At 40.4% G+C, this 288358-nt stretch overlaps 2 protein-coding genes and 1 pseudogene across 9 annotated transcripts; 1 reads left to right on the forward strand and 2 right to left on the reverse strand.

Moving 5' to 3' along the window:
- Positions 1 to 3886: 3886 nt before the first annotated feature.
- Positions 3887 to 4593, reverse strand: LOC137752006 (acyl-protein thioesterase 1 pseudogene; annotated as a pseudogene).
- Positions 4594 to 85413: 80820 nt separating this feature from the next.
- Positions 85414 to 214140, forward strand: TSC22D1 (TSC22 domain family member 1). Of its 5 annotated transcripts, XM_068527052.1 has the most exons (4): positions 85414 to 86255; positions 86712 to 89773; positions 118149 to 118306; positions 119200 to 120664. In XM_068527052.1, the coding sequence occupies exons 1-3, from the start codon at positions 86046 to 86048 to the stop codon at positions 118297 to 118299; spliced, it is 3423 nt and encodes a 1140-aa protein (XP_068383153.1). In that variant the 5' UTR covers positions 85414 to 86045; the 3' UTR covers positions 118300 to 118306; positions 119200 to 120664. The 5 variants fall into 5 exon arrangements, with proteins under 5 accessions (XP_068383153.1, XP_068383154.1, XP_068383155.1 ...); XM_068527053.1 differs by lacking the exon at positions 119200 to 120664 and having other exon boundaries at positions 85415 to 86255; positions 118136 to 118320; XM_068527054.1 differs by lacking the exons at positions 85414 to 86255; positions 118149 to 118306; positions 119200 to 120664 and adding exons at positions 211517 to 211568; positions 212753 to 214140 and having other exon boundaries at positions 86309 to 89773.
- Positions 214141 to 244241: 30101 nt separating this feature from the next.
- SERP2 (stress associated endoplasmic reticulum protein family member 2) lies at positions 244242 to 269986 on the reverse strand. 4 transcript variants are annotated; one of them, XR_011071028.1, is made up of 4 exons: positions 269822 to 269986; positions 265080 to 265152; positions 251122 to 251363; positions 244242 to 244665 (listed from the first exon to the last, which is right to left on the reverse strand). XR_011071028.1 is itself a non-coding variant. In XM_068526742.1 (3 exons), exons 1-3 carry the CDS (start codon positions 269903 to 269905, stop codon positions 244625 to 244627), a joined length of 198 nt encoding a protein of 65 aa, XP_068382843.1. In that variant the 5' UTR covers positions 269906 to 269986; the 3' UTR covers positions 244242 to 244624. The 4 variants fall into 4 exon arrangements, 2 of the variants coding, with proteins under 2 accessions (XP_068382843.1, XP_068382844.1); XR_011071027.1 differs by having other exon boundaries at positions 251122 to 251539; XM_068526742.1 differs by lacking the exon at positions 251122 to 251363.
- Between the last annotated feature and the right edge of the window lie 18372 nt (positions 269987 to 288358).

Consider the following 288358-nt stretch of genomic DNA (forward strand, 5'->3'; position numbering starts at 1 on the left):
AGCAACATAAGTGTCCAACAACAGATGAATGGATAAAGAAGATGTGGTATGTGTGTGTGTCTAAATATATATATATATATATATAATGGAATATTACTCAGCCATAAAAAAGAGTGAAATAATGCCATTTGTAGCAACATGGATGGACCTAGAGATGATCATACTAAATGAAGTAAGTCAGACAAAGACAAATACCATATGATAGCACTTATATGTGGAATCTAAAATATGATACAAATGGGTTACCAAAGGGGAAAGCGGGGGGGATAAATTAGGAGTTTGGGATTAACAGATACAAACTACTATATATAGAATAGATAAATAACAAGGTCCTACTGTATGGCACAGGGAACTATATTCAATATTTTATTATAAGATATTGAATATAATATCTTATAATAGTTTATTATATAATGGAAAAGAACATATATATATATATAAAACTGAATCACTTTGCAGTACACCAGAAACTGACACAACTTTGTAAATCAACTATCCTTCAATTAAAAAAAAAGAATTTTAATTAGAAAATGTGCCTCAATTTTGTACTTAAAAAACCTAATTTTGTAACACAAATAATAACAGAGGAGCAGAGACTGCTGCAACTCCCAGAATTCCACTTGAAACTATGGTTCAGCCGTGGACAAGGTTCTGGATTTAAGGACCTGAAGTACAGACCACTGCTAGCCTTCAAGCATTTTATGTTCTTGGGCAAGTTTTGGCCACTTTGTTCTCTCTCTCTCTCTTATTTTTTTTTTTTTTCCCCTTTCTTGAAATAACTTGAAATCCATACTGCTGACCTATTTCACAGGAAAATTGGGTGAAAAATCTCACAGAAGAGCCAAGAGACCACAGTTTGCTTTACAGTTTCAAGGTGTTAAGCATCAGGGTGGGGTTTTACCTACTTCTGGGTTCAATATGGCTCTTATGTGGACCCTGAGAGCACCAGTCTGAGTCTTTATTATATGACACAAATAGGCCCCGTTCTAGATAAAAATGTGGGAGAACAATTGGCCTTGAGCTTCTTCATGTCTTTGTAAGGCACTTCCAGCCTCACTTCGTCAGACTCAAGTGGATCTCCTGAACCTGATTTTTGCAAGGGTCTTGCATGCGGACCACCTTTCCTAAATCTCTTCCCTCAAGATGTGGAAAGGCTTCCCATTCCCTGGGGGCTGTGCCTCAGAGATGCATGCGACCCACACCCTGTCCTACAGCTGTCACCCATAGGCACAGGGCCTGTGGGAATTGTGGGAACAATTCAGTCCTTAACAGGTGAGGGCGGGGGGCTCCCACTCTTGGACTTGGCTCCCCCTCTTCCCATGGTCTAGAACTCAGTGTGTCCCCCGGTGCTGCCTCTTTCCTGTGGATGGCTGATCCCAGCCTCTTCCAGCTGTGCCAAGCTTTCCCAAGTCACAAGAAACAGGTATGGGAAGATCTCTGGACTAGAGTAAAAGACCTGGATTCCAGCTCTGTGCCACTCCAAGCCTTGAGCAGGTCACTTCCATGCTGGGTCTCACTTTCCACTTGTGAAAAACGCATGGGTTAGATGAATGTTCATGTCCTCATCACTCAACAAAACCAGTCTGATGTGAGGCACCAAACCTCGGTAAGATGTTAGTGGGTATTAACTGCGCTAATATATTTCCTCTTCCAGGTCACATTTTTGAAGTTTACCTTGGGTGCCCTGAGGAATTTTGTCTTCCCTTATTCCAAAGGGTTTATTTCCATACTGACTGTATGTAACTATTGAGGCAGGCCCATGGGAGTATATTACTTCAGGGAGTTCAGACTTTAGTAGCCCTCAAGCCACCTTCTCCACTGACATCCAGTGACAGTCAGGACTGTGACGACCAGTTATTTATTTTTTATAATTACAGATACTTTAAAAAAAATTTTTTTTTAATTTATTTAATTATTTTTTTAATTTTTGGCTGCGTTGGGTCTTTGTTGCTGCGCGCGGGCTTTCTCTAGTTGTGGTGAGCGGGGGCTACTCTTCTTTGTGGTGCGTGGGCATCTCATTGCTGTGGCTTCTCTTGTTGCAGAGCACGGGCTCTAGGCTTGCGGGCTTCAGTGGTTGTGGCTCGCGGGCTCAGTAGTTGTGGCTCACAGGCTCTAGAGCGCAGGCTCAGTAGTTGTGGCGCACGGGCTTAGTTGCTCCGCGGCATGTGGGATCTTCCCGGACCAGGGCTCAAACCCGTGTCCCCTGCATTGGGCAGGCGGATTCTTAACCACTGCGCCACCAGGCAAGCCCCGGATACTTTTTTTTATTTTTTACTTTTTGGCCACGCCACCTGGCGCAGCTTGCAGGACCTTAGTTCCCCGACCAGGGATCAAACACATGGCCCTGCAGTGGAAGCACAGAGTCTTAACCACTGGACTGCCAGGGAAGTCCCTGAGGACCAGTTATTTAAATGCAAAGGCTCTGGGGATAGGTCAGTGAGAACAATCGAATAAAGTAGCATTATGCTTCAGGCCCATAGGGTACATCTCATTCCAGTGGGGATCATTTGATGGAAACATGAAAGACTACAGTTAACTGACTGTGAGCCCTGCCCCGCACCGCCCTCCCCCCACCCCTGCCCCACATTGGTCTAAGAATAACCATCCAAGGGTCTTCTCCCATGGAGGAAGGTGGAGAGTCAAGATAACAGGAAAGTCATCACCAGACATCACACCTGTGTTCTAGCTCCCAGAGGGCAGAAAGGATCCTCAGGTCTCTGCTAAATCCAGAGGGATAGCCTAGCTCTTCACAGGCTGCCTGCCTCAGCGTCATGACGTAAGAGGAAACATGAAAAGCAAAGATTGGGAGTCCCACCATTATCCTTCCCTCTGCATCTCCAGAACCATCCAGGAATCACCTTGGCACAGGATGACTCCTGTGGCCTTTTAAAGACTGGATTGCGGTGCCATTTCCAAATGTGCAAACGGTCTAGAGAGAAGCCCCCTTGAGGAGAATGGGGTGAAAACGTCACCACACTCCCACTCTTCAAGGCCTGGAAGAGGACTAGCAGGTAGAATTGTAGAGCACCGAGCAGTGTCCTTGGGGAGAAACAAGACATCCACCATCTCGCTGGCTTTGCATTTTGGAGAGTATAAGATGAGACAAAGGGTGCCTGAGAAATCAGATCAATTGAATACTCCGTTCTCCAAAATCTCAACAATTTAATTAAACAACAGGGTTGATCTTGGCGCTCTCAAGGAGCTCTTTTTAATTAAACTTTGCATTTCTTCGCGCTGCTCTGCGGTGGCATTCCAGGGTAGCATTTGGCTTTGAATGAGCCGTCATTTTGTCCACCCATGATGGTTCAGAAAAGTCCCACTGCTGAGTTAACAGAATTCTTTTTTTTTTTGAAGACAGCAATATTATTATTTATTGACACTTAGAAGCATTATCCTATTATTAGGAATAATGTAATAACACCTCATGCTTATTATGTATTATAATCATTAAGTACATATGAACACATATAATAAAAATACAGATACTGCATGGTGACTCAGTAATTTGGGAATAAGTCCAGAGTCTAAGTCACAGCATGCATAAACTGTTTATGTCTTAACTGCTCACTTATACCTGAACAAGTTTTCATTAAGCATACTAATAATTTTCAAGTGATGTAATAAAAAGTCTGGTTGCAGTATTTTATTATTTTTCTTAATTACATTTGGGAGAAAGATGCTAGCTGCTTCACCTATTTTAATACTAGTATATTCTGGATCGTATTATACAAATACATACATAGAAACTTAAATGATCATAAATTTCCCATGAGGAGATTTATTTAGTCTGTGTCATTGGTGTGTATTTGCAAAACATGTTAACACTGCAAACATTAGAGGTTTCAAGATTGGGCACAGGAAAAAGTTTTACTCTACGCGGATGATGCTGGTGTGCACTTCTCCACAAGGCCTCTTAGCGACGTCAATCAATGGGAGGTAGGAGTTTATCAATGAACTGCTTGATATCCATCACTTCCTGTTGACATGAACTGTGCATCATGCCGCCATAGGTTTTGAAGGTTACATTGGCTGGATTTACCAATGTTTTTAGCCTTTCAGCAGTAAAAGAACCAAACATTAGGGGAACTAAAGGACCCAAATCTCCATGGCACTGAAGAATAGGAATGTCTCTATTCACGCCATTGATAGGACCCCGTGGAAAGGAAGCCCACAGCTGAGACCTGCGACGCCGGCCAGCTTCTGCTGTGCGGTCAGTGCCCGTGTACAGAAATAAAGCCCCTCCCTGAGAAAATCCTCCCCAAATAATTCTGTTAGAAGGAATGCCATTCTTCACCTCTTGCTCTGTCAAAGCTTTTACACTTTCTGCTGCCTATTTAATTCCAGTTTCATCTTCTTGTGAACCTAGTGAAAGCCCAATAATGTCAAACCAAGAAGGCATGGCCATGTTCATATTTAATGTTACAGGCATAACCGGTGCGTGCGGGCAGATGTATTTGATGTGGGCGCTTCTGATACCTGCAAAGGCTTCTGCCCACCCATGCCCTGTGTCTCCCAATCCATGAAGGAAAATCACCGCGGCGCTGGCCTTCCGGACGGCGGGCACGACGGCGGGCAGCGGGGCCGACATGTTACGGCCGCAGATACACCGGCTCTACCGACCGCGCGTCGGAAGCGGAAGGCGGAGCCAGCGCCACGCCGCGGCCCAAGGGCGCGCGCTCAGGCGCGTGCGCGCAACAGAATCCTTAAATGTGAATATCGCTGACTCTTCATTTTCACCCATATTCAGAAACTTTCATTAGGGTTAATGAAACTTGCGTGTTATTTTATTTATTCTTTTGCGGGCTGTCTGCAAAATATCTGCCTCTACATAGAACTCAGATGTTGACTAAGTTTCAGGTCAAATTTCAGTCCTTTCATCTGTAAAATGGTGTCACAATGCTCACTCTTAATGCAAAATGATTTTACATTTTGGGTGAGGACATGACAAAAAAAAAAAAACTCATGACAATGTGTGTGGCATGACCTCTAAAGCATGCTAGCCAGAATTCATGAGAGCTGGGCTACTAATCACCCTGCATGAAAGTGAAGATGCCGCCACTGTATAAATTGCTTGTAAAATTGCTAATGTATCAATTTTAAGGATTACAGTGGAGAGAATCCCATCTAGGGTAAAAAGGACATCAAATTATTATGTAGACATTATTCTCATAAACTACTCATCTTCTAACTGGGAGAGGGCTTTGTACACATTGCAGAAAACTGATTGACAGGTGAGAAAGAGAGGATGCGATTAGGAAACATGGGTGAATGGAGGTGGATGGTGTGGTAATTGCCTTCCTATGATACTGACTGTAATAATTTGACTATATGACCATTTTCTGCTCTGTAAAAACATACTTCACAAAAACCCCCTATTTCAGCCGAATTCTCTACACATATATATATAATCCAAATGCCTCCGTCTAAACTCTTGGGAAAAAATGAGTCAGAACAGCATAGATTTCAAATTGGAAACAAAATACATCAAAGTAATTCATATTATTAAAATCCAAGATCAACCATGTTGGGGTTAAAAATATTACTTTACTCTTCCCAACAAGTTTTGTTATAGGATGTTCTTTTAGAGTGTGGCAAAACAAACTCCTAAAACCGATCACCAGAATTAAAAAAAAATAATTTGCAACACGGGAAGTCTGGCGAAACTCTTTTTTGCTCTGCTATAAGCATTAATATGTTGTGCTTTGGGAAACTTCATGTATTTTACAGCTAATGCTAAATACGCCAGCAGTAATTGCATTATAATGTGTATATAAGAAACAAGAGGGACTTCCCTGGTGGTCCAGTGGTTAAGTGCCTTCCACTGCCGGGGACGCGGGTTCGATCCCTGGTCGGGGAACAAAGATCCCACAGGCCGCGGGGCAACTAAGCCCACGTGCTCTAGAGCCTGCACGCCACAACTAGAGAGAATCCCGCATGCCACAAGGAAGAACCGGCATGCAGCAATTAAGACCTGATGCAGCCAAATAAATAAATATTAAAAAAAAAAATTAACAAGAAATTTTAAGTTGGGGAAGAACCAAGAGGGTTTTCAAAGCTGAGTTTCTTCTTTTTGAAGACAACCACAAGATTCATGTCTTTTTTCTTCTCCATATAAAAGTAGAGTAATTCTGGTTGCTCTGTGTTGCTGTCTTTGAGGGTTTGCTTCTAATGACTAGTCATAAGCAATTAAAAATGTTTTCTTTTATTTTCTACGGGAAAACAATGGCGTCTCTAGAGCATGCTTTGCTTCAAAACTGACTGATGTCGAGATTATCTACATCGTTAATGAACACAAGTGGCTTGAAATGTTATACAGGGAAATCTATTCCTCTTAAGAACAAGATCAGGAACAAAGCAACGGAGAAGATAAACCTTTTCATAATAACAAATGAACAACCATAGGAGAAAAGAGCTGAGATCTCTTTCTAGCACAAAACAAGAAACTAAACTTGTAAAGGAAAAGAACTATCGTTAGTCCTATAACCTGAAATGTAAAGTGGATCCTGAGCCTCACTTTCACTGTAATTTTCTAAACTTTTGGAAAATGGACTTTCTAAGCAGGGCATTCTGAATATACACATATAATGGACTTTACTAGGTAGATGCAATTGATGTTATGATTACTCACCAACATCTTTAGCTAGTGGAGGATGTGGGTAGCATTATTTTACACAGGTCAAAACCCATTAAAAATAAACTCCAAAGTCAAATAACAAAATACATGTGAAAGGTTTTTTTAAAATTAATTAATTAATTAATTAATTTTTTGCTGTGTTGGGTCTTTGTTGCTGTGTTGGGTCTTTGTGGCGTTCTGTAGTTGCGGTGAGCGGGGGCTACTCTTTGTTGCGGTGTGCAGGCTTCTCATTGCGGTGGCTTCTCGTTGCGGAGCATGGGCTCTAGGCATGTGGGCTTCCGTAGTTGTGGCACATGGGCTCAGTAGTTGTGGCTCGTAGGCTCTAGAGTGCAGGCTCAGTAGTTGTGGCGAATAGGCTTAGTTGCTCCGCGGCATGTGGGACCTTCCCGGACCAGGGCTCAAACCCGTGTCCCCTGAATTGGCAGGCAGATTCTTAACCACTGCACCACCAGGGAAGTTCCATGAAAAATATTTTGAATGTTAAAAATGCAAGGCCAATGTAAGAAAGTATTGTGTTATGTCAAATAGGGGGAGAACATATGGCCATGGCTTGGGACTCATTTTTAGATTGAAGTTCCAGAGATATTTATTCTGAACAAAAATAACCAGTACATTTATCCTTTGCCATTGAATTTGAAGAAAGAGAGGAGAAAAGAAACTGAAATCTGTATTAGTCAGGACTCTGTTTTCAGATAACAGAAACTCAACTCCAACTAACTTAAGCAAAAAGGGAACTTACTGGCTCATGTAAAAGCGAAAGTCCAGGAGAGCTGGACCCAGGGACTCAAATATCATTTGGCCTCTCTCTCTCTCTCTCTCTGTCTCTGTCTCTCTCTCTCTTCACCTTCTTTTCCACTAACAATGCTCTTTCTTTAAGAGATAGAAAATATGGTATATTAGTCAGGGTTCTCCAGAGAAAAAGAACCAATGAAATGTGCGTGCAAAATCTGAAGGATGGGCCGGAAGCCTATACTGAAGTTCAAATTCCTCTTTCTTGGGGGAAGTCAGTCTTTTTTCTATTCAGCCTCTCAACTAATTGGATGAGTCCCACCTACATTATGGAGGGTAATCTGCTTTACTTAAGTCCACCTACTTAAATGCTAAGATCATCTGGAAATACCCTCACAGAAACTTCCAGAGTAATATTTGACCATGTATTTTAATTGGTTAACGTTAGACATAGGGTAATACCATATACTCTTAGTGGCTACATAGTCATGTCAATATCACTTCTTTTGTGATTACTAGTGCACTGACTTTCTTCATACTGATCTGGGGGAGAGGGGGTCCGGGGGTACTGCAGCCTGAAAGGAGATCTTAGTTCCCTGACCCCTGAACAGGAATTGAACCCGGGGCACGGTGGTGAGAGCACTGAACCCTAACAGCTAGACCACAAGGGCCAGCATAAAGGACTTGCACAGGCACAGATTTTGGTATCCAAGGTGGGGTCCTGGAAGCAATCCCCAGGATACTGAGGGAGGACTGAACCAACCTCACTCAGGCTCCTGCTGACTCTCACACCCTCTTTTTTTTTTTTGCTTTACTTCTCTCATCTATTTTACTTTTATCTTGCAATGTTTTACTTATATTTGAAAACTACCTAAATCTTTTTGGAAGAAGGCAGAATATAAATGAACAAATAGTGCTTATTTTACAGGGTGAGTACAGCTATTTTAGCCAATGCATTTTGTTCTCTTAATAAAATGCCCCATGAAAGAACCTTCTGGAGGAACCTTGTAGGTAGACACACGCGCTAGGCAGAACTTGCCTGACTCCTCAGTCTAGATTCTGGATACTAGAACCCAGAGTGGGCAAAATTGGATAAGCAGCCCTCTTACAGGGATGTTTTTCAAATTTAAATAATAGATGCCTCTCTTTTAAAAGAAAATCATTATCACAGACCTTCATTACTGACATTTTTATTATAATATTACCTAAATATGTAAAGTCATAAAATGAGATAAAAGTTCCTTATATATAGAGTTATTATATAACTAAAAGCCAAAACAAATGTATTAATTAAATACAAGCAAAGCTACAAAACTAAAATTTAACAATTTTAATGTGATGAAGAATGCCATTTTGCAGAAATTAAATTTCAAGTGCAGCTTTCTAATTTATATATTTTTTGATTTCCTTTTTTGTGACTTCCGTAGTACTAATGTGGCTTCAATAATACTACTGCCAATAATTATTCACCTAAGTATATTTTTCAAGACAGTATTAACATTTTCCAAACTTTTTTACTTCAAAAAAATCTTATACATAAGCAAAACTGTCAGTGAGAATTCCATGGATGTCAAACTTAAAAGTAGCTCTGTAAAACTGTCCCCTTCTAAGATAAAGTTAACATCACAATGTAATTGGAATATGTGTTAAATGGGTAACAAAACCAATTACTGCTCGAATAAGGAGCAGGAAAACGCTTCACTGTATATTTAGTATTATGCTTGCTGCTAATGAATTTTTGCAACTTGGTACTGACTGCAGTAGAGGGGATTCTTTTGAATGTAAAACTTTGACTATGGGATTAATGAATCAACCCTCTCAGCACTCTCCTCTTTTCAAACTCCTGCAAAATTTTTGTCCGATGGCATCCTCAGTGGAAGTACACGTGTTGCATGGATATACTCGGAATTCTGCGTGATTCTGGTAATAGTAATTTTTTTTTAGATTATCATTGAAATTAAAATGTAATATTAAAAAAAAAAAAAAAAAAGAAGACCCCAGACCCTAAGGAAACACGTGCAACCCACAGCTTGAGAAATACTGCCTTACAGAGTGCTTCTGTATCAGGCTGACCCCTGGGAGATAGACCAGCAGCATCACTGGGTTGGGACAGAAAGGCCATCCTGAGCCCCAAGTCCAGGCTTCTTCCCTTCTTTTCCTCCTCACCACTTGTCACCATTTGTCCCCATGTGTGGATGGACCAACCCGCGGCCCATCAGCTCCTGCCCTGGATGCAGGGCAACTTTGTCCAACTTTCCCAGACGGTCTGACAAAAAGAGGGCTGAGGAACCCTTAGGCAGCGCTTCTCACGCTGTAACGTGCATGCAGATCCCTGCAGATCTTGCTCAAACGCAGATTCTGACTCAATAGGTCTGGAGTGGGGCCCGAAATTGCATTTCTAACAAGTTCCCAGGATCCATCCAATCCCCCTGGCTTGTGGCCCACAGTTTGAGATGTCTGAGTCTAGGGCCTGCCGGCCGTCTTCTGGGACGCCACTCAGAGTAGGCAAACTGTCCATGGTTTGCCTTAAGTTACTGGAAAGTTGCCTTAACACTGTGTTTTGCTTGGGACCATGGCATTTTGGCTTCTATGAAATGGAACAGAGACTTACTAAGCAGATTAAACAGATTACAACAGTCTCATTTCAATCAGAGAGAAAGAAAGTTTCACCAGACCCAAAGGATCTTTGTATTATAAGGATTTTTCATACCACTAGCTGGTACGAAGTTTCTATAAGATTAACAGCCAAAGACTCAATATAGATAACTCTAGAAACTCTGAATTAATTTTAATTCTACTTGTTGGTAAGTCAATAAATGGAATAATTTAGGAGTGAAGTGAGTGATTTTTTTTTTTTTTTAATTTATTTTACTTTTTTGGCTGTGTTGGGTCTTCGTTCCTGTGCAAGGGCTTTCTCTACTTGTGGCAAGCAGGGGCCACTCTCCATCGCGGTGCGCGGGCCTCTCACTATCGCGGCCTCTCTTGTTGCGGAGCACAGGCTCCAGACACGCAGGCTCAGGAGTTGTGGCTCACGGGCCTAGTTGCTCCACGGCATGTGGGATCTTCCCAGACCAGGGCTCAAACCCGTGTCCCCTGCATTGGCAGGCAGATTCTCAACCACTGCGCCACCAGGGAAGCCCAATTTTATTTTCCTTTTGTGTTGGATTTCAGTGAGTGCTGGGTAGCTTTAACGTACCATTATGCCAGCCTGCCCCCAGACTGATATTCATGGTTAGGAAATATTTTATTTTTAATTAAATGCTATATATTATTAGAAGAAACTCAGGACAAAGTTATCTCCCTTCTGTGAAGCCTATAAAAATCTCCTTGCGTCAGTTATAAATGTAGTTGGCTGTGAGTGACAGAAAATCCAGCCCACTGTGGCTTTAGCAGATGGTGGATTACTTTTCTCACATAGCAGGAGTCCTGGATGAAGGTAGCCTAGCATCAGTTCAGCAACTCTGTGATGTCAGGGTCACTATCTTGGATTTATGGCAGGAAAAGGGGGATAAGGACAGCATCAGCCTTATCCATTGATTTAACCAGGAAAGCCAAAATTTCCCAGAAGCCCCCAGCAGACTTTTGCTGACACATTTTTGGCCAAAACTATGGCACACGACCACTCCCTCCCAGCCCCTAGTGATGGAGGCAAGGGAGAAGTTTGGAAAGAGATGGTGGATTAGTCATCCAATTGTTTTTTTTTTTATCTCAAATTTCTCTTCTGCTTAACTGAAAAGGAGAATATTGTTTATCTCTATTTTATGCTACTTCTCTACTGGCAGAAATTGTGATGGTTTAAAAAGTATGACAGATATATGAAATTTCTGAAAAGAACCACGGAGTCCAAAGATTCTTGATTAATATGAAAAGTGGAACATAAAAGAATTCCCTTACTTGACACTCCTTCTAAGAACATGGGATGCAGTCCTAAGGTGAAAGGTCATAGGGTCATAAACAAAGTCATAGCATTCTTACGGTTTCATCCCCCTAAGTCTTTCACCAAGACTGCAGAATTTAGCAGGGAAGATTCTCTTTTTCTTATTTAGAGTGGAGCTGGAGCTTTTAGAATGAGAGCTTCAAGAATAAAATGTAATGTAATAGTACAGAGCTCCCATCTCTGGCTCCTCTGTCCTTCCCTGGTCTTATCATGGCAGGTCCCAGCTCCCAGTGGGTCCACCCGTTGCTGGAGACCTCAGTACAGTGGCTTCCCCTTCCTGCTTGCCCATCTTCATTAAGGAACCAAAAAAGAACATTGCAAAGATTCCAGGATTAGTTCAGTCTTCGATTACTTGACCTCCTCTTTGTTTTGATGCTTTGATGTGATACCATAGTTCTAAGCATTAAACCCTACATATTTGATAAATTTGCTTTGAACTGGCCATGGATTCTTAGCTTTATCCTTAATTTCAAATTCTGTTTATAAACACCAAGGTTCTTAGTGACTCTTTTTTTTTTTTTTTTTAATAACCTATTTCATTGTTTAAACACTATGAAGGGCTTTTTTTTCTTTAAGTTTTTTTTTGATGTGGACCATTTTTAAAGTCTTTATTGAATTTGTTACAATATTGCTTCTGTTTCATGCTTTGGTTTTTTTGGCCATGAGGCATGTGGGATCTTAGCTCCCCGACCAGGGATTGAACCTGCACCCCCTGCATTGGAAGGTGAAGTCTCAACCACTGGACCACCAGGGAAGTCCCTCTTAGTGACTATTTCTAAGGAAGGATCAATTTGGCTGCTATGCATTTGTCTCTTAGGAGAGTCTTCTGTTTTCCAGTTTTACTAGGAATTCTGCACTTCCTGTCATTTTTGCAGAACTGAGATGTTGGATGGCTGCTCTTGGGATGTTAGGCTGACCTATCAATGGATTTCTTAGTTTACTTGTACTTCAGGCAGTGCTGTACAGGATGCTGGTGTTCTAGATCATATTTCTTGTCCTGGTCCCCATCACCTCCAGATGTCAGCCTCAAACAAGATAGGAACTATTTAACCATATTTCCAGCTTTTTTTCCATCACGTCTAGGACCTCTGTTACTGAAGAACTACTGGACTCTAATCGCACAAAACTGTAATTGCAATAGAAGGAGAAAGTCTATTAATATATATTTAAATATATAACAGCTTTTTGAGATTTATTTGAATGAGTTACTCTTTTAGAGGTGTTTTAAAGAAGATAAGGGGAGGGCTTCCCTGGTGGCGCAGTGGTTAAGAATCTGCCTGCCAATGCAGGGGACATGGGTTCCGGGAAGATATCACATGCCGCGGAGCAGCTGGGCCCGTGAGCCACAATTACTGAGCCTGCGCGTCTGGAGCCTGTGCTCCGCAACAAGAGAGGCCACGACAGTGAGAGGCCCGCGCACTGCGATGAAGATTGGCCCCCACTTGCCACAACTAGAGAAAGCCCTCGCACAGAAATGAAGACCCAACTCCGCCATAAATAAATAAATAAAATAAAATAAAATAAAAAATTTAAAAAAAAAAGAAGATGAGAAAAGACTTATATATAAAAAAAAAAAAAGATAAGGGGAAAGAATTCAGAGATAGGACCCTTCATGTAAAGAGTTCAGATCTTGGAGCATCTGGATGAAAGAGTTTCAAGCAGGGAGTCTTACCTGGGCCACTTTAAATCTTACAGTGTGGATGGAGCTGAGTCTGCCTACTCTACCAGTTTTTACAAGACATGGTCCCACCCACATAGGATGAGCAAAAAGATGCTGCATGAGGGACCCTACCATGGAATAGCTTGAAATACCACAAGTGTCTGGGGGTGGGGGAGATGCACGGAAGGAGGAAATGAGAACTCTGAAGAAAAACTGAATCTGCCCCTCCATTTGCCTTGGAGGGAGCCCCGATAGTTTCTTTTACTAAGTACTTTCAGAGGGTAAAGACTATAATTTCTGTGGAAAGAAAGAAAAATTATGAATTAAAAACCAGATTTTCTGTATGTCAACGAGATTTCAATTTAAAAAGAAGAAAACTGTGTAAAAAAATCAGATTTTCTCTCAACTCTCTGACATAGTAATTTTTTAAAAAGAGCAGATTTCGGGGGACTCAACCTTTCTGCCTTACTTGGGACAACAGAAAATGTCCCCTTCTAGTAAATGCTTATGATGGTGATAGTGGTGAAAATATGAGTGCTTCTTTCTAAACAGAAAGCATTTCACTAGCAAACCAGTCAAAAAGAATATAAACCAGATATTTAAAGATTGAAAGAAACATAGAAAGGGTAGTAGTGTCAGGATATTTGGAAATGACAAAAATGGGATGACTGCTTAAATACATACAATGGTAAAAATATACCCTTGCTCTCTGGAGCGGCGAACAAAGATGTGTCAGCTTATGGAACAAGGAAATGATGGGTCTCTAAACACTACTTTGATGAGCCACAGCTGGTGACTCTGTGGATGGCATTTCAGAGTGTTTGTATGTGTGTGCCTGTGCTAAAGTATCAGGAGTTGAATGTAACCACCTGCTAGGGCTTGGGGGGATTAATCTCCCCCAGATCCTATCGTGGCCCTCAGAACCTCTAGGAGTCGTGAAATCGTACTCATTTGCATTGGAAAGGACTTTAAAAGTTCTCTAGTGAAGTATTTCCTGACTTTTTTTTGAGAATCAGAACCCCTTTTAACCTTAAAAAAAAGGCTTCAAGGATCTCCACGTGCTAGTAGTTGTACTTCTAATATCTGTTCTTTGAGAAAATGCAAAACGGCAGAAGGCTTTTATAAATTTAGTGACATTCATAATTAATTGGTACTCTATTAATCATAATAGCATCTGCAAAATTTGAGAAAGAATAGTATATGTACTCACCAGACATATTTTTCATTCCGTCTAAAGCAACACTTGTGTCTGTGGATTCAGACTCTTAAAATAACTCCACTGCTCACCACCCCATCCCTGGAGGTCTTTCATTCACAAACTGGGAAATCCAGCTCCAAGAAAATTACCCTATTGATACTCTACAACAGTCTTGCCAAGTTATTTTCCAGCCTGTACTTGAAACCCTTCACTGACGGGGAACACATTACTTGAAAAGGTGTCTCATCCTGTCTTTGAATCAAGACTATTAGATGATCAGACTTCATTATCTTGAACTCAAGTTCTTATTACTTACCTTACTTGCTTCTAACTGTTTCCTTAGGTCGTGCAGACAAATCTAGCCCCTCTTCCACACACAACCCTTCAAACATTGTAGACAGTGCTGTTACCTTCCCTGAGCTGTCTCTTCTCCAAGCTAAGCGTATCTGGTTCCATGGAGTATTTCTTAGCGTTTTCTTGAAATGTTCTCAGTGTTAACATTTGAAATCGATATTGTGATGATATTACCTCTGAATCAAGTCCTTGTCCCTTTTCCACCATCTTTAATTTCACCCTGTTGTAACGGCCCATTTGTTCTCCAGGCTAGTGGGTACCACGCTAGAAAGGGAACAATTCAAGCGCTGAAGGTAGCGAATAGATATGATTTTGTTTTTCTGTGAACAAGAATTAAAAGGAAGAAGATAAGGGGTTTTGTTTGTTTTTGCTTTGTTCACGTTACCATTTCCTTTTCCACTTTCATTTATTTAGTGTTGCATTGTGCAGAAGCGTGTGTGGCGGGACCGTGGGGGGATGGGGCCAGAAGATCCGTGTTTAAGTTCAGCCGCTGCCTCGATGACCTGGGATGGCACTGGGAAAAGCCCTTAACTTCCCTGGAATCTGTTTCATCTTCTGTAAAATCGATGGAGTAATTCGGCTGCTGTTAATCTGCCTAATGCTTCAGTGTTACAACCTATCTCCCCACGTGGGGCAATCACGTGGCCTCTCTGAGCCTCAGTTTCCTCATTATTGAGCTGTACTTTGCAAAGGCGTTCTAAAGATTAAATAAGATAATGATGTGAAGCCACATAAAAAGCACATAAGCAAAGGTAGCTCTTGCTAGCGCTAACTTCTCTGGACTGTAGAAAACGAACTGCAACACCCGCCCCAGCCTGCCCTCCCAACCCACTGATGGAGAGATTGACTCTCCATCAATCAATCTCCCGGATCTGACGCTGTGCTCATGCGATATGGCTGCCACGTGCCACTGGGCCGAAGGTGCCATCTGCCTCTCCACCCTGCACTCCCCTTTCCCACACAACCCGGAATCCCCAGCAGCCTGTATTTCCAGTTTCTCTTTTGTCCGAGTAAGTGGACCAGCCCACCCTCAACCCTGGTTATAAGCTGGGACTTAACGCAGTCATTTCTCAGGACCTAAGCTCCTCTCTTAAAGGTCAAAGTCCCGTCTAACAGGAGCTGAGTCTCTTTCCCATCTCTCCGCAGCATGTCATTCTGCACTTTGCCTCTTGAAATCTCTCCCACTGTGACTGATTTGCCTCACACTCGTTTCTCTCTCTGCCTTTTCTCATGCCCACTACCCTGGTAGCCTCTTGATCTTTTTATACTACTTTCTCCCTTGAGCAACCTCATGCACTTTAACAACTGTAGCCATGATCTAGAAGCTGATAACTCCCGAACCACTGTAACAAGTCCTCCCTAACTCCAGACCCAGAGGGCCTTCAAACTGCACACGTCCCACCGCATCTTGTTCCCTTCCTTCCTCCTGTGTTCCCCAGCTCTGTGAATGGAACCATCACCCACCCACGGACCCGCAAAGCAGACAATTCAGTGACCACCGACCCTGCTTTCCCCTACTGCCCCAACTCTCATTCCATCTGTCTCTACATTTTATCAATTTTAATTCTTTCCCATCTTTTCACTATGCTTAGTTCAAACTCTCACAATGTTTCATCCAATTTCTGTAACCTCCAAACTGGTCTCTCTTGTAGCCACCCTCCCTCCTGGGCTAGAGATATCTTTCTTTTTTTAAAAAAATTTATTCTTTATTGAAGTATAGCTGAATTACAATGTTGTGTTAATTACTGCTGTACAGCAAAGTGACTCGATTATAAATATATGTACGTTCTTTTTCATATTCTTTTCCATTACGCTTTATCACAGGATATTGAATATTGTTCCCTGTGCTATACAGTAGGACCTTGTTGTTTATCAGAGATATCTTTTTAAAACAGGGAATTCACAATGCCACCTTGCTTAAGTCTTTGACAAATGTCCTTTGCCAAAAGTCGTCCGTGAAGCATTCCACATCCTTCACAATTTGTCCTTTGATGCTCACCCCTTGCCGAATGTCCCTGGGACCCAGGCTGAGTGCCATGTGGTTTCTGTTTAGTTTGCAGTTCAGTTCATCAACCGATCACTTTCAGTCACACGACCTCTCTTCTGCCGAACAGCCCAGCTCTGCTTGAATTGTTTAGCGTATGTAGGTGATTCAATCTCAGAAAATTTCTTTTGGTGGATATTTTTAGTCATCAAATGACAGAAATACTCTACACACTAATCATAGAGTTTATAAAATTTTAGAGCAAACCTATAACTATCTGATGGCATCTCAGAAATGTTTGAAAGAACAATGGCATAATGATGTTAGCAGAGCGATTCTCAAAACTTTTTCCAGTTAACATTGAACTCTTATTTGTCTAAGCTAAGGGAAGGCTATAGTACAAATAACTTACAGCATTAAGTATAGAAATACACTATTTTGCTGTATAATACATTTTTTTTTCCATCTTCCAGAGTAGCTCTGGCTAGGTTGATAAAATATTAATTCCTAATCCCAGGTATCAAGCAGCTAATGCTAAATTAGGGAGTGACTCAAAAGTATGGGAATTACGGGCATCAGGTTCACCAGGAGACGACATTTGTTGCAGATAATATAAGTTTACAACAATAATTTGGACTGAGAATGTGTTTTTTCTGTCCTCACTTGACTGTTGATTTTCTTATGTTTTATACAGTCACGCCTTATGTCTTAGCTAAAGATTGTCATTAAGGCTATACCAGCAACCTGCTTCCTGATATATGCTCTATACAGCTAGGGATGTCGAAAGTTGGTGATTTTTGGTTTCTTTGTCATTATGTATGGGTCAGATGTAAAGCACATTCATACACCAGAGTCTACAAAATATAGTCATCGTTGAAATGAGAGGTCATTCTATTTTTACTCACTTTCACTTTAATTGCAAATTGTTAGTGCAGGAATTTCCACAAAAGGGTTATGCAAGCATGCCCAAATTGCTTGAAATATTTTCCACTTCTCTGACTTCCCATGGGAAAAGCCACTAGGTTGCATTTGTGGCATCTCAGTTGGTTCAAGCAGCCTAATTGGGATTTAGCAGCTTTAAACTCTACAGGTTTACAAAGGGACATCCAGGATTGGAACTCCTGTCTTCATTCCCTCCCTGGAATCTGGAAATGTGTAAATTACCCATGTAACATACAACCTGAATGATGGTGGCTGACTTCCAACTTTTGTTTGTTTGTTCACCATCCAGTTTTTACATTTATTCCTTAAAATGATTTTTCAAAAAGGTTTGAACTGTTTGCCTGGAATTTCATCAGGAAGCAAAGTACACTGTTGTGTTCTTTAAAAAAAAAGGGGGATTCATCTATCATATGGGAGAAATATACTCTTGGGCACAGGTAACTTTCTTGTCTCTTGGGCAGAAGCACATAATCGTTCTGTCCCATCTGTTAGAGCCACTTAATTGCAAACACAGGCCCTTTCGCAACATAGTGAACCAATGCAAAACAATGAATTAAAGCTCAGAAGAAAATAGTTGTTTAAAGGTATATACTCCACTCAAGACTTAAAACTCTTACCGCGATGTAGCTTTGATTCTCTCTTGTGCTTTCTTATATACCTCCATCCATGTACCCATGCAAATTAGATTTGTCCTACTTTTCAATTTCTGCTATCTAATATTCAGTATAATTTAAAATAGTCCGGGAAAAGAACTAAAGTAAGCAATTCATTGTTTGCCTCTCAAACTTTAGTGTGCTGATAAATCGCCAGGGAGATCTTGTTAGAATACAAGTTCTGATTCAGTGGGTCTGAGGAGGCGCCTGGGAAGCTGCATTTCTAAGAAGCTCCCAGATGTTCTGATGCTGATGGTCCCAGACCACAGTTTGCATAAGAAGGATCTAGACTATCAGATACTTACTCTTCCTGATGTGAATTTAGACTTCATCTCTTCAGGACTGCTATGCAAAGTCATCTCCATTTTACTTGCTTGATACAGTGGGCACATCTCAGAGTTATCTTGTCTGCTTCACCTCTGCTCAAACCCGTGTTTCTCTTTGGCCTTGTTGCTATTTCCTCAGGAATCCTTAAAGAAGCACATCAGTGTCTAGGACTCTGATAGATCGCGTAACGGATATGTTCAAGATGTGGTTCCCTCTGGACAGTTTTAGAAACAAAATGACACACTTATTTTTCTTTCCATTTATAACTGAACTGTCATGCAGCAGTGCCCTGTTTGGAAAAATGCACAGGGCAGGTAGGAATCTGTCAAAAACTCCCTGTGGGTCTTAAGATCATGTGCCTCAGTTTTCTTCTCGGTGAAAGATGACAAGGCTGAATTTGATGATCTCAAAAGCTCCTTCCTGCTGTAATGCTTTATGATTCTGAGAGTTGGTCAGTGAAACATCTGGAGGAATTCTTACTGGTTTAAATCAATGGATGCTCCTTTAAGAAGGTAATTCTATTAGTGTGGAACCCTGTTGAGTTCACCAGGTTCCACTCCTGCCTCTGTGCGCCCAAAAACATATTATTCAACCCATAAAAATAGTGTGATGACATTGCATCTTCATTAATTTACACCCACTTGACTTTATGGCTGGACTCTTGAGTGTCTGGGTCTGAGCATTCTGGGGGGAAGGGAGGCAGCCATGAGGACTGTACCAAGTTGCCAAGACTGTAGGGGTTGGTTAGGCTAGGCAAGACTTTACCCAAAATACATGAAATCAGCATAACGCCAAACAGGAAGTAGGAAGTGAACCTAAGAAGTGAAGCTAGAGATGAAGGCTGGAGTACTGCCAAGGCAGTGAGGTGGAACCATAGTCAAGAAAATGAGATGTGATCAGAGATTGGGAGGTTTGGGAACAGGCTAGGAAGCAGAATTTGAAAGGATGCAGGGTGAATTGTTCTGGCTGGAGGCTGTGATCACTCCCGGGGGTGGGACTAACTTTAGAGTTGCTAGATTAAAGAAGTTACTCAGGGCTGGTCAGAGAGCTTTGTGAGGGCAGAAACTCTACATTACTCATTTTTTTGCCTGGTATCTCTAACAAGTGCCTGATACAACAAAAGAGATGAATTAAATAAGAATGAATGAATGAATGAATGAATGAATGAATGAATGAAAGAACAAATCTAGTTTTAGACCACATAATTTATCCATTCCCTCCATTTTCTTTGCCACCATACAAGTTCATAGCCTCACTATTTCTCAAGTAAACCAAAAGGACTCCCCAATTCTCCAATCTCTCCCAATTTCAATTCATATTATAGAATGCAGCAGGATTAGCCCTCTTGTTTGTGCCTTAGTTATTTGCATATTCTGTTCCATCAAAGAAAGTTAAGTCCCTTGAGATGGTCAGAGATAGTGTTCTACCAAGTGTTCTGTGTCTATATTCATATGCCCAGTCATTATAAGGATTCCATATCTTGAACATTTGAAGCAATATCTTTTTCTCTACATTATTCTTTAATAATCAGATACCCAAGAGTTACACGTGACTAAAATGTTCTTATAAAATCTACCTCATTCAATCTTTCACGTTAATTATTATTTTAGAGTTGTAACTTTAGGCTTAAATTCATATTTTTTTAAGTTGAGAAACCTTTTAATGAAGCAGTGAGTCTTCATTTTTTTAAAGTAGCAGACTCTGTGAGAGCTATAGAACATTATCCCCAGAAATGCACTTCTGCACGTATGCACAATCTCGCATATGATTTCAAGGGATTCGGGAATTCCCTGAAGGCCCATGAAGACCCCTAACGTTGACGGAAGTCAGCCCTGGAATTTCTACTGGAGACAAATAAAGGTTTTCTGCAGCTAAGAGACTCTGCCCTAATTCTTCCCTCGCATTCCTGCCCTAAGCCCTGCCACCTAGCATTTAAGAATGCAGAGGACAAGTCCATCAATGCCCATTTTGAGATTGAAAACAGAAAACACGTGGGAGGCAGGGCACAGTATATTTTGTGCTCTTGTCAACAGTGGTCTTTACCCTGGGATTATGGAAAACAAGCATGGGTTGGCTGGATGACCACTCTCGAAGCCTGGAAAAATAGGCAGGTGCTTTTGAAATCGCCAGCTGATGAAAGAGAGGACACAGGATTGCCTCCACCCAACCCTGTTGGCCCCTGGGAGCCCCTAACTGTCCTTGGAGCATCTGTTGGTAGCAAGGGCTGATTCTGAGCCCGAGGAGCCCTTTTTTCTTTCTTTCTTTCTTTGAAGATTACTTTCCCCCTCTTTTCAGCTTCAAACTCGTGTGTGCATCCGACACATGGGAAAGGTTGCTAGGAGAAGGGGGATTAGGTCCTCAAATATAAAAAAGGAAACTAACCTGTCAAACGTTGATTCTAGTTTAATTTCCTGGCAGCTTTATCCCAGAAATAAGGGCTTCCAAGTTTCTCGAGAGATTTCAATATCCTTTGCAATTTTGAAATAAGAGGTTTCTCTGATACAAGTTGTCATGGCATGATGGAAGAGAACAGAAAAATCTGTTGAGATCTCAGAACTCACTCCCCCTTTCACGCTTTTTCTTTTCACTCTTTTCGTGGGTAACCTGCCATTTTAATGTGATAGTTTCACCGAGATCCATCCAGTGTTTGAAACAGGTTCCTCAACCTCTTTATAGGGTGGATGTAACCTTTCCTGGGCCCCACTTGTTTGGCTCATGATTGATTTCTCAACATGTTGAGAGATGTCTAGTTGGATAAGCACATGTGGATGCATAAAAAGCATGATCATTGATGACCGATTATATACGAAAATCGTGGTTTAACAGACATCACCAATATTGATTTACGTCACCAGAATAAGTATAATCATGGGGCAGGAATAGCATGTATTTCCTCTGATAAACCTGGGAAGAAACCAAGCATTCTGATGCAGAATTCACACTCAGTCATTTCAAAATGAGAGGGAAACAAGTTGCAACCAGAATCGCAGGTGTCAAGAGATGTACGTAAGGTGAGGATTCTGCATTTGGGAGGAATATGGATTTAAAATTAATCCAAGCATCACCTGATAACAGCATACAGAGGATATCTGTGCACATAAAGCAGGGGTGTTCCATTAGCCTCTTCCTATATATTCTGCTCATTAATTAGTGCTCTTAATTATAATCTCTTATACAAATAAATGATGTGATTTATACCATTCTTAAGCAAAGAAATTTAATTTTGTACCAAAAAAGGAGGTATGGTTTGCTTTAAGGTATGGCTTAGTGATCTGTGGTTGGAGAAAACCTCAGCGGTCCCACTCCTCAAATTCAAAGGCACCATCTATAGAACAACAGTAAGCAGAAACAACAACAAAACAAAACAAAATGAAACAAAAAGCAAACAAACAAAAAAACCAAAACACACACACACACACACACACACACACACACACAAAATGCCACTAAATTAATGCCACCACACTAATTGTTCTCTTAGGCAATGAAAGGCTATACATAGGAGTTGAAGCAAATCTATTTGGAGTTTTGGGGGCAAGCTTGTTGCTACTTAACTGTGTGGGTTTAGACAGGCATTTTACATGTCTGGGCCCCAGTTCCCCATTTGTAGAAGGAGAGGATTATGACTGTAGGACCTAGTACTTATTGAACACTTTGTGTCAACCACTGTGCCTGGTATTTTAATGTATTATCTTTAATTCTTTAAGCAACTTTCCAAAGTAGATATTACTATCTCCACATTACAGAGGAGAAATTTGAGGCTCAGAAAAGTAAATTAACTTGCCAGAAGTGACATAAGGAACTAGTGATGGATCTGTAATTGGAACCCTATTGTATGGGACTCCAAGATAAAGTTCTTTTCCCTACGGCGCTTGTACTCATTCGTTTAGGGCTGCCATAGAAAGTGACACAGACTGACTGGCTTAAGCAATAGAAATTGATTGTCTCACAGTTCTGGAAGCAGAAGTCTGGGATCCACCAAGGTGCTGGCAGGGTTGGTTTCTTCTGAAGCTGTGAGGGAAGTGGTTCCATGCCTCTCTCCTAGCTTCTGGTGGTTTCTGTCAATCTTTGGCATTCCTTGGCTTATGGCAGGATAACTCCAGTCTTCACATGGTGTACTTCCTGCGTGCATGTCTGTGTCTAAATTCTCCCCTTTTTATAAGGATACTAGTCATATTGGATTAGGGGTCCACTGTAACTCCAGTATTGTTCCCGAAAGTGGGGTCTGGCTGCTTACCTCTCTGAAGCCAATAAAGAGACAAGGTTGGTGGAAAGGAAAGTTTGCTTTATTTCAGATTCCTGTCCAAAGGCCGGACTTCCCCCACTGACAACCAGTGAGCAAGAGCTTTTATAGGCAGAGGGAGGGGGGTCCATGCAGAAACAGCACAGTCAGCTCTGACTCTCGTCTTGAAATTGGTCATTCGGTGGCCTGATCAGCGTCATCTTGATTGTTTTAAGCACAGTTAGTCTTTAGTTCCAGGGTCGGTTTGTTCCCATTTCTCTGAAGCCAGTTCTCAGAATTGTGGCAGCTTATGTCATGGCTACAGTCTGGTCATCATGTAGTTAACTTCTTCCACCTGATGGGGGTTTCAGTATCTATGAGACGGCTCACAGGATAGGACTCAGAATATTATCTACAGCACTTGGAGAGGAACTAAAGGTCTTTGACTATGCTTAATGACTAAACTATTATTATTTAGTCTTGTTGGACTGTTTTCCTTTGTTTCTGCAGTTTCTCACTTCTCTGATTAAACTTATTCTTTTGCTAAAGTTTTCCACAGACAAAAGGCAGGCTGAGGACATTGGGGGGCAAGGACCATAGGGTCCTGCTCTGTTTCAGTATAACCTCATCTTCATTAATTTCATCTGCAGCAACCTTATTTCCAAATAAGTTCATATTTAGAGGTACTGGGGATTGAGACTCCACCCTATGAACTTGGTGGGGGGGATACAATTCAGCCCATAACAGTGGGGTTGTTAAACTTGTTAAAGCTCCAAGAAAGAAGTACACAAAAGGATAATTAATATTCGGACATGAGCAATAGTTCCAGGTGACACTAGATGTCAGAGTGCATGAGTGCTTTCTTTGGTGGGTAAGTAGTGCTAGCCCTTCAGAAGCTTAAGGAAATCCCCTTTGGCTGGGATGACCAGGGAATGCTTTATATTGTGAAGGGATTTTAACTGACTGTGAAAAAGTGGCGTATCCCTTGGGTCGGTAGAGACAAGAAAGAGGAGGGGTCCTGGTATGTGTAGGGACATCTTCTCTGTCGTCAAGGAACTTAAAATCTAGCTCCAGAAACACAAATCAAACTTGAGAAAAGTTAACTATCAAGGAAAAAGTTTACAAAATGGCCTTAAAAAAATAATAAAATAAAATATGACCTTCACCGACACATGTGTGGGTAGCCGTGCAACACGGCACAAGGCAATGGCCTTGTGTGACAAAGTGAGCTCCAGTGCTTTGGGGAAGGTTTGTGGGTATATGGTGATGTGAGCTGGGTTTGTTTTTTTTTTTTAAAGGATGGGCTTTGGATAGAAGAAGAGCAGGGAGAGGGGTTCCCAGGGAGAGAAGGTGCTGTATACAAAGGTCGTAAAGCCCAAAACCTAACCCTAAACCATCAGACATGCCAGTTGGGTGGAAACATCAAGTTTTTGTAGGGGAATGCTCCAGGGTGAGAGTGGAAAAGCTGTCAGCCTGCCTTCATCTTTCCAGAATCCTCCACCGAAGCCACTGCCTAGGAAGGCATTTACCAAAGTATACGGTCGAAACCTGTGCTTTGTCAGACATTGGTAAGTATTCCTCAATTTAGAAAAAATGTTATGGGTTCAATAAATTGGGAAATAATGAATAATTAACATTAAAACTGCAGTCAGGTCATCAGGTCCTGGTGGGAAACAGCACACTCAAATTTAAGGAAGGTTCAGTAAATGGCTGGGCAGCGTTTGAGGAAACCATAAAGGAGAGGTGAGTGCCCCAGGGCTGGTACCAACGGCGAGCCATTAACTATCCGTAGGCCTGAAGGGAGGGGGAGAGAAAGGTTACTGAATCTGGAGAGGGGTGCTCAACTGGACCTGTGTCCTTGAATTACAGCAGCCCGTGGTGTCTGGGCAGAGACCGGGGAATAAATACTCCCACCTCACTCTCCTGCCTCCCCACCTCCTGTTCAAACCAGCCAAGGCCAAAGGCAAAGGACTCCATTGATAGAGAAAGTCAAGATAGCCTCCCAAGGCACAGAGCAGGTACATGGGGGGATGAGGGGGGACAAATGGGAGGTTTCCCACACAAACAGTTACTTTACAGGAGGAATTCATAGAGTATTTAATATATGAATGGGCTAATGACCCTACAAAGGAGGCTTTGGAAGGCAGTATTCCTAAACTAGCTTTATCACAAAATTCCATTTTTGAAGGATCTTTAGGACGAGTGATCAAAGGAAACCAAATTGGGAGGCTTTGATCTGTGGGATGGAATCCAAGCCTCTTATATCAGTCAACCTTCTTTCAAATGAAAGTGTCAGAAACCGGTCTCAAGCTAGTTTAAACAAAAGGAGAATTATTTTGGATTTCACATAATTGGTGAGTCAGAAAGGGACTGCTGATTCAGGCATGGGTGGACCCAAGAGCTCTAGGGTTGGTGAGAGCTCTGTCTGTCCCTAGAGCATTCCACTCTGTCTGTCTCTGCTAAGCTTTATTCTCACCATGAGGTGGGCAGTACCACTACTGACTGCCTGACACCGCATCCTCCCAGCTCAGCAATCCAGTGAAGAAGAGACTTCTCTCTCCCCAAGTCCATATACAAATCCCATGATGATTCTGAGTGTTTCTGCCTGAGGTAAAGTGTCCATCCCTAAACAATATCTGTGATTATACATTGAGGTCCTTTGATTGACACTGCTCAGCCCTTTGGAGGTGGGGAGGGTACTGACCCCACTTTCACAGACTCAACAGAACCATATCACCCCAGAGTGTGGGGAAGAAACAAGAAAGAGGGTCATGAAAAAGCATGCAAACTTACTGCCAACTAAAACTATAGCTACCATGATCTATCATATTCCTTTACAGTGTATTCATGGCTTCCTCCAAATCTGGCCTCAAACAATGAGTTCCAATACCCACTGTTCTCCTATATAACTTCCCTGCTTCAGTCAGACTGATTTACTTCCTGTTTCTTGAACACACCATAAATTCCCATATTTGTTCCTCAGCCTTTCTGATTTGAATCCTGCTTTGTCCGAATCAAGTCTCAAGACTTCAATGAAGTCTGCTCACTGTGTCCCCGGTCCCTTATTCCAAACTGTAGATCTTGTTTTCCATCCTCTTAACTCCTGTTGCATTAGAATGTCTGTACCATCCATTTGATCTTTATGACCCACTGCCCTTTCTTGTTTGTGTGTGTGTGTGTGTGTGTGTGTGTGTGTGTATCCTGTATTCCTATAGATATAACTAGGTTGTAAGCTCCTTGAGCTCCAAGACATCATCACCATATCTTCATAAACTTTGTATCTACCTTGCCTGGCACACTGTAGAGGTTAATCAAATGTATTTTGCTTGCTATTTCAGAAGTTCAAGGTTAGCCTCCCACCTCTTCTTGCTTGCTTGCATTTTCATCAATCCTTCACCTCCTCTATGCTAACTTGTAGAGTGGCCTTGAAAAATGTTCTTACCTTAGTCAGGTCCCAGTTTCTTGTCAAGTGGGTTAGCAATGCTGATATCATGGAAAAGAATAGCCCATTAATTCATTTATTCATTCATTTACTCACTCATTCGGCACTTATTGACAACCTTCTATGAACAACACACTATGTTAGGTGTTGTGGAGCACACAAGGATAAATAAATAGATTGTGCCTTGAGGACATTCAAAAAATTGTGGGGAATATAAAATAAGAATAAAATTTCTAAAAGACACAGTAGAATATTGTGCATCAAAATATTTTACCAATCCCTACGGAAGGTAATTTGGCAACTTCTAACAAAACTATATATACATTTACTCCTTGACCCAGCAATGCCAATTCTAGGAATTCACCCTAAAAATAGACCTCCATCTATATGAAACAACATATGTACAAGGTTTTTCACTGTGGAAATTTTGTAATAGAAAAATTAGGAAACAACCTAACGATCCATCCTTAGAAGACTGGTAGAATATATTATGGAACATCTACATAAAAAGACTGAGGAAGATTGTTATAGGTTGAGTGAAGTGATTTCCAATATAATATTGTTAAGAGAAAAGAGAAGCAAGGTACAAAAGTGTATATAATGTGCCAACTTTTGTCTATAAAAGAAAGAAAAATTTTAAATATGTATCGTGTTTGCTTTTTTTAACATGATGAAACACAGAAGGAATGAATTAAAAAATTAATGAAAAAGGCTACTAATAGTGCCTCCCTCCTTCTCTCTCTCTCTCTCTCTCTCTTAAAAGAGATTTCCTAGTTTGTCTTGTCCAGTGAAAGGGCCTAAAAACAATGACATCCCGGTAGAAATGACCATATCTAGCACTCAGATTTTGTTTTCTATTTACCATTCTCCAATAAAAGGAACCAGGGTTTCTTGAGAAATGGCTCATTTCAGGTCTGGTACAATAAAGGTTTAAGGTAAACATGGAACATCTTGTAGTTCCATAAAGCAAAGAAATACTCAAACTCTAATGGGGTTAATGTCAAAGTACCATAGGAATGAACTTCAGGGTTTCCTGAACACATTTTTAATTAAGTGCAAAACACACAAATTAAGTATAAAAAAGAATATGGGAATATAACACTTTGAATTAAAAAAAATTAATAAGCCTATGCAGACTTAAAAAAGAGAGATACAATAGAATACCACTGAACAATAATAAGGAACAAACTGTTGAAACACAGAAACAACATGGCTGAATCTCAAAATCAAGCCAAGTGAAAAAATTCAGACAAAAAGGAGTACATACTGTAGGATTCCATTTATATAAAATCTAGAAAGTGAAAGCTAATCTACAGTGACAGAAAGCAGATTGGTAGTTGCCTGTGGATGGGGTTAGAGGAAAGAGGATGAAAAAAAACTTTGGGGGGTGTTGGAAATTCTTGTTATCTTGATTATGGTAATGGTTTCACAAACATTTGTCAGAACTCATCAGTTTATACATTTTAAATGTATGCAATTTATTGTGTGTTAATTTTATCTCAATAAAATTAGAGAGACAGAGAGAGTGTAAATGATGGGGACTCTTCTTCCATTGCTAGGTTATAAATACAGAAGAAATGAAAGAAGTAGAAAATTGTCATTTTGCAATCCCCAATGTAATAATTGATTCAGACAAGAATTATCAATAGAGGCTATCAATTCTGGAGGAAATGTTCAAGGGAACAGGATAGTCACATGGTCTCAAAACATCACCCCATAGATTACTTATCAGTCCTAAAGGGGAAAATATACCTCTGTGTTGGAGAGATATGGTGATAACACCATCACAGCAGAATACACATTCTTTTCAAGTGCACAGGGAACAGTCTCCAGGATAGATCACATGATAGGCCACAAAACAAGTCTCAGCAAATTTAAGAGGATAGAAATTATCTCAAATAGTTAACTTGAAGGAGCTGTTTGTTGCAACTGTATCTGAAGCCAAGATTGCCTCCTTTATAGTAGACCTTGACATATGAATGAAATAAAAATTGCAATCATATTGCTACTCATGGGATCTGTACCATCGGTAGGGATCCACTGAGGACATCCTGGTCCCAACATTGCGTAAAATTCAATTGGAATATTTTGTTACTGGTGAGATTGGACTGTTCTTTTAAATAGCATATTGTTGTTTTCAAATAGAGTCATTAATGGTTCCATTTTCCCCTCTACACATTGAGAAATAGCAGTTTCTGTTCTATCCATGGGCAAGTCATTACTTCCAATTTCAGCATTTTATCATGTTGAATATTTATTGAGTTCTACAGTAAATCATGGAGCTTGTAAATACTGTCACAGGAAAACAAATTTATAAACTACTATTATCACAAAGATTCCTGAAGCGTTATGCTGTGTGGAGAACCCATCTCATCAGTCACTCAGGAATGTTATATATAAGATTTACAGCCCTTGCAAATGAAGCTTTAGAGGTTTTCATATGTGATTGACGTGTCCATCCATTATATCTGTTACTCAGTAAGTGCACAGATGGTGCTGTGTGCTGAGTGGCAAGGTGGGTGGGGACCCAAAGGAACTCTTCTGGTGCTTGTAGAGGTCAACGTGTGGGCTTGTGACAGAGTAGGAGAAGAGGATGTAGCCAGATTCAAGGTCTGACCCTTCAATTTGCATGGTCCCCTGTTCTAGAGAGGAGTTTGGCAGTGCAGTATCTCCAAGGTTTTGGATTGGCCTATGTCCCTAGAAGAATGTTAGGTGCATTGTGACCATGGCCACTGCAAATGAGCCCACCCATTGGATGAAGTGCTCTAAGTTCTGTTGTAACAGAGGTGGGTCATCCACCCAGGGCCCTTCTATATCTTTCCCACAGGGATTTGGACTTTCACCTCTGTGCATCTGTTTCCTCCCTGGGAAATGTAGGAGAGCACCTGCAGCCTTGTGGAGAAAATCGTAACTTCTCCTTTTTCTGCTTCACTTCTTAAGCCATCACCCTCTTTGACAAGATGTGCATTTCTCTTTCTTTCAGATTGCTATTGAAGTACAGTGCATAAATCTAATCTTTAAAGTTTATCTTAATTAAAGTCTCTGGGGAGTACTTAGGATTTGAAGAAAGCAAGTGGCAAATCCTGGGAAAATGTGAATAATTATAGCATTATTGATTTATTCTGTAAACTTGCATCTTATTTCACTTTACTTGAGGCTGGAGTGAACAGCTGTCTTTTTCATTTATTTTTCAAAAGCAGAGACTAGTTAATTCTTTTCCAGGGGTGGCAAGTTGTTGATCAGGAGATTACAGTCACCCTGACTAGTGAGCTGAGTTTTCTTCTTGTTGCTCTCTGTTGCCAGGGTATCTTCTTTGGGTTTGGGGCAACTTTCCCCAGCTTCCTTGTCTTTCTCCTCTTCCTACACTACACAGTGACTGAACAACCTCCAAGGGCTAATTTAGGAGGAGTCGAGAGAGTGTTTGAATGGGGCTTTGTATTCGTGATTCATTTCCGTTAGCCTCACACAGATGAAGGATGGCACTAAATAACACATCCAATTTTTGAGGCTTGATATTTGCTAACTGTATAGCCAGGCCCCTTTGACTCTCACTGAAGGGGAAACTTAAGCTATTAACTGAGATTAAGTGACTCATTTTAAGGTCAAACAGTAAATCAGGGATAGAATGGGAATTAGAACCACAGCTCCAAAGAGCTACAAAAACAAAGACTTGAAGAGGGGGAAAAAGGATACAATTTAGGAAGATTACTTTCTCCTCTGGCTACAATGACAGACAACCCTGCCTCTGGATTATTCTCAGGGATTAATAATTCATTTTGAACCTCAATAATGAATTCAAGTGTTCACGCACACAGCATCTTTGTGTGACAGTTCTGTGCTCTGCTCTAGAAGAAAACGGAAACAGATTTAAATGGTTCGCTGATCCCCACCCACTCTGCTGTCTGCGGTGTGTTGATGTAGTTCAGTTTATTTTAGCAAGAATTTATTTAGTGCACACTGCGTGCCAAGCATGGTGTTAATCCTCTAAAATGAATATTGGAGAATTTAAGCAAGACCCGAACATTTCCCAAAGGAACTTGGAGTCCAGTGATCTATTCATTTATTACCTTAAATGATTATTTGTACCCTTCTCTTTCCAACCAGTGTAATTACAAGAGGAACACAGATTAGACTTTGACTTAAAAGTTTCAAGCATACGCAGTGATCTTGAAGACACAATTGGTTTTTTTTCATTCAGCCAGATGAAGTGGTGAATGCCAGCACAGTGACATCGGCGGCTGCCCTTCAGTTGTAGACTTGGAAAGCATATCCTAAATCCTCCAGTGAAATGTTTTGACAGGCATTTTCATCCAGATGTTATTAGCAACAAAACGAAAACAATCCACACATCAATTCTGACTCTCAGGGAGGTCCTTGATGGGAATGTTAGCAACTGCAACTTCAAGTGTTCTTGCCCAACCAAATCTCATTTCCCAATCAGTCGTAATCTTTTAAGTAGCTTTTCTGTTTGGGGGTAAATAAAGCATAGGCATGTATTTGTCCAGCCACTTTTTGCATTTTTCATTACTGCGACACTTTTTGGAAGTTATGACTGATCCATGGCTTAACGACATAAGGATATTCTCAATAGCCAAAAGGCTGTTGGCAAAAACATCACACAAGCCTACAACCTATTGGAGATCGGAAAGAGCGTGGTCTGGGCAGTCCATTCATTCAACAAATATTTATTGAGTATTCTGCTAGACCTACATCTGAGACCAATGACTCCATCTCTCTGAGCCTCAGCTTTTCTCATCTGTGTAATGGGGACACCTACCTCGCAGGGTGGTGGGGATTCAGGACAGCAGCTACGTGAAAATTCCCCACCCAGGGCACACATAGGGGAGGTACTCAGTAAACAAGGATTTCCTTCACTTCTAGGGGAGAAGGAAAAGACGTATTTTTTCACACTTCCTTCAAGTTGCCTTCTTCACCTCTGCCCTCTTCACCTTTAACAGCTGCAACCTTGGAGACTTCCTTAGAAAATAGATAGAGGTCATTGCTTGGGAATGCCTTCACGTCCCTGTCTTCTGACCTCTCCTCAATGTGTCCTCATCTTTACTTATTTGGTCTCAGAGCATCACCGTCCTTTCTCTGGCCAGATTAACTCAGCCTTCTGTGCTCTGGAGCCCATTCTTTCCCAATTCCAAAAGACCTCTTGCCATCCAAAACTTCTTTCTCTTCTTGTCCTCAGGTACTTTACTTTCGGTGTATAAACAAGGCTTGACTCTCCTCTTGGACTCTTGAGCTCCCCCGTCCAAGGGTCTCTCTCTCCTTGACTTCAAAGCCAAGCTTTTGGGGGTTTCCCTGGTGGCGCAGTGGTTAAGAATCCCCCTGTCAAAGCAACCGCATAGCACAAGGAGATCAGCTCTGTGCTTTGTGACCACCTAGAGGGGTGGGATAGGGAGGGTGGGAGGGAGATGCAAGAGGGAAGAGATATGGGAACATATGTATATGTATAACTGATTTACTTTGTTATAAAGCAGAAACTAACACACCCTTGTAAAGCAATTATACTCCAATAAAGATGTTTAAAAAAATAAAAAATAAAATAAAAAATATTAAAAAAAAAGAATCCCCCTGCCAATGCAAGGGACATGGGTTCGATCCCTGGTCCCGGAAGATCCCACATTGCCGCGGAGCAATGAAGCCCGTGTGCCACAACTACTGAAGCCTGCACGCTCTAAGGGCCCGCATGCCGCAACTACTGAAGCCTGCACACATAGAGCCCGTGCTCCTCAACAAGAGAAGCCATCGCAATGAGAAGCCCGCGCGCTGCAACGAAGAGTAGCCCCCGCTCACCACAACTAGAGAAAGCCCGCGTGCAGCAGTGAAGACCCAATGCAGCTAAAAAATTAAAAAAAAATTTTTTAATAAAAATAAATATAAATAAAATAAAGTTAACTGTTTAAAAAAAAAAAAAAAGCCAGGCTTCTGGAAGGATGGGCGATGGATCACTCCCTCCGCTTTCTCACCCACCATTCACTCCTCAAATCCCCATCCTCTGGCTTCTGTCTTCCTCACACCATGGGGACAGCTCTTGCCAAAGTCATCATTCATTTCCAAGCCTATCGAATATTTTTTCACCTTATTCTTCACGGCTCTTTATGACTTTTGAAACTGTTTTCCTTCTGGAAACTGCTGCTCCCTTGGCTTTGTGGTATGTGATTCTGGCCCTCCTCTTCCTTCCCTGGCCACTCCTGGCTACCCTAGGGGCTCCCCATCCATTATGCCTGATGATAATAATCAACTTTTTTTTTTTACTTTTATTGGAGTATAGTTGATTTACAATGTTGTGTTAGTTTCAGGTGTACAGCACAGTGATTCAGTTATACATATACACATATTCATTCTTATTCACATCCTTTTCCAATATAGGGATAATAACCAACGTTTATAGAGACCTCAATATATGAAGGTAGTTTCCTAAGTACTTTATATAAATTATCGCATTTAGATCTTAACAAACCTTTAACGAGTACTAATATTTCCCCCTTTTATACACAAGGAAATTGAGGCTTAGAAAGGCTAAGCAATCTGCCCAGAGGGACATACTAATAAGAAGTGGAGCCTGATTCAAACCCAGGCAGCCTAGCCCCAGAGCCTCTCTTATCACTACCTAAAGATTAGTTTTCTCCTTAACCTTTTCTGTCCATTTTAACATTTCAATCCTTTCCCCCCTCATCCTATAGGTTCTCCCAGATATATCTAATTTACTCCTATTCTTTCAATGATTACCTACCTGTATATTGATGACTCCTAGGTGAGTGCAGGATCTCCAAGAAGCAGACAGCAAAATGGAATTAGATGTGCAAGAGATTAGTTGGGAGAAATGACTGCAGGGGATACAGGAGAGAGGGAGAGCCTTAGACCTTTGTGCTGATGGACATCGATGAAAGAACAGGAAGGAAGGACGTTGGGTAGGGAGAGCCTCAGCTCCCAGTACAGCCCAGAGGAAGCCTGTGTTAGAGAAGCACGTGTGAGGCATGGCCATGCTTGGTCACCGGGTGGGAGCAGCCCAAGGCGAGTGTGGTGAGTGTGAGCCTGTCACACTTGAAGGTGAAGGGGCAGAAGCCTGTCTGCCAGCCTACCTCCTCGCACCGGGTTCTCTTGACGGGAAATCTGAGCAGTACACCTCCCTAATCAATGCCAAGCCCCAGTGCCCATTTTCCATCCGAACCTGTCTTTGAACTCCAGTCCTACCCGCAGCCGCTTGTCTCCCATGTCCATCCCACCTCCACGGAACCTCAGACTCAGCATGTCCAACACTGAACTCCTTAAGGGCCTCGCCCCTTTCATATTCTCTACATCCGCTGCCTCAGCATGTGGCTCTATCATCTAAGTCCCCCCCCTTCCTTTCCCTCATGTCTGCGCATACAACCAGTAACCACATTCTGTGGATTTTAGGTTCTAAATTTCTGTTAAATTGATTGGTCATTTCCTCTCCGTATCTATTACCGCTGCCTTCGTTCGGACCCTCATCATTTCTCTGTCATAAGAGCTTTATATCTCTCTGGTCTCCTTGTCTCTGCTGTCTTCCCATTGTGCTGTCAACAGAGTGATCTTCCCCCCTTGAAACTGACCTCATGACCTGATCATCGCCACATGACATAGTGAAGCTGAGACGTGAGCGCTGAGTGCTACAAGAATTCAGAGAGGGGATGGTCAGCATCTGCTGGAAACGCAAGGAAGCCTTCCTGGACAAAGACACCTGAAAAATCACCAAGTAGATGACCAGCCCCTGTTTAAATAGGTAATTATCCACTCAGCCAGGGCTGCTCATGGCCAAGAAAAGTTTAGTCATAAGAAAGTTCCATGTTGCTTATGAAAACAGTGATTTGTTGCAGGCAAAGAAGGAAGGCTCTTCATTTTCCCTGAAATGTGAGGACCTTTAGGTTTGGGATTTCTGTCTTTCAAGCACAGTGGACATTAACACATATCTGTTGGATGGGTTTCAAGTTCAGCCATGGCCTTTGCCCTAGTGCTCCCTGACCTCGCCCCACACCTCCCATCTCCTTTTAACTTGAGAGGCAAATGCATTCTCACTTCTCTTCGGGGAGGAATTGTTTCTTGTCTCTTCAAAGAGAAACTTGAGAAGGCCAAGAGTGTGGGCCTCTCCGGCAGGTACGGTGAATTCTTGATGGGTCTGAGAAACAACGGAGTTGATTTTGGTTTTCAAGGATATCAGAGAACTTTAGGAAATCACCCAAGTTTTGAGTATTTTGAGTTCAATTTCCAGACATGTCAATAAAGATATGACTATAATATGCTCTGGAGGATACAAGATATTCTGCTCAGTGAACTGACTTGTGAAAGTTTAATCAGCTAACTTATCCTTCCCCCCACCTCTACCCATCCAGGATACAGAAATGAGCACTTTCCTTCTTCCAGAAGAAATTTATTCCACATGCTCTGTGAGACAATGTAACAGAAACTATAGTAGATCAGATAAACCGACACACGCGAAGATACTATCAGCTACAAATAATACCAAATAGCAGCCTTCTACTTTTGATACCTAAACATAATTTCCCTAGAAGATGTCATTTTAATAACAAATAGTTATACACTTGCTTTAGATTAGTGTTTACTTTCTAAAGGAAATGATCCCATTATCATCTTTTTGCCTGTAGGAGAGGAGGGGCAGCAGGAGAAAGATGACCGAAGCAAAAGGTCATGGAAATCGATTCCCGGTTCAGGCAGATGATTAACTGCCTCTTCAGAGGCAACCCTTAGGGCCACAAAAGCCGTTGCTCATTTTAAGACTTTCCCAAGTTTCCCTCTTGATTATTGAAATCTGATCTTTGTTTCATAGGCATACATCAGTAGCTTGAAAACTTTATTTTGTTGACTGTAATTTGTCCTCCATATTCAAGACTAGGGAAGCAGGTAATAGCTCTATGCCAGGGGCTCCCCTTCATGCTGGGGTTTGTCTTTGCAAACGTGGAAAGGAACAAAGGCTGGGAGAAGATGCCCAGAGAGCTCAGACCATGAAGAGGGAAAGAGGCATAACTGCCACTTTGGGTGGCCATTCATTACCTTTTGGAGTACAGGATTAACCCCAGTACAAAGTGGCACTTTCCTGGTTAAACCAAACTCTTGGTTTTCTATAATCCTGGGGTGTCAGGATCAGTTGTGAAATGTGTGTCACACGCACATTACTACTAATAAAGTTGTAGAGCTTTTCTTAGTACCGACCATTATTATTACTCAATAAATGTGAGTAGATAAAAATATATATATATGAGTAGATTAAGTGTTATCCTTTAAAAATGTCTCTCTCACTCAGGTCCATTCTTTTTTTTTTATATAAATTTATTTATTTATTTATTTATTTTTGGCTGTGTTGGGTCTTCGTTTCTGTGCGAGGGCTTTCTCTAGTTGTGGCGAGCGGGGGCCACTCTTCATCGCGGTGCGCGGGCCTCTCACTATCGCGGCCTCTCTTGTTGCGGAGCACAGGCTCCAGACGCGCAGGCTCAGTAGTTGTGGCACACAGGCTTAGGTGCTCCGTGGCATGTGGGATCTTCCCGGACCAGGGCTCGAACCCGTGTCCCCTGCATTGGCAGGCAGATTCTCAACCACTGCGCCACCAGGGAAGCCCTCAGGTCCATTCTAATGAGCTTCCCTGGGGGAGAGACTGAGGCTGGAGATGGTTACTAATGAGCCACGAAGACCACTCTATGGCAGCTCCAGTGGTCTGTGCCTGAGAACCTCATGTGTGTTAGGCATCATGACTAGAATAAGGTTGAGAACCGTTGGTCCAAGAAATAATCTCTCAGGGAGACCTCTGGGCGTCTAAGCTGGTGAATGACCATGCTTACGTGTGGCATCTTTCCCTCCTCCTCCTTCTCACCTTGCAGCTGGACCACAGGTACTAACACAACACAGTGTTCAGTTGACTCCTATTTCACATGAGCTCCCTCTGAAACCTCCTTTCACTGAGTTGTCTTGGACCAGGCTGCCGCCTCCAACTTGTCCAGCTCTGCCATCACGGCTCCAAGCATCCAAGGAGAAAGGGAAAACAGAACCCATCACCCAGCTGTTCCGGGCCACCAGCGTTGTGTTGCATGTGTATGTAGCATGTCAAGAAAATTGGCTGCGTTTTTCTTTTTTCAAGTAATCAGCTTTCAGAGCCCATCTCTGCCATTTAACTAGTGTGTGACCTTGGGAGACTTTCTTAACCTTGCCAAGACTCAGTTTTCTCACCTGGAAAATGGGAATACAGTAGGGTTGTTGTAAGGGTTAAGTGAGATGATGCTGTTGGGAGGAAAAACTTCCTCTTCCAACATGAGTTCAGCTCGTCAGGAGAAAAGACAAAGTTTATTTACATTCACTGGAGCCTTTAGATGAAATGGCCCGGAACAGCGAGAGGCAGGGGTTTATACACCAACTAAATAGGGGAGAGAAAGGAAAGAGAAAGATCTTCTGCGGGAGAACAAAGGAAGGTCTGACAGTTTCAGATAAAGTTTGTTAAGCAGTTACCCATTCCAGTGATAATGGTTAGTCTCTATTCCACAGAATGGAGACTCTCCCAGAGAGGGGATTTATGACAACTGTATTTTTGGGGAGTTCCAGCTTAAGTCCCCCAAATAAGTTTAGAGAAGGTTTCTTTCTGTGGCTGGTGTTTGTTCAGATGTTTTTAGCTTAAAATAATCTTTATGCCATTGAGGTGCATGTTGGGTTCCTTCATTGTCAGACGCATGGTGCTATGTAGGTGTTGTTACAGGAGAGGGAAATCTTTCAGAGTTCAGAGACATTACCCAAAAGTGGCATGATCACCCTTGGGGCCAGTGGCTCCCTTCTGGGCTCTGGGGAGTAGGTGGTACCCTAGAAATCGTAGCAGCAAAGGCAGCCATGAGGAGAAGTGCTTTGCTTGTCCCGAGAGGAGAAAAGAGGTCCCCAGTCTCCACACTTTGACCTTAAACACCAATGATGTGCTCCTGCCTCCACCTGGAAACAGCCTCTTCTTTGGCTCTGCCACAGAAAAAAATCAAACTGAATAAAAATAATTTTCCTTCTGAAGTTTTCACTCCTGGTGTCTGTAGAGATGGTCAAAAGGAGGCAAGGCATGTGGCAGAGGGATGCTGGAGTCCAGGCAGGAATTAAAGTCACCTAACGAGGACCAGCTGAAAATCCACATCCAGGTTTGTGTATTTTTAAGTCCAAGTGAACAGCTTTATATAAAGGTGTGATTTGGTTTCAAGGTATTTTAAGCCCTGACAAGAAAAATCTTTAAAAATAAGAGATAAATCTCTACTTTGCTCGTTAGAGAAAAGAATAGTGGAATAGTTCATATTTCATAGATTTTCATGTTTTAATTCCATTTTTTCCCAACAAATCTACTTCCCTTCTATTTGTGGCACTGCGTGTACAGCTGGGAGTGAAGACACGTTAGAAAAATTCATGTAATACCTAATTGCATTGAAGATAGTTATACCAAAAGAGACTGACTCCCAATGAGAAATCTGCTTTAATTTTATTATTTATATTATAAAGGATTTATGAATTGCATGTAGTGAAAAGGGCACCACACCAATCCTATAAATGTTACTCTTATATAACTGCACAAATTATGCAAATGATGGAAATGACTTATGCAAATAATTCAAAATTGCTAATCTGAAATTTTAATTGGGCATATATGACAAATATTTTTTTCAGTAAGGTAGATTCCCCCCTCCCCAGGCCAACTGGTAATTAAATAAGAAATAAGGGGAGTAAGGTACTTTAGTGGTTAGAAAATGAAATTTGTTTTTTTTTTTTCTTTTTTTTAAAGCTTGATGGTATTCACATTGCTTAATTTGTGTCATGCTTTATTTGTTTATTTATTTATTTATTTATTTATTTATGGCTGTGTTGGGTCTTCGTTTCTGTGCGAGGGCTTTCTCTAGTTGCGGCAAGCGGGGGCCACTCTTCATCGCGGTGCGCAGGCCTCTCACTATCGCGGCCTCTCTTGTTGCGGAGCACAGGCTCCAGACGCACAGGCTCAGTAGTTGTGGCTCACGGGCCCAGTTGCTCCGCGGCATGTGGGATTTTCCCAGACCAGGGCTCGAACCCGTGTCCCCTGCATTGGCAGGCAGATTCTCAAATACTGCGCCACCAGGGAAGCCCCTGAAATTTGTTTTAATATAAACATATTGCCCAACATTTTTTTGAGTGACTTAGTTACTGATGCCAAAGATTATCAATCAGACTAGTTGTAGAAGCTAAGAACATGCAGTATATATAACAAATAGGCATTTTTGGAATTATTTGAGGAAAGGTGATATTTTTCTTATTCCAAGAGGTACCCTATGTTTATCCATTATTTCTTCCCTAAGGGCACTTGTTTATGCCCTTAGGCACTTGTTTATGCCCTTATGGCACTTGTTTATGCCCTTATGCCGAATTGCTTAATTGGTCTATCCACTTAAAAATATATCGTTCTCTGCATGTTGCCAGCATTTTTATCTGCATTATTAAATTCTTTTAGATTGTAAATCCCAAAGAAGTAGCTTTCAGTTCTGGTGTCACAAGCCATTGGTGTTTGATCGTCTTGTAAGAGAAAAGAAAAAAAACCTCGTGGGGTGGGATGTGGGTGGGATTGAGCATAACTCACAGCCTGCCCTACGGGTGCCTGGAGCTGGAAAGCATCTTGGACGCCCATGGGAGCGGGTCCCTCATGCAAATGTCCTCTGTCAAGTGTGACCCTTCAGAACAAAGGTTGAGGCCCAGATCCTGTATGGCTCAGGTCACGTTGATCCAGATGATTCTTCCCAGCTAGGATGGTGACACTACAAGAGGGTATCTCATAAAGGCACCCTGCTGGTGATAACAACAATAATAATGGCCACGAAGCTGGTGGTGGTGATGATAATGTGTCTTTGTTCTCAAGTGGTTCCCAATTTACTCTATGTCACCTCTTCTTAGCCTAGGCCCAGAAAAGCTGAAAAGTTGGAAAGCCAAAACTCCTTCCTCCCAGCAAGTGCAATGAAAGGTAACGGGTAAGACGTACCAACTCTTCTCTGCCTGATACACCTGTGGGCCCAGATGAAGGTAAGCGCTGCTCTCCCATGTATGAGGCCCCTCCGGTGCCCATCAGTATAAGGTCCAAGTTCAACGCAGCTAGGAAAGAATAACAGGTCTTGTTTGCGTGGTAGACACTTTGCATCACCTCCCAACAGCCAGTCTCACCCCCACTCCTTGTGATGTTTACTCTGCACCCACGTGCTCAAGGAAGGTAGCTCCCCTCCCCCCCTCCCCATCTCTGAGGGGTGGAACATATGAGTCAAAGGCAATCACAGTGGTCTTCTCTTTAACAGTGATTGGCTTAGGCACTGGCACCTTGACCCAGTCCTGAGGATTAGTCTGGGAAAGCTTTTCCTCATTGATTAAAAATAAAAAGATGCACAGGAGCGCACATTTCTCTCCTTTGCTGGACATCTTCATACCCGCAGGTGATATCTGGAACTGCTGTAACCCCTTGGGACGGAGAGAGGAGACCCTGGCCACACACTGGGATGTTGAGATGCTGAATCACAAAGAAGGAAAGCACCTGGGTCCTTGATGCCATCGTGGTGCCACTGTATTCAGCAAACCTGGAACTGCCATCTCTCTGGAGTTCTGTAAGATAATAAGCTTGCTATTGTTTAAACCACTTTAAGGAAGGTAGGACTTCTATTGCGCGTGTGGGCAAAGGCATTCTCACAGACACACCCTTTAGAGGAGCATTCAGCCTTGTGATCTGCCAGTCAGGCTAGAGGCCACGGAGTTGATAAACGAACCAAAGGAGCACACCCGTAAGTTGTCCCAGTCACCTTGATTCAGTTGCTGGTTTAAAAAAATCATTGAAAACTGTAATTTTTCAGCCTTCTGAAATACCCATTCATTCACTCATTCAGTGACTATTCAGTTAGCGTTTACTACGGTCTTGCTGGGAAGGACACAAAGAAATGGAGTATCTAGCAGTGACTTAGTTCTCAAGCATTCACCAAAAGCTTCACATGCACAATTTGATGGCCACAAGAACTCAGTGAAATCAGTATTAGCATTTCCATTTTACCGATGACTGATCTGAGGTTCAAAAAAAGGTTGTCCAAGTGTCCATAACCTGACTCCAAGTCCAGGGTTCTTTCCACCAAAGCGTGAATTGTATCTTGCCCTTGTACCTTGCTTTTAGATCTAAAATCCGGGAGATGAGGTATCCATACATTTAGAATGAAAAAACAAGATTTAGATAGCGATGCAAAATAGCTATTTGGGAAATATTACAGGGTAGTAAGTGGTTAAATGCCTAATGCGTAGGGCAAAGAGCAAGCATCACAGAGGAGGAACTTATCATTCTTGATGCAGAAGCAGAGTGTATGTTTATTGCAAATGGAAAATAATCTTTCCCACACAGGGACTAACAGCCTGTATTTGGAATCTGATTTAATCATATAAAAACTATTGTTAACTTCAAATAAACAAAAAAATGCATAAACCAAATCCATGTTTCTTATCAGATCTGGGCTACCTACTTTTGGCACCTGTAAATAATTAATTCTAAGCTTGAAAAGATCTGATAAAACAACTTCATTTGAAAAGCAATCATGTGTAGTTGTTGAGACTATTAGAGGAAAAAGATTTAAGGTAGTCTCAATTTGCTCCAATAGCAACTGAAGTGAAGGAAATGGATTAACAATAGATTCTTACCTTTACTAAATCACAGAATTAATAACATGTACTCAAGCCCTTTAAAACTGTCTGATTCAGTAGCCAATAGTCACTAGATGCAACTATTTACATTTTAATTAATTAGAAATTAAATAAAACTTTAAAATTTAGTCTCTCAGTTGCACTAGCCACATTTGACATGCTCAGTAGCTGTATAATAGATGATCGGCTACCATATTGGACAGTACAAATACAGAACATGTTCATATTTGCAGAAAGGCCTGCTGGACACTGCTGCTCTAGACTCTGGCAAATGATAGATTGTGATGGCGAATTTAAATTATTTTTTAAAAGAAAAAGGGGAAATATTGAGTTCTTATTATAATACTTTTGCCTTGTTTTGTATAATGATAGCATCAGAGTTGCTCTGCTCATTCATTATAAAACAAATATTTGCACTTTGCTAGGCACTGTGTAATTACACAATTTCAGTTCTGCTAGGGATGGGCAGTTGTTTCTCCCAGAACCTAGCACCTAGCACTGTGCAGGAAAATAGTCCTACTCAAGAACTGTTTATTGACGGAACAATGCAGATCTTCAAACATCTTCCTCTGCCTTTGTACAGGTCAGGAATGAGACTAGCAACTCCTTTGCTGAAGATAAGGTAACTTCTTAGTTGCCCACCCAATATCTCTTCCCTTCTTCTTTTCTGCAGATAGAATTCCAGTTTTATTCAGGTCACTAATGTCCCCAGCCAGGGAGATGGATCAAGACTTTTCTATGCCCACACAACAATTTTATCCCAGCTTTCCCATCCTTTCTTTCATCTAGTATGGCCATAAAATCCAGATTTGGCCAGTGAAATCTAGGTAGAAATTAGTGTGTGGTGTTTCTATAAAACCTGATAAAAGGAAATCGACTTGGCTGCACCACCCGCTCTGTTCCCTTCTTCCTGCTTTGAATGTGAATGTGTTATCTGGAGACGCCACAGGCATCTTGCAACTATGAGGAGATATGTATAAGTGAAAAACTAAGAGAAGTGCAGACAGCAACTTTGTTGAGCTGCTAAGCGAAGGCCTAAACTGTCTTTCACCATACTTCTTATGTAGGAAAAAAGAAATGCCCATTCATTTGAGCTACCTTTAACTAAGTGTTCTGCTACTTCCAGCTAAAAGCAATCCTAATGTATACAGAGCATTATGGCACATAGTATTTCGTGCAGAGAGACTATCTACTCCCTCATGACACAATCACTTACCTGATAAGATTCTACATTTGAAGTGGCCATTATAATGTATGGTTCAGACCTCCTGCTCCAGGGAGCATAATTGACTGATGGCTCCAGGTGCTGCCTTTCTGGACCCACCCCCGAGCTCATGCAAGGCTATCCTTCCTTTGGGACACTCTGAGTCTATGACCGAGTATGGCAGGGAAACGAACGCAGGCCCATTCCTGCAAGATGAAGGACTCCTTCAACAGGCAACTTTGGCCTGAGGACTCCCCATTGGCCTGGCTGAAACTTTCTTAGAATTATCCAGCATCTGAGAGTCTTCCTCTCTAAGCCTCCTTCCTTGCCGCTCTTTTTCACAAGCACCAGATTTGCAACATGGTCTGAAAGCTCTTCTTGTCAATTCTTTCTCCCTCCCCTTTATCCATCATAGCCATTTCTCCTAATAAATCTCTTGTGTATCTAATTCCCTCTTGAAGTCTCCTTCTTAAAGGACCCAATCTAAACCCAATCTAATCTTGGCTGAATAAATTAGGAACATAATCTAACCTGGGAAGCTAGAAGAGGTTCAGCCTGATTGAAGCACGAAGCAAAAGGGCTGGAGAGGTTAAGAAGACTTGAAAGCTACATTCAAACCATTGGTTTATCAACCTCTCTCTGCTTTCCTACTTTTAAAACCCCTGCAATTTTTTTTTTTTTTAATAGTGTAAACCACTCCCTCAGGATCATTTCCTAGAATCCACTCCTATCCTTCTGGACAATTCCTTTCAGCGCCAGTTTGGTAGCTTGTCTCCAAGATGGCCACCATCAATTCTTTCCTCCATATAAGCTCATACCATTTCCTCATCAAGAGATGGAATCTCTTCCTACCTTCCCCTTGAATCTGGGATGGCTTCAGTGACTTGCTGGACCAGTAGAATATGGCAGAAGTGACACCCGGTGACTTTCAAGACTCAGTCATGAGAAATCTTGTGGCTTCTGCCTATACTAATAGGCATATTCTCTCATGGAACTCTCTCTCTTTAGAGGAAACCAGTGACTGTGTAAGAACTGCAACTAGCCATGAGACTACCTGTCGGGGGAGAGAGAGAGAGAGAGAGGCATGCTGGCCAGACTTCAACTGTTCTAGCCATCCCAGCCCAGCACTGAACCTGAGTCAAGGAGCCATCTTGGACTTTCCACTCCCATCAGATGCCCCAAAGAGAAGAAAAGAGGCTCCAGACATACAGCCCCAGGAGAGATATCCTAGCCATCTCCAACCATTTATTCCACTCCAGCTGAAGTCTCAGATTTCATGGAGCAGAGACAAGCATTCCCACTGTGCCCCACTCATATTCCTGACTCACCAAATCATGAGCATAATAAAAAAGGTTGGTGTTTTATGCCACTAACTTTCAGGATGGTTTGTTATGCAACAAAAGATAACTGGAATATCCTTGGGATCCCTCACATCCGTAAGACTAAGCCGTTTTAAACAATGGCTTCTCAGAACTTCATTTTAGTTCTTTGAACTCTATCATAATATTGAGCTAATTCTCCACAGTCTTTATCATCCTCCTGCTAGACTTCCTGTCTTCCTCACTGAATCCAGTATCATATGGTACAGTTATGGAGGTCGTGCACTGCACAAAGGTGTCAGGCCAAGGAGTTGAGTGATGGCTGAAAAAGATGTCTTTACGTTTACGTAAATCTGTTATATAGCTTAGTGGCTGTCTTGACTGGGACAGTCAGTCCCCCCAATTTTTCAGTCCTTCAGTTCTCTTTGCTATTATTGGATTGCCTGTTCAATGTAATCCAATGCTACCTTCACCCCATTTTCATTTTTTTGCATCTTTGATGTCTTGAAGTACTCATTGTGCCTGTCGCAAGTCTTGGGCCACTTCCTTCCTCTTCCGCTATTAATAAACTCTTTTTTTTCTCTCTCTCAGCAGAAATACCTTATTTCCCTAATTGTATACAATATTTGCCTATTTAAAAAATTTAAACTATACATAAAAGTTACACTATACATAAAAGTATAAAGAAGAAAGCAAAAAACCTGAAATCCCATCCCTGAGATATCTATAATTAACATTTTTGGTGACTTTTTTTTATATGTTTGTACATATACACAGGATTTTCTGGATCATTCTATCTGCTTCCGCCAGTTCTTTCCCCAGATGATAAATGAAGAACCTTTGCCTGGATGCTTACACTGCTTGGCAATGTTTTAAAATCTGTCTCATTTCCTTTCTACTACATCTGGTAAGTTGACATCTTTTCAGTTATCCTCAGGCTCTACCCACTTTGCTGCAAAGAGTGAGTCCCTCCTCAACTCCCTGTCCCCTCAGTGGACTTCTGTCATGGCCCATGCATCAAAAAAGGATGAAGAGGGACTTCCATGGCGCGGTTAAGACTCTGTGCTTCCACTGCAGGGGGAGAGACTATGGTTAAGACTCTGGGTTTCTGGGACTACCCTGGTGGCGCAGTGGTTAAGAGTCCGCCTGCCAATGCAGGGGGCATGGGTTCGAGCCCTGGTCCGGGAAGATCCCACATGCCGCGGAGCAACTAAGCCCGTGCGCCACAACTACTGAGCCTGCTCTCTAGAGCCCACGTGACACAACTACTGAAGCCTGTGCGCTTAGAGCCTGTGCTCAGCAACAAGAGAAGCCACCGCTCCCCGTAACTAGAGAAAGCCCTCACACGGGAACAAAGACCCAACACAGCCAATAAATAAATAAATAAAGACTCTGCACTTCCAGTGCAGGGGGAAAGACTGGTTAAAACTGCTGTAACCTAAGTGTCCATCAACAGATGAATGGATAAAGAAGATGTGGCACATATATACAATGGAATATTACTCAGCCATAAAAAGAAATGAAATTGAGTTATTTGTAGTGAGGTGGATGGACCTAGAGTCTGTCATACAGAGTGAAGTAAGTCAGAAAGAGAAAAACAAATGCCGTATGCTAACACATATATATGTAATCTAAAAAAAAGAAAATGGTTCTGAAGAACCTAGGGGCAGGACAGGAATAAAGACGCAGACATAGAGAATAGACTTGAGGACATGGGGAGGGGGAAGGGTAAGCTGGAACGAAGTGAGAGAGTGGCATGGACATATATACACTACCAAATGTAAAATAGATAGCTAGTGGGAAGCAGCCGCATAGCACAGGGAGCTCAGCTCGGTGCTTTGTGACCACCTAGAGGGGTGGGATAGGGAGGGTGGGAGGGAGATGCAAGACGGAGGGGATATGGGGATATATGTATACGTATAGCTGATTCACTTTGTTATACAGCAGAAACTAACACACCATTGTAAAGCAATTATACTCCAATAAAGTGTTATTAAAAAAAGAAAAAAAGAAGAAGATTTGGGCATTACATTTTCTAATTCTTTTTTTATATTGAATGTGTGTCCAGAATACTTGCTTAATGATCTTATACATTCTAATAGTTTGTAAATTTTCTTGGGTTTCCTATGCAGACAATCATATTGTCCCTGAAAAATTAGATTTTTATTTCCTTTCTCTATCCAAATATATTTTATTTCTTTTTATAATTTATTTATATTAGCTAGTCCCTCCAAGCAATGAATTAGAAGTAATGATAGTAAGCATTCCTGTCTTCGTCCTGACTTAGTAAATAAAAAGCTTCTAATGTCTCACCGTTAGGTATAATATTTACTAGAGTTTTAGTGAATATCACTTTGTTAGGTTAAGGAATTTTCTTTCTATTCCCATTTTGATTATAGTTTTATTTTAACGTTAATATATGTTGGATTTTTCTGTATCTACTGATGTGTTTATGTTTCTTTCACCTTTAATTTCTCATGAGAAATTACATTAATGTATATTGTCTAGTATTAAAACTTGGGTGGACCCAACTTAATGGCAATCTATAACTTTTTTCTCTCTAATAGCCTTTTTTAAATAGTTGAGAAATTTTGTCTCTTTTTCTATTTTGGAACATTTTACATAAATTTGGGATTATCCATATTTAAAGCATCAGTAGAATTATTTTTAACTGCCTAGGTCTGTAATTTGAGGGAGGATATATGGATAGAATATATTTTTATTTTATTTTTTTTAATTTTATTTATTTATTTATTTATTTATTTATTTATTTATTGGCTGTGTTGGGTCTTCGTTTCTGTGGGAGGGCTTCCTCTAGCAGCGGCAAGCGGGGGCCACTCCTCATCGCGGTGCGCGGGCCTCTCACCATCGCGGCCTCTCCTGTTGAGGAGCACAGGCTCAGTAGCCGTGGCTCACGGGCCCAGTTGCTCCGCGGCATGTGGGATCCTCCCAGACCAGGGCTCGAACCCGTGTCCCCTGCATTGGCAGGCAGACTCTCAACCACTGCGCCACCAGGGAAGCCCCTAGAATATATTTTTAAATAGTGATTAAATAAGCATAATAGTTGTAAGTGTAATCATATCTTTAATTCGTTTGCGAGTCAGCCTGGCAAGTTATATTCTTTTGGTAAATTGTTTATGCAAGTCTTCAAATTTATAAATTTATAAGTAAATTTATAAGCATTCCAAATTTAAAGTTTTCCTAGCATTATATTATAGTTTAAAAAAAACTCTAAAAAAATAAAAAACTGTGCACTTCCACCACAGGGGACCTGGGTTCGATCCCTGGTCAGAGAACTAAGACCCTGCATGCCATGTGGTGTGGCCAAAAAAAAAAAAAGAGGATGAAGAGGGGCAAAGAGAAAGGAAGCAAGTCGGGGCTACCTTGGGATGGACAGTTGGACAGTTGACAAGCTTAGGAGACAGAAGCTGGGAAGGCAAAGCATAGCAGGCCAGGATGGCGTGTTCACTGAGCAAGGCCAAGTCCAGATGCAAGAGCCAAAAAGTAAGATTGCAATGGAAGCAAAAGAAAGGCCTTAGAGAAAGTCTGTTAGACACCTGAGTATGACTCCTGTTAACAGGGCTTTATTACAGCCAACTCCGGGTGCTAAAGTACTTAAAGGTATAAGTGTCACTCCTCACAGGCTGAAGTTCTGGCTCTTGAGAACTGACTCCCTGTGCGTCCCTGGCCAGTTGGTCCACTCACTCCCCTTGCCTGACTGTGAGCCTTGGAAGCAGCTCATGCCTGCATGAAGGCGAAGCTGGTACTAGTCTTTGTATGATGGCTTGTCTGTGGAACTTCTCTTCCAGGCTGGAGTTGGCCAGGGCCCAGCTCTGCCCTGCTGAGTTGTTCCCTCAAAACATTTTTCTTCATATTCCTAAAACCCTTGCCAAGCTCTGGCAAAAAATATTACGTTTACTACCACAAGCCAGGTTATAAGGTGGGAAAGCATCCTATGTTTTGATGCTGCTGTATAGAAACAAGAGGAAAAAGTCCTTCAGTGTCCTGGTAAGGCTTGAGTGGCTGCTGGGATGAATAAAGAGGGGAGAGTTGTCTGCTGTGGGCAGTAGGGGAGGGGACCTGACGTTCCAGTGGCTTCTTACTTGGACCTTCAAGCAATCGGCTGGTTTTCAGCTGCATGTTCATCGTCAATGCCCAAGGTCCCTGTGAGTCCAATTCCTAAGCATTTCAGAGATTTTATGGCATAAATCAGGTCACTTCTAGACTTCTCTCACTGCCGGTTTTGGATTCAGTTTTCACAAGTCTCCTGTGTCAGTTATGGCTCATCCATCTGCTTTACAGTTTTCAAAATGGTGATGATGTTTGTCTTCATGGGCATAAGCCTATCTTTTAGATTTATTTATTTTTAACCTTTTACTGTCATTTTGGGGGTTGGGGAAAGAAACTGAAGTAAAGTACACTCAATCCATCATCTTCAACCAGAAATTAATATGAGAGTATTTGCCAAGGAGAGCAACATGGTGAAAACATTATTTTAGGAAGTTCAGATCATCTGTAAAATGCAGGATAAATTAGACGGGCAGAAACTTAAGTCACGGAGCCAGGAGGGCACACAAAAATCCAAAAGGGAGAAAGTTAAAGGTCTGAAATATGGTTGTGGCAAAGAGAATGAAAAGAAAGAGCAAGACCTTTGAAAAAGGGGAAAGGAAGGAATTTGTTGGCCAATTGACTAAAAGGAAGAAAGAGGAGTCCATGTGCTTAGGACAGAATGACTGAAAGAATCCTAGGAATTTATGAGGAGTAATAAAGAAGAAGCAGAAAGAGGTTTGGGGGGCAGTTCATGGCTTCTGCTTTTATAATGATGAGTGTTAAGAATGAGGGGAAAGTAGGTTACTTTCTTAGGGCAACCAAAATATAACAGAAATTCTACCAAAACTCATCAAAGTTTTTATTTAATTTACAGGGAAATCTATTTTTGAAAGATATTTAGAATATATATTCAAGAACTTCTAAGTGTAACATTGGAAGTGAATGGCCTTGGAGGTTCAGAAGGTAATGTCTTTTCTCTCCCCATATGAAGGTCATAACTTTTTAGGAAAAGGTTTTTTATTCTCTGGAGAGAGTAAATCAGAGGGTTTCTGATTTAGGAGTTACCAGGCACAGCTTAAGTTTTGAGGTACCAAAACTTAAAACAGGGGATTAAGAAAAATCCTGCAGCCTTTTTATCCCACTGGTAGCCAAGCTGCCTTTTTAGTCAAGAGACCATGAGTCTTTTTAAAGAAATCTGACTAGGCCAAGAGGAAAAGCCTAAATATACAGACAACAGGGGCTCCCTGTGCCAGTCAAGGATCTCCACAGAAACACAGAATCAATAGAATATATGTGTATTCACATTAAGAGATTTCTTTTAAGGAAATACCTCATGCAGTTATGGGGCCCAGAAAGCCCAACATCTATAGGGCAGGCCAAAAGCCTGGAAACTGAGGCAGGATTTCTCTGTTACAGTCTTAAGGAAGAATCACTTCTCTCTGGGAAACCTTGTTTTTTGCTCTTAAGGCCTCCAACTGATTGGATGAGGTCCATCCACATGATTGAGATTAATCTTCTTTAAAGTCAACTGATTGTAGATTTTAATCACATCTACAAAATACCTTCACATCAATGTCTAGAGTTGTGTTTGATCAAACAACTAGGCACCATAGCCTAGCCAAGCTGACACATAAAATTCGGTCCTCACACTCCCCAAAGAAACTGCCCAACCAGATCACCCCAACACCAAAGCCCACCATCAACAAGGCCCACCCATGGCACAGACCTCTGAGTCCCCTTATTAAGTGCCCCATGCTAAAGAAATAATAGTCAACCAAGAATCAACAGACATCTCAGCAAAGTCACTTTGTGGAAACAAAAACAATTCAGGGAGAAGAAAACAAAACAAAAACAAACACAAACACAAACAAAAGCAAAAACAAAAAGCCAAACCACCATTAATATCTTTGGGGGAGATAAGAGAAGACAATTCAATCATGAAACAAGAAAGAAACTACTGGAGAAAAAAAGACTTCAGAGAACAAAAAGGAGCTCCTGGAAATTATAAAAATTATAACATAAATGAAAAACTTGGTAAGAGGGTTATAAGATAAAGGTAAAGAAATCTCCAAGAAAGTAAAACAAAATGACAAAGAGACAGAAAACAGACAAGAAAAAAAAAAAAAGGAGAGGGAGAGAGAAATCAGTTTGGGGGGATTGACATCTAAATGAGGTTTCAGAAAGAGAGAACAGAGAAAATGGAGGAGGACAAATTATCAAAGAAATAATTCAAAAAAGTTTCTGAACATTAAAGGTCATAAGTTTCCAGATTGAAAAGTTTTACCAAGTTCCCAGCCTAGTGGTTAAATCTATATCCACACCAAGCCACCTCATCATGAAATTTAAGAAAGCAAAGAGAATAAAGCGTGGGTGAGGAGGAGGGACAGATTACATACACATGATCAAGAATCAGACCGACTTTGGACTTCTTAACAGCATCAGCAGAGGGCAACGGAACACGCCTTCAAAACTCTAACAAAAAAATAATATTTTAACCCAGAATTCTATTACCAACCCAACCTAGTAAATTTAAGGGTAGAAGAATGATCTTTTCAAAAATGAAAGTTCTCCAAAAATTCACTTCCCAACCACTTTTTCTCAGCAAGGAGTGAAGGATATCTTCCTCCCCAAAAAAGGAGTAAACAAAGAAAGAAGAGGACATGAAATTCAGGAATCAAGGGATCTAAGGAAAGAGAGAGGGAAAAAGAATACTCAGCAGAATGCTGAGGGGAGATCCAGGACACAGCTGCCCTAGACAGAGAGAGTAGTCAGTCCAAACTGAATAAGGTCAGAGGATTCTGGGAGAGATGTCTCCAAGGATAAGAAATTGATGGGGCACCTGTCATGTTTGAACATATTAAGAGGAGAGTTACATCACTTGGGAACGGTTCGGAGATAGAAAACTAAGCAATAAAAACAAAAACAAACCAAGAAATTATCAAATCCAGGAAAAGCAAAAGGTTATTGAAGAAAGGAAAAGTAATAATGTCAGTTAGAACTACTTGGCTCAATTATAAATGGTATTTACCTAGTTAAAATAATGTCAATATTAAATATTGTTTAATAAAATTAACATATTTGCGGGGCAGGCAGAGAAGTGGAGAAAGAGCTAAATCCTTATCTTGTCTAATAAATAGAAATGGATAATATGAAATACTGAAAAATCAAGAAATAGTAGTTACCTCAGTAGCAGTCCAGTAATGTTATTTACAGATTTAGAGGTAAATAGATTTAACAAAAAAAAAAAAGAGTTAAAAGGGCTTGTCTCTGGGAGGAAAAAATTAATGGTGGAGACAGGGAGAGGATTGTTGTTTTTCCTAATAAGCTTTGTAGAACTGTTTGATCCTTCTTGTATATACACAATTTTCATGAAAACAAAAACTAGAAAAAAACTTCCCAAAGAGCATAAAACTCAAACTCCTGGCAGTCTAAGAGTCAAGCTTACGGAGTCAGAGTCCTGGGTTCCAATACCAGCTTTGCCACTTACCAACTATGTAACCTTGGGCAAGTTTTCTAAGTTCTCCAAACTGTGAAAAGGGGATAAATAATAGTTCTCATGGTAACGGTGCATACTGACTGATTCACAGCCCTGGCTTGTGAAGAATGAATGAAATAACCCATGTGAAGTCTGAGCACTATGCTTGCTACACTTAGTGTTGTATAAACTTTTGCTGATTTTTTTTTTTTTTTTTTTTTGGCCATTATCAGGCTGACGTTCAAAGGCTCTTTGTCATCTCTCCCATCTGCATTTCCAACCTCAAGTTCTCTCACTCTTCTAGATAAACTCTAAGTTTGGCTGGGCAGTGTTCATTCTTTCTGAAATACACTGCCCTCCTTCCTGCCTGCTCGCTGCTCGTGCAATTATTTGTTTTCCTATTCCCCAACCTATTGTGGTTGAAATAACAATGGAAATGAAATGTGTTACACCCTGTAGATAACCGGACGACGTCTGCATTGATAGAATCTAAATTCAAGATGTAAATATTTCCTCTAGGGGCTAAAAGGAGGAGTTCCATTTTTGTTCAAGACATGTTAATCTTGTCATTGCTCAAGGTTGCCATGGTTCCTGTTTGGCGCTTCCAGGACTTAAGCTTGTGCCACTACATCTGAACAAGTATAAATAACCCTATTCGACTGAGACAGGGAGACAGGCAGGGTGAGATTCTTGTGAGATAGGTCAATACTGTAATTAGAAATATAAGCCAGGATTTTTGTGTCTCGGTTACAAACTGATCCTGGCTGCCCCTGACACTGCATATTTCCAGCTTCATGTTTTCCTGGAGACCAGGGAGCAATTTACTTTGTAAACCAGAGAGATACTCTTTTCCCTTTCCTGTGGCAAAATTTAAATGGAAAAAACCCCCCATAGTAACCATTTGCTTATAGTTTTTAAAAATAAAGGCTTCAATTGTGTAATTTGTTAGAGCCAATTATTTTATTAAAGAGAGAGACTTCATTACAATATAAAAATAAGTTCTAGCCTAAAAAACAAAGATTAAACCAATGAAAATAAAGCTAATTAACTTTGGCAAATCATACCCTTCCGTCTACTTCACAATCATTTTCAAGTGCACAGTCATAGGTAGAACAGTTCCTTGAACAGAAATGAAAATCGTGTTTTTATGAGACTCACTAACCTATCTCTGATGACATTTATGTACTTTCTTAGAGACTTTTGGTGTCTGGTGTATATAGGAAGTAAATAGTAATATAGGAATGGTGTTAATTGCTTTTCATTGCTTTAAATGGTCACAAGATTTCAAATTTTGATTGCATAAATCATTTTATGAAACTTTCTTTTGAAGATTTAAAGAAGAGGCACAAAATTATCTTCCTTCTAACCATCATTGTAAGTTGAATTCAAATAGACTATCCAGCATCTTATGCAAATTCACCAGCATTTCATCATTTATTATCTTCGCCAACAATATTTTGTTCGTATTTACTGACCCTTTATCAATGTCCCTAAGGCATATAAGGATAAATCAGTTGCTATAAGGTGTACATTTGTATGGACTAGGAATATTCTCTTTCCACAGAGGGTAAATAATTCGTGAAGGGTTGTTTCATGCGAACTGTATTAGGTTTTTAGGTAAGAAAGTGAGAGATGAGAATATTTTCATGCAAAATAGAAAATTTGAAACCCTCAGGTTAGGTTTTGAAAACTCTTATTCCCTTAGCTTTAAGGAGGGATAAAGTAGAAGACATTTAGGTGAGCAAAGACCTCCAAAATGTACACTTTAGATTCACCTTCTCTGTGCCGTTCCTATGCTTTATCTACTAAGCCAAATACTTACTATTGCTTAGGACACCCAAGGAACAATTAGAGCACCGTTCAATCTCTATTTTAGACAATTTCTTATAAACTGAGTATTAACCCATGATTGCCCTTTATTTCTAATTACTTTCTTGCTTATTAATATCTTTGTTAATTTAAACATATGTGCCTGCTTAAATCTCATGAAAACTAAGTCTTAGATAATAGACAAGATATGTTGCCAGTGCAAAGTTGCCAACTACAGGTTGGAACTGTTCTTAAAACAAGAAGGTCAAATCCAAAAAAGGACCCATGAACCAAGTTTCCAGGACCCTCTAGTATGCACTGGATACCAATGACTAAACATGAAAGTAATACCGATCTCTTTTTATTTTATTTTTTTATACAGCAGGTTCTTATTAGTTATCTATTTTATACATATTAGTGGATACATGTCAATCCCAATCTCCCAATTCATCCCACCACCACCACCACCCCTGCCACTTTCCCCCCTTGGTGTCCATACATTTGTTCTCTACATCTGTGTCTTTATTTCTGCCCTGCAAACCGGTTCATCTGTACCATTTTTCTCGATCCCACATAGATGCCTTAATATACGATATTTGTTTTTCTCTTTCTGACTTACTTCACTCTGTATGACAGCCTCTAGGTCCATCCACGTCTCTACAAATGACCCAATTTCATTCCTTTTTATGGCTGAGTAATATTCCATTGTATATATGTACTACATCTGCTTTATCCATTCGTCTTTTGATGGTCATTTAGATTGCTTCCATGTCCTGGCTATTGTAAATAGTGCTGCAATGAACACTGGGGTGCATGTATCTTTTTTTTTTAATTTTTATAAATTTATTTATTTATTTATATTTATTTTTTGGCTGTGTTGGGTCCTCGTTTCTGCACGAGGGCTTTCTCTAGTTGCTGCGAGCAGGGGCCACTCTTCATCGCGGTGCGCGGGCCTCTCACCGTCGTGGCCTCCCTTGTTGCGGAGCACAGGCTCCAGACGCGCAGGCTCAGTGGTTGTGGCTCATGGGCCCAGTCGCTCTGCGGCAATGTGGGATCCTCCCAGACCAGGGCTCGAACTCGTGTCCCCTGCACTGGCAGGCAGATTCTCAACCACTGCGCCACCAGGGAAGCCCTCTTTTTGAATTACGGTTTTCTCCGGGTATATGCCCAGTAGTGGGATTGCTGGGTCATATGGTAATTCTATTTTTAGTTTTTTAAGGAACCTCCATACTGTTCTCCATAGTGGCTGTATCAATTTACATTCCCACCAACAGTGCAAGAGGGTTCCCTTTTCTCCACACCCTCTCTAGCATTTGCTGTTTGTAGATTTTCTGATGATGTCCATTCTAACTGGTGTGAGGTGATCCCTCACTGTAGTTTTGATTTGCATTTCTCTAATAATTAGTGATGTTGAGCAGCTTTTCATGTGCTTCTTGGCCATCTGTATGGCTTCTTTGGAGAAATGTCTATTTAGGTCTTCTGCCCATTTTTGGATTGGGGTGTTTGTTTTTTTAATATTGAGCTGCATGAGCTGTTTATGTATTTTGGAGATTAATCCTTTGTCCATTGATTCGTTTGCAAATATTTTCTCCCATTCTGAGGGTTGTCTTTTTATCTTGTTTATAGTTTCCTTTGCTGTGCAAAAGCTTTGAAGTTTCATTAGGTCCCATTTGTTTATTTTTGTTTTTATTTCCATTGCTCTAGGAGGTGGGTCAAAAAAGATCTTGCTGTGGTTTATGTCAAAGAGTGTTCTTCCTATGTTTTCCTCTAAGAGTTTTATAGTGTCTGGCCTTACATTTTGGTCTTTAATCCATTTGGGGTTTATTTTTGTGTATGGTGTTAGGGAGTGTTTTAATTTCATTCTTTTACATGTAGCTGTCCAGTTTTCCCAGCACCACTTATTGAAGAGACTTTTTCTCCCATGTATACCCTTGCCTCCTTTGTCATAGATTAGCTGACCATAGGTGCGTGGGTTTATCTCTGGGCTTTCTATCCTGTTCCACTGATCTGTATTTCTGTTTCTGTGTCAGTACCATATTGTCTTGATTACTGTAGCTTTGTAGTATAGTCTGCAGTCAGGGAGACTACCAATCTCTTATGGTTCAAAAATTTCATTGGATAATGGCATCTTCCTTGGGTTCAATAATACAATGGCTTCACATACTATGGCTGCCAACTCTTCAATTAACAGATTGATGAATGTATTGAAAAACTGGGCTGTTCTCAAGTGGTAATCCCACTAATGGATATTATGCTTGATAAATTAATTCTGAGGCTTAACTTCCATGCAGAGTGGAAAACAATGAGAAAATCAAAGAGAAAACAAAAAGAAAATCACAATAGCACAAAATACAGATGTCAAAGAACTGCCTTGTAGCCTCTCCTATAGAAGAGGACAAGAAGAAATAGACATTTCCAGAAACATGGCACGTGATATAAGATGACCACCTCATCACTTTGCCTTGACTGGCATGGAATGTCACCTCACACATGCAGATGACTTTGGTGCAAAAGCTTTTTGCTCATGATGGTTTTACTGCTGTCTGTGCAGGACACGCTGAATTACATGTGATGACCACGTGCTTTTTCCATAGCAGCGTCTATAAGAATGTTTAATTTGGATTTTCCAGAACAACAGCCTAATGGCTAACAGGGCCTCACATCCTTTCCCACCAAGTGGTGCCCAGGGAACCTTATTCCTGATTGTGGTTGATAACTGACCACTAGGTTTAATATTTCCCCAATTTCTTTACTTTTCTTATTCCACTTTTTTTTTCCTGTTTTCAACTGCATGTCATATACAGATTGGGGTAAAACACTTCACAACTTATTTCTGGTTTAATATTTCTCATTTTCAAATGTGCTTTTCAGACTTTAATTAAACCTAGTCTCCCTAAGGGGCTACTAGGAAGCACTGTTTTTTCTGCTTTCCAGAAGGGGACAAAGAGAAAGGAATAATGACTTCAGACAGTAAAAGTAGACAGGGACAGTAAAAAAGAAACTCTCCTGACTGCTTCTGAATTTAGAAGCTTTGCAGCCTTTCCTCAGACCTCAATTCGCACTAGTAAGCCTTTTAGGGAAATCTGTTTCCTTGAGGAGGTTGATAGGTATTATATTCTATTTCATAATATGAGAAGAAAAATCATTACTTAATTTCTTATAGGTGTAACATCACATATAAATTAAAGTATAAAAATAAGAAAAATGTTTACCTTATTTGCTTAGACAAAAAAATCATTTTTATTTATTATGAAGTAATAAAATTATTATTATTTTTCATTTTTAGGCAAAATTCATTCATGATTAGGCCAAAAATAATTATAATTTGACGTACTGGCCTTTAAGTCATATAATTTGATAATCCTGTATAATTAGAATTTATTGAGACTATTTAAAATATAACCTTTTTGTCTTTAAAATGCACACATTAAGTGGACATAAAACAGTTAAACAACAAAACCTCAACAAGGTAGCCACTGGTTAGTTTTGACTGCATTTACTGAGGCCAAAGAGTACATCTGCAAGCAGTATATAAAAAACATCTCAGAAAACTTTTTGGGGGGATAATAAAGTAGCTCCTTGAGGAAGCACTTATTCTTTCTTCCAAATTCCACAGCAAGATTTTACTTTTAAAGGCAGATGCTGTAGGTCTTTTTTTTGCAGAGAAGGCAAAAGAGTTCCCCTCTTTGAGGTGTAGTGCTGCACAAATCTTTTTAACAACTAATAGGAACAGAAGGAACAAGGTACAGAAACCAAACTGATGAAGACACTCTCATCTAAAATTTGTATTTTACTCACTGCAGACAAAGACATAAAAAATGGGAATGTTCTCCAGTTTTCACATCAGAAAGAAAACATTCTAGTATGGACCGGTTCGGAATGGATGGAGGACCAGGAATGACAGAATCAAGTGGTAAAGAAAGCACAGGATGTGGGCAAGACCAGGTGAGAAACAGTTTCCTCTGTCAGCTGTGCCCCGCTATAGTGTGCATTACGGTCGACTCCTCACTATCCTTTCCTCCCACCAGATGATCAGTCTAGGCTAACTGTAATTCCATGAGCCTTGCCAGCTCCTAGTTAAGGAATGGGTTTGTGACCCAATGAGAAAAAATCTGCTGAGGGCTTTCTGGGCAAGGTTTCCTCACTCTTATGAAAGAGTTAGAGGAAAAGATGGACTTTCTTCTTTCATACTCAACCAAACCTACGCTCAGAAGTTGGCAGAGTGGATGGAAAGAACTTCAGTATTTGATGAAGTTGTTGAATTACTAAATCAGCCAGTCTTGAATCCTACCCTACTTCTGGACTTCCATTTATGTGAAATAATGTTTCCCTATGTTTAAGCCAGTTTAAATCAGAGTTTTTTGTTAACTATTAACCAAGAATTTTCTAATTGATAAAATTAATGAGGAAGATTGGGTAGTTCACCAAAACTCTTGCATGACACTATTTATATTTGCATTTATATTTATATTTACATTTACATTTATATTTATATTTTTTGGCCACGCCGCACGGCTTGTGGGATCTTAGTTCCCCAATAGGGGATTGAACCCAGGCTATGGCAATGAAAGCACCGAGTCCTAACCACTGAACGGCCAGGGAATTCCCTTGCCTGGCTATATTTTAAGTACGGTTTCCATAGTGTATGTTTATACCTAAGTTGACTGAGCTTAGTTTATTCCACAATTTGGGTTCTCTTCTCAACTCTTAGTGATCTTTCTCAAGTCCTAACTCAAGAATCCTTTTATAGGGGCTTCCCTGGTGGAGCAGTGGTTAAGAATCTGCCTGCCAATGCAGGGGACATGGGTTTGAGCCCTGGTCTGGGAAGATCCCACATGCCACGGAGCAGCTGGGCCCGTGCGCCACAACTACTGAGCCTGTGCTCTGGAGCCCTGGAGCCACAACTACTGAGCCTGTGTGCTACAACTACTGAAGTCCGCGTGCCTAGAGCCCGTGCTCCGCAACGAAGAATAGCCCCCGCTCGCCGCAACTTGAGAAAGCCTGCAAGCAGCAACAAAGACCCAGTGCAGCCAAAAAAAAATAAATTAAAAAAAAAAAAAAGAATCCTTTTATATGTTGTTTGGTAGAAAGGTATGTGAACTAATTGACTCCAGATGTCTTTGCAGCCAAGATTTGGTGTTCAGAATGGGAGAGTAAGCAAGCAGCATCAGTTGCAGAACAATGCTTGTAACATCTGTGAATGTGTCAAATATTATCCCTTTGAGATTATTTTACAAATGCACTAATAAAGATGTCATCCACTAGCAAATTTGATATTCCTAATAATATGACCGGAAAAATAAGTAGAATTTATAAAGAATTTCTTTATTCTTCCCCTCAATCTTCCATCATTTGATGACTATTTTTTTAATGACTTAACGTTCTCCATTCTATGCTGGCAATTAAGAGCTAAGCATTCAATATGGATATCAATATTCATATTGCTGGGACTAGGAAGAGTGAGTATTAAAGAACAGTCCTATTATTCCAGGGATCTGCAAGCCAATATTTCTGAAAATGAAAAATTACATGTCTTTCAGAAGGAATATCTTTGGGTTAAAATTTGACTTTTTAGAGTAGCATGGCAAGAGCACTGCTACAACAGTGCAGTCTATGGGAGGTTTGAATAGTAACATGAAGTAGGATGGCCTCTAACCTAGGATTTCTTACAACCTATGGGGTCCCTTTCTATGAGTCTCAGGAGTCCTCTGTCCTTTTGCCAGGACTCTTTTGTCCTTAGTTTGGCCTTAGTAATAGCCCACAGGTAACAAAGGGGGATATATAGTAGGGGAGATACTAATTCTTGCACCTAGCATTCTTTCCTTTTATATTTATACTCTTTCTATAGTGCTTTAGTTCACCTAAGCACACCTTACAGTGCCTCCAAGCTATTGCAACCTCTTGATCTCAGTCACTTCCCACTTAAGATAAATCTCATCTTTCTGTCCAAGTTGCCTTTCTTGCCCATAGTTCTGATTTATTACCCTCATGACAGCCAGAATGATTCTTTAAAAATATTTGCATGGTATATCATTTTCCATCATCTTACTCTCGAGCTTTCTGTATCCTTATATTAAGGATGTGCTTCTTGTAAGCAACATGTAATTTATTTATTTATTTATTATTTATTGTTGGCTGCGTTGGGTCTTCGTTACTGCGCGCGGGCTTTCTCTAGTTGCGGCGAGCGGGGGCTACTCTTCATTGCGGTGCACAGGCTTCTCATTACGGTGGCTTCTCTTTGTTGCACAGCACGGGTTCTAGGCGTGCAGGCTCAGTAGTTGTGGTGCGTGGGCTTAGTTGCTCCGCGGCATGTGGGATCTTCCTGGATCAGGGCTCGAACCCACGTGCCCTGCATTGGCAGGTGGATTCTTAACCACTGCGCCACCAGGGAAGTCCCCTAGGTTTTGTTTTCTTATCCAGTTTGACAACTTTTATATTCTAATTAGAACATTTAGTTCACTTACATTTAATATAATTATCGATATATTTTGCTTTATATCTATCATCATAATATTTGCTTTCTTTTTGTTTCTTCTGTTCTATGTTCTGTTTTCTCTCATTTCTTGTCATATTTTGGATTTATTTTATTATTTTTTGGTAGTATTCTAATTTCTTCCCTCTATTAGCTTAGAAGTTATGCATTCTTTTATTATTCTTTTACTGCAGGATTACAATATTAGCTTACCAAAGTCTAACATTAATTGGTATTTTTACCCTCTTACCAGACAGGAGCCTTAGAACCTTTTAACTTTATTTATCCTTCTTCTGACTTATATGCTATTGTTGTATTTTAATTTCATGTTTATTGAAAATTTCACAAGAAATTATTACTTTATACAGTCAATATTTATGTTATCCACATATTTACCCTTCTCATTGTTCTTTATTCTGTCCTACATCTCTAGGCCTCTGGGCTTTCATCTGGGATCATTTTCTTTCTGTCAAAAAAAATCTAGATCTAGATCTATCTCCTTTGCATTTTCTTTACTGTGAATCTGCTAATATGAATTTTATCAATTTTTGCTTGTCTGGATATTTATTTCAGCTTCATTCTTTTATATATATATATATTTATTTATTTATTTTTGGCTGTGTTGGGTCTTCGTTGCTGTGTGCGGGCTTTGTCTAGTTGCGGTGAGCGGGGGGCTACTCTTCGTTTCAGTGCGCAGGCTTCTCATTGCGGTGGCTTCTCTTGTTGTGGAGCACGGGCTCTAGGTGTGTGGGCTTCAGTAGTTGTGGCACATGGGCTCAGTAGTTGTGGCTCGCAGGCTCTAGAGTGCAGGCTCAGTACTGTGGTGCACAGGCTTAGTTGCTCCGTGGCATGTGGGATCTTCCCAGACCAGGGCTCGAACCCGTGTCCCCTGAATTGGCAGGCAGATTCTTAACCACTGCACCACCAGGGAAGTCCTGGTACCAATATATTTTGACCAATGTGTGTCCTTCCCATTAGAATGTAACCTCCAAGAAGGTAGAAGGCATGTCTGTTTTGCTCCCATTGTATTCCGAGCACCTGAGCAGAGTGTGTGGGGCATAGTAGGTGTTCATTAAATATTTGTTGAAAGAAGGAGGAATTTAACCTTTACTGAACACCTGTTATATACCAGGCAGTGCGGTAAGCGCTTTGCAAATATAATTTTATTGACTTTTCATACAACCAAATGTGTTAAGAATTCTATCTCCTTTTCACAGATGAGATAAAGTTTGAAGAAGAGAAATAATTTCACCAGGTTCACACAGTCAGATATGGATGTGGGGTGTGACCTATAACCTCTGCCTCCATAGTAAATGCTCAGTTTATTCTGCCACATTTATGTTGACCAGGTGGGCTGTTCCCTGGCTTCCTCTGATAACAGGTTGGCTGATTTCATGAAAAGATGGAAATAGTAAATAATCGATTAATATCCTTTCAATGGCAAATTCCTGAAGCCTTGTTGCTTTAATGAAAGAAATTAATTTATAGCTACTAAATTCTAGGTATAATGTAGACAGCTGAATGAGCTAGTAGTTTAGAAGAGATACATTCAGGAATATATCTTCAAAAATCATACCATGTAGACATTTTCCTACTGAGCTAACATCAATTGCCCACAAAGATCAGTTGTTTAGGTGATACAATTTTGATATTAGGGTCTCTAGTAAAGAAGCTAGCACAATGACAAAAGTTCCAACCAAGATAACAAATAAATTTTAAAGGGCAAGGAAAAGGAAGAGGCAAGAAAGACAGAGAAGATAAAGGAGCAGAGAAGAGAGGGAAACATATACAAAAGGAGAAGAAACAGAGTAAAATGGAAAGGGGAGAGAATGGTGCCCATTTGTTTTTTTGTTGTTATTTTGGGTTTATTTCTTTTAGTTTTCAGTCCACGCTCTTTCAGTAATACCATCCTCCACTTACCCTTTGGGATTACATCCTCCCTTTTGGATACGTAATCTGGTGGGACTGTTGTTCAGAAGGGGGCTGCCTTCCCTGGGCCAAGGAAAGAAGAGTTGACCATAGCTAAACCACTCAAATGCTCTCTTCCTGGAATCTGAATCATTCCTTCTAGATGCAGCTCTTGAGATGTTCATGCTGTGGAGACTCACGTGAGGTGCCCGGTTCAGTCCTTTCCAACACTGGACCTTCAGCCTTCTCTCCTCAACCCTTTGAGCTTTCCCAATTTACCCAATAAATTCCTTTCTTACTTAAGTTTACCAGAGGCAGTTACTGTTGCTTGCAGCCAAAGAACTCTACCTGACAGAGTCAAGGAAGAAGGTAAGTGAAAATAAGTGTGGAAATTAAGATCTGGAGTGAGATCCACAGAGCGTATATTTTCAGATCCTAAAACAGTAGGTACTGGGGACAAACAATTCTGGTTTAAACCTGGAAAAAAATGTGCAAGTTAGTGTTCAATCATCTCAGCTCTCTAGGAGCAAATATAATCACACTGTAAAGTAGCAGAGGGTTTCCAAAAGGTGAGAGTAATATTCTTTTTCAAGGATAACCTACTGTAAGATTGACATCACAATTTCGAGTAATGAAAAGAGAATGTGTCTCCTGCAAGGCAGAGGTTTATCTCTGTTTTTAGTGTGTAAGATCTTTGTGTCTTTGATGATTTCACATCTTTGGCATGACTAAAGGATTTTTCAATTCAAATCGAACTCCTTCAACTTGGCTAGTCCCTCCCACTTCCCCTGACTGGCCCCCTGGGATTCTTTCTTTTCACTGCCGAGGATTAAATTCCCTGTGAAAGCCTTGAGGGCAACAGACATCTGTACTAGAAATGAGATACAAAACTGTCCAAAAAGAGAGAAGCAATCCCAAAGCCAAAGTGAGAAAATAATTGAACTCTTATTCATACTGGAAAAAAGTCTGGTTCCAAACTGAGTTTTTTATTGACTTTTTCTGTGAGGAAAGTATCATCATTTTTGAATAAGAAACTGTTATTCATCTACTTTACCAAAGATGCTAAGTTTTGCATGTTTAAAACACCACACAAACATCTCCATAGAGAATGGCTTGCTGCCAATATCTGGTGAGCACACCAGACTTTCAAAACAGCCCAGTTATACCAGTTCTGTATGGGTGGGTGAGCGATTCAAGATAGAAGGCTGAATTAGAACTCAGTCCTAATCCTGCTTGGAATGCTGGTTTTATTGGGTCATAGCTTGGTTGATCAGAAGACAACCCCACATGCCTACAGTAGCACAGATCCATTGCTCCCTCCTCAAGCTACACACATGAAAGGCACAGTGCTGTTTGCAATGTGAAACATCAGATGTGATGAGTACAAATAAAAAGGACCAACAGAACACATTGTAGACCTTAACTATTACCTTGTTATTTTATCAGTCCTTACTCTCTCCACCTCACGTATGGAATATCTTACATTAAATTTATATTCTGGCAATTGGTGTGTGGAGTCATAAATTGTGCCAAACTGAATTGATTGCCAGTTTAGACATGATGATAAAGGGGTTCATATAAGAATGATATATTATCAGAACTGTATTGTCTCAACTTTCATCTGTTAATCCAAAAGCTCATCAGAAACTTGAGGCTGGATATAATGGAATATGATTCAAAGGACAAGAATTGAGCTCCAGATATTAACTCTCATAAAATAGCCCCTTGAAAATGTCTTTTCTTTATGTTTATTTGCCATGGGAATTTTTTTTTTTTTTTGGTTTTATTTTTGCTCACACATTTTTGCTCTGTGTGACAAAATTGAGCTTGGGGGAAAAAATCACATAGGTTATTATGTCAGGGCTCCCAAATGGTTAGATGACCCTTCAGTAAAAAAACCTAAGGGTTCTTTGTTTTTCTTATAGTTGCTCAGGCTTTAATTCTACTGAAAAGTGACTGGAAAAGCCATTCTATGAAATGACTCTTTAATATTTGATAAACGAGTCAGTCTGATGGGCCTATATTGTCACATCAGTCATGCTTCTCAGCTAAGACTGCATATTTTCACATGGAATGGTCATTAAGCAAACCTTTCAAGATGACAGGAGTTCAGTTACTTTGTCGCATTTTCCAGAAGGAAGAATAATGAAATAAAGTCTGGAGAGTTAAAAGGAAAAGGAAAGCATGTTGCGCACACACACACACACACACACACACACACACACACAAACACTTCTTTCTAACGTATGTCTTTGCAACATAATTTGTCACAAAGAGCTACATACGAAGTGAATAGGAGACATTTATTCCTAAATCCTCATGACACTTTAATGAGATAGCAGGAGAATATTATTATTTAGCCCTTAATGACTGGGAAAATTGAGGCAAAGGGATGCTGAAAAATATATTGAATATTACACTATTAGTCTGAATTAAAAGACCGGAACTTGCTCAAATAACCTAGTTTGGGGAAATGAACCTAAGATGGGGAGTGAATTGGACAATATAGACACCAGATAGCTTCCATCTGGATCCAGATGCTATTTCCATTCTACTCTAAGTAGCGCTGCTTTTAACCACAGACTAAGAGAGCTCTGGTCTCTCCGCAGAGAAATCAAACTGTCAGACTTCTCCCTTGGATTGCTCCTCCCAATCACACACTCCCACACTCATGCTCTGTACACAAACCTACCAGCTGCCCACCAGAAACAGCTGTCTCAAGACAGGTCTGTCAAAAGAAGTCTTTCTATGGATGTACAACCGCTGGCAGCAGCAGGAACCCTTCACCAAAATTGTCCCTTTGGCCTCAGTTCCAACTTTTGGCTCTGACCCAGATAATATATACATACCCATTGTAGAAAACATAAAAAATACACAGAAATCTTTTTTTAAAAATCACTCATAATCTCACTACCCATGCGTGCCACAACTACTGAAACCTGTGCACCTAGAGCCGGTGCTCCGCCACAAGAGAAGACACTGCAATAAGTCCGCGCACCGCAATGAAGAGTAGCCCCATCTCGCTGCAACTAGAGAAAGCCTGCGCACAGCAACAAAGATCCAATGCAACCAAAAATAAATAAATAAAAATAAAATTTAAAAAAATCTCACTATCCAGAGTGATGTCTGTCAATATTTTGATATTGTGTAAAAAAAAAATTTTAATCTAAATATTCATTTGGGTTCACACTGTACTTGGAATTTTGAGTCCTGCTTTACTTTTTTTAAACTTAACTTAATATTGTGAACATTTCTCTATGTCATAAAAACATTCTTTGTAATCACCACATACATCTAGTCCATAAAAAATAATGATTATAGAGATCAAGGAGAAACCACAAAACCAAAGGGGAAAATAGTAAACAATCTCAAAGTTGAAGATGAAAGAATGATCGTTCCAATTACTAATTTTCAAATCCTAAAGGTTATGGGGGAAAATGTTCAAGAAAAAATTAGAAACTAGTAAAAAAGGAATGAAGCTACTTTGATAAACGTATAAAATAGCGAAAAGATAGTTGTTAGCAAAGGCATAATATATAAATACCAAGAAAATAACTTTTATTGTGCAGCACCAAATTATACTGGTGAGGTTAATTAATGTAGTTTTATTAAATAATAAAAGGGAAATGCCTACATTTTAAAAAGATGCCTAAAGAAAATATGCATAAAGGAGCTCATTAACTGTATGATATTCTTAACATGGCATTGCAGGTTCTAACATTAGATTCCCTATGTGAGTTCTGTGAGGACTTAGAAAAAGAGGTGGGCAGTATGTTAATGGCAGAACAGTCCAACTCCTCCCCCCACGCCCCACCAAAGATCATTCACAAGAACAAGAACAACAAGAAAAAGTGGTAATATTTAATCTCTAGCAAAATATTTTGTGTTCACTGGAGATTGATCCTGATACTACCAGCACCCCCCTTTTGCTTCAGAGCACCTCTCACTTCCCAATGACATCCAGGGGGGTGGGCTGGACCTGGGCTAGAGCTGGGAGGAAAGAGCTCAGTTAAGGGACCTGGAGAAGACTGCGATTTATTGCTAAGATGATGGGCTGTGGAGTCTGACAGAACTGCATTCCAATCCAAGGTTGTCACTTCTAGCTGTGTCACCTGGGCAAGTGACCCAAACTGTCTGCAGTTCCTGTTCCACATTTATATAGTATAGGTAATAAAATCTGTTTCTCACAGATGTTTCATGAAAGTTGGTTATTGTCATTTATACTTCATTTTCATGTTTTCACATATTTCTACTTCTCCTTTTTTGACCATGGAATTGTAGCTCATTTCAACAGTGGTTCTGGCTTCTTGTTGTTTGTTTCAACTTCATTAATAATACACTGGACTTGTGTTATGGTAAGTCAGCAAGATTCCGTCCACCCCAGAACTTGTCATTTGATGTTTAACAAAGCTCATAGGTGGCACTAATACTACTCTTTAAACATTCATTATACAAAAATTCCCTAAATAAACTTTTTATTGAGAGCCTAATATGTGCTAAGCACTATGCCAAATGATATGGCTAGAAATTAATAAATCCTGGCTGGATAAGAAGGTGAAAAGAATTGTCTAAATATATTTAGAAAAAGGCTTAGGCAAATATTTTAAAAATGTATAATAGATGAGGCTAACAAAAAAGTAGAATTCTAGTTGTAATATGAGTTAAAGACAATGTTGGTTTAATTTCAAGAAGCTTTCTGATAGGGTAAAGAATATGAATTAAGAAACTGGAAAAGCAAAGTGGAGTAGTAATCAGGAGACTTTATTTTCAACCCATGCATTAGCTATACTATTTTGAGCAAGGCATTTAATTTTTCTGGACCTTAGTTTCTTTATCTGTAAAACAGAATTCAGGGATTACAAACTAAAATTTAAAAAAATACTCTCCTAAAGAACTCATGGATTCAAGAGAAAGCACAATGGAAATTATAAAATATTTTTATATGTACAACAACATATCAAAACTTGTGGGTAATTAGAAAGGTAATGGTGACTGGAATGAAATGCATACATGTAAATGAATTTATTTAAAATATAAGAGATTGAAAATGATTGAGCTACATGTGCAATTCAAAAAGCTAGGAAAAAACAAAGTAGAAAAGGAAAATAATGAAATTAACCATGGAAATTAAAGAAACAGAAAAAATAATAAAAATATAGATTATCAGCAATACCAAAGGCTGGTTTTTGGAAATAATCCAGACAAGGCAATTTATGGAAAGAAAGTAATGGGCCAATCTCATGAATTTAGATGCAAAATTTCTAAATTAAATACTAACAAATCACGTGCAAGAATGTATAAGAAATACATTGTGATCAGAGGTGCAGCCATTATGGAAAGCGATATGGAGGTTCCTCCACAAATTAAAAATAGGATTGTCATATTATCCAGCAACCCCATGTCTGGGCATGTATCCAAAAGAATTCAAAGCAGGATCTCAAAGATATATTTGCACACCCATGTTCATTGCAGCCCTACTCACAATAGCCAAGACGTGGAAGTAACTCAAATGTCCAAAAACAGATGAATGGGTAAAGGAAATGTGGTATATATATATATATATATATATATATATATATATATATATATACACCATGGACTACTATGAAGCCTTAAAAAAGGAAGGAAATCTTGTCACATACTACAACATGGATTAACCTTGAGAATATTGTGCTGAATGAAATAAGCTAGTCACAAAAAGATGATACCATATGATTTCACTCAAATGAAGTATCTAAAGTAGTCAAAACCATAAAAACGGAAAATAGAAAGGTGGTTATCAAGAGCTGGTGTAAGGACAGTAGTAGAATTAGCGTTCAGTGGGTATAGAGTTTGAGAGTTGCAAGATGAAAAAGTTGTAGAGGTCTGCTGTACAACAATGTGAATATACGAAACACTACGGAGCTGTACACTTAAAAATGGTTAAGATAGTAAACTTAATGTGTTTTTTACCACAACTTAAAAAAACAGTAAGACATGGAAGCAACCTAAACGTCCATGGATAAAGAAGATGTGGTATGTATGTATACATATACAATGGAATACTACTCAGCCATAAAAATGAATGAAATAATGCCTTTGCAGCAACATGGATGGACCTAGAGATTATCATACTAAGTAAGTCAGAAAGAGAAAGGCAAATATCATATGATATCACTTACATGTAGAATCTAAACTATGACGCAAATGAACTTATTTACAAAACAGAAAGAGACACACAGACATAGAGAACAGACTTGTGGTTGCCAAGGGGGAAGGGGCGCTGGGGGAGGGATGGACTGAGAGTATGGGATTAGCAGATGCAAACTATTATATATAGGATGGATAAACAACAAGGTCTTACTGTATCACACAGGGAACCATATTCAATATCCTATAATAAACCATAATGGAAAAGAATACCAAAAATATATATATACATATAATATTTATATATATATATATATAACTGAATCACTTTGCTGTACAGCAGAAACTAACACAACATTGTAAACCAACTATATTTCAATTAAAAAAAAAAAGTAACTACAGCACAGTGCATAATACTCAGACACTGGAGGGAAATGATCTGGGTTCCAGTCTCAGTTCTACCACTTATCTATGTAACCTTGGGCAAATTGCTTTTCTTTAGTTTCTTATTAAAATTAGGATAAGTATAGACCGTTAAAAACAAACAAACAAAAAACACTGTGACCAAGTAAGGTTTATCCCAATACCTGTTGGTCTAAAATTCACCATATTAACAGATAAAAGGATCAATAAATACAGGAAAACTTTGTGAAAAATCAACACTTGAAATGTTCTTCTCTATGATTTATGCGGCTTTTCTTTCTCTTTCTTTAGGTCTCTGCTCAAAGGTTGACTTATCAGTGAGGCCTTTTGGGACCATCCTGCATACAGTAACACCCTCCCACCCTGCCATTCGCTAACCCTGCTCTATATTTCTTCATAGCAGTACTTCCCAGGCATAAAGATAATGGAAGAAATCACGAAGACAAAAATAGAGAAATTCGACTACTTAAAAATGTAAAGCTTCCTTATGGAGAACAGTATGGAGGTTCCTTAGAAGGCTAAAAATAGAACTACCATATGACCCAGCAATCCCATTACTGGGCATATACCCAGAGAAAACCATAATTCAAAAAGACACATGCACCCCAATATTCATTTCAGCACTATTTACAATAGCCAAGACATGGAAGTAACCTAAATGTCCATCAACAGAGGAATGGACAAAGAAGATGTGGTACATATATACAGTGGAATATTACGTAGCCATAAAAAGGAATGAAATTGGGTCATTTGTAGAGACATGGATGGACCTAGAGTCTGTCATACAGAGTGAAGTAAGTCAGAAAGAGAAAAACAAATATTGTATATTAATGCATATATATGGAATCTAGAAAAATGGTATAGATGACCTTATTTGCAAAGCTGAAGTAGAGACACAGATGTAGAGAACAATGTGTGGATACTAAGGCGGAAAGGGTGTGGGTGGAAGGAATTGAGAGATTGGGATGGGTATATATACACTGTTGATACTATGTATAAAATAGATAACTAATGAGAACGTACTGTATAGCACAGGGAACTCTATTCAGTGCTCTGTGGTGACCTAAATGGGAAAGAAGTCCAAAAAAGAGGGGATATATGTATAAATATAGCTGATTCACTTTGCTGTAGAGTAGAAACTAACACAACATTGTAAAGCAGCTATATTCCAATAAAATTTTTTTTTAAAGTCAAATCACTATGTAGTACACCTAAAACTAGCATATATGATACATTAACCATATTGCAATAAAAATTAAAAATAAATAAATTAAAATTTTAAATTTTTTATTGGAGTACACTTGATTTATAATACTGTGTTAGTTTCAGGTGTACAGCATAGTGATTCAGTATTTTTGCAGATTATATTCCATTATAGGTTATTACAAGTTAATGGGTATAATTACCTATGCTGTACAGTATATCCTTTAAATTAAAATTTTAAAAAATAAAAATGACTGGAGCTATCTTCGGTGCTACCACTTAAAAAAAAACAACTGTAAATGGAGTGTAACCTTTAAAAATTGTACAAAAAATAAAATTCTTTTAAAAAGCCCACTCCAACTATTAAGAATTTACCCAGAAAAGAATTCTAAGCCTGTTTTTTAACAAAACACTTTCCTTTTCATAATTAAAAAAAAATACACATTAAAACACTTTCCAAGGTCACTTATTTTGATATATTCCCCAAATGAAAGTTACATATAAATAGCATCTCAAACTCTATGACAACACTCCCTGAGAAGCTAGGTCACATTAGTTCACTCTGTTCTGTCTTTGCTAACTCTATTTCACTTCTTTCAAATCAAACTGATATGGTTAAAAATGACATGCCTGAAAGGTCCTTATGTTCACTTTTACTGTATATATTATATCAACTTTATGAAATAAATAATTCACAAAATATTGCAATCCAAAAAAAAATGTAAAACTTCTTGATGCCAAAAAACCATAATAAGCAAAATTAAAAGCCAAGTTTAAAAACAGGGGAAAATATTTATCATCAATATAACTGGAGAAAGGGAATGAGTTCATAAGTACAAATAAGAAATTTTTTTAGTAGGAAAAAGTGGGAAAAGGACATGGACAGATCAATCCATTTACAGAACATGAATTGATTAAATTTTTGAAAAAAAATCAACCTCACAAGTACTCTAAGAAATGCAAAATTTAAAGAGATGCTTTTTTAAAAACAAAAATCTTTGGAATTAGAATGATTTTAAAAGGAATACAACTCCACGTGGTAAAACAGGTCCTCATGTCCTGCTGGTGAGAATATAAAATGATGCACATTTTCTTATATTAGTTATGCATTGCTGAGTAACATGTTACTGCTAAACTTAGTAGCTCAAGGTCACCAATGAACATCTATCATTTCACAGTTTCTGTGGATCGGGATCCAGGAACTGCTTACCTTGCCACTCAGGAAGGGCAGTCTGTAGCTGGGGATGGTCATTGCAGGCTCAAGCAGGGCAGGAGAACCTACTTTTACGCTCCCTCACGTGGCTGTTGGCTGGCCTCAGCGGCTAACGGCTATTGGCCAACAAACTCAGTTCCTTGCCACGTGGAGTTCCCCATTAGCTGCCGGCATATACCTACAACATGGCAGCTGGGGGCTCTCAGAGCCAGTGACCTGAAAGAGCGACCAAGACAGAAGCCACAGTGTCTTTTATAACCTAACCTTGCAGGTGACCTGTCATCACTCTGCTGTATTCTCTTGGTCACACAAATCAATCCTGGTAAAATGTGGATCAGGACTTCGTAAGGATATGAAGACCAGGAGGCAAGGACCACTGGGGGCTCTCTTGAAGGCTGGTTACCACATTTTTTAAAAGCAAGTTGTCAATATTTAAAAGTTTATACCTACCCCTTGGTCCAATAATATTAATTACAGTTCTAGCAATTTATTCTAAGAGAATAACCATATACGTGGATAAATATTATGCCCAAGCGTGTTTACTATAGCACTTTTATAATAGTAAAATATGGAAATAATTTTAATGTGTAATAATAGAGGATTTATTGATCAAACAAATGGTAATAGTATATGATGGACTACTATGTATCCATCAAGAGTGATTTTGAAGAATTTTCATATAATGGGAAAATGATGATATAAGGCTTTTTTTTTTTAAAGGCAGGGCATGAACATTTGTATAGAATATACTTACTATGTAAACATTAAAATGCATACATAATTATGTTTTAAAAAGAGTGGGTATACTTTAATGCAGTGAGAAGACAAAATAACACATATGTAGTATTCCAAGCACTCACCCCTCCTACTCCACCAAAAAAGTTTAACCTGTGTCTCATTATGAAAAAATAATCAAACAAACCTAGCTTGTGGGACATATTGCAAAATGACTGGTCTGTAATCTTTAAAAATGTCAGTGGCAGGAAAGACAGAAAAAGACTAGAAAATTGCTTCCAATTAAAAGAAGGTGCAATGGATTTTCCTCGATTGACTTTTGGATTTTTTTTTAAGGTATAAAAGACATTTTTAGAACAATAACCTGAGGAAATTCGAACATGGACTTTATATTAGATAACAACATTGTATCAATGTTATATTTCCCGAATGTGATCATACTATTATGATTATGGAGAAGACTGCTATTGTACTTAGGAGATCCATGCTAAAGTCTTTAGAGTTGAAGTGTCATGCAGATAACTCTTGTGTGTATATGTGTGTGTGTGTGTGTGTATGCGTGTTAACAATTGGTAAATCTAGGTGAAGGGTACAAGGTGTTCATCTTACTATTCTTGCAACTTTTCAAATGATTTGAAAGTTGAAGAAAATAATCTTTTAAAATTAAATGCAGGGCTTCCCTGGTGGCGCAGTGGTTAGAAATCCGCCTGCCAATGCAGGGGACACAGGTTCGAGCCCTGGTCCGGGAAGATCCCACATGCCGCGGAGCAACGAAACCCGTGTGCCACAACTACTGAGCCCATGAGCCACAACTACTGAAGCCTGTGAGCCTACAGCCCGTGCTCTGCAACAAGAGAAGCCACCGCAATGAGAAACCCGCACACCACAATGAAGAGTAGCCCCTGTTCGCCCCAACTAGAGAAAGCCCGCGTGCAGCAGCAAAGACCCAATGCAGCCAAAAAAAAAAAAAAAAAAAAAAAAGTAAATGCAACCCTAGAAAGAATCGAGATAGTAAGAACAGCTTTATTTTGGAGTAAAATTAAGACAAAAGTTTATACTTTTCTGTAGTTACACATTTTCAGGATTTTAACATGCTAAGCCTGTTATTTTAATAATTGACTAATAATAAATGTTGTATAAAAAGACAGATTTTTCCTCGTTAGGAATGTCCACTTAAGTTTTTGTACCTTATTCTATAAATCTTTAACTGACTTTATTTAACAAGGCAGAAATTTTGCCTTGAAACTTTAGTAAGATGACTAGGAGACAACATACACAACAACCATATATATTGGTTGTAAAAGATCGAAGTTAACAATATGGATGACCCTCAAAAGCATTATGCTCATCATACAAAATATCTTTAAAAAGGGAAAATATAGAGAGACAGAAAGTAGATTAAATGGTTTGGGAGTGGGAATGACGATTGGCTATAAATGGGCATGAGGTTTCCTTTTAGGGTGATGGAAATATTCTAAAATTAGATAGGGGCGATGGTTGTACAACCTTGTAAATATACTAAAATTCATTGAATGCTCTACTTAAAACAGGTGGATTTTAATGGTATATAAATGATATCTCAGTTGTTTAAAAAATACAGATTAAAAGACTTTTTAGCCAGATGAAACACACAATCTCAATTTGAAGAGACAAAAAAGGTATGAGAAATCTATTAGGATTACTTGAGAAATAGCCAATAGAATCTTACTGTTCTATCCTTAGATTTTCCTTGTTTTTATCAAGAGAAGCATCATTCATTCAGACTTCCTGGAGTCATTTAGATGTAAAGGAATACCTGATTTATAGACTAATTCTCTAAAACATATTTTATAAATTTAAAATACACAGGCTAGTAGTGGATCACAGAAGACTCATTGCTTAATTAATGGATTAAGCTGCTTTGAAACTACAGTTTCAAATTTTATTTCTTTCAGCAATTGATTTTTTTTTTTTTTTTTAGCAATTGATTTTTGAATGTTTACTATGGCCAGTTTCAGAGGTAACCACCAACATACAATTGTCTGTATAGAGGTGATGGTACCGGTAAATACTTAAAAATGCTGCTTGGAGTCAGGTTTATAGGTTAATTTATAAGCATATCCTTTCTTCAAAAAATAGGTAATACCAATGCAAATTTACTCTAGTCCATGAGTCACAGTGGTTAATGCAGTCTGAGTTAGTGACGTATCACTGTGTTCTCAAAAGTGTTAATGAAGTTATTCTTGGTAAATTTTAATGCGTCTATAAAATACTAATTAAAAGATATTTGATCAGAATTAGAAGATCATATTCTAATTCCAATTGTGGCCATCAGTTCTGAGGTACTGTGATAACCAGACACCTCGGCTAGTTCCTCTTGGACCTGTCTCTTACTAGACCACTCGCTAATGCCACACAGCCCTTGACGGACTTTACGTAAGTGTGAGAGGACAGTGCTTGGTCTGTCTCATTGGCGTGGAACACCATCAGACCAGGATCTGCACTCATGCGAGTGCAAAAAAACCGGGGGGGCCGGCGGTGGATTTAACGTCCATAGGACCACACTTTTGAGCAATGAGGAATGGAAATCAGTAGATAGATGTTAACCCTATTTGTCTCCTGGAAAACATATTTTAAGGTTCCTCCATGATAGCCTGCTCAGTAATACATCCTTGTTTTGGTTTTTCCTCCTTCCCTGTTTCATTCCCTCCTGCTGATATTCCTGCCTCCTGACCCCACTTTTTCAAAAAAACTACCTGCATGCAAACCTTGTCTCTTACTTTGGAGGAACTCAGGCTAAGACATATAGGATATTTGATATATATACTATACTATAGTATATATATAGTATATATTATAGTACTTGTTAGTAAACTCTTGCTGAATAATTGACAATGTTGGACCAATAGGTTTGCATTTTTCACTTGAATAGCTTCATTCGAGTAATAGGAATTTTATAGAAGATAAGCCCCTAATGTTAGAGGGAATAAGTTCCTAATGTACTTTAAAAAAATTTTTTTATTTAATTAATTAATTTATTTTTGGCTGCGTTGGGTCTTCGTTGCTGCATGTGGGCTTTCTCTAGTTGTGGAGAGCTGGTCGGCTTAGTCTTCCAGAGACCTCTCCCAGCTGCTTTGCAACCAACCACAGACACCAAAGAATTCTGTGTTAATTTAATTCTATCCTCATGCAGTCTTTGGAGAATTCTGTACGTGACCTTGGTACCCTTAACTAAGTTCTTGCTCCACTACTCACCCTATTACTTTTTGATGACCCGATCATGTCATATTTCTGCTGGTTGTATAAGTGTGATAGAGTCGACTGAAATGTACATTATAATCATTCTAGAATGTTCTGTTATGAGGTTTGTAGGCACAAACTGAGTTTCCTGTTCCACACTAAAAATGAGCTACAATTTAGGCAAGTCCTTAATAAATGTTTGTGGGCAGAGAGACCTCATTGAAACAACAGCGATCACCTCTTCGTTATCTTTGCTATTAGAAGAAAGCAATGACAGAATTCTTCCAAAATATTGGATAAAGTATAATAGACTTAGACGTCCCCTTCAATAGTGTTACCAGACTAGACTTTTTTCCTCTTTTGGTCTAGACCAGTTTCTAAAGGATTTGCCATCCCTCATGCACACACTGTAATGGGGAATGGAGGACCCGACTGCAGTTGACTGAGAGGTTCAGGATGGTCTGGGATTGCAAACTGCCCACAGGAAAGTCACATGCAGATAATGAGGTGATGGTTGTCCCTGCAATACTGATTAAAATGCACTTCAATCTCTGCAATAGGCTTCAGGCTCTGCTTTTCTGGCCCTGGGACTGCCATAGCCAAGCTGGTAGGACAGGGGTCTTTCATGAACAGGACCAGCAAGTTTAGGCTTTTAAAATGGTCCCTAGCTTCCTTGTTGAAAATGGAGCTCAAGCTTTTGTTTTAAAAACTTCGTTTTAGGGCTTTAAATGTGAAGCTGATAACTTATTACTGACATTTATCTTTAAACGTAAAATCCCCTTTCTAGTCTTTCTCCTTACGGAATATTCTATCTGTCACTACATAGATAGTGGGCTGCCATAGAATAAAATCAGTGAATGTTAAACATATGAGATACGGACATAGTTTTATCCTAGGCTTGGTTGTTTGCTATCATGACATTTGTCAGGGGATAAGTAGCCTCGAAGAACCTTTTGTGCGTTGTCATTGCCCCTGCTTTCTGTTAAGTTTGGTGTATTTTATTAGTAATATTGCTAGATTTAGTTACACCAGGAACACAGAGGCTTTTCTCCTCCCAAATGTCTGCCATTAAAAAATGAACAAAAGCCAAAACCAAACAACAAAAAATTAAGACAACCAACAAAACCCATACACTTACTCAGAATCAATTATCATACTAAAGAGCCATAATTGCAGGGATTTTTACATCTGTATTGGGCACTATTCCCCAGCAGATGTATGCATCAATGAGGCATCATGGTTTCTAAACTACATTGTTGCTATTGTTTCACATTAAAATTTTTCTTATCTAATTTCTGGAGATCCATATTGTGCCTATATGTAACCGCTGGATTAAGAGGTGCTTGCAATGACTTGGAAGTCTCTGGTTAGGTTCAGCCTGGAGGAGAAATGTCTTTGGGGAAACGTGAACCAAATTGTTCTCCTGCTGCTTTCCATTTGTCCTTTGTTTAAAATAAGGTTATATAAATACACCTTCGAGCTGGGGGTGAGGGTCCGGGGTAAGGTTGCCTCCTTTTGTGCCCTCACTGATATGTAAAAGACCATTGTACAGGCAATTTTGTCTCCTAAAGAACAGGCAGTAGATATTCAATTAATGATATTGAACTTGGATCAATCTTATCTTTCCTATTCCTAGTTCTTCTAAGGAGAACTTCCCATTATCTCATCCTTACCAGTATAGCAGACCACAAATTATTATATATTTTGAGTTAATTCTACTTACTATCCAGGGAAAAATATTTTAGCCCAATAAGGTGAAAAATATCTGCAATATAACTCAGATGAGATCAGCCATGACTCTTAATATGTATTTGTGGAATGTTAAATTAAAAAAAAAATTAGTCGATAACCTTTTATTTGCTTTTTTTTTAAAAATTATTTTTCCTCTCCTACACTCTTTTTTAAAGTATTTTGTTTTTATTTATTTATTTATGGCTGTGTTGGGTCTTCGTTTCTGTGCGAGGGCTTTCTCTAGTTGTGGCAAGTGGGGGCCACTCTTCATCGCGGTGCGCGGGCCTCTCACTGTCGCGGCCTCTCTTGTTGCGGAGCACAGGCTCCAGACGCGCAGGCTCAGTGGTTGTGGCTCACGGGCCCAGTTGCTCCGTGGCATGTGGGATCTTCCCAGACCAGGGCTCGAACCCGTGTCCCCTGAATTAGCAGGCAGATTCTCAACCACTGCGCCACCAGGGAAGCCCCATTATTTGCTTTTATATTTTATGTTTTTGCAGCAGTTTCTTATTCATGAAGTACAACTCAACACGTATTTAGGATGAACAAAACAGCAAGTGGTGTTATCAGTTGACTGTTGCTGCACAATTGTCACCAAGAAGAAAATGAGATATTACTATTTAAGGATTTCATTCAAGTGAAGATGGTTGTAATCTCAATTTCTGAGGTATGCTGAGGGAAATGGGAGTGGAGGGAGGGGCAGGTTGGAGCACTGGACATGAAGGGAAGAGAAAGAGGAATGGGGAGTGATGTCTATTATAAAATCTATTCAGCCTCCAAAACATTTTTGACTTGTAGATCAAAGCCATTTGAAAATATGTTAAGGCCTGAGTAAGGCCTGAGTCTTAAAAGAGTGACTCGTCTGGTGCAACTAGTAATAAGATGAATGTTAAGCTAATGTCTTACTAGAACAGAGTCACTTGAAACAGTGCCAAAGACTGTTCTCTCTGGACATTTTAATAATGCAGAGCTGGGTGGAAAAGGTGATTGGCCTCCTCTGAAGATCCTACAGATCTGAGAGGCTCTGGGGCCAAAATCTCCACGCTCTTCCAAAGGAAGTGGTGACATAAAGAAGTCCTACTTTCAGTCAATTACTATGTATTCACTGGGAATAAACTTCAGCTACAGAATCATTATCATTAAAAAAGAATTTATTGAACGCTTGTATACAGGGCTAAATATTATGTACTTAATTTTTAAAAATAAATTTATTTATTTATTTATATATATATATATTTTTTGGCTGCGTTGGGTCTTCATTGCTGTGCGGTGGCTTCTCTTGTTGCGGAGCACAGGCTCTAGGCGGGCGGGCTTAGTTGCTCCGCGGCATGTGGGATCTTCCCGGACCAGGCCTCGAACCCGTGTTCCCTGCATTGACAGGTGGATTCTTAACCACTGCGCCACCAGGGAAGTCCCATGTACTTAATTTTAAAAACATATCCATAATAATAAACAAGGTAGCTTCTTTATTTTAACCTTAGTTATAGAAAGAAGGTTGTTTTTTATTATACTGACAATTGTAGGGGAGGAAAAAGAATTCTTCCTCTACCCTTCTGAGTTTTTAGCTGAGGCCCTTGTTACAAAAGACAGATTAATATTAAGAGAACTACAAACAAGAATTGCAAATTAAGAGAAAAAAACCTAGACTTTTATTAGCATGTATACCTTATGCATACATGGGAGATACCCAGGAAAAATGAGTAACTGTCCCAGGTGGCTTAAAATTCAGGATTAAGTACTGTCTTAATAGGAAAGGGTAGGGGGGATATAGGCCTCTTACGGCAGAATTAGTGACTTTTAGGAAAGATGAATGGACCCTTAGAAGAACAGATGGGAGGTGTGGTAGTCTGAGTGTGGTGCTGACATCTAGTTCTCTCTCCTCTGATGAGTCCATCTTCCCTGGTTGATGAAACTCCCGGGCAGGGGATTTATGACAATTGAGTTCCTTCTGGAGGATCTGTCTTTAGGCAGATAAGGGAAGTTCAGAGAAAGCCTCTCCCTGCATTTGCTGTTTTTCAAGTGCCTACAGTGCAAAATATTAATATACCAAAGTGGCATATTTTGGGGTGGTATGCCTTGCTACCCTTCACAATCATTAATAAAAGGAAAAAGTGTTTCATGTGGAGACAAATGCAAAAATAATAGCAGAACCCTCATTTGGTATTAAGACTTCAAAATGGAAGTTTTGACCAATAAACAGGTAGTAAGTTTTTTAGATGTATTAACTAAGTCAAACTTTAAAAATTGATCATTTTATCTGAAATTATTCATTGTAGTCTTTGTATGAGCTCTGTGACTAGTCATGCCAAGTAAGTTTCTTAGAAGATAGTTCTGGAGCTCATCTGAGTGGACGAAGCACATGAATTCTCCATATCCTGAAGCCAGAATGTAAGGAATGCACTTCCAGAATCCACAGAGGCTAAGCACTCCAGTTCTAAACAGTATTTAACATAATGCTCTGGCCCTAAACAAATGCAAAGCTGCCAGAAGAGAGGATGCAGATTCAACTCGTATCTTCTTACCATTTTCACTGAACTTTGCTTCTTAAAAAAAAAAAAAGATTGCTTTGGGCATGATGTTCCATGAAAAAGAGTAGTCAGCAAGTTGTTATAAGCTTAGGCTGGGCAAGGAGAATTTTACAGAGATCAAGTAAAGAACAGAGAAGGAAATGTAATACCATTGGATGCCCTTCACCAAAATTTTAATAGTGAGCTTGTTTCCTAATGTCACAATTTCTGAACCTAATGTTCTGCAGAAACATCCTGTGAAAAGTTCGGTAGTGAAAGTTCATATGACAAATTATGTTGACAATATTATTGTGTAATGTGGGATTTAAGAAATTCTTTACAAGTACTTATTGAGTTACTATCATATGCTTGACAATAAAGAGAACTTAGCGCCCTTTCCAAGATGTTTTTCACTGGAAGTATTCCTTTGAAAATGCTTGTTTTTCTTTATTAAATAATTTAGGATCAACACTGGGGTACCATAGAGTATTATTACCCCATTTTATTCAAAATACGTATTGATAGAGGTGTAATTCAACAACCATTTTTGTGTGTCAGTTATGACTTGGATAAATAGGGTGTTTAGAAACTCTTTCAAAACATCAAACTTAAACCACTGAGTTGGCATTATGGTATGATCCCATTCCTGTCTATAAATAACTGGGGCAAGAAAGCACCTGGACCTTTGCTTCCAGTTTTTGATGGAAAGCTTTGCTGGCATCTTTGCAGTTAACTTTATGTTTAACTTCATGAAGGGGCTGAGTCAGTTATACATTTAATTTTCTTGAATTTGACAAGTGTGTATATATTGCATGTAATAAATCAGTTTTGTTAGGCTCTTTCTTGTAAATCCCATCTCACGCTTTTCTCTGAAATTCCAACCTTTCCCCTTTAATTGTTCTAATTTTATCATTCACACAGGAAGGTTTTGTAAACACCTTCCACAGGCAAACAGTACACTTAATGGTCTACGGTCATCCTATTTATTTATTTATTTATTTTTGGCTGCGTTGGGTCTTCGTTGCTGTGCGCGGGCTTTTCTCTCCTTGCGGCGAGCGGGGGCTACACTTCGTTGTGTTGCGTGGGTTTCTCATTGCTGTGGCTTCCCTTGCTGCGGAGCACGGGCTATGGGCACGCGGGCTTCAGCAGTTGCAGCACACGGGCTCGGTAGTTGTGGCTCACGGGCTCTAGAGTCAGGCGCAGTAGTTGTGGCACACGTGCTTAGTTGCTCCGCAGCATGTGGGAATCTTTCCAGGCCAGGGCTTGAACCCATGTACCCTGCATTGGCAGGCGGACTCTTAACCACTGCGCCAACAGGGAAGTCCTACGGTCATCCTAGGAAAAGGATTTTATCTTGTGTTTCTGACTCTAATTTAGCTTGGATGTATCTAAGATTTTCTTTTCATTTTATTCAAAGGTATTAATCAGAAAAGATTTTGGCCTTTATGACTACTGATTTCTTGTTTTTCTTCTACAATGAAATTAACTGGGAATGTCAATTTAAGTATGTTACCAAAAACTATTTTATTGATTTTCTTCTCCTAAAACATAACCCAGAGTAGAAGGAGAAAAATGAATGACCAAAGGAAAATTCCACACTGAGGAATGACTTCAACAGCCATTCTTTTTTCCTTGAGCTTTGAGACTGGAGATATACCTAAGTGTTTGTGAACCTAATCTTTAAATACGAAGAAATACTGGCTGCCATGATTTGTTTGTACTTCTTGACTTGGTTTTGGTTCATGTATGGTAGAAGGACAGAGGTCTTCTTGGAATTATGATACAAAGAAAAATAACAAATTTGTTTATTTCTGTAACTTTAAGTATTCAAAAACATGTACAAATACAAATTGGTCCTTAGAACATGTTGGAAAGACGATTATTATTGTCCCTATTTTACAGGCTCTCATGTTAAATGAACACTAATTGCTAAAATGGGAAAACATTTATCTTGTCCTGTATAGACAGTGTTCCTCAATTATGTGTGATTAATGCCTTTTTTTCCCCAAGCATTTGACATCTGTTTTTGATCAGTGAAGGATCATCCAACTTATCGAGCTGTTGTTCTGTTCATTTATGTCCAATTCCTACGCAGCCACAGTAGAGACTCTAAAATGTTCATTCTTTCCTAGAATGTCTCTGCATCAGGAGAAAATGGTGCTCCTAGATTCTTTGGAAAAACTAAAACATGAGTATTATGTAGAAATTTAACTTGGGAGCTAGAATTGGCAGGAACCTGATTTAACAATGTGTCTCAAGAGGCAGCTGTGAAGTAAGAGGTGGTTACTCCATATGGATTTGTGTCTTAGCCCTACTACTTGTTGTTGTGAGGCCTCAAACTCTCTGTACCCCACTTTCCTCATTTGCAAAATGGGGTAATTATAGTTCGTACATTATACAGTTGTGAGAATTAGAGATAAAACAAAGCTGTTAGAAAATGTGTGGTTGAGAGTAGGCATTAAATAAATATTAGCTATCATCTGGGGAGATCTGGAGGATTATTTGATTATAAACTTAAAAAAACCCTAAATTAACAAATTATTTCTTTTTTCAATGTCACTTCACAGTTCTGTAGCAGAAGTTAGAAATGATTTTTTTTTTAAGTTGCGAGAAAATTCTCCAAATTAACACATTCGTAAGTCAGCAAAGACTGACTGTGGAAGCATGTGTAACATTTACATTGGTTCAAACAGGGAAGAAGTCTTTTATCCTCTTCATGTAGAAGAAATGCTATGTGCAATTGGTGTGTGTGCAGCATATCTTCACTGGCATTCAAAAGCATTAAAAGAACACTCCCTAATTTCCAAAAGAGCTTTGAAAAATACTAGTCTCTAGAGGTCAGACTGCTTTTTCAGAAAAATCCCTCAGCACAGAGGCATAGAATCTGAAATTAAGAGGACCTGAGTACCCAGATTTAGGCATAAACCTTGGATGAGTTATTTAACCTCTCTGTGATCACTTACTTCTAAAATGAGAACGATAATGCCTCCTCCTTCAAAGGGTAGAATTTAACAAGCTAATGTATACCAGTGTGCCTTCTGAACCATAAATTCAAATTTCTGTACTTTTTTCCATTTTATAATCGTGTCTCCTTTGAGGATATAAAATTGTTTAGCTGACCAGAAACATTTATATTGAAAATTTAATAAGTGCTGCAAAATTTAATCAGTTACAAGCTAAGCTATACTCATTGAAATTTGAATGAAAAGTTTCAAAATAAGTATTTTGTGCAATTTACAAAAGTCAAATAGCACATACAACTCCTGGTCTCATTTAAAGAATTTTCTTGACAGCAGATTGATTTATAAACATGGTGTAATATCCCTGTGCATAAGTTTCATATGTAAAAATGTGTGACTTTTTCCATGTTTATAACTCATTATTAAAAAATTTGATTTTTTTTTTTCCAGATGACATTTACAGATAAGTACTATTGCAGGACTGACGCACTGGTTAGCCAGAAAAATTACTGGAGTGGATCAGTGGTGTATTTTCTTCACCCATTTCTCTTTAGTATTTATCTTTGCACTCACAGCCATTCTGAGTCTAAGTATTCCCTTCCTGTTCTTCAAGGGCATTACTTTTGGAGAATTAATTGGTTTTAAATACTGATCTATTTCACAGTTCTCACAAATAGGTAAATTGAGTTATAATGGTCAGGAAAATTTCTATTTTATGGTAGAAAAAACTCTAAACATAGTGAAACTGAGCAGGCACCCTGTGGGGCTCCCAAGCACAGAGGCCCTTTTTGTCCCCCCATTTCTTCCGGGCAAGACTCCACCTCTTTGACCTTCCCTGAGTTCCAAAGGGTGGATTCGGACAGTTGCTAATCAAGGGAGGGGCCGCCAAGAAACCACCTGAGGCCAGAATCAAGGGAGGGGCCGCCAAGAAACCACCTGAGGCCAGAATCAAGGGAGGGGCCGCCAAGAAACCACCTGAGGCCAGATTAAAGGGACCAGAGAAGCTCATCAAGATGAGGAGATGAGCATCTGAGAAGAGATTGAGGAAGTGCAGGCCCTGCTCACACCCTAATCTTGTCAAAGACCCCGCCTTTGAACCCCTGTTATAAAATCCCTTCATCAGATCCTCTGGGGTTGAGACATTTTCCTGAGGCAGAAGCCCGGTGTGTCTTCCTTTGCCTGGCAAAGCAATAAAGCTATCTTCTTCTACTTCACCCAGAACTCTGTCCCCGAGATTCGATTCAGCACCGGTGTACAGAGAGGTGGAGCTTTCGGTAACAATAGCCAAATATACATGCTGGTTTGCAATGTCACAATAACGAGATTTAAGTGAACACTGCACTATGGACTAATCTTTTCCACAATAGAGAGTAATTCAGAACTATACCTTCAGACTGTAAACAGGTGAAATGCAGTCTTTCAAAAGACAAAGGGTAACTCCAAGTACTGAGTTCACAGGAATTAATGACTTCATTGCACATAGCAGCGTGCATTTGATATTAATGTAAAAAAAAATCCAGACTTTTTAGATTAAAAGGTGGTAACATGATAACATGGGGTTGTTCAAGTGCTTCGGCTTGTTTTTATGGACTTATATTTATGTATTGCTGGTCATAGAAATGTTGGCAACTGGAGAAAGGAGAGGGAGAGAGAGCGATGTTTCTCAAACGCAGGTTGCCGTAATTGCAGAGCTGCTCGTCTATCTCAGTGGGCCTTGATGCAGCCTAACCAGGAATTTGAAGGTGATATGGCAGATAAAAGTGAAACCCATTTCAAAAGGCTGTATTTTCTATGTCTTATGTTATCCTGTAAAAGTTAAAACAATAACAACTTTCTTTTAAAAGAAATAATATACCCACTAACCCCCAACATCAAAACAGTCCAAAATAACAATACTCATTACTACTGGTTATTAGAAGTATCTGCTTTTACAGGGTTATCTCAATGACTCATTCTGTCAACGCTGGAAGACTTTATTTTTTATAAATTTATTTATTATTTATTTTTGGCTGAGTTGGGTCTTCGTTGCACGCAGGCTTTCTCTAGTTGCAGCGAGCGGGGTTTACTCTTCGTTGCGTTGTGCGGGCTTCTCATTGCAGTGGCTTCTCTTGTTGTGGAGCACGGGCTCTAGGTGCGCGGGCTTCAGTAGTTGTGGCTCGCGAGCTCTAGAGAGCAGGCTCAGTAGCTGTGGCGCACGGGCTTAGTTGCTCCGCGGCATGTGGGATCTTCCCGGACCAGGGCTCGAACCCGTGTCCCCTGCATTGGCAGGCGGATTCTTAACCACTGCACCACCAGGGAAGTCCGGAAGACTTTATTACATGGGTTTCTTCTGCTTCAAACCCTATCATAGTTGGTGTTTAGGCGGCAGGTATTTAGCTCAACACACCAGGGGGTGTTGAGCTGTTGTCTGGGGTAGTTTAAAATTTTGACCTAAGGCAAGATTTTGAGAGATCTAGAGCATTTTCTTTCACACTGTAGCTCACAAACACATTTTGCCGTACTAAATTCTATTGCAGTTTCAGTTCATTAGGATACTTCCTATTTTCCGTTCAAAAACTGTTGAAAAAAGCATGTCAGAGTTGCATTTCAACAATGAATGGCGGCCATTAATCAGGTGTATTTCTTGCAACAAAAGCTGTTGTAACATTAAAAAAGAAATTATTTTTGTACAATACACAAATGGCCATAGTTATGTTAAAAAAAACCCCAATCATTCACGTATTAATTCATGAGTAACATAAAACAAGTCCGATCTTTTCAAGTGAATTTGAGTTTTACTACCATGTCATTATCAATATTTGTGAGCACCTACTTTGTACCTACTCCGGAACTCCACATTAAAAACACGTAGTCCTACCTTTTGGGTTTAGTGGGGGACACCACAGAAAAAGCAACATATCAAAACTTTGATACAGGCTATACGGAGATGTTGAGGGTGCGTTTCTATTCAGTAATAGAATGGTGATATTCCTAACCTCTTGGGGCACAGAATGAGGGGAAAAGTTTAGAGAAACCTAAAGTAACGTGTTGAATCGACAATTATGCCATTTATGTTTTAACAAGCTCCTGAAATAGGATTGTAGATCTGGAAGTCTGTGAGACTTACTGAAGCATAGGTCTAACCATAAACGTTCAGTTTCTCAACAACCGAAGTTGAAAAAAAACCCACATTTCTCCCTAGGGTTTTCTATATTATAATACTTCGTTGTTTTTTAATTCCTGGGCGAGAAGTACACTCTCGCCTAGTAGTAAACAATGCTTAGAGCTAGAATGTTTTGACGTGTAATGCCAGGGAAGCAACTTCCAGTAAACTGCCTCCCATCAACCTAACATTGCTTCTGTAGCACCATGCTCAGATACATGCAGGTTTTATTATTATTTTTTAAACTGGAATTGCAGATGGTTCTTTCTCTTTTCTAACCTTAAAGGGTAGTCTTCATTGATGATCGTGTTGCCACCATGACTAGGCCAGTTTGTCTTTTAAGTCAAACCTATGCAGGCTACAGCCTGGACAATTAAACGAAAAGCTATCCCTGCTGGAAATAAGCTCCACCTGTTGAGGTCAGTTATTTACTTGGCCGGGCTACTGCTTCCCTCCAGGTAACGACGGATTGCAAGCGCTCCCTCTCCAGACAAGAGCTCAGGCAGTTAACTGCAAACAGCTGCAATATCTGCCGGGCTGGCTAGTCCGTGCCCGTCGAAAAGCGAGGGGACCGCATGGCAGCTGCAACTGCGCTGCACAAAAGGGAGCGTCTATCCCGAGGAGCTACCGGCCTTCCGCGGACGCCGCGGCTCCGAACGCTGGGGCATCCTCCGAGGGGGCGAGGGCCGCGCGGGCCGGGGTCGAGCCCAGGTGCGGCGAGGAGGAGGAGGGCGCCTCCACGCGCCGAGGAAGAAAGCCTGACTCATGTCGTGGCGGCGGCGGACTCCTGGGAACTGAAACTCGTGATGCTGTTGCTGCGGAGAAAAGCCTCATTACCCATTCCGCAGGCGGGGGGACACTACCCAGGGCGCTTACACCCAAGACCCGGGCTCCAGCAGCCTCCGCGAGCCCCTCCCTGCCGCGCCCCCTCCCCTGCCGCGTGCCCGCGCGCGCGCGCCGGCCGCGCGTGAAAAAGGAGCGGACACACCTAACCTGCGCGCGCCCCGCACCCTGCCCCACCCCCATCAGGCCGACTCTCTCCGGCCGACCCGGATTCGCTCCCCCGGCCGAAATTCCCCACCCCCACCACCGCCGCCGACATCGGCGCCTCCGCCAGCCTTCGGAAATTTCCGCCAGGAGACCCGGCGCTCGGCGAGGTTCGAAGACCCGCCGCCTCCTCCTCCGCCAGACCCGGCTTTATGTCTGCGGCGCCGGGGCGCATGCGCAGACGCCATCTTCCCTCCTTCTCCTCGGCCAGCCCCCTCCCCCCGCCACCGCCGCCGCCTCCTCTGGCCGGCGGTCGCCCCTCCTCCTGCTGAGCTCGGGCGCTGGTCCCTCCTCTGCCGATGCCGCGAGAGACCCGGGGATACGGTGGAGCCGGAGAAAAGCACTAGTAACAACCACCACAGCCCCCTCTCCGCCCGCCGCCTCCCTCGGCACCCACCCACTCACCCGCCCCGTTCGCCGACACCGACCAACCCCACCTCTCGTTCCTTTGAACGGCGTCGGCTGCAGTCGCTGCAGCAGCCCCTCTGGCCACCAACGCCGCCGAGAAAGGAGTCGTCGCCGCCGCCTGCGGCCCCCTCCCGCCCGGGCCGCGGGAGCAGCGGGGTGCGGACGAGCCGGCTGCGGAGGAAGAGGACGAGAGCGGCTCGCATCGTCGGCGTTAGCGCACGTCCCGCCGCCCTCCGGGGAGGCTCGGGCGCCGGCCCCTTCCTCCCCGAGGACGTGTGCCGAGCTGAGGCGCCTGCCCGGAGGGAGGAAAATGCTCGGGCTCCATGGCTGCCAGTGATGGAGAGGTCCCTGGGCTCCCGCTGCCACCGCCGCCGCCGCGCCCCGGCCGTGATCCGCGAGGACCCGGCGTCTCTGCGCGCCCGCCCGCGCCCCGTTGCTGGGCTCACCGTACCCGGCGCCCCGCCGCCGCCCCGCTCCGAGCCTCGCCGCGCCGGCCCCAGCCGCGGCCAGCGTTTCCTCACGGAGCAGCCGCCGCGAGCCCAGGGGGTTTGAAAGGGTCCGCGGGGCGTGGGGGGAGGGCCGAGCGGGGCCGGCGGGGCCGGTGGGGCCGGGAGGGGAGGTTTGAGCCACACTGAGCTCAGGGTTCGCCGGCGGCGGCGGGGCTGGGGGTGGCGAGGGGAAGGCGACACTCGCTCGGCGCCGCCTTCGTGCAGAGCGACCGGGAGGGTTTTGCAGCGGCCGCCGCCGCCGCGGCGGGAGGAGGGGTGGAGGTGGCTTCGGAGTTGTCCGGAGAAGGTGGGCATTTCTCGGCTTTCCCACCCCCTCCCCTAGCCTCCCCCCTCCCCTGGTCTTCCCCTCCCTCCTGCCCCGCACCCCACGTGAAGCGGAATATAAAGGGGGGTGTGAGGCTAGAGGGGAAAGTGAATGGTGAAGGACTGAAGGGGTTCCCCCTTCGGGTCCCCGGCTGTTCTGTTCACCCTCGTTCATCCTCCCTTCCCGAAGCTCGCCCTCGAAGGCAGAAGCGACCGGCGCCTTCGGCTGAGGAGGAGGAGGAGGAGGAATCGCGCCGGGCAGAGCGTCAGGTCCCGTTTTCCTCCTCGGCGTCTTGAATACAAAGATTACGGTGCAGAAGGAAATTGCACTCGCCTCCTCCGCCCCCCGGTACCCAACACAATGCACCAGCCGCCCGAGTCCACTGCCGCCGCGGCCGCGGCTGCGGCCGCTGCAGACATTAGTGCTAGGAAGATGGCGCACCCGGCAATGTTCCCTCGAAGGGGCAGTGGTGGTGGCAGCGCCTCTGCTCTCAGTGCAGCAGGTACCGGCGTTGGTAGTAGTGCCCCATCTTCCGAGGATTTTCCGCCTCCGTCGCTGCTCCAGCCGCCACCCCCTGCAGCATCTTCTCTGTCGGGACCACAGCCTCCGCCTCCACAAAGCCTGAACCTCCTTTCGCAGGCTCAGCTGCAGGCACAGCCTCTTGCGCCAGGCGGAACTCAAATGAAAAAGAAAAGTGGCTTCCAGATAACGAGCGTGACCCCGGCTCAGATCTCCGCCAGCATGAGCTCTAACAACAGCATCGCAGAGGACACCGAAAGCTACGACGATCTGGATGAATCTCACACAGAAGATCTGTCGTCTTCCGAGATCCTTGATGTGTCACTTTCCAGGGCTACCGACTTAGGGGAGCCTGAACGCAGCTCCTCAGAAGAAACTCTCAATAACTTCCAGGAAGCCGAGACACCTGGGGCAGTCTCTCCCAACCAGCCTCCCCTTCCTCAGCCTCATTTGCCTCACCTTCCACAACAGAATGTTGTGATCAATGGGAATGCTCATCCCCACTCCCTCCATCACCACCCTCATATTCATCATGGGCACCACCTCCATCATGGGCACCACCATCCATCCCATGCCGGTGTGGCCAGTACACCCATTCCGGGAGGGCCGCCCTCAAGCCCAGTATCCAGAAAACTGTCTACAACTGGAAGCTCTGACAGTGTTATGCCAGTTGCACCAACTTCTGCCGTATCATCGAGTGGCTCACCTGCATCTGTAATGACTAGTATCCGTGCTCCGAGTACAAGCGGCAGTATAGGTATAAATTCTGTTACAGGCACTAATACGATGAATAATGTCAACGTTACGGCTGTGGGTGGTTTTAATCCTAACGTGACCAGCAGCATGCTTGCTAATGCTAATTTAAGCGCGAGCAGCGTTCCCAGTGCTGCGGGTGTGAGCGTTGGGCCTGGAGTGAGCAGCGGTGTTAACGTGACTCTCTTGAGCGGCCTGGGCAACGGTACGATTTCGTCCTCCGCTCTCATTAACAGCACTGCCAGTGCAGCTGCAGGGATGATTGTAGGATCAGTTTCAAGTCAGCAGCAACAACCGACAGTTAACACGTCCAGGTTCAGAGTTGTGAAGTTAGATTCGAGTTCTGAGCCCTTCAAAAAAGGTAGATGGACTTGCACCGAGTTCTATGAAAAAGAAAACGCCGTCCCCGCCGCCGAAGGGGTGGTGATCAATAAAGCAGTGGAAAGCGTAAAACAAAACCCGACGGAAGTGACTTCTGAGAGGGAGAGCACCAGCGGGAGCTCAGTGAGCAGTAGTGTCAGCACCCTGAGTCACTACACGGAGAGTGTGGGGAGCGGAGAGGTGGGAGCCCTGGCTGCTGTGCTGCAGCAGCCGCCCGCTCTTCCAGGTGTCGCCCTGCCGCAGATGGACTTCAGTAGCGCTGCTCCGGCGGGCATTTCAGCAGTTAGCCTACCGCAGAGTATTTCTCAGTCACAGATCTCGCAAGTACAGTTACAGCCTCAAGAACTGAGCTATCAGCAGAAGCAGGGTCTTCAACCAGTACCTCTGCAAGCCGCTCTCAGTGCTGCAGCTGGTGTCCAGCCATCGCCTGTGAGCGTGGTGGGTGTAACTTCAGCTCTAGGTCAGCAGCCTTCCGTTTCCAGCCTGGCTCAGCCCCAACTGCCGTATTCTCAGGCGGCCCCTCCGGCGCAGGCTCCCCTGCCAGGCACACCACCCCAGCAGTTACACTATGGACAGCAGCCGCCGGCTCTTTCCACACAGGTGGCCGCAAGCCACGGTCTGTCAGTGACTCCGAATGCTGCTTCCGAGTATGTTCAGCAGCAGCCGATTCTGCAAACGGCAGTGTCCTCTGGACAGCCCACTTCTGCGGGGGTGGGAGCAGGAGCCGCGGTGATTCCTATGGCTCAGCCACAGAGCATCCAGCTGCCAGCGCAGCCCGCAGCAGTCCAGGCGCAGCCCGCAGGGGCATCTGGCCAACCTGCTGGCCCGGCGCAGACGGCAGTATCTGCTGTACCTCCTGGCAGTCAAATTGCAAATATTGGTCAACAGACAAACCTACCTACAGCAGCGCAGCAGCCCTCTACCCAAATCACACCTTCAGTTATCCCGCAAGGTGCTCCTCCGTCTTCACAGATAGTTCCACCCGCTCAAGCTGCGATTCTTCATCAGGGAGTTCAAGCTAGTGCTTCAGGCCTCCCTCAACAGTTGGTCATTGCACCCCAGAGTACCTTGTTAACTGTGCCTCCCCAGCCGCAAGGAGTAGAGTCAGTAGCTCCAGGAGTTGTTTCGCAGCAGTTGCCTGCAGTTAGTCCTTTGCCCTCTGCTAGTAGTATTTCTGTTACGAATCAGGTTAGTTCAGCTGGTCCTTCTGGGATGCCTTCTGTCCCAACAAACTTGGTTCCATCACAGAATATAGCACAAGCCCCTGCCACTCAAAATGGTAATTTGGTTCAAAGTGTTAGTCAGCCTCCCTTGATAGCAGCATCTAATGTAAATTTGCCTTTGGCGCAGCAGATACCACTAAGTTCTACTCAGTTCTCTGCACAATCATTAGCTCAGGCAATTGGAAGCCAAATTGAAGATGCCAGGCGCCCAGCGGAACCCTCCTTAGTTGGCTTACCTCAGACTATCAGTGGTGACAGTGGGGGAATGTCAGCAGTTTCAGATGGGAGTAGCAGCAGCCTAGGAGCCTCTGCTGCTCTTTTCCCGTTGAAGGTGCTACCGCTGACGACACCCCTGGTGGATGGCGAGGATGAGAGGTAAGGTCATGCCATGTTTCTGCAGACACTCAGCAGATTCAGAGTTAATCTATTTTTAGTAGCTATGTATATGCACAAGATTAGTCTAAAGCATTATATATTTCTTCCTTTTTGTATGTGAAACTGCATTTTTCTGGTAAGTTTTCTAGAGCAAGAGTGTTACGGGGCGGTCTCAAACTAGTTGGTCAGGAAGTGGTATAAGTATTGTGTAAACACTACTTGACAGGATAGTTTTTGAGCATTAAGAATAGGTTTGGGAGCACCAAGTGGTTTTGTTATTTATAAAATGGTTTTTAGAGTTATTAGTTTTTGCTAATCCATCTAATAGCTAATCTGTTCTTTTGAATTACGAAAATCATTATGATCATCTCTTGGGCACGGGAGGGGAGGTTGTGGTTCCCACATTTGTTTCTCCTTTACTGGACAGGACGACCCTTTTCAGTTCTACTGTGTTTGCTCTTAGTCTGTGAAAGATAACGTTAGCTGCTTTTCCTCATCAGATTATTATAGGAATAATTATTATTATTAAGATTAAAAGATTATTATTAAAAGATTATTATTATAGCTGGGTTATACAGGTTGCCCTCAAACTAATTGGCCACCTTTTGTGTACTTATCTAATGGTCGTTTCATCTCAACAGTAAAGGAATGGGAATCTTAAAAAGTGTTTCATGGGGTAGGAGGCCATACACTCTTAAAAATAACCAGAGTTATCGTTGATGGTAGTATGCTGTGCATTTTTCCTTTTGCATAGTAGATCAAGGTGGTAGCCATTTTAAAGGGTAAAGAAACAAAGTCTTGGAGGGTTGAATTTATAGAGACATGAAACCGACTTGGCGCTCCTACAGTCTACTCCACCTGTTCTCCTCTTCTCTTACCAAAAAAAATACATAAAGCCTAAAGTACATTATTAAACCAGCGTTTTCTTAATTGGATTGGAAATAATGTGATAATCATGTTTATTGAATCAGATTGTGTCTTTGAAGCTGGCTAGCTAGAAAAGCTGTGAAATCTCTCATGCTACTACATGGCTTTAAACTAAGTTGATTTTTAAAGGAATGTTCTTTTCACAGATTTGCCAGTCTGTGACTAACCTTGATCAGAATAGTATAGGAGTTATGACAGAGGCTATTCATTTTCACTGTGGAACTTTGAATAAGCTTGAAAGATACTTAATTATTTTAGTATTAGTTGGAGATTTTTGTGATTGAACTTTTATCAAACCAGTTGGAACATTTACGTTCAAAATGTATATCTGTGGTTTTCCCTTTGGAAATATTGAGCATATTTCAAAAGAATTCCAGTTTTAGAAAAACAAAGGCCTAATGTTTCAGTGAGGTTTTCATTTTTTTTTTTTTTTTTTTAGTTAAAAGATATAAGGTAAAGGCATGATTAATTGAAATAATTTAAAGTCTTGTCTTTCAAGATTTTTATTATTTTTCTAAGTCATATAATTAAAATCTCATTACCTAGCCAAATGTACTCTGTATCATGTGTACAAAACTGTACATTAAAAGATAGACCTCTTCTAGGAGGTGGTTTCCTTAATAGTCCTATTATAATTATTGTTAAACCTTTAAATGTATCAAATCATACTAATACTTATCTGTAATTTTAAAGAATTATTTACCCCAAATATTAATATGTTCTAAATTTAAAGGGTGTGATCTGAGTAAAGCCCACGGGTACATTATGTGGATGCTAAATTTAGAGAAATAAAAGATGGGTCAGATACACAAATGAAAACCACATATTTTGAATTCAAACCTGCCATGATTTGCTAATTACTGTTTGTGGTCTCCTGGCATGACATTCTCCTTTTTTGTTTTCCTCCTGGTGGTAGGTAGGGCATGATAGAGCTTTCCACAACATGCTGTTCCAGATGATTAAAGTCAGGAGACTTTACAGCTAGGTTTTTAACTGTAGAGATAGAGTCCCCGTTTAAGATATTACTACAAAATTAATTTTTCCATATAGTAACTGAGAGGAAGATTAATTAGGGGCAAATTATGTAGGAAGGTTTGAAATTAAAGGGACAAAAACAGATACTGAGAAATATGATTAAATATTGGTATAAAGTAACTTGAGTTGACTGTACCTGTTTGAATGAACTACATATTTGAGCCTTTGTTAACATCAAAGTCAAGTCGTCAAAACCAGAAAATTTTTTTTCAGAGGTATCCTTTAAATTTTGAAAAATCAAAATGACCCCTAAAATACCTGTAAAGGTCAGATAGGGTAAATTTGTATATTTTTTTCTTTGTGTTTTCCTGCAGATTATTTCTTTTATCACTGTAGTTTGGAAAAAGAAATGTGTTTCATTTAAATTGGTTCTTGGAAGGGAATTTGAGAATATCTGCAAGAGAAAAAAGTGATAATGAGTTTCTATTTATTTTGTTAAAATGTTAATGGTTAAAAAAATTCTTTTTACTTTTCCTTCCCATGTTAGTTTCTGGGTCACTTGCGTCTTCTGGGCTTGGTCACCTATTAGTCTCCCATGGGAGAAAAGAGTACATTGTAATTTCAGTATTATGATTTAGAAAACACGTTAACAATAAAACTTTTGGATGGTAGGACAAATGAAGATTCGTTGTTCTTTAGTCATCTTTTGAAATAATATTGTAACACTTTAAATTTTAAAATATTTCTAACACGTGGAAAATGCTTTCAGTCGGCTACTGGTAGAGACTGTGAAGATTAGAAACATGGATCAGGCATTAAGATTATGTATCTAGTTTTTTAAAAATCATTCTCATTAAAAAGTTCTTAATGTCTCACGTTAGCCTTTAATGTGAACTTATTTTTACAACACAGGGAAGATACAGGTATTTCACACTGATGTATAGTCTTTAGTGTTTTGTGATTGTTAATACAGCCTCTTCTGTGAAATTAATTGGTCAAACTTCTATTCATCCTTCAAGGCTCAGCTCAGATGTTCCCTCTGAAGCAGTCTCTTCACCCAGGGAATGTTGTTTCCTTAGCCCTTTTTAGTGTTCCTCTATTCAAGGCACTGCACACATTCAGTTTGAATTATGTTTACCCATTTTCCCCACAAGACTGTGGGTTCCTCAAGGGCAAGAGCTAAATCTTTTTTGAACAGATTAATAAGCAGACCTTTCTCTGCTTTTTTATCATGATTTAAAATTTGTATTGTCTCTCACCTTAAGCACAACTGTTCAGGTTGTAGGATCATATAATTAAATGCAACAAAGTGAAAAGAAATGAATGAAAATACTTGCTTTTTCTACCTCTTTTGCCTTTTCATACCTTGAGGTGAATTGATATCTATCTTTAAATACAGTGCCTGTTATACAGTTGGCCCTCATATTTATTAAAGAGGAATGAGTTTTCTTATCAAGTAGGAGTAATACTCATTTTACCTACTTCTTAGGATGGTAGCATCAGATAAAATACTTTAACTGTAAAATACTAAATTGTAAGTTTTAATTTTTATTTAGGTTGTACCTGCACAGTTTAAAGAGCCAAATAGTTTACATGGTTATCAAAACAAACAAAAGCTTCCTGCCTGCTTCATTTCCGAGAAGCAATCACTTTCACCTCTTAGATAATGACTGTGATATTTACCTCCTAGTCTCTAACTGCTTGTATTGCTACTAGATGTGCAACATAGCCAGGTGGTTAGGAGCATGGACCCTGGAATTAGACTGCTTAGGTCTGATCCATCCTCTATTGTTGACTAGCTGCTTAACCTCTCTGGGCCTCAGTTTGCTCATTTTAAAAAGTGAGGAAAATAGTACCTACCTCATAGGGTTGTTACAAGAATTCAATGAATTTGCAAAGCCCTTAGAACTGTTTCTAACTCATATGCCCTATATGTGTGTGTTAAATAAAATACTCCTTACTTTTTTTAAAAAATACATTTCTTTCTTTCTTTATTTTTGGCTGCATTGGGTCTTTGTTGCTGTGCGCGGGCTTTGCTTCGTCGCGGTGCTCGGGCTTCTCGTCGCTCGCCGTGGCTTCTCTCCTTGCGGAGCCGGGCTCTAGGAGCGCGGGCTCGGTAGTTGTGGCTCGCGGGCTCTAGAGCGCAGCCTCAGTAGTTGTGGCACACGGGCTTAGTTGCTCCGCGGCATGTGGGATCTTCCAGGACCAGGGCTCAAACCCGTGTCCCCTGCATTGGCAGGTGGATTCTTAGCCACTGCGCCACCAGGAAAGTCCATCCTTGCTTTTGTTTTTGGCTTTATTAACTTCCTGGGTAGAAAATGAAGATTAACTTTGTCATGACCTACTCAGCTGGTCCTCTTACCTCCTGGTCCCCCCTCCTCTTAATAGTTATGATTGCATCACTATTGATTATTCAGTGTTCTTGTAAAATATGATTACTTTTCCTATCCTGTCTAATGTCCTGCACTCGCCTCCCTCCTCCCACCCCAGCCATCTAGTATGTGTGGTACACTTACATATATATTTCTGTATACTATTTAGCATTTAGAAATGTTAGTAGTGGGTTCCCCCACCCCAAGTTTTCATCTGTCATCATCTGTTCCCTCCAAGTTGCCTTTCTCCCCATTTTTGTATGTTTTGGGCTTAACCTTTTATGATAAAGCCTTTCCTCAGATGTCTGGCAATTCTTGGTCCTCTGCTTGTACTTAAGTGTAGGAGACTAAAGAGCTGATAAGAAGTTCTCAATGTGACTTGCTGACTGTTAGCTTTACCATAGGATGATTTGGCTGGAATTCATTGTCTCCACCCACCCTGCCCCCCCTTAGTTTTCTCTGTAGTAATCACTGATTCATCATTTCATCAACTGTCCCTTGAGATGTTCAGACATATCAGGTACTGTTATCAATTTTATCTTCCTGAGGAAGTCTCTCTCATATTTCTCTGAGCTTCATTCTGGACTGGATTGCCTTTTAGACTTGGTATGCAGCTATTAGTATTTGTGGGATTCCTTTCACTGTCTTCTGTGGCTGGATCTCCATTTTCCAGTGACTCATGTCATTATTCATTCTTGGCTCACTTGATGTTTTAAAATGGCTTTTGCTTACCCTGTGACTTGTTTGATTCTTCGGTTAGGTAAAGAATACTGGATTGGAAATTGTATTATTTTATAATTTTGCTCCATGGCTTTCTAGCTTCCACGTTGCTTTTGAGAAGTTTGAAGCCATTCTCATTCCTTATATATATTACATGTGACCTGTGTGTATGTGTTTTGTTTTTTCTTTTTTTCCCCTGTACTCTTGTTTATTCTCTCTTTCCATCCCTTCTCTCTTTCTTTAAATCTCTGAAAGCTTTTAAAATTGTATCTGTTTTTAGTGTTCTGAAATTTTACGATGATGGGTTCTTATGTGGGTTTCGTTTCATTCAGGGTGCTGAGTACTGGTGTCCCCTTTCAGTCTGGAAACATCTTTTAATTCTGGGACTTTTTCTTGAATGAGGTTGTTGATTATTTCTTTCCAATTTCTTTTTTCTTTCTCAAACTCCTTTTATTGGGATAACGGACCTTCTTGACCAGTCTTCTAATTTTCCCATATTTTCTTTCCTATTTGCCATCTCTTTTTCTTTTTGCTTTACTTCTATTGAGTTTCCATCTATTATCATGTATTTGATTTCCAAGAGCTTTTGTCTTTGGTCCTTTTAAATAATATCTGTCCTGTTCTAGTAGCAATAGTACTTTCTCTTAGCTGTCTGATCTCTGTGTGATGTTTGTCCTCCAGTTTTTGCTTTCTTAGTTTTTATTTGTTTGGTCTTTATCTTTTATGCTATAGCCTTTCCGTAGATGGTGGTTGTGTGTGAGAGTAGGGGAGTAAAATGCTGATTCAAAATTCTGAGAGTCTCGTTAGCTTTGCTTTATGGTCACCTGGCCGAGCATCCCCGTATATGTCTCTTCACTCAGTCAGCTTGTTTTCAGTATGTTCTCCTGCATACTGTTGTGCCTCATTTCCTCAGTCCTGGGATCTTGTGTTTTATATTCACCAGACAATATATTTTCAGTTTTTTGTTGGGGCTGGGGAGGGGCAGTTGGGATTTGTGGGGCTGGTTGCTTCTTAAATAGACTTTTAAACAATCTTCCTTATTTTAGCACTCTCTCTCTCCCACATTCCACTTCAGATGTATGTGGTACTGCCAATTCCTGAGTCTTTTGGGGATTTTACAGTTTAAATTGAGTTTGTTCTTGGCTTTCCCCACTGTTTGCTAAAGATTTGATTTCCTAGTGTTTGCTAAATAAGTCATTTGTCACTCAACCATCTGCTTTCCAGCTTCCAAATTTTTGTTGCTATTGTCTTTTCCACCCGTTCTCTCAGTTTTTGTGGGTTTATGGCTTTAAATCTTAAAAAATTCCTTTTCTGTCATTTTAGTGGGGTTTTTAGGAAAGGAGTGTAAAATAGATGTGCATTTAACATTACACATCTATTTCAGTTGTAGAATACTGCACTGTTAAATGTAAAGAATGATACTAATTTTAACAATTCATGCTCCAAGATTTGATCTATAACTAGTACGTAAATTTTGAGTGGAATTGCTTGGCTTATATTCAGCAGAAATAATAATGGCATATAACTTGGTAGTTCAATTCACAGAAGTGATCAAGAATGTTAGGATTAGATTCAGTTAATATTTGTTGTCACATTTAACCACTCAACAACCTTGTGAATTAAGTTTTTTTCTAATTTACTGGTGAATAGACTGAAGCTTATTTAGTTTATTAGCGAAGCCAGGTAAGCAGTGTCAGGTTATATACATAACAGTAAAGTTATATACATAACAGTAAATAGTAGGATTAAAAGCCATTTTTCCAATTCAAAATCTGGTGCTGTTTCTACTACTCATAAAGCCAACAAAGAGGTAAGGGTGATGCCCATAAGTAATAATAGAGTGGCTGAAAACCCGAAAAAGGGCAGGCTTTACTGACTTGTGTATTAGTACAAATAATGGGATTGTCATAGAACATACCAACATTTACCTATGAGCCCTTGGTGAGAAAAAAGTGGGTAAAGTCGTAAGAGTGGTGTACCTGGGATACAGTAGACAAGACATGTTAAATGAATTAATTTTAACATTTTTTGGGGAAGTTGTATGAAAATTATCTTTTCAGGAAAACCATTTTAATTTTCTAATAATTTAAATTCTGTCTTTGTAACATTGACCTCAGAATTGCAAAACATGTAGATTTTATTTCTTATTTAGAAAGTTCAATTTAAAAATATGAAACTGCAGAGCTTGCCCTGTTCTGGTGCGACAATATCAGAACCCTGGTTGGTTTTTGCTGTGTCACCGTGTCGTTAGGTTTTAATATGTCATGGTAAGAATATGCTTTAATGGCTTATTAAAAGAAATTACATGAGGGAAAAAAATGATAAAGGATGTTTACATTATTTGAAAAGTATGATCTATAATGTTTTGGATTCCAGGTTGACTTTTTTCCTAGTCTCACATATATTCAAATGCCCCACTCTCCCCAACCCTTCACTTCTTCCTTACTAGTCAGCTTGACCTGAAAATCTTACTTGACCTTTCAGTCTCAATAGGTCTAGTTGATCTTTGTTTTCCTTCCTTGAAACACCCACTCTCTTTTGCTTTCAGTGATATCCTGCATAGTTTCTTCCCACCTTTCTGGCCACTCCTTTTCATTCTCCTTCAGTTCAGCTCCTCTGTCAGACTCTCAACATTGGAGTTTGTTTGGATTTGAGTCCTCTTCCCACCTACTGCCTTTTCCCTTTTCCCTAGGTAATCTGCTGTTCCACGGTCTGTATGCTCTCAACTCCTGAATGCATATCATAGCCCACACTTCTCTTCTTAGCTCTAGACTGCTACGGTCCTCTGCCTTCCTGTTATCTCTGCTTATATTCTCACAGCCTCTCAGTCTCAACAGATCATAAACTTAACCTCTTCATTACTTACCCTCTCAAATTTCTCTTTTAGTCATGCTCATTTTAATAAATATTTCTTACTGTAGTTCTTCACTTTAGAAACCTGAGTCAATCTTGATAGCTTCCTTTCCCCCAACCCTCTGCATTCTGACCATTACATTCTAAATATATCTTGAATTTATCTTTTCTTTCCCCATCTGTGTTGCCACCACTCTAGTCTAAGGTAACACAGTCAGCTCTTAAAGCCCTGCAGTAGCTTCCTCACCAGCTTCCTGCATACATTCTTGCCTTTCTCTGATTTTATGTCTTGTAGTCAGAGTGATGTTCTTAAAACGGAAGGCTGTTCAGGTCTCTCACTTGCCCCAAACCCCTGAAGCCTTCCCATTTCTTTTAAGGTAATTACATTTCGCTTTTGCTCACTTCTGGCCTCATGTGCCACTTTCCCCCTCACTTTCTGTGTCCCAGCTGCCTCCTTTCGACTCCTTGGGTTGCCATCCTTTCTTGCTCTCTCCTCCAGGCTTTGGCATGCGCTGTGTCACCTTCCCTCCATTCCTCCTTAAGTCTCACTGTCACTTTGAGAGGCCTTCTGTGACATACCAATCTAAACTTAGGTTCTTTGTTAATACTGTTTAAGATCACCTTGTTCTTTTATAGTGCTAGTACAGTTTGTATTGCATAATTAGTTTTTGTTTTTGTGGATTATCTGTTTGATGATTTTAAGCTTCAAGAACAGAGATGTTTGGTTTGCTACTATATATCCAAAGTATATTTCAGTGCCTTACAGTAGGTACTCAGTAAAAATCTGCTTAATGGAGAACTGAAGAAAATATTTTTAATATTGGCATAAGTTCAGCTTCTTTTTAAAAACACTATTATGATATATTTGAAAGTTAAGTAAGTTCTTTATAGATCATGTGTTATCACTATTTTCTCCTTTAATAGAGATGATTGAGAATTGATTACTTTTTTGCTGTATTTATGAGCAAAAAAGCAGTGCTTAGTTGCTGCTTTTAACAAGCATTGTATGTTTATTTTGTATTTACATATGTTTATGACAGTAAAAGTTCTCCAACTTGAATCAAACAAACAAAAAACCCCACTTATTTCTAAATTAGAATGTCAGTATTCTTATTTCCTTTTGACTGGTTCAGCTATTTAGCATAAATGATTCTCAAATATCTAAGTATTACCTTGGAAGTTCTTTGCAGTTTCAGCTGTTTAAAATATAAGCATTTAACTGGTGAAATGCCACTTGTTTGTATTAAAGGAGTTTTCTTTGTTAGACAGTTTAGTAAGCATTGAGTTAATTACTTGTTTAAAATTCCTAACTGATCTGTTTTACTTATGGTCATTGTAGTGACAACAAGTAATTGTTACTAAACTAGGAAGTTATGGATTCTATTAAGGGAAAAGAACCATGGAAAAAATTTGGCAGTGATTAGAATTAGGAGTAATTTTAATTGGTTATATATGAGTATTAAATGGGAGTAAAAAGTATTAAGATATGAGGCCTTTACTTTTAAGGTTGGGGTAATTAAAAACAGAAGGGAAAATATAGAATCTGATGTAGTGGGATGATCATCAGAGGCTAGTTCTGAGAGTCTTTAAATGTTTTCATATCCTTTTTGTGGACATACCAGTGTTAAACCTTGCTTGGCTTAAAACCATATTTGTGTTGACTGGGGAGAAGATTTACTGTGGCTTGATCTTATTAAAGAATTAACTTTAGGTCATGGTGAATGGTATTGCCTTTTCTCATTCACTGAGCCATAGGGTAAAGGGTGGTCTTGAGCTTCATGGGGATAAGACAGATGAGATAGCATCTTATTTTTCCAGGCATCCCAGATTATTTTTGTAACATCAGGTCATACTTAAGTTGAGGAACTCTTGATACTCTGTGTACATGCATAAACGTACAATTGAAATACTATCTAGCATTAAATTTTTGCTAACACATGGCTATGATAAATTTCTACTGGTGATAGTAATAAAACCTGCCTCTTGTATGATTGGGGGGGGGCGTTAAACAAAACTCTGAAATAGATTATGTACTCTTTGAGTCATAGCAGTCCTAAATTTTTTATTTTTTTATTTTTTTATTTTTTAGGACTTTTTTTAAAATTTATTTTTGGCTGCGTTGGGTCTTCGTTGTTGCTTGCGGGCTTTCTCTAGTTGCAGCAAGCAGGGGCTTCGTTGCGGTGCGTGGGCTTCTCATTGCGGTGGCTTCTCTTGTTGCAGAGCACGGGCTCTAGGCGCGCGGGCTTCAGTAGTTGTGGCACACAGGCTCAGTAGTTGTGGCTCACGGGCTCTAGAGCACAGGCTCAGTAGTTGTGGCGCATGGGCTTAGTTGCTCCGTGGCATGTGGGATCTTCCCGGACCAGAGCTTGAACCCGTGTCCCCTGCATTGGCAGGTGGATTCTTAACCACTGAGCCACCAGGGAAGCCCATGTCCTAAAATGGATAGGATGCTTTTGTTCCATTTTCACAGAGGAAGAAACTGAGTCTTGGGTTCATTTATTCAGTCAGTAATTAAATATTGAGTTCCTACCATGTGTCGTATGCTGTTTTTAGCTTTTCATGGACAGACTACAACAATTTAGTAATAATAGTAGTAGTAATAATTGTAGTAGGAGTAGTTGAAAATTATGGTACTCGTTATATGCTTGTTCTAAGCACTTTACATATATCAACTTGTTTAATTCTCAGAACAACCTTATGAGGTGTAAGTACCATTATTATCCTCATTTTGCAGGTAAAGAAATTGAGGGATAGAATGATTAAGTAATTTATTCAAGGTCACATAGCTAGTAAGTGGGAGCTGGGATTTAAATCAAGTTAGTCTAGGTCTAGATTTTGTGCTCTTAATGACTTCTGTGCTCTGCTGTCTCTGTAGGATATGATCAAAACCAAGGTGTTCTGACTGTTGTTTCCTACATTGGAAGGCACTGGGAGCTGCAGATATTTAACTCATTATATCCTCAGATACTCTTGTTTTGATCTTGGAAGTTTGGGTAGGGATGCTACTCTTGTTCTTGTACTCCAGAATGTAAGCTCCTTGAGAGTAAGGATGTTACCCACCTGTTTTTACCTCTGTATTTCCACTGCATGCAGTATAACCTGATTCATAGTGTGTTCTGAAATATTTGTTGAATAAGTGAGTGCAGACATGTGGCAAAAACATACCCCACAATCATCTGGGAAAGGTATATAATTATTGCCAAATACTTTACCATCCTGTTACCATTATTGCATAGCGGTTTTGATAGGAGTAAGGTTCAGTTCTTCTCGGATATGTTACTGTACCTGTTACATTAAGTTCTCTGTCTCCCCCTCACTAGCCTATCAGATGGGTATATTTATTGAGTAGGTACTAGGTGTAAATCATTATATCTAGTAATGGTGTGGGCAAAGATGTAATCTAACATGGTTCTTGTTCTCAAGCAGTGTATGCTACATATACATGGGGAAATTATGAGAGCTAAATAACACTTTTAAACAACATGAAATATGAAATCAAAGAATCAGAAATTTTGAGCTGGAAATCTTGATCCCATTCAACTTTTGGCTTATAGGTAGAGGAACAAGTTCAGAGAGGGTACGTGAATTCCTGACATAGTGCTACAAAACGTTTCTTAGACTGTAACTGGAGTGCTAGCCTCCAAAATGACACAGGAAATTGCATTCAAAGTTCACAGATGGGATAGAATTGACCTTTGGTAGGTTAGGAAAGCAGTGTTGTTTGAACTTACTTTTCAAAAGTCTTGAGTTGAAGGAGAAAGTTTGAGGCAGGAGAGGGTTAATAAAAATGGGAGGAAAAAAGGAGAACAGTCTGGGCCTAAGTAAGGCAACAGTTGGGCTTAATGGAGTAAGTTTGTCTTAAGGAGGTGATAGGAAGTGACTGAAGGTTAAATTGAGGAGTGATTTTTGCCCTCAACACTTGCTAACTAACTGACGTTTAAGGAAAATTAGTATCAAAGGAATCCGTAATCTGGATTGGAGTGGGGGTACGCTTGGAACAGGGAGGAGAACTTAGGAAATTATGTTTTTTCTGTTATTTGTTAACGAATGAAAGAAAGAAATTAGGGGGAGAGTGATTTCCATTGTAAAATGATTCAGTACAGGAACGCTTTGGTTAGCAAATCTCTCAGTTTATAAAAATACTGTATTCACCTTCCTACCTTCTCCTCCCTTGAAGCAATGTTTTGTTTCTCTTGTGTTGAAAAAGAAAAAAAATAACCTAATTTCCCAGAAAAGCTATTATTTATAGCTGCAATTTTAAAGGTCTGAGGATAAGTGGTTATAACCTTCAGGTAGGATTTTTGGCAATTTAATCTTTTCATAGGGTTTATCTGTGTCTATAATCCAAAGCAGATGTGCCCCAAAAATATTTAGTAGTGAAAAGAAATCCAAGTGAAGGTGAACTAAATATTTAGGATTGGTTCTTTACTTTAGTGATCGTAGCTGCTTTCTTTTCATACTAACCAGGTTCCATTGCCAGTCTCTTCCAGGCATTGGAAAGAGGTGGAATTATTTCTTCCTATCTCCTGAGCACTCCTAGGTCTCTACCGAAAGGGAAATGGTATAGATTTATTTAAATGAGAAAAGCATTAATGCTCTCATTGACAATAAATGTGAGTAATTTGATTATTTTACTGACATTTAAAGTGCCACAAAACTTACTCCTTTATATGTTGGTGCATTGTTTCATTTTGCTTGCCATTTAAAAAATTCGAGAATATATACATGTATGTGTGGGTACACATACAAAGGAATATAATTTTTTAAAAGGATGTTTTGAAAATGTCCTTAGATTACAGAATCTCCTGGGTATTTGAAAGGATGTAATTTATTGACTGTGTATATGCATAGTACTATTTATATCCTTAAGGAGAGCCTATGTTGAATTTAAGAATAAGTGTATATGTATATGTACGTATACGTATACATGAAAGGAAAAGATAACAGGTAACAGATTCAATTTATATTACTCTTCTATTTCTGGTCCTTTGTGTCAAGTTTTCTCACTCATTTATAATTTATTGTATCTTAAGAGTATTTATATCTATCTTTGTAAGCTTCTTGAAACATTTTAGGGAATGACTTGGGATAGAAAGCCAATAAATGGGAAAAGTATGGCAAGGTAGAATATGGTGTGTCATAAGAGATCTAATAAAGCAGTATTGGGAGACAGAAGGTAAAGATCACATGCTTTTGAGGAGGTGACATCTGAAAGAAGTTTGATAGCCACGGGGATTAGTAAGTCACTTTAGTGGAGAAAACATACCAAAAAGGTTCAAGGTACGGGGAGTATTGATAGAAGAGAACACAGGACATAGTCTAAGTTGGTGAGAGATAGTGTCTGTATACAGGAATGTAGAAGACAAGGCTAACTTTGAAAAGCCTTAATTAAAGGCGGGATTGCGAAGTTTGGACTTAATTGGACTTGGAATGGAGAACGCTTCTTGTTTTTGTATAGTGGCCTTATCAGTGCTGTGTTTTAGGAAAGTGCTGACCTTACTTTGGATGTCTAGTTGCTTCCTTCCTTAATGGGGTATGAGAAGTTCAGTAATTCCTTTTCTGTCACTGGTGGAAATGGAGGCACATTTTCTTTGTGGTTGCAATCTGAGGTAATGGTTTGAACCAGTGACCTTGGCCTCATTAGGAAAGCTAAGAAGGTAAGGACCCAGTACACACATGGTAGCACTCCACTTATCCAGAGTGGATAACCTAATCCTTCAGACACAGCTCTGGCTTCAAAACTGCTTGAAATTGCCGTCACAAAATAAAGCTATGTTTGTGTGTTTTTTTTTCCCTTACTGTTTTTGCATAGCATTTCTGGTCCTTTTTAGACTTTTTTTTCAAGTCTTATGTTTTACTGGCTTTATCATTTTAAGGCAGATGAGGGGAGGGGAAGGGAAAAAGGGATTCTGAGGCATGTAAGGTGACATTGGGAAAGTAGCAGTTTCTATAGCCTGGCAGCAAGGTAGGAGTTAGAAATTTTAAGAAAACCCCAGAGAAATTTGATATGGTATTGAATGTTCACCAGTTGAAAGTTAGATTATGTTTTGTATATTGTTTTAAGGAAGCATGAACACGAATGCATTCCCAATGGTGTTAACTACTGAGCTATGGATGAGTATAAGGAGACAGTATTTTTAGTTGTCTGCCTCCATTGTATCAGTTAACCATCGACAAATTAATACACTGCTCCCTGTTGCTTTTTTCCTATTCTAAAGTAAGGGCAAGTGTTTCACGCTTTCCTAGCTTTCAGGCTGGTAAGGTTATTCTGTAAGAAATTCATAATGTGTTATAAATAAATGTTAGACCTTTACAGATAGAAATTACAGAGAATATTTTCAGTAGTAAAATTAAAAGTCCCTAATAGATGCTAAGATTGAAGTAATTATTATTAATGATTTGTAGTTTTAGTGAAATTACTGATGAATAAGTGACATACAGTTACCTGTTCCGTATGAGGTATTGTATAGATACCTATTTATTAGTTATTTTGCTATAATATTATCCCCCCTGAGTTTTTCCTTTGAAATATTTTTATTAGTTACCTTTTTCAACACAGTAAATCAAATAATTGTATCAAGGAAAGCTGATTTCTCATTTCAGATGTTTTTAATCTCTTTCTTTAGAAATGGATAACCCAAACCGCTTACTTTCTTTCATAAGGAAGTTTTTGCTTATGCTTAATATAGTTTTGTTTGCTTGGTTGTGTCCTTTTAGACAGTTTTGTTTTGGTATTTTCAACAATGACAAGGATTCTCTTTCTATTGAGGGAAATACTCTCATGTTTTAAAAATTACTTTTGAAAGATGGTATTCAGTGAAACTTACATTAGCCAATTTATTTTGGAAAAAAATGCTGCTTTGTAGTTACCGTTTTTGCTTGGTTTTTGTTTCTTCAAGTGTATTGTTTTGGGTGCAACGTGGTGAGGCGAATTGAGTGAATGCCTAGTTTTGGCTCTAGTGCTGTCTGCTGATCATGTGCTAATGAGCCATCGCACGTCTGGGTCTTTCCTTCTCTTCCTGTTTTAAAAGGCTTGATCACTGTGCAGTTTGTCTTAACTTCTCTTTCAGAGTCAAGCGTGGTGCCATGTCTTGCCTTTGGTGGATGTTCCATAATATCATAGAATCTTGAAATAAGGGATTTGACTGATTCCTAAGCTGTTCTTTATCTTCATTGTGTTATTCTCCTCTTTGGGGATCCACCAAACATTATTTACCAGTTATTCTCTGATATGACATCAGGATTTATATGTTTGTACACTGGATATATTTTATTATTAGGAATTTTACCTATTTTGAGGTTCCAGGGAGGAAGGGTGGATCCAGAATGAGGAGGTAGGGTAAGTCCAAACTAGGTATCGTAACTAGCTTTCTGCCTCCATTCTTGAATCCCATAATAATAAACCACGAAACTGCATCCCAGTCCTTTTAGGAACAAGTATATTTAATGCTTATTGAAGGTAAATAATATTTGGATTAGCAACTTCTTTTAACTCTTTTTTGTAAATTTGTATAAGATTGATGATAAATTCATAGGGGACCTGAGGATTATATAACAGATGATTCTAAGATTTCTTTCAGTGTATTACTGGCTGATATATTACTATGGGTAAAATATTGTCAAGTAGCTTGGTCACGTAACTACTAAGTGATGGAGCTAGTATTCTGGTAGGTGATTTGATTCCAAAGCTTGTACCACTCGGCTCTCTGTATCCGTGGGTTCTGCATCCATGGATTCAACCATTCTCTGGTTGGTTGAATCTGAGGATGCGGAATCCACAGATGGGAAGGGCCAATAGTATTGATACTACTGGATTTGGTATCCACAGGTGGTCCTGGAACCAATTTCCCTGTGGATACTGAGCGATGACTGTATTCTTAAGCATTTTGGAGGTTGCCATGGCCCACTGATAAGCAGCAAGAGGTGACAGTGGACAACTATAAAAAACAGTCTTAGCCTACAAGTATGGAGCCATTTGGCCTTATACACTTCTCGTGGGTTCCTCATTATAGAGTGGTACAGTGACTGGTGTTCCTAATGATGATCCTCTCAATCTGAATTTAGTTATTTTTTCTTGATACATTTTGAAAGCATTTTTTATTCAAAATGATTAAATTTTCCAAGTTTTTGCTGAAGAATAAACTTTTAATTTGGAAAATCTGCTTAAGTGGCATCCAATTTCTGAATAATAAATTGATAACAGAGATAGTTTTATGACATGAACATTTCAATAAATCAGACTGGTAGCCTTCCATTGGTCTCAGTGAGCTTTAAGTATTATAAGCTGTTGATACTTAGGTTATTTTTTTTGTTTGTTTCATGTGATCAAATTACATTACAGTACTTTTTAAAGTAGAAAACTCACTTTAATCAATTCAATCATAATAGCACATTGTGACTCAGATCTTTAATTCTGTACAGTTACAGCTTATATTCACATCACATGCTTATTATTGGAACAAGAAAATGCTAATTTACACGAAGGTTTTTATAGTAAGTTGAAAAACAGGATTAATCTAGTCTTTTCGCTCATTAACCTAGAAGGGGAAGTGTATTTTTTTAAATCTAAGACAATTGTATTACTTATTAATTCAAAGTTTTTATAGTAAAGCTGCTTTCCTTAATTTTTATTATATTTTTCCTGATTCATTTACAAACATTGGAACTGTAGAAAGAAGCAATTGGATTTTTTTTTGAATTGTAGTTAACAGTAAAGATTTATCTTAAAAGATATAGTAGCTTAATTAATCATTTAATAGTAATGTAGTATAAATCTTACATGTTCCATAATTTTACTTTCCAGTAATATGAAATAGCCAAAAGCTGCTGAAAGTCAGTAATTTTCACGTCTTACACAGTTGATTTCATTTCTAGACTTTTTACTTAACTGCTACGCTTTCAACAGCCTAAACCTGCCACTCTTCCCAATCCATGAGACGGTCACATTGAAGAGAGAATGTTTTAAAGTGAGGTTACCGTTGTGAAATGGATAGGCTAACTAACAGACTCTGGTTTTTTTTTTTTACGTAAAGGTTTAGTTATGTTTCCAGTTATATTCAGATTCTTAGCCCACGAGGATCTACCAGTAGCTTCAGTTAGCTTTTTAAGAAATCGATCCAATATGCAAAAGCAAAAACAAGTAGACACATTGGCCTAACAAAAACCTAGTTGTGCTATATTTGGGCTTATGAATATGTGACCTAAATGCCATTGATACCAATGGTCTGAGTTAGAGGCTCAAAACATGAATAAGGGAGAAAAAACAGAGAAATAGAAAGGTGGTAGAAGACCATTAAAGGGGATGGTAGGGAAAGAGGAGGATCTGGTGATAGTCATAATTTATTAAACAGTTTTGTTGCCTGCGTCTGTAAATCTAGCTGTATAAAGTATTTTAGAAAAATTACCTAAACTAGTTAAACAATGTGTGTGTTAGCCCAGAAGGCTTTTTATATTTACAGTATCTCTTTTCTTTTTTGGTATTGTGATGGTTTATTTATTTAAGAAATATTTATTAAATGCTTGTTATGTATGTTAACACTGAGCAAAGGTACTCAGGATGCAAAGAAAAAAAGTCATGATTTTGGTCTTAAAGAGTTTTGTCTAGTACCCTGAAGAAATATCCTAATATCTTGATATATCTTCCGAATTATCCCAAGTTATATTATGCTTAGTTATTCTGTGTGTGATGTGCATGACAGCTTTTTTATTCACACAAGTTGATTAATCTAGGCTGTAGACTAATGAGCATAGAGCATAATGAGGTAGAGTTTAATGAGCATTAGCCTTGGCATCCGATGTGGTGTCTGATCTTGTTTATGCTACCTCTTCATTGTATGACCTTTGTAAATGTACGTGTAAGCCCAATTTCCTTACCTGTTAAATGGGAGTAATAGCTATCCTTACACTGTTGTTGGGAGGATTAAAGGAGATAAAGTAATGCACCTAGCTCAGTTCTTAGTTTTGTAAACGGTGGCTGCTCTTATTGTGCCGAATAAGAATGATTCCATTCCTTTCTTACCCGCTGTAAATTAAAACTAAAAGCTCGTCTACATATTTAGAGACTGTCTCCCTACTATAGCCTTCGAAACAAGTGATTCTGTGCCTTTGTGACATTTTTGGTTGTAGCCTTTTTCACCTTGGGCTCCATAAGAGAATTAATGCCTACAGGAAAAGAGTGACTACTTTCTCAGTTCTCTTAAGAATAATGTATATCTAGTATCACCATTCCAGATGCATAAGAGAGTAGTGAATGTGTTACATATAGTGGAAGCATCAGGGATGTATTCTTTTGCTGAATCCCAGGATGCTAGTACTATATCTGACTATTGGAGAAGTGCTTCAAACTTCTGAAAGTTATGGAAGTAAAAGTTGTTACAAAGCACACTTTCCTCTTTCTTAATGGGGGCAGGGAATATGTAGAAGGAATGTAGTGTCATGTAGCAGTTTGTTGATACTCCAAAATGCAACCATTTCCCTAATCAAATGATTCTGAAACTCTTTCATTGTAAAGATTGTTTTAGACAGGCATAATGCCCTGAAGACCATCTGTTCCGTACTCGGTCCCATATGGGACTGAACACTTACCTCCTTAGAATGAATGGAGTTAATCAGTTTATTTTAAATAAGATAATGAGTCAGTACCTGGTTTTTAAGTTTCAAAGATTCATTGAACTGGATTTTGAAATCTAGTTTAAAAGTTTCAAAACGAGTGTTTTGGGAATACTAGTTCTTCAAGTAAAAAAAAAAAAAGAAATAGTTCTAGAGCCCAAGAATTTGGGGGAATGCTTTTTGACATATGCATCTTGGAGATGGACATTGCATTTTTAGTTTATTGAAGATTGAGAAATTCTGCAGAAGGGAGACAGTTTTACTTATTGACTCCAACTCTTTTGAACATATAGCACCTATTAATGTCCTGTAGACCCAGTGTTTTTTGGAATACACTTCGGGAAATATTGATCTGCTTCATTTTATATGTGAGAAATATTCTGGGTCGTATAGCTAAGTGATGGCAGGCCTCAACTGGATCCCATCTCTGCATTTATTATTCTACGTGAACAGTTCTTTTTCTGCTATACCACCATATTTTCTGTAAGTATTTGATTTATATTAGAAATAAAAATATAATTGTTGTCATGTGAAAGTATATACCATCTGGCAGAAGTTTAAGAACATATTTTGAGAAGTATAGCACTGACATATTTGCAGCCTCATTTAATTGGCCCTGTCATTGTGAATGGTTTGCAGATCTTAGGGATGGCCTTCATATGAGTTTAGTATATTCCTGGGGGAAATCTAGTTAACTCCACAAACATTCAAAGATAGGGAAGCTAAGCAGAATTTGTTCTACGCTTTGATTAGTAAAATATAGAAATTTTACTAACTTTGTTTTTCTTATGCTTTAGAGTTAAAGCTTGACATTGCTAACAAAGTAAAGGAGCCAATTAAACATTCTCATCTCCCATTTATCCATTTCCTATGTTACACTTATTTGAGCACTGGAATAAGAAAGGAGTACCGAAAGGGATGTCAAATTCTGAGAAAAATTGAAGTCTTCTGGGGACTAAAAGGATCTATCAAAGGGGTGAAAAAAATGGATATTGGAGATGTTCCGGAAGATGTATTAGTAGATTAAGGTATTTTTGGCTCTTTTGGGAATATCTTTGAAGATAGACCACCATAAAACTGCAGGAAGTCAGAACTTTTAAAGTGTTAATACTAGCTGCATTCGGCAGTATCAGAGATTTGATTCAAGTTTTGAAGGAAGAACGGAAAAAGGTTTTTTTCCTACTCAGAAATACTATAATCTGGTGTTCTGAGTAAAATTTAAAGGAGTGCCTTATTAAAACATGTGAAGGAATATACATGAATTTCATTTCTTCGAGGAGGTATGTCCACATTTGTCGTTTTCTCACTTGCTAAATAGAAAACTTGAGTTCTGGTAGTAGTGGCAGTTTCAAGGCCTTAACCCAAGATCTGTGATGGCTTTTACAAAGTTGTGTTGATAGCCCATACGATGTTAACTAAACTTCATATATCTGTTTTATATCAAATCATATTTCTTAAATTGTTGATTGTTGATGGTGGTGATATTCTTTTCCCTTCGTACCTTTTCACCGTTTTCTTTTTGGCAGTACTTTCCTTTTCAAGACCTGGATGTGACTGTAAAATCTTATTTACAAAATGTTTGGAAAGTAGAATCGGCTGTTAAAGCTGTGAATGGTTGGTAAAATGCCAGGATTAAAGGTTTTTTTCCAGGATTTAAATTTAGTATAGCATATCAGGTTAGGCATTTTTTATTTTTCTGTAGTTTCATTACTGTGTAGATATTAACTGCCTGATGAGTATTTGACAAACACAGGCTTTCTTAATTTCTGATGGTTTACTGACATGGGCCCTGAAGTTCAGGATGCCCTCTCTCTAAGACTTATGGATGTGTTGGCCTTATGACTCTTTTTCTGTCACTGCAAGCTCAATGGCCAGACAAGTTATATAAATTAGAATAGGGTAGATTAAAGGTGTTATTTGTAATTAGATATTTGTCCTGTCTTTTCAAAAGCCTACCCCATTTTATTGATAAAGAATTTGAAAGCATCCTGTTCTTGTATAAAGTGTTGAGTGCTTCTGATATCATACTTACATTGAGATGAGTGTATTTATATTGATTTTTATTAGACTCAGGTTGGGACGAGGAAGGGAAGGACCTTCCTTTGATTTTGTCTTTATGTACGGAAGAATTTGAGTAGATATACTGAAAGCTATCTGTAAATAATTTTTAAAATATATTAAAATTTAGGACAACTACAGCGTCCATACAGAGTATTATATACTCTGTAACAAACTAAAGACTGTTCTCTGGGTAGCAGAATTGAGCTCTGAATTAGTAGAGAATAAAATCCAATTTGTTATTGCTAGATCATTATTCTAATCATGCACATAACAGAAATGATGACTTAAATTATATAATTTTATATAATTTTTAAAGTACATTAAGATAATTGAACTCATTAAACTCCTTGAGATTTTTATACATTTAAGAGAGTATCCTATATATTTATTTGTTAGGCAGGTCAATAGATATGTGTGACATATAAACTAGAAATTAAAATTCTGCATTTTGCTTTTTTGTAGATACTTTAAAGATTAGAGAAAAAAAAAATAAAGATGAGAGGAATTTTGGATTACCTTTTCAACAAAGTTTTAGATACAGGTCTTTCAGTTTCCATAGAAACATCTGTTTGTTCCTAGATATTTATGTTGCTGATATTGAGTTTTGCTATATTTTATTTCTAACTCTTACTGCCTTGTCAAGCTTTCCTGGGTTGATAGAAATGGCAAAGCAAGTAACTGTCAACTGATCTATGTTTAAATGAAATAGAAGGAGAGAATTTAGAATTCTACTTAAAACATTTATTCTAGCACTTTATCATATACTAAGTATTTTGAAAGGAAATAATTGTTAATCAAAATAATATGATTTGGAAAAGTATAAAATTAGTGAAAACTCAGGATCTTGGAGACAAACTGGTTTTCAGTTTCCTGCTCTACAGCCTACTAGGTGTGTGATCTTAGCCGAGTTACTTTACTACTTTGTGCCTTAGTTTCCTTATCGGTAAAATTGTGATGGTTGTACTGTATGTGTCATTGAGTTATTGTGAGGATCGAATGAGGCAATATATATATATAATGCATAATATATTGCCGTATACTAAGCTCTCAATAAATGTTAACAAAATAAAATGAAAGTTTATGAATATTGTAACTGATTTTATAAGTAAAGGTATATTATTTGGGAGTTTTATAATTTGATTTTTAGCAAAAAAGTGTTAGAGGGATATTTATGGTGCTATACATTGTTTCTTATGAAAGTTTTTAAAGAAAATGAACAGAAATTTTTATTCCTTCCAATTTTATTATGCAGGAATAAAAATTCATACATGGTAATTTATTTTTATTTTTTTATTGGAGTATAGTTGCTTTACAATGTTGTGTTAGTTTCTGCTGTACAGCGAAGTAAATCAGCTATATGTACACATGTATCCCATCCCTGTTGGACCCCCGACCCCTCCCACCCCTGCCAATCCCCCCCCATCTAGGTCACCACAGAGCATCTAGCTGAGCTCCCTGTGCTATACAACAGGTTCCCACCAGCTAACTATTTTACACATAGTAGTGTGTATACATACATGGTAATTTAAATTTGAAGACTTCTGGTTTTTTAGCCACTTACTCTATTATATGTTTGCTTTAGTCTAAAGTTAATTTCCATGCTAGTTTAACATAAACATAATTCAGTTTTTCTCTTTGTAGGAGAGAAGATTTTTTTTTTTTTAAATTTTATTTATTTATTTATTTATTTTTGGCTGTGTTGGGTCTTCGTTTCTGTGCGAGGGCTTTCTCTAGTTGTGGCAAGTGGGGGCCACTCTTCATCGCGGTGCGCGGGCCTCTCACTATCGTGGCCTCTCTTGTTGCGGAGCACAGGCTCCAGACGCGCAGGCTCAGTAGTTGTGGCTCACAGGCCTAGTTGCTCCGCGGCATGTGGGATCTTCCCAGACCAGGGCTCGAACCCGTGTCTCCTGCATTGGCAGGCAGATTCTCAACCACTGCACCACCAGGGAAGCCCTGAGAAGATATTTTTTGATCTCTCATACTTTTCTTCTGAATTAAAGTTCTCCGTATAGAGAACTATTTATCAAAGAAATTAAAAAGCATAAGCAAGACTGTCACCATCTGATTACTTTTCTGATATTAGTACAGAACATAATGCTGTCTGTCATTTCCACTAGAATTAGTTTTTAAAGAAAGATCGGAGTGAACTTTCTATCAATAAAAATTGTAGATTTATATTTCTTCTCAATGAACATTCCATAGGTACGTCACATTATTCAGAACCTTTTGTTTTATAATTTTAACTTTACTTTAAAATAAATTTAGACTTAACAAAAAGTTGCAAAAATAGTACAGAGTTCCCATATACCTTCACCCAGCTTTTCCTGATATTCATAGAACAAATATAGAAATCAGGAATTAACATTAATACTAACCAATCTGTAAGCTTATTTGCATTTTGACCATTGTCCATTAAATCATCTTTTTTTGGTCCAGGATCCTATCTGGAATTTCACAGTGTACTTAATTGTCATGTCTCTTTAGCCTCCTTCAATCTGGGCTAGTTCTTCATTCTCTTTGCCTTTTGTAACCTTGACAATTTTGAAGAGTACTAGCTAGTTTGAATATTACTTAACTTGTGTGTCTGATGTTCTCTCTTGGTCAGATTGAGAAATATATTTTTGGAAAAGATTCCACTGAAGTGATGTTATGTCTGTATCAGTGCATTATATCAGGAGTTACATGATACCGATTTGTCCATTACTGGTGGCGATAAAAGATAATTTGGTTAAGGAGGTGACTGCCAGGTTTCTACACTGTTGATTTACTCTTTTTCCCTTTGTAAATAATAAGTGTCTTTGGGGAGATATTTTAAGACTATGTAAATACTGTTTCTCAAAATACTTCCATTAATTTTAACATAAAATTATGTTCACTAAGGTTTTCTTTGTTTCAAAGAATGGAGCCTTTTTCATTCAAAGGAGGCAGTGGTCAGTTTAAATGTTTCTGTGTTTAGTCATCTTGACCCTGAAGTTGCCTTTTTAAAGGCAACTTGATTCTGAATTTTTTTTTATAGCTGATATATATTTTTATGATTGATTGCCTTTTATATTTTATTCTATAGAGCATTAACTACTCTAAAAATGTATTGTGCATTTTCTTTTTTTTAACCTGTTTTACTTCCTCATCTTATAGTCAGTGGAACATGAGGGCACAATTGGATTAGCTATTTTTTTCTTTTCTGTCTTTTAACAAACACTTGACATTTAAACCTAGTGGAGTAACTTGAATCCCAATAACATTTCGGGATAGTATCTTTTCCAAAAGGATGAAGAGAAAATATATTGGTAAATCTTGGAATTTGGTTAGATATTTCTTAAAACAATCTAATATTGTGTTTATTTTAGTGTTTATAAGGTGTATCCCGTTTGACAATATATACAAGGTTGTGGTTTAGATAGAACCTTTTCCTCCAGAGTCAATACAATACTGTGGCTAACTAATTCTAAGCAAGCTGGGCTTTGTTTGTCTGTCTGCTTCTTGACAAGATCTCTCACTTTTTAAAATTGAAAAATTGAAATTGGATGTTCTGGCAATATCCGGTTTTTTTTTTTTTTTTTTTTTTTTTTACTAATTTTAGGTCTGGAAAAGAACATTAGAAAATCTATAATGGGTGTTGTAATTTAGCTAAAATTTGTGTCACCTCAGGATGATACCTTTGACGTTTCTGCTGATCATACTTAGAAATTAATCCTAGAAGCTGATGACCCCCAAAAGAGAATCCATGAAACTAATACACTTTCGGTAGTTTTTATTTCCTTTAGGATAAGAAAGTTTAACTTTAGGTACCAGCCACTTGACAAAATTCTGCTTACTTTTTGTTTTTTTTTTTTAAATTTTTATTTATTATTTATTTATTATGTTTATTTTTGGCTGTGTTGGATCTTCGTTTCTGTGTGAGGGCTTTCTCCAGTTGTGGCGAGTGGGGGCCACTCTTCATCGCGGTGCGCGGGCCTCTCACTATCGCGGCCTCTCCTGTTGCAGAGCAGAGGCTCCAGACGCTCAGGCTCAGTAGTTGTGGCTCACGGGCCCAGCCGCTCCGCGGCATGTGGGATCCTCCCAGACCAGGGCTCGAACCCGTGTCCCCTGCATTGGCAGGCAGACTCTCAACCACTGCGCCACCAGGGAAGCCCCTTTTTGTTTTTTGACCAGTAGACTTCGTTCATTTGTAAAACGTTTACTGAATTTATTTAATTCAGTGTGTAGTCTAGGGGCTGGAGATGCAAAGACTCACTGCTTCTCTTAGGGATGTTCTTTCATTTTCTTCTTAATGCCAGCTGGGGCTGATCTGGACACTTGGAGGGATTTGTGGGAAATTCTTATTCTTTCTAGAAGTGCCTTACAACTAGTAACAGTGAATGATAAAAGATGAATAAGAAAAAGATATTACTGTGTCCTGCTCCCAGTTTGGAGTAGTAGAATGTTTTGTTTTATAAATAATCTGTAAATCTATAATTTAGTAATTTCGACTTCAGATTGGTCTTCTATAACACAAGTGAATAGAAATCATAGTCTTTGTAGAAGTGTGTTACCTTCTATTTCATTGCTTAAAAATGATCAGGTGTAGCTTTCCCTCTTTCATTGATATTAGAAACGCTTAAAAGTAATAAACAGTATATGCTCATTTAGTAATTTAGTATTGGGAACAAATATCGCAAATAGTCTAGTTTGTACATTTCAGGAGAATTTCTCAGAGTGGTATTTATATATAAAATACTTAGATTGTTTCTGATTTGAATGTGACTTGATTTTCAGTAAGACTCTTTAAACTTTTAAGTATTAATGGAAAATATTAAAATCGTAAATGAATAGACCTTCTAACACCTTGTTTGAGTTCCTTTGTGGCATTTCAGCATTGCTGATTTTATTAGCTTTGGTTTGGAATTTCTTCTTTAGTGCTTGAAATGCAGCCCTGCAGTGGAGTAATTTCTTTTTTCCTTCTTGAAGCATCACATAGAAGAATGCTGTATACTGAAACAGAATTAGGATAGGTCCTACTATGTCATTTTTGTGAGCCTCCATCAGTAGTAGTCTTGCAAAGGCTGTCCTTTCTTGTTTGAATAATGATCTCATTTTGAAAGTGCCTTTACGTTTTTCTACATAAGTGATATGATACACTATCTATCTAATCCACAGTCTTCATAGATTATTAACTCCTGAAGCAAGAGAAATGCAGCTCTCCTCAATGATTCAAAATAATTTCTATTTAGGGAAATTTGTTTAACTTTTTTTTGAGTATGAGTATGTTGAATCCACAAGTTTTGGCATACTTCAGGCAAAACAAAGACGTTATATCCTGAAAGTAATCTGACTTGGGAGAAGTTTATAAGTGGATCTATTATTTCTCCAGCCAACTCTCATATTTAACTTACACTATAACCTAACCTAAGGACTTTTTTTTTTTTTAAATCTAAGTTTGTTGCATTTTTAATTTATATACTCTGTGGGGTCTGGTAAATAAATCAAGGGTTTGGAGCTCCTACTGAAGGAGAAATTGTAAACTTAGACCATTATTAATCTGAGCAAGATACGATTTCTTGGGAGTTTTTCATTTTCAAAGTGAAGTGGGCTTCTGAACTTAAATTACCAAGTAATTCTGTTCCATAATGGAATGCTCCCCTTTTGCCTGTATTTTCAATCAGATATATTGTTACTAATTAGTATTTAAGAAATGAAGGAAAACTGGGAAATTTGGAAAATCATATCTTGTTTATAGTTTCTGAATATATTTTAAACTGTATCTTAATCAAAGTAGTTAAGTTTTACTTAGATCTCGTTCATTTGGGAGTCTTTAATAATTTTCACGGTTTATATTGAAATATTATTAGATATGAAAAAGAATGATTTGTCAAGGAAATTGATTAGAAAAGGCTGGAGGATGATTGTTTAATAATTTTAAAAGCACTTTTGTAGCACCTGTTTCCACTGTATAGGTCCAATGACAATAAATAAAATAGCTCTGATGTATCAATTTTAAGCTCTTTCTCATCTGTTAAAAAGCCATCTCTTAAGAACTCCAGCTGTGGAATACTTTGCTATTCTATTTGTGATTTTTGGACCCTTGCAAATACCTAGTTAGATTGTGTTTCTTGAGATATTCAGTATTCAGATCTTTTTCTTTTTTGTGCTCCTTTCCTCTTGTCATCCCTCATGTTCCTCCTCAATGTGATTATACTGTAGAATACTGTTTAAAGACTTCAGGATTTAAAATCTATTGGAAACTTATAATGGAAAATAGCCGCCACATAGGCTCATAACTTTTGTAGGTATTTATTTGATACCTCATGTTAGATGGCAGTTTCACCCCCTTGACTTCTTTAGATTTGTTTTTTCATTGCTTTCTTTAAATTCTTGAAATTACAGATTTGATGGTTAAATTTGTAGGTTTTCTTTTCTTAGTCCAAACTGTTTACATTTTTCACTTGTAGAGACTTGAATATATTCCTAAAGTACAGAAGGGTTATTAGCTCATTCCTTCATCTTCAGGCTTTAAAAAAAACATTTAGTCTAACTGGTGTTAGGTAATGGAATAACCATTCCTTTTCAGCTGCTGGCCTATTTCCAAACTGGCCGGCAGAGCCAGGAGGAAATGAAGGCATTAAAAACTAACTTTGGTTGGTTGCCACCTTGTTAGTGCTGAGACTATAACCTTTGTTGGTTGATTGATAGAGAACAAGAGAGCACAATCCTCGTTCCACTAACAGGTAAGGAACCCTTGTGATGACGAGTTGGTGTGAGAGAGCGATTATTTGATAGCATTTTTACTTAATTTATCCCAAAATATAACATGTCCCTGAAGTCGGATAGTGTGACTGCCTATGTCCCATCCAGCAGGAATATGCAGCACCTTTCTGTTTAGAGTAAGATCTGAAATTTAATAGGCATGTATCACTCTGTACCACAAAGTATAATTGATCTGTTTTCTACTGTTAAAATTTATCCTGCAGTCCCTATAACTTTAAATAGCTATCTGTCTATCTTGTTCTCCTTTCAGCTTTTCCTTGCTCAGATGCTGTGTCCTTTGAACTTCCTTCTCTTAGTTACCTAATTGCTATAATAAAGTAAACTATTTTCCAGTGTCTTTATCATCATCTATTATTTGGGTATATCTTACTGCTTTAATTTCTGCATTGTAGCCATTAGTGATTATTTCCTGGTCCTTCTTGACCCAAAACCAAATGATCATACGTTTGTAAAAGATTTTTAGTCTGTATTGCCTGTATCCACAATTCTGCCCTCCCGCTTTTAAATATGAGTGCTTGAAGAATAAATCTTTTTCAGTGACAGTAGTCATAGCTTGATAAAATTCAGGTTTAGTTTTATATTGCTATAATATGGGACTGTAGTCTGATTCTTTAAATTACTGAAAACTTAAAAACTGAGAACAAATTCAGCTTCTTAGACAATTCCCAAGGTTTATTGGTATTCCTGTTAATATGCTTGATTATTCTGTTTCTACTTTTCAATCCGTCTTCTTCTCTTTGACAGAAGAATTAATTGGGACTTCTTTGATATATCTGAGGTCGAGTGCCTTTCCCTGTCCCTTTAAAACAACTGATCTTGTTTTCCAGTCCTAATTTATCATGTTTTGATTTGGTCTTCCACTTGAAGTTGAGTGGTTTGTCACAGAACGTGTTACGGCTTAGACCAGGATAGGTCCCTTCTTAATAGTTACTGAGGAATGAATCATTTGTGGTGACAGACTTCTAAAATTCAAATTAAGAAGGCACTAAGGAAAGTATGCCCAAAGGTAGCTCCTTTTTATCCTGAGGATAAGTCATTACAAGCTCAAATGACCAGAGAATGTAATTTCTTAATAAGAATTTTTTCTTAAATCTATATTCAGCTCTCTATTTCAGTGCTTCTCTCCTACCAGAGGTGCAAGGAGTGATCCTAGAACCACAGATACAGCCAAGACCACGGAGAGCTTTTGACGTCAGGGGTCCACTTTCTCCACTGAACCCTTGGAGGCAGAATATCCAGCTTCTGGAGAGAGTTGGGAAAGGATAATAAACAAGTGGGTGCTTTCCATTATTTACTTGGGTTTATTTATAGATTGGAGTGTCCTTCCATTGCCCATTTAATTCTACTGTTAAACTCCTTGGTTTCATATAAGAACCAAGTGGGGCTGCAATCTGTTTGTTTTTCTAAGAATGCTAACAAGTGCCCGTTCAGAAAAGAGACCTAAAATTTATTTTAATTTTCTCTCCAGATAATTAAAGCAGTGGGTGATTTGGGGGCACTTGATTTGGTGAATGCCTGTGTAGTCCACAGGAATTTTTAAAAGGAAATATTTGCCCATTTTAGCCTTTACTGGTATTAGTGTACGTCTAAGTGCTCTTTTATATTCCAGTATTCAAGAAGTTTCTTTATTTCGTCTTTGGGCAAGCTGGGCATCTGAATTCTCCTAATTTACACAGTCTGATGTCCAGGTGTTATCCTACCCTCTTAGTGAGAACTTTTTGCTCTTTTTCCTACCTCGAACTTTAGGACTTCAAATTAAGTAGATCTTTAAACAAGATGCAATGATAGTACCATTATGGTTTTACTGTCAAGTCTGGGCTTCATTCTTTAATAAGACAAATATTAATGCGAATGAGTTTCAGGATATAACATCCCTGAAAGCTATGTTAAATATACTCACAAGTAGTTTTCCAGTCCGTAGGAATAATGTTATGTGTGGCAAAAGAGCCTTGTCCTAGATTTTCCCCATGGCATTAAGATGGTTTTCTCTTAGTTTCTTTGATGCCAAGGGTAGGATTTGATTCCAGGAAGTTCTTATCACCTACAGTGGGTAGAATGTGAGGTTGGTGCCTTTGGCAGGTTTTCATTTCTCCTTGGTGGATCCCTTCTGTGACTCCAGGTATCTTGATAATGGGAGACCGGTTTATTTGTTCTCTAATTGCCCAGATTTCTTTCAACTGGTAAACATCATACTTCAGCAAAAGGAACTCTTCTAGCAGAGCCTTCATGGATGATATCTGTCACACATGCAGCAGCTGCAGTTTGGAAGGCAGTGGTGAACGGAGCCATGCATTATATCTAGAAGACACAAGGATGAGAGAGCCACCTGATCTTGTCATTGATAAACTTTAAGATTTACTCTGGTGTACTCTTGGTCTGGAAATGGAAAGGCTCAAATAATGACGTAATTTTTTCAGATTGGAATTTTACATGGCCATGAAAATATTCCTTTTTATTCAGAAGACTGAAATAGAGGAAGCATGAGAGACACCTTTCTTTAAAAAGCAGCTCTCTATCTGTTTCACTTAAAAGATTGTGGGATTGAAAATCACCTTAATGAAGCAGGCAAACTTTTTTTTAGTAGTCTGGGAGATCCAAAAAACGTAATGAAACTGTCTTTTGTTGCCTGACACTGAAAGGAACTAGGAAATATAAAGGGTGAACTTCTTAATTATTCCCAAATTACTTTTAATATTAGGATGCACTTTTTTAACTTTTTCTAGTCTTGAGCCTTATTCTTATTTGTCAAGTCAACAAAGATTCCAGTATCGGAGTAGAGACGTCTTTGAGTTCAGTCTTCTAAAGTAGTAAATACCTGTTAAACTTGAGGTATCGTTCTGCATTGCAGGCACTCTAAAGTTGAATGATACTGAAAAAAAGAGGTATTTTGTAGAGCAAAAGCAATTAGTAGTAGTAGGATAAGCCTCTGTGTGTGAATAAGTGTTGCAAGATAGTTATCCAAACTGTCGATAAATTGATGGCAGTAGTGATCAAAATGTTTTATTTCTCTTTTTGGTATCTATTTAACTGGTCAGTCAAAAGCTGTTAAAGAAGTTTTTAAAAGTTATGCAATGCTGCCAGTTTGTTTTATTTGGTATAAATTTTAAGAATAGAAATTCTAGAGATAATAATATGGACGCATCTACATGTCTTAGGAATCTTAAAGGTTTTGGAAACCACATTTGCTAGATTATAACCTGGCCTTTAGTCTTTCTCGGCTATTTGTGAGACCTGTTTTCCCCTCATTTATTATAAATAAACTTTTGTATGTACAGTACTTAAAACTAAGTTTAAAAGATCAATTTGAGCTAAAATTTCCCTAGAGAGCTCTGAATTCCCATAAACAATTACAGCTTTTTACTCTTGATTTGTTTTTGTTAAAAGTTAATAAGATAGTTGTTACAAACACATATAACTTAAAAAACAACTACTCACTCAACATTTTAGAAAGAACTCAGGGAACTGAAGGTGAGATTTGCTTGGAAATTTAGTTGAACTCTTTGAACCACAATACAAACGAGTTTATGGCCTGTGAGGTTGTTAGCCTTTTGTTTCAGTTTTGAAGAAGTGATTTAAACTCTTAATCCCATTAATCTCATGCTTTGATTAAATTTTAGCTTTGTTCCTTAAAGTGTGCAAAAGAAATGTAAGTGCATTTCTATTCATCTCATGCCACTAAAAGCTATTTAAAAGTGAAACTTTATGTATATTAATGTGAACTGATGTTTAAACTTTTATTTTGATACATTTTCCTTTCAGATTTTTAAATATTTCGTGTCACAATATGCAATCCTATATTTTTCAGTGTTTATTTTATGGATATTACTATAAGCTAATTTTTTTCTAGAATGACTAATTGTGTAATATTTGTATTATGTGATCATTTGAAAAACTAATAAATATGTTCTCCATAAAAAAATGCACTTACTGATAAATGGCTTATTTTTCTTTCAGGAGTAGAAAATGGAAACTACAACAGTATTTTTAAGTGTATTTTAATTTTATGTGTCTTTCTCTAAGTATTTCTGAATATATATCCTATCCTTGTATATGTTAAACTTTTTTGAGAAAAAAAAATTATTTTAAACCGTTGAATTAAAATGATTCTCATTGGGTCACCCAGTGCCAAATGTAGGAAATAGGTGATCTGTTTAGTCTATTTTTGCATTTTCCTGATTAGCTTCATCTTAGCTTTGTTTCCAGAATTGGATTTTTTTAGATGCCGTTTTTGTATGCCAATTTTGCAAACCATTAAAACTCGAGTTAATATCATAAATATCAGGAGTAATATGGTCAAATCTTTTACAGTGAGATCTTGATAAACAAAGACCCTTACAAAATAGCATACAAAAGACAGTTCCTCTATTCAGAAAAAGAATATTTGAAAGTAACGGCTGATTGGAGAACTACCCAATTTGTGGGTGCTGTTAATAGGAGAAGAAAATGTTTTATATTTTAGTGTTCTGCTTGAACAAATAATTGTAGAGGGGGAAATTTTAGAGTCTGTTGCTTTTAACCTTATCAAAACAACATGGAAAAGGATAAAATTGGGTTTTAATGATTCTTGTCTTTATATCTACATAAACTTAATCAAAGCCACTGGAACAATTTAGCTTTCCTATGCAGAGTCTGCTAGAAGCAAGAGGAGATTTCCCTTTTGATTTGAAGAAAACTCATAAGAAGTGGACTCCTAAAATTAAAAATGAACATTATGATAGGGTCCTAGGCAAGAAATAAAGTTTGATTAATGACAATTTGTGGATTAAAATGAAATAATTTGGCTCCCTGAAGAAATTATACTCTGAAAAATGAGAATTATAAAAGGAAATTATGATTTAGAATAGCTACTGTATTTGGGGTGGGGGCGGGAGAGGAGCTAAAATTCTTGGCTTTATTAGTCTGGTAAGTTTGGGAAAGATGAGTAAAGATTCTGTGGATAAAATTTTTTTTTTAGAGTTAAAGCCATTAAAAGGTTTACAGACATAATGTATTTCTATGGAAGATGGAAGGCTGTATTTTCCTTGAATACAAAAAAATTTATAAGCCTTAACTATATGTGTATAGAAGGGTAGGGTTGGGGGGTTAAATAAAAATCTTGCACTGGAAATTTCAAACATATTGTAAAAATAATGGTGAAATGAGAGTTTTAAATAATTTTCATTACATGGACTTTTCCCTACACTGTCAATAGCTTCAAAATAAAAACATTACAGAATGTTGAACATGGCTTTATCTCCGAGGTGTAAGAATGTAGGCTTATTGTTTCACCATGATTCATGGGATTAGCTATAGGAAAAAGTTTTGTTTTGTTCCTTAGTGAGGAAACAGTTTTTTAACATAGCTTCTGTTTTAAAAAAGGTAAATGTCACATAAGCAGTGTGACTGCAAAGTACTGACCTTGTAGCTTATTGTAAATAAGTGCACAGATCTTACTGTATTTTGCTGTATTGAAACAATTGAGCAAAATGTCAGTGCCTAGATGTCCTAAGCGATTTCTTGATTTTTAAAAATTCAGGTATTTTTATTTCCCATTTAAAAAAATTCACATTAACGTAGTCTTGAAATGTGAAAGATTTGTGTTTCCAAAATAAGCACATAGGTGCTCTTTAAAGTTTTTTCCCACTAAGTGTACATCTAAAGTAAGTAGATCACTGCAGTAAAAAAACGTTAGGGAACTTTGAAGGGTGCGTCGGAGTTTTCAGGAATTACGATCAAAGGGATCTCTACTCAAGAGGTAAGGTATGGCATAGGTAGAAAAATGTTCAAAATGTGTTCAGTGCAATGTCTGATGATAAAGTAAACTGCAACAGATATCCTTTGATTTTCAGACAGATGTAGAATTAGGAAAATAATTTTTCTTAAAAATCTCTCCCAGAGAAGAGCAATGGATAAACCACTAATTTGTTTTTGTATGACTTTGGAGTGCATTTAGAAACAAGTATCTTCAGACATTGTACCCTTTTGGTACCTGGCCTGAATATATTCCGTGGCATCTCCTACCCTTGCTCTCTTAATGTTTATGATCCATATTTAATTTAGTATTTCTTAAGCCCTGAGAACTGTTAAAATATTGTACTTTGAATGGAAAGTTGAGTACAGATTCTTTGAGGTTATTGCCTGGCTTCATGTTTGCTGTGTATGCCTGTTTTTGTTAAATGAAACCTAGAATTTAGGAAACAGTAGCTGTACTGAGTAATTTTAACTTAGGTTTGAGAAATTTGAGTTTTATAAACATTCACTTACACTGTAACTCGGGAATCTGTTATATTAAGGATTAAGAAATAATATTGTTGGCTAGTATATAAAATTGTTCAGACAAAGTTATACTGTTATTCTGTAAGGTATGTTAAGTAGGTTCAAAGAATCAAGTGTTAGCATAATATGTAGTATATCTAGAAACAAAGGAAAATGCAGTATTCAGTACAGGTGAGCTAGAAAAATGATTTAGAATTCTTTCTCTAGAATTACATTACTAGTATAATTTAGTCAATAGGTGGCAATATAGAAAACACAGTAACTTTCCATCCTATCTTTTTGATTCTTTTTATAAGGACATCAGCTCGTGGACATTTGGCTTTTATTTAAAACAGTTTGCTGTCTAGTCTGCATTTGCCTTTATGCAGAGCAAATGATCATATTGCTATGATCTAGTGACAGCACTCACTACGTCAGTGAGGTAGCTGATTCCATGTTCAGGGATGCTCTGATGGTAAGAAGTTGACCCAGAATATGCTTCCATGTCATTTTTTATTTGAAAATTACCTTAGAAATTAGCTAGGTTAGCATACTTATCTGTAAAATAAAATATGTAGAATTTTACATGCAAGATAATTGATATCTGGGAACAATACATGTATTTCTAATATCACATAGTTTATTAAAGGTCTGCTGTAGGATTCAAGTCTCTTGACTCCAGGCTCAGAGATTTATACTTAACTGTACTTTATTGCCTCATCATGTTAGTCCTAGTTCTGGACAACATAGAGCGAGTCTGATGCCCTTCAAATATGATAGCCTTCAGGTATCTTAATAAGATGGCTGTTACACTCCATCAATTCCAAGCGCAAGTTCCCCCCCCCCCCCCACAGATTAAGCACACCTCCATTTTTTTTTTTTTGCTCTTATTCATGTAGCATGGTTTTGAAATCCTTAAAGAGTTTTGTAGCTCTCTGAACATGCTTCCGTTTATTCTTCTTCTTAAATGTGTGACACTGAACCAACACAGTACATGCTCAGCCTGTGTTTAGCCCTGTGACTCATACCATTTTGTTTACGTATTTAGCCAGTCAGGTGCTTAATTTTATGAGATTCTCTTGGACAAAAGAGTTACAAAGTGATATGCCAAAAATTTTGTTTCAAAAAATTAGGCCAGTACAGACTAATGTGCACAGTTCAGAGGAAAAGAAAAAAATTGGCTCAAGGTAATAGCTAAGACCTTGAGAAAGCAATCAAAAAAGTACCATCTTCATTTCAATTACTGCTTAATTCTGACTCACATAACTATAAATTCCATATTAAATGGCTTGTGTAAGGTAAAATGTTATTTTTCAGGTTGTCCTTAGTAATTTAAGAGGAGCCAGGCCCTTTGGAGCTAAACTGTTGACATGGCACTGGCATTGAGAAGAAAATGAACTTGTGTTTAGTAGCATAATTAAAACTAGAAAGGAAAGTCAGTGCTTCAGTGGAGAAGTTTGAGATACACCCCAAACAGCTGAAGATGGTGGAGAAGTGGCCCTGGAAGTCTGAGAGTGTGACCAAAAGTCTAATGAAAGCACAGTCTTACGTTGCTTCTTGAAATATAGTGCGAATACTGTAGCAACGTTGTTTTGGTATAACAGTGTTTTAAGTTACCAGTTATATAGCTTTTTTCCCCCAGATTTTAAATTGAGCTCCAGGAAGACACAAGGTGTTTATTTAATGGTTGCATGTACCTTTAGGGTATGTGTACCTTTGTTTGAGAAATACTGGTTTGAGACAGGTTGTGTTCTACCTTACCTGAGTTAGAATTTGGGGACAAATGAGGGAGAAAGAAAAGAACAACCATTTACATGCCTACTCTGTGCAGCTTTTGCTAGGTGCTTTACATATATTTATCTAATTAGATCCGGTTGACCTATGAGAAAGGTAATTTTTTTATTTTACACACAAAGATGCTGAAACTCAGAGGTTACAGCGCCTGCCCAAGGACACATAATCAAGCAACAAAAATGGCATTTAAAAGATGATTTGTCAAAATCTAAAGAATTCTATCACACCATTGATTGTCAAATATCTTTGCCAAAAAGAATGCATATTCTCAGGAAAATTTCACATAGAACCTCGGTGTTTAAAGTAGATAAAAGGGATTTTTGATTTAGTATGCATTTTTTGAGAGTAGTTTTAGTTTTACAGAAAAATCGACCAGAAAGTACAGTCCTCCCCCTGCCCGCCCCCATTTATACAATTTTCCTTACCATAGTTTGCTCTATTGTTGATATCTTGTGTGGTGTATTTTGTTACAATTAATGAACTAATACTGATGCATCATTATTAGTTGAAATCCATAGTTTACATTAGGGTTCACTCGTGTCATACAGTTCTACGGGTTTTGCCATATACATAATGTATTTTGTTACAATTAATGAACTAATACTGATGCATCATTATTAGTTGAAATCCATAGTTTACATTAGGGTTCACTCGTGTCATACAGTTCTACGGGTTTTGCCGTATACATAATGTCACGTATCATAATTATAGTGTCATACAGAATAGTTTTACCTGCCTGCAAATGGTGTTCCACCTATACTCATCTTTCACTTCCCGCCCCTCCCCACCTCTGGCAATCTGTAGTTTTGTTTTTAGCCTTCTCAGGCTGGTTTCCTTCATTTAGCGATATACAATGTCTTTTTGTGACTTGATAACATATTTCTTTATATTACTGAATGGTATCCCATCATATAGATTTACCACAGTTTGTTTATCCATCTTTTTTTTTTTTTTTCCATTCATCTTTGGAGGACATCTTGATTGCTTCCAATTTTTGGCACTTATGAACAAAGTTGCTATAAACATTTATGTGTAGGTGTTTTGAGGACTGATTTCAACTCATTTGGAAAAATACCTGGTAGTGAAATTGCTGGATCTTACGGTAAAGCCTATGCTTAGCTTTGTAAGCAACTGCCCAGCTGTCTTCCAAAGTGGCTGGACTATTTTGCCTTCCCACCAGCAATGAACCAGAGTTCCTGTTGTCCTATCTGCTTGCAGGTGTATGGTGGTGTCAGTGTTTTGGATTGTAGTCCCACTGATAGGTGTATAGTCGCATCTTACTGTTTCATTTGTAATTCTCTGATGATACTATTTTCCATCTGTATATCCTCTTCAGTGAGGTGTCTTTTCAGATCTTTTGCCCATTTAAAAAATCAGTTTTCTTTTTGTTGAGTTTTAAAAGTTTTTTGAATGTTTTGGATATCAGTCCTATACCAGATAAGTGTTTTGCAAGTATTTTCTCCTAGTCTGTGGCTTGTCTTCATTCTCTTAACAGTGTCTCTTAGAGAGCAGAAGTTTTAAATTTTAATGAAGTCCACTTCATCAGTTTTTTTCTTTAATGGATTGTGCTTTTAGTGTTGTATCTAAGAACTCATTGTCAAGCCCATGGTGACCTAGATTTTCTCCTATGTTATCTTCAGGAAGTTTTACAGTTTTGAGTATTACCTTTAGGCCTGTGATCCATTGAGTTAACTTTTGTGAAAGGTGTAAGGCCAGTGTTCAGGCAAAGACTGTCCTTTTTCCTTTGAATTTTCTTTGCTCCTTTTTCAAAGATCAGTTGACTATATTTGTATGGATCTATTTCTGGGCTCTTTATTCCGTTCTATTGGTCTGTTCTTTTGCTGATAGTACACTATGTTGAATTCTGTAGTTTTTTGGTACGTCTTAAGATTGGGTGTCAAACTTCTGACTTTGTTCTTCAGTATTGTGCCTACTATTCTAGGTCTTCTACCTTTTCATATAGACTTTAGAATCAATTTGTCCACAAATGACTTGCTGGGGTTTTTATTGGGATTGCACTGGATCTAAAGATCAAGTTGGGAAGAACCGACATCTAACCATATTTAGTCTTCCTATCTATGAACTTGCAGTTACTCTCCATTTATTTAGATCTTTTTGATTTTTCATCAGCATTTTGTGGTTTTTCCTCACAGTCTAGACACATTTTCTTAGATTTATACCTAAGTATTTTTTTTTTTTTTGGTGCTAATGCAAATGGTGTATTTTAAATTCCAGTTGTTCATTGCTGATATATAGAAAAACAATTGACTTTACCTGTATCTTGCAACCTTGGTATAGTTGCCTACTAATTGCAGGTATTTTTTCCTTGCCTTAGGGACTTTAAGTGTACACAGTCATGTCTTCTGGAAACAAAAACAGTTTTATGTTTTCCTTCTCAGTCTTTATACCTTTCACTTCCTTTGCTTATTGCATTGGCTAGGACTTCCCACAACAATGTTGAATAAGAATGGTGAGAAGGGACTTGCTTGTCTTGTTCATGATATTTGGTGGAAAGCATCTAGTTTCTCACCAATAGGTATGATGTTAGCTGTAGGTTTTTTGTAGATATTCTTTATCACATTAAGGAAGTTCTCTAGTTCTGGTTCCTCAAAGGTTTTTTGTTTGTGTGTTTTTTTTTAAATCATGAATTGGTGTTGGCTTTTGTCAAATGCTTTTTCTGTATATATTGATATGATGATATTTTTTCTTTAGTTGTTAATGTTTCTAATTGATTTTTGAATACTAAATCAGCTTTACATATGTGGAATAAATGGAACTTGGCCATGGTGTATAATTCTTTTTTCTTTTTTAATTAATTAATTAAATTACTTTTTTGGCTGTGTTGGGTCTTTGTTGCTGCGCGCAGGCTTTCTCTGGTTGTGGTGAGCAGGGGCTACTCTTCCTTGTGGTGTGTGGGCTTCTCATTGCGGTGGCTTCTCCTGTTGCGGAGCACGGGCTCTAGGCACACGGGCTTCAGTAGTTGTGGCATGTGAGCTCAGTAGTTGTGTCACCCGGGCTCTAGAGAGCAGGCTCGGTAGTTGTGGCACACGGGCTTAGTTGCTCCGTGGCATGTGGGATATTCCCGGCCCAGGGCTCGAACCCGTGTCCCCTGTATTGGCAGGCGGATTCTTAACCACTGCGCCACCAGGGAAGCCCGTGTATAATTCTTTTTACATATTATTGCATTCAATTTGTTGATATTTTGTCAAGGATTTTTGTATCAAGGTTAATGAGACACTGGTCTGTAATTTTCCTTTCTTGTAATGTCTTTGTCTGATTTTGATATTAGACTTGCCTCATAGAATGAGTAAGGAGTTGTTCTCGTTTCTATTTTCTGAAAGAGATTGTAGACAATTGGTGTCATTTTATTCAACATTTGGTAGAATTCATCAGTGAAACCATCTGGGCTTTGTGCTTTCTGCTTGGGAAGGTTATTAATTGTTGATTCAATTTCTTTAATAGATATAAGCCTTTTCAGTTTGTTTCTTGTGTAAGTTTTGGTAGATTGTATCTTTTAAGGAATTGGTTCATTTCATCTAAGTTATCAAATTTGTGGAGATAGAGTTGTTCATAATACTCCTTACTATCCTTTTAATTTCCATGGGATCAGTAGTAGTGGCTCCTCTTTCCTTTGTGATATTAGTGGTTTGTGTCTTCTTTCATTTTATTTGTTAGCCCAGTTAGAGATTTATCAATTTTATTGATAAAATAACCAGACTTTGGTTTTGTTGATTTTTCTCTGTTTTACTGTTTTCAGTTTCATTGACTTCTCTAATTTTTATTTCTTTTCTTCTACTTGCCTTAGGTTTATGTCGCTCTTCTTTGTAAGCAGTGTTTTTGCTGTATCCCAGAATTTTGATAAATTCTTTTTTCATGTTCTTTTAGTTTGAAATATCTAAAAGTTTCTTTTGAGACTTTTGAAACCAATGTATTATTTAGAGGTGTTGTTTAATTTCTAACTATTTAGGGGTTTTTCATTTATCTGTAAATATTTGGTATCTTACTAATTTTAGTTTAATTCCCTTGTGTCTGAGAGCGTACTTTTAGTATGCTTTCTATTCGTTTAAAATTTTGTGGTGTGTTTTATGGCCCTTAATCTTGGTGAATTCTCCATGTGAGCTTGAGAAGGTATATTCTGTTGTTAGATGAAGTAGTCTTTAGATGTCAGTTAGATCCAGTTGATTGATGGTGCTGTTCAGTTCAACTGTCTTTACTGATTTTCTGCCTGCTGGATCCGTCAGTTACTGGTGGAGCGGTGTTGAAGTCTTTTAAGTATAATAGTGGATTCATCAATTTCTCATTTGAGTTCTGTCCGTTTTTGGCTCACATATATTGATGCTCTGTTGTTAAGCAAACATATATTAAGGATTGTTGTGTCTTCATGGAGACTTGACTCCTTCATTGTTTTGTAATGCCCCTCTTTATCCCTGATAACTTTTCCTTGTTCTGAAGTCTGGTTTTCCTGAAATTAATGTGGTTATTCTAGCTTTCTTTTAATTAGTATTATCATGGTATCTTTCTTATCCCTTTACTTTTAATCTACCTGTATCTTTGTATTTAATGTGGGTTTTTTATAGACAACATACAGTCAGGTCTTTTTTTTCTTTAATCCATTTGACAGCCTCTGTCTTTTAATTGGTGTATTTCAACCATTTACATTTAAAGAAATATTGATATAGTTGGATTTGTATCTATCTTGTTTGTAACTTTTCTATTCATTGGCTTTGTCCTTTTAAAATTTATTTTGCCTTACACTCTATTTCTGTCTTCTTTGATATTAAGTATAATTCCAATTTAGTTTGAGTCCTAACATTTACACGTAGTGGTGCTTTGCTAGGTGCCTTCTAAAAGCATTTCACTACTTTAATTTGATTCATTTAATTCTCTTGAGCATCCACTTACCAAATTGCATGCATCTCCCAAGCATTGGAGATATTGAGATGCTTCTACCCCCATACCCCTCTTTTCAAAGGCTTTTTCCCATTGTTGTCTAGAGCCTGGATCTGTCTTTTGTATCTTGTCAAGGATTTTGTGGCTTTAGTATTTTCTATGAGCAAATTTCCCTCTCTACTGGATCATTCCCATCACCATCTAATTATGCTGTCATGTGTTATCTTACGAAAAGGAAGCGGGGCTTTCCTGGCAGTCCCGTGGTTAAGACTCTGCACTTCCAATGCAGGGGATGTGGGTTCGATCCCTGGTTGGGGAACTAAGATCCCGCATGCTGCGCGGTGTGGCCAAAAGAGGAAAAAAAAGAGATAAAAAAAAAAAAAGAAAAGGAAGCCACCTTGACCTTTTCTTCACCCTCTAACTTCTACTGCAGTCTCTACTCACATTTATTACCAAGAATTGTCTACTCATATTGTTACAGTTTCTCAAATTTTATTTACTTCTCAGTCTATCCCGATGTGGCTTTTGCATCTCATACCACTGTGACTGCTCTTATCAAAGTTACCCAGGTCCTCCCTGTTGCCAGATCCACTGGATGCTTACCTGTGCCTTGTGACCTCTTAGCAGAATTCAGTGTAGTTGAACACTCCTACCTTCTGAAATGACCTTCTCAGTCCTTGAGTTTTTCCTCTCACCTCTTCTTCCTTTACACTTAGATGATTTTATCCATTCCCATGGCTTAATGCTTTTTCTTTTTTTAACTCCCCCAATTTTTATCCCCTGCCCAGCCACCTCCTCAAAGCTCCAGTCTTGATATCCACTTGGATATCAAGTGGATTAATTAAACTACTTAAATTAAAATTAAAAAACATGTCCAACCTTGGACTATTTTTCTCTTCATCTCAGTGCGGAATCATTATGTGAAAAACCATGGAGTGGTCTCTTCCTCACCTCCCATATACAATCTATTTGTTTTTCGTTAGTCCAGTTGTTTGTTTTGGGACTTTTTTTTTTTTTTTTAACCTTGTTACTATTGTTTACAGCAGTTTTAGGTTTACAGAAAAATTGACCAGAAAGTACAGAGAGTTTCTATATTAATTCCCCTTCCCTTGTTTCCCTTGCTACCAGATATCTTGCATTAGTTTGGTACATTTGTTGTAGTTGAACCAGTTTTGATACATAAAAGTCCATAGTTTACATTTGGGTTCACTCTTTGTGTCAACAGTTCTATGGGTTTTGCTAAATGTGTAATTTCATGTATCCACCATTAGGATATTTTATCACCACCTCAATCCCTGGCACCCACTGATGTTTTTACTGTCTCTCTAGTTTTGTCCGTCTCAGAATGTCATATAGTTGGAATCATACAGTATGTAGCCTTTTCTGCTGGTTTCTTTCACTTAGCAACATGCAGTTAAGGATTGTCCTTATCTTTTTGTGGCTTGATAGCACATTTCTTTTTATTACTGTATAGATCTGCCACAGTTTGTCCTTCACCTATTGAAGAACATCTTGGTTGCTTCCAATTTTTGGCACTTATGAGTAAAGCAAGCTACTGTAAACATTTGTGTGCAGGTGTTTTGAGGACGTAAGTTTTAAATGCATTTGGAAAAATACCTAATAGTGCAACTGCTGGATCTTAAACGGTAAGCCTATGCTTAGATTTTTAAGAACCCACCAAACTGTATTCCAAAGTGGCTGTCCCATTTTGCATTCCCACCAGCAGTAAATGAGAATTCCTGTTGTTCTACATCCTTGCCAGCGTTTGGTGTTGTCAGTGTTTTGAATTGTAGCCACTTTGATAGATGTGTGGTGGTATCTCATTGTTTTAATTTGCAGTCCCCTAATGGCATGATATTGAGCATCTTTTCATATGCTTATTTTCCATCTCTATATCCTCTTCGGTGTTGAGATAAGGCCAGTGTTTAGATTATATCTTTTTCCCAATGTGGATGTTTATTTGTTCTAACACCGTTTTTTTGAAAAGACTGTCCTTTCACCTTTGAATTGCCTTTACTCCTTTTTCAAAGATCAGATCTACCTCCTAAATCTCTCTCAAACCTTTCCAACTTCTCACCATTTCCATCTACCAACTTCTGCTCCAGGCTACCATCATCCCTCGCCTGAACTATTGCAGTAGGCCTCGCTGGTCTCCTTGTTTTATCTCTTGACTTCTATGTTCTTCATAGAATAGGATTTATAATGATTTTAAAGTATAAATAAAATCGTAACTGTTTCCTGCTGAATACTCAGTGCTCTTCTTTGTAAAAAGTATAAAATCCAAATTCTTTATCATGGCCTATGATCTCACCTCCAACTTTACCCTTAATCCTGCTCTCCAGCCAACCTTGGATTTATTTCATTTAGTCTCTAAATTGTTTATCCCCTATCTTAGGGGATTCCCAGTGACTGGAATGCCCCTTCCTCTGCTTTTAGGTCTCAGCTTAAATGTTTCCTTTTCAGAGATGCCTTCCCTAGTCACTATAGCTAAACATCCAGTTCTACATCTTGACCTCCATTCTCTGATATTGATTCCTTCCTAGTATTTTTCTCAATTTAAAAGCATATATTGTTTATCTGTTTATTGCCTGACTTCCTGAGACCAGGGATCACGTCTGTCTTGTTTATACTGTTTCTTAGCACCTGGCAGAGTAGCTGTCACACAGTAGGCACTGAACAAATATTTCATTGAGGAAGGCGTAGGCAGCCTTTGCGATGCCCAAATCTAGTGAGGGAGAGCCACACGTAAATAGGTGAATTGCAACGCCACTTTAGTGCTGTTGGATAGTTGCCGTAGTCCTGCAAAATAAGCAATAGGAGACTAAAAAAAGAAAAAATCTTTGGGATTCTTTCTCAGTAGTGTGAAGTAGTGATTACAGAGGTCAATTTATGAAGTCTTACTACCTAGGCTTATTTATGAAGCCTTACTGCCTAGGCCATAAATAAAGTTAATATTATTTAATAATGGGGTCAACATAACTTTCATCCAAGCAGTACGAGACTTAGGATATTAAGTGTTCCAGAAACCATCAATCAGTACTGACAGTATGGGTGCTTTAGGGTCAGTCTCACGCCCACCAAGAGATGGTCCAGCATACTGATTGAGCTTTGGCTATAGAGTCAGTGTTTGGTTTTGAGTACTCAGTGCTGCCATTCACCTTGGGCAAGTTGTTTAACCTCTCTGCACATCAGTTTCCTCATCTGTGAAGGAGCTAATAAACATACTGCACAGGGTTGTTATGAGGGTTAAATAGACTAATCTATATAAAGCATTTTTCCATGTGCCAGATACTGAAATAAACATACAAGTGTTTCCATCATTTAACTAAACTTTTATTATTTTAGAATACACTTACATTGAGTAATATGCAGCTTTCTCAACAGATACCTCCCTTCCTACTTTAAAGAGAAAGACTTCATTCTGATGCCAAACATGAATCTTACCTTTGCAGCACCCACCCTTTTTATCCTCTACCTGTGCTCTACGTTACATTACCTCTGCTTTCTCAGATGTCTCAAAAAAATCTCAGATGATTTTTTTATTCCTTTTCATAACTCTTCCTTTCAACTAGATCTTTCTCATAAGCACAAAAACATGTTAAAGTGTCTCCAATTTTTAAAAAATGGTATCTAACTGTAGGCACTGCCCCATCTCTTCCTGTATTTATGCAAACTTAGCATTCTCTATAACATTCTCTCCGTTTCTTTCAACGCCACTCACTTCTCAGTCTACTCCAAGCTTGTTTCTACCTCTTAACTTCTTTGAAATAATACTATTGAGGTGATCAGTGACCTTATCACTGAATCAAACAGACCGTTTTCTTACCTTGTCACACGTGTGCTCTCAGCATTCAACGTGATCGATGGCATTCTCCTCTTCTGACATTTTGGACTCTGTGAGTCTTCACTCCTCTGATTTACTCATATCTCTCTGGCTGGTTCTTAGTCTGTATTGCAGACCCATTCTTTACCCAGGCTTTACTTTACGTATTGGAGTTTCTAAGGCTGTTTCCTCAGACGTTATCTCTTAGTTCTTTGCGTCTCTATCCATACTCTAAGACTAATTACCTTTATACTGATGACTCAAGTTCAATAATACTGGTCCAACTTTAGAGATCGAACAACCTACTTGGCATCTCTTTTCCTTTCTGTGTGCCCCAAGGGCACTTCCAACATGTTTTATGAATTTATGATCTTTCCCCCCTCAAATGTCTTCCTTTAGCATTCCTCGGTTTAGTGACTATCACCCGCTGCATCCAAGTTATGCATGCTGGAATCCTAGGTCACATTCTGCATATGTGTATTCCTCACACCTCCTTTACCCCATCTGTTATCCAGTCCTGTTGATTTTTGTGTCTGAAATCTCAATAACCTACTTCTCTGTTGTCAGTGTCCTGGCTTAGTCTATTACTTCCTAACTTGAACCATAAGAGTTCTAATGGGTCTCCTTGTATACATCCTTGTGCTAATCAAATTCATTCTCCACAGTACAGCCAGAGTGATGTGTCTCAAGATACGAGTTTGATTGATATTATACCTTTAATTAAAACAATCAGCTGCTTCCTGTTGTTCTTAGTTAGAATCCACGGGTAGAATAGAGACAAAAATCCTTAATGTCATTTGTGAAACCCGGAAAGACTACATTCTTATTTACCTCTCTGCTCTCACCCTTGGTCACTTCTTATTGTTTTTACTCTGTCTCTCCCTCATCCTTTTTGCCTTAGCTGGGTGGTCATTTCCTTACCTCAGGAGCACCTCGGATGTGCTTGAACAGGTTAGATCACCATCTGTTTGCTCTCATAGTGCCATGTACCTATTGTATCAGTGCTTACAGTTTTACATTTTGGTGTGCCATCTCTCCCTCTAGCCAGAAGTCTCTAAGAGACCAAGGATCTTGTTTGCTTTTGGTTACCGTTTGCCAGTACCTCGCACAGTAACTGGCTTGTACCCTTCATTTCATCAACTCTTAAGATGCCACCTTTATTTTTCTTCTACTAAGGAATAAAAAAAAGGAAGGAAAGTAATCAATGGAAGATAAGCTCACAATAATGTTATTGAAAGAATTTTCTGTAAAAGCTGAATTAACTTGAACTGTTATATTTTCTTCCAGCCCCCTGCCTTTCTTGGATGATAAAAGAATGTAATTTGAGAAAAATATCCTAGAGTTTATTTCTAGACTCCGATACTGTACGAAAATAATTGGCACTTAATCATGGTTCCATTGTTCAGGGCTTCCGAAACGGAGAAATTAGATTTGTTTCTAACTTTGGAAATAAAATATTCAAGCTAGTTTTGATTTGTCTTTAAATGCAGGTTTGATGACTTCCTGAACTCCCAAGTGATGCTGACTTGTGATCATCTCTGGGAAAGGGGTATTTAGTGAGAATTTGAGTTTAAGAACAATACTTTTAAAAAACATTTACGGTGATGTGAAGTGAATCTTGTTTGTCTAGCTCCTCCTTTCATTAATTTACTCTTTTTCGCTCATACTTTTCGTTCTTATAGGAAGATACGCACTGCCAGCATTTCTGTTTCCATGCCTCAGTTCGTGAGGTTCTCTGCACCGTTCCTATAGTGGGCCCAAGGCGTCGTTTCTATACGACTTAATTTTTGCCTTGACTCAGTTTACGCTTTGTGTTAGAGAAATTTAGAATGGAAAAACTCAGTTTGCCATTAAACATCGTATGTTTCTCAAAGGAAACTTTAAAAATCTATCAAAAAAACCTTTTTGTAGTTTTAAGGCCTGTTTTTCTAGATTCTGAGTAATAAAACACTCCTGGTAGCCTGGCATTTGGTAGTTGGAATAAACTAATCCCTTCAGCCTTTTGCAATCACTTAAAATACTCATTAACTGTGAGTCATTGTTTTGAGATAATGTACATTATATTCTTTTTGTTTTTCTTGCTTGAATTGCCCAACATTCTTTAGAATAGCTCTGTGCCACTTGTGAGCTTAGCGTACATTTTTATTTGGAAAATTGAGTGGTGCCAAAGAACATTGCGGGACAACAGCTATTTATTCCCTTCCAGTCAAGTTGTCTTTTTGTAGAGCAAAAAGTACACCGAAGAATAGAACTTTTTTTTCTTGCTGAGGTACTGATAAGTTTGAGAAAATGAATATGTCTGAAATAATAGGGAACTAATTACCTTGGGCATCTTAAAAACTTATAAACAAATTTCTTTGCTAAGAATGGTACTGTATTTCTTTATTTTCAAAATTAAATTTATAATAGTCCTTTGAAAGCAGAGAATAATCTTTATATTTAAAAGTCAGTCACTATTATCACATTAATTAAAATATATCTGTATAAAATAGTTTATAAAATACTTCCTAAAATTTCTAGTTTGAACTATAAGGACTCAGTCATTTTTTTTCATAAGTAATTTAAAACATTTTAAATATGTCGTCCACTTTTTAAGTTGGTGGCATTCTACTATTCTAAATATAAGCCTTTTCTTCATGGAAAATGTGACTTAATGAACTCTTGTATTTTTCAGTATTGTCTTTAAAAAGTCATTAAAAACAATCTTGTAATGGCTATCAGGTTTTTAACAATGATCAGCTTTGCTTCCACTTTTCACATGAACCAGAGCTTTGCTGTTTTAGTTGCGCAATTCAGTGCATTAAAGACAAAAACAAACCAGTAATCACCTCCTCCCAGTTACCTTCTTTGTTCTCTGAACTCTTGGTATTGGTGCAGGATGTAGGACTATTCGAATGAAGATACATTTTATGCATGTCTTCTAATTAAGTAGTCTAAATTCTGAAACCTTTGTTTAGATATATTCATCTCCCTATAATACAGTTTCTTAAGGTCTATATCGGTATTGCCAAATTTAGATTACCTTTTTCATTAGTCTACTAAATATGTCAGGTTACCTATTATGAAGAGGAAGTTATCCTAAAGGATTTAACACCTCTTTTACATTCTTGGAAATGTATTCAATTGTTGTGACATGAAGACTCCACTAGGAATGGAGATATTTATATGTAAATTCTATCTTGATAATTTTTCAGTCAAAAATTGAATACTACTTACTGGCTCTGCTTTTGGGCTTCATTTTCTTTCTTTTTTTTTTTTTTTTGAATTTATTGTTTTATACAGCAGGTTCTTATTATCTATTTTATATATGTTAGTGTATATATATATGTCAATTGGGCTTCATTTTATTTTCTATTCAAGTTTGGCTTCTTGATAGGAAATGGGGGATCAAATTTGTTATATAAATTAGTTTTTTATTGTTCACCTCTATAAATCAAAAGTTTTTTTAAGCTCACCCCAATATAAGTTTTTTTTTTTAAGTTTGTGGAATTATTATTTTAAAGGAATTCCTTAATTTTTTATTTATTTATTTATTTATTTATTTATTTTTGGCTGTGTTGGGTCTTCGTTTCTGTGCAAGGGCTTTCTCTAGTTGCGGCAATCTTCATCACGGTGCGTGGGCCTCTCATTATCGCGGCCTCTCTTGTGGAGCACAGGCTCCAGACGCGCAGGCTCAGTAGTCGTGGCTCACGGGCCTAGTTGCTCCGCGGCATGTGGGATCTTCCCAGACCAGGGCTCGAACCCGTGTCCCCTGCATTGGCAGGCAGATTCTCAACCACTGCGCCACCAGGGAAGCCCTAAGTATGTATTTTGAGTGTGCAGATATGAGAGGTTTTTTTAGATCACTGTCAACATTTCAGTACAAATTACAAAATGGTGAGGATGTTTCTAAACATCCGTCTGTAACATGCTTCATAATTTTTTGAGATCTTGGTTAATCTCTTTGACAGCAATATGAATCAGATTCCATGGTCAGTTTATTTTGATACTTTTTAAATGGCTGTCAGAGATGGTTCACAAAGATACATAGATTCAAATGGCAATGATTCCTAAATCATGATACTAAGATTTTAATACCATCCAGCAGTTATGCAGAGGTTTTGGTCATATTTGGCTGGCCCCTAATAGTCTGACCTTGCACCTAATGGGAGGGATTTTAATTTCCGTCATTTTAAGAAATGGATTAGAAACCTGATGTGCTTCTTCTGGAAGATTTTGAAAGGGGTTAAAAATTCTGTTTCCAAGCTTTTGGGTGTTCCAAGCTTTTAAATGAGAGGTTTTTAAAAATTACTCTCTCAACATTTTTAGTAACCATCACAAAATGATGGAGCTGTTTTGAAACATCCATCCTTAAAATTCCCATAGAAGTTACTCCTGAAAAGCGGTCTTTCTCTCATGAACTGTTGAAACATTCTGTTTACATTGAAAGTACAAGTTCAGTGTGTTTGTTTTGAAGATTGTGCTTGGTGGCTTAACCTCTTATCACAGAAAAGCTCAGCAAATTGAATGTTTTTCTTTTTGTAAAAGAAAAAATCCATAGCCCATCTTTTAAGTTCAACAATTCTTTTACGTTCTTTACAGTAGATAGCTAGCAAGCCTAGTAGCTGTTTTTAGCTGTTCCCTATCTCATTAAAAATACCCTAATGATTCTTCTACTTTAAAGGTTTTTTTAAAAAATAAAATTAACCACATTGATGATACTAGTGCACACTTCTTATTTCAACTCCTTTGCTGCAATAACCTGCCTGTACGGAATGACTCATTGATTTTCACATGAGTTGCTATCTGATTTATCTGACAGTCCCTTTTCTAGTTAAAGCAGCTGCTCCATCGGAAGTTACACATGCGATTTATAAAAGAAGAAATTTGCTGTGGAGAGTACATCTTCTCCAGTAAAACTTTTCTTTAATTCTTCATATACACAAAAACACAATGTTTTACATTGGAAACAGAATCTAGCAAATAGCGTAGGCTGAGACGTGTAAGAAATGTGTCTTTTTATCTTATATCCAACCTTTTGGACTACATAATTTGCTCCAGTACTTCTTTCTTCAAACATTATGCAATCTTTCCTATAATTCTGGCAGTGTTTACTGATGGAGGATTGCATTTTAATTTGTTACTATGCTGTTTTTGTTTTTGTTCTTAAATTACTCATGTTTGCCATAGGAGGAAGAGCAAAGTATTTTCCTAATGTGACATGCCTATTTGTTAGGAGTATTTTGTGAGTGTTGTAAAATGTTGAGCGAACTGGATTGAGTATTGCATGGCTTAAAACATGTCGTTAAAAAATATAGATATCTTATGTTCTGGATGTTCAATTTTTAGATACCTTGCTAACAGTGATGGCTTCATACTCATTAATTATCAAAGCACAATATATATTTAGGGCTGTGATTGCCTGTTTGGTGGTGGACATACATATTTCAGATGAATACTTGATAGTTTTGTGGGGCTTCTTTTTTTTAGATCTGATTAGCATGATGCATTTGTCAACTTGTAGTTGATAGGGTGTTCGTGCTAGGAGAAGTATTCAGCTATGCCATTTTCGTTTTATTTGCTCGTGTTTGTGTTATTAATATCATCCTAATCCTATATTCCTTTGCAGGAATATTTTAAAGCCATTTCTCCATTTGGTGTGGGTTATTTAGTTAATAAAACTCACTTAATCAGATGCCCATAAACTGCAGTTAAATTTAAAACATTGAAAGTGATCAAGTAAAAGTGCTACTAAACATTCCTCTACCTTTGTGGAACTACCACTGAGGAAACCTTAACTGGAACACAGCTTGAGCACTAATTGATGAGACCATCTGACCAAGGGATAGATCGAGGGCGCCAGTGTCAATTTCCATATTAAGTATCAGCACAGCTCAGTGTCTTACTTAATTTTTTAAGATTAAAAATTTTTTTAAATATATTTTCTTCTGGTACCAGATATCAATAGATTATCTTTTATACTCTATTATGGAGTTTACTAGTTTAAAGTATGGTTTTAAAAATTGGGTTTTTCTCTCTCATAGTCCTTCAAGATTAAAATAATTTGCATGTCAATTAAAATAAATGTCAGCCTCATTCAACAGTTCACGATTTTTTCCATCACCTTATTTCCCTCAAAGTTTTTCATTTCCGAGGTTATTGAACTCTTTCTGAATTAGACCATTGTACGGTCTTAGATAAATATTAAAGCAAGGTTTGATGAAACCTTGATACTTTGATAGCTAGATGTTACAGTTAGGACTGTCCATGAATTAAATAAGCAATCTGTTTTTAACTTTGCCCTTTTGAGGGGGATGAGACAATTTGTTTAATTAGAAATACTCTCTGTGAATTAACATATAATTTGTTTACCTCCACTTTGGAGCAGGATATTCGTTTTCTTCTGGGATATTTAACTTCATTCTTTGTCAGAACTACTTTTGAATATGTTGACATATTCATGAGATTGATTTAATTTGTAGACCCTTAAAGAAAATAACAGCATTAGGCTGGAAAATACTTTAAAACGCTCAGGTTTTGATAGATCCTGCACACTTAAAATAGATTTTAATGTTCCTGCACATTTTCAGTGTGAAACTTAATGCTTATTTTCTGTTATTGATGTGTCTTAGAACTTATAGGGGTTAATAAGTTCTTCCGGGAAATTTTCTGATTTATGCTTACTGTTCATTTTCTCCAATTTTTCCTTAATATTTTAGTGATTATGAAATAATTTAATTTTTGTTACAGTAACAATGACGTTACCATTGCTTTCCTGTTTTTTGGATGTAATGGTCATAGATAAGTGCACACTGTGTAAGAAAATAAATATTAGTTTGTGAAATGGGCCATAGCACATGATGAATTAAGTTTTGAAAATTAGCTTCCATTTCAGTTGTTACCTCTAATGACTGAAAGGGGTGTGTGTGTGTGTGTGTGTGTGTGGTGTGTATGTGGTGTGTATTTTACACACATACAGTCTGGATCTAATTATATTTATATATTATACATATACATGTATTTGTGTTAGCACACAAACACATGCACACACATGTGTATACGTGTGTATAAACACTTCATTGATCTCTGACTAGAAGGGAGCATGGTAGATCAGACAGTGTAATTCTAGGTTTTTGTTTTTTTTTTTTAATTTATTTTTATTTTTGGCTGCGTTGGGTCTTCGTTGGTGTGTGCAGGCTTTCTCTAGTTGCAGCGAGCGGGGGCTACTCTTCGTTTCGGTGTGTGGGCTTCTCATTGCGGTGGCTTCTCTTGTTGTGGAGCACGGGCTATAGGTGCATGGGCTTCAGTAGTTGCGGCTCGCAGGCTCTAGAGCGCAGGCTCAGTAGTTGTGGTGCACGGGCTTAGCTGCTCCGCAGCATGTGGGATCTTCCCGGACCAGGGCTCGAACCCGTGTCCCCTGCATTGGCAGGTAGATTCTTAACCACTGTGCCACCAGGGAAGCCCTAGGTTGTGTTTTTAGGTTACTGGAGGCAAAATGGCCGTGGCTCTACTTTCACTAGCAGTGTGTGAGTGTATTCATTTCCCTCGCCCAGATTACTATTGTTTACCTTTTTTTTGCTAATTTTCTAGTTTGATTTGTTTTAATGTGTGCTTTGATTATTAATGAAGATAAACATGTTAAAAGTACAATTATATTTCTTCTTTTGAGTATCTTCTTTTTTTTTCCTCTTCTAGTTCTAGTAATTAATTCAGTGAGCATTTGCAAATTCTTAGTCTCTCTGTCATGATTTAATAAACTTAGAGCATAACCTTCTTAGCTTTTACGATTTGCCAGGGCAAGGAGGTCCAGGTTTTTTAGCGTTAAAGATGTACTGACACTTTCCTACTCCTGCCCCCCCTTTGAAATTGTGGTAAACTACTCATAACATAAAATTTACCACCTTAACCATTTTTAAGTGTACAGTAGCATTAAGTACACTCACATTGTTGTGAATCACTGTCATCCTACCCTCTTGGTCATTTTTACAACTCTGCCAGCATAGTAACGTTGGCTTTAAAATTTCACCGGTGTTGCCTGTAGCATTCTTACTGTTAGTGAACCATTCTTTTGGTTACTATTTTTGTAATAACTTTGTGGAGATTTGTTGGCTTCTCTGGGTGTGGAAGCATGCTGTCTAGGTGCAGAAGCTGAGATTTCTAGTTTACATTGGGTCTTAGGTTGTTCCTAATAATTTAGAGCCCCTCATTCTATGAATATGGCTTATTAGCATTAATTTCAGTTTTCCCTAAACTTAATTTGTTCTGCTAAGACTGATGCTCATCTGCCAATTTATGCTCATCACATGGGGGCCTCATGAGATAGTTCTATGGTTTGTTCTTTCCAACGAGACACTTTGCTGCTTGAGCATGGGGGCTGTGTGTGTATCTCTTTCTCTCTGTATTGGCAGAGGGCACAGGAAGTACAAAGGCTCTGCTGGGGAGGGAGCTTGATTTGCTCAAGGAACAGAAGGGAGGCCTGGTGGCTGGGTGTGAGAAGCAAGGGGGTGTTGGTGTGCGATGAAGTTGCAGGGGCCAGATGCTGTGGGGCCCATGGGAGTTAGGTTCCTATTGCACTGTGAATAGAACTCTATTGAAGGATTTTAACTGAAGCTGGAGTGCAGTGAGCGACTTAGTCTTATGTGTGTGTTTTAAAAGATAACACTGGCTACTGGATGGGGAAAAATGGATTCTAGAAGAAGAAGAGTAGAAGCAAGGAGATGTGTTGGGATGCCAGACGTGTAATCCAGGCGGCACTGTTATCCTGATTTATTTCCTTTTTCTCAATCTCTCTCTCTCTCGTTTTCTAAAACTAAATCCACGTTGTGACCATCTGCAGCACAACTGAAAATAACTTGCCAGGTTTACTCCATGGAAAAGTGAGACTTATCAGAATGTATAAACCTCAGAACGATGGGTTCATTAATATCATACTTCAACCAAGCTAGCTAACCCCAGGCTAAATATAGTTTGCCTATGAATCTCAGAAGTTCACTGTCAACTATCTTTGAACATCCCGGTGAGGTTAAATGAACTTTAATTATGTAGGAGTTAGTGAATTCAGAAAGGTAATTCATATGCCTATTTTATACGTGAAGAATAGGACGTAGGACATACAGTCATTAAAAATACTGAAATAAAAAGCAAAACATTTGTCAGTTTCTCCTGACTGCAGGCACCGTTTTGTCAACATCATGCTTTTACTTTAATTCCTTCCAAATCCATTATAACCTTAGGGCATAGGTGAAATTTGAGAGTTTTATGCATGTTTTTGGCATTTATTATTTTGGTGTCCCAGATAAAAGGTCATGTGATTCCTCTGTGTAATTGCTTCTGATTCCCCAAGACTGGGAAAAGGCCCCTCTTATATGCTTTTATAGCACCTTATGCCTTCCCCTATGTTAAGCATTTAGTATACTGAATTATAAGGCTCTTTGAGGACAAAGATAAAGATAAGGGAGAATGAAGGCAAATGGGGGAATTGGAGAGACAAACTTGAATGAACTTGAGGCAAGTGTGAAATTTCTGTGAAGTCTCATTTCACTCCATAATACAGTTTTGTTATATGAAATAGTATTTGAAATTACCGAACACCGAGTGAGATTGACATCACAGGGAGCTGTGACTTCCTCTATTTTCAGCATACTGTTATCTTCTCCAGTGTGAAGAGTTACAGTTCTATAGTATTTTGTGAACTTGAAGTTTCCTATCTTGGCTTTAGGGGAATAACATCAATACCTACATGATTAGACTTTGTAAGCTTTAAAAAATAATTTAATATAAGATATTTACTTTTTACTTTTTTTTTTGAGGTAGAGTTGTACAGTATTATATAAGCTTCAGGTGTACAACATAGTGATTCACAATTTTTTAAGGTTATGTTCCAGCATTTATAGTTATTATAAAATACTGGCTATATTCTCCGTGTTGTACAATATATCCTTGTAGCTTATTTATTTTATACATAGTAGTTTGTACCTCTTAATCCCCGACCCCTACATAAGATATTTACTTTGAGTGTAAAATTTTGAAAGAAATTCAGATCCTCAGTTCTTCAGTATAATATTAGTCTGAGTTGTTGCCTTTTTAGGCCTCTCTAAGCTTGGTCTTTCACTCCTTTTTGAGCCTTCCTTATTTTGACACTGCAGTACTCTGGTTTACTCCTTACTTCTGCTCTTTTTATCTTATTTCTTGGCTATTTACCGCTCCTCCCAAGAGCTATGTATAGGTACGTAAAAGTTTTCTCCTTAGTTCTGTTCCTTTCTGTCAACTTAGACTGCTGGAGCATTTGCCACAGTCCTTAAACTCTAAACTCTGCTGACGACTCCAAATCCTTATCTCCAGCCTTGGCCTCTTTCCCGTTGCCCTGTATATGTAGCTGACTAACTGCCTCGTGTTCTGCATGGGCTCCTTCTCCTGAGCTTGGAGCTTCTATTAATGATGGTCCTGATGTTCCCATCATCTAGGCTCCCAAGCTTAGTCACTTTGACTCCACTTTCTCATGCCCCCCACCTGCTTGCCCCTGAGTCCCCAGTCCCAGAACCCCTGAGTCCCCAGAGCAGATGCTCTGGGTTATCCAGTTTTGTAATCTCTGATTCTGTAATATGCTTTGCTTTTTTGTTCTTCTTCTTTCCACCCCCATTATCACCACCATAGTCCAGGCTGTTACTAGCTCTTTGGACTATTCGTGGGAGATACCTTATTGACTACATAGCCTCCAAGCCTACCTGCCTCCTTCCCAGTTGTAAGATTAATCTTACTAAAACATTCCCTCTCAACCCAGTTCAGAAATCTTTAGTGGCTTCCTACTGTTTTCTTCTAGCTGACTACTTACTCATATTTTTGAAATGCTACCTACCTTAACGTAACCTCCTGCTTATTCTTATGCATCCTCTTTACCTAGAATTCCCACTTCACTCTTCCCTGAAGCTTACCTATCCTGGGACCACACTTGAAGTTCTACCCAATTGGATGTGATCTTTTGGAAATTCAATCCATATATGTGTGTGTGTGTGTATTTTATACTTTAAAAAAAACTGCCACTCATCCACACCCTGCCTTAATCATTTTTTTGAGTCATCACAGGCAGGATGGTTAAAAGAATGGACTCTGGACCTGCATTGCATTGCCTGCCTTCTCATCCCAGTTCCACCTCTTACAAGTTCTACACCTTGAGCTGATTACTTAACCTCTGAGCCTTATTTTTCTCATCTGTAAATTGTGAGCAGTAATAGTACCTAGCTCACAGGGTTGTTGTGAGGAATAAGTGACTTATTACTATATGTTTAAAACACAGCCTAGTACCATATAGATGTTTGCTATTATCACATGTTTAAAAAAGATTTATCCTATTCCATAAGCTCCCTAAGGGTAGGGGATGTCTTATTCTTATTTGGAATGCCGCACAGAATCTATCAAGTTACCTTATACTTAGTAGGCATTTAATAAGTTATTTACTGAATGAAATTGAAATTTATTGAAAAATCCAGTTGTCCAATAACATCTACTTTTGGTTTTGAAATAAGATTGTTTAAATTTGTGCAGGGGAGTTTCAACAGTCATAATGTGAGGTCACATAGTTTTTCTGGGATAATTTAGGTAGTAAAGTATACTGTTTCCTTGTTTAATTACATGGTTTGGAAAAAAAACCAACTGTACTTTTAAGAAATATATTCTAAACAGAATCACACAAAGATGATGAAATAGTGAAACTTTGAACACTAAAACTCTTAAAACATAAGCTTTAGTGTTTTAAATTAAAAAGCAACAACAACAACTAAGAATCATATTGGACAACAATTTGCATGCAATAGAGACAACCTTCTAAGTGAAAGCACCCCAGAGTAGAACTAGTCGCTTATAATTTTCTTTCAAGAACACTAGTTTTAGGCTCCATCCTGGGATTTTAACTTATATATGCATTTGGCTTTTCCAAGATATATTTAATAGTGTTTTTAAAAAAAAATTTTTTTTTAAATAGTGTTTTTGAGTATTGAATAAGAGATATCTAGGACTAATATTTACTGTTGGTCTTGTATGATAATTGTGAATTGTGGTAACAGTGTTTCAGGCTTAAATATTTGAAATCGTATCAGGTAGTAGTTTTATTTATATGGTTTTAAAGAAACATTATCATCGGACATTTCATTGAAATTTTATCAATCTGCTTGAGACTTTTAATAGGAACTTAAAGTAGCTCTAAAACTAGACCACAGGTAAACTACAGAGTAATGTTTGGTTCTGATGGGAAAAAGGGAAGAAATATCCATTAAGTATGGGCTGAATTTTTCTGGCTCCAGAGAAGAAAAATTGAATTTTCACCAGTAGATAGAAACCTGGCTAAATGCCCCAAGAAAGTAAAATAATTTTCCTCACTTTAAAATATTTGGTGATAATCAGGTAAAGCAGCTTTTTTTTCTATGTAGGTTTTACAGGGCCTTGAAGCATCAGCCAAAGAACCACTTGCAATGCCCATTAACCCAGGGGCTCAAATTCCCATGAACTAATCATTATTTATAATAAAATCTAGGTATATTATCTTACATATTTAATAGAGTAAAAAACTAAATTTCCGTCTTTTAATGTTAATATGCTGTGAGATTTATTCAGTTAATGTCTCCTAATTTTGTTATGAACTTATTTAAAATTTTTAATGTTAAAGTATTGTAAGTATTTCTAGTCAAAAACATAGATATATTTAAGAATCTATAAAACTAGGTTTTGTAATGGATCAGTATTTAAGTAAAAGGAGGAAAGGTATCAGGTAATTGTAATGAAATATTCATCAGCTGTAGAATGGCCTACTCATCCACTTGCCAAGTCTTACCCTCTGTTTCTGTTTCATTTGTCTTTATAACCTTAGTGTTGAAACACTGAGAGTTTATGCTGTAAACTCTTTCTCACTGCTTTAGAGTTGTAAATACTGAAAGATTTTTACATTCTAGATTTCACCTCCTCCTCCCCCCCCAAAATTGATGAAAATTCTTGGGAAAATAGTTGTTTTACAAACTTAGTTGCAATGGCAATATGAAAATTTAAAGGTATTTATGTGTGGCATCCTGGAGTTTGTTGGAAATCATTTATTTTCCTTTCTCTTTTGCCATGTTAACTTTAGTCTAGATTTATATATAACAAAATAGAGCCCCAGCAGATTTCTAGAGACTTTCATCTTTTACCATATCACCTCGCTGCCCTCTGTTTTTCCTATGTACTTTAAGGTATCTTGTGTGGGTACATTAGAAACTATCCAAAGGAACTAGGAAGTAAAATTGCTGAAATAACAACCTTCATGTTAGTAATTCTATGATAACTTAAAAATTATTGATTGTAGATTTGTCTGTGTTGTGTGCATTTTTTCTGTGTTTTTATCTTCAAATTTCATTATGTTCAATATGCACATATTAGCGTATCTCTAATGACTGATGATTATACTTTGGCTCAAGCAAATCTTGTGTCAAGTAAGTTAGTCTCGACTATTTGAATTCACTCTTTGTTTCTTGATTTCTTATGGCTACACTTAGTTGTAAGGATCAGTTAAACGTTCTGAATGCTTTTTTTGGTGAGCCTAGGGCTGTGGGAATACAAGGGAAGTTCGTTGTGGTCCTTATTTTAAACAGCTTGCAGTTTTGTTGTGAAAAGTATGTATGTGTGTGAAATAATTATAAAAATAGTAAATCATTAAGGATTAGGTCATAAAGTATTGCTTACATAGGAAGGAAGAGCTAAGTGGATTCAGAGCAACTGGGTTGGACTTACTGCGGTAGGAAGGACTCTGGAGCTTGACTGCCTGGATTTGAATCCTGGTTCCACCACTTACTTAACTAGCAATGTGACTTTGGTCAAGTAATGCAACTTCTGCCTCAGTTTTCTCATCTGTCAAATGGGGATAATAAAACTTACCTACTGGGATTGTTGACTTGTGGCCTTTCTAAACAGGGGTTTCTTGAGAAAATTCAGCCCTAATGACCTCAGGCATCTATTTATATACTGACTTGACTTCTCTCCTATGCATCTGGAATGGCACTAGTTATGAACCATCCTTGGGAGATTTGAGAAAACAGGCATCAGATAATTTTCTGTGTGTAGTGGTTCCAATAAGGAACCCTGGTTGAGGATTAAATGAGTAAATGAATCATGTGGAACAGGGCTTGAAAGTGTTAATTATTACTGTTGTTAGACTCTGAAAAAAAGAGAGGATTTAATTAGAGGTAAAGGGTTTTTCAGGCTGAGAGAAGTTAAAGGTTATCTGAAAGTGTTTTCCATCTCAAACAAGTATCCAATTACTTGTGTCTGTGGGACCGAGATGGGACTTGGAAAATCAACAACTTAGTCATCAGTCAGAAAAGCATGGAGCATTTGAAAGGAGGGTTGTACATAGGAAAAAAAAATGCTTCTTAATAAGCACTTACCTGTATCAAAGTTACACAAATTTATAAATATCATATTGAAACTGTGGGAGAGAAAAGTTTTTAGTGAGCAAGAGGTGGCAAATGGAAATTAACCATATGCCAGAAAGATAAATTGACACACCTTTTTTTGGGTGGTTACGTATCTATTTTTTGTTGCATATTAAGGCAAATTGGAGAGACATTTATTTCATTTGATCTAGAGGGCTGTGGCAACACAACTTTAGGTAGGTTAAGTACTAACAGTTGGCTGCTGAGTATAAAGATCATTGGTGACACTGGGAGAGAGTCATTTCAATGCAGTTCACCCCACCGTGCGTGTGTTAGAGCTCACGCTCCCTCTCCCTCTCTCTCTCTCTTTCACACACACACACACACACACACACACACACAGTTTCAATATAGTTGTAAATTCCTATGGCTTTGATACACTTAACATGCTTATTAAGAAGTTTGTTGTTTTTTACTACACGAGGCTCATCATTTCACACTCAGAGCCCCTTTTCCCTGCATTTTATCCTGCCTGTCACAACTGTGATCATTTTCTTTCATCTGTTCCATTTGAACCCCAACTAGTACGCTCACCCCTTCCTCAGTCCAGCCTCTGGAACCCAGTCTGACCTTAGGGCAGATTTAAAGAGGTCCAGTTCAATACTGGCAGATTGCGCAGTTGGGATACTTGTTGCTAACTTGATGCTTTATTGTTTAGTAGTATGTATAATTGGCGTACGGCTTTGTTCCTATGATCAGTTCCCCACCTTGCACCCCAATTTGTGTACCTGGGCTACTTTTATTTCTCTTTGCAGAGTCCTTTGATAACTCTAGGCCTATTCATGAAACTCAGAGGCGGACTTTCTCTGATGTACGACATTTGCAGTGTCCCATCAGTTGGGGCATCTGTTAATTGATGCTGAAACTCCCTGAGACTAACCTCCTGCCTTATTATTACCTTTGCCTCTCAGGGTTTTATCTGTTTTATCCCTGCTAAATTTTCCATCACTGCCCACTGTTGGTTCCCCACCCCCCAGCTTCTAGTTCCAAATCCTTATCCCTTCCAGGTTCCTACTGCAGGAACCACTGGTACTGCCTGAAAAATGACAGTGGCAGAGGGTGAGATGTTCTTTAATAAAACTTCTGGCAAAGAAAGAAGCCAGCAGAGGAGACACCATTAAATATATGAGATAAAGTAAGGCTATAGGAAAAAACTGAGCAAGTTTTAGCATTAAGAACCCAGAGGGAAGCCCTTTCTTTCTTTTGGTTGAGATTATAATTTAGAAATTTTAAGATGCAGTATGGGGAGGAGAGAGAGGGAATTTAATTGATCGGCTTTATCATCTCTGAAATTTAGGTAGAAATGTTGCTTGTTGACAGTGAGATAAATTGCAGTGGCTCCAAGAGAATGAAAAACGAGATATAGAATGGTTTATATGGGGAATGGATGTATAGTCAAACAAGAATGTATACGTGGATTGCTGAACAGCTGTGGAATAAGACTGATTAGGTCTGGCTCCTGTATCATTTGGGAAGCAGACTGGCTAATAATTAGTCAAATGTGTATATAAAGTTTTTCTAGGAGTATATTCCAGAAGGAGTTAAAGGAAGCTTACAAAAATATGCCCAGCATGACAAAATAAAGTATATGTTGAAAGTATATACATTAAAAAGGATAAGATGGGGCTCAGAATGAAAATATTACCCAGGCAACATATAAGGAAGTCTAGAAGTGGGCCATAAATTACCTGTGGGCTTTCTAGCTGCCCATGTGAAGATGGAAATAGTAATTGCTAATTCCAACTCTGTACGATGTAAAACAAACGAATTAAGCAAAACACAAGACTTGTTGGCATTGAGAAAATATTTGTCCGAAGTCTTTTCTGGGCATTTACAAACTAATGAAAATGGGGAACATGTTTTGGGTCAGCAGAAATAGCTCTAGGAAAAATCAATCTTGACCGTAAGAAAATAAGTCAGTTAATAGCATTGCCTCATTCTTTCAAGTGTTGGAAATCTATAGATGTTGTTAAGTGGGCAGAATTCAATTGGATTAGAGCAAATAGAGTAAAACTAAACCCCATTACCAATGAAAACACATAACTATAGTTTGTCATTCAAGTACTATTTTATGGGAAGTATTTGTAAGTTTTAGATATTTCCAAATTTCAGTTTACCCCTAATCATCAAGGCAGTCTAGAGGTATATCCCTGCTTATCTTGGGCTTACCTGGGTACCTTCAAATGCAGATTGTCGAAACATTCTTAGATGTCAAGTGTTTTCAGCAGAAACGAGTAAAAGAAAAGAGTAGAGAATACTTCCTTTGAAAAATATTCTGAAAGGATCTAGTTTCTAGCATAGTATCTAATGGCATCCAGATGATTTGGTGAGGCTAAGAACACGGCAGTGTGCCCGGGGAGTTGGTAGCTAGTGGTGCAAGAGTGAGCATAACCGATATCCAACTCCACAGGCCAAAACCAAGTTGTTATTTCCAGTGAGGGAGAGAACCATTAGTTAAATCTTTATATTTAGGTTGTTCGTCTCAAAGCTAATTAAGGGATTTTACCTTGACGGTGGCCTTATTTAATAAGAAAAAGATTTACATTTCCTTAGATTGACTTAGAGCAGTTTTTTTAATAAGAAGGATTAGAAAATATTCCTTCATGTATTAAACGCATTAATCAAGTCAGAAGCTCTTGTTTTAATTAGTCTGCGGAGGGATTACTAGGCAGAAATGTTGCATAAACAAGTTGCTAATTATTTTCTCAGATATTGGCCAGCCATGAAGACCTAACAATCAAGTAGCAAAGGGTGAGCAGATCTGTGAATTATTTTATGTTTGCCTGACGGAGTAAAGGGCTGAATAGATGAACATTTGCTGAGCGAGATACCGGGGAAATAAGTATGATAAAGTCATGGCCCCTGCCCTAGGGTGTTATCTAGTCTATGGGAAAGTCAGCCAATTAAGTGGTAAGTCATAAGTGCTCTGATAAATGCTTGGTATGCTGTGAAAGTAGTGAATTGGGAGCTGGGGAATAACTCTTTCTAGAGGGTGAGACATTTAGTTGAATTTTGAGGGAAGTTACTCACTTGGGAAAGGATCTCCCACTTAGAGAAAGGGCACCCCTTAAGCAGCCTAGGTCTTTAAAATAGGAAGAGTATACCCTTTGTATATTGGGGAAAAGACAAGGAATGGCAGGAGATGAGGCCAGAGGGATAGGAAGAGGCTAGAATAGGGAAGACCTTTTGTGCTAGGATAAGGACCTTCACTTTATCCTAAAAACTATAGGGAAACATGGGAGGATTTTGAGTAGAAAAATTATATGATTAGATTTGCATTTTGGAAAGATGGATCTGGCAGCAATTTAGAGATTAGCTGTGGAGAACAGTGCTGTTTGCAGTGAGATTATCTGGGACACTTTGTAATTAGTAGTGAGAAGTGATAGTCTTGAATTAAGGCAGAGACGGTGGTGAGGAAAGGAGGAGGAGAGAGTCACATTCCAAAGCGGAGGTAGAATCTGCTTTGAGTCAGTGCCAGATGGGGTGCGAGCGATGATGGAGAAAAGGGGTTGAAGATAATTTGTGGTCACGGGTTTTTGTTTTGTTTTCAGATTGAGGTGAAATTCAATTTAACATAAACAACATACAATTAATTATTTTAAAGTCAATAAACTACGACTGAAATATGGTATTAAGTATATTTACAGTGTTGTGTAATTTGTCACATTTGAAAACATTTTTATCACCCCAAGAGAAAACTCCACACCCATTAAACAGCTATTCGCATTTGCCCCTGCCCTCAGGCCCTGGCAACCACCAATCTGCTCTCTGTTTCTATGGGTTTACCCATTCCGAATATTTCATATGAATGGCATCATACAACACGTGACCTCTTGTCTGGCTACTTAGCGTGATGACTCCGAGGTTGATCCATGTTATAGCATGAATCAGTACTTCATTTATTTTTGTGGCTGAATAATGTTCCTTGGGTGTATGTCCCCCATTTTTTTAATTCATCTGTTCATGGACATTTGAATGTTTCCACCTTTTAGTTATTGTGAATAGTGCTGATAAGAACATTCACTTATAAGTATTTGTTTGAGTACCTATTTTCAATTTTTTTGGATGTATACCTAAGAGTAGAATTGCTGGGTCATACGGTATTTCTTTGACTTTCTGAGAAACCACCAAACCATTTTCCACAGTTGCTATACCATTTTACATTCCCACCAGCAAGGTACAAGGGTTCTAACTTCTCTACATCCTCACTAACACTTATTTTCTATACTTTTAATTACAGCCAACCTAGAGGGTGTGAAGAAATATCTTACCGTGGTTTTGATTTGCGTTCCTTAATGACTAAAGACGTTAAACATCTTTCATGTGCTTGTTAGCCATTTGTATGTGTTCTTAATTCCACTCCTAGGTATATACCCCAAAGGTCTGTTCAATATATACTAGACCCTTATCAGATATATGATTCACAAATATTTTCTCCCACTCTGTAGGTTATCTTTTCACTTTCTTGATGATGTCCTTTGATTCACAAAAGTTTTAATTTTCATGAAGTCGAACTTACCTGTTTTTTGTTGTGGTGGTGGTGGTTGGTTGTGCTTTTGGTGTTATATCTAAGAATCTATTGCCAAATCCAAGGTCATGAAATTTTATTCTATATTTTGCTCTAAGAATTTTTTAGTTTTAGCTCTCATATTTTGACCGTTGGTCTATTTTGAGTTTGTAGATGGTGTGAGTCGAGTCCAGCTTTATTCATTTGCATGTCGGTATCCAGTGTGCCAGCACCATTTGTTGAAGATACTGTTCTTCCCCTGTTGAATGGTCTTGGCATCCCTTTCTAAAATCAGTTGGCCAGAGTTGTGTGGGTCTTCTTTCCGTATCTTTGTCGTGGTTGATCTCTGAAGTGTCTGTTACTTCAGCTTGGGGTCAGCTAGTACTTGGACAGAGATTGCCTTGAATATCTGGACCCTCCCCCCTCCTCCTCCACCAAATAACCCCAACTCTCCCAGTTTTTGTAGCTTGGCCCTGTATTAGGACATTCCTTTAAAGCCGAGCTAGGCTACTTACAGTCTCCCTTAGCCTTCGCTTCCTCATTGCACTGAACCTGAAGATCAGCCAGGGGTGACATTTCGGGGTCTTCTCACATCCTGTCCTGGGTATGCACTTTGGCTTTCTAAATTCCCCGGTATATACGGTAGCTTTCCACTATACTAGTTTTCCAAAGACTCTCTCTCCCCAGACTTTCAGCATATCTTTTGTGCATCTTACCTGTAATCTTTTTTTTTTAAAGAATTTCACTTTTAATTAATTAATTTATTTATTTATTTTTGGCTGTGTTGGGTCTTCGTTTCTGTGCGAGGGCTTTCTCTAGTTGTGGCAAGCGGGGGCCACTCTTCATCGCGGTGCGCGGGCCTCTCACTATCGCGGCCTCTTGTTGCGGAGCACAGGCTCCAGACGCGCAGGCTCAGTAGTTGTGGCACACGGGCTTAGTTGCTCTGCGGCATGTGGGATCTTCCCAGACCAGGGCTTGAACCCACGTCCCCTGCGTTGGCAGGCAGATTCTCAACCACTGCGCCACCAGGGAAGCCCTACCTGTAATCTTCTGCCTCAGGTGATAGCGGGTTGTTCATAAGCCTTTCATTGTTTTCTAGGAATGCCCTCTACTTAGCTACTTTTCCACCCTGAGTGAGTGAGTCTGAGTCAGTCCTTCAGGTTGTCCCCAGATAGGTCAACACAAACACGATTCTTTGAGAACAAGGTCTGCTCTGCTCCCTACGCAGCCAGGGACCTGAGTCCCACACTGGGAATGAGGGCTGCCATCACCAAGATGACAGCAGAGCCAGAGAGTTGGGTGGGCAAGTAAAAATGCTGCTAAGTTTACCTACCATTTTCCCGTTTCCTCTTTTTTGATTCACTCTTTGCTTTGTTGCTTATAAACCTTTGACTATTCTCCAGAATTCTGACTAAGTTGATTCTGATAGTTTTGCTCATTTTGGAGCATGTTTCTCTGGAGGGACGTGCCCTTGGGGCCACCTACTTCGCCGTATTTGCTGCTGTCACTCCCGCAGATGGCTCTTGGAGGAATACATTTGATGGGAGAGGTGAAAGGGGTCTGAGCTAAAGAGAAAGTGGGATTTGAGAGTTATCAGATGTAGATAGCTACCCAAAGAGAGTGTATCTCTTGAGCAGTTTGCAAGGGGAAATGTTAGAACTCATATTTATATATTTTAAGAAGTTTTTTTTGTCATTTGTTATGGGATTCCTGTAAAAGAATTACATACCATTTAAGCAAATTATGAAACAAAATAAACACCTGTGAATCTACTAGCCAACTTAAAAATAAAACATTAGAGTATCTTTGAAACTATTTTGTATCCCCCCAGTCCCAGCCTCTACCTTCCCCCATCTTACCCTCAGAGGTAACTACTATAGTGATTTTTTTTTGGCGGAGTGAGGAGGGGGCTTATATTCCTGTATTTTAAAACAAAACAGATCCCACATCAGCTTATCTAGATATGTACATATTCCTAAACAATGTGTTGTTAGTTTTGTTTGTCTACGAGCTTTATAAAAATGGAATCCTGCAGGGAGTCTTGTCTGGATTACATTTTTCACTCAGTGTTGTTTTAAGAGTATCCATGTTCTGTGTATAACTGTATGTTGTTCATTTTCATGAATGCATAAAATTTAAGTGTGTGAAGCCCTACAGTTTACCTAGTCTCCTCTCGAGAGGCATTTAGGTTTGTTCCCAGGTGTTTTTTTTTTTTTTGCCAGCATAGACAGCTACTGTGGACATTTTTATACATGTGCACAAGACATGTATGGTATTTCCACAGGAGTGGAATGGCCGAATCATGGAAGAGACACATGTTCAACTTTACAAGTTGATGTACCATGACTTTCCACAACAGTTGTCCCAATTTGCCCTCCCACCAGCAGCATGTAAAAAATCTCACTGATCGGTATTTTTGCCATCATTTGATATTACATACTGCTTCAATTTTTCTAATAGAGTGCATGTAAATGTTAGTTCATTGTGGTTTTAATTTGAAGCTGAGTACTCTTTGATACGTTTATTAGTCATACGTGTTACCACTTCTATAAAATTCCCTTTACCATTTTCCCATTGGATTGTTTGTATTATACTTATTTGTTGGAGCTTTTTATGAACTCTGCATACTAATCTTTTATTGGCTATGTATATTATCAATATTATTGCCTAGTTTGTAGTATGCCTTTTCACTTTATGAAGTCCTTTAAGCAAAAGTTCTTAATGTATTCAAATTTATGTATATATTTTTTACGGTTTGTGATTTTTGGGTTTAAGGAGTCTTTTATTACCTCAAGGTCATCAAGACAATTTCCTATAATTTCTTCTAAAGTATGAAAGTTTCGTTTTGCACATTTACATCTTTAACCACCAAGAATTAATTTTTTAAATGAAGTGTAGCATACAGAGAGAAAGTGTAAATATTGTATTACTTGATGTATTATCACAAAATAACAGATGAGTAACCTCCATCCAGATTAAAGAAAAATAGAACATTACTAGCATTCTAGAATCCCCTTTCAAACCACCTCCTAATTATACCCTCATTCTTCTCCCTAAAGATACCTAGTCTATAGATTTCTAAGTGTCAGTTACTTTTGCCCATTTAGAACTTTATATAAATGAAATTATATGCTATATATGCTTTTATTTCTGGTTGTATTTGTGAGATTCATCCATGTTGAGTTTAATGGAAGTTCACTCATTTTCATAGCTATGTAGTATTTCATTGCATAAATATATGGCATTCTGTTTTTCTATTGATGGACATTTAGGTTGTTTTCATTTGGAGACTGTTAAGAATATTCAACTATAAACATTCTTATGCATATCCTTTTGGTGCACAAATGTTTGCATTTCTGTTGAGGGTAGTCCTAGGAATAAAACTGCTGGTTGGTTTGTGTATGTTCATCTTCAGTAGATATTTCCAGTTTTCCAAAGTGGTTGTACCTATTTTCACACCTACCAGCTATGTATGTGTGTTCCATTTGCTCCAAATTCCATCCATCACTTACATTTAAATCTACTCGTCAGTCTTTCTTATTTTAGCCATCTTGGTGGGTGTGTAGTGTTGCTTCATTGTGGCTTTAAATTGTATTTCCCTTATTAACAATAAGACTGAGCATAGATAGATAGAAAAGCAGACAGAAATGCTATTGGGATATATTATTTTGTAAAATACCAGTTCAAGTCTCTTGCCTGTTTTTCTATTCAGTTGTCTGTCTTTTTCTTATTGATTCTAGGAGTTCTTTAAATATTCCTGAAATAAGCTCTTTGATGTATTATAAGTATCTCCTCTCACAATGTGATTTATCTTTTCATTCTTTTATTGCTGTCTTTTAATGAACATAAATTTCCAGTTTTGATGTAGTTCAGTTTGTTCATTTTTTCCTTTAAAGTTAATGCTTTTGTGTTCTGTTTAAGAAATTTTTGCCTATCCTCAAGATAACTCTCCTATGTTATTTTCTAGGAACTTTTACCATTTACATTTAGAGCTACAATCCATCTTATTTATTTATTTTAATATGGTATGAGATAGAGATCAAGAGTAATTTTTTCCATTTAGGGGCAGCTAATTAATTGGCTCAGCACTAATATTTGAAAAGACCATCCTTTTCCTTCTTTGCAATGCTGCCTTTGTCATAAACTCATATATATATATATATATATATATATATATATATGACCATTTCTGCATTCTGTTCTTTTTTTGATCATGACTTTTTTTTTTTTTAAACTTTATTTATTTATTTATTTATTTATTTATTTATTTATTTATTTATTTATTTATTTATTTATGGCTGTGTTGGGTCTTCGTTTCTGTGTGAGGGCTTTCTCTACTTGCGGCAAGCGGGGGCCACTCTTCATCGCGGTGCGCGGGCCTCTCATTATCGCGGCCTCTCTTGTTGCGGAGCACAGGCTCCAGATGCGCAGGCTCAGTAGTTGTGGCTCACGGGCTTAGTTGCTCCGCGGCATGTGGGATCCTCCCAGACCAGGGCTCGAACCCGTGTCCCCTGCATTGGCAGGTAGACTCTCAACCACTGCGCCACCAGGGAAGCCCTGATCATGACTTTTATTCAAAATGTTTTACTGAGATGTTATCGACCTATAACATTATTTTAGTTTCAGGTGTACAACATAATGATTCTATATATATTATATTATAAAATGATCACAATTAGTCTAGTTAACATCCATCACCACACATAGTTACAATTTTTTTTTCTTGTGATGCGAACTTTTAAGAACAACTCTCTTAGCAACTTTCAAATATACAGTATTATTATTTATAGTCACTGTGCTGTACATTACATCCAGTGACTTTTATAACTGGAAGGATGTACCATTTGACCTCCTTCACTCATTTTGTCCAATAAACTGACAACCACTAATCTCTTCTCTGTATCTATGAGTTTGTTTGTTTTTTAAGAATCCATGTAAAAAAGTATTCATACTTATGAATCATACGGTATTTGAGAGAGATCATACGGTATTTCTCTCTCTCTGTCTACTTATTTCACTTAGTATAATGTCTTCAAGGTCCATCCACGTTGTTGTAAATGGCAAGATTTTCTTCATTTTCATGGCTGAACAATATTTCATTGTATATGTATACCACATTTTCTTTACTCATCCATCGATAGGTGCTTAGGTTGTTTCCATGTCTTGGCTATTATAAATAATGATGCAAATAACATGGGGGTGCAGATATCTTTTTTGAGTTAGTGTTTTCATTTCCTTCAGATAAATACCCAGAAGTGGAATGGCTGGGTCATATGGTAGTTCTATTTTCGATTTTTTGAGTAACCTCGATAGTGTTTGGCACAGTGGCTACACTGATTTACATTCTCACCAACAATGCACAAGGGTTGCATTTTCTATACATCTACACATCCCTTTTCTACACATCTTTGCCAACACGTTATTTCTTGTCTTTTTGCTAATAGCCATTCTAACAGGTATGAGGTATGTAGGTTTTGTAGTAGTCACATTAAAAAAAAATAAAGAAACAGGTGCAATTAATTTGAATAATATGCTTTATTTAACCCAATATTGTTATTTCAGCATGTAATCAATATAAAATTATTAATGAGATACTTATCTTTTTTTGGTACTAAATCTTCAAAAGCTAGTATGCATTTAACCTTTACAGCACATCTCACTTTGGACTAGCCATATTTCAAGTGCTCATAGCTGCTCATAGTGGGTACTGTAGTAGTCAATATAGGACTAGAATTTCTAGTAGAGTGCTGATACTGGGCAGACTTACCTTGTTCCTAACTTCGAAACAAATGCTTCTGACATTTCACCGTTAAGAAGGATATGGTCTGTAGGTTTGAGTAGCTATCTTTTATGTGGTTAAAGAGGCTTTCTTATATTTTTAGTTACTAAGTTTTATTATTAATAAGAAACTTATATTGAATTTTGTCAATGTTTTAATCTCTTGAGATGATCTTTTCTTTTTCCTTTAATTTGTTAAGGTGATAAGTAAAATTTTGAGATTTTCTAAGGATAAACCAGTTTTGTATTGCTGGAATAAACTCAACTTGGACATGATGACTTTTTATTCACTACTAGATTTATTTTATAAGAATGTCATCTTCTGTTACTTGGCTGTTTGATAAAAATTTACATGTAGTAGGTTCTAGGTCTGATGTTTCTAAGTGTTGCCTTAAATTTCATAGTACTCTAATATGTTTTAATTTTTGCTGTATATATGATTATATCCCCCTTTTACTCCTGATGCTATTTATATTTGCATCCCATTTTCATTAATCTTTTCAGAGTGCTACCTATTTTATTAGACTTTTCAAAGAGCCAAACATGTAAAAATTGAATCTTGTTTTAAAATTTCATTCATTTTTGCTTTATATTCATTGTCTCTTTCCTTCTGCATTTTAGGTTTATTCTAGTTCCTAGTCTATTATATTAAGTTGAAATTTTAGCTCGTTAATTTTCAAGTTTTCTTCTTTAACATTGTAAGCATTTAAGGCTATAAAATTTCTTCCAAGTTATTACTTTGGCAGCATATCTTACAAGTCTGCATTTTCTTTTCATTTTAAGTCTTTTAAATTTTCACTGTGATTTTATTTTTGACCCAGAAATGATTTAGAAGTGTGTTTTAAAATGACCAAATGTAGGTGTTTTTACATTTTTATCATTTTGTTAGCAGATTATGTATAAATGATTTGCATAGTGGTCTACCAACTCGGTTGTGTGATATCGATTCTTTGAACTTTGTTTAGTCTTTTAATTATGGTTTAGCACATAAATAGTTTATGTAGATGTTCCATGCATGCTTGTAGAGGATGTGTATTCTTTAATTTTGAAGTCGGGAATTCTCTTTGTGCCCATTTAGTAAAATTTTTTAATTGCTTTGTTTAGATCTTTAATATCTCAGCTGATTTTGTCTGCTTGATCTAACAATAGTAGAGAAAGGTGATTTAACACTTTCTCCCTTATAATTCTATCAAATTTGCTGCATGTATTTATGTGTATTCAGTGAATACAAGTTGAGAATTTGTGTATATTTCTGGTGCATTGAAGCTGTTGTGTCTTGACTCTCTATCTCTAATGATGCCTTTGGCTTAGATCTATTTTGTCTTACTTTAACAAGGTCATTCCAGCTTCTTTTAGTTGGTATTGCCAGTGATATCTTTTTTCCACTTTCCGTCTTTTTTAGTATTTCTGTGCCCTTATATTTTAGTGTGTCTCTTGTAAATACTATATATTGTAGGATTTTGGTGTGTGTAGGGAGAGTTTTTGTGTTTTTTTTCCTATGTATAGTCAACAAGGTTAATCAATGTCTTAAAACCCACTCCCTCTAGAAAAAATACAAGTCTTATCATATTTTAACACTAATTACTAACTTCCCCATTCCCCACAAATTACATAATACTGTTATCGACCATTTTAACTTCATTTTTAAAAAGTTCCATAAATTTGATGTTATTATTTTTCTATAGACAATGTATGTTTAGTTTTATGTACATGTTTACCAGCTTCTTTGCTTACTATTCTTTCTCGTAACTCAGACCTTTTTAAGGGGGCATTTTTCTTCTTCCTAAAGAATATTTTGGGGGAGTTTTTTTTAGTGAATGTTAAATGGTGATAAATTTTTATTTTATATTTATCTGAAATGGTCTTTATTTAACTCTAGTTCTTGAAAGGTCTTGGGTACCCAGTTCTAGGTTAAGGGTTATCCTAGTCATTTGTTCTTTCCGCAATAGCAGGACATTTTTGAAATGTCTTTCTAATGAAAAATGTCATCAAAAATCTAATATTTATTATGTGTGGGCTCAGTAAAAATAATCTTACTAAGAAGCCTCTTAATAACCTTGTAAAAAGTTTGTATTAGGTTAGTGGCGGAATAGCTATACATTTAAAGATTAAAATATGACTAATAGAAATTTCTATCACGTGTGTGGTGATTGCCCTTAGGTTTGTAGCTAGGGTCACTATTTATACTAATATTGTTTATGATCTTGAGTTTTTATTTGCTTATACTAAGCACCCATTTTTCAGAAACTCATTTTTAGTTCTTGGTGATAAGAGGGCAGGCTGTCTGCATTTCAGTCTTTAAAACCTTATTTTCTAACTATTGCCTTAAGTGGACTTTACTATTATTTCTGTCTGCTCCTTACTACTTCTATACTATGATAAAAGGAAGGAAATGTAGTCTTAGCTTCACTGAATGTTTGTGTATCACTCAACCTATATACTCTACGTATCTTTTATTTTTTAGTTCTCACTGTAATCCCACCTTACTTGCATTTTATAAATGAGGAAATTGAGTTTGAAAGTTATTTAAGTGACTTCCTGAGGTATCATAATATATGTGTTGGGACTAGGAGTCAAAACACAAATACTCAGGTACTTTCGACAATTCTGGTCTCATTTAAGTTAAGATGTCCTATGGTAAGCAGTCCTCTTAATGCAGATCAGTCGGTGGACTGCATAACCACCTGTGTAGCTTGATGTTAGACATGCAGAAGAGCACTTCAACTAAAAAGAGTGCTGTACTGTTATTTTGTGTTGCTTCAAGGTGTACAATTAGATTTACTTGTAGGATTTGCGATAGCTATCTTATGCCACGAATCATTAAATATGTTTATCATGAGTATCATTTGTACTTATAATAATTTCTGTCACTCCCTGCCTTCTCCTACCCCAGCTCCCATCCTAGATTAACATGACAGGTAATAATAAATAACTGTGTGTTTTTTCTCTTCCAGACTAATTAAAATAACTTATTACATACTTAAAGCCCAACATTCAGAGACGTTATTTACTACTGGGTTGGCACTATTATTTATAATGTATAAAAATGGACTTGTATGGGAAGGGGGAAGGACTGTGTTCCTTTACCTGTCGAAGAAATTGGAATATTCTGCATAGTCTTAAAGGATTTCATAGAAAGATAGGGAAATCCATTATTATAAATACTAGGGGTTTTAGAGGGTTGTTTGAACATTCCTGTGGTTGACTATAGAAATCCTTTCAAACTTTATGGCTACTCTAACCTCAAATCATTCATGTACTATTTTTGAGTTTCTTTTATCTGTTCTTTTTTTTCTCAGTTTTTCAAATTTTGTGACAGTATGTCTATTAAATTTGTTAACAAATTTTGTAGCTTTTAATTGTGTATTTAAGCAATACATTAAAAGAATAATGGTCCAGATTTGTGTATTAGATGCCTGTGTGTTCAGCTTTAAAAAACTAGGTTAGATATCAAATTATATAGAACCTTATATAAATAAAATTATACTTAATTTAAGATAGCCCGGGTTGTGTACATAAAAATATTCTTCTAGAAGGAAATGGACAGGTATTTTTTTAAAAATAGGATATGATGTGTTAGCGCCATCTACTGTTGAGTAACAATAATCACGTCTTTGTGTGTACTTGGATTTTTTTCCCAGCCCCTATTAAGTCCTGTGTATTACTCTGGGTATTCTTACTTAGTTGACAACTCTGTAAAATTTGGGTGTTTTGGGACGTTCAAATGACACCCAATCTATGTTTAGAGTTGGTCAGTTTTTGGAGATCTTGCTTCATAATTCTTGTCGAAGTAGCAGTGGCGAATTTCCTTTAACATTCTTGACAGTGCAGGAGTTTAAAATAAAGCTAGCTGATTATTCTAGTTTTCCATATAGCATCCTTGTTTTAAAATTTGCTGATTGATTGACCATTGCTATAAAAAGACTGGTGGATTAAAATTGGGATTTAAATTGAATGTCCCCTTTGTAGTTGAAAGACTGTCTGTGGAAAACTATTTTCCATATGTTGCTTGTTATTTAATTAATTGAATTGTCCAAATCTGCATAGCACAGTACTGAGTGTATTTGTGATTTAAAGGAAAACCTTTGTCTAAATAATATATTAAATTTCTTGGAGCTTAATTTGTTAATGGAAAGGACATTACAAAAATAGGTTCATGTAATGCTATTCACTTTACCACTTGTGATCTTGAGACCATTAACGTTAACTTCTCTGAGCCTCAGTTTGCTCATTTGTAAATGAGAATACAGTAATAGTACCTACCTCTTGGGATTATTGTAGAGCATAAATAAAATATTCCTTCTAAAGCACTTAGCATAGCTTCTGGCACATAGTAATAAACACTCAATAAATGTTAGTTATCATTATTTGTCATTAATATTTTGATCACTGTTTATATATTCAAAGTGAATATAATGTTTCAATAAATATATTTTTATCTTAGTCACTAATACCTCTTTAAAAACCCATAATGTTTGAATGAAATTGTAGCTTAAGAATATAAATGTTCAAAATGTTTACTGTTTGTTTCTGCGCGTCATTTAGAGTGGAGGATGTATGGTAGGTGGAAAGTACAAGGCCTTTTGGGTCTTTGGTCCTGGATCTGTCAGTTACTAGCAGTGTGACTTGCAGTAAATGATTTAACCTCTCTAGAGCTCAGTTTCTTCATCTGAAAAATGGGTTTTTTTGAGGATTAAATGGTATAGTGTATGTATAGAGCCATTATTCTTGCATTTTGTAGACTAACAGAATGTAAATGTTAATTCTCTCTTTCAGTAACAACATACTACAAGTTTACTAACATGCACATATTTCTATAATTTTGCTTTATGTTACTCATGCTAAAATAAGAAGATATTAAGTATCTTTATGTTTGAATGACATGGAATTTGAGAGGATACAAAGAAATTGTTACATCTTGGAGGAGTATAATTGTGGAGATAGGATCTAAATATAGGAAGGTTTTTTTTTTTTTTAATTTGAGTAATGTGGTAATATTTGTACATGATTGTTAAATAAATTATACAAGAAATAGTTTTTAGGAATTCAAAGGAGGAATACTTTTTATACTGGACCCAGCTTACTTCCCCCCTCCCTCATCACCATCACCATCATCACCATCATCATCATCATCATCATTTTAGTAATTGTGGCCCCTTGGATATCCTGGGAGGACATAAAGAAGATAAAATCCACTCATGGACTGATAGAAGTATTTCCCGATTACATGTTATCTACCAGCATTATGGACCAAGTCTTCAAGATGGGGCAGGGGTTGTACGTGGTAGTAACTGATCAACACTGAACATGGTACACGCTTGTAAATCCATGAACAAGCAAATGAAAGCCTCTGCATCACAGTAGTAACGCCAGCTGAAACCAGTGTTCTTATCACATGCTACTTCAAATTTCTGCATATAAATATAAAGAGCTAATTCCCTCCCGTGTCCTCTGGGTCTTTACCTCATCAGGATACTGCATCATCTCTTATCTTTCATCTTTTCCTCTTTACTGGCAGCTTGTGTGGACCAGCAAGCCCCCAGTGCCCCCACCCCAGACCCCGTCTTCCTCACTCCCCATCCATCAGTGGGGCTGTGGGGTGGCTGTTCCCTCTTCTTCACCCCCCTGCAAACCAAGCTCCTGAAGCTGTTCTTTCGCAGATATGACCAGTGGCTTCCTAACTGTCCAGTCTCAAGTCCGAGGAGCGCTTTTCGGTCTTAACCTCCTTCGATCTCTCTTTGGTGTCATTGCCGGATGCTCTCCTCCCTCAGCTTCAGTGCACCAAGCTCTCCTAGTTTTCCTCTCTTCGACCTGCTCTTTTTCAGTCTCATTTACTGGTTTACTTTTCCTCCCCCAGCCCTCTAAACTGTTGGTGTTTCCTTAGGTTCTATCGTTGGCCTCCCCTTCTTTACTCGACAGGTTTTCTTTGCACTGCAGAGACCCTGCCTAGATGTGATGATATCTGTGGGATCCTAGGTTCACCCTGGTAGTGCAGGGGGCAGAGGGCATGGGCTTTAGCCCCTCATAACTTCCATCACCTGTCAACACACGAAAGCTTCCCTGAGTAAACATATAATCTATGTAAAACAAACAACTGAAAAACACAAAATCATGTAGAAGTAGTATGTTTGGTATGGAAACTCAGCCTCAAGAAGTGTCTCTAACACTTTCTGCCCCTGAACTGCTCCTCTGTGGAAATTCTGGAGCTGCTCTTGAGTGACCTCAGTTTCCCTGTGAACATAGCTACTTGCATGTCCCATGCAAGCTGGGCTCCTCACTTATCACTCCTTTCAGACAGTCTGCGCCTCCTGCATTCTGCCAGTTAACAGTACCAAGACGTGCGCTCTATTAGAGCCAAACCCTTAATCATCCTAAACTCTGCTGCTTCTCTCTTATCTTAGTAACAAGCCAGTCCTGGGATAACTACTGCCTTAGTATCTTTCATTTATGATGGAATTTACTCCGTTATATTATGGTTATTTGATCAATGTCTTTTTCTTTCACTAGAATCTTTATGTCCCAAGTACCTATCATAATTTTATATGATAATATTCTTATATGTAGAAATAAATTTAGCAACAATCCCTAGACCCCAAGGAATTAATAGCGTCACCCTATTATACTAAAAAACACCAAAATACTATAAAACAATAGGTCTTCTACTCTTCATATGTGAAAATGTTATATTAAAGAATGTTAAATTAATGTTACAGTAAAGTAAAATGCTTTAAGATTGTTTTCTTTTGTAGTTTCTCAATTTAAAAGAGTTTTTTATATGCCATCGATACATTTTGGAACTTGTACACTTCTAATTGCTTCAGTCTTATGTTATTAATCCAATTTTCCTTGTTTAATAATATTTCTCAGTACTATTTGTTCCTTGGATGCTCTCAAATGGTGGTTTGATAGTTACATTTTTGTTAAATGCATACTGTACCCTCCATTTGTTGTCATTTTTTGAAATAAACTGTTCCCATTATCCTTTCAGGGCCACTCTTGGAGGGGTAGACTTTTTCCATTTCAGTCCTAAATAAATAGCATAAGAGAGGATGGCGGGTTCCAAATTCTAAATGGTTACAACTTATTTACGTAGGTTTTCCGATGGTTCTAGTGTTTGAGGTTAAGAGAAGTATGGGGCTAACTGAAACAAACTTTTAAATGCCTAATCTTATTTTAACCTCCTAACCTTATTTTAACCTTCTGAGATGGTTACGGTTTGATGATGGCTCAGGTTCAGCTCCGGGCTGATGACTTGTCTGTATGGAGGCCACTACTAAGCTCTCAGCCTAACAAGACAGAAAAGTGATCTCTTCTTGAGACTGTGTGTGACTGGTAACAGTTTGCCCTTTTCATTCGGTTGTTGTTAATCTCCTGAGGCCCAGGAAGCCTGATAATCAGGTTTTAAGAATTGTGTGATGAACAGGAGTCAATATTTCTCAAACAGGATCTAAGGAACAGAGCGTATTTCTTTGGTGTAGTGGCTTTACAAGAGCTTCTTCCCTTGTTCAGTTAGTCTTCGTTCTTTGAGTTTCTAGACTGTGTACTGAAGGTTACTTAGGGTTGCTGATTCTAGGCACCTGGGTGCACTTCCCGTTCATTTATGGTTCACCTAGTTCTGATGTTTTCTGAAATGTAATCAGTCAGTCTTGGATAGTTTATTTCATTGCATCTGCTCATAGAGCCATTTGGGACAGAGCAAAAGGCCTTAATTTCTTTTCTTTCAATAATATTCAGAGGGCTTGAATCTTGGGTGATGGAGGGCCTGAGTGAAAGTCTATATACACAAACACATGCACACATACACACAGTACATGTGTGTGTTTGTGTTTAATACACTCATAGCATGTATTCATTAACCTTGTTGCTGTTAGTTCACGGCCGGAGTCCCCCTCCTAGTGCTGTTTTTGATAAAGATCAGTGTTCGTGTGTGCGTACTGGGCTTTCTTGCTGGGTGGTGGGCATAGCAGGAAAGACTAGATACTCCGACAGAATGTGGGAAACAAACTGAGTGTGAGTTTTCCATAAATAGTTTGATGCTAGCTTCTGTTTTGGGATGTGAGGTGAATTTACTATCATTGCCTTATTTTAATTATATAAAGAATTGCTATGTATTAAAAACAGGGGAAAAATTTCAGTACCCCATTATTTTATTATTTTCAAATTTTAAACTGTCATATTTGTTCTTTGTAGAGGCAATAGGGCTGTACATTCTGGCATCAGGCTGCCAGATTCTAAGCCTAACTCAAAAAATTATTCACTTATGCCTATGAACTTGGGCATGTTTCTTAGTCTTTCTGTGCCTCAGTTTTCCTGCCTATAAAATGGTAAAATAGTTATTATGGGGATTATACTATATATGTAAAGTACTTAAAATAGTGTGTGGATACTAGTCACTCAACAGTGGTAATACAGTTATTCTTTCTATATTATTTTTCCTGTGGCAAGCATTTGAAATGTAATTTTTCATGTAAATTTAAAATGTAAATTTAAAAATTTTTTCAAACTTAAGACTTCTGGAATTTTCTGGCATCTCCAAGAGAATGTTGTGATTTAACTCTTTAAGCAAAATAAAAGTAGTTCAAATTTCAAGTTCTGTCCCAGCTTCCACGACAATCAAAATTTGATTCAAAAAAAAATTTGATTCAATGCTTTTAACATTAAAGAGTATTTCAAGTATAAGATATTTATTCTTGATAATGTTGGGGTCAGATCATGTAGTTAATGAATAATTTTCATCACTTTCTTTTTTAAAAATAGAGCACATTATCCCTGTTTTTGTAAATTGCACCATTAGATGATAATCAAAACAAGGAGGAGAATCACTTCATTAATTATTCTAAGTTTATTTCAAGTTACAAATAATTGATTTTTTGGGACTGATTTAGAACTAACCATTCTGTTTTATAATAATTCTAATGTATTTTTTCTGTACTTGTATTCCCAGAAATAAATTGCACAAGTTGTTCTGTAGTTTGTAGTTTATGTAACTGTTAAAGTAGAAAGTTGAACAGACTTTGAGTGATACCTAATTTACATGTTCTGTCAGCAATGACATTTCAGCTAACTTTTAGAAACTCCATATCTCTTAGGACTTCAGCATGTCTTGTTAGAATCATAGTTTGTGATGATTGTACTATCTATGCCTTCACCTGCTGATGCCCCACCTCCAAGTGTGTTTTAACGTCCAACAGAGTATCTCACATGGGCTCATGTGCCTTATCTAGTGTCAGCCACATGGCATTACTTTTAATTTTCTCCATCTTTTCAGGCCACCCACTAAGGTTCTGTCCTGATCACAAGGCAGTGCCCCTTTTGGTGGTTTTTTGTTGCTGATCCTTTTCTTGGCCGTTGTGGGGACCTCCCAGGGCTGGGTCACTGAATGATTTCTAGGACTCGCTGGTGAAACTGTCTGGTTACAAAAATCTCTGTGAAAAGGTTTTTCACTATTGATTTAATTTCATTTAGTGGCAATATAGGACCGTTCAGATTTCATATCTCCTCATCAGTCTGTTTCAGTAAATTATATTTTTCTAACAGTTTGCCCATTTAATCTATATTTTAAAAATTATTGTTATATTCCTTTTTCATTCCTGATATTGCTTATTTCTGCCTTCTCTTTTTTCTTAATTAATCATACTGGGGGTTTGACAGTTTATTTTCCAGTCTTTTTCACGGAGCCAATTTTTGGCTTTGTTGATCTTCTCATATATGTTTTCTATTTTAATCGCTTTTGCTGTTATCTTTATTATCTCCTTTTATTTTGCTGGGTTTCCCCCCAGTTTTCTTGATAAAGCCTTATCCCACTAATCTTTAGCCTTTATTCTTATGTTCAAGACTGTACATTTCCCGTTACTTTAGTTGCATCCTACAATTTTGATTATTTGTTATTCATTTTAATCTCATAATTGAATAGAAAATCTGTGATGTTAATCCCTTTGCATTATATTTTTTCTATTACAAATTTTCCTTGATTTTCTAAAGTTTAATCTATTTTTTAAAAAATCTCCAACATGGACATTTACTGGGTTTTTTTTTCTGTGTTTTAATTGATAAAAACAGAAATCCATCCTGCTGTTGCTGATGTCAGCTCCTTTCACTTTGGTTGATTTTATCAGTCTTTTTCTACCTTCTGGAGTAGCATTGCAGACTGTGTAGGAGAAAAACAACTGAAGAACTATGTGTTTCTCTTTATTTCCCATCCCATCCCCACCTCTGCTCCAGTAAAATGGTATATTTATAGGACTAGAGTAGAATATCTTGGTCGCAGAGTGCAGGAAGTACTAGGGGGCCTCTTGGGAATGGAAACGCTGCTGGGCAGTAGGTTTCTCCGTCTCTCTCTGAGACCGCCATGTCTGCTTGTTTCTGCTCTGCTTTGCTTGGCCTCTTGATTTTTCCTCTCTTCCCTCGCTCTCTCCGTCCTTCCCTCCTTTGTTCCTTCTTTCTCTCCTTTTCTCCCTGCCTCTCCCTCCCTGCCTCTCTCCCTTCCTCCCCACCCCCTTCTTTCCTCTCTTCATCCCTTCCTTCATCTTTTCTCTTCCTCGAATCTTCCTTGCATTCTTGAATCCTCATTGTCTGCCCCCAAACTACCCTCACACGTGCAATACACAAGTATGTTTCAAAAGTTGGAAAAACCCCCCGTTAGATCCTCCTGATTTTTGGATCAAGGAGATCCATGGGAGCCATATGGCATTGACTTGTCACCTTCTAAGAAAACCTAAAGGAAATCTCGTATGCCCTTTTTAAAATCCTTGAAACAGAGCAAGTCACTGTATTGATAGTGTTTTTGTTCTCTCTGAAGCCAGCCATCATAAGGAAATTGGGTCACTGCCACTTTAAATAGAAACTGCCCTGGGGGAGGGATGGAACTTCAGATGCTTCCGGAAGCACGTGGTCCACCAGGAATGTCAGTTGGTCCTGGGTGGGAAGAGAGGCCCTAGGAAAGCCACGCTGATGTGTGTACCATGAAATTTTTTCTGTAGTCTGGTAGAGAGATCTGCTGTGAGTACTTAACTGTAATTCAAATAACCGTGGAAAGAATTGCCCCTCAGTGGTCCTATACATTGCTTATTACCTTGAAAGGCAGTTGGCTTCTAAATACTCATCTTGGAGGGGGAAATAAGGTTCAGTTCAGCCATTTTTTTTTCCCCCTAGTTGGAACATTTTAAGATATTTTTTTAAACCACTTGGAGGATTATTTGGAGATTATCAAGGGAAGAAGTTTTTCCTTCTCTTGTTAACTGAGATGAATTGTATAAAGTCCTTTTTTAGTTTAAGAGCTTTAAAAACTTAGTTGTATAACAGCTTTTTAATTTCTTTGATTCCCCAGGTGAAGCTATTGTGAATTGACTTAAAATTGTAGATGATTTAGAATTTTATGTTGAGCTTTTCTATCAGAAAATATTGCCTTCATTTATCCATACTTGAAAATGATGTTGGCTGTACTTTATAGTATGTTTTCAAAATAGAGGTCTTTAGATTCATATGTAAAGCATCAGTTGCATGGTTCTTTTGAATTGTTCAAAATTTTTGTGAATGCATCTTAAGAGCTGGTGAATCCTAGCTTACTTTAAATATAATGTTATGTATATTTTATAACAGTATATATATATACTGTTTCTACTGTTTCTGTAACTTAAGCTGATTTGAATGCTGGCAGAAGTGCTCATCCAATTGTATAGTTCCACATAAACTTAAAGTACTTCAGAGTAGTTGGTATTAACTCTTAAAATTAAGAATTACAATTTTAAAACCATTTAAGTTTCAAAAAAGAGTTTTGTTCACTAGCTTAAAAGTAGAGAAAATAATTGTAGGAATTTTGCAGTTGGCTTACTATAAAAAGACACAGATTATATCGATGGTTTTATTTAAAGAGAGGTAAACCAAAAAGATAATGGACAAATAAACTTTTAAGTCTTTTAAAATTAAATCTGTAGATTTCATCAATACTAACAGTTTGAAAAAAAAGTTATATTATACACTAGAGCTGAAATTGCAAATGGGAAATTTTCTGCTTAGCATAAATAAGTCTTGAATCTTAAAGGAGAAACAAGCTTTTTGCCTAAATTAACTCTTGCATAGGATGGCAAAACTTTGTAGTTATTTTTAGTGAAAAACTAATGAATCTTTTTAAAAATTCTAATTTGTGTTTGATTTATGGATTCCTGAGGTGTTTGTAAACTTTGTAATAAAATAGTCCCATAATTTTAAAGTCGTGAGGGAACTAAGAGATCATTTAATATCTGATTGCTAATGGTCAAATAATGTTTGTTTTCATAACAATATAGATACAGATGGAAAAATTGTTTTTTTAAAAATCACTGAAGTAACTTAGAATAACTTTAGTTATTGCTTAAATAGACAACCACCAGTTGTTGTTTATGATATAATTTTTTAAGAACTGGCTTGTGATGATTTTAAAAAAGACACACTTTTGTTAAACCAAATAGAACTTATGATTAACAAATGAATAGCTCACTGAAATTAATGGTTAATTGAAAATATTTTGGATATATAGGATAACTTTCATCTCAGTTATAGCATTAAGTGATCTTATTTGCCCAGCTGTTTTGTAATGTGACTTGCTTCTCTGATTATTGGCTTTAGAAGTAACTTACTTAATACTTTATAAGTGCTTTTGCATGTATTGTCTCATTTGGATCTTTAGAATAACTTGTGAGGGAGGTAAGGCAAATACCCTCATCCTCATTTTACAAGTGAAGAAACTGCAGTCAGGAGATTGCTACTTATGGAAGCATAAGTAGCCAGTCAGACTAAGTCCCAGCCTTTCAGCTCCTGAGTTTGTACTTTTTATATATATGTAGTAGTACATGTAAAGTATGCTTAATAAATATTTGTTGAGTGATTTTTATGATAAATAATTTTATCATAGAGCAATATATATATTGTACTTATTAATGATTTACTTAGAAATTTCTTTAAGAAATTTGGAAGATACAAGAAATTAGAAGGGAAGAGTCATCTTCAAATTCATCTACATTGCATTTGATGAAAGATAAATTATCTCACAGATATCATTTGTATGTGATTGTAATATATAAAAATATAATTATATATCTATATGTACATTAAAAATACATAATTATAGTGTATATATATATATACACTATATATATATAGTGTATATATATATATGTGTATATATATACATATGTGTATATATACACTTACATATGTATATGTATTTAACTGATATTTTATTGGCAATTTAAAATCTGTTAGTTGATCTGGTGTGAGCGAAGAAGTGTTTCTAGAGGAATTTATGTCCAATTTTAGGGACATTTAGGGAGAAAGTTAAGAAAGGCTGTTTGTTTTATGAGTTTACTTATGGAATTTATAGGTAATACTGGTGTCCTTGTTTCTTCTGTAGCCATTCAGTAGGTTCTTTGCACATTTTAACTTATCGACAGAAAAGATAAAAAGATTGTGAAAACATTTACTGCATAATCATAATCCCTGATAAAACTTTTTGTTTTGCACTTTTTTCTATTAACATAGTATGAGACTTTCTACTATAAAAAGAAACACTTAGCAAAGCTGTACAATTAAATGTGAAGCTTATTTGGAGAATGACTTTGAACATGGAAGGAATGGACAAAAATAGATACCTCAGAACAAAATTAGCTACCATTCTTCCCCAATTCCATTATACTCTCTTCATACTTGTCTTGAAAAACTTATCATTAGACTGTCTCATTGCCTCTCCTACTAAAAGATAAATTTTTGATAGTAAAGACTATGCTTTTTCATGTTTTTGTCCTCAGTACCTGGTGCACATAGCAGGTTCTCAGATATTTGTTGGATGGATGATTGGGTGAGAGGGGAGAGAGAAATCAGATATGCCAGTGGTTTTAAGTATCTGAGAGACTGATACCAGTATGCAAGGTAAAACTGCTAGTTTATATGAAAAAAGAGAAGGCATAGTTCCGGGGCTGTGAGATAAAAGAGATGACCGGCTGTTGTTAAAGAAGTAAATTCCAGGGGTTTCCCTGGTGGCGCAGTGGTTAAGAATCTGCCTGCCAGTGCAGGGGACATGGGGTTCGAGCCCTGGTCTGGGAAGATCACACATGCCACGGAGCAACTAAGCCCGTGCGCCACAACTACTGAGCCTGTGCTCTAGAGCCCATGAGCCACAACTACTGAGCCCACGTGCCACAACTACTGAAGCCTGCGCGCCTAGAGCCCGTGCTGCACAACAAGAGAAGCCACTGCTATGAGAAGCCCGCGCACCGCGACGAAGAGTAGCCCCCGCTCGCTGCAACTAGAGAAAGTCTTCACACAGCAAAGAAGACCCAACGCAGCCACACAAAAAAAAAAAAAAAAAAAAAAAAAAAAAAAATCCTCTTAAAAAAGTAAATTCCAATGATGCTGTAGGACAGCAAAATGCAACAGTCTCTCTTTGCCCTCTCCTGAAAGTTTCAGTAGTTAGAAGGAAACATAAGTGCTATTCAGAGTCATCATTAACATAAAGACAAAAAACAAAAAGATCTAATGCATTATCTTTTCAGATACATTTTAAGCAGATATTCTACTTTTATCTATGTAAATATCTATTCTATTGGTTAGGGTGCTTGGAAACTAGAAGCAGAACCTGTCACTTAGGACAGGTTATTTGACCTCTAAGCCTCAATGACCTTGGTAACTTGGGGATAAGAGTGGTTACTCTTTCACAAGGTTAACATGAGGATTATTAAATGAGCTAGAGCAGGTGAAGTACGTAGCACAGATTTATAGGAAACTCTCAATAAATGTTACTTATTACAATAAACTAAATTACAGTTGGAGCAATATTCAACGATTTTTGACCTACATAAAGAGAATTTCATATGGTTCAACCTCATCTTGCCGTCATCATATTTTTCTGTAATTGGTGTTCATATTTTCACAGAATCAACGTCCAATCCTTTATCTGTCAAGAGAGACTTAGTCTTCATTGAATAATTTTCTTAAAACGAATGAATACAGATGGTGCTCTGAAAATGTCAGTGGTCCTGTATTTTTATCCACTATTTTAAAACTAGTCTTTTTATGTCAACATGATGTTTAGAAACTTCATAATTTATTATTTAGATTCATCAAGGAGTCTGAACAATTTAAGAATTATAGAATGTATGTAAGTCAAGGTACTACAGAAATTTACCATACTTCATTTTTGCCTACTTCATCATTTAAAGTTGATCAAGCAATGCTATCTAGTGGGCAATAAAAAGTTTGCAGCTCCATTTATTTAACAGGATGGTTATTTAATTACCAGAAAGGAAAGCATGACCCATAATTTATGTGAAGAATTTATTGAGAGCTCCAAGTGCTCACAGTTGCATTTCTTTATCTTATATTTGAAGAGACAATTTAGTTTTTACCTTAGAAACAATTTCATTAAGCTAAACGTTGACAAGTTAATAAATTTGTACAAATTTTATGAACATTAAAATCAGTATTTAAGATTTTAAAATAAGTCTTATACTGATGAATATTTTTTTACATAAGGACTTTTTTTTTTTTAGCACATTTTTAAAAATCAGAATTTGTTTTATAAAGTATGAAGTGGTGAAGGGCTTTTGAATAGGTACCACAAGGTGGCAGGATTGTATTTTTGTAGATTATTTTTGCTTTGATGTACTGAAAATTCGTGGTTATCTAAAATCTAAGTTTTCCATGTGGTTAACTGTTAAGCGTTTTATATACCAGAACTTTTAAATTTTAACTTTTCTGATGGAAAACCTTCTAAAGTACATTCCATGCTTTCCTGAACTCTTAAGCAGAAAAATATAACTCAGCCTTTACAATAAGCCATTTGAATACCAGATATTGGATTGTGGTTAAGATGAAGTGAGAGATAAAGGTGGTGTGCGAGGAATGAGGACTGGTCCCAGCAGAGACTGTAGAACTTGTGCTCTTAAAATGTGTGTTTGCATTAGCTTGCTTTTTGCTTATCTACATTTTTTCCTAGTAAGGTGAAGTGAATCATGTCAAGTGCCAGACTCCGGTGTAGTAGAACATAATTGCTTTCTGCAAAACTAAACAGCAGATGAACGCAGTCATTGCCTTCTCCCAGTGGGAGGGAAGGAGAATAAACTATGAGGCTTTAGAAAGTCTTCATCAAAGGCCACTCTGGTAAAGGCAGCCCCAGACCATGAAGACTAGGATTCTGTAGCTATGAGTGTTATTAGAAACTAATGTAGCTGCTTGTGGAGCAACTTTCAGAAATGTTTCCTATGATAATATTTTAGACTCTGAGTTGTACATACTTTGTATGAAAGAGATAATACTGATTATAAAAGACGTACTTAGGGATGGATGTATTTCCATGGTGACTCTGTTTTCCTGTCCTGGTCACGGGAGAGCTGTTTCAAGGCAGTTTGTGCCTTTATGGGCGATACAACAAGCGTTGGGTAAAATCTTCAGTCTCTTGGAGGCTGCATTTCTGCCAGAACCTTTCTTTCCCCTCCTGTACACTTCCAGCTCGAGTTGTTCTGTGAACCTGTTACAGAATAGTTTTGGACTAAAGATAGGTTTTCTTTTGGATTTGTTTCCTTCATTAATTATTTGCATATTTTTCTAATCTTTGAAAAGATATCATGTATAGAATTCATTGGACCAAATTTCAGAAGGAGTCCATTTAACCTCCCATAAGCACGGGTAAAAGCACTGTTGAGCTCTGTTGATGAAGGGGAGAGGAAGAGGACGTGGCTTCCAGCAGCACCCCTGTGTTTCTCTGGCTCTCTGGAATGTTCCTCCACCTGCCTGCCACTTCCCTACTCTCCCTAGTGATCATCGACTTATGGAGGGTTTGGTTTTTTTCCCCTCATCTTTCATTCAGCCCTTCTGGGGTAATTAGAGAACTTTGTAAGGGCTCCAGAGAAGCCCCAGGAAATGATTGCTAAGTTAGCTCCATCTGAAATGGATATCAGAGCCTAGGCACTTGATCCTGTCTTCTTGGTTCTCCTCAGTGGTACTTTTTTTTTTTTTTTTTTTAACTTACAGTAGATGAGGAGGTAAGCATTTCATGGCTGAAATATATGGATAAACTTCCCTAGCTTGTAATTTAAGGATGTGTACACTTTCCTCCTAGCAAGGTATTATATGTTTTTAAGTAAAAGTGATCTTCTTCAAGATTTGCAGACGGGTTTCGTGGATTATTTAAAAAATTCATGCTTTAAGAACCAGCTCGAACTCGCCCTGTTGCCTGGGGGCAGTTTTTGTGTAACTGTAGGCTCTGAAACGAAATTCACTCTGACTTTGAGATTACCTGAAAGATGAGATGCAAGAGGTGAGCTGTGTTAAGAACCCCCTCCTACACGTTCTGCAAAAAATGTAACAACCGTGAGCAAAAAAGCAGCTCGTTTGAAGGGGTACCACGTTTGAACATTTAACCCCAAGATAGAATCTCATTAAAAGTGTTAGCCCACAATTTAAGTATTTTTCTCATTTTAAGTGTAGTTTTAAGGTATATTTAATTCTTGTTTTGATGAAGGAATTTTGGATTAAAAATACATTGTAGTTGAATTTTTTAAAAAAGAAGTTAGCGAGGGGTAAGGGCAGTTAGTTACAGACTTTGAATATCAAGCTAAAGATTGGGGTCTTATCCTACAGGTAGTGTGTAATCATTAAAAGACTTGAAACTGAATGAGTGACAGGCAAGAAGGTTAAGAAAATTAAGAATATTGGCCTGGAGGCAGTATACAAGATGGATTTGCTTGGATCCACCTGGATAGAGATTAGAGCCAGACTGACCAGTGGGGATCATTTGGCAATAATCCAGAAGTCTTATGATATGGGTCTGGATTAGGGTGTTGGTAATACAAATAGAAAAGGAATTAAAGGCAGAGGTATTAGCAGGGAGGAGTTGACAAGACAGCAAATTGCTAAGTGCAGTTAAGAAAAAGGTATGTTGTATAAAATTTCTGTTTTTGTCAGACAGAAGTCTTAGACACAAGGCCATCTTCTGTAGGAAAACTATTTCTGTACATTTAGCATATTGCAAATTCTTCATAATAAAGGAGTTACTGCTACTTGATGTAAAGCCCAATAATGGAAGACAATGTTGATACTGAGTCTGATTTCACAGAATGATATGCTACAGTTGACTTTGAAAGGTCATAGTGCAGTGGTTCTCAAAATACTAGCAGCCTCAAAATCACTTGGTTTCTTGGGGAGGGTGAGGGTGTTTTAAAGAATGCGGAATGTCATGGTTAAGAGCACAGGCTCTATGCAGGTCTACAGGTTTGAAGCCTGTATCCACCGTTTACCATGGGCAAGTTACTTATCTTCTCTGTGTCCCACTTAACTATTAGGGTTGTTATGGGCACTAAATCCGATGATACAAAGTGCTTAGAAGATTGCCTGATACACTGTAAATGCTGAAAAAATGGTAGCCACTATTGTTATTAATTTGTCATTTCTTACCTCTGGAGATTCTAATTCATACCTTTGACACTGGGCTCAGAAATCTGTATATTTAAAAATATCCCTTCTTGCAGCTCTGATCAGCAAGTTTGAAAACTTTTGTTGAAACCTGCTTTTCTACCTCCATATAATGGGACTGTATTTAAACCTCTTTATCCATTTTTTTCCCTTTATTTTGACATTCCAAGGTTGGCCATGTTTTTAAATGGTATGTGCAGTACTTTTAATGCGCTAGGTCAGGAACTCCTTTTGAATAGCTTATCTAAATCCCTCTGGAAATTCCTTCAAACCTTCCCCACCCCCATTCCTCTCCCCTTGGTCTCCCAGTGGAATTGAGGATCCTAGCCCTTAGGTGCCAGACCTACATGCTGCCTCACCTGGAAGCCTAGATTAGAGCTCCCTGAAACGTGGGCCCTCACGTTTCAACTCTGCCTATTTCCAGCCCTACCTGTGACCTCAGAAATAGCCTTATAAGCTTTGTTGGGGAAAATGAATATACAGTCTTGTTGACTAATTACAACTGCAAAGTTTTTTTTTTTAATGCATAAATAATATCAGGTTTTGGTTTTTGTTTTTTTAAAATACCTCCTAAGACCTTTTCTCCAATCCTCTGATTGTTGCTGGTGTCTTGCTCTGGTCTAGTGGTTCTTAGCCCTGACTTCCCTTCGAAATCACCTGGGGAACTTTTAAAACCTACCGATGCTCAGGACTTGCACAAGAGCAATTAAATCAGGATGGACCTGAGCATCTGGATTTGTGAAAAGCTTCCCCAGTTGGATCTAGGGTTCGGCCAAGGTTGAGAAGCACTGAATTAGTCTGTCTCATCTACCCCGCCCGGCTGCAGTTCTGTTGGACAAACGAATGCTTCAGCCATCTGAAGTGAACGTAGCTCTCCTAGTCTGGCAGGGAATTTGAGGTGATAAAGGGAAAGCTTTCCGAAGCCTGTGTTTTTCCGGATGGACTCTCCTTGTACTCCTGTCTCTGTGCTTTAGACCTTCGCACATGCTATTCCCATATTCGATCAAGGTCTTCTAGAACTGTAAAAACTGTCCTTCATAGTGCCGGCATTTCTTCTGTACCATGATACGTATGTTTCTAAAGACCTTTTCATTTTTCAAAATGGCATGCAAAAAATAAGACAGCTTATGGAGAAAACAGAGTTGGGGCCGATCACTCAACACTTAGGCAGCTTTTGTAACCAGAGCACCGAGAAAACAAAAAAATTGGTACCCGCTCGATAGAGCTGGAAGCTCTCATGGTTGATACTAAAAATACACACAGAAAAGTAGAGTGAAATGCCAGCAACATTTTAATTAGCGCAGAGGCGGCAGGTGCTAAGCCAAGGCAGAAGGAAACGGAGCTCCAAGCCAGGGGGGCTGCCTGAGGCTGGGAGCAGGAAGCAGCACCCCGGCAGAGGCTGAAGGCTGCACGGAGTGGGCGCTCCTGGGGAAGCGCTTGCTTTCGGGTTTTGTTAAATGCACATGAAAGGCCTCCTGCTGCTGCTACAGCAGCAGAGCCTAACGCTGTCTCCTTTCTTGCCAAAGGCTGTAATTCACTGGCAGTTCTGGCTCCTCTTGTGTAGGAAAATCCCTTGTGAATCAACACAACTTTTGTGTTAGACTGACATCATTTTTCCATATACTCATCACTTCAGAATTACTTTGCCTTCCAGAAACACATGTGATAGCAAAAAAAAGACTGTATCATACTTGGTAATCCCGGACTAACTTGTAACATGAGTTGATTAAGGCCTCTCCTTCCCTCTAGAATGTGAGCTCCTTGAGGTCAGGGACTGACTGTTTTGACTTCCCATCCATCCTAGGAGGCATTTGCGGAATGAATGAATGGCTTAGAACTTCTCTAATGAAAGTGGTGGGAGCCATTAGAGCTAGGACCATTGAATGTATACTTTCAAAAAATGGAACAGTGAAAGTGACATAACCTTACAGAAAGCTTAGAAAGCAGAGGAAGAAATCATCCCTGCTCTTCTACTACAATCATACTCTAGTACTATTATTATTGTTATTGTTATTATTACATGGCCTTTTGAAATATACATTCTATCAGTTCTCTATTGCTGTAACAAATTACCCTAAATTGTAGTGGCTTAAAACAACAATAAACATTTATTATCTTGCTCAGCTTCTGAGGGTCAGGAGTGGCTTAGCTGCATTTTTCTAGCGCAGGGTCTCTCAGGAGGTTATGGTCAAGATGTCAGCCAGGGCTACAGTCCTCTGAAGGCTTGACACTAGGCTGGAGGATCCACTTCCAAGATGGCTCACACACGTGGTTGGAAAGTTGATGTTGGGTGTTGGCAGCATGCCACTTAGTTCCTTGCCATGTGGGCCTCTTCTCCATAGGGCCACGTGAGGGTCTTCATGACATGACAGCTGGCTTCTCCCAGAGGGAGTGATCAAAGAGTCTTAGAAGTCACACACCATCATTTGTGCAGCACTTTTTCCCCGGGTCAGCACTCTTCACTGGGGAAGGGGGCTATACAAGAGTGTGAATACCAAGAGGGGAGGATCACTGGAGGCCATCTTGAAGGCCGGGTACCACATATATGCATTCATGTTGATAGTTGTCACCATAGGATGGGTATAGTCTACATCTTTTTGTCCTCTTAACATAGAAGTATTTTCATACTTAGTTTCTATTATTTTTGGTGTCTATAACTCCCTAGTTTCTTTTGTTTCTAAACATGAGATTATAAAATATAATAGTTATACTTAATTTTCTCTAAAATTCAATTCAGCAGGCATTGAGAACCCTCTATGCACATAGCTAAGCCTTTAAAATTTGCCACTATATCCCTGCATATAAATAACTCAATTATGGTTACAGTAAACAGTTAGGAAAATGACTGATTTTTCTTTTCTTTTTTCTTTCATGGTCTGATCTACTTTCCTGGCATTGTTCTTTGACAATTACTGTGATTGGATTGCAGGTAAGGATTCTTTTAAACTTTTTCTCTTTTATTATACCTTAAGAGCAAATGAATATAAATTTGCAAATAAAAGTTTTTAATGAAATCCTTGAATGAAATACCACACATGTAAGGATTTAGACATTTCTTTCAAAAAGCCATCTTCAAAGAGAGAACTATTCTCTTTATATAAACTTCCTTATGAAATTCAGTAGCTAATCTGAACTTATTCCCACTGACCCATCTCTGGCTTCAAGTGCATAGTGTGTTACCCATGGGCTAACCCGTTGTGTGTTACCCGTAGTGTGTTACCTTAACTTCTAGTTCAGAGTCAAGAGTGCAGCCAGTCACTGGGCTGCAGTTTAGCCAAAGCTACTGTTTCTGTAATTCTGGGTAGACTGAAGATTAATACAGGTACGTGAGAAGTTTGTGAACACGTCAAATGAGTTGAATGCGATTTACAGATGTTAGGTTATTACTGCACTTCAAAGAAATTTCCATGGACTTTTAAACTGAAATTCCATAATTTTAGGAAATCACATATATGTAGTTTTTATATCTATTTATACTTTCTTCCTTATGTTTATACATAGATGATTATGTCTATTTTTATTACTTTGTCAAGTAAAATTGATCCCTTTGATCAAACACTTGAGAAACTTATGTATAATGTTTTTTTATGATCAATTTTAGTTTTGTTTTTGTTTTTTCAGAATTAGGATTAGCAGGGATAAGGACTAAAATTGTTAAGTGGATCTTTTTTATTGAAAAGAGTGGCGTGATTTGAATTATTTTTCAAATTTCTTAAGCCTTCAATAAATGTAACATACATCTAAAATCTGGTTTATAATTATGTACATTAACTTAATTTTTATACATTATGTATGTTAACATAAGCTTTACTTTTCACAGATAGAGTATTTTACATATTAAATATTTAAATATTTAATATTTACTATTTCCAGACACATTCACCGTCTTTTTTTTAAATTGAAATATAGTTGACTTACAATATTATATTAGTTTTTAGTGTACACTATAGTGATTTGATATTTTTACAGATTACACACCATACAAAGTTATTATAGTATTGTTGATTATATTCCCTGTACATTACATCCCTGTGACTTAGTTTTTAACTGGTATTTTGTACCTTTTAATCCCTTTCTCCTATTTTGCCCATCCCTACCCCTTCACCACCCCCTCTCCCTGCAACCACTAGGTTGTTCTCTGTATATGTGAATCTATTTTGTTATATTTGTTCATTTGTTTTGTTTTTTAGATTCCACATATAAGTGAAAACATACAATTATTTGTCTTTCTGTCTGACTTATTTCACTAAGCTTAATACCCTCCGCATCCATCCATGTTGTTGCAAATGGCAAGATTTCATTGTTTTTCATGGCTGAGTAATATTCCTGTGTGTGTGTGTGTGTGTGTGTGTGTGTGTGTGTGTATCACATCTTCTTTATCTGTTTATCTGTCAGTGGGCATATCTGTCAGTGGGCACTTAGATTGCTCCCTTATCTTGGCTATCGTAAATGATGCTACCGTGAACAGTAGGCTGCATATTTCTTTTTGAATTAGTGTTTTTATTTTCTTCCCGAAAATGAAAACACTAATACATACAACCCAGATAAATACCCAGATGGTATGCTGGGTTGTATGGTAGTTCTATTTTTAATTTTTTGAGGAAACTTCATACTATTTTCCACAGTGGCTCTACCCATTTACATTCCCACCAACTGTGTACTAGGGTTCCCTTTTCTCCAAATCTTTGCCACTTGTTATTTCTTGTCCTTTTGATGATGGCCATTCTGACAGGTGTGAGGTGATATCTCATTGTGGTTTTTTTTTTTTTTTTTTAATTTTAGCAATTTCATGTATCTTTATTTATTTATTTTATTTATTTATGGCTGTGTTGGGTCTTCGTTTCTGTGCGAGGGCTTCCTCTAGTTGCGGCAAGTGGGGGCCACTCTTCATCGCGGTGCACGGGCCTCTCGTTATCACGGCCTCTCTTGTTGCGGAGCACAGGCTCCAGACGCGCAGGCTCAGTAATTGTGGCTCACGGGCCTAGTTGCTCCGCGGCATGTGGGATCTTCCCAGACCAGGGCTCGAACCCGTGTCCCCTGCATTGGCAGGCAGATTCTCAACCACTGCGCCACCAGGGAATCCCCCCATTGTGGTTTTGATTTGCATTTCTCTGATGATTAGTGATGTTGAGCATCTTTCCATGTGCCTGTTGGCCATCTGTATGTTTTCTTTGGAAAAATGCCCAGTTAAGTCCTCTTCCCATTTTTAAATTGGGTTGTTTGTTTTTTTGATATTGAATTGTATGAATTCTTTATATATTTTGGGTATTAGCCCCTTATTGGATGTATCATTTGCAAATGTCTTCTCAAGTAGGTTGCCTTTTCGTTTTGTTGATAGTTTCTTTGCTGTGCAAAAGCTTTTTAGTTTGATGTAGTTCCATCTGTTTATTTTTGCTTTTGTTGCCCTTGCCTGAGGAGAGGTCCAAAATAATACTGCTAAGACTGATTTCAAAGAGTGTACTGGCTATATTTTCTTCTAGGAGTTTTATGGTTTCAGGTTTACATTTAAGTCTTTAATCCATTTTGGGTTTATTTTTGTATATAGTATGAGAAAATGGTCTAGTTTCATTCTTTTACAGGTAGTCGTCCAGTCTTCCCAACACCACTTATTGAAGAGATTGTCTCTTCCCCATTGTATATTCTTGCCTCCTTTATTGTAGATTGATTAACTCTACATGGGTGGGTTTATTTCTGGGCTCTATGAAGGAGGCTTACCAGGACTGGAAAATAGTTTGGGACGTCAAGTAAATAGGTGAGGAAAAAAAGAGGGGATTCTCTCTAAAGTTATAAAACAAAAATATTAGGAATCACCCTCTGAACTATTTCATCATATCACAAGAGATTAAAGCAAAACTTTCATTGCCCTTTTACCAACTCAGTGACGTCTTTCTTGGGATATTATTATGAATTGGTTCTTGGGATAATTTTTATGTGTTAGGGATTCTCATAGTTGAAAAAATTTCTTTTGGATATAATCTATAACAATACCGTTTATTAATTAGGCTATTCTCAGGCAACTTTCTATTTTAAAAAGTAAGTGGAGAAATGTGCTAATAACCTCTTTTGATTAACCCCTGGTATGGCTGAATGAAACCAAGCAGTTCAGAGTACGAGGTCATAACCTTAATTGCTCATCTGATTGATGTGGGAAATGCCAGGCCTTTTCTTGTGTTATCTCCCCATTTTATATAGAAATAAATGATGTTTGGAAATTTGGATTAAAGTCTAACTCCAAAGCATAAAATCTGACCTTTACTCTTTAAAGCAGCATTAAAAAGTCATTACTGGGCTTCCCTGGTGTTGCAGTGGTTAAGAATCCGCCTGCCAATGCAGGGGACACGGGTTTGAGCCCTGGTCCGGGAAGATCCCATGTGCCACAGAGCAGCTAAGCCCGTGCGCCACAACTACTGAGCCTGTGCTCTAGAGCCCGTGAGCCACACTACTGAAGCCCGCACACCTAGAGCCCGTGCACCGCAACAAGAGAAGCCACCGCAACAAGAAGCACACGCACTGCAATGAAGAGTAGCCCCCGCTCGCCGCAACTAGAGAAAGCCCGCACGCAGCAACGAAGACCCAACGCAGCCAAAAATAAATAAATTAAATAAATAAATTAAAAAAAAAAAAAGAATACTGACCTTTTAAAAAAAAAAAAAAAAGTCATTACTGATCAGGGAGCAAAACAGACTTGAAGTTTTGCCATAACATATCTGGAGTCAAATGACTAAAATAACATCAGAGTTGCTTTTAAGGGTTGTTTGGAAGCGATATTTTAATTGGAATTAAGAAGGATAAGTCAGTATCATTTGGTTTGCCTCCCTTAGGCCACATAGAATCATGTGTGCTATTAAGAGAATGAGAGTGTTCGTTGCTATCAGAATCTTTGCGGGAAACATTAGAAGGCTCACATTTGATAGAATATAGTGACTTGGAAATAATCAAAGTCTTCACCGATCCATTTGAGAAGTGAAAATAGATCCTAGAACTTTTCCATTTTGATATAAGCAGACTTTGAAATCCTTGGAAACTTAGTTTTCTAAGTCCATCCAATAATATAAAGCAGTGTCAATAGCCTTAGATCTTAGATCAAATGCATGCATTTATAATAGATACCTGTTTCATCAGAATTGGAAATTTGATCCAATGTATATATAAAACCTCCTTCTTCAATTAACTTGTATATCATTGCTGGAAATTCTTCAGCAGTTTTCTTATCTGCATTCTCTGCTTCACAGAGAATGACAACTGAAAGCTTTGAAATTATAGAGATTTTTGAGACTGCTAAACTAGTCATTACCAGCACTAAAAGAAGCAACTTCTGCAGGACGACCTGGTGATTTCCATTTAAGGTCTTTGTGTATAGATAGTGCTTTCTCTTTGATTGTGAAACAGGTTGTTCTTGGTTTTTTGTTTTGTCTTGCTATTTGTTCTTCAATCCATGTATCAACAATCTTTCCATTCCTTGTGTTTCTTAAGGGCTTGTTCTTATTGGCTTCACAGCACTTGAAGTTACTCTAGCTATAGATGTTTCTTTTATTTTCATGTGTTATCTTTGGTGGTCCACAACATGGATTCCTTTATGCTTGTTGCTCTGGAGATATCACATGTTCTCTCATGTCTTTCAAAACACCCTATTCTTAGCTTCTTCCTCAATAGTTAAAAGTTTTTCTTTTGCATGCACTGCTTGGTATTTTTTTAAAATTGAAGTATAGTTGATTTACAAAGTTGTGTTAGTTTCAGGTGTACAGCAAAGTGAAATATTGTTCCCTATGCTATACAGTAGGTCCTTTTGTTTATCTATTTTATAGATCGTAGTGTGTATATGTTAATCCCAAACTACTGCTTGGTATTTTTGAACCAGGTGGTTAGATGTGTTTGGGATTCGATTGAGTGCTTTTTTTCGTATAGAAAAGTTAACATTTGCAAAAGAATAGCAAAACAATCTTGTAGGATAACAAACGTGAACTGAGTAGCTGGTATATGCTTGAGATGTGTGCGTTTGTATTTTTCCAGGTAGCCTGATTCAGCTGGGTGCAGTTTCCTGTGTTCAGCTAGTATTTCTTGAAGACATAGCATAAGGAAAATGTGAAATATGAATTGTGCTCTAATTGTTCTCTATCATATAGACTGTGTTGGAACAAATGTGTGTTTTCCCAACAAGCTTTATAACAGAACAGATTGTGCTTGATAGGCTCTTTTAATTTCTAAAAGCATGATCTGTAGTTCTAGGAAATTTTCTTGAGTTATTTTATGATACTTTCTTCTCCTCCATAATCTCTATTCTGTTTCCGAAGCTTCTGTCGTGCAGATGTTAGTCCTTCTAAACTGCGCTCTCTCTTCTTTCCTATTTTTCCCTCTTTGGTATTTGTTCTAGTTCTGAGATATTTCTTCAACTTTACTTTCCATTCATTCTAGGGAATTTTCACCTGTGCTCTCATAATATCAGTTTTTCAATTACCAAGAGCTTTTTGTAGTGTTTTGTTGTTGTCTACTCACCCCATCCTCATTATTTTATCCATGTAATCTTTTAGGATCTTTAAAGTTTCTTCATTCCCCTACACTGTCTCTGTTTCCTCCAGGTTCCTTCTTTTCCTGGGTGATGGTTCTATTAGAGGATGATTAGCCCTTGCTCAGTTATTTATTCAGTTGGTAAGGATAGGTAAGGGTCTGTTTTGTTTTCTACAGACTCTCATTTTGCCTGTACCTTGTACTTTGAGAAGCCTGTGCTTTAGAAGTATTGGATTCTTCAATGCATATCAGCTATCTTCTGGACTTTCTTTACGGCTTGCTTAGGTTTCAGCTTGATGAATTACCATCTTTTTTCCAGGCTGTTGAAATTGACATCTCTCCCATTTACTCTATCCTTGCATGTTTAAAATTGGATTCTCTTATCTCTTTAGTGGTTTGTAGATAGCAAGAGAGATAATATAAATGAATGTATTCAATCTACCATATTCACTCAAAAGTAGCTTTAAACAGCTTTGTAGTTGAAGAAAATAAACCCTGTGAGATTCTCATGGTTTCATGAAACTACCCAAACCAAGATTCAGAAAAGAGCTGTCATTGCATTTCTAGTGCTTGAACTTTGTAGGCAGATGATTCTACAAAAGGATATCACTTGTTTATACTTCCAGACAGGAAAAAAATTGGAGGTTTCATTGGAAGGTGAAAAGCACCCCAAAATAATCTTTGAAAAAACTAGTTTAGGAGCATACCGAGTGGCTATATTGCTGTTAAATGCACAGCAGTGTTTCTTAAATGCACTGTGTATCATAATGCTGATCTCAGTAAATACTCTTCTCTACCAGAGAAGAGAGGAGTCTTTCAAAATACCAAGAAAGCCAGGGCCATCTCTTACATCATATACTGCTTACTGCATGTTCCTGCGATGCTTCATGATGGCTTGACTTTGTACAGACTCTTGAATATCAGAGGAGCATTGTTTCTTCCTGTTCTCCCTGTTTGATAAGCTCTTCCGTGACTGATTCCTTCATTGCTTTCAGGTTTTTACTCAAAATTCACTTTCTCAGGGAGGCTTTCCTTGATGACTTTATCTGAAATTTTATCCCCTCTGATCTTGCATATTCCTGCTTCCATTCTTTGTCTCCTCAGTATTGTCACTATCTCACATACTATGTATTTGCATGTTTGTCTTGTTTAGTTTTTTTAATCCCACTTGAATGTAGGTTCCACGAGGGCAGGGCTTTTGTTCGTTACTGAATCCTCAGTGCCTGGCACAGAACAGGTGCTCAATATATAGGGGTTGGGTTTCCATCAATTTTCCAACTATTTCAGTATATTCTAGTCATAACCAGTCTTTCAGCAGACTTAGGGTTACCAATATACAATATGATGACATCTGTTATGTTAAGATTGCAGAAATATTTTTTGCTATTCATAGTGGTGATGAGTATGGCCTTGATCCAGTCACATAACTCCTTTGTGCCTCGGTTTCTTCATCTACATCAATGAGGTTAGTAATGGTACCTAGATGAGCAGGTTGCTGAGAGTAAATACATGTAACAGGCTTAGACTAGGGACTGGCAAGTACTAAGTGTAATTAAGTGTTTGCTGCTATTGTCATCACTATGATTATTATTACTGTTCATTTTCCTTCTTTCAGTGGCACCATATTGAGCATTTACCATATATCAGGCTCAGATCTAGGTGTTTAGGACACGCCTGTAAATAACAGTTAACGCTCCACCCCACGCCCCACCCTGTTCTAGCTGAGGGAGGCAGACAATAAATACAGTAACTAAATAAACGGGAATGGCTTTTAACACTTTCTGGCCAGGGAAGCGCTGCCCTTGGTAGAAGACTGGGGGAGGAGGGAGGGGTGTACAGGGGTTTCAGTGGTGGCGGTCACCTTCTTAGTTTAGTGGTGGGTTTCGGGGTGTTTGTTCTACTGTTATTCTTCATAACTTACATATATGGTACACGTACTTATATGCTTTAAATACTTCATTAAAAAATCGTTTCTGTCTCAAGCATACTTCAGTGCTGAAACAGCTTAATTATTCATTTAATTTAGTTATCCTGATTAGGTAAGATACTTGACTTAAGAAAATCCCTTAATATAACCTAATTGGCCCCATCCCTGCCCCCCATGTATTAAAGGCAGTCATAGTTGTTTTTAATTGGCCCTGGTTTTTTTCTCCACGATATGTATTTGAAGTATTCAGTTTTATGTAACTTGTGCAGGATTATCCTAACTGGGGGTAAATGGGTGATGAGATTTATGCTTTGTCACTGACACCATTTTAATGACTTTAGCAAAATGTCTTGTTTTAGTCCACATAATATGATTGAATTTTCAAATATATGTAGTATTTGTGTAATGGAGAGAAGGATTTGATTTTTCTACATTAGACTAAATTAATCATTTTATGTTTTAACTACCGTCAGACCAATTATGACCCTATTAAAATTAAAGCATATTCAATTAAGAGTATTTCTTTTTTATTAGAAACACATATCTAATAATAATCTGATAAATAGTAGATTTAAGATATAAATTGTTCCAACGTGTCTAACCGTAATGGCTGTAAGTACAGGTACTATTTTAAGGACAGGCATCAGTTTTGCACTAAGTTCATTGAATTGGGCATTTCTGAGGCATCTAGAAACAGCTCGGCACCTCTCAGCTCTGTGGGGTGGTTGCATCATGCTGTATGTGAGAGTCAGCTGGCTTGAGTTTGGATCTTGGCTCTGCTGTATTTAAGCGTTATGTTACCTTGGGCCGTGTTTGGCCACTGTAAGCCTCCTTTTTCTTTTCTTTAAATGAAGAAAATAACGGTACCTGCCACCTCAGAGTTAGAAGTATTCCATAAGAAAATGCATGTACAACCAGTTTACTGAGAAGTCTTAATTTTTCAGGGGTATGAACGTGCAGCAGTTTTTTAAAAATTAATTAATTAATTAATTAATTAATTAATTAATTTTTGTCTGCGTTGGGTCTTCATTGCTGCACGCAGGCTTTCTCTAGTTGCGGCCAGTGGGGCCTACTCTTCATTGCGGTGCACGGGCTTCTCATTGCAGTGGCTTCTCTTGTTGTGGAGCACGGGCTCTAGGCACGCGGGCTTCAGTAGTTGTGGCTCGCGGGCCCAGTAGTTGTGGCTTGCGGGCTCTAGAGCGCAGGCTCAGTAGTTGTGGCGCACGGGCTTAGTTGCTCCGCGGCATGTGGGATCTTCCCGGACCAGGGCTCGAACCCGTGTCCCCTGCATTGGCAGGCGGATTCTTAACCACTGTGCCACCAGGGAAGTCCCATGAAACAGTCACAGTTTTTAAAAATTCACTTTTTCTCATTTCGAAACCTGACTCTCACGTTGGAATCAAAGCTCTCTACTCTGCCCATTCTCACCCCCCAAAGGAAAAAAAAAACCTTAGTCTGGATCCTGGCGCGTTGGGGGAGTGGGTACCGCTTGGCTCTCACATGCATTCCCCCCGCCCCCTCGTCTCCCAAGCAGTGGCCGGTGTGGCCGGCGTGGCCAGCGTGGCTGGGTGGGTGGGTGGAAAGAGCAGAGGCAGTTACAGTGGCCCACTCCTCTGTGTGAGTGGCAGCTGCTTCCCTGTCTCCCTGTCTGGACTGCTGCCTTTTTCTGTGAGGCAGCCATTCACATGTGGGCTCTTGTAGGACACATCTGGCAGTTCTTTGGGGAACCCTTGGCCTTGGAGATCTGACGTGATCTCCTCATTCCCCTGCTCCACAGTCAAATCACCTTCATCCTCTTGCTTCTTGGTCTCCGCATCCAGTAGGCTGCTGTCCAGGGCAAAGTTCTTGCAAAACGACTCAAGCCTCGCTACCTTTGTGGTGTCCCCTAGACCCACAGAAAACCCAGGTGTCTTTGCCAAGACGGATGGCTGCCCCGATGTTTGCGGCCGTCAGCTCCGCCGTCCCTTTCCTGCGTGCATTACTGTATGCATTCTCATCCAGCCCCCATGACTGTTTACTGCTACCTAACAACTTCCAAATCTTTCTCTCAAGCCAGATCTCTCCTAAGTTCCCAGACCACATTTCCCATAGCCTAGGGTGTCCTCTCACCATTATTTCCCGGATCCAGTTCCTCCCCGTGACTTCAGCATCATCCTGGTTAACGGCATTGCCTCCTCCCTTTCATGTAACCCAGGAGCCTGGGGGCCCTCCAGCCCCCGTTAGCTCCCCGTAAGCCAGTCCTGTCTCCCAAATATCTTCTTTTTTTTTTTTTTAAGATTGAGGAAGCAATTAGATTTAATTTTCTTAACAATAAAATATACAATCACTACTCACTAGTAGGCTCTTTTGCCTCAATTCAAATACCCACTCATTTCAAGTAAAGCACTCACTTCAGGTAATGACCAGACACAGGAAATGAAAAAATCTAGATTCTAAAAGTAGTCACAAAGAGCACTGTAATATTCATGGTATAAAACTTGAGAATACCAAAGAACTGTTGGAGGAGACTATCACCATGTACACTGTTTACAACAATTATTCACTGCATATCTTTGCCCCAAGAACAGTATCTATTGCGAAAACATTTCAGTTCTAATTTATACTAGTTCATATTTACATTGTAAAAGTTATTCCTGGATCAAATGTTTAAAAGAAAGATGTTAAAATTTGTAAGGTTCAAAGACTATCTACAAATAAGAAAATGACTCAGAAAAAATTATAAAAATGGGCAAAATAAATGAACAGCAATCATACAGAAGAGAAAAGCAAACAGTCAACAGAAGTAAGCAAGTATGTTCAGCCTCATTAGTAGTAAGATATCAGCAGATGAAAACATCTTTTGAATTCCTCCCCCTTTTCTCTGTGTCCCCCGCCCCTTCTTGGTTCTGGTCCTCACTATTTCCTTCCTTTTACTCCAAATCCCATCTCCTTTTTAGACTTGTACACTGTGGTCAGGGTGGTCTCGCTAAGACACAAATCCCATCGCATCACCTGCCTGCTTACAACCCTTTTGTGGGGACCCCTGCTGCCTTCGGACCAAAGTCCAGTCTCCATCCCATGGCCTCTGAGGCCCCAGCCTGGGAGCAGCCTTTTTTCCTTGTACTGCTTCTCTTTACGCCCCACCACTGACCCTGACTTCCCTGCTCCATAGCCACGCTCAACCACTGACAGAGGCCGGGGGGCGTGGCGTGATGCTCCGAGACCCAAGCTTTCCCTGGCCTGTCCCTGTTCATGGAGGGTCCTCATTCTCTTTGTACCTGTGGTCCAACCAGACACTTCCACTTGCTTTTCAAGGCCCAGCGGGAGTCTTCTGCTCTCAGAAACATCCTCTGGCTTCTTTCTGCTAATCATCCTACCCACATGATTCCAGGCATCACACGTCTTCCTCTCCCCACCCCCCAAGTGCCCCTGGGTCACCGAATGCAGAGACTGTGCCTTATACATCTTGAAATTTTAGGGCCAAGCCTAAAGTTCGTGGCCTTTCGTGGGTGCTCAGTGCTGAATAAGTATGAATAATGAACAAAGGCACACCTGAAGAGCTAATGTGTAGAAAATTTTTCTTCCAGTTCGTATCCTAGCTAAGATGTGTTGTAGTGACCATTTCTTTTACAGTGGTTGGCAGTGAGTTTAGATACTAAGAAGTGACCCTAATGATCACTGCGAATTTATATTTCCCACTCCACTGGCCTTGGCAGCCCACGCAGTACTTTGTTATTTTCATTATGTTGTCTCCGCTCCAGGTGGCTTGCGGGATCTTAGTTCCCCAACCAGGGATCGAACCCGGGGTCCCAGCAGTGAGAGTGCCGAGTCCTAACCACTGGACCGCCGGGGAGTTCCCATGCCTGCCTTCTTTATGAGTGAACATTGTTCCCTGTGGTCCACTTGGGTTCCTTTTGATCCTTCTCACAGCTCTTGAGGGCTCTCCAAGGAACTACCAGGGCTTATGAAAAAGACATTGGAAAATCAATCTTGGGCACGTTTGCAAAGTAACGTGCCTGTCAGCAGGCTGTGTCTGTGTGTCTGCGGTGGGCCCCCTCACCCTGGGACCTCTTCCCAGTGGTTGGAAAGCACCTCCTCAGACTGTGGAACTCTTTGGCACTGGGACTAGCCTGGGTGCCCGTCAGCCTCTCCAGCGCCATAATCTAATAATACTAAGCAGGTGAGGGCCGGCTTTCACCAAGAGTTCAACATCTCTACTCAGGACAATGCCTGGAAACTCTGCAGCCAGGCTGCCGGGCCCATATGCCACCTGGAGCTCTGGCTTTGGTCTCCACACAGACTCCTGGCCAGTTTCTTCATCTGTAAAATGGGCAACTTTACATGATTACTGAGGTTCCATTGAGATTGGCAGGAGGGATCTCCCCTTTACTCTTCCCGCACTAATATTCCTTAGTTTAGATCTCTGTATATGAATCTGGAATTCCTGGTCTAGAGGACAGCATATTGAATCAGAAGATGGTTCTCTGCCCCGTCCTACAGTGAATGAGATAAACGCTGTACAAAAGCACACGATGTCTTTGAGCTTCAATTTCTAAACCTACAGATGAAGGAAATTAGAACTAGATGATCTCTAAATTAGATGATCTCTAATGAGAACTAGATGATTTCAGCTCTAAAATTCTGAACAGACCAATTAAAGAAACCCTCGGGCCCCAGTGAAGTCACAGAGCCTGGACTCTGAGAGACCATAATATGGAAATGTGTCCCTTGATCAAAGCAGAAGGTAAACACGCAGCATCCCTAGCACAGAGTTACCTTTTCCAATTTGTTAATGCTTACCTAAGTCTGTACTGCGTTAGAAATTCAGGAGCTGTGTAATCCTCTAGAATTTATCTTCACCTTTGTAAATGAAACTGTACAGTTGAACTTCATCTTATTGTTTCAGGATCACCAAGAACCGACTCTCATGGCCCTAAGTGGTTCTGCGTGCAGAGAATAATGGTTAATCTAGTTCCCGCTGGCTCTTCTTTCTCTATTGCTTATCATTGTTGTTATCTTATGGAATTTAACGTGAAAAAATAGCTTAAAGTAACTAGTTGCCTTTCAAAAGTGAAAGAAGAGTTTGAGGCATCTGTCTTACGTAGCTGTGCAAAAGTGAAATAGAAATAGTATTCATTTCTGATGGACTTTCACGAGGTTCTTGAAATAGCAAATCATAATCAGGACGACTTGTCACTTCTTCAGAAGTTTTATGTAGGCTATCATTTGGTTTCAAAATCTATGATGCCCTTTTGCCCGTGGCTTCTGATTTTCATAATCTACCACGATTTAGCAAAAGCGGTGATTTATGAAGAAACTTGGCTTTGAGGAGCTTATTTTCAAGAAGATAAAAAGGAAAAGGGAGAATGTTAACCCTTTGAATCCTGTTGACTCTTTTAGAATAGGGGCATTCTTTTGGAATTTTAGTTATGTTAAATAAAGCAAAGAAATAGAGGCACGTGCAGACAAGTATGGAAGAACCAGAGATTGTTTCTAGAACTATAAAATAATTTAAAAGTAATCGTAAATGTTTAGAGAGAAAATCTACAGAAAGATATAGGAAAAATATATTTATAGAGAGCCTTATATGCTATATATATATGTGTGTGTATAAATAAATAAAAGGTTATATTTAAATTTGCTAATATTTTGCTAGGATTTTTGAAATTCTCACCCTGAGCAAGTAATTTGTTACGTCTTTTAATCCTCATGTGGGATTTAGGGAACCTGTAGTATCAATATACCTGAGTTAGTTCTCCTGCAGGTTAATTAGCAACAAATGTGGCAGCTTTAAGACGGAGCAAAATTATAGTTTAAAATTCAAACTCAATAATACATTTCAAATGATTATAGAGCAGTTAATTAGTCTAAAGTAGACATTTTTAGGTCTTATCAATGAAAGTATTCAAGTCCTTAGATTATAACTTCCTTCTTTTTTTCTTTTTATTTATTTATATATTTATGTTTTTATTTATTTATGTATTTATTTTTGGCTGCGTTGGGTCCTCGCTGCTGCGCTCGGGCCCTCTCCGGTTGAGGCGAGCGGGGGCCACTCCTCGCTGCAGTGCATGTCTTTCTCGCTGCGGCGGCCTCTCTCGTTGCGGAGCACGGGCTCCAGGCGCGTGGGCTTCAGCAGTTGTGGCGCACAGGCTTCAGCGGTTGTGGCTCGCGGGCTCTAGAGCGCAGGCTCAGTAGCTGTGGTGCCTGGGCTTAGTTGCTCTGCGGCATGTGGGATCCTCCTGGATCAGGGAGTTAAGCCGTGTTCCCTGTATCGGCAGGCGGACCCTTAGCTACTGCGCCACCAGGGAAGTCCCTGTAACTTTTTTAGTAGCTTTTTTTTCCTCTTTGCTTTTACTTTAAAATATTTTTAATCAAAATAATACATGTATAGGTATCTAAAGTAGTAAATTCATTGAAACAGAAAGTAGAATGATGATTACTGGGGCTAGAGGTGGGGAAGGGGTACGGGGAATTGTTTGATAGGTACGGTTTCAGATTTGCAAGATGAAGAAGTTCTAGAGGTCTGTTTCACAAGGTGCATATACTTAACACTACTGAACTGTACACTTAAAATGGTTAAATTGATAAATTTTAGGTTATATGTGTTTTACCACAATAGAAAATACATGTGCATTTATAAAGATCAAGTAGAATTAATAGAAAAAAAATATTAGCAGTTCCTTTTTTTTTTTTTTTTTTTTCATCCTCTCACCTGCTACCTAGAGGCAGCCAAGTTTTTTCTTTCATTTTTTTAAAGTGTAATTCAGTGAAGTTTCTCTGTTCAGTGTACAGTTCTTCAGGTTTTGACAAATAAACAGTGGTTGTACCACCACCACAATCAAGAAATGACACAGTTCCATCGCCTACAAAAACCTCCCCTCCCTTACCCCAAGGCTCTGGCAACTTCTGACCTGTTTTTTGTGCCTATAGATTTGCCTTTTCTAGAATGTCACTGTAAATGGAATCATCGTTTGCAGCCTGAGTCTGGCTTCTTTCATTTAACCATAATATATCTGAGATTCATTCATGTTCTTAGGTGTATCAGTAGTTCATTTCTTTTTATAGCTGAGTAGTATTCCGTGGTATAGGTGTACCACGGTTTGTTAATCCATTCTCCAGTTGAAGGACATTTGGGTTGTTTCCAGTTTTGAGTGATTATGATAAAGCCACAAACATTTATGTACATATGTCTGTGAGAACATAAATTTCATTTCACTTAGGTTACTGACTTAGACTGGGATTATTGGGTTTTATGGAGAGTCAGTCAAACTTTATAAGCAACTGCTAAACTGTTGTGCAGAGTGGTTGTACCATTTTGCATTCCCACCATCAGTATATGAGCATTCCAACTGTTCTGCGATCTTGTCAACAGTTGATATTTTTAGGTTTAATCTTTAAAAGATTTTAGCCCCTCTAGTAGATGTGTTGCTGTATCTCATTATGGTTTTAGTTTGCACTTTTGAAATGATTAATGATGTTTACCATTTTTCCATGTGCTATTTACCAAGCATGTATCTTCTTCGATAAAGTGTCTGTTGCCCATTTTTTAAAAAATTGGGTTGTTTGTTTTCTTGCTATTGAGTTTTAAGAGTTCTTTATATATTCTAGATATAGGTCCTTTATCAGATGTGTGACTTGCAATATTTAATTACAGTCTATAGTTTGTGTTTTCATTCTTGTAACAGTGTCTTTCAAACAACAGAAATTCTTCGTTTTGATAAAGTCCAGTTTATTGATATTTTTTTTCTCTTTTATGGATGGTGCTTTTCATGTCACATTCAAGAAGTCTTTGCCTAACCCAAGGTCTGAAGGAATTATGGTTTTGGATTTTGCATATAAGTCTCTGATCCATTTTAAGTCAATATTTCATATGGTGGGAGGAATGGATCAAATTGGGTTTTGTTTTCTGTATTCTATCTATTCTATCTAGCTGTTTCAAGACTATTTGTTGAAAAGATTATCCTTCTGCACTGAATCACTTTTACATCTTTGTTAAATCAATTTGCCATATATGCGTGGGACTGTTTCTTACCTCTCTGTTCTGTTCCACTGCTCTACACATCTGTCCCTTTACCAATACCACACTATCTTGGTGAGAGTAACTTTACAGAAAGTCTTGAGTGGGAGCCCTTCAGCTCTATTCTTCTAAAATTGTTTTGCTTATTCCAGTTCTTTTACTTTTACGTATAAATTTTAGAATCACTTTGTCATTTTTTAATAAGAAGTCTTGCTGGAATTTTGATTGGGATTACGTTGAATCTTTACATTAGTTGGGGGAGGGGGAATTGACATATTAACAATATTGAGTCTTTCAATTGAACACAGTGTATCTCACCATTTATTTGGTTCTCTTGGATTTCTTTCATCAGTGTTTTATAGTTTTCAGCATACAGATTTTATACATATTTTATTAAATTTATATCTATTTCATGTACTTTTATGAGATAAATGGAACTTTAAAAAAATGTCAGCTTTTGGACTTCCCTGGTGGCGCAGTGGTTAAGAATCCACCTGCCAATGCAGGGGACGCGGGTTCTATCCCTGGTCTGGGAAGATCCCACATGCCACGGAGCAGCTAAGCCTGTGCGCCACAACTACTGAGCTTGCGCTCTAGAGCCTGTGAGCCACAACTACTGAGCCAGCATGACACAACTACTGAAGCCAGTGCACCTAGAGCCTGTGCTCCACAACAAGAGAAGCCACCACAATGAGAAGCCCACTCACCTCAACGAAGAGTAGCTCCCACTCGCCGCAACTAGAGAAAGCCCGCACGCAGCAATGAAGACCCAACGCAGCCAAAAATAAATAAATAAATAAATAAATAAATAAAATTTTATGATGTCAGCTTTTAATTGTTCATGCCAATACGTAGGAATATAATTGATTTTTCTGATTGAACTTATATCCTGTGACCTTGATAAACATTCTTATTGTTAGTTCCTGTAGTTTTTTTTGTGCATTCTTTGGGATTTTCTGTGTAGGCAATCATATTATCTGTTAATAGGATAGTTTTATTTTTTTCTTTCTACTCTGGATGCCCTTTCTTTTGTCCCTTCCTTCCTTCCTTCCTTCCTTTCTTTTTTTTTTTTTTTTTTTTTTTGCCTTATTGCCTGCCTATTACTATTACCTCCAGTATATCAAACAGTATTGCTGAGAGTGGACATTCTTGCCTTTTTTCCAATCTTAGGGGGAAAGCATTCATTCTTTTACCATTAAGTGTGATGTCAGCTGAATTGTTTTTGTATATGCCCTTTATCAGGTTGAAGAACTTCGATTCCTGTTTTGCTGAGGGTTTTTATCATGAATGGACGTTGAATTTTGTCAGATTGCTTTTTCTGCATCTATTGAGATGACCCTGTACTTTTTCTTCTTTAGTCTGTTGATATAGTGAATCACATTGATTTTCGAATGTTTACCTTGCATTCTCAGGATAAATGCCATTTGGTCCTGAGGTATTTATTACTCTTATTATATATAGTTGGATTCAAGTTGCCAAAAATTTTTAAAGAACTTGCATCTCTGTTCATTAGGGCTATTGGTCTGTAATTTTCTTTTTCCCTTTTTTTTTTTTTTTTTTTAAATAATGTCTGCCTGATTTTAGTATTAAGGTCATGCTGGCCTTGTAGAATGAGTTGGGAAGTGTTTTCTCTTCAATTTTCTCGAAGAGAGTTTGTGTAGAATCGGAATAGTTTCTTCCTTAAATATTTAGTAGGATTCACCATTGAAACCACCTGGGCCTGAGATTTTTGGGGTAAGAAGATTTTAAATTACAAATTAATTTTTAAAATGGACTATTTTAGTTACCTATTTCTCCTTGAGTGAGTTTTGGTAGTTTGTGTTTTTCTAGGAATTTGTCCATTGCATCTAAGTTGTTATATTTACTGAAATAAATTTGATATGCCATGTTTTCTTTTCACTCAGTTCAAAATACTTCCCAATTTCCCTTTTATTTGACCCCCATGGGTTATTTAGGTATGTGTTATTTCCAAATATTTGGAGATTTTCCAGATAATTTTCTGTAACTGATTTCTAATTTAATTCCATTGTGCTTATAGAACATGCTTTGTATGATTTGAACCCTTTTAAATTTATTGAGACTTGTTTTGTGGCTCAGGATACAGCCTATCATGGTAAGAATGCCATGTGTGCTTGAAATGAATGTGTATTCTGCTGTTATTGGATGGAATGTTCTACAAAAACCAGTTAGGTCAAGTGGTTGACAGAGTTATTCCAGTATTCAGTACCCTTACTTATTTTCTGCTTACTGTCTTTCAATCACTGAGAGAGGATCGTCGAAAACTCTTAACTTTAATTGTGGATTTTTCTATTTCTCCTTAACAATTCTATCGGTTTGTTGCTTCATATAATTTGAAGCTCTGTTATCAGGGTATAAACATGTAGGATTTTTATGACCTCATGATGAATTGACCCTTTTATTCATTATGAAATGATTTTAGCTCTACAGTCCACTTTCTCTGAATCATATAGTCACTTCAGTGTTCTTTTGATTATTTTAACATAGAGGATCTTCTTCCATCCTCTTATTTTACCTAATTATGCCTTTATATTTCTTTTTTTTAATAAATTTATTTATTTGTTTGTTTGTTTATTTTTGGCTGTGTTGGGTCTTCGTTGCTGCACCCGGGCTTTCGCTAGTTGTGAAGAGCAGGGGCTACTCTTTGTTGCGGTGCACAGGCTTCTCATTGCGGTGGCTTCTCTTGTTGCGGAGCACGGGCTGTAGGTGCACGGGCTTCAGTAGTTGTGGCTCGTGGGCTCTAGAGCTCAGGCTCAGTAGTTGTGGCGCACGGGCTTAGTTGCTCCGCGGTATGTGGGATCTTCCCGGACCAGGGCTGGAACCCGTGTCCCCCTGCATTGGCAGGCGGATTCTTAACCACTGCACCACCAGGGAAGTCCTAAAGTATTATTTCTTAAAGGCAGCAGTGGTTGTGTCTTGGTTTTTTTTTTTTTTATCTGATCTGACAACCTGTACCTTTTAATTAAGGTGCTTAATTGAGAACATTTACATTTAATGTGATTATTGCTATAGTTGGTTTGAATGACTGTCTTACTATTCACTTTTTATTTTGTTCTTTATTCCTCTTCCGTTCTAATTCTTTTAGATTGTATTTTTTCTAAGGATTCCATGATATCTTCTTTATTGGCTTATTAGCTGTAACTCTTTGTATTGTTATTTCAGTTATTACTTTAGAGTCTGTAGCATACATTTTTAACTTACTGCATCTACTTGCAAGTAATGTAAGAACCTACAGCACTATCCTTACCTTCTTCCCTCCTGGCCTGTGTTGTTTTTTGTCATACATTTTACTTCTACATATGATATATCCCCTCTTCACTCATATATTGTTATTATTTTTGCTTTAAATAGTCATTTATCTTTTAAAAGAGATTTAAATAGTTAAGGGAAATATCTTTTGTATTTAACTACATAGTTACCATTTCTGATGCTCTTCATTCTTTTGTGTACATCTCAACTTCCATCTGGTATCATTTTCCTTCTGCCTGAAAGACTGACTTCACAATTTCTTATAGTGCAGGTCTGCCAGTGATTGAATCCTTCTAGCTTTCGTGCGTCTGAAAAAGAATTTCATCTTCATTTTTGACAGATATTTTCAGTGGGCATAGACTTATAGGTTGACAGGCTTTTCAGAATTTCCTTTCAGCACTTGAAAGATGTTGCTGCACCGTCTTCTGTCGACCAGAAGTCTGCTCCCAATCTTATCTTTGTTTCTCTGTGTATGATCTAGTTCTTTTTTCTGGGCTGCTTTTAAGATGATCTATTTATCACTGTTCTTAAGCCATTTGATTATGATACACCTTGCTGCAATTTTCTTCACAGTTCTCTTGCTTGAAGTTTGTTTAGCTTCTTGGATCTGTGAATTTATTTTTTTTTAATAAAATTTGGAGAAAATTGCCGTTATCACTTCAAATATATTTTCCCCTCTCTTTCCCTCTTCTCTTCTTTAGGGACTTCACTAAAGATTTACTTGGTTGTTTGAAATTGCTTCAGAGTTTAATGATACTTTCTTCTTTTTTTGTTTTGTTCTTTTTTTCAGCTTTTTTTCCTCTCTGTTTTGTTTTGGGTAGTTTCTATTGCTGATATATCACTAATATTTCTTCTGCCCTGTCTAATCTGCTGTTAATCGCCTGCAGTATACCTTTCTTCTCAAATTGTATTTTTCATCCTCATAAATCTAATTTGGGTTTTCTCTATACCTTTCATACCTCTATTTAATATGCTGCTGTTTACCTCTACTTTCTTGAACATATAAAATACGGTTATAATAATTATTTGAGTGTCCTTGTCTACAAATTATATCGTCTTTGTCATATCTGGGTCATTTTGATTGATTGATTTTCCTCCTCATTATGAGTCATATTTCCCTGTTTATTTGTATGCCTGGTACTTTTCATTGGATGCCAGACATTGTGAATTATTGGTTGCTAGCTGCATTTTATTTAATATCCTCGAGGCTTGTTTTGGGAAAAAAATAAGTTACTTGGAAACAGTTGGATCTTTTCAAGGCTTCCTTTTAAACTGCTTTACACAAGACCAAAACACCATTCAGTCTAGAACTAACTTTTCCTCATGACTTTCCTCCTTGAATATCTGGTGCCCTGCATTTACAAGGTTTGTTTTTTTTTTTAACCCAGGCTGGTGGTAAGACCAACTATTCCCAGCCCTGTGTGAGTTCCAAAAATTGTTCTTCCTGCTTCTTTTGGGTGGCTCTTTCCCCAGCCTTGGGTAGTCTCCTCACGTGTGCTGCTAAGTACTCCACGGAAGCCTGGGAGCAGAGGAGCACGGTCCCTGCAGGTCCCATCCTCTCTCTTTTTTTTTTCCTTTTTCAAACAGAAAGTCACAAAAATTAAAATCATCCTCATCAGTTCACTCAGTCCCATGTAATTAATTTTTTTTCATCTTGATCTTTTGTTAGCACTTTTATGAATTCATCAGTTTTCCATTAGAGTTCTGAAAATGCTTATTCATTCAGTTCAGCAGTAGAGTCAGTTACCAGAAACCTGTACTTGTCAGAGTCTTTTCCATGAATTCCTTGAAGATGAAACCCTTTTATAGGAACATTTTTGCAAAAGCATCAGAGTACACCCAGAACTGCCTGTAAATGACGAAAGACTTAAAAATGACCACGGTTAAAGACTGATGAAAGTTCATAATAATGCAGTTGACAAGGAAATTTAGTTACTTCTGAGATATACATTTTAAAATAATAACTAGAATTATGACTTATAACATTATACCAGAACATATAAGATTTTTAGGAATTTCATGTAATGTCTGAAACATTTATATTAACATATTTCCATACAAATAACCCAAAGAAAGTTTAGTATTATTTATTTTTTAATTTTTGAATTTATTTATTTTTTTATACAGCAGGTTCTTATTAGTCATCCATTTTATGCACATCAGTGTATACATGTCAATCCCAATCGCCCAGTTCATCACACCACCATCCCCACACCCCCGCGGCTTTCCCCCCCTTGGTGTCCATACATTTGTTCTCTACATCTGTGTCTCAACTTCTGCCCTGCAAACCGGTTCATCTGTACGATTTTTCTAGGTTCCACATACATGCATTAATATATATTTGTTTTTCACTTTCTGACTTACTTCACTCTGTATGACAGTCTCTAGATCCATCCACATCTCAACAAATGACCCAATTTCGTTCCTTTTTATAGCTGAGTAATATTCCATTGTATATATGTACCACAACTTCTTTATCCATTCGTCTGTCGATGGGCATTTAGGTTGCTTCCATGACCTGGCTATTGTAAATAGTGCTGCAGTGAACATTGCGGTGCATGTGTCTTTTTGAATTATGGTTTTCTCTGGGTATATGCCCAGTAGTGGGATTGCTGGATCATATGGTAATTCTATTTTTAGTTTTTTAAGGAACCTCCATACTGTTCTCCATAGTGGCTGCATCAATTTACATTCCCACCAACAGTGCAAGAGGGTTCCCTTTTCTCCACACCCTCTCCAGCATTTGTTGTTTGTAGATTTTCTGATGATGCCCATTCTAACTGGTGTGAGGTGATACCTCATTGTAGTTTTGATTTGCATTTCTCTAATAATTAGTGATGTTGCACAGCTTTTCATGTGCTTCTTGGCCATCTGTATGTCTTCTTTGGAGAAATGTCTATTTAGGTCTTCTGCCCATTTTTGGATTGGGTTGTTTGTTTCTTTAATATTGAGCTGCATGAGCTGTTTATATATTTTGGAGATTAATCCTTTGTCCGTTGATTCATTTGCAAATATTTTCTCCCATTCTGGGGGTTGTCTTTTTGTCTTGTTTATGGTTTCCTTTGCTGTGCAAAAGCTTTTAAGTTTCATTAGGTCCCATTTGTTTATTTTTGTTTTCATTTCCATTACTCTAGGAGGTGGGTCAAAAAAGATCTTGCTGTGATTTATGTCAAAGAGTGTTCTTCCTGTGTTTTCCTCTAAGAGTTTTATAGTGTCCAGTCTTACATTTAGGTCTCTAATCCATTTTGGGTTTATTTTTGTGTATGGTGTTAGGGAGTGTTCTAATTTCATTCTTTTACATGTAGCTGTCCAGTTTTCCCAGCACCATTTATTGAAGAGACTGTCTTTTCTCCATTGTATATGCTTGCCTCCTTTGTCATAGGTTAGTTGACCATATGTGTGTGGGTTTATCTCTGGGCTTTCTATCTTGTTCCATTGATCTATGTTTCTGTTTTTGTGCCAGTACCATATTATCTTGATTACTGTAGCTTTGTATAATAGTCTGAAGTCAGGGAGTCTGATTCCAGCTCCATTTTTTCCCCTCAAGACTGCTTTGGCTATTCAGGGTCTTTTGTGTCTCCATACAAATTTTAAGATATTTTTGTTCTAGTTCTGTAAAAAATGCCAATGGTAATTTGATAGGGATTGCACTGAATCTGTAGATTGCTTTGGGTAATATAGTCATTTTCACAATGTTGATTCTTCCAATCCAAGAACATGGTATATCTCTCCATCTGTTGGTATCATCTTTAATTTCTTTCATCCGTGTCTTATAGTTTTCTGCATACAGGTCTTTTGTCTCCTTAGGTAGGTTTATTCCTAGGTATTTTATTCTTTTCGTTGCAGTGGTAAATGGGAGTGTTTCCTTAATTTCTCTTTCAAATTTTTCATCATTAGTGTATAGGAATGCAAGATATTTCTGTGCATTAATTTTGTATTCTGAAACTTTACCAAATTCATTGATTAGATCTAGTAGTTTTCTGGTGGCATTTTTAGGATTCTCTATGTATAGTATCATGTCATCTGCAAACAGTGACAGCTTTACTTCTTCTTTTCCAATTTGTATTCCTTTTATTTCTTTTTCTTCTCTGATTGCCGTGGCTAGGACTTCCAAAACTATGTTGAATAATAATGGTGAGAGTGGACATCCTTGTCTTGTTCCTGATCTTAGAGGAAATGCTTTCAGTTTTTCACCATTGAGAATGATGTTTGCTGTGGGTTTGTTGTATGTGGCCTTTATTATGTTGAGGTAGGTTCCCTCTATGCCCACTTTCTGGAGAGTTTTTATCATAAATGGGTGTTGAATTTTGTCAGAAGCGTTTTCTGAATCTATTGAGATGATCATATGGTTTTTATTCATCAATTTGTTAATATGGTGTATCACATTGATTGATTTGCGTATATTGAAGAATCATTGCATCCCTGGGATAAATCCCACTTGATCATGGTGTATGATCCTTTTAATGTGTTGTTGGATTCTGTTTGCTAGTATTTTGTTGAGGATTTTTGCATCTATATTCATCAGTGATATTGGTCTGTAATTTTCTTTTTTTGTTGTATCTTTGTCTGGTTTTGGTATCAGGGTGATGGTGGTCTCATAGAATGAGTTTGGGAGTGTTCCTTCCTCTGCAATTTTTTGGAAGAGTTTGAGAAGGATGGGTGCTAGCTCTTCTCTAAATGTTTGAATTCACCTGTGAAGCCATCTGGTCCTGGACTTTTGTTTGTTGGAAGATTTTTTATCACAGTTTCAATTTCATTACTTGTGATTGGTGTGTTCATATTTTCTATTTCTTCCTGGTTCAGTCTTGGAAGGTTATACCTTTCTAAGAATTTGTCCATTTCTTCCAGGTTGTCCATTTTATTGGCATAGAGTTGCTTGTATTAGTCACTTAGGATGCTTTGTATTCTGCGGTGTCTGTTGTAACTTCTCCTTTTTCATTTCTAATTTTATTGATTTGAGTCCTCTCCCTCTTTTTCTTGATGTGTCTGGCTAATGGTTTATCAATTTTGTTTATCTTCTCAAAGAACCAGCTTTTAGTTTTATTGATCTTTGCTATTGTTTTCTTTGTTTCTATTTCATTTATTTCTGCTCTGATCTTTATGATTTCTTTCCTTCTGCTAACTTTGGGTGTTGTTTGTTCTTCTTTCTCTAGTTCCTTTAGGTGTAAGGTTAGATTGTTTATTTGAGATTTTTCTCGTTTCTTGAGGTAGGCTTGTATAACTATAAAATTCCCTCTTAGAACTGCTTTTGCTGCATCCCATAGGTTTTGGATCATTGTGTTTTCATTGTCATTTGTCTCTAGGTATTTTTTGATTTCCTCTTTGATTTCTTCAGTGATCTCTTGGTTATTTAGTAATGTATTGTTTAGCCTCCATGTGTTTGTGTTTTTTTACGTTTTTTTCACTGTAATTCATTTCTAATCTCATAGCGTTGTGGTCAGAAAAGATGCTTGATATGATTTCAATTTTCTTAAATTTACTGAGGCTTGATTTGTGACCCAAGATGCGATCTATCCTGGAGAATGTTCTGTGCGCACTTTAGAAGAAAGTGTAGTCTGCTGTTTTTGGATGGAATGTCCTATAAATATCAATTAAATCTATCTGGTGTATTGTGTCATTTAAAGCTTCTGTTTCCTTATCTATTTTCATTTTGGATGATCTGTCCATTGGTGTAAGTGAGGTGTTAAAGTCCCCCACTATTATTGCGGTACTGTCGATTTCCTCTTTTATAGCTGTTAGCAGTTGCCTTATGTATTGAGGTGCTCCTATGTAGGGTGCATATATATTTATAATCGTTATATCTTCTTCTTGGATTGATCCATTGATCATTATGTAGTGTCCTTCCTTGTCTCTTGTAACATTCTTTATTTTAAAGTCTATTTTATCTGATATGAGTATAGCTACTCCAGCTTTCTTTTGATTTCCATTTGCATGGAATATCTTTTTGCATCCCCTCACTTTCAGTCTGAATGTATCCCTAGGTCTGAAGTGGGTCTCTTGTAGACAGCATATATATGGGTCTTGTTTTTGTATCCATTCAGCAAGCTTGTGTCTTTTGGTTGGAGCATTTAATCCACTCACGTTCAAGGTAATTATCGATCTGTATGTTCCTATGACCATTTTCTTAATCGTTTTGGGTTTGTTTTTGCAGGTCCTTTTCTTCTCTTGTGTTTCCCACTTAGAGAAGTTCCTTTAGCATTTGTTGTAGAGCTGGTTTGGTGGTGCTGAATTCTCTTACCTTTTGCTTGTCTGTAAAGGTTTTGATTTCTGTGTCGAATCTGAATGAGATCCTTCCTGGGTAATCTTGGTTGTAGGTTCTTCCCTTTCGTCACTTTAAGTATATCATGCCACTCCCTTCTGGCTTGTAGAGTTTCTGCTGAGAAATCAGCTGTTAACTTTATGGGAGTTCCCTTGTATAATATTTGTCATTTTTCCCTTGCTGCTTTCAATAATTTTTCTTTGTCTTTAATTTTTGCCTATTTGATTACTATGTGTCTTGGCGTGTTTCTCCTTGGGTTTATCCTGTATGGGACTCGCTGCGCTTCCTGGACTTGGGTGGCTATTTCTTTTCCCAGGTTAGGGAAGTTTTCGACTCTAATCTCTTCAGGTATTTTCTCCTTCTGGGACCCCTATAATGCAAATGTTGTTGCGTTTAATATTGTCCCAGAGGTCTCTTAGGCTGTCTTCATTTCTTTTCATTCTTTTTTCTTTATTCTGTTCCACAGCAGTGAATTCCACCATTCTGTCTTCCAGGTCACTTATCCATTCTTCTGCCTCAGTTATTCTGTTATTGATTCCTTCTAGTGTAGTTTTCATTTCAGTTATTGTATTGTTCATCTCTGTTTGTTTGTTCTTTAATTCTTCTAGGTCTTTGTTAAACATTTCTTGCATGTTCTCGATCTTTGCCTCCATTCTTTTTCCGAGGTCCTGGATCATCTTCACTATCATTATTCTGAATTCTTTTTCTGGAAGGTTGCCTATCTCCACTTCATTTAGTTGTTTTTCTGGGGTTTTATCTTGTTCCTTTATCTGGTACATAGCCCTCTGCCTTTTCATCTTGTCTATCTTTCTGTGAATGTGGTTTTTGGTCCCCAGGCTGCAGGATTGTAGTTCTTCTTGCTTCTGCTGTCTGCCCTCTCCATGCTCTCTCTTTTACTTTAAAAAATTGTACATACCTAAAGATAGAGTGAATAGAAAAACATATATTAGCAGTTTCCTTTTTTCCAGTCTCCCAATCTATTCCTGAGGCAGCCACTTTTAATTTTTTTGGTTTCTCATATTTACCCACACATGTCCATGTCATAGTGATATAGTTATTCTTGCTTTTTCAATTGTAGATATTTTATAATCAAGCTGTGGTAGATAAGGATTTAGCACTTTTAAACTATTCTTACCACAGTTTTTTTCTTCCCACCACACATTTCTTCTTCCTACCACCTTCCCAATAAAGTTAATTTAACTTTTTAAAGTTAAATAAGTAAAAAATGTTAAGAACGAATATAGTCATGTAAATTTTATTTATGAGCGTAACTTTTTTTTCTTTCTTTTTTTGTTTTCTGTAAAACTGTCTTTGAACTTATCTAGTTGCTCCATTAGATCTGTCCCATACCTGGCTGTACCACACCCCGCCCCTGCAAATGCTCAAATCTATTAAATCCTGTCTCTGTTTATTCCCACCAAAGTGCTGCCTCCCAAAGGCTCCCACTTCCCACATGGTTACATACCTGTTGCTGCTAAGGCTTGCTTATTAGCACCTTTCATCCCCAGATTTCCTTCCCCCATCATCCTGCTTTTTTTTTTTTTTGGCTGCGCCTCACAGCATGCGGGATCTTAGTTCCGCAACCAGGGATCAAACCTGTGCCCCGTGCAGAGGAAGCACGGAATCCTAACCACTAGACCACCAGGGAATTCCGCCCATCATCCTGTTAATTCCCTTCCTTCTCTCCTGCATTTGAGTCCCTGGTTCATGTTTCCCTTCTTTTTTTTTTCTTTTGGAATATACAATATTTCTTATATTTTTTAAATTTTATTTTATTGTGGTAAGAAGACTTAACCTGAGACCCACCCTCTAAAAGTTTTATGTGTACCAACACAGTATTGTTGACTTCAGGTTCAAGGTTGTACAGCAGATCTCTAGAACTTATTCATCTTGCTGTAAACCCTTTTCCTTGATTTGCTCCTCCATACTGGTGTCTGAAATGTCTGAAAATGTTCTTATTCTACATTTACACGTAAATGATTTGGCAAAGTGAAAAACCTTTCTCTCTTAGAATTTTATAGACATTTTCTCCATTGTTTCCTGGCAGCCAGCAGATTCTGATACTAGTACCTGTGTTTGTACCTTGTTTTTTTCTGTTTGGACGCTCTTAGGATTTTCTCTGTCCCGAATGATCTTTAGTCTTGTGATGATGTGCTTGGGTGTAGGGCTCTCTTCATTGACTGCGGTAGCCGTCTGGTCATCTGATTTAATCTGGAGACTTGTGCCCTTCCGTTCTGGAAAAATTCTTAAATTATTTCTTTGATAATTTTCTTCCCTCTGTTCTCTATTTTTAGAATTCATTCTATTTTGATGTCGGACCTCCTAGATTGATCCTTTTAAGTCTCTTGTATCTCACAATTCCACCTCTTTTTTGTTCTACTTTTGGGAAGATTTTCTGAACTTTATCTTCCACCTTTTCTATGGAAATCAAGGAAATTTAAAATATGGTTGAATTTTTCCGTTTGGATTTCTTTGGCATTCTTTCTTGTTCCAACAGTGTGTGGGACCCAAACACTAAAACATTATTTGTTGTTTATCTGCAATTCAGCTTTAACTGGGAGTCCTGAAGTTTCATTTGCTAACACTGGTAACCCTAATCCCAGTGCCTAGTAAGAGTAAACCAGGAAAGGGGGTCCCTAGACAGCAGTGATTTGGTCAGGCTCACAGTGATGTGCTTTAGCCTCTTCCCTGGCAGTCACTTTAGATTTGCAAGGAGTTTGGACAGAGGGAGAAACAGGTTATCCTATTTGAGTGGTGGATCCCCAACTGTACCTATATTGGCCAAGGCAGATCAAGTTTGGAAGAAAAGCAGATGTTACTGAATTAGCATACATGCTACCAATATGCAGAAGTGATTGAATTGGAGTCCAGGGAAAAAGGTTCTTAGGCAAAACAGAACAGAATAGAACAACAAAATCAACCTCAGAGAACCACCCCGATCTCAAGTGTCCAGGCTTTTTCCTGTATTCCAGATTCCCCAGCAGAGTGAGACCTCCTGATCTCTGCCCAGTGCCTGAAGGTGACTAGTATCATCCATGCCTTTAGGGGTCTCTCCCAGAGGCATGGGAGTATTTATCCTGTCCTATCAGCTGGTCTTGGTTAAGCTCGGGTCACTAGACTCACAGATGTTCTGTTTTACAAATGCAAGAAACTTTTGTAATGGCTAGAAAGTAATTTTAGCCATTTGGGCCTCAGACGTTTCTGACCCATGGGTTTTCCTCTATAGAGATTAACTCCAATTTCTTTACCTTCTTTTTGAACTTATGTCTTGTCAGTTTTCACATAAAAATCCATCTTAAAGGAATCTAGCCCATTTATGTGAAAAATAGGAAAAGAAATAGATTTCTAATCATATTTTTGCTTGTATATCTTTTAGCCCAGCAAATTCTCCAGAAATAGATTACAAACGTTCAAGGATATATGTACAAGGATGTTCCCTGCAAGTGTATCTAAAATAGCAAAGTATTGATGATGACCATAACGTCCTGCTGTAGAGATATTGGGTAAACAGAGTGTGGTTCAGATATTGGCTTCTATAGCTTAATACTTGGATGATCAGTTGGAATGAATGAAATAAAAACATAACCAACTTGTATCTTTGTTTTCAAGAATCTGGAGCACAGGAAAAAGCCTGGACATTTGAGATTGGGGTGGTTCTTTGCTATTGATTTTATTTTTCTATTCTGTTCTGTTTTGCCTAAGAGCCTTTTTACCTGGATTCCAGTTCAATCACTTCTGCATATTGGTAGCACGTATGCTAATTCAGCAACATGTGCTTTTCTTCCAATAAATAAAATCCAGTTAATTTAGTAATCTTCTTAAACTTCAGTGGGAATTTAAAATTCATTTCTTTATATGACCTTAGAGTTTTGTTTTTTTAAGCTCTTAATTGCAGCTTAAGTGATGCTTTAATTTTTCCTGTGCAGTTGGCATTCCGTTTAAATATATAAATGACTTAATCACATAGATGGTTTTAGTGATAACTGTAACTTTCAAAATATAGAAACTACCATGTAGTAAGTAATAATTGTGCCTAGCATTCATAGACATGGAGACCACGTGTCTGCTTCCCAAATTATGATTTTTGAGGTTCCACTTACTCTGTTTCCTTTTACTAAAAATGGGTGCCTTTCCAAAATTTGTATCATGAGATAATATATATTTAATTTTTGTAAATTATAAATATGCCAACACATATTTGAATATCACTTGTTATTCAAAAGCATAGCCTTAAAATTTAGAGAACAATATGAACCTTACAGTAAAAAAAGGATGATACTGCCATGGTTTTTTTAACCCAAAAGAGAATTGCCCTTTCATCAGCTACCACATTCACCAGAGTTTGTTCCTAACGACTTCAGACAATTTCTAAAACCAAATGCACTCTGCCAACATTGGGTCACCTTCAAAGAATGTCTAAGAGGCTCCATTGGCAACTAAAATTTCCTAAATTAAAGGATGCTGCTTGAGGGAGAATGCTTCTTTGAGAGAAAAGACTCCATGTGTGTGTGTGTTTGTATGTGTGTGTAAATCGAATATGTACTTACACATGTTCTATGGTCAGATTTTATGTTGGAATTATTTGTGATGATACAACTTGTTTATGGATTAGTCTTTAGTATTTGTAGTTTTTTTGTTTTCTGTTTTTATAGGATTATACCATTAGAGGGCAGTATTGTAGAGGTTTAAATGTACCTTCTTAAATGTATTGAATTGCAAACTGTTTATAACCTGTAATAAGTGAATTTAAGACCTTAGACTTATAGTATATTAAACTGCAACCTCAATTGATAACATCCTTGCAAATATTTTAAATTAATAGAAGAAATTATGTAACGGGTTAAGCTATTTTACACCCAGATCTCTTAATTTTAGTTTAGAGAAGGGAATTATTTGGTCAGTGTGGCCATCAGGGTGACATATATACCTACAGTATTTCAGTTCCTCTGATGTAAGAAGGCTCAAAGGATTGAGTCTTATAGGAATTGCACTTAACATCCAAAAACTTGCCTTACGGACTTAGTGAAAATATATCCATGTGGGTAGGATTCAACCTGTGGATTGATTTTTTTTTTTTTTTCCCCCTAGCTATAAATGGAAGAAGGAGGTGCAATTTTAAGGTTTATGGCTCTAGGGACATTTTGAGATCTACCTGATTACATCTGGTGGTTTCCTTTTGGCCTCAATTTGTATATGCCTAGCAAAGAATATGTACTGTTTTTTGTTTCTACACGTAATTGATAAATTCATGGAAAGGTAGAGTCCCTCAAAAAGGAAATGTGATTTTTTTTTCCTCTAAAATTCACTGGCTAAGAAAAAAAAAAGTATTATTACAGTATGGTGTTATCCTTATAAATAAAACTGCCTGTAAAATCCTCCAGTTACTGCTGCCTGTAAGAACGAGATAATTGAAATCGAGACACTCGGGCTCCTGCAAGTCTTTAGTGGTGGGACTGGGCATGCCCAGTAGCTCAGACGGGTCTGGTTGCAAATAAGCAGCTTTCGCGTTCGGCAGCCACGGGGACAGGCAGCTCCAGAGACGGGGTCTGGCTCCCTTAAACGTAAGCACGTGCGGGTTCCCAATCGTATTTTTCAGAGCCCCTCGGCGTTTTCTGCCAGAGCACTGCTCCATCTTTACTTGATCACGGAGGCTTTGGCGGCCTGCACCCCAGCCCCTTAGACTGCGGCCTGGGCCAGCCCACCCGAGGAGCGGATCGCCGGGCTGGGGGCGGGGTGGGGGTGGGGAGGAAGGCGGGGAAGCGAGGAGGAGGGCGGGGAAGGGAGAAGGGGGCGGTTCCAGCGGCGTGCTGGCCAATCGGCGCGGCCCTTCCCTGCATATATTTTGCACGGAGACTGGGAGTCCTAGTCTAGAGCCTGGTGGAGCCCGGCTGCCGACGTGGGAACCTTCTCCGCACGGTAGTGGGATCTACATCTTCCCGGAATCGCCAAGCCCCAGAAGCCGGGTTTCTTTCAATTAGGGCTGCTGTTTTCTATTGCTCCCTGAGCTACATAAAGCTAGAAGATTTTTATCTAGCTCAAACAAGGCTGCTAGTATTCCTTTTTTTTTTTTTTTTTTCTGCGAGGGTGTTTTTGGCTGCAATTGCATGAAATCCCAATGGTGTAGACCAGTGGCGATGGATCTAGGAGTTTACCAACTGAGACATTTTTCAATTTCTTTCTTGTCGTCCTTGCTCGGGACTGAAAACGCCTCTGTGAGACTTGACAATAGGTAAATGTCGGCCGGGATAGTTTTAAAAAATTTAATCGTGAGATACTTGTAATAATGCAGGTGAAAGATAGCCTGGCGAATTCCTTTGTCCATTGCTGAGAGACTACGGTGACATGGATGTTGCTTGTTGAAATGTTCAGAATAGCCTTCTTTTTGCAGGTCTGGCCAGAGAACAGGCTTTTACCACATTATGTAATTTAGCCTTTGTGGCTGACTAAAATTGGGAAATGTCTGGATATTCATTAGTAAAAGAGTGGCTGGTGTGTTCTGGAGGGTGATATATTACATAGCATTAAAGAATATTGAAAAAGTGATGCTAGTAACATCACGGAATTGGGAAATCCTTTTTGTCTTGGATGTTTAAGATAGATTCCATTTATCGATTTTTTTTTCCTTTTCAGCTCTTCTGGTGCAAGTGTGGTAGCTATTGACAACAAAATCGAGCAAGCTATGGTATGTACTGATTAAAAATCGTTTGTACTAAATGTGGGCACAGTACAAAAAGCGAGGTGTCTTGGGATGGAACAAGCGCATCCATAGTTAAGCTGATGATTGCTCTCCATACATTTAGAAATGCCGGCACTGTCTCCATTCTGCTAGCATGAAGCCACATACCACAGCTGCTAAGGAGAGAGAAAGGGGCCCTGAGGGTATTCGATGTTCTTTCCAGGACCGATTTCCCACAGCCGTCGGGATTTTGGCGGAGGTTCCCCTTTTTGCTGGGGAATTGCTAGGAAAGCGCTGGCCCGGCGTGTCCTTAGGTCGTGGGTTCATCTCTAGTGATGTGGCTTTACTAGGAATCCTAAGGTTTACCGGGGAGCCGGGAGGGGGGAGGGCCACAGAAGTGGGGATCTCCGGAAGGGGCCTCCTACACCGGGCCCAAACGGATCCCCAGTGATGGAGGCTACTGCACAATGAAAAAGAACCGGGGAAAAGTTTCGCCTTCTCAGCCTGCGCCTGGTTTTCTCCTATTTTTTATTTCCGCCTTGGCCGTTCTTTGTTATTGGAGCAGCGCCTGTGGCTCTTCTCACGGGATTCTCTGCCCACTGTTGCTAGGCAAACTCCGAACCTTTAATTCGGAGCTATAAATAACTCGAGCGCCCATTGGCTGCAACGGCTGCCCAGGTTTCTGTGATGTCAGCTTAATCACGAAAGAGGGGGGGAGGGGGGATGGGGGGAGGGAGGAAAATGCGGCAACACGCTCTGTAGGAACTGGCTGCAGCCGGTGCTGAGGGAGGCGGTCTGGCGGGCGGAGGGAGGGACTTGGGGGCGGGGACGCGGCTACCGTTGCTCCGGGGCTGGACAGCCCTGGGCCGGGCTTTTGCACGGAGCCCCAGAGCCCCAGTGCATTTTGCCATCTCGAATAGGAAACTTGAGCGTAGGCATTCCTGGCCAACGGCTGCAAGGAAAGCAAAGGCTTTAAAAAGGCTTGATGACTTAGACGTTAAACTGAAGTATTGTACAGTTGTGGTTGTATTCCGGAGATTTCTCCTAGGGCCTGTTAAATGAGCTCTAAAGGCAGGATACGTAAATGGTTAGGGAGAGCCCCGCAAAATGATGCTTTAGAAATTCAGAGTGCGGGGAACAGTAAAGAGAAAGTTAAACCTTTTTCTTCCTCTTCTCTCTCTCCCTTTCAGGATCTGGTGAAAAGCCATTTGATGTATGCGGTTAGAGAGGAAGTGGAGGTCCTCAAAGAGCAAATCAAAGAACTAATAGAGAAAAATTCCCAGCTGGAGCAGGAAAACAATCTGCTGAAGACACTGGCCAGTCCCGAGCAGCTTGCCCAGTTCCAGGCTCAGCTGCAGACTGGCTCCCCCGCTGCCAACACACAGCCACAGGGGACCACACAGCCCCCAGCGCAGGCAGCGTCCCAGGGCTCAGGACCAACCGCGTAGCCTCCTGTGCCGCCGCGGAACTGGCTGCTGCTGTCTGAACTGAACCGACCGGAGAAGATGGACTGGGGGGCGTCCGCGTCCACCGTTACCCATTTCATTGCTCGCTGCAAAAGAGACGTGAGACTGACATATGCCATTATCTCTTTTTTTCCAGTATTAAACACTCATACGCTTTCGGCTTGAAGAAATTTCTTAAGTTGGGTGAAGTAAAGGTTAATGAGAGAATTAGCATGGATATACTGGGACCTCATGCAGCTTGGCAGATCCGTGAGAAATGGTTTCATTCATGCTGAGGAGCTGTGTGCCTTTCCATCCCTCCCCTGCTCCCCACCCCCCACTGCCAAGAGTTCTTCCTGCTTGCACGTGGTGTACTCCACGGGGTTCCGAAGCAGTGGGGCACCACTGGACTTTCCTCTCTCTCCTCCCCCCGCCCAGGAACTGGACGGGGAGGTGAAAGTCAAGAGTGAAGCTTAGTCTCACCTCAGATGAGGAGAAACATAGTTCACTGTACAAATGACGACTGTCACCAACATTCATAAAAACCAATAGTACTGTGCCTCTTTCCAAAACAGTGGATGACACAAAACTATTAGCGTGACTGAACGGTGACAGGTAGCTGGGATCTAGAATGTCTTACCCTGAAGGTTGTTTTGCTTATTGTATATTTGTGTATGTAGTGTAACTTTTGTACAATAGAGGACTGTAACGACTATTTAGGGTGTACAGATTGCAATTTAGATGTTTCACTGGCTGTCTGAAGAGGTGTGGGTTGTCTTTTATATAGAGATCTACGTGAAAAATAATACATGAAGAAAAACACACCTACCTAAAGAGATTTTAAGAATTTGGCACAGTTGGTCACTTTGTGTAATCTGAAATCTTCTAGCTGCTGAATATCTTGAAGTCAGTCCCTGTTCACCGAAGTCTTTTGATTGAGCTGGTTGAATACTTTGAAATATGATCAGTTCTAGCTAATGAAATGGATTTCCCAGTAGGGGTTTCTGCATATTACCTGTATAGTAGTTACCTGCCTATGTTTCTGTGCATGTTCTCTACACAGTTGTAAGGTGTCACTGTATTTAACTGTTGCACTTGTCAACTTTCAATAAAGCATATAAAATGTTGATAAACCAGTGTTTCCATGTTATGGTGTTAACATAATCGCAGTCATTTTCACAACTATTTCCAGATAAAGTTAAAACAATTCGACTAGTAAAATCCTGAAGGGGGATGAAAGGGTTGGGCAAAGCAGTGGAGCTAGTGGTTTGACTGGAGGAGTAAAACGAATCAGACGTTGCGTTCTGTCAGGCAGTAAGGGAAGAGACATAATGAAAGAGGCAAGAGCTTACTTCTTCAGACTAGTTGGGTGACCCGGTCAAGTGGCTTCCCCTGCTCAGGGCTAATGTGGGGTATTGTTGAAAGAGAGAATCTCTTAAGTTCCTCTGTGGTTTTAAAATTCTAGGAGCCCGTGGAAGTTTTAATCTCTCAATGTTTGCCAGCTTAGGGGAATGAACCTTAACTCTGTGTATAATCCCAACAAGCAACTCTAGGATCAGAAGATGGAAGTTAGAGAAGCTGATTTCCACTTTTAAGAACTCTGTCACCCTAAGTTGGGGTGTCTTTCCTAGTGTGGATTGAGTTCCCAGCTCCTGGGAATTTCCAAGCAAAAGATAGGATAATTCCAGGGGTTTCCTCTTCTGGGTTTGAGGAAGGAAGGACCAGATAAGCAAGGGAGTCCCTCCCAGTTGATTCCTTAAGACTATAAAATAGGTCAAGATTCAAAACATGATGGAATCCTGAAGCAAATTGGCCCCTGAGAAGTGAGCCTGAGGGGTCCCACTCTGCTGCAGGAGCCATGCCAGCGAGCAGGCAGGGTGGATTTTCAGCTCTGCAGTCTGCCCCTGCACCTCAGCAACCGCCCCTCCACCCAGCGGGAGTCAGGTATTCCCCAGCTCTAAGGCTTACGGAAGCCCTTGCAGGACAGGACTCGGCTCTTCTGAGTCCTTCACTTCTCTAGTGTGGAACTGCTGAGAGACTGATGGGTGGATGGAGGGAACATCAGAGCTCCCCGAAAAGAACTGGACTGGGTGCATGTGTTACGAAGCTCAAAGTAACTGGTGGGGCGACCCATCTCCTGTTGAAGCAGTAAACTGCCGACGGCCTGGGGAGGTGGCGGTTGCCATGAAGATGGTTTGGGGAATTTGGAGAAGACTTAAAACAATCTTTGTCGTATTTGTTTGAAGGTTATATAACTTTGACTTAAATAAAGAGATACTTAATATAGTAATTTCATTTCCTTTAAAAAAAAAAACTACTGAATCGAAATCTTTAACCATTTCATCTTTTAGGTTTTTAATGAATATCCTCAAGCGCAAAGGTGGTAATTGAGGAAATTTGACAAGTGTCATGTCAATGTATTATTAAGATAAGGGAGAACTTTCTTCATTATTTAAAGGAATTTGGGGCCTTTATATTAAAAATGTGACACTCCCATGACGTTTTGGGGGCTGAATATTGTATGTGAAATACGAATGAATTATTAGAATCAAAAGATGTTTTTCCGTACATGTTCATTTTAGTAATTACTAAACACATTTTAAGTGATTGACTTATATTTAAGGATATTTAAGGTAATTTTAATTAATTAATTAATTAATTAATTATGGCTGTGTTGGGTCTTCGCTTCTGTGCGAGGGCTTTCTCTAGCTGCGGCAAGCGGGGACCACTCTTCATCGCGGTGTGCGGGCCTCTCACTATCGCGGCCTCTCCTGTTGCGGAGCACAGGCTCCGGACGCGCAGGCTCAGTAGTTGTGGCTCACGGGCCCAGTTGCTCCGCGGCATGTGGGATCCCCCCAGACCAGGGCTCGAACCCGTGTTCCCTGCATTGGCAGGCAGATTCTCAACCACTGCGCCACCAGGGAAGCCCTAAGGTAATTTTAAAAGGCATTTTACTATCTGCTTACAGGCCTGATTAGGCCTTTGTTGGCCTGTGGGTTGTTATGTAATTGATTATATCATACTTACGTTATGTGGAGCGGGAGAGATTTTTAAGGGGGACAGAATGTTGTCCAGCACTGGGTGTTCCTGACATCAGCAATTGCAGCAGGAGAGACCGCCATTCAGGGAAGGAGGGACAGAAGGAATTTTACGTGATTTTAATGAATGTTTGCTTTTTGTTTCAAATTAACAATGCTCATAACTCAGTAATACTGTGCTTTTTTTTTTTTTTGCATAGTTTAAAAGCAAAAATCTATTTTTCATTACGTGATCAATACGTAATGCCAGAATCAATTTTAAATTGACACAAGAAATGTATAAAAGTGCATTATAACTGAACTTAGAAATGAAAACTTAATTTCCTCAGACACTGCTCTGCCCTTACTTTATGTAAAATAAGTAGTTGAAGCTATCAGGAGCCTGACTGCTTTTAGCCGTCAACTTGCATTCCCACAGCAGTCATGGCCTAAAGATTAGAAACGGAGTCAGAGAAAATGAAGTTTCCTCCTTCACAGATAAAATTGCCTGCCACGGAGCCGAGGATGAAGACTTCTGGCCGCCAGGCCTGGCCCTGCAGTAACTAGCTCTTTGACCTTTTGAATGGGACCTCAGACCCACTTTCTCATCTGTAAAATATTTTTCCAATGGCTTTATTTCATTGGAACTTTTTGGGGAGAGTGTGCTGTTTTGTTTGTTCATTTAACTTCTTGGGCTAAAATTAATTTGGTTTTAATCCTAGCTTTGCCAGTTACTAGCTACGTGACCTTGGGCAGGTTCCTTTACTAACTGGCCTGTTTCCCCATGTTAAAATGGGGGCATGCTATCTCCATAGGGTTTTTTGTAAGTGTAATGCTGGAAAGCCATAAACAGAGACATGAGTTCAGAGCAAAGGTTCAAGAAATGTTAGCCTTTCTCTTATTTTTGAGTCATTCATCCTCTTGTTTATGTTTATATATATATTTAATTTTGTATTTTTTTCAGGAATAAAGTTGTGACAGTTTTATTTTCTAATAGCTTTTATTTAGCAGGGATAATAGTGGTGGCTGTTAAAATTTTATTACAAAAACACATTAAAAAATGCCATTTAGAATATGGACAGAAATGGACCATTTCTTCTGTATCTGAAAAATAATACTTAAGGCAGCTATTTGATTTACATAAGTCAGAGAAAGAATTTACTGGGAATTGTTCATGTTTGAAAGTCATATTGGTAGAAGTAAATACACAATTACAGGTGGAATGTATATCTTAAATTATTAATCTCCTTATGGAAAAAAGTTCTAGGTAAAACAGTGCTATGGAAGGCCAGGCAGACCAAAGTCACTGGGATTAGTAATCAGGCTTTATCAACAGCTGTTTTAAAAGGTTCAGTGGCCATTTTGATTTATTTATTTTTGGCTGCGTTAGGTCTTTGTTGCTGCACGCAGGCTTTCTCTAGTTGCGGCGAGCGGGGTCTACTCTTCGTTGCGGTGCATGGGCTTCTTATTGCGGTAGCTTCTCTTGTTGCGGAACATGAGCTCTACGCGCGCCGGCTTCAGTAGCTGTGGCTTGCAGGCTCAGTAGTTGTGGCTCGGGCTCTAGTGAGCGGGCTCAGTGGCGCACGGGCTCAGTTGCTCCGCGGCATGTGGGATCTTCCCGGACCAGGGCTCGAACCCGTGTCCCCTGCGTTGGCAGGCGGATTCTCAACCACTGCGCCACCAGGGAAGCCCTCAGTGGTCATTTTAAAGAGTGCAAAAATGACTACACGGTTACAATATAAATCTGTGCTTTAATCCAGGTGTTTTGGACAGATCTTCGCATTTTTCAAGATCCAGAAACCCAGGCTGTGTCTGAAAATTCCCGAGTTTTAGACACCGTGCAGACCAAACAAAAGCACAGCTACTCTGCTGATTTGGCCCACAGGCTGCGAGTTTCCGCTCCCTACTCTCTAGATCTGCCTCAAGAACTAGACTCCTGCCCTAAATGGCAACTCATCCCTTCAGCACAAAATAAAACAAAATCAAACCTCTTCTTTTTTGAGTAGAGAAAATGGGCACAGGCTGTCTGGTAAGCCATGCGTGAATTTACTCAGAGAACGTTTCCTGAGTACCTTCTGTGGCTTGTTCGTTTTACTAGAAGGTAGTGTAGAGCCCCTGCCCTGAAGAGCAGCTCAAGTATTGCCTGTAAGAGAAGTGAAGCACTTTGTTCTCTGGCAAAATTTGCCTTACGTGACATAATACCTGAATCACTCCTTCTCTGTTCCTTTTCAGATGAATCCTTCAGCAAAAATATTTCTGGGAGTTCTTTTAAGAACTGTTGTTAAATTGGTAGCAATTCCTCAGGGTAGTATAACCCCTCCGCTACATTTTATAACTGACTCATGTAAGGACAAAGATGGTGTTTGCAGATGTGTGTGCTACAAGCTTATATCACACATGCCCCGAATTTCCAGGAATAACATGTATTTCAGTAAAACAATCTGCCCTATTGAATCAAGTACACTCAAGCATCCCCTGATAGTGGTTTATAGTCAATGCAGACTAGGGGACCAAGAAAACAGAAGACTGAGTTTCTCTCCTTAAGAGGAGAGAGAGGTGGAGACATTAGGGTGACCCACTGTACTGGTTTGCCCAGGGATTGAGGGCGTTTCCGGGAAGTGAGACTTTCAGTGCTAAAACCAGGAAAGTCCCAGGCAAATTGGGACAAATTGGTCTTCCTAGATCCCATTTCCTCTTCTACTTAGACACACAGCTGAATTACACCTCCCAGGCCCTTGAAGTTGGGTGTGACATGGGTCTCAGTTTTAGTCAATGGATTGAGAGCTGAAGTGATGAACACTTGGCCGTAAGAAACCCAGTCTGCTGTGCTCTTCTGCTGACCTGATGGGAAAGACCTTGGGCCCTTGGACGTGACAGAGGCTCTGTCAGCCTGTGTGTGTGTGTGTGTGTGTGTGTGTGTGACTGGAGCGTCCTACCCCACTAACCTGGGACCGGCCAGCACGGTGCCATTTGCCGGAGCGTGTCAGCCTTTAGGCATCTGAGAAACTGCTTGCCTCAGGGACTGACTCCAACTAACATGGAAATGAAGACGCTGAACTGGGGTGCTGCCGCCAGAACCAAAATGTGTGGTGTTGACTATGGCTGGGTGATGAAACGATTGGAGGCTTGACGTTGAGACCCGTACTGTGAAGCGGCAACACGTTTTGTAAAACTGCTGCCTGTGCTACCTTAGAAGCCGCCCAAGTGCCCAGTGAGCCTGTAGCTCTAAGGGGTCAGAAAGTTAGTAACCTGTGGCTCTTTGCTGTGTTTGACAAAGGCTTTCAAGAAAAAGGTGAGCTCAGGAAAGAATGAGCTCAGTTTGTAAGTAGAAAGGAAGGGGAAGAAAAGGTAAGAAATTTGGGGTGGACTGGTATTGGAAAAGCCTGTTGCTTCTAGAGCCCAAAGAGTTGGAAATAAGACTAAAAAGCCATTAAGGCCCATTAGGACCTTTCAGTTAAACAAGATGATCCACCCCTTCAGCAAATATGGGATAAAGGGTACGGACTCTCCGTAGATGCCTTTGGTTTCAAATGGCTTCCGGGTGCTGACCGTTCAGCTGATAGAGGTGGGCGAGACCAAGTACTAAATCATAACACCATCTTGTCCAGAAAAATATTTTTGGTCATGCTATTGACACATTGAATTGATTGGATACAAATAAGGGAGAAGCCTGCTAAGTTTCTGAGGAACTTCTATCGCCAAGGAAAACACCAGCCTGCCCAGACTTCAGTGATAACAACGACAACAGCAAAACGTTGCTGGAAACTTCAAATAACCAGCAGGCCTTAGGACTGGCAGCGGGCATCTAAAGCTGTCCGGCTCCCAAGGAGATCGTTCTTCTCCAGCACCCACTTCACACAAGGAGGATACCAGGCAAGGAAACCCCCCAGACGCAGGAGCCTGGAGCTTTGGAGAATAATGGGCCAAGGATTTCCTCCTAGAGAGCAAAAGGAGTCAGCTAGGATCAGAGGTCACCATCGGATGATCCTCGGGCTGTATCAAGCCTACTGACCAGAGCTGGCTCTCAGACACGTGTTTACATAGCGTTTGGGGCAAAAAAGTGAATTAGTGACATCCCTTCTGAAACTCGGATATCATTCCAAGTTCTGGCAACCTTGAGTCTGTCAATTCCTGCATGACAGTCCCCACCTGCTGCTGAGTTGAGCTGCTGTTGACTTTAGCTGGGGCGTGGGCCTCCAGCTGCCAGAAGCCCACCACTCTGGGATGGCCCACGCTGTCAGCTGCCATCATGCCTCTCTCATCTGGTTGCATACCTGGCCCAGGTAGGCATTCGAGGTTGTGTTCCAAACCCAGACTCTAACACCTGATTCCTAAAATTTGGTGGCTTAATTCATTTTAATCCTGTTTTTAACATTCACACGATATGAACCCTTAAAGAAGAAAAGAACTTGAACTTGTTCTATTACCTCTTGGGTTTTATTTTGCTTTGTAGATCCAAGCTGTTGGAAAGGAGCAGAGTTATGCTTTTTCCTTCACGGATGAGACATGATTGAACTGGGCCAAAGCATGAAGACTGGCAGCGTCCTTTTGGGGAAAAGAAAATGGAACCCATTTGTTATTATTATTATTACATGTTGTTGAGCTTACTGTGTGCTAAGCACTTGAAAAATACAGTATCTCATTTATTCTTCGCGCCGGCCCCGTGAGGAAGGTGTCATCCCACATTATAGGAGAAGAGAGCAGAAGTAAGTTGCCAGGTCAAGTGTAAAGAGGTGATAAGTGTCATGCAAACCACTTGTGACTGACACCAAGGTCAGTGCTCTTAGCCACCATTTTGGCCCTTTCCAAAGCCAGGCAGCCCCATCCAGTGGAGCATGGCTGGGGCCCTTGGCTGCCCCAGTGCTGGCATTCTGTCCATCCCTCCGTGTGTACACCAAAGAGGGGTGCATGTGGTGGCACAGGTCAGGGTTGGCCTGTGAATCCTGTTTCTTCCAGGAAGCAATAATACACAACACCCTGCCCCAAACTCTTTCTGCCCTGTCAAGCTGCTTGGCTAGCAGGGTCCAGTGGAATTCTATGTCCTTGTAAGGGAATTTTACAGCACAAAGGGAAGACTAGGTATGGATTGAGGAGCCATAGGTGAATGTACAGCACAAAGGCAAGTAGACCTCCACTTCCTCCCATCCATCATGGCACCAGATGGATCCACAGCATAGATGAGACAGTTACCTTTCCCACACCAGTGTCCCCGCCACTTGACCCAGAAAAGCCATCACTGGAGAATGAAATGATCCTCTAGAGCATGCAACTATTCATTCATTCATAAAACCCACCACATTTATTAAGCACCCACAATGTACCAACCTTAGGGAGCCCCCTACGTCCCGTAGGTACAACAATGAAAACACTTCTGCTTTTGAGGCGCTCAAGTCCAGCAGCAAAGACAGATCATATAAAGGATTATTATAATGCAAAAGACTACCTCTCTCAATATCATTGCACGCTGAAGCGTCGTGGCACAAAGTGGCAGGGAGAATCCACTCTGTCTGGGAAGTGAGTAACTGAGGGTGGGAAGAGACACAGTTTGGGGAGGATATTTTGGTCTCGCTCCATGCTTGTTTTGGGAAGAGGTGTTGGAATACTGTCTGCTGTTGGCTGCCCAGAATTCATTTTTCATCCTTCCTTTGGGAAACCCCAAGGTAACTACAGAAATGGCCCTGCTTGACATCTGCCCTTCCCCCCAGCTACAGCGACCCAACCTGGTTGAGTCAGAATGAACTTTAGCCTTCAAAGGACTCAGAATCTTGCCCCGGTCTCTCCCTGCTGGGATTGGCAGTTTGAAAATGAAACGCTCACAAGTGCCACAGCCATGAGCAGAAAGCTTGCGGCACCTGCAGGAGCCGTTGTGTGGGTCCAGAAGATGAGGCAGCCTAAAGAAAGCCGGGCTGAGATGTGAATCTTTGTGACATCATTTGAACCCTGCTTTCAACTAGATCTGAAGCCAGATGTATCCCCCGACATTGCTCTTTTCTGTGAAGCTGATTTAAGTTAGGTTTTCTGTGGCTGGCAAACTAGAGGATCCCTGACTAGTACAGATCTTTCCTCTGTTTCCTTGTCAACAGATTGGAATTCTGTTTTTACTTTTTTTCTATAGGAATAATTACTGTTGCATACTTTGAATTTTGGAAGAAATAATTACTGCTGTATACTTTTGAGTTCCTAAAGTTCTATAGGAGTTATAAGTCTGTCTCATGATAAAGGAAGGAAGGGAGGGAGGGAGGGGGGGAGAAAGAGAGAAAGAGAAAGAAAGAAAGGAAGAGAGAAGGAAGGGAGGAAGGAAGGAAGGAAAGAAGGAAGGAAAGAGAAAGAGAGAGAAAGAAAGAAGAAAGAAAGAAAGAACGGAAGGAAGGAAGAAAGAAAGAAAAGAAAGAAAGAGAACCACCTCCCATGGTTTCAAATTGAGTCCATTAGTGTGCGACATTTTTACTGATACTGTAGATGAAGGACATCATATTTAACTGGTCCCCATGGTTGAGACCATTCTGTAAATGACCAACTGTAATTTCCATGGAGGTGGTGCTCAACTATATCTGGGAAGGTCCTCGAAGCCTCCTCGAGAACGTGATACTTGAGCTATGCCTTCTAGGGTAAATTGCCAAGAGGGGAGGGAGGAATCTTGTGAACGCAGAGAGGAACGGAAACTTTAGGCTGGTTTCCTCTAACTGGAGCGCAGGCTGGTGGGGTATGAGGCAGGAGGGGGAGGAGGAGGTCCTGGAGGGCCCTGTAATCACGCTAAGGAATTGCAGGGAAGGAACACATTATAAAGTCCATTTTAGGAAGAATTTAGGAGGGGTGAGATTGTACACAGAGAAATCTGTTATTGAGCTGTTGAAATAGATCAGGTGCGAGAGAGGAATCTAAGAAACATACCAGGATGTAGAGTCTTGTCCGGGTGGGGTGGGGGAGGAGGGTGGGAGCCTCTGGCTCAGGGAATGGGGTGGGTGGGTGATAGTGCCACCGCCAGGGCAGGAATAGGAAGGTAGAGCCTGTCTGGCAGCCTATCAGAGTTCAGTTTTGAATGTGCAGAGTGAGGGGCTGTAAGGAATCCCAGTGCAGATTTCCTCTAGCCAGACCAGCCTCTGGCTCCGGGACCGGGGGCGATCTGGGCTAGCTGGTAGAGATTCCCATGCTCATGATATCCATGCTTTTCTCTTCTTCCAGGGCACAGCCAGACTACCTTCCCAACCTCCCCGCAGTAGCGTGCACTATGTCCTGCCCACGGATGGTGAACAGAAGGGACATATGCCACCTGCAGGCGTGGCCCCGAGGGACCTGCCCACGCTCTCTCGGCATCCACCCCCGAGCTGAGGGGGAGGACTTGAGGATGGGGGGAGGGCAGAGCTACAAACTGCAGGAGCCGGGCTCCCTGCGTGACTGTGTGGACAGGCACCTCCGCCCCACACCCCCTCCCAACTCAGAGTGAGCTATAGGGAGAGTGAAGAGTGACCTGGGCTTGTGCTGAGCCCCAGGCATTTGGGAGTGTTTGTAACGCAGCTGAAGAAAGTGAGTTGAGTGTCATTTTTGTACCCAGTCCAAGCCTGTACTGCTCACCACACAGGTCAATGAATCGAGAGATGGGTTGTTGGGACAAGGAATAGTGACTTTATTCAGAAAGCCGGCAGACCGAGAAGATGGTGGAATAGCGTCCAAAGGACCATCTTACCCGAGTTAGAATTCAAGCTTCTTTTATACTAAAAGGGGAGGGAGTGTGGCTGCTTGTTGCTAACTTCTTGGCGCAGGTATCCTTCGTTCTTGCAGCTGTGTCCACTGAGGTCTGGTCACAATGTTCCTCTAAACCTCCAACAAGACAAATGTTATTCTCTGTTCTACAACTTTGTATCTCTATATGAATGGGAAACTGTCATACCTTGAAAGGTCAGAGCCTTGAGAATGGGCTCTCCTGTATATTTCAGGCTATAGGCAACAGTCTTTTACAAAGGTGCAGAGCCAGCATGACTAAGCAGAAAGCTTAGAGCTAAAGGGATAGATCCAATGTGAGTCAGGTTTGTTCTCCTCTGTTACAGGACCATGACACAGGTGGAGGAATCAGGTCTTCTCAGAGAAGGGGCAGGAAAGTGAAGGTGGAGGCAAATACAGATGCATTTGCAGGTGTTGGGAAGCTGAATGTCCCTCCTACTAACCAAATTTGTCCCCTGTGAATTAGGAAATGGGGGTCTGCGCAGCAAGTTCAGACAGCAGCAGCTGGGAGTTGGAGAAAAACAATGAAGGTAGAATCACACAGATTTGTGGAAGGAAGCTGTCAATGAAAAGCACTTTTGGTCCCAATAGCAAATCCAGATCTTGCAGGATCCTGGTGGTCTCTGAAGAAGCCTCTGCCCCCGGATCAGGTGGCCTGGGGACCAGGCTCTGGGACTGGTGGTCTTGGGCTGTGTAGAAGATGGACTTGGATGAGACAGGAGATCCCTGGGGCAGTGACAAAGAGAGTGAACACGAGAGAAAATGGAGGTCTGGATTTGAGCAGCGGTTTAAGGGAAAGGCAGGGGGGTGGTTGGGGGATTTAAAGACATGAAAGCTATAGAATTGAGAGGATGACATGACCAACTAGATACCAGAGTTAGGACATTGGAGGGATGCTTGGGACAGAGAGCGTGGCCGTGGGAGGTTCTTCTATCCCAGCAGTACTGACACCTACAAAGTTACACAACAGAATTACCTTACACAGGAGAGAGGGGAGGGGGTTCCTACGCAGCCTCTGGCTCTACCCCCTCCCTCCTCTTCCAGAGGGGACACTGAGTCCCAGGGACGTGAAGTCACATCTCCATGATCACAGAGTTAGTGACCAAGACAGCCCTGGACCCGGAAGTAATTGCAAGGGAAAGGGAAAAGTTGGTGAGAGGTGGGAGAGGAAGAGAGAGAGGGGCATTCATTCATTCACTCATTCATTCCTTCACTCACTTCTTCATTCAGCAAATAAGTATTGTCTTTTAGATGCTGGGGCCACAAATATGAATATGAGCCGGTACCTGCCTTTAAGAGCTTCTAGCCAGGGAGGAGACCCAGACAGCTGTTGGAATAGTGTGCAGGTTACAGTGGGACCGGAAGGAGGAGTCATTTGTGGCTGGGTTGTTGGAGTGGGTGGATGATGAGTATCACGAAAAGCTTCCAAAAGGAGCAACTTGAAGTCTTAAAAGATGAGGTGGACGAGTGGAAAGGATGTGTCGGTAGAGGAAGCGGACACCAGGCCAGAAAGCAAGCTGTGCTCTGAAGCAGCCCTCGGGTTGGAAAAGCAAGTGCTTCTCCTTGGAAATCATGTTTTGATCGGTGGGGGAATTTGGAGGAGACGTCAGAGAGCGAGGTCTCGGGGTGGCACGTGTTACAGCCTTGCCCCTCGGAGGCCTGGCTAGTGCATATCGGCCAGTGGAGCGGGGAGTAAGTTGCACCACCCGTCACTCAGCTAAGAACCGGAGAAGGCAGAGCTCAGAAGCAGACCTCTTGGCTCCGGGGATCGGCTCCACTGCACCGCAAGCCACCAGGCAGCACGCTGAGGGCCAGGATCCTGGAGGCGAGGCCGACCATAAATAACACAAATAAAAAGTGACAGTGCTAAAATCCATGAGAGAGTGTTGGGGGAGGGGGTGATTGACTCCAGCTGGGTAGGGGCAGCAGAGGTAGGATCTTGAGGTATGAATAAGATTTTGACAGAGTAGATGGAGAGGCATAGGGTGAGGAGAGCTATACTGGGGGAACCGTGAATGATTCCGATGGAATTTCTACCTTAGGGAGGAGCCTCCACGGATTTCAAAGCAAAGAACAGCTGGAATCTGTGTTTTCTCAGAGGCCTGATCCCTCGTGTCTGCCCGGCCCTCTTCCTCTCACCTGCCGGGGGCAGTGATGCTCTTACCAGGGGCCATTTTTTTTTTTCAATTTGGCTGGCACCTTTGTAGATGCTAGATAAATATCTGTTGAATAAATGAATAAATGGAAAAGAGTGATGAGAAAAGATTCAGAAGGGCCTCTCCCCTTTCACTACTAGGGACATCTTTTGAAATTCTGGGATTATAAAACAGAAGATTTCGTTTACCCAGAGGACCCAAATCTTAGCTCCCTCCCCCAGGGTTCTTAATCTTTTTTTTGCTCCTTGGATCTCTTTGGTGTCTGGTGAGCCCTTCTCAGAACAAAGTTTTTGTTTTGGTTTTAGTTTCGGTTTTTCTGTCAGGGGATAGATTAATTCTTTTTGTCCTGTTTATTTTCATGACCACTGCATTTGTTTCAAAAAGAACTTGCAGAAACAAGAGTGCAACTCAAAATCTCCTAGCAGTGTGAATTCAATGAGGTCAACTTAAAAAAAAAAAAAAAAAAAAGAAAAGAAAAGGAAGGGAAAGAATAGGGGAAAAAAAGGAAAAGGAAATGTCTGAAGCATTTGCCGGTCTCATCATCCAAAGCGAGAATCTCTGGCAGGGAGCTGGCCTCACGGTCCTCCCCTCGAGGACCCCCAACATGAAGCAGTAATCCTGGTGGTTAGACAGGGTTCACGCTGCCTCCGCCACTCAAAAGCCAGTGTGTTACCAGCAAACTGCCAGGCGTGCTGGGACGTGGGCCTGGGAGTGGCGAGTGTCTCACGGGCTTACGGGCCACCGGGCTCAGTGGACCCCTCCTCACTCCTGAGCCCTCACTTCCTCTTCTCACTTAGAAGAGGCAGGGATCCAGGTGACTCCGGGCAAGGAACACACACCCCTTTGGCGAAAACCTGGGCTTCTAGAATCCACTAACTTCAAATGTCTGAACATCCCTGATGCTTTGCTCTGTCTTTACAAACTTTTTCTTTCAGAGATTGATTGCATCTCCGTTGTAACGAATATTTATAGTCCGTTCATGCCTTTGACCCACAAATATTTACTGAGTGCTCATGTGAGCGAGAGCAAACCATCTGCGCTCCCTCCAAGACCGCGGGACCCCTCTGTCCGCCATCTGGGCAGATTCCAGCCATTCTTCCCAGTTTGGTTAAGGGAGGCCCTTGGGGTGGGGATGAGGAGTGCTGAGGGGAGTGGCCAACGTCCTGGGTTGGTGGGGCCTCACTGGGAGGCCGCTGGGAGGCCAGAGGGCGCCGGGGTGGACGAGGGTGGGGTTTGGTGGGATTGATGTGGGCCCAGTGATCAGTAGCCCGGGCAGGGTCCGTTGGCGGAGGCGGTGGAGAGGGAGGGCTGCGGCCCTGAAGGAGTGCGCTGCTTTATACGCGGTGCTGATTGGCAGCCTTTACGCCGTTCATTCCTTCCTCAGATCCATCCATCCACTCACATCTAAAGAGATCTTCTCTACCTATGTACCTTCTCTAGGTTCTGTACAGCTATGAGCACCCAATACAGCCCCTGATGCCTGGGAAGAGAGACAGGAAAGTCAATGGTTGGCATCTAGAAAAGGGCTGAGTGAGCGTCAGTGAAAGGGGCTGGCTTGGAGCAAAGGAGGAAATGACCAGGTCTGCCCGGAGGGGCGGGGAGGAGAGAAGAGGGGATTCCAAGGAAGGAAAAGCAGAGGGGTGTGAAGCAAGACCTCCTGGCCTGGAACCAGGTCTTGTCACCAGAGACAGGCTGCTGGCCCCAGAGGTGGCTGGGAGTATCACCGTCACACTCGGGGCCACCAAGGGCTGAGGCCCCAGGCAATGTACTCAGATTCGCTTTTGGAAATCCTGAGCTGACATTCATGAGGAGGGCAGGTTGGGGGTGAAGGGCCGGGCTGGGGTGGGACTGATGTTGTGGCACTGAGACCACCTGGGAACCTACAGCTACACGCAGCGGTGATGACCCTGGGAGGAGGGGCCCGATCTGAGAAATATCTAGGAATAAAATGGGCTGGTAGCAGGCGGGGGGAGGTGGGGAAGGAAACCAAGGGAGGGAGGGCCAGCAATTACTGGTGCTGTGCCGGGCTACCCGCATGTTTGGCCGCAGGAAGCTAGGCTCAGTTTTGAGTGGGTTCTGGGATGCTGGGTGCGGAGCCTGGGCACAGCTGTTTGCTGGAATTTGGAGCTCGGGAGAGACGAGGACCCTGGGCTGGAGCTGAGCTTCGCACAGTCCCGTCCTGGTAAACAGGACCTGCTGCAGAGCCAGGCAGCTGGGGGCCGCCGGTGCTACCAGCTGCGACCATGGGCAAGTCCTTTCCCTCTCCGGCCTCGGCTTCCTCCTCTGCGCTGGATGCGGTGGTGGTGCAGATGTGATGACGTAACCTATCTATTGGGCTTAGAGCAATGCCCGCCGCACAGACGTGCCCAAAGCTTGTTAGCTACTGTGCTTAGGACTGTTTGGGACCCCTCAGGTTTTAAGTGGTGGTTGAACCCTTATGAATGGACGAGATGGCCAGGGAGAGAGAGTTGTGAGGCTGAGGAGAGCCGTGACCCTGAGCACGTAACGATGTTTTCTCACTCCACCCCTGTTTCTGAGTCTCTGAGTCAGAATGGTGGCCGGAACAAATCACGGGGCTGTGGTTTAAAATCTTTTAAAAACAAGTTCTCATCGGACCTTCCAAATATATCAAACCATTTAGTTTTATGAGCAAGCCAAATTAAACCCTTACTCTTTATATTTCGAAAAGAACAAAGTGACACAGTGAATACCATACAGGACATTTTTAAGGTACGTGGGAGCCACGGTTGATCCCAAACTTGCTGTTAACCAGTGGTGGGACCCTGGGGAGTCATCCACCGTTTATGAATCTGAGTTAATTCACTGTAAAATGAGTCACTCAGATCGTAATCATCACTCAGGTTTCTTCCAGTCCTAAAAGTTTAGTTCTAAAGGCAACGAATTATTTGGCTGGTTGTAGTTACTTGATGTACTTGAAAGTTCAATGGCAGATCTTCATGTATATGTGGGACGGGGGAGGCTTTGTCCACAGTAGGTGAGAGGCCAAAGCAGGTGGGGAGAGGACAGTGGGAGGGAGGTCTGGGAATCCCGCAGCCTCGGGGGGGGGAGGCTCGGAAGCCCAGTCTGGGGCCCCTGTGTGGGCTAGAGGCCGACCCCCTCCAGCGACCACGGCAGACACCATCTCTGCCTCCGTTGTATTTACAATCTGTTGGGAAAGTGAGCTAGTGAACAAGTCCCAATAATGAATGAAATGATGCTAAGACCACAGGCAAGTTTCTGAATCTCTTCAAGCTTCCCCATAAGATGGGGGTACAAACGTTTCACTCAAGGGGTGGTATGAGAATAACTGCCCTAACATGGTTTTTTCCTTGATTTTTTTTTTTTTGAGAGTAAAAAAGAACTTTATATATTTATAAATGCCAAATAAATACCAGAGGCCACCCAACGCCCCCTCCCAGACAGGGCTGTCTCCCCCAACCCTAGGCTTCTAGGGTCTGAGACATCTTGGCCCCAAGCTACAGCCCAAGAACAGCTGCCAGTCTGGGCTACCAGGGAATTTCCTTGATTTTTGATGGGACTTGCAGAGATGCATAGAGTATAACAGAAGTAAATAAATGACGACATGGGGACGAAGGGACAATAAGATGAAAGAAAGGTAAATTAATCTCCAGATGGCGCAGGGATGGCCTCCTGTAGTTGCTAGCAGTGGGCTGCAAATTCAGTTCTGAGCTTCGAAGCTATCAAAGAAAGCAGAAAATATGATCAGTTTGATCATATCACTTGTGGTTAGAATTTTCCAGTGGCCTCCTGTTGCCCTTAGATAGAGGCCAGGTGCCTTTTAGCATCTCACAGCTTCCTCTGCTCCCACCAGCCGCTCACATGCTATGGCTTCTCCCTTTCTTGGGCTAGCCATTTTCCTGCTCTCGTAGTCTTTCTTTCCAGGCTCAGCTCGCTGTCTCTTCCTCTAGGAAGCTTTCCTGATCCCGAGGCTGGTGAGAGAGCGCTGCTCTCTGCTCCCCAAGAATCCTGCACCTCCTGCCTGTAATTGCTGGTCTGTCTTCTCTCCGGCTACCCACCTCCTTCCCCACGGCTCCCTCCCTCCCTCCTAGAGCGCTGGACACGCAGTAGTTGCTCAGGAATTATCAGCAGAATGAATGGATCTACTGAAAGCTGCACAGCTTTTCTGGTCCTGAGATCTCTGTGTCAGGCTCCCCGATGGATCTTCAGAAAGGGGGCCTCATGTGGTGTAGGGGACACACCGCACGACCCACAGCCTGGCCGGTTGGACTGAGTAAGTGGTGATCTAGGAGAAATGGAAAGAGGCTGATGGTGTGGTGGTTCCAGCAGGACTCACTAAAGAAAATAATCTCAGGTGACGAGAACCGAGGTGGGAGTTTCCTGCAAGGGAGGGAAGGAGAGGGGGAAGGAGAGGGGGAAGGAGTGAGCTGAAGGTAGTTTACAGAAAACCTACAAAGGACATTTTAAGAAGCCTGCTTTCTATTACCACCCCTTGCAAGGCAGATCTGTAGAAGTTAGTGAGATTTTTGAAAATAAGCAAAAGATCAACCCCGGAAAAGAGAAGGCAGAGGATGGTACAAACTCACAGCCCCAGGGGACATATTCTAGGGCAAAGGTCACAGAGGTGAAAGGCCAGTGACTAATCTGAATTATCCAGGCAATGAGGAGTTCACATGGTGAAACCTTTTGGACTTGCTGAGCTGTGAAGATGCTATGGTGATCTTCATGGAAAAATCATAGAGAACAGTCCACACCGACATTTCACAAGTAGACATTGGTCCAAAGATCTCTAATCACTTTATATAGAGATACCTCATTATATATCTCACTGGACTCTCAGCTACCTGAAAAGAGTAAGAACATTTCCTTTTCATACATTTCCCACAGTATCTGTCTTAGAATCTTCACATCATCCTTGCTTGTTGAATTAAATTGAATTCAAAGGACTGGAGAGCAAGGTTTTCAGATGTAGGGAAGGCACACTAAGCTTAATAGTAGAGGCTTGTACTTCAGATGGCTTAGAAAGGATCACTCATTTGTAAAAATATTCACTCTCCCATTAAAAATGACCCGGAGCCTCCATGAAAAAAAGACTCAGGGATTTTACACAATAATATATTCTATGCAAGTCATCACTGTGAAATGACTTCCAAGGAAATCCTCAGGACCCATGGGCTGCATTCATAAGTGCGTGATGGTCCTCTCCTCCATTGGTCAAACCACATCTGGAGTAATAAGTTTTCTGTTCTGGGCCCATATCTGCCAAATGACATGGATAAACCCAGAACAGATTCAGGAAATGGTGACCAGGAGAGAAAAGACCCTCAAAGTTATGAGATGTAGGAAACAACCGAAGGAAGATTCCACTTATGCTTTCATTCACCTACTCACAAGAACCGGAACCTTGGTACTAATTCTAGACTCTTTCACCTCCCTCAATCCCTCTTGGATCCCGACACTGCTCTGCGTTCCCCCTTGTCCCCAGATGAGTTCTGGTGCCCCTTGGGTCTCCCCCATGCTCTGCAGCAGCCCCCTTCCTCCGGGCCTGAGCAGGGCTCTCAGGGTGAACTTTCTAAAATGCACGTCATTTCGTGCCACTTCTTGCTGAAAATCCTTAATAAATACTCATACATCCAGCCTCTGACTTAAGCCCACTGTTAACAGCTTTACCCTATTCCCTCCCCGTCACAAGCACCCTCAGCTCTGGCCAGGCCACAAACCCAGCAGGTCCTCCAATATGCCATGCACTTTCTCAACTCCCACTTTTGCACATATGTTTTCTCCATGGTAAGCTGGAACACAAATTCAACTCCAGCTAACAAACTATAATATATTACCTGATGAATATAATATACACCTGAATATAAAGTAACCCTGAATATAAAACATTTTCCAGTAAGAAGATTCTCCACCCTGACTTGATTATTTTCCCCTATGTTGAATATTTACACTTACTGGGGAGAAGGGGCAGATGGCAGCTAATAGTTCTAACTTTAACAACCATCCAGCATCCTGAATTCAGAGTCAAGAGACAGTTTTCCTCCCTTGCCGAAGATCCCCAGGGAAAACTCTCGGGGCTGAGCTTTGGACCTTCCCTGAGCCAATCACTGTGACCAGGGGATAGGGGCTCACTCTGATTGGTCCCTGCAGCAGAGAGGGGCGGGGCACAGTGTCTGGGACCAGGGAACTGTCTGCAGGGAGGGAAGCAGAGGAGTTCCCAAAGGAAAGGATGCTGGAGAGAAGCACCACTATGTCTTCTCTCTTTCAAGCCCTCCCTAACCTTCCCTGAAGAGTCAAGTGCTTCTTCCCAGGTGCATCCAGAAGTCCTCACGAACACCCCTCTCCCAGCATGGGTTACATCACTGTGGGTTTCTGGGTTATATGCCTTCTCACCCATCAGACGTAAACTCCTGGAGAGCAGGGATTTTGTTTGTACTGGTCATCTTCTGTCTGCCGTCCATGTTTACTCTCCACCCTCTTCCCCCTGCCTGCCCATATGGACAGCATAACCGGGCCCCTGGGCCTTGTTTGGCCAGTGGGGCTCATCAGCAGGAGACGAGAGGGAGAGAGGAAAGTGAGGCTGAGATATTTGTCCCTCTGGCTCCTTGCACTGCTGTTCACAGTTGCGGGTTCTGCACTATCTCTTTAGGTTTCCCTGTACCTTTTCCACACCAGATAAATAGCTCCTTTATTAAACTCTCCTCATATTACCCAATTAGAGCGTGCCACCTGGTTCCTGCCAGACCCTGCCTGACCCAGTCCTCTATTCATCTTTGTTTCCCCAGGACCCAGCACTGAACCTTCCACACCATGGGCACTTAATAAATTCAGGAATTAAGGAATGATTGAGCATCGGCTGGATCTAGGAGTGTTGAGCTCTGTATGGAAAAGGGACCAGGGCAATAGGTTTCAAATATTTTTTGGTCAAGACTCACAGTAAGAAACCCAGCTCAAATTGCAGCGCAGTAGACACACACATATTTATATATAACTGAGTGAGGAGTTTCGTGAAGCAATGCTTAATTTTACTATTTGCAACGCACTGTGGTATTTTGTATTTAATTGTGCTCTGTCTCAAGTTCAAATCCTCATTTTGGTCTGTTAAATTGTCTTATGCCCCCCAAAATGGTTGCAACCACGGCTTAAGAAGCACCAGCCCAGTGACCTTTCATGTTTTCTCCCTGCTGGAGGGTCTGGGATTCCAGCGGAGAATTCTAACGCACAACGAGCCACAATGTAATAGCGTCACAGGGATGATGAATTTAGTGGGAGTTGCCTTCATTGCCTTGAAAAATCAAACAAAACTGCCATTCTATCTTCCATTTTTCATAGAACTCTTACTCAAAGTTGGCCTTTTTAGGTTTAGACTAATTTGGAGGAAGGGGTAGATGAGAGTTCTTAAAACACACTGATGTATGTGAGCAATTTTAAGCATCGGGTTCATAAAAGTCTGTGTGGGGACCACAGGCCTGGGAATTCAGAGCAAAGTGAATAGGAAGGCTAATCTTGTGTGTCTGCCTGCGGCTCCCTGGGCCTCTCTTCCGTGACCCGCTGCTGTCAGCAGCTCTGTCTCTGCCTCAGCAAAAGTACGTCTTAGTGCCCTGGTTATATGTAAAGCTTGACCAAGACGACACTGCCAGCCAGTCTGTGTCACCAGGGGCTGGTGTCACCAGATGGCAGGCCTTGCCATCTACTTGCAACTGGATATTTTCTCCCCGTTTCAAACTCAGCCCAAGTCTGTGGTCCTCTCCACCTCAAAAATTGTATGATTCTATTTTAAAAACTGAGTTTTATGTTCTCTAAAATTGACTCTCCCTCTCCCAATTCACCATCTGTCATTCTCCCGGTGTCTGAACTGTAAAGCCAACTTGGAAGGGTAGAAGATGGTAAGAGATGTTATTTAGCTGTGATTCGGAATCAAATCCTTAAACCCCATCTTCCACCGGCCACTGCCTCCCTGCAAGGTTCTTGAGAGAGAAAAATGCAAAGACGACAAGCCCAGATGGGGCTCCAAAGTGGAGGTTTGGCCCGCTGTACAGGCGAGCTGTCGTTCATTTGTTTCTTAATCGTCAGTTTTTCCAAAAATTCCTATCAGCGCCTACGATATGTCAGGCACGAAGGAGAGAACGGTGAACAGAATCCTTGTCCTAGTGAAGCTGATGTCCTGCGGGGGCGGGGGGGGGGAATCAGAAAAGAAACAAATAAACCGATATGTAGATACCAGCACAGGCGATGGTGGTAAGCGAGGGCACAGCTAAGGCACGTGCCAGGCGGTGAGTGTGAGTGTGTGTGTGTGTGTGTGTGTGCGTGTGCACATGGGAGCATCATTTTAGTTAGTGGTGTCAGTGAGGGCTCTTTGAGGAGGTGACATCTGAGGACAGAGCCGAGTGGATTTGAGCCAAGGAAATATTTAGGGGGAAAGTTTCTGCACCCCAGACCACGCCAAACCTTGGCCACTATTTTAACATCTAGACTCAAGGATTTTTAAAAATTATTTTTAATTATGGTAAATTATACATAACACAAAATATACCCTCTTAACCATGTTTAAGCGTACAGTTCAGTGGCATTAAGTATATTCACAGTTGTGCTACCATCACCACCATCCATCTCTAGAACTCTTTCCATCTTGCGAAACTGAAACTCTGTATCCATTCAGCAACGCTCCATTCTCATCTGTGCCCCACTGCCCAGCCCCTGGGAACTACCGCTCTACTTTCTGTCTCTAGGAATTTGACCGTTTGACAGTGAGCTTGTCCTCAAGTTTCATCCATGTCATAGCATATATCAGCCTTCCTTTTTAAAGGCGGAATAAGATTCCATTGTACTTGTAGACCACATTTTATCTATCCATTCACCCGTCCATGGACACTGGCTTGCTTTAACCACCTCTTGGCTGTGGTGAATAATGCTGCCTTCAACATAGGTGAGCAGAGATCTCTTTCAGTCCCTGCTTTCATTTCTTTTGGGAATATACCCAGAAGTGGATCCACCATTTTAGAGCATTTTTCCCCTTGAGTTGATCTACTGTTCTTTGCACGTGGCCCCTGGTAATTATGCACCAGCGCTTCTCCATCTATGTTCTCATCCCTCTCCTCTCTGGACTGTAGGTTCCTGGTGGCCGGGAGTCTGTGTTCAACATTCCCGCACCCCGAGGCCACGGAAAGCACACAGCCTGCCTCCGGAAGGATTTATTAAATGCACAAATCTGGACAGGGCTGCAGCCGGGAGGAGGGCGAAGGGTGGGTTGGACTGAGCATGTATTTTAATATATTGGGCTTCTCTGATTTTGTTTGAAGGGAGGGCACTGCCCCTAAAATAAAAACGGGTATAAATCAACTTCCTGTGGGAGAAGTGGAAACCCACAGAGGGTAAGTGACCAGCCAGGCATCCAGGTGTAGTTAGTGGCTTGGCCAGGACCCAACTCCATGCTCTCCTGTTCTCTGTTCAGAGCTACTGCCACTATGGCCTTTGCCAGGACAGGCAATTGCCTTCTATTGCTTTCTCCCTTGCCCTCTGCCTGACTCTGTCCCTCACTTCAAAGGGCAGAGCCGTGCCAAGCACAGAAGAGAGGACACACCTCTCACTAGACCCAGCCTTGGCCCTGGTCCCCTGCCGGGTTGGGCAGCCCAACATGGAGTGAGCAGGGCCCCCATATGCAGGGAAGTGAGCTTTCCTCTCCCAAGAGCTGTAATCAAGTTCAGGGAGAGGGTCTCAGCACCAAGGCACCTCGGGGCCACCCTGGCAGAGGTAGCTCAACCGAGAATCGGAACCTCCCTCATAGAGCTTTGGGGGTTAAATGATCTGAAAAGCACTTGGAACAGGACCTGGCGAACAGCAAGGGCTCTATGGGTGATTTTCATTATCACAGAAGGCCAGAGAGAGAGAGAGAGAAGGCCAGAGAGAGAGAGAGAGAGGTGGGGAGAGGAAGGGAAGGTGGGAGGCGGGGAGGAAGAACAGGTCCTTGAAATCTAACAAAAGTCCCATAACGCTGGCTATGCTCACCTCCCTTCCCTTTTGTATTTTAAAACTTAAATAACACAGCCTCCATGGTGTAAAGGAAAACATTTTTCTGGATTCCCTGAAGTACCTCAGCGCATGGTGCAGGGAAAGCCTGCCTGGCAGCAGGCACGGAGGTGGCGGGGACAGGGCAGTGGGGTCCGTCGCAGCCCTGGTCCCCGGCTCCCTGGGCTGTAAGAACACCCCTGGGCCTCAGCCCTCGCTGCCTGCCCCTCCCCTCCACAAACTGTTGGGGCTTCAACCCACCTTTGGCTGGAAGAAACTGCTTCCCGGACGTGTAGCATTAAAGGTGGGTCCCAGAGCCTCCAGGCCCTGGATTGGGATAGGTCCTGGGTCCCTCCAAGCCCTGGGAAGTCTTCCCCAGTGCAACTCTGCTGAGACCATCTCCCACCTGCAACTTGAAAGCCCCCACTCCCTTGTGAATGGCTTAGAGCGGACAAGGCTGGTGGGACCCCCAGGATGTCTACGTTGATTTACAATCCAGGTCATCACAGGGGGACTTTTTTGGTTCACGTTTAAAAAATGCCACCTTGTTTCTCCATGGAGACTGACAAGAAACCTGCAGGAGAGTTCCCTCCCAGGGCTGGCAGGCTGGGCTCTGTCCACGGACCCGGCCTCCTGCCTTGTATCAGTTGTGGTGCACTAATCACACTTCTCCTTCACCTTTGCGCCAAGAAAAGAGCAAAGAGCCAGACCCAATGATTGTTTGCATTTGCCCACACCCTCTCAGCCGGTGGGCAGACATCACTGGGCTGCATCCAGGGAGAGGGAAAAGGGAAGGGGCTTCTCTGGTGAGAGAATGAAAGGGCTGGCCTGGCCAGGGGAAGGAGGTGTGCAGCCCAGGGCAGGACTGAGGGCAGGACACGGGGGCACAGCTAGAGAAGCGTGAAGAGGCAATGCTATGAAACACCCCAAAGCCAGTGCATAGAATATGCTGTTTTGTTAGATACAGAGTAGAAATTGCTGCTCCTTTGAGAGAGACACAGACACCAGGGTGGAAAGAGGCAGCCTGACATCCCCTAGGGATGTGTTGTCGAGGGTAGCTTCCTAGGGAAAAGCCTGAGCCCTCCCTGAGAAGACTCAAGGCTATTTTAAAGGCTGGTCCTCAGAGGGCCGTGCCCAGCCTCCCTGTGCTGCAATGCTGGGCAGCAAGGCTATGAGCTGGCTTCCCCCAGGTCTCCATTGCCACTGGCAGCAAAACCCAAGCTGGGTTATTACATCAACGACTTCTCCCCTCCTCGGCCCCTGGGGAGCCCGGCCAGGTTGGAAAGCAGCAGGAACCTTCTCCAACACAAATACATGATGATCTCAGGTAGCAGCGCTGATATTAGAAAATGGGGAGAGACGTCTTATGGGTTTCACTCAGATGGAAAGGGATTGGAGCCAAGCTCAGTCCGTTTCAGGGCTGTGGGCCAATCTGGGTGGCGGAGAGCTGCAGAGATGGCCCTTGAAATACAGGTTTGGTGACTTCTGACAGTAAGTGGCCTTAATCCCCGGGGGGTCGTTCCTGCTTCTTTGCCATCTTTGCCAATTTGCAGTATTTGCTGTAAAATAGAAACACCCAGCCAGGATCTCCTGCCCTAAAGGCAGGGAACGAATGAAATGTTTTCCTATTGAGTAAAGAGCTCACATTTTCCCACATGCAGAGCACGGATCAATGTCATCAACCTTTCATCTTTCTTTTATTTCCCCAAATTACCTTCCAGAATAGAGCGCAAACGCCAGTTTTGTGGACGTATCTCCAATATACAGATACTTTCTGTGTCACTGTCACAGTGGACGTTGTCGTGTTCTGGCAGCCACCTTGCATCCTCAGGAGGAAAATTAGATTGTGCATCAAGCCCCCGTGTGAAAGGAAGGGGGCCGAGAATGCCAAAGGTGTTTTCTTGCCCCTGAGCCTTTAGGAGGCTGGGAGCCCAGGAAGGGGCTGGCAGCCCCCAACCCCCCCTGCTGTCTGCTCTTCCTGGGCTCCCAAGACGTACCCGGTCCACGGGACCAAGGGTGCTTCTCCTGTGTGTGTCTTGCTCCCTGACTATCCTATTCACACCTTGTCACCGGAAATGTATCTTTATTCTACTCTCGCCCATCCCCTGCCACCCCCAGCTATCCGGTCTGAAGACGGTTTATCAAAATAACACTAGTCAGATGAAAAACAGGGAAAAAGTTAACCCTTTTCTCATATAAAAGTAATACAGGTCTTGGAATTGGACCAATTTCTACCATCGCTCCTAAAACAAATTCCCTTGTGGGATGTGGTTCTGAGAGTGGAGATTGGGAGTGTGGGAGGGGTCACATGCAGGACCCTGTCACCTGGCCTAGGCACACCAGATCTGGTGACTTTGTGTGAATGATAAAGTGAATCACTAAAATGTCAGAAAATCCCTTTCCTCCCTCCACTTTCTTCTTTCTTCCTCCCTTCCTCCCTCCCTTCCTTCCTCCCTTCTTTCCTTCCTTCCTTCCTCCTTCTCTCCCTCCCTCCATCTACCCACCCCCTCGCCTCCCGCCATTCCCTATCTGTTTGGAATCCCAGTTCTCCAGTGCTGTGGGAATTGACTGCATGTCTTATCTCCATTCTAACATATTTGGAGGTTTGAAGATAACAAACGTGTAATCAGAACGAAACTAGCCGTAGGTCAGCCTCTTCACAGATACCAGTTGTCTTCCCTAGCCCAGATTAATTTAGAATCTTGCCTAAAACTCCACCTTCAGGAATTACTACAAGTAACAGTAATAATAGAGAAAACCATGGCACTGACAGTAGTGTATACATTTTGAATTCTTTCTTCATCATCTGGGATGGATTGTGTTGATCCATCCACACTTTCCCTTCTGGGCATTCTTGCTGTTGAGAGCAGGTTGTTGTAAGATAGGGCCCTGGCAGAGGTAGGATTTTGAATACATAGCAACAGTTCTCTGTGTAGTCCCCACATGTCCTGAGTAGCAATTACTATTATATTATTGTATGATTGCCAACAATAATTCCATATATAGTTGTATACATATATATAATTATATATATAATTTGTATAGCATTCTACAATTTTTTTCAAAGCGATGTCACATACCTCATAGCATTTGCTTCCCACAACAGCCCTGTGATGTGGAAGGGCATCCATATCTTCAAGTGGATGAAGGAGGAAATCAAACCAGAGAACAAAGTGACGAGCAGAGGCCAGGAACCCAGGGGCCTGACTTCCGGTCCTGGGCTGTTTCTATGATTCAGTTCTGCCTTCCAGCCTTGCCCAAGCTATGTCTTCACCAAGAGGCTATTGTTTGCTGACTTATTTATTCATTCATTTCATGAATAGGTATTGAGCTCCAGGCACTGTTCTAGGTGTTGGCGGTATAGCAGTGAAAACCAAAACAAAATCAAAACAAAATCAGCCCTTCCTGTAGCGTAGGGTCAGGCGCTGGCTAAGGTCAGTGCAGTGTTGAAAAGCACAGAGGCAGGGCCAGCCTGCTTGTGTCTGCATCCCAACTCATCTGTCTCCTTGCAGCATGACCTCTGGCATTTCAAACCTTCTGGTCTGTTTCTTCATCGGTAGGACAGAGGTAATTATGGCCCTCCCTCCCCCGAGGGGCATTTTATGAGGCTTCAATGAGCAGATACTCATAGGTACTAGAATAGGATCTGGCCCAGAGTAAGCCTGCCATAAGTGTTAGTAGTGAGTGTAACCTACCTTATGGGGAGACTGAAGAAAAAAAAAACAACAAATGTGTGCGCAAGATTGTTAAATGCTTAAGAATGCTTTGCAGCAAATTTGGGGTGATGACTGCAAATGCTGATTTCTTTCTGGCCCTTTCTTCTTAAGTAGTAACGTATTTTCTCTCCCTCATATGCGACCTCCATCTTGCACCCACCAAGAAGTAATGGATGAGTTATAAACGTCTCAGGGCCATTTTTTTTTTTTTTTTAAATTTTTGGCTGCTTTGGGTCTTCGTTGCTGTACGTGGGCTTTCTCTAGGTGCGGCAAGTTGGGGCTACTCATTGTTGTCGGGTGCAGGCTTCTCATTGCGGTGGCTTCTCTTGTCGCGGAGCACGGGCTCTAGGTGCACAGGCTCGGTAGTTGTGGCTCATGGGCTCTAGAGCGCAGGCTCAGTAGTTGTGGCGCACGGGCTTAGTTGCTCCGCGGCATGTGGGATCTTCCCGGACCAGGGCTCGAATCCGTGTCCCCTGCGTTGGCAGGCGGATTCTTAACCACCGTGCCACCAGGGAAGCCCTTGGGGCCAATTTTTAAACTATTCATTTGGACTTCTCTTCCAGAGCTCTGTGCAACTTTGCTCAGATCTCTCTGTGTTCCTAATGCAATATTTAAAGTTTGTATCTGTCACAGTGAGATAAAATAGAAGTCTCTGTGTACAGGCTTGTGTCTTGGGGGCTTTCATGATGTAACAGTCTGTACTTGTGTTTTGAACATTCAAGGCTGAGACTCTCCAGTTACTTCTCAGAAAGAGCTTGACTTCCCAGCCCAACCTTCAATTCTGCTTTGCCTTCAAGGTCCCAGCCTCCCACCCCGACTTCCCACTCATACCTTGGCACCGATAGAATTGAAATCCTTTGTATTCATCCTGAGAGATTTCCTCACAGCTCTGCCAAGGCAGATCATTGCCTGTTTCACTTTTATTATTTAAATTCTAAATTCCTTCTTAGTAGCGTTCGCCTTCTGTCATGAACAAGGGGCTGGTGGATGTGCAGAACCTTCCAACTTAATCCAGTGCTTCTTGAGTGAGGGCTTGTGCATCACGATCTGAGAACTGCCACTCAAGAGCAGGGCTTGGCAGGGCCCGCTTGTTTGTTAAATAAAGTTTTATTGGAACAAAGCCTGTCCACTTGTGTAATGTATTGCCTAGGGCTGCTTCCAAGCTACAACAGCATAGCTGAGTCGTCTCAAGGCCCTGTGGTCCACCAAGCCTAAAATATTTACTCTCTGGCCTCTACTGAGAAAGTGTGCTGATCCCCAGGGAGGAAAGCAGACCCACAGCCGGCAGATGGAAGCCTGAAGATATAAAGATTTTCAAACAAAGGGGCCCATGGCTGAGAGCTATCGCTATGTGTTCACAATTTGCAGCTGAAGCCTGATGAACGATAAAGGATATCGCCCCAATGATATTTTGCCTCCAAAGCAAATGGGACCACGTGTGGGGACCAAGTGTGGAGTAACAGCAGGGATGTTACGTCAGGATGTCCTTGTGTCTGGATGGGATGAGAATTGTCTTACAGCAAAGTGTCTACACATCTGTGTGTGTGTTCCCCCCCTTCTGAAGCAGCGAGCACGTTCCCTGTGCACAGCCTTCTCAGAAAGAGTGTTTGATCTGTAATGATGCCCTGGAGGGCGAGGACCTGGAAAGAGCTCTCTGCCTTCCCACTGCAGGTGGCTTCCCTCTTACAGAGCTTTTGAGGGCCAGGTATTAATAAGCACTCTGTGCCCCGGTCTGTGCTGTTCTTGACAAAGACACACAAGACCCGGAGCAAAACAAGACACGGTGTCTCATGTTCGCTGAGCTCGGCAGAGCACCCCCTGGTGCTTAAAATGTCAGAGGAGGGAGGAACTCTAGTGCATCAGGGTTGATGCAGTGTTAGGTTTAGGGGTATTACCTCTGGGTCCCTGTTTCACTTAATTAAAGCACGTCTGCTGGTGAACTTGTTCCCAAAGACTAATTAGTGGATGGGCAGCATCGAAATCATCTGCATATTAAAAAAAATATGCTGAACATCTTCCTCGGTGAGTTTGATTTTCAATAGGCCTGGGGTGGATTCCTGCTTTTAAAAAAACACATCCCTCCAATAACTGTGACGCACAGCAAGCGAATGCTGACAAACGGAATCTGGTGTTTATCTCACAATGTTTCAAAGGATTCAGGAGTTGCTAGTTCTTTCTCTGCAGGATCTGCACCTTGAGTCCCCAAAGAAGCTGCTTAATGCGCCCCTGGAGGTACTGATTGTCTGTGATTGAGATGTGAGGTCAGGTTCTCATCAGAACTCAAAGTGGAATTCAGACTTCCTTACCTCGTGAGCCCTGCTTATCTGTCTCCCATGAAGGGCTTGATTTTTCTCCAGAAGAGCAGTGTTTTCACACTGTAGGTTGCAATCTACTCGTGGGTTATAAAGTCATTTAAGGAGGTGCAATCAGCATTAAAAAAAAAAAAAAAAAAGGACTAGGGAAAAAAAAATAAGGGTGCATCACATGTGTTAAGGATAAGTGTTGTTCTGTTATAGTTGCTTTGGTGGGTGTGTTGTGCATCGCGTTGCCATGTGTTTCTTGCTATGTGTCATGGCAAAAAGTCTCCATTGTACAGTATAAATCAGCCATGAACCTAATTTACTTAGGGCAGCTCCCATCTCCGCTTGCAGAGGGCTGACGGAAGAAGTCACCAGGGAGGGCAGACTGTCCTATACAAGTGCTTCCGGGGAGGCTACCTGGAAACTAATAGAAAACCAACTTGTGGATGATTGCATCTTCTGGGGAGATAAATCCATCATGGGAAGTTTTCCAGATGACAACCGACTCAGCCCACCACACCTGTCACCTGGCGACAGCTGGGTTTATCTGGAGCCCAGTCTGGCCAAATTTCAGTTTCCCTTTGCTTGAAATGGGGATATCACCCCATTGGCTATTACTGTTGTGGGAAAGACCAAATTAGGGAGGGAAAAGACTCTCTCCAATAAAGGATGAATTTCAAAGCTCAGGCCCAGTGATGGCTTTTCACGATGGTCTGGTAGGTGTACTTTTATTGGCACTAGGAAAGGAAGAGGAAGGCCCTTAGATCAAATCCAGGCCCCGTGGGTGTCAGAGAGGGTGTTTGTGGGAGCACAGGCCAGGGAAATTTTATAGCAAGGGGGCTTCCTTATGCTGGCTTCTTGGCAGGCAGCAGTGGGGTCTGATCTTACACAGATCTTAGTCACCAAGAAGAGGATGGCCAGACAGAGCCAAGGCAGTGAGCAGACCAGCTCACAAAGCATCTACTCAGTGCAGCCCTCAAGTGGTGGGGAATATCTCCTGCCGGCTCAGGAGGGGTTTGGGGTTGGAACTGGGGGGTGGGGAAGCATAAGGATGGTAGCCTGTCCCTGGGGCGGCTAATTTCAGAACAGCCCTGTCACCCTCTTCTCAGTGGGAAAGAAAGAGGAAGGAGGGGAACTCAGAGTATGGGAGAAAAGAAAGCTTTCAAGAATATCACTAAAAGGTCTGGGGTGAAAGACTCTTGGGGATGAAAAGCGTCCCCCCCCCCCCCATTCCAAAGGGCCACTTAACAACAACGCCCCTGAAGTGGCAGAGAGAGGTCCTGGCCCCTTCTGCCACTTCTGTTTTTAAAGCTCTCACAGTTTTAAGGGATGTAAAAAAATGGCTAAGGAGGCAAAGATGGAATTTAAAAAACAATCGTGAAGGCCTGTTTGAAGTTGCACGGTGAGAGCATCTTTAATCCTTCAGGTCGTCTGGGTGGTTGTCCCTATGACTTCCTTAGGCAAGATGAGAAGTCCCAACCAGGGGGCAGGCCAGATGTCACCCAGTCCCTGCCAGGAGAGGCTTTGCTTAAGAGCAAGCTCGGCTGCCTTTGCTGCTCGGAACGGGGCAGAACTCCACTCCTTCCTCAGCGGGGCTTTCTCAGGATCTCGGCGTAGAGGACACGGGCCTCACCCAGGGAGCTGGTACCAAACACTTCTTCTTAGCCCCAGTGGTGGGGATTTGGATTTAGCAGGCTTGAGGTGGAACCCAGGAGTCTGCATTTTGAGATGCATCCTCCTACCCCCCCCCCCCCCACACACACACGGAGACAGGATGCAGGCCGTCCACACTTTGAGACGCTGTGGGGAAGGCTGGCCGGGGAGAGGAGGGTCTCACCCACCAACCTTGAACCTCACCCACCCAGCCGGCAGGACTCCTGCCTACCCGGTGCTCTGTGTTAGGGCGGGGCTGGGCCTGAGGTCGGATGATTTTCCCAAAGAGGCCTCTGGGATGCACCAAGCCCTGCTGCAGCCCACAGAGGAGATAATGGCTAAGTGGACTTTAACACACATTGTAGGTACCTTTTCTGGATTGAAAAAAAAAAACAATGAAGAGCGAACCAAAAAAAGAAAGAACCCCAAAAGATCCACACATTGTGAAATGTGTGGAAAACCCAAGGTCCTTAAAGCTCCCCAGGACTTCATTTCAGGCAAAGACCTTGAGGGTGGCCAGTGCCCGGCTGGGCAAACCTAGCCCTGGTTCCTGGGCCACAGATTCCCTGACCTTCTCCAGTTACATAATCAAGTCCCCTGCCCTACCCATCCCTCTGGAGCTTTCCTAACATCATCTTCACTTTGGTTTTCTCACTGGAACCCACACAGTGTATAAGGTTGAACAAAGACATTTATTTGTAAAAGCAATTCCCAATGGAGCAGAGCTTGTATCCATAGAAAGTAAAGCGGTGATCATTCAGAAGCCCACATGCAGACATCAGTGAAACCCAGGGCAAAAGCAGACAGACAGCTCTGCTGCAGACACCCGGAGAGCTACCAATCCTGCCAACTGCAAAGCAAAATGTCCTTTCCGCTTGAGAACACAGATGTACCGAGATGTCCTGCGAGAAAGAAATTTGGTCTGACATCCACGATGAAGTGATCAGGGAACAGTTGAGGGAGCCTTTTTTTCTCTTCTGGGTGGCTTGTCAGCTTCCCACAGATACCCGGCTAAGAGCTGAAGTGGCCTCCACCCTCCAGCGGCAGGGGGCCGTGTCACAGCCCAGCCCGCTCACATGCCCATCCTTATGCTCTGAATGATCTGGAAGATAGCTGAAGGAGGGAAACAAAACAGACAGCTCAGACACCAGACAGCACACAGCTGGAAACCCAGCCCCACCGCCAGCCCTGCTTCTGCTGACCCCGGGCCCTGGACCTGTTAGCACACAGCTGATTAGATATTTCCTAACAAGGAGTTAAGTTAACAAGAGGTCAGTGAACTTCTTTAAAAAGGCAGCCTTGCTCTGTCTGCTGATGGATGCCTCGGGGATTTATGGATAACTCCTGCTAATTCCACCAGGAGTGAAGGCCAGAAATCCCTCAGGCCCTGAGAGGTTTGGCCCTCTTCCCCAGAATGTTCTGATGCTGCTGGGAAGCGGGGGGACAGCGCTTTCGTGCAGGCAGGGCACTCATTTAACAGGTCAGAGACGCTGCCTCTTCAAAATGGCTGTGACCTGGAAAAGAAGCTGCCCTTGAACTGGAAGGAAGGCCAGGTGCTGGGAGCAGACACGTGGAGCTGGGCCCCCGGCTGCTGATAACCTTTGATACAAGTGCATCTTCAGGCGGCCTGGAACTTTCTGAAATTCGACTTGAAATGCACCGAGAGCAACACTGATTTATTCAGTGCACCGTCTTCACTAAGTGGACCGAACTCCTTCCTGAAGGGTTGGGTAGCCTGAACGTCCACAGACAATTCCTGGGACTCCCTCCCCTTATTCTGGTAAGAGCTGGTTGGATAGCACCCAGCCTGGTTTGGTTTATAGGGTTTAAATGTGTTCCAGGGGACGAAGGTCCAACTTCCTTTTCCACATCCTCCCCAGATGTGACATACACAATATCGGTCAATCGTGATGAAGACAGTCATGATAATAATAGCAATGAACACATATAGAATGATTTTTTTTTTTTTTGGAGGGGCAGCTGGGTATCATGTAATCATGTGTAAAAACAGAACAAGCACAGAACATTCAGGGGGCTTACCCCTTCTCTCCTTCATAAAGTCATCCTGGAATATACCCAGGAATGCTGCTTCCTAAGTAACCATAGTGAAATACGCTACCCAGAACCCTCGAGAAACAAAGCGTTTGACATTTTATCAAGTAACGTTAGTGAGCACATACTATGTGCCAGGCACTGTGCTTTGGGGATCCAAAGATAATTCACACCGAGGGCCCCGGGGACTCTTTCTTGGACAGCTAGATTTGAAGGGTAGATAAAGCACTAATGTAGTTGGTTTTTTATAAACTAAAACAATCATCACGACTTTCCTAAATTGGATATACACCCAACATGATTTAATATTAAGTTTTCATGAATGTCCAGTGTGACCATAATAAGAAGTGATAACTAATAAGACCCTGCTGTAATATGGTTATAGAGGATGCACAGCGTTTGATCTGATCCCAAAATAGCTCCGGTTGGCTGTACTTCTTGGGCTCTCATTTCTGCTTCTTAGCGGTTATTTGGTCTCGATGATTCTTATCTCTGGTCACATCTCTGGTGCTACTACACCAATCTGCAGTGGGCCCTCTTCTATTATTATGCTACTGTAGACTAAGCTGAAAACAAAGGCTGTTAGAACTATGTATAAAATTAGAGTCAACCAGTTGTGTGTGAAGGTCGGAAAGACTCTTCTCTAGATAAAAGAGTTAATTCAACAGGTTGTGATATTTAACTCTGGTTGTGCTCAGAGGTTTTCTTGGCTTATTCTCATCTGGGGGGTGGCCCTTAACAGGAGAAGTTGCTAGATGGATGAGAAAGTACCTTACCCAAATGTATAAGCCTGCCGGAACACGGATGTTTCCACCCTCCTCTACCAAAGCTAACAAGGAATAAAAATCAAATAAACATTTCTGTGTTCTGGCTCCGCAGGAGTGCTGGAAGACAGCTGTATATTCAAGCACATTAGGAAAAAAATATTTACATCTACCGTGCCTCAGGCTTTGTTCTTGGGATCAGGAAAACATCCCTAATTTGGACAAACAGGCTTACTTTAGAGGGGAATGTTAGGGTCAGAGGGAACTGGGTTTGAATCCCAGCTCTTGTGAATAGCTGTGTGACTGCATGAATAATTTAACCTCTTCAGTTCTGTCTCCTCTGCTGTGAAATGAGGACCATGCTGCTTGCAGCGTTAATACAGGGATTAAATGGTCTGACATAGATGAGGTTCCTCACACATCAAGGTTTCGGTGCATGGGAGTCATTGCTATTATTACTGTTACTATTACTACAATGATGGCTGCTGCTTCCATGTATGAACATGCATACCAGAGCTCAGGTGCTACCTGCCACCCTCTAGAGGTGTGAATTTTCGGAATTCACTAACTAGTTCTGAGCCCTGATTTCTCTATTTATAAAACTGTAGATAATATGTACCTCAAAGGATTGGAAGGAATAAATATGAGGACATAAGTAAAATATCTGCCCATAATAGATGCTCCAAAATATTATTTCTCCCTGAGATTTATTCGTAGACAAGGAATCATTATCAGCAGGATATAGGTCAATGAATACGAAACAGGCTGTCCCTTAGTCCATCAGACCCTATTAAGTTAATTCATGACTTCAAAAGTGCTGGGTAACGATAAAACCACTCAATTCTTTTTAAGGAACTGCTGCAAATTTCTCTTAAGAATCCCAGACAAAGTTTGCTGGCCTCAGAGTAGCAACACATATTAAAACAACTTACCTATTTCTGAGTCTGCTTTAAAAACTAATAAAAGATCATTCCTGACCCTAATTGAATCCATGAATTAACAGGTAAAAATCTGATGGGCTTTAACATGTGTACAGGCGACCCTTTAAAATTGAACCCTCTTGGAGAAATTACTTTGAATAAAGTCTATTTTAAGTTCACCATTTGCCTCCACCTCTAAGATAATGGAGAGATGGTTGTGTTTTATGATTCCTTTTTCAATGTCTTTATGAATTGTATCCCTGTCTTTAAGAAGGCTTGTATCAATGTCAATGTCTTTAAGAAGCCTTCACCATCCTATACCAATTATATTAACTGTACTTCTGTGTGCCCGCCAGTAATGACCCGCCCTACAGCCCTGGCCTCCCCGATGCTGACTTTCTGAGGCGGTGAACGGGAAGGGAGCCAAGAGTGGGTTCAAAGTGGGAAAGGAAGTGGGGAGTCTAGACCCTGACAAGTTAATAACTTAACAGAGGGTGAACAAAGCAGAGAAAACAGCCGAGCGGGCTGCAGGAAAGGCGCTGTGGGCAGGCGAGCCAGCAGGGAGGACGGATGCCAAGAAAGGGAAGGATGGCAGGCATTCGAGGTCAGGGGATCTGGCCTTGGGCAGGTCAGAGGTTCAGGAAGATCCAGGCTAGAGTGGGAACTACAGAATCTGAGAGCCTCCACACTCTCCCACCTGTACAGGATCCTGGTCCTTGGTAACCTCGGATGATCACGTCTCTCTTTTATTCAACCATTCCCTTTCAATGAAATTCTTAGGGTTTAACATGCAAGAAGCACTTGCAACTCAAAAATCAACCAGAACAATCCTCCTGACTCCACATCTCCCATCCACATGTGCCCTCTTCCTCTTTACAACCATTTCCAAAAAGCTGTCTAAGTCCTCACTTTCTCCATTTCCTTACCTTTGGGTTCCACCTCATTCCACTGCATTCTAGCTTCTCTCTTCACTCCAGTGAAATAGCTCTTGCTAAAGATACAAATGACCTTCCATGTCACTTAATCCAACTAGCACCCTTCAGCTGCCTCTTGTCATGCACCCCTACTTACCATCGCTGAGCGCTCCCTCCTGGAAACTCTCTTCCCTTGGCCTCTGTGACACACCATTCTCCTAGTTTCTAGTTTTCCGCCTCCTCTTTGGCTCTTTACACTAAACGTGGTTTATGGGGGTCATCCTAACTCCTCCTGACCAGTAAACAAGAATGTTGAAGTTCTGCAGTGAGCATGCTGGCTTTCTTCTCTTCATTACATTCCTTCTCCCAGGTGATCTCATCCCGGCCCACAATTTCAGTTGCCACTTAGCTTTTGATGACTCACCCATGTGTGTTGCCAGCCCCGACCTCTCCTCGGAGCTCCAGATCCACACCTTCCACCATCTAATTGATACCTACACACAAGTGGCTCAAAGGCACGTCAAATGCAACAGGACCTTCTCATGATCTCTTCCCGTTGCCAAGCTTGGCACCATCATCTTCCATCTTGCACGTACACCAAAAATACCAGAGTCATCCTTGACACCTCCGATTGATGACCAAGACCTGTGGGCATTACCTAATAATCTTGTGATTGTGCGTCTTTCGCTCCATCCTTCCAGAAACCACCCTAGTCCAAGTTACCATCATCTTTGCCCTGACTCCTGAGGTGACCTCCACCGGTCTACTCTTGCTCCTCCTTCAATCCTTTCTCCGTACTCTAGCTAGAATTATTCTTTAAATAAAAACAAGTGAGATCGTGCCCTCCTTGAGTTTCTAACACACCAGAAGCATTCTATTGCCCAATCCTTGGTGAAGCCTCCATGACCTGCATCTCCTGGCCCCCGGCAACTTGTCCAGATTCACCTTCTCCACTCTCCTCCTCTCTTACGGTAAGCCCTCCTGTTTTTAAAAGCTCCCTGCTCTTACTACTGGGCTTTTACACATGCCAATCTTTCTGTCTGAAATACTTTCCCCACTCTACCCTATTGCCTAGTTTTTACTTCAAAATTCAGAAGTTATTTCTTCAGAGAAGCCGTCTTTGACCATCTGGAGCAGGAGTTCTCAAACTTAGGTCTCACAATCTCCTGAAAATGTTTGAAAACAGACACTGGACCCCATCCCTAGAGTTTCTAATCCAGTGGGTCTGGGGTGGGAACTGAGAATGTATATTTCTAACAAGTTCATAGGTGATGCTAAGGCTGCCGGTCCAGGGACCACACTTTGAGAACCACTTCCCTAGAGCACACCAGCCCTTTGCATTACAGGCACACCTCGTTTGATTGTGCTTTGCCGATATTGCGATTTGTGTTTTTTTTCTTTACAAATTGAAGGTTTGTGGCAACCCTGTGTGTAACAAGTCTATGGGCAACACTTTTTCCAACAGTATTTGCTCACTTCGTGCCTCTGTGTCACATTCTGGTAATTCTCACAATACTTCAAACGTTTTCATTATTATTATATTTGTTATGGTGATCTGTGATCAGTGACCTTTGATGTTGCTGTTGTTGATGGACTCACTGAAAGGCTCAGATGATGGTTTGCATTTTTCAGCCATAAAGCATTTTTTAATTAAGGTATGTATACTTTTTTTTTAGACATAATGCTATTTACTGCATGCTTAATAGACTACAGTATAATGTAAACAAAACTTTTATGTGCACTGGGAGACCGAAAACTCATGTGACTTGCTTTATTGCGATATTAGCTTTATTGCAGTGGTCTGGACCCGAACCTGCAATGTTTCCAAGTTTGGCCTATATATGCTTTCACAGCCCTATGTCCCTCTCCTTCAAACATTTTCATGCCTGAAATTTTACATGTTTCAGCATAATTATTTGTTTGACTCATCTTTCTTCCCCACTAGACCACAAGCTCCAGGAGAGCAGGGATGGTTTTGCTCCCAGCTCTACCCCTGGGCCTAAGCTCAGCACCGGGCACATAGTAGGTCCTCAGTAAAAATTTACTGAAGAACTGAACGGTGAAAAATTGCAAACAGCATGGAGGAAAATACATTTTAAAAACCTCAACTGATTACTCTTCAGACCTAAAGAATCAGCATCAAATGGCGACCTTGAGATTCAATTGCTCCAAGAGCTCAGTTCTTGAGGGGAAGTCAAGTCACAAGTCAAGAACATAAACCCCTTAAGGCCGGGAGCTGGGCCAGCCCAATCCACTCTTCCCTGGGCACTGCCCCACCCCAGCTAACTGGGAGTGCCCAAAGGACACAGAGATGACACAAGTGGATCCCCTAGGAGACTGTCAGAAAGCTGGAACCCTGCCAGACAATGGGGCCTTCCGAAAACGACATTTATTGAAAGTAAATGGTTGACGATAAGCGAGATCAAGGGAGTTGCTGAGAAGAGAGATCAAGACAGGCCAGAGGAACACCCTTTAGGAGGATAAGCCGACTCTAGAATTCACACAACTTTGATTATTTTTCATTTAAAAAATTAAAAAAATGAAAGCATTGGTAAGAAAAGTATGGGCCTTGAGAAAGATAAGCAGAGATGTTAGGAGACAAGACATCGCCAAGGTGGGTCATTAAGCTCCCTGAAAGAATTAGCACAAAGATAGTCAAAGGCAAGATGCCACTTCCCCATGGCTTCTCCAGAGATGGAGAAGACAGGAAAGAGAGGGAAGCCAGGGATAGGTGAGGGCAGGAGGGCACTATTAAAAGAGAGATCGTATTAGCAAAGAACGGGATGCTCTCTCCACATTAAGATGGCAGACAGCAGAAGCACTCTTCCGAGAAGGAAACCATACACAGACCCAAAGGGCCCCAGGGGCACAGGGCCACAGGGCAGAGCGAAGCACACGACAAGCGAGGTCGTAGGTCACCTTGAGGGAGCCAGTGGCTGATGAGACATCTTTTCCAGACCGTCCATCTCAGATCCTGAGGCAGGAGTTCCAGAGCAGACGCATGTCCTCAAGCTTTCCTTTGTGGTGAAACAGAAAGGTTTCTCCCAGGGCTGCTCAGTTCCTCAAACTTGCCAATCTTGGGGCTGTGACTCCCTCTGGGTGTCACAATTTCAAGATAGTTCGGGCAGTCTCCAGGAAAGGTCAGTGCTTATGTGGTCGACCTGCAAACACGGTGAATTCAAATTTGCCCTGGAGCAGGTGTCCAGGACAGAGCAAGGGGACGGAGCACCCCGGTGGCCCAGTCAAGAAGCAGCCCATGGCTGGGTCAGGGCTTTATCCACCTGGGAGCACACCGAGAATGGCCGTCCATCTGGAACCTCTGGACAGCACACATTTTCTGGCAGGGAAAGTAGGAGATGTTTTAACAGGAGTTCTTTTCAATACACAGTCATATGCTAAAGGCCTAAAGTTGGCGGAAAATCTGCTCCATGGTATTTTGGGGGAAATAGTAAGAGAGAAGGATGCAGGATAATAGAAAGCAGATGGGTTTGCAGTTTAGGTTTGGGTACTAGCTCTGTTTTTAGCTACGGGATGCTGGTGGATTTCCTCTTTGAACCTCTGTTTTGTGATTTGGAAAAATGAGTACCATAGCTTCTTTGTAGGGACTGTGTGATGAGAAAAGAAAATATAAGTGTAGGACCTGGCATTATAATCAGTACTCAAGTAACGGTAGCCAAAATAGTTGTATGAATAGATTCTGCTCACCCCCATTGGCTAGTTTTTAAAGAGTTCTTTCTAGAAGGAGAGAAGAGGCTCCAGCTCTAGCTGTCCCTGCAGAGGTGACACCACTGACCTCTGGCCGGCAAACCCTGCCCTCTACCTATCCAGGTGGGAGCTGGGGTTCCTGCAGCTTCCCCAGTATCTCAGAGCTCTGCTCCCCCAAGTTTTCTCCCCATCACAAAGGTCAAAATGTTATCTTTCTTTCCTTGCAAGCATTCAGAATCTTGGCCGGCACCTTGCCAGGGGGGTTGAGAGGCAAGGAGACAGTGCAACTAAGGGCCGTCAACATAATGACAATAACAAGAAACATTTGTAAAACTATTACCAGGATTCCACTAAACGTGTGGCATGCGTTGTCTCATTTAATCCTCAGGATTGATTTTCATGAGGATCCTAGGAGTTTTCAGATAGGATCCTACGCCTTTTAAGAATGGAAGAAACTGAGGCTTGGAGTGGGCGTGTGGGTGAGTAGCTTGGACAAGGCTGCATGGCTAGTAGGTGGCAGAGCCGGGTTTCCAACCCAAGGAGGCTGGCCCCGGAGCTGGTTCACACAGGACTGAGTCCTTTCCCTCTTCACAGCGTCCTTAGCAAAACAGCCAGTCCGAGGGAGGGTGGGGCTGTGGGCTCTTCCAGAAACGGAGGGGCCTCCAGCGCATGCATAAAGGGAGACCACTGGACCACCTGAAACAGGAGGCCCGGAGGACAGGAGGCATTCAGGCACAGCTTAGAACATCTCAGGGAATCACTTTCCTTATCTGTTCTGAATAGGTTGTCCTGAAAAACGGTCCAGCCCGTGACACGTTATCTCTCCCCAGTCCTGCCCTGGCAGGCAGAGTGCCTACCAGATACAGGAGAAGAAAACACACAGAGACACACGAACACACACACAGACACACACAAACATACACATACACAAACAGACACAGACATAAACACAGACACATAACAGATCCTGCTTCAACCAGAACAGCTTTTCTTTTGTTTCCCTCTAAGATTTGAACAAAGAGGTCTACTACTTTAAAAAAAAAAAAAAAAAGTCTACTGCTTTAAAAAAAAAAAAAGAAAAGGCTAAAACCAAGAGTTTAGCCATTTTGCTCTCAAAATACACTTATTTTTTTCTGATTATACAAGTAATATATGCTCATTGACAAAATTGGAAAATATAGAAAATTAGGAAGGAAATAAGTCACTGGTTAATCCTATTACCCTAGAGGTTTCCCTTTGATGGGGGATATAAGCTCATCAGTTTCAAGAAAACCCAGACTTCAAGAACGACTAAAATTCACATAATCTCTAATTAGGAAGTGAGTATCAGGTTCGGCCAGAGAGAGAGAAATGCAATTGAAACGAGGGATAGATGAGGGAGAAGTAGTCTGAGGGAGGGAGGTGGGGTGTGGCTGGCATGTAAGTTTCCCTCTGAGAATCACAGCACGATGGGGATTAAATGGTGGTTCCACTGACCCCGGTTGGAACCTCAGTGAGGGAGGAGGACAGAGAAGACTGCTCTCAGCTTGCTGCTTCCTGTTCACACCCAGGGACACACCTGGGCTCAGGAGAGGTGAACGATACAACAGGATCACAAGACACACGTAAGCGCTAACATACTGTCTGGTCAACCGCATGGGAAGGGAAAGACCTACTGTCACTGAGTCCAGGTGAAACTTCTAGCCCAAGAGGAAAGTCAAAAATGCTGAAGACAGTTGTCCTGTGAACACTGCGGCACTGACACTATAAGGTGGGTAGGCCGGGGTTGGGACCCTGCTTGTCACTGCCGTGTTCAGGCCAGACATTACTGATACACAGCAGCATACTTGCCACAGAGCTCTGGGATGGCCTCAGAACCCTTCTCCACAAGGCTCCTGAAAGAGATGAGGACAAAAGGGAGAGGAAGACCCAGGGGCAAGGGCCGTGGGCACAACCAGCAGGACGGGCTTCATCCATGGTCCCGGGAAGCACACGCAGACAGCAAGTGTCTCGCGCAGATAGCAGTTGGCGTATCTGTGTGACGGCATCTCTGCCGCCTCAGACGGACATTCCGGGTCACGCTTGTCTCTGAGTCTCGAGATAAAAACAAGTACTCTTCAGAAGCTATCAAACAGTTCTCTAAAGAGGCAGGCTTTGAAACCGGGGACTGAGAGTCAGGACGAGCTGCTTATCTGGAAAGAGGCCCCACCGCCTGCAGAAATGGAAGATAATATTTTTATAAAAACAGGAGCGAAAAAACGGCCAAGTCTCTAAGAGGGGGGTGTTTAAACCCTTGGGGCTTCAGTGTGAATCTGCGGTCCTAGGAGATCAAATAAAGACAAATGCAACCAGTTAAAAAGGCCCAAGCAAAAGTCCTGGGTCAAGATCTGAACAAGAAAAGTTTCTGGCCTGTTTGGAATAATCATCTGAGGGGACCCAGAAGAGGTATCTGACTAAGAAACAGGTTTTAGATTTCTGATGGAATGTATATAATACTAACAACAATAAGGCTAGTTTCCAAATTAAACCAGACAAAGCAAGATATGGCCCTGAGATGTCCTATCTGGACATTTCCATGTCTCAAAGGAACGCTGTTCGCCAAGCTTTTGCATCTCACAAAGAAAACTTTCTTTTTTTTTTTAAATAGCAAAACGGTGGTGCATTTGGGTTGCTTTAAGGGAATAAAACTTAGTTTATTTCTGATATTTAACTTAAAGTACAAACCCCTATTCATTGATTTTAGTGTAGCTCTGGGCGCTTCCTTTTTTCTGCCTGGGTCGGTCTGAAAGATTCTGATGCTTTATCGTGGGAACATAGTCTCACCCACTGGGAGTGCTATCACTGAAATTGCTCACACTCGTCCTTGGAGTGAAGAGGCGGGGTCTACAGCTCTCTGGAAGGTCAAGACCAACGTGAGTGGCTGAGCCTGCCAGGTGAAGGCATGGCCTGGGAGGATGGAAGGCAATGGGAGCCTGCAGTGTCCATGACACACCTGCCCCATTCATGGTGCCACTACTTTACATGAGGACGATGGGGACAGAGATGGTGGTGACTGAAGCTGCAGGTTTCAAGCGTGCTGTGGGCCAGCACTTACGTCCCTGGAACCATTCAGTACCAGGACAACCTCTGGAGGGGCTCCTCCTATCCCCGTTTGATGGATAAGGAAATCAATACAGAGAGAGTAATGAACTTGTCCAAGGTTATTCAGCAGAAACATAGCGAATCCAGGCTTTGAACCCACATCTGGCAGAGCCCCAAACTATCCTCCCCTCTGAAGCCTCTTATCCATTTACTGCCAGTTGGTCAGTTTTCAAAGAAGAGACCTTTTGCAATCCTGGAAAGTGGAAATTTCCTTCCTCTGAAGAGGGGTGTATTTAGTATTTGGATAACGTCCTCTGACTGGTTACAGCCATGGACTTGGGCTGGACTGGGGCCTCCCTGGTGAGGGGTGGGCATTCCCTGGGCACGTGTTTTTGTGCCAGGGGTCTCTGGGTGCCTGTGTGCTGTGTCCTCACTGCTCCCCTGGTTCCTCTTCCTTCCTTTTCGTTATCTGGCTCTTATCAGCACCAGCGCTGCTGGCACGAGAGGCATGTGTGGAGAACAAGGAAGGCCAAGGAAAGGAGCCGAGAAGGAAGGGGTCAAGAGTCTGCTGTGACACATCACTCCCCATAATAATGGGGTCCCGTAACCTCTTGGAGGTTTGTTAACTTGTTTTGCCACGTAAAATGGAGTAAAGGTGACCAATAAGTGAGCCTATACTTAAAAGTCAACATTTTTACCATTCTTCATTTTTTCCCAAAAGATACTAGGAAAACAGATAAAACCTGCATTCCTTGTGACTTGCCTGACCTGAAAATTTATTTACCCTAGGTACACTGACAGTATTTCTATAATTTTTATTTTTTAAAATTAATTAATTAATTAATTAATTTTTGGCTGCGTTGGGTCTCTGTTGCTGCGTGCGGACTTTCTCTAGTTGCGGCGAGTGGGGGCTACTCTTCGTTGCGGTGTGCGGGCTTCTCATTTTCGTGGCTTCTCTTGTTGCAGAGCACCGGCTCTAGGTGCGCGGGCTTTAGCAGTTGCAGCATGTGGGCTCAGACGTTGTGGCTCGCGGGCTCTAGAGCACAGGCTCAGTAGTTGTGGCGCACGGGCTTAGTTGCTCCGCGGCATGTGGGATCTTCCCGGACCAGGGCTTGAACCCGTGTCCCCTTTATTGGCAGGCGGATTCTTAACCACTGCACCACCACGGGAGCCCTCTATAATTTTTTAAACTGAAGTGTAGTTGATTTACAATGTTTCAGGTGTGTACAGCAAAGTGATTCAGTATATATACATATTCTTTTTCAGATTCTCTTCCATTATAGGTTATTACAAGATACTGAATATAGTTCCCTGTGCTATACAGTAGGTCCTCGTTGTTTATCTTTCTTATATACAGTAGTGTGTATCTGTTAATCCCAAACTCCTAATTTATCCCTTCCCCCTCTCCCCACTCCCCTTTGGTAACCATAAGTTTGTTTTCTATCTGACACTATTTCTAAAAAAGAGCCCTTTGCCCAGCCCACCGTCAATTAGAAAAGTGGATTTAATAGAGTGAGGTAACGAAAGCAAGAGAATCAGATCAATGATCAACATCTTCACTACTGTTAGAAGATTTCATATTTTTCTTATCTGTATAAGGATCTACAAAATATGAATAATTAACCACATGAACTCAGAGAGGGTGAATGACCTCAGAGGTATCCCAGGGACTTGGTGAAATGGAACTTCAGCCTGGCACACGGGTGTATCCTGTTCAAAGGGAAGGGACCCGCTGGACAGACACAGGACGGGGTGTGTCTGCAGAGGCATGGAAATCCCGCCGCAAACTCCAGTGCATTTTGTGCGAGCGTGACAGGCAAGGGCAGGGCTGAAGGTGCTGTTGTGCACACTACAGATGATGGCAGGACGCTAGATGGGGCGGGTCTCTCCTACTTTGTGCTACAAAAGGGGAACAGAAGCGAGCGAGAGCAGTGATAAGGGGCTTCAATCATCCAGGCACCGAGAAGGCTCATTATGTAAAGCAGAGGAACTGATAAAGGGAAGAGCTAGATTTGAGGAAATTGCATTTTTTTTTTTAACATCTTGATTGGAGTATCATTGCTTTACAGTGGTGTGTTAGTTTCTGCTGTATCACAAAGTGAATCAGCTATACCTATACATATATCCGCACATCCCCTCCCTCTTGCGTCTCCCTCCCACCCTCCCTATCCCACCCCTCTAGGTGGTCATAATCGCATTCTTTTAAACGAAGAGAAGAGATAGGCAGATAACTGAATCACTTAGCTGTACAGCGGAAATGAACACAACACTGTAAATCAACTATACTTCAATAAAATAAATTAAATAAAAAAGATAGGTGGGAGCCTATGGTCTGCGACTCTGAAAAGGGAGGAACTCAGGAGGGAGAGTAGGAGCTGCAAGAAGAACTGAATCGTGACTAATCCCAGAGACGTGGCAACGGGTATGAATCTAAAGGAGCTATTGTGTTTTTCGTGACGTGTTTGGTTTAGAAAAGGACACGGACAAAGATAGAAGGAAGGGCACAGTACCAAGGACGAACTGAGAAGAGTGACACATTTCTGTGAGAACAGAGCTTGGCCTGAGCTGAAGCTTGCAAAAAAAATGCTAAAGTTGGCAAAAAAAAAGAAAGGAAAGAAAATAAGAAAAAAAGGGAGATGGTGGTGGATTATTTTTAGATATGATTTTAAAAAGGAGGAGGGCCATTGCTTGGGGATCATGATGGCATGTTAACAGAGGATAAAGTTAAGAGGACCCAACTCCCCGTCTGATGTCTAGCCTTTCCGTAGAAGCTAGTGGTCTTTTAACTAGATTTAAAGACGCATCCTTAGAAGAGCGCCAGACATGCAGGCAGGGGATGTAGTATGCCAGTAAGTGGTGTGTTCTCTTGGCCACTTTAAGTCCAAATCTCCACGCCCTGCAGGCTCCCATCCCAGGCCCCTGGACAAACCAGCAAGAGAGGATAGCAGAGACAATGTACTTGATCCCTGAAAAAACTAATGGAGACTGGGAAGGTTCCAAAAGATTGTTGTCAGCAAATGTCCCAATTTACCCAAATGGGGGGAAAGATACAGTTCCTACTATGTGAATCAATAAGCCTGGCAAAATTTTAATTAACATGTAATTTAGAGAAGGTTTTTAATCCCTTTGGAAAAGATGGATATTGAGAACTAGCACAGGTTGGCGAAAAATAAGCCAGACTAAATGACTTATTGGCTTTTTCCCCTCTCCTATATGCTACCTAAGGGCACAGACCGGACAGGGCCCCGGTTACTGTGTATCTTGAAGCCAAAAAAGAAAAAAACCCAAAAAACAAAAAAAAAAACACCAGCTCTGTATCTATTTAGTTCTTGACAACAAGGGCTACATGATGACCGAGGCTCACAGATCCCTGTGATTGGGCTTTGGCCAGTCTTGAGCCTGTCGTACTATCTCAGGCCTCTGTGCCTTTGGCATGCAGTGTTCCCTCATGTGGAATAACCTTCCCTTTGTCTGGCTGTTTGTCCTTCAAAACTCGGCTCAAATGGCACCTTCTCTGGGAAACTTTCTCTTCTGCTCAGTAGGAATTAGAAGGCCCTGATATAGTCTGACTGTGTTTTCTGAGATCCACATGTTGGAATCCTAATGCCCAATGTGATGGTGGTAGAAGGTGGGGCCTTTGGGAGGTGATTAGGTCCTGAGAGTGGAGTCCTCATGAATTGGATTAGTGCCCTTGTAAGAGAGACTCTACTGAGCTCCCTAGCCCCTTCTACCACGTGTGGATGCCATGTGAGGATACAAGGAGAAGTCTGTGATTGGGAAAGGGGCACCCAACCGATCACACTGGGACCCGAATGGGACTTCCAGGCTCCAGAACTGTGGAGCAATCAATTTCTGCTGTTTATAAGCCACCCGGTCTCTGGTAGTTTGTTATAGCAGCCCGAACGCACTAAGACAGTCCCTTGTCCACGCTTGCCAAGCTCTCCGGGTGCTCTGCTGTCAGAGTGCTCTTTTCCTGGGAGCAACGACATGTTCCTTATCTGTCTCCCCAGTGCCAGCTGCCCCCTGAAGGAGTTTGTATCTCCAAAGCCCGCACTGTGCCAGGCACACCAGGGACCCTCAAGATACGAGGACTGCTTGCAGGAGTTTTGCTGAGAGGTTCCAAGTCAACCTGAGGGGAGTTGTCTCTAATTGTTTTCTGTGGGCTTCGCCAAATCTAGACTTTTATCAGTGCCTAGGACGAATAACATACTTTCAAGAAACCATAAAGCTGGGAGAGAGAGATAATTAGATAAAAGGCTCAAGGTTCAAGATCTAACAATCTACAGGTTGGCCATAAAGCCTGAAAACGGAGATCACTTTTTTTTTTTTAACATCTTTATTGGAAAACTGCTTTACAGTGTTGTGTTAGTTTCTGCTGTATAACAAAGTGAATCAGCTATATGCATACGTATATCCCTGTATATCCCCATATCCTTTCCCTCTTGCATCTCCCTCCTACCCTCCTTATCCCATCCCTCTAGGTGGTTGCAAAGCATGGAGCTGATCTCCCCGTGCTATGTGGCTGCTTCCCACTAGCTATCTATTTTACATTTGGTAGTGCATTTGTCCCAGCTTACTCTTCCCCTTCCCTGTGTCCTCAAGTCAATTCTCTAAGTCTGTGTATTCCTGTCCTGCCCCTAGGTTCTTCAGAACCATTTTTTTTTTTTTTTTTTTTTTTTTAGATTCCATATATATGTGTTAGCATACGGTATTTGTTTTTCTCTTTCTGACTTACTTCACTGTGTATGACAGTCTCTAGGTCCATCCACCTCACTACAAATGACTCAATTTCATTTCCTTTTTTGACCGAGTAATATTCCATTGTATATACGTGCCACATCTTCTTTATCCATTCATCTGTCGATGGACACTTAGGTTGCTTCCATGTCCTGGCTATTGTAAATAGTGCTGCAATGAATATTGTGGTACATGACTCTATTTGAATTATGGTTTTCTCAGGGTGTATGCCCAGTAGTGGGATTGCTGGGTCGCATGGTAGTTCTATTTTCAGTTAAGGAACCTCCATACTGTTCTCCATAGTGGCTGCACCAATTTACATTCCCACCAACAGTGCAAGAGGGTTCCCTTTTCTCCACACCCTCTCCAGCATTTATTGTTTGTAGATTTTTTGATGATGGCCATTCTGACCAGTGTGAGGTGATACCTCATTGTAGTTTTGATTTGCATTTCTCTAATGCTTAGTGATGTTGAGCATCTTTTCATGTGTTTGTTGGCAATCTGTATATCTTCTTTGGAGAAATGTCTATTCAGGTCTTCTGCCCATTTTTGGATTGGGTTGTTTGTTTTTTTGATATTGAGCTGCATAAGCTGCTTGTATATTTTGGAGATTAATCCTTTGTCAGCTGCTTCGTTTGCAAATATTTTCTCCCATTCTGAGGGTTGTCTTTTCATCTTGTTTATGGTTTCCTTTGCTTTGCAAAAGTTTTGAAGTTTCATTAGGTCCCATTTGTTTATTTTTGTTTTTATTTCCATTTCTCTAGGAAGTGGGTCAAAAAGGATCTTGTTGTGATTTATGTCATAGAGTGTTCTGCCTATGTTTTCCCCTAAGAGTTTTATAGTGTCCGGTCTTACATTTAGGTCTTTAATCCAGTTTGAGTTTATTTTTGTGTATGGTGTTAGGGAGTGTTCTAATTTCATTCTTTTACATGTAGCTGTCCAGTTTTCCCAGCACCACTTACTGAAGAGGCTGTCTTTTCTCCATTGTATACTCTTGCCTCCTTTATCAAAGATAAGGTGACCATATGTGCGTGGGTTTATCTCTGGGTTTTCTATCCTGTTCCATTGACCTATATTTCTGTTTTTGTGCCAGTACCATACTGTCTTGATTACTGTAGGTTTGTAGTATAGTCTGAAGTCTGGGAGCCTGATTCCTCCAGCTCCGTTTTTCTTTCTCAAGATGGCTTTGGCTATTCGGGGTCTTTTGTGTTTCCACACAAATTGTGCAATTTTTTGTTCTAGTTCTGTGAAAAATGCCATTGGTAGTTTGATAGGGATTGCACTGAGTCTGTAGATTGCTTTGGGTAGTATAGTCATTTTCACAAAGTTGATTCTTCCAATCCAAGAACATAGTATACCTTTCCATCTGTCTGTATCATCCTTAATTTCTTTCATCAGTGTCTTATAGTTTTCTGAATACAGGTCTTTTGTCTCCTTAGGTAGGTTTATTCCTAGGTATTTTATTCTTTTTGTTGCAGTGGTAAATGGGAGTGTTTCCTTAATTTCTCTTTCAGATTTTGCATCATTAGTGTATAGGAATGCAAGAGATTTCTGTGCATTAATTTTGTATCCTGCTACTCTACCAAATTCACTGATTAGCTCTAGTAGTTTTCTGGTAACATCTTTAGGATTCTCTATGTATAGTATCATGTCATCTGCAAACAGTGAGAGCTTTACATCTTCTTTTCTGATTTGGATTCCTTTTATTTCTTTTTCTTCTCTGATTGCTACAGCTAAAAACTTCCAAAACTATGTTGAGTAATAGTGGTGAGAGTGGACAACCTTGTCTTGTTCCTGATCTTAGAGGAAATGGTTTCAGTTTTTCACCATTGAGAACAATGTTGGCTTTGGGTCTGTCATATATGGCCTTTATTATGTTGAGGTAGGTTCCCTCTATGCCTACTTTCTGGAGAGTTTTTATCATAAATGGGTGTTGAATTTTGTCAAAAGCTTTTTCTGCATCTATTGAGATTATCACATGGTGAAAACATAGATAACTTTTTTATACAGATGGATTTTTCCTCTTGATTTTCTGTGGCCTGCTAATGGCATTTTTTTGGTTTGTTTGTTTGTTTTTTGGTTTGTTTTGTTTTGGGGAGAAAATCAGAGAGCGATCATCTGAGGCAATGCATCACAGATGACTATGCAGGCACTGAGGGAAATGCTGCATTGATGCACCACATTCATTGCAATTTTTCACAGTGCTCTGAACTATGCATTGCTAATGCAGGGCAATACACTGAATACATCATGTAACGTCACTAACCATACTGTACCTTATTACGTAATATCAGTAAGCCATTTATTATTTATGTTCTTCTATGTTTCCATACTTTATGGCTACTCTGTAGAAAAACAGCTTACAACCAACAATGAAATTAAAATAGAAATGTTCATGGAGCTTTATATTAGGTCTAAAAAAAAAGTCTATTTAATATCTACAGCATGGGGAATATTTGGTTTTATCCATCCATCCATCCATCCATCTAACCAACGAGATTAAACACTCCCTATGTGCTAAAAACTGTGCTAGTATCTAAAAATTTAGTGGAAGATAAATACTGTCTTCCCTAAGCTTATATCCTAGTAGAGAGAAATGGATAATAAGTAAGCAAATTAAATAATTTCAAATGTTGATGAGGGCCATGAATAAAATAAAACAATGTGTGATGCAGATAGGGGACAACTTTAGATGGGAGGGTACAGAGATGCATCTCTGAAGCTTGCAGGAAGTTGACGTGAAGAAGAGCTTGGTGGGTCCTGGCTGGCCATTAGCTCTCTGTAAGTCTAGGAGGTGCTGTGATTGTTAAAAATAAACTGCAAGACAAAGGATTAATCTCCAAAATATACAAGCAGCTCATGCAGCTCAGTATCAAAAAAACAAACAACCCAATCCAAAAATGGGCAGAAGACCTAAACAGACATTTCTCCAAAGAAGATACACAGATTGCCAACAAACACATGAAAGTATGCTCAACATCACTAATCATTAGAGGAAAGCAAATCAAAACTACAAGGAGGTACCACCTCACACTAGTCAGAATGGCCATCATCAAAAAATCTACAAGCAATAAATGCTGGAGAGGGTGTGGAGAAAAGGGAACCCTCTTGCACTGTTGGTGGGAATGTAAATTGATACAGTCACTATGGAGAACAGTATGGAGGTTCCTTAAAAAACTAAAAATAGAACTACCATAAGACCCAGCAATCCCACTACTGGGCATACACCCTGAGAAAACCATAATTCAAAAAGAGTCACGTACCACATTGTTCATTGCAGCTCTATTTACAATAGCCAGGACATGGAAGCAGCCTAAATGTCCATAGACAGATGAATCGTTAAAGAAGATGTGGCACATATATAGAATATATGGAATATATAACTCAGCCATAAAAAGAAATGAAATTGAGTTATTTGTAGTGAAGTGGGTGGACCTAGAGTCTGTCATACAAGTGAAGTAAGTCAGAAAGAGAAAAACAAATACCATATGCTAACACATATATATGGAATCCAAAATAAAATTGGTTCTGAAGAACCTAGGGGCAGGACAGGAATAAAGATGCAGACGTAGACGATGGACTTGAGGACACGGGGAGGGGGAAGGGTAAGCTGGGATGAAGTGAGAGAGTGGCATTGACATATATACACTACTAAATGCAAAATAGATAGCCAGTGGGAAGCAGCTGCATAACACAGGGAGATCAGCTCAGTGTTTTGTGACCACCTAGAGGGGTGGGTTGGGAGGGTGGGAGGGAGATGCAAGAGGGAAGGGATATAGGGATATATGTATACATATAGCTGATTCACATTGTTATACAGCAGAAACTAACATAGATTGTAAAGCAATTATACTCCAATAAAGATGTTAAATAAATAAATAAATAAACTGTTTGGGGCATATTAATAAAAGCAGGGTTATGAGACAAAAAGCAGGGACAGACCTATTATCTCTGTAGCAGTGGCACCATTTCTAGACCAACTTCTGCAGTTGCAAATGCAATACTTTAAGAGAGTCATGGCATGTATAGAAGGATCTAGAAACTACATCTTATGAGGACAAGGTTGAGAGAACTAGGGAAGTTGAGTTTGTAGAAGGAGTCACTAGGCAGTCATCTTGAAAATATCCAAAGAGTCAAGACGTTCAGAAGCAAAAGAGTCCAAGCTGTGTGGTTTTCGGCGTCCACACCTGAACTACCGAGAAGACAGCACAGTGTGGTTCAAAAGAGGGGAGATGTTTCCAATAGAATCAGAGCTGCACAGAAATGGGATAGGCTTTTTGAAGGAGTGAGCACTCCTGAAGTATTCCAGCAGTGGCCGGGTAAACTCTATTAAAGATGAGGGATCCCTGTATTGGACAAAAGACTCCCTTTGAGGACACATCTTTAGGGATGGCGTACACTTTCGTTTCTTGGAGTGGAAGATCTTCTCTCATCTTGGAATCATCTTTTAAAAAATTGAGCCTCACACAAAGGCTTGTTTGGCAATAGTGCCAAGACCATCGGATCCCTCCTTCCTCCTAAGAGCTTTTGTTTCCTTGGAAGAGTGGTCTCCTAAAGATCAGAGGCACCTTCAGTCATGGGCATCTCTTGCCATTGGGGAGGAATGATGTCTTCCTGGGAGGTCTAGATCTTTGCAGGAAGATGTGGACTCCTCGCCTTCCCTGCCTTCAGCAACAGTGAAGAGATGGAGGATGGGAACATCTAAAGACCTACCTTGTTGATAGAAGTGACCTCCACTCACCAGTACTTCAGAGACCCAACCCATGGGGACCAGGAATTAAGTCAAGGCTCCCAATTACAGAAGTCGACTAGAAACAACTGCATGATCCTTCTGGTCAAGTCTGCACTGTGTGTGTGTGTGTGTGTGTGTGTGTGTGTGTGTGTGTGTGTGTATGTAAGTAAAGCTCTCTTAACTTGCCACCTTCCAGCATCAGGTGACTACACCTCGAGGCTCAGGTCAAAGGCTCTGTTTTACTCAGCATCTCTGCAGAGCTTCCCTTAAGGCCTAAGGCCTCTCCTTCTCTCGGGAATGTGGATTTATCTCAGGCAGACAGGTGCTCCACTTTCTGTTCCAAATGCCCTTTTTAGGTTAGGTCTTCAGAGAAAGCTTTAACTGAACTCTGAAGTGTAGCCAGCCAATTTAATTGCTCACTGTAATCATTTTATGATTATGATTTGATAGCATATCAGTTCTGTCTCTACTCTGTTTGCTGGAATGGAAATGAAATCAAAACCTATTAAGATGAAGACTTCGGGCAGCAATTAACTTGAATCCCAGACCAATATAGTTTTTGTCTATTTACCTTGAGAATAAAACATGTGTTTTTAGAGGACAAAGGAGACCACGGGATATAAGGGCAGCGAGAAACCCATACCTGAGCCGCAGACAACAAAAACAAACAGTGCCAACAGCCATGGGCCCACAGGATATTTCTCCTCTTGCGGCCTCTGAAAGGGAATGGGAGAAAGTAAGATTAGCTTCATTCATTCAAGAAACATTTACTGAGTATGGCTAGTCACTAGACACCTCTGTGAATGAGAGCGACCCAGTCTCAATGCCAGCGGGCAGATCTAGACGAACAAAGTCAATTTTAAGGGATCAAGATTGGTTTGGGAAAATTCATCAATAACCTTACTTACACGCCTGTAACTCAATGAACTTGGTGGTTCTTAAATATTCTGGGGACAGATGAGGTATAAAAACACAAACCAATACAGTGACTTGGGAAGCCAAAAATGATATTACTAATCATTGCTTCTGTTGGCTGAAAGCACACTTCATGCCAGGCACTCTAGAAGGCAGCCAACATCCGCGATCTCTAGCACTCACAACTCCACGCAAGGCCAGTATTATCATCTCCATCCTGTACTTGAGAAACTGAGGCTCAAGCTTTGCTAACTGGAACAAGAGGCACATTTAGGTCTGTCTCTTTACGGAGCCAGGGGATTTTCCTCCAACAGATTCATCTTGAATTCCTGCATCCGTGGCTTCCAAGCAGGGTCACAGAGCACCGCCATTTTCTCAAAACTTTCTAAGTGCTAAAAACCTGGGAAGCCACTGCAGTGGAAACCCTGGGAACAGTAGACGCACCACAGCAGCTGTGTATGGAGATGAGGGGAGCGGCATTTTGTAATAAACCTCCTAATTCTTAGTGAAGCTTATGCTTGGGAGAAATCTCAACATCCCCGGGAAGCACAAGGGGACTGCGGTCCCCACACGGACCAGCCCTGCGTACCTCCTGCTCTTCTCAAGCCAAAAGCACAGACGTCAGAGGAAGGTCCCTCTGCAACTCCTCTGGGTCTGTGTGCAGGTAAGGCTTGGTCCTTACAAGCAAGTCAATCAATGGAAAACCAATATTTTCTGAGAAAGGCATCTGAAAATGTGGGGAATTTCTCAAGTGAAAAGGGAAATGGTAGAGTGAAGGAAAATGAAGAACTCACTAAATATTCCCTCATTGGCATGAGCCAAAAATAGGCTGTGGCCAACATAGGTTAGAGAACTTATTTTATCATAGACAAGGCAACAGTTCTTTGGTTCTCAGCTTACCTCTTCCATTCTTAGAGAACCTTCTCTCTTCTACCTCAGTTGAGTTCACTTGGCACTTAAATCACCAAGTACTTTTTTTAGATAGCATTTATCACAGTTTGTATCTCGATGTTTATTCTTGTGATACTGTGTTTGATGTCTGTCATTCCACTCGACTGTAAGCCCTGCAAGGGCAGGCACTGTGTCTCTTTCGTATATCAATGTATAGCAACGTCTGGCCCAGAACTTAAACACAATAGATGCTTCATAAATGTTCTTCGAAGAATGAACAAGCATACAAGCCCCACTAAATACGATGTCTTAGGTCAGCTAGAGTAAAGAAAGGGTCTAGGAAGGATATTGGCTCTTTTAATACTTCCTAATTGGTGATAGCGTTATTCCAGCATTTCTCTTACTAGAGAAGTATGGATTAGTGTCAGTGGCAGGCAGAATCTAAGGATTAAAACCACTCACTTCTCCGACCTTGACCACTTGTATCTACCAACACTCTTGTATGGTGGCAAATCACACTGCAAGGGAATAGATGGTTTCTTTTGACTAGAAGAAAGACAAAATCAGTCTTAAATAATTGCATAGGATAACTTTAATCAGCATTTGTACTGTGTCATTCTTTGGCACTTAAGACCAGGTCAAGATCAGAGCAAGTAAATAATAGAGGTATTAAATAAAGTTACCTGAACAGAGTGTGACATTCACCCCTCTGCCCCTTTGCCAACTTCCTAATCACTTGTGATAGTTGACCAGAAACAAATTCTGTTGCTGTCATCCCACTGATGCTAAACGAAAAAATTCATTTAGTTCTATCTCCAGCAGAGTCAACAAGTGAATCCAGGAGCCTGTAGATGGATTTTTGGTCTCATGCAGATACCAAATGGAGTCATTTATGTTTTCCTTTGCAGAAAAACTCAAATTATCAGGATACAGAGCTTGCATCCTGATAACACAAAATCCTTTTTGATGACATTCCACAGTGAATCAATATTATTTGGGGACTTTCAGAGCTCAAGAACTCCTTGGCTAGTCATAATACCACTATATCCTTTTTTGAGAGCTTTGAGTTACTTTTTTGGGGAAGCAGTGCCCAGCACAAATCTGTTGGGACAATTCACCTAAGCCTGAATCTATTGCTGGGAAAGGTAAGAAAAGCAGTAGAATCCTGCAAATGACACGGTTCATTACCAGCAGGAATTTGTCACTCCCTGGGCTCCAAAAAATGGACGGCTTTCCCTGTGATAAGATACCAGCAGGGTAACTCAGAATTCTGAAATTTAAATTGCCCTTTCATTCTGAAGAAGTTACTACTGTATAATCATGAAATGATTATTCCATTTCTGTTATCTGGGAGAACAGTACTGATTCACTCCGTAGCTGTAAGCTGATAATGAAATACCCAAGCATCTATATACAATTAAAAGAGTTTATTTCTGAACAATTAGTCTGAATTTTCTGTTAGAATCTGTTCATGTGTCTGCATTTATTGAATTTCATTCTGAACAAGTTACCCCTTACAAGTTACTTCTTTCAAAGTATAATCATGTTTGATCTCTAATTAGGAAAAGGAGATTTAAGATTTAAAGTGTTTCTTTTTGAAAGAGAATTTCATTTTTCTTTCTGGAAGCTGATTCATTTACAATAAAGTTAACCAAAAAGCCTTTCTAACCAAGGGAAAATAAACTTACATTGTGGCTTGGTTTGGAAACCTTTCATTACAAAGTTAGTAGGACCATTTAGAAACACTCATAGGTGCCAGGCACTTCTGAAGGGCCCACTCCATGGTATATCAGAACCTATTAAAAATCCACTCAGACCATACATTAAACATAATTTGAAAATACCTCTGAAAGTTAAGTTGAACTGCAGTCAAGTTGACTACATTTCCTAGATATTTAAACAGCTTTTTCTCCAATTTTTCCATTTTCTTTTCTTATTTTGGAGCCAATCATTTTTGTTTCAGGTACCAAACATTTTCTAGTGGTCTTGAGAAGCTAGAAGTGGCAGACACTGACTTTACCAAGCCTAATGGGTAAAACAGCTCTGCAAAGCAGTTTCTGTTTTGTCGTTACTTCTGCAGTCAGATCAGTTGTCAAATGAGAAGAATTAAGTGACCTCTGTTTTTTTAGTTCACTAAAAGGAACCACACAGCTAGAAATTTTCAGTAAATCAGCTAGTCTGTATGATATCCTGGGAAGAATTGATCTCCTAGGGATATAAACCCCGAATACTTTAACATCCATTAAAAATTGTTTTTCAATGTCAATTTGGACAGCAAGTTTTTTTTTTTTCTTTTCCTGAGTAAAAATAGGGAAAACAGAGATCTATGTGAAAAATAGTTCCAATTCAATGGCATATTGGCATTTTGCTGCCCAATAACAACTAAATGATCTAACTCCCAAATGAGAGAACTTCCAGCACAACTTAAGCTTGTAGCTGCCTATAAAGATCCAAATTTGATGCTAAGGTTTCTCTGCCATAGTACTGCTTGGTTCTGCAAGAATTCTGGTGTAGAGATTGCAGATCCAGCTTTGTGCTCAGTTAATCAAACCAGCTTCATGCCTTTGGCTAAAAGCAACTGCCTCATCAAGTCTGCAAGCTCTTCCAGCCAAACCTCAAGTTTCAGCTGAACTTCCACTGAAGTGTCTGGGATAATAGATTCCATGCGCCTTTGCTCATACACTTGGAGACCAGCACTACTCAACAACTCTTCCGAGGGCTGCCTCTGAATGTCCAGGATCATGGGCCTGGCAATTTCTGTTGAAGATCATAAAAACAAACAAACAAACAAACAACACACACACACACACACCCCGTACTTAAGGCACAGATTTTACGTAAGCATTGTTATAAAGCTTTAGTCTACAGTTTTGGAGGTGCAGAATGCCTGGCAATAAGCTAGTCTCTAAAGTTCTGGAACATACTATCAGGATGAGCCGGAATTGACGAGGGGAACAAGGGGAATGTTGCTTTTAAACTTTCGCCGAGTGGTGCGAGACCTCACTGGAGAACAGGCAAAAGAGGAGGATGGAGGGAAATACTGGGCTGAACAGCATTCCTAATTCCCAGTTTGTACAGGGAGACCATTACAAAGGGGCAGGAAAGAAAACCTTATCTTGGTGTGTCTGTTGGAGATGGAGGGCAGGGGATGAAGCCTAGGAGGGAGACGTGGCAAAGGGCCTCCCTTTACTCATTCATTCATTCATTCATTCATTCAACAAAACCGAGCTAGCACCTCCTAGGTTCCAGGCCCCGGCGTCAAGCAGTTGGTTTAACTGTTCCCTGAAGGATGTGAGTTTCGTCTTTCCCCGAGACAAAGGCCCAGTTCTCTCCTGGGGAGGCCCTTCTGCGCCTCCGCGGTGGCCCCAGCAGCCGCTCCCAGAGGGGCCACAGCCAACCCGGGCCCTCTCCGCTCCGGCGAGCACAAGTCCGCGCCGCGGGGAGCCCGGCCCTCAGCGCCCACCGTGCGGGACCCCGCGGGAGGGGCAGCCCGGGGCGCTGGGGAGGGGGAGGCTGGCCCCGCGCCCGCCCAGCCCGGCCCGGCCCCGCGCCGCCCGGTCAGCGCCGCCCCCGCCTTACCAGGGTTTTGGCTACATTCCCCCTCTGGGTGATATTTTTGCTGTGCTTCTCGTTAGCCATCCGGATGCGCTGTTTGGCCACCATGGCTCGGGCGCTAGGAAACGTTCTCGACTCCCACCTGCAAGGATTCCCCCCGCCCAACGTGAGCCCCCGACAGGGCCGAGCGCGTCCCGCCGGCCCCGGGCGCTGCAGGTGGCAACGCGCGGCCCCCGAGCCCCGCGCACCCCGCTCCCCAGCCCCCAACGAGCCGGCTCCAGAGAGAGGCCAGAGCCCGGACGGAAGTAATCTTTCATCTCAGGAAACCCTCTCCTACTTCCTCGCCATCCTTCCGGTCCCCCCAGCTACCTAACCAGCGCGGCCCCGAGGCGGGCGCTGCGGCGCGTCCTCCCCGCACCTGGCGGCCGGAGCGCGGCGCGCCGAGCGGCTCGGGCCCCGGGGCCCCAGGGGTGTCAGGATCCAGCGGCCGAACGCGGCGGGGCCGAGGGTTCCGGCGGCCGCGGGCTTTGTGCGCTCATAGCGGCCGGGGACTCCTCGGGCCGGGACCCACTGGGTCCCGGGGAAGAGATTGGGGTGGCCGTCGCGCTGTTTCCCCCGCACCGCTGCCCCCTGGCCGAGGGCTGGGCTGGAGGTGGCGGCCCGGGGTCCTCCAAAGACAAGTTGAACAAGGACGGGGCTGGGCCCGCGCTGTTGGGGGACAGTCCGAAGGAGCCTCCCCTTAAGGGGTCTGGGGAAGGGCCTGCGCGAGGGAAGGCCACTGCAGGAGCTTTCTCAAGTGCTGCGAAAAGGGCCGGATCTCCCCGGGGATGGGGATAAAGGGGGTGTGGGGATGGAGCTGGGATAGGCCTTCCTGCCTGGGTGATTGCGTGGGTTACACGGAAGACGGGCCAGCGCCACATCTGAGTGAAAAGTGGAGGAAGACCTCAGGCCTGCCGCCCAGGCGGGATTTGGTGATTGCTGACCGGAGGTGGGTCGCTTTGACCCCCTGGCGCAGCTTGGATTTCCTCCAGCCACCCTTGTCCCTGGGAGTTTGAACTGGGAGTTTCCCTGCGGTACCGGGATAAAAATGGAAGTTTTCCTGACTCACAAACATTGGTACCAGGCCCTACAGATTGTCTAGTGTCGGGGGGAAGGGGGAATAGTGGTTCCGTCCCTCACTTTTCCGTGCTGAAGGGATTGGAGTTAGCTCTTAGAAGACCAGAAGAGTTAAGAAGAAGAGGGGAGAATTCAGCCTGGAAGATCTGGGGCTTCGGGAAGTGGTGGGGAAGAAGAGCTGTGAGTTAGTTAGACCAGCTTTGGCTAATGCACCCCAATCCTTCCCCTTTGGGCATCCGTGGCTACGTTTCTACCAGGTTTTATGGAGTGAGATTCCCCTGTGGCAGTGGGAGGGTGAGGGAGAGCTTCTTCTTTCTTTGGGGGGGCCCTTTACCAAGCTCATCCTCATGCCCCTCCCCATTCCTCATCATGCAAACTACAATAGGGACTGTTTAGGGGCTGCTTTTGGTAACACAGAAGCTACCTAGCATCATTAGTAAAGTCTGGTCATTCTTTTTCTCTTCTAAAGATCAGTCATTTCCAAACTAGTTTCCGTCGGCTTAACCATTACCACCAACACCACCCTGTAATTACAGGACCTCAAACCAAGCAGGCCCAACTAGTGTGTTGCTTTTATAGCACTTGAATTCTTGGTGGGGAAGGGAGAGAGGGCCATCCCTCCCTCAGTTATGCTTGCTGAATCTGGCTGTGGTGTTAGGCCCAGGGCGTGCCTCTCCGTGACTCAGCTTCCTAAGAGCTCATCCAGATTTCTGGAGAAGTGGCAGAAGGTAGGAGCCCGCCTGAGCTGACCACAGACCTGGCTCTGAGGAACATTAAGGAAAAGATACAGACAGAGATGGTTTTCCACTTGGGCCTGCAAGCGGAGAAGTGTTCCTGAGGGTCAGAAGCCTGCCTTCCCTCAGGCTTAGGTGTGCTGCCTTGTTTAGGCAAAAATTATTTTTTGACCCCTGACTCCTGCTTGCTACTGGCCAATTTTACTCTTTTTTTCTTGCTATGCTTCACTTTTACAACATTTTAAATAAGTTTGTTTTAATTATAGACTGTGTACTCACAGTAAGCATTTAAACAGAAATAGGGTATAAAGTGAAAAGCAAAGGTCTCATTCCCTGCCCCCTCCCACTAATTCCCACTGTTTCTAGGTTACCCTTGCAGTAGTTTTTACTCATATATAAGCCTACTTATGTATCCCTTTTTTAAAAACGAACAGAATCGTACTATGCCAACTGTTCTGCCACTTGCTTTTCTCAATTTATTACAGTATGATTGCATCTACTTATATATCACTTCTTTTTTTAATAGGCACATAGCACTCCATAGTATGGTTATATAGTAATATGTTGAACTATAGGTGGACAGTTTTTGTTTTGTGTGTGTGTGTGTGTGTGTGTGTGTGTGTGCGTTTGCCGACAATGCTTTAGTGAACATTCCTGTCCACATATCTTTACGTACTTTGCAGCTATATATGTGGAATAGATTGCTGGAGGTGAATGTGCTGTACTTTTTCATGGCTTCGGTGGAGTTAACTGCTTCTGTTTTGGGTGAGGCAGTCTCCTGTTGGGAACTCCACTTTACCCACCCGTACCCCACTTTGCCCTCTGCAAGTCTCAGACCAGTATATTGCCTGGAGGATAATCATTATTTACTAAGAAGAGTTTTCCCTTCCAGTATGGGTCTTGGCCCTTCCTCTCCTTAGCTCCCCTGCCTGCCATAAACCAGAGGTTGAGCTGGCTCATGCCAGAAGTCCTTCTGCAGGGAAGCGGGGTCCAAGGTCTGAAGCTGTGTCCCTAGAGTTCAAGAGTAACCGCTGGGCTAAGAAGTAGCAATGCCTGGAGTCATCTTGCTTTTTTGAGGTGGGAGGCTGGAGGAGGGGAATGGAAACTTGATCAAGAGTAGAAAGTTCCTTTGGGTTAATGGTGCTGGCGGCAGAAATTTTATGACATACCTTTAGCGTGCAGTGCTCAACCGCAACTTCTAAAATTGCCTTGGGTAAAGAAGCAGGAAACTGCTAACTGATTAAAATGTAATTTAGGCTGGTAAGTTTGTCAACTTTTAGAGCAGGAATTCATAACAAGCCTGTGTCCATTAATCATAAGTCTGCTCCATTTAGGGCCCTGGGTTTTTATGACTATAGAGACTGAGTTTTACCCCTCCTTATAAATGATGTAAAATCAAAGCTTACAGATGTGACTCTATTGGGCTGTGATGTAGTGGACACCTGTCATTTTTGTGTGGCTGACCAGCATGCAGACCTCACTTCTTTTGGGGGGACTCCTGTACTGTGTGAGTCTCAGGACCGTTTCTCCCACTATGGGAGCTCACTGGGGACTTGGTCTCCGAACCCCTGGCAGCTAGGGCCGGGGTGTGTGACCCAGCTTGGCCAGTCAGATGCTCCTGTTTGGAACTTTGAAGCTTGAGCAGGCAGTGCAAGGATAAAGGGACAGGTTAAGCTTCACCCTGGTGGTGGGGTCTTTAAGACACCGGCAGTATCTAGTAGTGGAGGTGGTGGTGGTGGACCCAGGGGTGGTGTCTCACTTATTATGTAGTACCGGCAATCCTTAGAGTAAATTCTTCTCCTGCTTTGGACTTCCCTGGTGGCGCAGTGGTTAAGAATCCACCTGCCAATGTAGGGGACACGGGTTCGAGCCCTGGTCCGGGAAGATCCCACATGCCGCGGAGCAACTAAGCCCGTGCACCACAACTACTGAGCCTGCACTCTAGAGCCCACGTGTCACAACTACTGAGCCCACGTGCCACAGCTACTGAAGCCCACGCACCTAGAGCCCGTGCTCTGCAACAGGAGAAGCCACTGCAATAAGAAGCCTGCACCCCACAACAAAGAGTAGCCCCCGCTCACCACAACTAGAGAAAGCCGGTGCGCAACAACGAAGACCCAACGCAGCCCAAGAAATAAATAAATAAATAAATAAATTTATTAAAAAAAAAAAATTCTTCTCCTGCTTCTCTTGGCCAGAGTTTATATGCCTTGTTCACAACCAAGAACACTGATTAATGTACAAGAAAACAGACAAAAACCCAGAATGTCCTCCTTGGTCATTTGCCTTTCCAGATCTGGAATGATGGCCATCTCACTTGAAGTTTTCAGACATTGTCAGCTGGTGGCCTCTCTTCAGCCTAATTCATCAAGGGGACCTGAGTGTAGAGGCCTTGATGACAGGTACTGTGGTGGCCAGTTATTGATTATGAATGAGACTGATTGACAGGTACACTCTACATAAGTAAAACCAGCAGATCACTGACACCTCAAATTAATATTTTCAGTTTCTTCTTCATCCAAACCACTTCCAATACTGCTGGAGAAGAGGCAAATTTGACAGATCATCTCCTTTTGCACATATTATGTTCCAGTGGAAACATTCATGACGATGTCTGAACTGCAGGCAGAGAAAAATAAGAGAGCTCACAGCCAGCGTTACCTGCTGCACGCGTTAGAATCAACTCAATGCATTCAGTTATGACTTTACAGAATCATGCCACCTTGTAACTGGAAGGAAACTCAGTCATTCCTTTTGTGTTTATTGAGTGTCTACTATATGCCAGACACTATTTTAGACACTGAGAAGTCAGTGATTGATACAAGAGTTTCTGCCTTTCGAAAGCTCCTGGTTGTGGCAAAGGAGTAACCTTGGGAGACCGCCCTCATTTCACAAATGAGCAAAAGCCTTGGAATTGCAAAGGGAGTTGTAGCAGAGCTGAAAGCAGAATTGAGACCTCTTGGCTTCCTGTTTCCTCAAAAGAAACATTTACTAGGTAAACTTGAGTGGGAGCCAGGGTGCAGCTTTGGGAGATTTGGAGCAGCCTCTACATGCACAGAAAATAAATCACACACACACAAACGTGCACACACACATGCATACTGCAGAAGAAAGATAAACTACGTTCCAGACCTCCAGGCTTGAACTTTGGTCCATAAATGGTGGCACAAAACAGACTTTAACCATTACGGTAACCATGGCATTCCCTGACCCTAGAGGTGATCAGACTAAGCTTTAAAGTGCAAGATGTGATTACCCATCTCCAGTCTGTAATTGCCTGGCCACAGCTGTTATTAATAGCAGTAAAACCATCATATCCCGAGGGGGGGGAAAAGAATCATCCCCTGTCACGGTGCTTTCCCTAATGACCTCCCATGGCAACGCACTCACGGCTGAAGAGATGCGAGGTGTTTCCTCATGTTTGAACTCAAGCTGTGTATCACACTCCTGACCATGCCCCTGCTAAAATTTCAACCGTGCTTTCAGGACAAAGCCACCTTGTTTCTGTTCAGTTGGGTGCATGTTTTTAATGGCTGGAAGAGTTTCCTGGCAGGGAAGAAATAACATCAGTAATAATATCTAACATTTCCTAAGCACTTCCTGAGGGCCAGACATTGCTAAATGCTTTGCCTGCACTTTCTCACTTCTTATACAACCCTCTAAGTACATGGATTCTGGAAACAGATTCCAGCCCCTCCACTTATTAGTTGGGTGATAAGTCTCTCTCCCCATCTATAAAGTGAGGCTATAGCGATAATGCTTAATAGACAGAGTTGTTTTGAGATTAGATGAACTTATTCATGTTAAAAACACTAAACGCAGAGCATGGATCCCTGGTCATTACTTAGTAAATGTCGGCCCCTACTATTATCTCCATAGACCACTGAGGAAATTGGTTTAGAGAAGTTAAGTATCTTGCCCAAGGAAGATCAAGACAATGAGCCATGGTCATTGCCCTCAAGTAGTTTGGAGTCTACTTGAGATGCTTAAACACTGCCGAACATTTTAAGCCCAGATGAACCCAAGGAGCCATTGCATTGAGGGACAGAACATGTGGACAACCTTTCCAGGTCATTTTTTTCTTTTAAATTATTTTTAAAATCTGAAAAAAAAATTCATGCATTAACCATACCAAAGGGATGTAGAGAAAAGTCAGTCTTTCTCATCTCTGACCCCAATGAGTTCAAAACAACCCCTACCTGTCTTTCTATGGATATTCAAGCATGTATGCATAATACATTTTTATATATGTACATATATTATACATGCTTATTTATGTATAATATATTTAAATAAGCTCTTTACAAAATCCTTTTAATTCCCCTTTAAAAATCTCAGCTAGTATCCCATTATTCAACATGATTTGTACCTTATTTTGTTTTTTTTTCACTTGATACCATATGATGGAGATTGATCCATATCATTATATCTAAATCTATTTCATTCTTTTAAAATGACTGCATGGTATTTTGTGTATGGCTATACCATAACTGACTTAACCAATCCCCTATTGCTAGACATTTAGATGGTTTCCAGTTTATTGTTACAAAGATCAATGAATAGCCATGCATATATATTTTTGCAAAAATGCATGCATGTATTTATTGGAGGACTTCCTAGAAGTGCAATTACTGGGCCAAAAGTTATGTGTGTAAAAGTGTATGGCTATTGCCAAATTATCCTCCAGAGATGTATCAATTTATATACTCCCTCCATAATGTATATGAGTGGGTTCAGGCTATTTTTTTCTTAGTTATATGGCATTGGACAAGCACTCCTGGGTGAGTAGCATTACTTCTTTTTGTTTCTTTATAGTCTTTCCTAGTGAGACTGAGTGCTGTAATGAGGCCAAGGTCATGAATTTGTCCACTAAGTAGTCAATTAGCTTTGTTGTCTCCATAATCAAGGTTAGATCTTTCCTTGGTCCGTGAGTCACAATAGGGACCAGAGGAGAAAATGGACAGATAGGCAACATTCCTGACCATTTCTGGATTTCCTTAGAGTCTACTTTTCTAATAATAGGGAATTATCAGAAATTTAAACTTTAAAAAAATAAATAATATTGTTCTTTGCTGTTGCAAGACATTTATATCTAGTATAGAGCTCTAAACAATTTAGAGAAAGAGGACTTATATTTATGAACAATCCTTATTGTACAGAAATTGCTTCTAGTAGATTGTCAGCTCCTTCAAGATACAGACCTTGGATGTTCTTTATGGTATCCCCAGAGGCTGTCTGATGACATGTGTTAGGTATTGAGTGAATATTGAATGAAAGAATAGTGAAAACTGAAAGGATTTGGGGGATTTGGATATTAACTACAATAAATATCTATTTAGTGTTTTATATAGTTTGTATTTCATTCATTCAGAGTACATGTCAACTCGTGTTAGGTACACAGAGGAAGTTCGTACTCCAGGTTGTAACCCAGTCATCTATAATAGATAACACCTTATGCCCCAATTTCATTGCCTATGTTAGTTTCCTCTGATTTAAATTCAAAGTTACATCACCATTTTAAATAACATGTATGTTTTACTGATCCGATTCACTCATTCCTAATTATAGTTGTTATTTTTATCTCTGTCACGTCAAATTTTTTAAAAATCCAGTCCTTTCAATAACATAAGCACAAAGTTGCTTGAAAGGAGCTTTGTGGATGATCAAGAATGCTATTGGCCTTTCTGAATGTCAGCATATTAAACCGATGATCCCAGCTTCTGGAAGCTTGTCACATCTAATGTACTTTAAAAGGATTTCATAAAGAGCTTATTGGCAATGATATGTACGGATTAGTAAACCATCTGCAGAAAGCTCAGACGTTTGCACGAAACTGTTTTCACCGAAACCGCAGTAGCTTTTGAATCACACAACATCCCTGGGTGACTTTGTATGTGGAAAGCTCTGGGCCATTCGGGCTTCCCACATTCATCTGGGTGGAATTGTGTACTAGGCAGGGGTTGCCCTAAGGTTGTTCAATATCACAATGAGATCTGAGCCTGGATGAGGAAAAATAGGTGAGGGAAGAAGAAGAGGAAGCTTTGAAGGGGGTCCCTTCCGGTCACCATAGAAACATTAGACCCCCATGTCACCTGGAAATATAAGCCTGGGACTAGAGCCATGGCCCCTCTCCCATACCCACATACACACCCATTTCATCTAGAAGCAGAAATCAGGAAAGAGCCAATCTATGGGAGGAAAGGAAGTGATTTAGAGCAGCTGGCAATCGTCGGCAATAAATGGATTCCCAGGAATTCCTCTGAGCATGATATTGGGAGGGTGTGTGATTTAAGCTGCCCTTTTACCCCAGAGACCTTTGTCCAAGAGTGACAAAATACCGGCAAAGAGTGACAAGCGTTGCAGCATCCACTGTGGGTCAGGCCCACGGAAACGTTGTGAATTCTTTCTGAGAGATAGGCAGAGAGTGTTCGTTTGTCCATTTTCCAAGACATTTGCAGGGCTTGATTAGCCAATCCCCACACCACTACTGGGAGATAGGTCAATGTTATTATTATCCCAGGTTTACAGCTGAGATACTAGCACACAGATGGTGACTGTGACAGAATTCCCAAAAAGGAGGACCTGAGGGCCAACAATCTGGTTAGAAAGGGGATGGAGTGGGCAGTGGTAGGAATGTGTCTTTTTTTTTTTTTAATTTATTTTATTGAAGTATAGTTGATTTACAATGTTGTGTTAATTTCTGCTGTACAGTGAAGGGATTCAGTTATACATATATAATACATTCTTTTTCATATTCTTTTCCATTATGGTTTGTCACAGGATAGTGAATAAAGTTCCCTGTGCTATACAGTAGGACCTTATTGTTTATCCATTCTATATATAAGATCGATAGTTTGCATCTGCTAATCCCAAACTCCCAACCCATCCCTCCCCTGCCCCTCTCTCCCACTTGGCAACAAGTCTGTTCTCTATGTCTGTGAGTCTGTTTCTGCTTCACAGATATGTTCATTTGTGTCATATTTTAGATTCCACATATAAGTGATATCCTATGGTATTTGTCTTTCTCTGTCTGACTTTCTTCACTTAGTATGATAATCTCCAGGTCAATGCATGTGGCTGCAAATGGCATTATTTCATCCTTTTTTATGGCTGAGTAGTATTCCATCATATATATGTACTACATCTTCTTTATCCATTCATCTGTCAATGGACATTTAGGTTGTTTCCATGTCTTGGCTATTGTGAATAGTGCTGCTATGAACATAGGGGTGCATGTATCTTTTGAATTATAGGAATGTGTCTTGAAGTCCTGTTTGCATAGCATTCTACATAAAATTAAGAAAACCTCAAGCATACCCAGCCTCTATGCCTGGCACTGTCTCCTCGGCACCACCATGGCCCACAGTGACAGATGTGACTTTGCCAGGGGGTTGTCACATATATACCAGTGGTGGCACTCGGTGAGGGTTCAGGTTGCTAGCCCCTCTGCTCTTTGCCAGGGCTCCCCATTTAACAATCCCTGAGCCCACCTCCTGAACAGACTCATGGGACTTCAGGGTTGAAAAGGACCTTGGAAGCTATTCAGTCCAACTCCTCATTTAAAGGTGATGCAGAAAAATTCATGACGGTTGCTTGGTAACTGAGAGTGATCATTTTCGTATGTAAAAACTGTTCTCAACGAATCTGAGTGTGTGTGAGTGTGTAGAAAGGGGGGGGGCTTATTTTTTTTTTGCTTTCTCTATCGTTTCGGTAATATGTAGGATGTGTAGTTAAAATGCACTTCTTCATTTTAACACAGCTAATTATCATTCACGAGTAAAAGCCATAAACAGAGTTTGGCAGTTAAAGGATCAAAGTCTAGAAGGAACGGAAATATGACTGGTTCCACTGAGGGTTTTTTGTTTCTTTGCTCTGAAGGAACAGAAACAGTCTCCTTTCAGATTCATTCGGGTTAGTGCTAGCATTGCTGGTTTAATAACAAAAGTTCCCTATTTTACTGGCAAGCCGTTCTCTGGGACGCTCCCCTGATTGATTCCATCTAGACGTTGTTTTTTCGTTTAGTGGCGTGGCGCTCCTTCTCTGCATTACTCCTTTGTCATAATTGATATTCCATGAGTGTGTTCACTTGGTTCATATTTGCATGATCTGTTTTCTCTTTCTCTGGTCACCTTCCGTTCAATGCTTTCCACGGTGCTCTACTGCACAGTCGCCATGCCAAAGGCACTGACATCCAGGCCCATGGACTTTGGATGGGCAAAGTAGTCCTATATTAAATATGGTATTGCCTGAATGCACATTCAACATTTTGACTCCGCACAATAGGAAAGCACTGAATATTTATACTGTTATCTCCCAAAAGGGAAGCCTCGACTTGTAAACAATTTATCTAGCTCATTCTGCAGCTCTCCTAATCCTAGAAAACAGGGCCTTAATGAACTTCAACTATAGCAAGCAACAGATTTTTTTTAAGGCTCTAGTTGCCTTTGTGCTTCTGACTTTGTGAAGAGCTCACAGAAAGACCAGGTCCATCTGGGTCTCTCTCTGTCTCCCGACGTCCATGAGTACCAAGCAGGAGCCAATTCACCTTCCCATGGTCCCTATCTCTCCCTGCTTCCTTCATCCTTCTTGAGATGCTCGAACCCGGGTGGCCCATGGGAACCGGGCGTCTCTGCGGCCTCTGTGCTTGGTTCGGTCCAGCTCTTTCTGTACAACCCCAGTGAGAGTCAAGGAGAAGGTGTCATGTCATGACTGGTATTTTCTCCTTTTTCCTCTCCTGTCCAAACCCACAGAGTCTAATCAGTAACCAACAAGCTTTATTACAGACTTGGCTTTCTCAGTGACAACTTAATGAAAAGGGACCTTCACTCCCGGTCTTGTTTCTCTCCCTCCATTCCCTTGACTTTGCACCCCACGTGAACTCACTCCCGTAAATGGTGCGGTTTGCTTTCTCCATCCCCGGCCTGCCGAGATCTGGAAACAATTGTGTTGTCTGACACTTCTTTCCACAGCTGAACTTGTCTCAGTCAAATTGTGGCCTCTCCTGCTTCATTGGCTATTTGTTTTCTTAACTCTGAAATGTGCTTCCGCCTCACCCACCCCCTCCATCCTGTGTATTGTGTTTATCCAACGTGGGAGGTTGCCACTATAAAAGAAAGAAAATGACCAGTTAGATCTCTGAATAGTTTAGAAGGAGGGGGAGGAAGGGGACAGGAGGCCAGAGAAAGAGGGATGGGCCATTTGGAAAACTTCTGGCTGAGTAAGACCTTACTAGCCAAGGATCCAGGATAGATGCATGCAGAGTCGACTGGCTAAATGCTGCCTTGTGACCATAATAGCCCTTTTGGTGAAATGCAGTGTCATTCCCCTCCTCCTCCATTTCTAGTGTCTACCAATTGTTAACCTTTTCCTTAGGATTCGCCTTTTTTTTTTTTTTTTTCTGGAAAATATCTTCATTTCATTGTTACTTCAAGTGGCTGAGATGTTCTACCTTTGTGTGTGTGTATGTGTGGTAAAAGACACATAACATAAAACTTAACCCTTTTAAAGTGTACAATTTAGTGGCATTAACCATCACCACTGTTTCTAGAATTTTCTCATGAACCCAAACAGAAACTCTATACCCACTAAGCCATCCCCCCCTTTCTCCAGCCCGTGGTAACCTCTATTCTATTTCTGTCTCTATGAATTTGCCTCTTTTAGGTATTGAAATACAGTTTTGAAGTCTTAGCGTCCCTAAATGGGTAACAGTTGGCTCAAAGCCCCAGTGTACTTCTATCAGATTGTGGAACAAACCATCTGGTGGACTGAATCTTTCCTTAAATAATCCAGGAAACAACCACAGTTTACCTGAATTACTCATCCTACGGCTCCTAGCAAACAGTTTGACTTTCCGTCGTATAAAGCTCTTCAAATCCTTATTTTCTCCTTTCCCTTCATTCGTGGTACTTCTCAAATAGTTTGCAAAAAACTGGTTTGTCATTAAAAGGTGGCAATTGCCCTGGTTACTGCCCCTAGATGATTCTAATAATGGGTTTAGATTTCTTTTTAAGAACATTTTTAAAAATTGAAGTATAGTTGATTTACAATGTTGTGTTAGTTTCTGGTGTACAGCAAAATGATTCAGTTACACACACACACACACACACACACACACACACACACATATATATATATATTCTTTTTAAGATTCTTTTCCATTATAGGCTATTACAAGATATTGAATATTCCCTGTGCTATACAGTAAGACCTTGTTGTCTATGTATTTTATATGTAGTAGTTTGTATCTGCTAATCCCAAACTCCTAATTTATCCCCTCCTCTTCCCCTTTGGTAACCGTAAGTTTGTTTTCTATGTCTATGAGTCTGTTTTTGTCTTGTAAATAAGTTCATTTGTATCATATTTTAGATTCCACATATAGGTGATGTCATATGACATTTGTCTTTGTCTGACTTACTTTGCTTAGTATGATAATCTCTAGGTCCAGCCATGTTGCTGCAAATGACATAATAATGTTTTTGAAACAAGTTCCCTATATTCCTTTTTTCAAATTGTGATAAAATATACATAGTATAAAATTCCATTTTAACCATTTTTTAAAAAATTTATTTTATGATTATTTATTTTTGGCTGCATTGGGTCGTTGGGTCTTCGTTGCTGCGCGTGGGCTTTCTCTAGTTGCGACCAGCGGGGCTACTCTTTGTTGCAGTGCACGTGCTTCTCATTGCGGTGGCTTCTCTTGTTGCGGAGCACAGGCTCTAGGCGTGCAGGCTTCAGTAGTTGTGGCTCGCGGGCTCTAGAGCACAGGTTCAGTAGTTGTGGTGCACGGGCTTTGTTGCTCCACAGCATGTGGGATCTTCCTGGACCAGGGCTCGAACCCGTGTCCCCTGCATTGGCAGGCGGATTCTTAACCACTGCGCCATCAGGGAAGTCCCCCATTTAAACCATTTTTAAGTGCACAGTTCTGTGGCATTAACTAAATTCACACTGTTGTGTGACCATCATCACTATTCATCTCCAGAATATTCACATCATCCCAAACTGAAACTCCATACGCACCCATTAAACACTAATTCCCCATTTGCCCCTCCTCCAGCCTCTGGTAACCCCCAGTCTCCTTCCTGTCTTTATAAATCTGCCTATTCTATGTGCCTCATATAATTCCTTTTAATCGACTCAATGTCTATAAATCCCATTCAACAGCAGAGATGGGATGCCACATCAAGAGGAAAGGGACTTGTTAAACTTCTAGAGTTTATTTCAGGCTTCTATTTTGACATGGCTGGACTTACAGAGATGTACAACTCTGGGTACATGGTTATAGATCAAATTTTTGAGATTCCTTTACGGTGATAAGGGACCCATTTTTACAAATGCTCGCACTGGGTTAGTTGCTTCTAGGAAACAGGAATCACATGGGCTGTGTTTCTTTAACTATAGGCAGGGCTTGCTGATTTCTAAAAGGAAGATTATTTCCTCGAGGGACTTTTGAGGAAATAGTTAACAGCTGGAGGGTGGGCCCTTGGGCACATTCAGAGCACTTTCAATCGCCTTTGGGGTGGGAGTGTAAATATCATATATTCTTGTGGCCGGGGTAGGATAGCTACCAGAACTGAAGCAGGCCACTCAAGCAGACCATCTCAATGTTTTGATTAGAGCAGTTGTCATCATTTTCTATTTTTTGGAGAGAGAGAGGTAGGCAGGAGGAAAGGACTTGAATTAGTTTTCTTCCATCTTGGTCCAGAAGGATCAAGGTAAATGTGCAGATGTGCCTAAAGATAAAAAGAACAGATGCAAAATGATTCTCCAGCAGAATACTCAGGCCCCACCTTCCCTCAGGAAGCATTTTCTGACAATTTGACCTGTACCCTTTGCTTTGTCTGCAATCCTCCTGTGCCTTTCTGAGTCATTCATCTGATGGAGACCATCCATTGTCTGCGTTTAATGTCTGATTTACTCCCCAATAAGATTGTAAGCTCATCAAGGACAAGAATCAGGTCTTCTCTGAGGTGTTTACCATTGCATCTGCCCTTGGGCTAGCTTTTATTAAACACCTAACATAGCACTTTGCCCACAGAAGGGGTCAATCATACTTTTGGAGAGACTGTTCCCAGAAGGGAAAATATCTGGTTTGGGCTCTCTGGAATTTTTTTGTTTTTGTTTTTCTGACTTCTCATCTTTTACCTTCACCTCCCCTTCTTTTCTCCTCAACACCTGTGGGAGTTTCCTTTCTTCTATCCGTGGTCTGTCCTACCTAAAGCAGCGGCTCACGAGCTTTCAGGGGCAGCTGTGGTGGAGCAGAAAGAATACGGCATTTGGAACCAAAAGATGTGGGGTTGAGTTCTGGAAGCCTATGACCGGGAAAGGCCTTGGTGTTCTCATCCATAAAAATAAGCGTAACAGTACTTCCTCTGCAGGTTTGCCATGGAGATTAAGCAAGGGCTAGGATGTCCAAGTGCATTTTGATCTGTAAAGCTACGTAGGGAGGTGTTAGTGTGGTTAGGGATGTGGCCTTGGGGACCAGCTTACCTGGGTTTGAACCTGGTTCAGCGTTATTACCTTGGCCACGTCACTTAAACTCTGTCTCAGATTCCTGATCTGAAAAATGGGGATGTTTATGACACCCACCTTGCAGGCTTGTTCTAAGACTTCAATTAACATGCTTGCAGACACGTGGTAAGGACCATGTGGAAGACGATGATTATTATGTGATCATAAAGAGTTGCGATGACTGAACGCAGGTAAATTCCAGTCTTAGCCCCAGTTTTACATTTTGTTCTTATCTTTTTGTCCCCGCAAACAGCAGGGTGTTTCCACTTGGACAGTTTATCATCACTTAGATCTCTAATGCCTAAAATGGAATATATAATCGCAACCCAAGTGACCCCCCCCCCAAACCTTGGCTGCTGTTCAGGTCTACCACTGCTGGTGAAGGGCTCCGTTCTTAGTTACGCACGTTTATAGTCTCATAGTTATCCTTGACTCTGTTCCCCCTATCGTGCTCTAGGTCCAAGTCATCAACAGCATGTGCTATTTCAAACATACGTAGGTTCAGCTGGAGACAATGTCCTTTGCTCTCAGAGAATATTATGATTATTAAGCAACTGTTTTGGCTAGAGTTTCCATAGAATACAAATTAATCTTCTTGTGTCATTCCAGAACATGGAAAGAGTGGATGATTGATCAGCAATGGGCCATAACAACAAACTTTCTGAAGATCAAAATCACACTTTGAAGAACTCTGAGATGTCACTTTCTGGGTTTGAAAATAAAAACACAGATGCATTCTTGATTTTGTATATCCTAATCCTATCTGAACTGTATTAAAAAAAAATTCTGCCATATGATAAACTTCACACGTGTTTATGGCTGCATTTTTCTAGGAGCAATTTCCATTTTGATGTGTTGTTTCCCAGACTGTGTTACTCGTGAGTTAGGCAGGATGGAAAATAAGATATCAAGTTGACATCTTGGATAGATGCAACTGCAGATTAATGGGGCAGGGGAATTCACTCAGGGCTGTGAGGAAGTACACCATAAGTTGAGCAGTAATTTTATCAGAATATGCCAGAAGGGCTTCCCTGGTGGCGCAGTGGTTGAGAATCTGCCTGCCAATGCAGGGGACACGGGTTCGAGCCCTGGTCTGGGAAGATCCCACATGCCACGGAGCAACTGGGCCCGTGAGCCACAATTACTGAGCCTGCGCTCCGCAACAAGAGAGGCCGCGATGGTGAGAGGCCAGCGCACCGCGATGAAGAGTGGTCCCCACTTGCCGCAACTAGAGAAAGCCCTCGCACAGAAACGAAGACTCAACACAGTCATAAATAAATAAATAAATAAAAGAACGTGAATTTCTAAAAAAAAAAAAAAGAATATGCCAGAAGACACGGGAAAATTGCCAGGCTGGGATAGGATGGCAGTGAATACATTGGCTTCTGCTGTCACGACAAATCGTCAAATGTTTTTGAAAAAAATGATTGTATGGGTTCATAGTTGGAATGAAAGAAAAAGATAGTAACTCAGTTGCTGTTGTTTATGAAATAGTTTGAAAGAGTGATCAGAAGAGCAAGAAATCTAATAAATCATCTGGCACTCGAGCTCATTGTAACAGACCACAGAATAAAAGCTTTGTAAAGTGATTTCTTCTGGGTCACTCTGAGAAGAAAGTTAGATTGACAGAGAAAGACAAGTATCATATGATATTACTTACATGTGGAATCTAAAATATGATACAAATGAATTTATTTACAAAACAGAAACAGACTCACAGACATAGAGAACAAACTTATGGTTACCAAAGGGGAAAGGTGGGAGGGGAGGGATAAATTAGGAGGATGGGATTAACATATACACACTACTATATATAAAATAAACAACAAGGACCCGCTGTATAGCACAGGGAACTATATTCGGTATCTTGTAGTAACAATTAAGGGAGAAGAATCTGAAAGAGAATGGATACACACACACAGCTGAGTCACTTTGCTGTTCACCTGAAACTAACACAACATTGTGGATTAACTCTACTTCAATTTAAAAACATAGTTAAAAATTAAAAATTTAAAAAAAAAAAGCAAAGTTAGATTGAGAATTTGAACATTTGGGTTCTTCTCCTATTTCCTCTAGCTATGTGATCTCAACACACTACTTATTCCCAGGCCTCATTTGTCTGATTTGTAAAACAAGAATAATATAATAATATTTAGTCTCTTAATTCGTGGAGTGGTTGTGACGATCCCCTAAAATAAAATAGGTGAAAAATCGTTGAAAAATATAAACTATAATATGTGTTCTTATTATATACATTTCCCCAGGATTTCCACCTTATTTCCCTATCACAATTTGTTTTTATATTTCAAAATTCCCAAATTTCCCCTTATCAAAAATGCTCAGCAAATATTTCTGTTGCTTATTGAAAAGATGAGCTTGGGGCTTGTTTACAGCTGTTACTGTGCACTTAATACTTTCTTCTGAGCTGCTCGTCTCTCCTCCTGGCATCCCTGCAGGAGAAACAGAAAGCACATTGAAGGTTACGCTGATTGATTTTAGGGATACAACCTCCTAGGGCCGGGAGGGAGTCCTATTTTTTTTTCCTAAGGAGGCTAAGATGACAGATTAGAATGAGCTAAGTTCTTATTAGCACTTTCCTTTAGGTTTGGAAACATATATTTGGAAATAGCCTAATAATGTTACTGATACATCTTGATTTACACACAGCTACTATGAGTGTCTGTTGTGCCTGAGGAAGGAATAAGGACATGTCGTCTTTATTCATTTAGTTCCCTCAGACCCATGAAAAAAGTATTCTTTTTGACACTTCCACAGATGAGAAAACCAAGATGCAGATGGGTTACCTTGCCAAATGATTCAGAACCAGTAAATAATGATCCTGGAATTTCGAGCCAGGTCTGCCTGATTCCCAAGCCTATTATGCCACATTGGGTTTTACTGTATGTTGACCTGTCAGGAAGTTTCACTTTTTCTCGGACTGTATTTAAGGCTAGAAAACGTTTGGCTGGCAATATTGTGTGTACCCCTAGACGATCCTCCTTTTGTTTTATTTTATTTATTTTCTTCGTTGTTGTTTTGGCCGCATCGCTGGGCATGTGGGATCTTAGTTCCTCGACCAGGGAACCTCCTCGCCCTGCGGGGGGTCTTAACCACTGGCCTGCCGGGGAAATCCCGATCCTCCTTTTAAAATCACGAGTCACATCTGACTTGCACGTGATGCCTGCCCCCATAATTAGACTAGACCCAAGAGACCAACTTGCTCAGGCCTCTTCCTGCAGACGGGCTGCACGTGCAGCCCTTGCTGCCCTCGACGGAGAGGAAGCCACGCCAGAGACATGATGGTGATGAGACGCCCGGATGGCGCAGCCAAGGGGTGGAGGCGGACAGCTTCCCGGGGCGGTGCTTTCCATGATGCCATTTTTATTTTGGACGAAAAGTTTGTAAGTCAGAAACAACAGAGAATATAACAAACACCCTGTGCCCACTAGCTAGGCGGAACAGATGTACACGTTTTACCATACTTGCTTCAGAGAAAGCCAAAGGCCCTTCTGTTCCCTTTCCCAGTCCCGTTCCATTCCCTCCTTCCCTAGACATCAGTCGCCACCATCATGAATTTAGTGTGTCTCTTTGCTCTCCCTACTTAACATAATAGTATATTTTTAAAACATTGGCAGAGATGGCGGCATGTTATATTTATCATCCTATGACTTTCTTTGTTCCCTTCACGTTATGTTCCTAAGACGTCACCATGTTGATTTATATGAATCCAGTTCATTTCAATTTCTGCGTACTGTTCCATAGTGTGAATATACCACAAAATCTATTAATTCCCCTATTTTGGGCTATCATATAGAATGTTATAGTCAACCCCCTCTGCACACAACGGGCATTCCCTCTAGGGTGTACACCTAGAATGGATGAACTGGGTCATAGGCCGTGTGCATTTTCCATATTACCAAATGTTCTCCAATGTTTGAATTGGTTTCTACTCCTACCTGCCGAGTGTGAGAATTCCCATTTCCCCCACATCTTCAGTAACACTTGGTATCATCCAACTTTTTGAATTTTGCAAATCCAATGAGTGGGAAATGGTAACTGTTGTTTTAATTTACTGGTGAGGTTTTAGTTCCTACAAGCTCTAAGGCTCATCCGAATGGCCTGTGCCCACAGTCCCAAAAGACTCGGCCTCCCTGGAGTTATCAGGGCATCCACCCTCTATTCTCACCTGAGAGTTTGCAGCAGA

The sequence above is a fragment of the Eschrichtius robustus genome, chromosome 18, assembly GCF_028021215.1.
Source record: "Eschrichtius robustus isolate mEscRob2 chromosome 18, mEscRob2.pri, whole genome shotgun sequence".
Taxonomy (NCBI): Eukaryota; Metazoa; Chordata; class Mammalia; order Artiodactyla; family Eschrichtiidae; genus Eschrichtius; species Eschrichtius robustus.

What these genes read in the sequence shown, in the direction of transcription:
- TSC22D1 (XM_068527052.1), top strand. Translation starts at nt 86,046, where the DNA reads ATGGAGAGGTCCCTGGGCTCCCGCTGCCACCGCCGCCGCCGCGCCCCG. An exon ending in AGCCGCCGCGAGCCCAGGGG is followed by an intron (nt 86,256 to 86,711) that starts GTTTGAAAGGGT and finishes CCCTTCCCGAAG; the next exon opens with CTCGCCCTCGAAGGCAGAAG. An exon ending in GTGGATGGCGAGGATGAGAG is followed by an intron (nt 89,774 to 118,148) that starts GTAAGGTCATGC and finishes TCTCTATTTCAG; the next exon opens with TGCTTCTCTCCTACCAGAGG.
- SERP2 (XM_068526742.1), bottom strand. Translation starts at nt 269,905, where the DNA reads ATGGTGGCCAAACAGCGCATCCGGATGGCTAACGAGAAGCACAGCAAA. An exon ending in GGAATGTAGCCAAAACCCTG is followed by an intron (nt 265,153 to 269,821) that starts GTAAGGCGGGGG and finishes ATTCCCTTTCAG; the next exon opens with AGGCCGCAAGAGGAGAAATA. An exon ending in TTTTGTTGTCTGCGGCTCAG is followed by an intron (nt 244,666 to 265,079) that starts GTATGGGTTTCT and finishes TCCCTCCTTCAG; the next exon opens with CTATCTTCCAGATCATTCAG.